The sequence below is a fragment of the Aquila chrysaetos genome, chromosome Z (assembly GCF_900496995.4).
Source record: "Aquila chrysaetos chrysaetos chromosome Z, bAquChr1.4, whole genome shotgun sequence".
In the NCBI taxonomy this organism is placed as follows: Eukaryota; Metazoa; Chordata; class Aves; order Accipitriformes; family Accipitridae; genus Aquila; species Aquila chrysaetos.
Window position 1 is genome coordinate 75,978,029 of NC_044030.1, and position 213,775 is coordinate 76,191,803.

General features: G+C 46.7%; 6 protein-coding genes and 1 long non-coding RNA gene across 12 annotated transcripts; 4 read left to right on the forward strand and 3 right to left on the reverse strand.

Annotated features, from left to right (window-relative positions):
* Positions 1–16,155: 16,155 nt before the first annotated feature.
* On the forward strand, positions 16,156–117,061 carry CCBE1 (collagen and calcium binding EGF domains 1). 2 transcript variants are annotated; one of them, XM_030005554.1, is made up of 11 exons: positions 16,156–16,275; positions 16,404–16,484; positions 91,879–91,931; positions 97,506–97,640; positions 98,384–98,521; positions 103,754–103,860; positions 109,034–109,154; positions 111,099–111,238; positions 111,331–111,366; positions 111,928–111,963; positions 113,065–117,061. In XM_030005554.1, the coding sequence occupies exons 1-11, from the start codon at positions 16,175–16,177 to the stop codon at positions 113,296–113,298; spliced, it is 1,182 nt and encodes a 393-aa protein (XP_029861414.1). In that variant the 5' UTR covers positions 16,156–16,174; the 3' UTR covers positions 113,299–117,061. The 2 variants fall into 2 exon arrangements, with proteins under 2 accessions (XP_029861414.1, XP_029861415.1); XM_030005555.2 differs by having other exon boundaries at positions 111,331–111,376; positions 113,065–113,195.
* On the reverse strand, positions 117,008–117,718 carry LOC115337332. The gene is made up of 2 exons (XR_003922091.1): positions 117,585–117,718; positions 117,008–117,417 (listed from the first exon to the last, which is right to left on the reverse strand). It is a non-coding gene; the product is annotated as an uncharacterized LOC115337332 (long non-coding RNA).
* Positions 117,719–118,072: 354 nt separating this feature from the next.
* On the forward strand, positions 118,073–119,141 carry MRPL17 (mitochondrial ribosomal protein L17). The gene is made up of 3 exons (XM_030005558.1): positions 118,073–118,296; positions 118,398–118,466; positions 118,577–119,141. The coding sequence occupies exons 1-3, from the start codon at positions 118,123–118,125 to the stop codon at positions 118,847–118,849; spliced, it is 516 nt and encodes a 171-aa protein (XP_029861418.1). The 5' UTR covers positions 118,073–118,122; the 3' UTR covers positions 118,850–119,141.
* Positions 119,142–120,952: 1,811 nt separating this feature from the next.
* On the reverse strand, positions 120,953–133,367 carry ARHGEF39 (Rho guanine nucleotide exchange factor 39). Its single transcript, XM_030005556.2, has 11 exons — positions 133,324–133,367; positions 132,559–132,642; positions 131,219–131,403; positions 130,523–130,617; positions 129,993–130,113; positions 128,805–128,923; positions 127,143–127,213; positions 126,240–126,368; positions 122,398–122,627; positions 121,372–121,460; positions 120,953–121,168 (listed from the first exon to the last, which is right to left on the reverse strand). The coding sequence occupies exons 3-11, from the start codon at positions 131,363–131,365 to the stop codon at positions 121,153–121,155; spliced, it is 1,017 nt and encodes a 338-aa protein (XP_029861416.1). The 5' UTR covers positions 131,366–131,403; positions 132,559–132,642; positions 133,324–133,367; the 3' UTR covers positions 120,953–121,152.
* LOC115337327 (myosin-IIIb-like) lies at positions 131,530–161,182 on the forward strand. 4 transcript variants are annotated; one of them, XM_030005550.2, is made up of 30 exons: positions 131,530–131,636; positions 133,700–133,765; positions 133,861–133,991; positions 136,665–136,767; positions 139,396–139,498; positions 139,967–140,123; positions 140,472–140,574; positions 140,841–140,969; positions 142,205–142,313; positions 144,102–144,218; positions 144,641–144,741; positions 145,175–145,261; positions 145,437–145,502; positions 145,830–145,943; positions 147,060–147,171; positions 148,605–148,651; positions 148,969–149,031; positions 149,300–149,419; positions 150,317–150,402; positions 150,651–150,698; positions 152,216–152,263; positions 152,451–152,542; positions 153,785–153,916; positions 154,276–154,391; positions 154,690–154,889; positions 156,931–157,020; positions 158,026–158,191; positions 158,526–158,822; positions 159,132–159,213; positions 160,352–161,182. In XM_030005550.2, exons 2-29 carry the CDS (start codon positions 133,727–133,729, stop codon positions 159,207–159,209), a joined length of 3,054 nt encoding a protein of 1,017 aa, XP_029861410.1. In that variant the 5' UTR covers positions 131,530–131,636; positions 133,700–133,726; the 3' UTR covers positions 159,210–159,213; positions 160,352–161,182. The 4 variants fall into 4 exon arrangements, with proteins under 4 accessions (XP_029861410.1, XP_029861409.1, XP_029861413.1 ...); XM_030005549.2 differs by lacking the exon at positions 131,530–131,636 and adding an exon at positions 133,470–133,625; XM_030005553.2 differs by lacking the exons at positions 131,530–131,636; positions 133,700–133,765; positions 133,861–133,991; ... (1 more) ...; positions 139,396–139,498; positions 140,472–140,574 and adding an exon at positions 140,243–140,410 and having other exon boundaries at positions 140,034–140,123.
* Positions 161,183–183,638: 22,456 nt separating this feature from the next.
* On the forward strand, positions 183,639–200,015 carry CA9 (carbonic anhydrase 9). 2 transcript variants are annotated; one of them, XM_030005039.1, is made up of 12 exons: positions 183,643–183,927; positions 191,202–191,231; positions 192,531–192,701; positions 194,842–194,984; positions 195,769–195,861; positions 196,156–196,222; positions 196,542–196,699; positions 196,842–196,983; positions 199,121–199,144; positions 199,317–199,346; positions 199,489–199,582; positions 199,737–200,015. In XM_030005039.1, exons 1-12 carry the CDS (start codon positions 183,807–183,809, stop codon positions 199,798–199,800), a joined length of 1,137 nt encoding a protein of 378 aa, XP_029860899.1. In that variant the 5' UTR covers positions 183,643–183,806; the 3' UTR covers positions 199,801–200,015. The 2 variants fall into 2 exon arrangements, with proteins under 2 accessions (XP_029860900.1, XP_029860899.1); XM_030005040.2 differs by lacking the exon at positions 199,121–199,144 and having other exon boundaries at positions 183,639–183,927.
* Positions 200,016–200,728: 713 nt separating this feature from the next.
* Positions 200,729–211,991, reverse strand: LOC115337056 (gamma-secretase subunit Aph-1b-like). Its single transcript, XM_030005041.2, has 7 exons — positions 211,779–211,991; positions 204,629–204,799; positions 203,065–203,138; positions 202,773–202,895; positions 202,294–202,421; positions 201,906–202,029; positions 200,729–201,666 (listed from the first exon to the last, which is right to left on the reverse strand). The coding sequence occupies exons 1-7, from the start codon at positions 211,889–211,891 to the stop codon at positions 201,629–201,631; spliced, it is 771 nt and encodes a 256-aa protein (XP_029860901.1). The 5' UTR covers positions 211,892–211,991; the 3' UTR covers positions 200,729–201,628.
* Positions 211,992–213,775: the final 1,784 nt, after the last annotated feature.

Here is a 213,775-nt window from a genome sequence, read left to right on the forward strand (position 1 = left end):
ATGTATATATTTCCCTCTATTTGCATGCCTTGTTGTCCTTGCAGATGCTGGAATACAATGTGCAGTTTTCCATGGCCATTGTGCCCAGTTGAGTCTGTTTGTTTCATCCTCATGCAGAAATTTTGTCATGCATGGGTTTGTTGCATCTCCCTTTCTCTCCTCTGCTCTGGCTGTGCTCTCTGCAGCTCAGTCAGGTATGCGCATCCTGGGCATTTGCATCAGTCCAAATATTTTGAATAAGAAAGTTTTGGGTTATGTGTTCTTGTAATTTGCTCACAAAGTAACACTGGAAAATTTTGCTGCAATGTCAGCCTGGATGTGCTCTTGTAAAACAGTGTTCCCACGAGGGTAGATTGTTACATATACTTTATATTATTATAGAGTTCAACCTATTGCTTGGAAGTTCTTTTTTGTCTTACCCCTCCCTTCAGCCTTCTCAGCTTGGCTCTGACTAGCTGGGAGTTTAGACTTTCACTGGTGTGATGTCCCCCCCTGGACCCACAGCCACAGGAGTAGGCAGCTTCCCAGAGCCTCCAGCAGGCACCTGGTACTACTGAAAGTGATCATCTTGCTCTTTTCCCTTCCCCTGCTCGCTTGTGGCTTAGTTCAAAGTCTTAATTTTTCAGGGCAACAAAATCCTGTAGTGTCTTTCTTGTATGAGTAAAATCGCTGCTGGACATTTCCTGCTTATGGCTCTTTTTTTGCCATATTTTGACCTTATTCAGCCTTAATGCTTTTCTTTTAACACAGAAATACTGAGGGAGAAAAGTGATATTGAACCAGGTCTAGTTTATTCATGAATTATTGCTATCTTGGTGCACTAATGAAGGCTTGTTTCATATGAGATACGGTTTATTTCTGAGGCATCGACACAACCAACTGCCTTTTGGTCCAAAGGTTAGCCCAAACCTGCCACTAAGTGCTGGCTTGCAATCTGTGTGTGTGGACATAAATTTGGGCTCTGATTGGCACATCCCCTGGGTAGTGTAGATCTGGCCTTCAAAACTGCATTGCTTCAACTATGTTAGAGGACAGTTTGTGTCTCCGCTCTGCAGTGCCAAGGCTTTCTGGTTTGGTCTGTGTTTTGCTGTTTGCTTTAGCGTGACATTGTTCACTCAGACTGAAAACCTGACTTTGCTGTCCATACATGAGAAATTCTACCAATCTCCAAGTTGTTGTTAATGGGACCTCATCAGTGTGGCTTTTGTTCACGGTATGCAGATTCAGTGTTCATTTTCCCCAGCGGCTGCAGATAATTTGGACAATTGGCCAGAAAAAGGAGAGGAATGTATGTGTACCAGCCAGAAACAGGGTAAGTACAACTGAAGGCATGAAGGCCTGTGAGCTCTTTTAACGTAGTCCTCTCCTGGGAATTACAAACCAGTGGAAAAAATCTTTCCAGTTGTGGGCTCTCGTTAGAGTTAACAGGCAGCCATAGCTGTTCCCAACACACTCTTTGAGCCATTTAAAATCATAGAATCGTTTAGGTTGGAAAGGACCTTTACGATCATCAAGTCCAACCATTAACCTAACACTGCCAAGTCCACCACTAAACCACGTCACTAAGTGCCACATCTACACTTCTTTTAAATACCTCCAGGGATGGTGACTTAACCACTTCCCTGGGCAGCCTGTTCCAATGCCTGACAACCCCTTCAGTAAAGAAATTGTTCCTAATATCCAATCTAAACCTCCCCTGCCAAAACTCGAGGCCATTTCCTCTTGTCCTATCACTAGTTACTTGATAGAAGAGACCAGCACCCACCTTGCTACAACCTCCCTTCAGGCAGTTGTAGAGAGCGATAAGGTCTCCCCTCAGCCTCCTCTTCTCCAGACTAAACAGCCCCAGCTCCCTCGGCCGCTCCTCACAAGACCTGTGCTCCAGGCCCCTCACCAGCTTGGTTGCCCTTCTCTGGACACGCTCCAGCACCTCCATGGCTTTCCTGTAGTGAGGGGCCCAAAACTGAACACAGGACTCGAGGTGCAGCCTCACCAGTGCTGAGTACAGGGGAACAACCACCTCCCTGCTCCTGCTGGCCACACTATTTCTGATACGGGCCAGGATGCCGTTGGCCTTCTTGGCCACCTGGGCACACTGCTGGCTCATATTCAGCCGGCTGTCGACCAGCACCCCCAGGTCTTTCTCTGCCGGGCAGCTTTCCAGCCACTCTTCCCCAAGCCCGTAGCGCTGCGTGGGGTTGTTGTGACCCAAGGGCAGGACCCGGCACTTGACCTTGTTGAACCTCATACAATTGGCCTCAGCCCATCGATCCAGCCTGTCCAGATCCCTCTGTAGAGCCTTCCTACCCTCGAGCAGATCGACCCTCCTGCTCAACTTGGTGTTGTCTGCAAACTTACTGAGGGTGCACTCAATCCCCTCGTCCAGATCATTGATAGATACTAAACAGAACTGGCCCCAAGGCTGAGCCCTGGGGAACACCACTGGTGACCAGCCGCCAACTGGATTTGACTCCGTTCACCACAACTCTTTGGGCCTGGCTATCCAGCCGGTTTTCTACCCAGTGAAGAGTACGCTTGTCTAAGCCAGGAGCTGGCAGCTTCTCAAGGAGTATGCCATGAAAGACAGTGTCAAAGGCCTTACTAAAATGCAGGTAGACAACACCCACAGCCTTTCCCTCATCCACTAGGTGGGTCACCTGGTCATAGAAGGAGATCAGGTTGGTCAAGCAGGACATGCCTTTCATAAACCCATGCTGGCTGGGCCTGATTGCCTGGTTGTCCTGTACGTGCCATGACATGGCACTCAAGACGAACTGACCCATGACCTTCCTCAGCACTGAGGTCAGGCTGACAGGCCTGTAGTTCCCCGGATCCTCCTTGTGGCCCTTCTTGTAGATGGGCATCACATTTGCTAAATTCCAGTCAACTGGGACCTCCCTGGTTAGCCAGGACTGCTGATATTTCATTGTAATGGCTTGGTGAGTGGCTTGGTGAGTGCTTCCGCCACCTTTCTCAGTACTCTTGAGTGGATCCCATGCAGCCCCAGAGACTTGGGTCTGTCTAAGTGGTGTAGCAGGTTGCTAACCATTTTCCCCTTGGATTATGGGGCCTTTATTCTGCTCCTCATCCCTGTCTTCCAGCTCAGGGGGCTGGGTACCTCAAGAACAACTGGTCTTACTGTTAAAGACAGGCAAAGAAGGCATGAAGTACCTCAGCCTTTTCCTCACCCTTTGTCACTGTGTTTCTTCCCGCATCCAATAAAGGATGGAGATTCTCCTTATCCCTCCTTTTGTTGCTAATGTATTTATGGAAACATTTTTTTACTGTCTTTTATGGCAGTTGCCAGCTTAAGTTCTTGTTGGGCTTTGGCCCTTCTAATTTTCTCCCCGCATAATCTCACAACATACTTGTAGTCCTCCTGAGTTGCCTGCCCCTTCTTCCAAAGTCATAAACTCTTTTTATTCCCCTGAGTTCCAGCCAAAGCTCTCTGTTCATCCAGGCTGGTCATCTTCCCCAGTGGCTCATCTTTCAGCACATTGGGATGGCCTGCTCCCGTGCCTTTAAGACTTCCTTCTTGAAGAATGTCCAGCCTTCCTAGGCTCCTTTACCCTTCAGGACTGCCTCCCAAGGGACTCTGTCAACCAGTCCCCTAAACAGGCCAAAGTCTGCCCTCTGGAAGTCTAAGGTAGCAGTTCTGCTGACCTCCCTCCTTACTTCTCTGAAAATCAAAAACTCTATAATTTCATGATCACTATGCCCAAGATGGCCTCTAACCATCACATCACCCACAAGTCCTTCTCTGTTCAAGAACAACAGGTCCAGCGGGGCACCTTCCGTGGTTGGCTCCCTCACCAACTGTGTCAGGAAGTTATCTTCCACGCATTCCAGGAACCTCCTGGACTGTTTCCTCTCCACTGTATTATATTTCCAGCAGACATCTGGTAAGTTGAAGTTCCCCATGAGAACAAGGGCTAGCAATTGTGAGACTTCTCCCAGCTGCTTATAGAATATTTTGTCTGCTTCTTCATCCTGGTTGGGTGGTCTATAACAGACTCCCACCATGCTATCTGTGTTGTTGGCCTTCCCCCTGATTCTTAGCCATAAACACTCAACCCTATTGTCACCATCGTCAAGCTCTAGACACTCAAAACACTCCCTAACATACAGGGCTACACCACAGCCTCTCCTTCCTTGCCTATACCTTCTGAAGAGTTTATAGCCATCCATTGCAGCACTCCAGTTGTGTGAGTCATCCCACCATGTTTCCGTGATTGCAACTATATCATAGTTTTCCTACTACACAGTGGCTTCCAGCTCCTCCTGTTTGTTGCCCATGCTTTGTGCATTGGTGCAGATGTACTTCAGTTAGGCTATTGATCCCGCCACCATTTTGGGGGGAGAAGCTCTAATTCCTATGTGACCATTCTTGGGCACTTCGGTGGTTTCTAACACATCAATAACCCTTGCATCTTTGCTGTCACATGGATCTCCATCCCCTACCTCCACTGAGATGGCAGACTGATGGACCTTGCTTGCACACCATCCTTCAAACATTGGCATGCCACCCCCAGGCTTATCTCTAGGGAGCCTGGTTTTACCCTTTTTCCCCTTCAAATCTAGTTTAAAGGTCTTTCAATGAGCCCTGCTAACTCCCAGGTTTGACAGTCTGTAGCATACATCCAGTTAAAAGTCAACTCCATTCTCCTTTGGTAGAAGTCTGAGTAGGAGCTTTGCCATTGATTTCCGTAACGGCAGAAACCAGCCCTGGTGTTTGTCACCTTGTTAGTAACATAACTCCCATGGTGCTTCTCGCAGGAAACTTTCAATAAATCTCTCCATTACGAACAAACGCGGCCCAAAGTGGGGCCACAAGATCTGAGCACTGGTGCCATGAAGTGGTCTTGCCAGCTTGCCAGCTATTCATGTAACTGTCCGTAGAGCAGAAAGAGACACACTTCTCATGAAAACTCTGGATTGGGACAACCTGGAACTTACAGACTAGTGATTATAGCTGGGCCAGGAGGATAAATAGCAATATATATATAATTCATCACCAGACTGCACGTTTTGGAAGTAAAAGGATTTCACATCAGGAAAGACATGCTTGCTACTCTGTATTTCAGTTGTGAAGGGCTAACTGGAGCTTTGGCAGCATCTGGATGTTAGATATACCATGGGCTTTGTCAAGCACAAGCTAGGGTTGCACGACACATGCTGAATGCCCAAATTATTTTACTGAGATTGGTAAAGATGACAGTAAATCAGGAGCGACTGAAGAATAAATATGTATCAACTACTTTACCAGTTTGTTGTGCTATTAATGATTAGCCACCCTTCATTACAGAGCAGCACAAGTAGCACAGCTGGCATATCTAACCATTAGCTAACGAATGCATTCGCTTCCGTTCAGACTGAATTGCTAATGGGATAAGGTGCTGTTATAGTTACACATTAATTGTGTCCACTGTGGAGTGGCTGATGCCATCAGTCCCTGGAGTGGGTGGTCTGCCCATGTCAGGGCTAGGATGCTGCACTGGGCAATTGCCGCCCCAGCTCCAAGCCAGTGCTACTGTGGGCAAGGAGGCACTGATGCCAACCCAGGCAGTGGGGTCGGAAGTCTGGAATGGATGGGTGGGTAGAAAGACAGGAAAAAGGCTGGGAGGAGAAGGCAGCAAGCCTGGGAACAAATGGCTTAGAGGCCAGGATCATCTCGTACAAACCACACATATAAGAGATGTTGGGAGACTTCAGTGGCTGACAAGGTGTTGGACGGACCCTCCACAAACATTTCTACTCCTCTGCGGGACGCAGTTGGCTGGCAATGGGACTGACTTCAGCCAATGCACATACTGTCTAAAATCAGGGCAGGTACTGAATGAACAGAGGAGCCCTTCTGAGCTGCCCCTCGGCTGCTCTTTAGTACTGGCCCAAGGCCTGGAAGAGGATCTGGAGGGATCCCTCACCAAAACAGGCAGAAGACACCAGGGAAGTGAGGCCACAGTTGTGCATCACTCAGCCAGTTTCTGTGCTATGCCTGCTCACACCACGTCTGACAGCCTGTTTGCTTCTATGGGCTGCTCAGCTTGGAAACGCCTTATCCCAAGCGTAGTATTTCATACACATTCTTGCAACTCATTGAAACCCCCTTTGCTCTCATGGCAACTAGCCACCTAGATGTATTTAATCCAGAAATAAGTGTTGTAGGTTATAAATAGCTCCTGCACACACTAGGAACATATTCCAAGGAAATATTTGGATGCAATGCCTGAAGGAAGAGTCAGGAAGGAAAGGCAGCTTGGTTCAGCTAAGTGCCAAGGTATGCAGTGCTAATTACCCTTGTTGTTTGGTAGAAATGAGTTACTGTCAGGATTGTTCCTTTGTTTGCTGTTTTTTTTCTGACCATTACATTTTAGGCAGGAAAATAGTTAACCTAACTTTGGTAAGTAATAGCTGCAGAGTCGTAATATAAAAAAGGTCTCATTTTCTGGAGTATTGAAATCACCCTCTCCTGTTGAAATCAAACTAAATATTGTTTGACAGATACTTGTACTTGTTTTCTCTGTGTGTCCATCTTTTTTTTTTTTTTTTTTTTTTTTTTTTTTCCAGCTGAAGCATGGACCTGGAAAAGCTATTACTTTTGCTGGTACACAGCAAAAAAGAAATACGTTTGCTGGCTGCAAATGACCATTTGGAATTACAAGGACAAAGTAACTTAATTCTTCAGCGTTTTTGTACTTCAGAGCTCTGCTGGAGATGCTGAACATTGTTAAGCACTTTAATAGAGCTGATTGACTTATTTTGTCTCTTGCAAGTACTTGGATCCCTGTTATCACAGTGTCCTGAAGTCTTTAAGACTGTATTGCCTTGAAGACACCTGGAAGGTGCACATCATTAATCACCAGGCACTGTCTGTCCCCTGTGGGGTCTGATAGAGGGGGGCATGAAGGGACTGAGGCCCAGATCCTAGAAGATCTTGGCAGTCTAACGCCTGCTGTCTTCCCTGGCAATGTGTAGCTTCTGTGGCTTTGGGTGTCTCCACCCCAGTGGCTCACCCACCGGCTGTGAGGAAGCAGATACCTGAACCCACATCTCTCTGTTCCTGGGGCCGTACAGAGACCAGCACCCCATGCATTCAATGCTGCTGGTGAGCCCCTTAATGGAACTATTTGCTTTTATTTTATAGTGGTCGCCCAAGCTGTGAACATCACCACTGGAAAGTTGTAGTGGTGAGTGAGGGCAGCACTGATAACATCAGGGCTGCTCAGCACGGCCTCTGCGTCTCAAGAGCCGCAGGGGGAAGAAGGATGTCTGTTTTCAGCTTGCATTTTCAGTCGTGTCCAGTGCAAATGTCTGCAAAGGGAAACACAGAAGGTATCTAAGCCATACACTGGGGTAGGTGCAAGCCCTTCACAGAGGCTGCTAAGCTGCTGCAGGCTCTTTCTGTGTTCCTTTTGCACACTGGGCAGTGGAGGTCAGACAGGAGACCATGAGTTTTCAGTTACCTGTGTTCTGAGCTAGCACGGACATTCTGTTGCTATCACATCATTGTGATATTGCTGTCACAACTTTGAATCACAATGTAGATACGTGGATGGAGAATGGGAACAGAACTGTGGGGTTTGTTTCCAGAAATGCCCTTCTCCTTCATTTAATCTAATGGTTGCTGTAAAGTTGTGCAATTGATACAGATGACAGGAGGAGCAGAAGCCAGCTGGCAAAAGGCAGTGTTGGTGCTTGGGTGAGCGTATAAGGAGTTAGAGTGATGAGTTTTGAAAGATCTCCTTGCAAGATGCAAGGCACGCAGGAGATCAAGCCCTGACTGCTTGTGATATTAAAGGACCTGCAGAGGGGTAAATGTGAAAAAGAATGTGTCCCAGATTCATTGGTGTAAAGCACCCACAATTTCTTGCTGAGGCCAATCAGCCTTCTATTGATAGACAAGGATTAGGACACTTAGCCTGAAGTCAAACCAGATCTAAATTGCTTGTTTTGGAGAGAAAGGTCCTTCTCAAGGCAAAATTCTCTATTTATCCTAACAATTAACACTTCAGTAAATGGACATCTGAATGTGGATTTTCCCCTTTTCTGGCAGGAAAATTATCTTTCCCAACATGCTCCGTTTGCTTTCTGCCTGTGTGTGACAAACTTTGAAGTCTTCCCCATCCATCACTGAAAGTCCGCACTTTACAAGCTCAAAAGAACAGATTTTTATTTATTTATTTATTTTCTATCATTTATTTTCTTCCCTACAAGCATCCCATGCCACTGCCTTAAAATTCTTTGTCTTTGGCCATCCACTGTAGAGATGAGGCCAGAAGCAGTACCGTTGCTCTTGAAACAGCACTAAAAGATTTAAGTAATTTCGTATACTTTTCACGCAGCCATCAGCAGAATTACACAGCATTCACTGCTGATCATGGAGGGTGTGCCTGGAGATTCATTTTCCCGCAATGAATATGCCAGAGCCTATTTCTGAGCAATTTATCGTTGATTTGTCAGAGTGGTCGGTCCTCATAGAAAACAGTCTTTTATCTCTGACACAACCAGCATGGCTTTAATGGGAAGGGACTCTTTAACTGAGACAGTTTAAAAACACTTGCCTTTTGACCCCTTTCTTTGAGATGTGATTGAATGTGTGGAGTGTTTTTGCAAGGAGTGCAGAATAAATAAGCAGTGAGTGAGCTGTCACAAGCTGTGGAGTGAAGGTCGTATTCTTCTTTTTTTCACTTGTGTTTTGCCAGATTAACTTCAATGAAATGGGTGACTGGTCTGAATTGAGCCCATTTCTGTGATGAGTTACATGTGTTGCACCAAAGGGCAGAGTCAAACTCCAGTAAAAGCTGCCTCATTTAGAAGGAAATCGGAGGGGGAAAAAAAGGTATCGGTACTAATAAGGTGACAAAAACAGCGTGCAGGAGATGAAAAGCATGAAACATACTCTTATTTCCATGGCAGGGAAGGGAAAACTGCAGTCAGTGCAAAGCTGTTGCTTCTGCTGTCATGCCAGGTTCATTTTCAGTTTAAATAACCTGCCTCAGTCTGTGAGCAGAGGGGTTTTATGTTTTGGAAAACTCCATTTGCCCACTTATAAATTACACACAAGTAAAGCATTCCTTTCTCAGTAGATTTAGAGGTAAGGGTCGGGGGGCGGGGGGGGGGGGGGGCTGTGCATGTGTGGCCTGGCTTTTCCAAGGAGTGCAGGTGCAGTTAGCACCCCAGGAGAGGCAAATTTCAAAGTCTGTGGCATACCCATACATCTCTCAAGCCTCCCTGCACCTGGCTTTGCCCATAACTATATGAACAAGGACTCTGCACTCTCCAAGATGGCTCAAAAACTTTGGGATTTCCATCCAGTCATGTCCGTGTCAATGCATCTGCCACTGGAGAGTGCCCACGGCTTCGCAGGAGCTCAAGCCAAAGAAAATACAGCTCAGGGGAGATGCCACAGCAGGGGCACGGGTACAGAGTCTCCAGGCTGCATTTGCTTTGGCACACGCTCCAAGGATTGCCGTGAGCACAGCAGTGTGAAGGCTGCTTTGCTTCCCCATGTGTCACTGACCTTCCTCAGCTTCCCGGCACAGCTTTCAATATGGGCAGTGCTTTTAAAGCAATGCTAAGGCGAGCTATGGAAAAGCAGGTTTTTCACAGGTGTAACCAAAGCTACCTCAGCTGCCTTGGGCTGTGTGAAGCTGTGGCTGCAAACCAGCTGCACAGCAAGTGAGACAATTTTGCCTGCGCTGCAGGTGGGATCGCAGGCTGCAGGAAACTCCATGTGCAGGGACCAGACCAGGGCAGATAGTTGAGCTTACTGTGACTTGCTGTGGGCAGGTCCATAATGGAGAAAATTTGGTTTAGCAGCTCTGGAAGAACAGAATGAAATTAGCACTGCAGTGTAGAGCACTCTGAAGAAATCCACATCAAGAACAAGTAGGAAACTAGTTATGTATTCTATATTGCAAAATATCTATTTCTATACACAACAGGTATATTTTGCACTTTTAAAGATGTATATTTTATATTTTGATACTGTCATCAGGGTTAAATTTTGCCCCTCAAATAAATACCTTAGACTTTACATAAGCAAACCTGACCAAAGGTGGGAAAGAAGAGATTAGGTCATGTTGTAGACAGCGTGCTGAGGTTCAGAGATTACGACCCACATGCTTAGAGATATTTAGACTGTAAAAGTTCTGGGCCTATGTCATTTACCCAAGGTCATACAGGCAGCCTGAGGCAGAGGAAGTAATTGAAAACATTTTCTCCAGTTTTGCTTACTTGTATGCATGGGAATTACATGTGTGTGTGAGCATGTTGAAAAGCACATTTTCGGATGGTTGCTTCATCTGTTCTCTTCTGATGTCTTCCACATATGTGACTTGATGCCTTACTCACTGGAACATCTTTCCTAGCACTTGCAAACCATTGACTAAAACTGATACATCTTTGTTCTTCTGTGAGCAGTATTCCATATTCCAAAATAAAGGCTTGTTGATTAACCATATCTAATTAAAAACAAACAAACAAACAAAACACCCTTTAGTTGTAAATTTTCAGTTAACACAGATGTTTCACTAAGGTCTCCTCTTGCTCAAGCCTTTATGTAGAGTCTCTGTACTTCTCAGCGTGCAGTTTTCAAAAACAACTCCCCCACCTTTCTGGAGATCCATCATGATCCAAAATGGCGGGGGGGTGGTGGGTGGCGGGTAGAGTCTGGCCATTTATGAGCTGTTTTGGCGGCATGCACATGCAAGAATCTTGAATTTTGCACTTCCTTTGCCAGCAACTTGCATGTTACAACAGGGCTCCCACAGCTTTTTCAATCAAAGGACCACCTAATTTGTTTGGGAAAAAAAGGAATACTTCCCAGGACCATCCTCCTCTGTGCTGCCACCATGATGTGAGCTTGCAAACAAAAGAACAAGTGCCCAAATTTTAGTTCATTATGTATCATCAGACCTAGTTTCCCACCTGTTCTGTTTCTCGTACACATATGTGGGAACTGTGCAGGTATTTGTGTATGTCTGTGGTTAAAAAGTGATTTCTTGGTCAGTGACCTTCCAAAGTCTTCCTCACCACCCAGGGCTTCTAGAGCACACCACTGCTATGGGATGATAATCACAGCAGCAATTGCTACTTTAGGTGGAAAACCTCGTAAACCTCAGAAGCACAGGGACTTCGTTCTAACTGTTACAAAGACTGGGTAGAAGGGATCTGTTTATCTTGCTGTTCGTGCACTTAGAGCGATGGCCCAAGCCTTGTCAAAGGAGCCCGGAATGACAAGAAGCACATACGCACCTCACAGGCCGATGCTGTTTGATAGCTGGGATGCCATGGAAGATTTTGCATTCTTCAGCTCTAATCTCTTATAACAAAATGGAATTCAAACCTAACCCTTGAGAAAATAAGTCAGCTCTGGTTAGTGTCATGCCATGTCCCATGTATCCATCAGGATTTGTTTTTGGTGGATTAGAGCTATCGTTTACCTATTTTCTGCTTGGTCAGCAGTGCTATTGTTTTAGCTGATATTTTAAAAAGGTGTTTATTTTTGCTGCTAATCTAAGATGAGCCCTGTAATTATCTGTGAAATGGAGGAAGCAGTCTGGGGCAATTCCTTTCTGTAGCCGTGATGCTTTCTGGAGGCAATGCCTGATGGTCACCATTGCATGTTTTCCAAGGTGCCTTTTTCCATGGCTATTTTAAAAACAGTTGCATCATATTTTAACTACCTTGGTCCTTCATTAACACGTGATGCTAAAAATGCCTCTGACAGAAAGCAGAGACTTTTGTCTCCTAGATGGATTAAGTGCCATGACAGTGTTTGTGATTAGAAGTATCTTCTCTCTGCCTCAGTGTTTTTATTTAATGAATGTTCTGTGGTGTATTTCACATGTTGGGCTCCAGAGGTAAGATGACACTTTGTACCTACTAGGCAAAATAAATAAAATATTTTAACTTTCACAGTTTCTCATCTTTTCAAGATATGATACAGGATGTCTGGAACAAAGAGATAAGAAGCGTAAGTGCTTTCCCCCAGCTTTTTAGCCTTTCTCCTTGTCCTCTGTTCTTTGCCACCCAAACATAACTGGGTGCTGCTGTGATCATACCACTGTCTTCTCAGCATCCCTTCCTACCTTTTTCCTGCTCTGACAGATGCTATGCTGGCTGCTCTACCATACTCTTTCAGGATGTAATACCTGTTTAGACCTGGGCAGACATCAGCCCCTGCTGCAAGGTTCCCTGACACTTCTTCAGCTCCTTTCTCTTCCCTGGTTTTCCTTTGCTTCTTCCTCTTTCTTTTTTTCTTTCCTTTCTCTCTCTTCCATACTGTCCCAGACCTGCTCCCTGTGTACTTGTGGATCATCTCTGACAGCTTTGGCTTTCAGTCTTTGCCTTTGCTCTGCCTATTTGTTTCTTGCTTCACACAGCCTTTTACAGACCGGGCAACTCTGTTAATCACAGAGAGGTTAAGAAGAAATTCTACCTCTAGGGAGCTAGATATAATTATTCAGGACATACATGTTTTTCTCTGTACTCTCTGGTTCAGGCTTTTTTCTGAGATGGGACACTGCTCTAGATGCCTCCTGCAGTTGAAATTGCGCAGGAAATCCCCACATTGCCCAAGCCTGGGTGAATGTTTAGCTTAGCTTGTATTGTGCAATATTCCTTGGAAGTACAAGTCTGGATCTAGACATGTTCAGCCTGGGCATTCACCTGGAAGGGAACCTAGTTCACAAATGACCAACACAAGACCTTTCAAATCCGTAAAGCATCATAGGCCCAAGATATTCCTTCAAACCTCTGTTTTCTGTTTGTTTACACCTTTAGTCCTGCTCTGATCTCCCTGAACATGTCAATGCCGACAGCTGGAGATCTGGCGGAGTTGCCACCAAGGCACTTGATGCAAACACAATGCTGTAGTGGGATTAAGACTATTTACAATAACTGGTTACTTGCTTTTTAATTGAAGCAGTTAGAAAATACAGTGATGAAAATGTCAGTTGTAAACGGATTAAGAAAAATCACAGTGCATACCTCTGAGGACTCCAGTGAAACATCTAAAAACACCAAACAAAAAACCACCCCTGACACCCCCCCTGCCCACAACATGATGGTCATTGTACTTTTAAAGGTGTGGATAGGAAGTAGGGAAAAATTATCTTCTATGTTCAGGATCACCATTAAACTTTCAAACCTCTCTGTGCATTTGTACTGAGCCTAATAAAACAGCTCTGATGGAGGTCTGTGAGTAATAGGATAATATAATAACTGCTCAAGATCTTGTGAGCTCTTCATGGACAAACATCACCTCAGTGTATTTCTAAAGAGTCATGGGTGCCCTGTACACCCTTCTCCTGTTCTGCAGTGTACAGAGGTTATGCCTTTCCACTATGGAAGTGCACTTCAGAAAGAGCCTCCTTTGGAGGCAGTGATCAAAGCTTGCTTTTGAGATATTCCAGTTACCAGCAAAATCCAGGAAAGAAACTTGAATTTGTATTATTAATTTAACATCATCATTATGAATGAACTGCAGGAAACAATGCATCTTCCTACATAAACAGTATAAATAAAACTTCTGATAAGCACTTTACTACATTGAATTCCTTATTCTTTTCTTTGAGAGCGTTCCAAAATTCAGTGTGCAGCTTAATCAACTTCATAAGTGCTTGAGTTGAGCAAGTCAAAACTAACATGACCCCGCACAAGGAAAAGCATCCCTTGCACGAGAAATCATTCTGCTTATTTACTATATATGCAAACAGTCCCAGATTGTTCCTTCCCTGAGGCAACAGGAACATTTCAGTGTTTCCTTAACCACTGCCACCCTTCAACACTTTCCAGGAAGCAAGGCTTGTTTTCAGGATGGCCCTGGCTGCATGGTCATTAAAGCTCAGATGAAGCTGATGAAGCAAAATGATGAAACCCTCAACTTCAATGTATTCAGCTGTAATAGAGTTACCAGCTGCAAAGTATGGTGCTGTTTAACCTCTCTTTTCTATCAACTATTGATCACACATAAATCCTTTTGTATATGTAAGTTTGGGCCCTGCTTTGGCAAAGAGTTGAGTACAGGATTAGCTTCACCTGCAGGTTACCTTGTTTAAATTAACAAAACTGTATGCATGAATTAAATAAATACATATATAAGCTGATATAATATTTTTAATTAAAAAGATAATACAGTGTGTTCATATAGTGCTATGTGGGTGGCAGGCATCAAAGAAAAGGCAGAGAGCTGAGTTAAGCAGTTCAGGTAGTGAATCAGATCTGCATTGGATGGCAAAAGTTCTGGAAAAAAAGAAAAACCTTCTTGGGAGCATACTTACGCAAGGCCTATATAGGGTTCCTTTTAGAATCAGAGCCCTTCGGAAGTCATGGCACTTGGGTATGGGCTGAAAATCATCCAAAGGATTTCAGCTCTGTGCTCAGGTATGATTCAATTTCTTAAAAAAAACCTGAGCTTTTTGGAGGGACTGTGACCACTTCTGGAATGTGGTAAATTAAATCCTTTGTTATCTATAGACATCACAGGGGTTACAGCAGTGCAAACCTCTCTTCATTTCAGAACTTGTCACTAGATACTTTCTACTTGGAGCAGGAGAGTAAAGAACATGATGTGGAGACAGGTGTCTCCTGAGCACTTGGGTCCAAGCACCCAGGTCCTGCTTTTGTTCCTGTTATCGCCAAATCAGGAGCGGCTGTCTGAGAGAGACAAGGGCTTAGCCCTGCAAGAAACACCCACAGTCTTGTCTGGCTTCAAGACAATAAGTCCTGTCTTTGCTTACTTGTTATTTGTATAAAGGAAAAGAAGTAATTGCAATGGAATAAACATCTAAAACATCCTCTCAACAGCAAAAGCAAAAACAAGTAGGGGAAAAAAAATCTGCCATGCAGAATTGCTTTGCTTAACTGAGCACAGGAATAGAGAGAATATGCAGTGGCACCTAGAGCAGAGAAATACCTTCAAGTTGGCAGTTCACAGAGAGACAGGAGACTGTGGTGACAGCAGATGCTGCGCAAGTCAGGGAAAACTTCTGACAAGTCCCAGAGTTTCCAAAGTAAGAGTCCACCTATCGTTAGCCTTCTTCTGGGTACCGGACAACATACTGAAGGGATTAACAGTTTAATCGTAGCTTATTCATATATGGGGATCTCCATTATTCATTTATTTAACTTGCTATTAGGGTCTTCCTGTTACAGACAGGGGAAACTGAGGCACACAATGGTGAAGTGACTTGTTCAAATGTTGCCTGTGGCAGAGCAAAAAATAGAAAGGAAGTTGCTCGAGTCTTCTTACACCCCTTTACTACTTCTGTGCTGGTTTAACAGAGGAGTTACAGTTTGTTACTTGCATGTCCCTGACTTTTCTGGTTGTAATAATACACGAGTACGTTCCGTTGCTCGCATTTCCCTGATCTTTCTGTCTGTAAAATGAGGTTATTTCTACTGCAGGTGAAAGTGCTAGTAAGGCTGATTTGCACACCTTCGTTTCCCTGGAGCCTTTCCTACTGGTAGGAAGTTAGGTGGTGATCCAAGCCAATGCATGGGCCAAACACTTTGCCAAGGCAGCACCGTTTTGCAGGTTTGCTCTCCCGGTCCCAGGCAGTTTAACCGTGAAAACAGGATATGGTACAGCGGGCCAGACCTGACGCACTGCTTTATCAAAGTCTGTTGTCGTTAATGTCCTTTTTATGAATGGCGGGGAAGTGGCAGCCCTACAGAAGGATAAACAGCCGTCGCAGCTGAGATGCTTTGAACTGCTCCGTTCCTTTGGGAACGAGATTTAAGATAACGCCGAATCTGGAAAGCATCAGCGATGGTGCGCCGAGAGCCGCTGGTCACCCCCGCGGTTTCGGACCTTTCCATCCCTTTCTGCCCCGCTCACCCTGGGGCGGGCACCCTCCCCTTTCCCCCCTGCTCCCTGCGGCCGGGAGGGGACCGGGGGCTGTTGGGCGGGGGCGGCCGTCGATGCCCCCTCACCCCCACCGCACATCTGCCGCGACCCCGCCACATCTGGCCGCCTTGCCCCTCCCCGCCCCGCCGCGGGGCCGCATCTGCCGGTACATCTGGGCGGGCGCGGCCCCTCCCCGCGGGCACATCTGGCGGCGGCGGGGGGCGGCCCTCCGCCGGGGCGGGAGGAGCGGCGGGTCGGCGCAGCCCCGCCGCCGGCCGGGGCGGGCAGAGCCGGCGCGGCGCGCAGGGGAGAGGCGGCCCGATGGGGCGGCCGGCCGGCAGCCTGGCCCCGCTCCGGCTGCTGCTGCTGCTGGCGCTGGGGCACGCCTGGACCTACCGGGAGGAGCCACAGGACGGCGACAGGTGGGTGTCCCCCGGCCGCGGACCCCCGTGCTCCTGTTTCTGTGCCTTGCCTTCCCGCGCCCCCCATCCACCACCTCCTTTTTCCCTTTTCACCCTCTTTTTTAATAATCCGACTCCCCGCCTTGCAGGGAGGTTTGCTCCGAGAACAAAATCGCCACCACCCGCTACCCCTGCCTGAAGCCCACGGGCGAGCTCACCACCTGCTTCAGGTGAGCGCCGCGGCGGGGGGGGGTCGCGGAGGGTGGCTGTGTGGGTGCGCGGAGCCGCGGGGCACACGCGTGGCCGCGGCTCGGGGCTCGCTGCCCGCGGGGAAAGTGTTGCGCCCCCCCCCGCCCCCCGCCGCCAACCCCGGGGGCGGGAGGGGGAGTGCGGGGGGCACACGCGTGTTGGTGTCAGGCGCGGGGACGGCAGCGGCGGCATCTGTTTGCCTCCCCCCTGCTCTGTGCTAACCCACCCCGACATTTCTACCGCCCCACGCACTAGGGAAACAGATAACTTGGTCACATCCCTCTCGCGTTCGGCATCTCCCTTGGCAAGTCCGGCTGTTGCGCCAGCGAAAGGCTTTAGTAACTCGCTGCAAATGTCACCTCAAAGGGCATCGCTGGAGAGGGTGCCTGTGGTTTTGATAGCCATGTCCTGGCCGTCAGTCATCGATACAGCGAGAGAGGCTTCCTCTGACCTGGATGTCTAGGAGTGTGTTGGAGCTGTAGCTGCATCGGTTGCAGGATAATCAGTGGGATCAACTGGATTCATGCAACCTGAAAGCCATTTGCATTTAGGTAGATGAATCATACCCCAGAATGAGTAACTTCTTCAGCAAGCAGCTCTGGGGGAGACTTCGGCAGAGGCCTCTCAAATTAAGTAAGATGAATCCAACCCCGAGTTTTCGTTTTTCGTCTGTGTAGTTGAGAAACACTGTCTGTTTTTCAGAATAATTTTAAAGCTAGTTTAATGATGACAAATGTCCAGAGCAGTTGACATTAGATGTGCTTTTGGAGAAATATACACAAAGTATGAGCACGCACATATCTCTTCACTGATGTCCTCGGATTAGTCCCATCCCCACAGATGAGATGTTTCATCTATGAGAACTGCTTCTTGTGAGAGGTTACTTTGTTGAGGCAGCTGTGCTCTGCCTGTGTGTGCGTATGCCTGCGTGTGGCATGGAGCCATTTATATATACCAAAAATACGATAAGGCACATTAATGCTTGTGAAAAGCGTTACAGAGATCATCCATTGCTTCTCAGAGTGTTTTCTGTTTGGCATAAATACCAGAGAACTGCAGACACATGGTGCAGTGGTGTTGTCCCTTGCGCACACACTCGGGGCTGGTTCATGCCCCCCGGCAGCCATAGCCACCTGAGAAGCTGTCACACCCCTGCCCAGTTCTCAGCAGCGTTAGCATCCTTACAACCCCTAGGAAGGGCTCTGCGGGGCTTGGAGACCACTCTTCCCTGCTTCCCTTACCTGCTCTCTCCTCTCCCTGTGAAGGTGAGGCAGAGCCCACTTATAAGCAGCTCTGTATCAGCACAGAGCACTTTTTGGAGAGAGACAGTGTGTAGGTTTTGCAGGGAAGGAGAGTACTTGGTTGAACCTGCAATGATTCTCTGGTGTGGGAGCAGAGCACTGGAGTGAGCAAGGTTGTGCTGAGTGGGGAGTTACTGAAGGAAGAAGCCAGAGTAGGAGCTGCATAAAGCAGCACACACATGACAGTCCTGCTAGTTACTGCATGTCCCCGAATCTGTCTGAGCAAAGTGGGTCTGCTTTGTGTGTAATGGATGACGACTTCACAGGCTCCACCAGCTGCTGCGGGCCACCGTACAAAGAAAGCAGGACTCTGTCCAGCTGCCAAGTCCCACTTTCTTTCATCCTTGCTGAGGTATTTCTGACCTTTGGGCTCTGGTTGTGCTGAGCCATCCTTCCCTCGCCGGCTCTCCCCCTGCACAATCCCAAGCAGTATTCACCATCCCAAACCAGCACAGACTGTGAATGAGCATTTCCAAATAGCTGCATTGCACTCTAGATTGTTTTGGTGCATGTTTTCAAATCTTTTCTGGATATATGACTGCTAGAGCTGCCTTGCTTTAAAAAAAGAAAAAATCAATTGCTATGTAATCATGTGTTTTCAAGGTCTAACCTTCAGGGTTGGATGAGGAGGGCTCCATCCCCCACCGTGTGAGGTCTCTTTCATGATGTCGTACGCACAAGAGCAGGGCAGCATCTCCGAAGCAGAGGTGTGCGGCTCAGCAGAGCATCTCTGCATGGAAGACATACCTGTGCTGCGGTGCGCTGCTGGTCCTGCCCCTGGGAGGTGTGCCACGCTCTGACATGGACCAGCAGCATCACCCACCTGTGATGGTGAACCCAAGGGGAAGAGCAGCATCCCCATTGCTCCTGGTAGCAAGGTGTGCTTCCAGCAGGCACGTGGGATTAACCTTGGCAGAACATGTTTTAATTTAAGATTCATTAATATTTTGAGGTTGAGGCTGTTAACAAGATGACAGGAAACTTGCAAGTGTTGACTAATCCTGTGGTGCCTCAAGGTGGGTTTTATTTCATAGGACATTCAGGTATTATTTTCTTCCTTTCTGACCTGTTAAACCGTTCTTATCTCAACCCACGAGTTTTACTTTTTTTCCTTCCAGTTCTCTCCCCCCATCCCACTGGGGGGGTGGGGGAAGTGAGTGAGCGGCTGCGTGGTGCTTCGTTGCTGACTGGGGTTAAACTGATATTTAGGATTCAGTTTTCACATCTGGAATGACAGTGAACATTTAAAAAATTTCAGCTGGATAGAAACTGAGCTGTGTCTTTAAGGAACTTTCCCTCCAGGTTTCTGAGGAACTTGATTTTAGTGTTCTCATATTTATTCTTAAAAAATTTAATTTTTTATCTTCCTAGACAGTTTTTTCACAGTATTTCACTATGAGAATAGTTATGAATAATATAGTAATTTATATACATTGTTAGAGGTAGTTTAAAATGATAGTTGATGTCAGCTGCTATTTACTATTAGCACACACACCTAATTTCTTTACTAGGTCAAAGTACCTTTTGTCTAGAAATTAAACAAACGGACACAAAATTTATCTCATGTCATAACATGTCAGGCATAAGGCAACATGCACCACTACTAATGATCTGCTGTGGAATTAGTTAAATAACAAAAGAAATACATTTGAAGTCAGATGTCAAAATTCCTGAGCAAAATTAGGTTTTCAGAGTGTAAATTCTTGACTGAAAACAATTTCATCCTTTTATTCCTCCTGCTGGAATTTTTCATGAAAATCAGCATGTTTGCAGAGCACTTCAATAAAAATAGCATCTTTTCATCACAAAAAATATTTCTTGAATTTTTTTTTAACAAGATTTACTCATGAATAAAGATGAGCCAAGTAGAGGGCCAAGCCAAAAGTGGGGCCAAGCACTGAGAATATATTGGCATTTTTCCCTGTGGTCATAGCAACCTTGTACATAATTAGATGTATTTTTCCTTTTTGCATGTGTGCAGTCTGGCCCTTGGCTTAGTTTGATCTGTATTTTTTTAGATGTTCTCTGTATTTATTTTCATAAGAGTACAGAGGAACAGATGCAAAAAGCAGTGGGAGCTTGTACAGTATCTTTTCAGTGCAAATCTCACTTAAACTCTTGTATGTAACTGCACAAAGCACCTGGTACTAATGGCCCCATCATGTAGGTACAGAGAGTAAGTTCTGCAGATATTTTGATAATGTCCTTGTCCAGTAAGACTTTGGATTCCTTCTGTATGCAAAATTCATCAAATCTGATGAAATTTGGACAGCATGAGAATATGAGGCCCCAATCATGTTACTGTCTTCTCCAGCTATTTGAATGTGATGTTAACCTGTTTCACTCTCAGACAGACTTTTAAACAATTTGTTAGCATGTTTAATTACATGAATGTTGCTGCAGTTTTTTTCAGTGCTTCCGTGTGTTATCACTTGCATGTTACAATTCAGTTTGTACATCTTAGCAGCAGTCCTTTTCATTACAGTCCTTCATTCATTTTAATTTTAAACAGTGCTACTGTGCATTGATTCTGTGTTCCAGAAGGAAAAGCAGCATCTGGTGCAGGCATCCCCTTGCTCTATCCTGATCATGTAGCTGTGTTCCCATAAGGGCACGGTAATTCCACTTCCAAGTTCAGGAGGCTCAACATCTAATCTGGTACAATTTATTAATTGGAGTTGCTTCCTTTTTAAAAGCCAGCAAAACTTGATGACCTAATTAACTGTTGTATATTAGGAGAGCTAAATATTATATTCAGTTGGAATTCAAAGAGTGTAGTGAAAATGATTCAGAAAGACAATATACACACTTAACAGAAACACTTGCTAGTGGAAAGCTGTTTGCCCGTCACCAGTGGTAGGAAGATTCAAGCATGAAACAGATGGGAAAATGAGACTATTTGTATCCCCTGACTGTGCAAATCTCTTTGTCTACTAGACACTTAAATATTGTAAATTGACTTGAAAGAAATAGTTTTGCTCCTTTCCAGGAGTTTTTTATAAAAATAAAGGGCTAAATTAAGGAAACCAGTATACATGAATCAGGCAGATGAAAATTTGAACCTGCATCTGCGTAGCCTGGAGGAACACTTTAGCCATTGCCTTCATGGGCAAAGGGAAGGTTTTTTTTCTTTTATTCAGCTGAAACTATTAGTCATTCCCTCTCAACTTGCAAATAAAATTGACTCAATTAGTTGACAAAACTGATTTTTTTAAACAAATAGACTGTTGACCTGGTGAGAGAAATTATCCATCTTTCTCTGAGGTCATGGTGATCATCTCTATTTCCTGCATTTTCTTCTGAAAATGAAGTGTTCAAGTTCCTCAAGAAACATATTAATAATTCTGTGTGTGTAGTTTTGGAGGCTGCTCCTGCTCCTTCCTTCTGCAGGACCAGCAAAGAGTAGGAGGTTTAGAATAAGAGTGCTTGGCAGAATAGGCCTAGCTAATGATGGTAAAATCTTTGTAAAGATGAGGCAAATTTTACATGTTATGTCTGCAAATAAGCCCCATGTTATGGGGCTTAAATCTTGGGTTAGAACTTAATCAGTAACTTTTTTTGTAGTATTTCGCAAGCAAAAGGTCTTTTAAATGGAATGAACACATTTCAGTGTAGGTCGTCAGCTTCTTCATCTGATAATTAGCAGCTACAAGTATTTTACAGAGGCCCTCCCTACATTTCAGGTTTTAACTTTTGCTGTGAAAGATTGCTCTACACTTCATAACAAAAAGACAGTTCAAATGTATTGCAGAAGAGAATGCATGGTTACTTACACCCTACTTAATTCTGATGCTAACCAGAGATCGCATGCCTCAAAAAGCATTTCTTTTTACTCTCTTGAATGCTGATATTGCTGGTGGAGCCTACTATTTTTATAGACTGTATCATTTTGCACATTCTTAAAAGATAAAAGTAATTGCAAGTAAGTTGGATTGTAGCTGTTTCACAAAGAGCAGCACTTTCACTAATATGCCCTTGGGGACCATATGCAATTCCTCGTTCCCAGATACTCGACGAGCGTGTTGCAGAGCTTTCCAACAGGCAAAAAAAATGCTGTATACAATTTTGAAGCTTTCAGCTGGAGTAAGCAAGGATGACGTTTTGTCATCTTATCTTCTGACTTTTCAGAGATTTCTTTTTTATTGTTGCTGTTGTGTTTCCTCTCTGAAGGTTTGCTAACCATTTCAGTTTTAATAGAACGGAAAGAGCCCCAATTGATATATTATAATATAACAGTAAACCCAAGAAATTTATCTGATTAGAGTGAAGTACTGCTTAATCTTCAGTTATCTTGCAGGGAAATGCACTCCATGGTGGAATTTTGCTGAAAATTTAAGAGAGGATATGACTTTGAATTTTGTTTTGGTTTTAGAAAACTAGAGACACACAACAGCTGTAATTCCACATCTGCCAAAAGAGTTTCTTTACGTTTCAAAAAACTAACAGTATTTCTTTTGTACATAGTTCGGTGGTGAACTGCTGTGAGCTGCTAACTGTGCATCACTTGGGGTAGCGTCAGCAACTGAAACATCCCCATGTAGACCGTGAGCGCTGGTGAAAACAGCTGCAGCAATGCTACTTGGTGATCAGATGCAAAATGAGGAGTGTCAGAACTTAATAATTTATTCATCCTATGAAGAAGCCTGTGAATATGCATATAGTATTGGACCTTTTGAACTCCATATCAAACCATCGTCATGAAAACGATGTATTCAGCAGCTTTGCGATGTGGCACATCTGTGGAAGGAGTGCTGCTCTCCGAGTCTCACTAGTATTAATTCTACTAATTCATGCACTAGCACAGTGTTTATGAAGAGATGCAACGAACATAAGTGTTCCCCTAGTTAAAAAGTTTTTGTTGTCTGTTTTATATATACATTGTAAAAAAATCTTCCTGGAAATTGTCATCACAGGTAGACTTTCCTACATATGGATAAATTAAACTTTTGCTTCCGTACACTACTTTTTTACAAAACAATGTATGCTACAATGATGCTAAAACGTTTTTCCCAGCTTTCCTAGAATTTTTTTCTCCCTATTGCTTTGAAAGTAGCACTTTGAAATGTCATGGTTCTGATTGCAGTCAGTCCTTAGTTTGATTCGATTTCCTTTGCTGTGATTGCCAAGGGAACAGATTGCTCACAGTTACTGAGACACATTGTGAATATCTGCCGGGTAAGAGTAACACCAGTGCCACACACGTGCACACATGTCTGTAGGTTCCATTCTGCTTTTGGTGGCCATGACTTTATGGGTCACTTTGCTGTCTCAGGTACTAAGGCTAAGGATCTTAATTCTTACTGAATTTTGGTGAGGTTAGGGATGCTTGGGATCTCAGCAGATGTGGATGCTGTTGGCTGGAGCAAAGCCTCCTGCAGCAAAACGCAGTGCTGCTGTGGGTTTACTGTGCAGTGTCTCCTTTGTACAGCCAGTTCACTCCAAAATGAACCAATATAATTAATGATCTTTCAGACCATTGAATAATTACTGTGAGTGGTGCGCTGAGGTAGGACATGCTACAGTTAAAGGATGAGGTCTGGCAAATGGTTGTTCGTGTAGTCCAGAAGTTTTTGATGTTCACATCAAAGCATCTTGGAGAATTTTAAAACTGGCAAGCCAAGAGCTTTATGATAAGTGCCCTTCTTGGTGGTTTGATCAATAATGAAATCCAGGTGCATTGCATTATGGTTTTCATCTACAGAATATAGGGTTAAATGTGAACTGACTTTCCCGGGCGTGTCGTCTAGCTTAGAGACTCCAGACAAACAAAATAGTAGCCCCAGGGCCTCCTGTGGCTGATACGAAATATGTAATAAAAATAGGCCGCCAAAGGGAATATGACTTTTGTAATTATCCTAAGTATTGTATATGCTCCCTAAGGTCAGGCTGCTTTGTCCTTAAAAAAGTGATTGCAGTCTCTCTTGCTAACAGCAGGATGTTATAAATACTTGTATTACTGCTCCCATTGTGATAGAGACCAGTTGAGCTGGGTTGTTCTGTACTGATTGCAGTCAAAATAGGCAAGACAGAAAAGGCAGGAATGGAAGGATAAAGATAGGGAGCAACAAGGAAGAGAAAGGAAAAAAAAACTAGGGGCATGGAGCAGGCAGAAAAAAAAAAAAAAAAGAATATAGACATAAAAAGAGAAAAATTCCATCTTGCTGGTGGTTGTGTGACAGATACGTGTGTGATAGAAGGAGGTCATCACAAGAATTATAATTTAAATGCTTCCAGGCTTCTATTTAAGTAGAGCTCAGGAAAACAAAACATCAGCCAAAACCAAACAAAAACACACACGCACGCACCCCGGGGAGGATGCCTACTCTCCCAGCTAGACTTGGAGCTAAGCTACAGGAGCTGATGCATCTTCCCTTGACAGCCTGTCCCCTTCCTTCCTTCCTTCTTTCCTCAGTTTGGAAAATCTCTCTCACCCCCTGTAAAGCATGGGTCTGTGTGAGGGCAAGAGGAACACCTTACAGGCAGGTATTTAAATTGCCCATTCAGTCTTGGGTCAGTTCAGATTGCCTTCGCTCATTGTAATAGCACAGAATTATTGGGAAGTAGTTGACCATGAAATATTTAAACTACGCTTGGAAAAATAGATCAGGCTTGCTAGACATCCCAGATAAGATGGGATTGCCCATATTCTGCTGTGAAAGCCATTGCCCAGTACAAAAAGCATGTGGGCGACAGATTCTCTGAGGCTTCTGTGCTTGCCTGGTTTTCTGTCATTGCATGTTTGGGAGAGCAGTTACTGTGTGTGTGCAACAAGGTCACACAAAGCAGGTGTGTGTGAGATATCTGGTGTGGCCCGTACCGCTGATTTGCAGATGTGCAGAGACACTGCACGTGGGTTAGATCTCATTTCAGACTGTGCTCACTCTTGTATAATGCTGGTTGTTCGGGGCACGTGTGATTTTGGGTTTCACTGAGATTGTGCTGAATTCTCACAGCCTTGAGTTTGATCTTTTGGTTTTTGTCTCCACCGCAGTGCCCTGAGTCCCAAGATTACTTTTCTCTCAATGTGTGTCATTGCTGAGTGTTCAATTCCAGTGTCACTTCAGCTGGAACTGTTGGTGATGGCAGAGGGCTTTGGTTTGTGCTAAGTCAGTGACAGGGAGAGGATCTGCTCTGGAGACCTTTGATTGTGCTGCTTATATCTCCTGCAGACCCATATGGGTCACTCCAGGTTCCTCTCTTTAAAATTCATGCTAGGAGGCTGAGACTTGTGCCTACCATCCAAATAAGCAGAGCTGACTTTGATTTACAGTAAAAAAAACTTTCCCCAAATTCTGCTCAGATTTTTTTTCTCTCTGCTGTCCATTTTCTGTTTGCTCGGTTTCAGTTTTCAAACTAATGGTGTCTTCTTCTGTAAAGTAACAGTAGCAAATGTCACTCTACTGCTCTGCTTTGCTGCTTCTTCTATGTTGTTCCAATTGTAAGCAGAAACAATGGAGAGCAGAATCCATACAGTGCTGACTGGGTTTCTTCTTGGCCTAGGAAAAGAAAGCAATTTGTCTGCATCTCCTTAAGCGTAGCTCTGTTTAACAGTAAAAGAGAAAAACAATTTCAGTTGCAGACAGTAATCTCAGAGCTTAGTTGTGTTTGGAAAATCCTTCTTGCTTAAAGAGTGTGTTCCATCATGTTGTGTTGATTTCATTGTTGATCCTAGTTCAAAACATGAAGTACAAGACCGTAAAGCATTTAGTGTACATCCAGCTATTAAAAACATATACTTCTGGGTTTTTTGTTAAACTGAAGTTCTAACCACATCCATTTTAACCGATGATCTGTGCTGGAATTTAAATAAGGTGAAATACACAGTGATTATATTAACTGTATTAATATTAGCAGACATTCAGTAGTAAATGCACATGAAAGAATTTTTCTCCTTCCTTTTCACTTAGCTGGGAGCTAGAGCAGTGCATACACAATGTTTTAAGTGGGAAAGAGAGGCAAAATCAAAGCTATAATCTGAGTTTTCAAATGGATTGTTCTTGGAGAATGAATAGGTTTATTATAAGTCAAAGGTAAGTTACACTAGAGAGTTTGGAAAAATATAGGACAATATTCATCTGGGCTAGCAAATGTATGACAAACAATAGTCTTTCTGTGGAGAAATTAGTAGTGCATAGCTTCCGATGTAAAACAGCAGTGTTCATGTTGGCTTCATAGTCTCTCATTACCCTCCCTCAATGACCACCTAATTCTCCGTAACAAGACGTGTAAGTCCAAGAAGTTAGATGGTACAGTCTGCAAAATGGATGAAGAAGTACATGAAGTATTATTGTAATATTTTATGAGTAATGGGGAAATGCTTACAATTTAGAAATCTGTGAAAACACACCAAAAAAAAGTATGCTCAGAATTCTTTGTATAAGAGAGAGCAAATAGCTTTATTGGATGCGTTCTTTCTTTGCAAATAACTTCCGGCCCAGAGCTCCAGTGTCTCAGTGGAATGTTAATATCTCTATGATCACATTCAACACATTTAATATATGTTGTAAATCTGACATCTTGCCTATTCAACAAGATTCTATTATCATACTCAATTTTCATCATAGAGTTTATTATCATAGCTGCACCAAAAAAGCAGTGTCGTTTCCTAAACATTGCTCTCTGGAATTCTGACAAAACCCCTTAGTTTAGAGATTATTGCCTTTGAGAGTTGAAATGAGTTATAATTCAAACAAAAATAGCCAGAGGGAAAATTATTTAATCTTTATAATAGCATCTGTGGAAAGAGAAAAAAACAGTGAAAATGGGGTTGAGGGTCTTTGGTAGATCTTAGTGGTTGAGAAGAAGAGAGTGAGAGAGAGACTTGAGGGACCAGGGGTCACTAGAGCTACTGTTTGGTAAATGCTTGATTCTCCTGGGGATATGTGGTTTTAACTGCAGCTTCCTAAGGCAGGAGCAAGGAGCAGTGGCAGAAAGACATGATGGCAGTCTGGGCTGATCTCTGTGCACTGCCTGGAAATCAGTAGCATGATGAACCCAACTGTGGTTGGGCTGTTGGTCTGCATGATGGCCCAGACAGTCTACGGGCAAGCATTGCCTCAGACTGTGACTCTTGTGGTGCCTCAGATGTTGGCTTCTCCATCTATTACATAATATTCTGCTCATATGGAAAATAGTATATTTGCTTAGGCAGATGTATAAAGGTTGGTTTGATGTATATCTGGATTTTAAAAGCTCATTAGGTTTTTTTGGTTTGTTTTGTTTTTCCTGAAGAAACTGTATGTCTAATCTACCGGACTCTACTACTCCCTGGAGGCTACAAATGCATATCCAGAGAGCAGTTGCTGAAATTGCTTTAAATTTCAAAATTGAGAGATGAGGAGCCTATAGAAAATGAGTCATTGTTTTCTTTTTTTTTAATTTTTATGGAAAAAATCTCATTTCAAGGTTTTCTGATTTTAAAATGAAGAAACACAAAATAGAATGTGATTAAAAATGGAGAACATGGGACACATTTTTATTCTACTTTGTCCTGCTTGCCTTCTAGCTTGTCTAATAGCAAAACAGAAGTTATTAAAAATGTTACTGCTGAGCTTGTTTCCCTGCCCACTCTCACCCTTCAGTTCCCCACATTTCTTTCTTCCATACAAAAACCAGTAAAATAGGGCTGAGGGAGGGAAATGGGACAACCTGACACTTCCCAGTTTTCAGATCTTTCTGTTAAGAGTCTCCTTTAGGAGTCCAGGCTCAGTCTGCTCTCTCCGTATAGGGTCAAGGGGGAGAAAGGGAAAGAGTTATCCTTCAGGCCAACTTAACAGGTTCTATTTCTTCTTAGTTTTAAAACTTCTTAAAGAGAAATGAAAATTCCGCTGTGATATAACTTCAGTGAAGAGCTTTACCCACAGAAGTCTTTTAAAGACAGACCTGCATTCCTGGCATCTCAGAGTGCATTCAAACCTTCTCCTTGTATTTGATCTTAAATTAGGTCCTTCTCCTGCAGAAATTTCTCTGTGTGGCACAGAAGCTCAAGAAAACTACTTGACATGCATGAATGTGTTTGTAGGACACTTTCCTTTGTGGTCCCTTCTTGATTCTTCTTAGAAGCTCACCTGTGTTAAATGATGGCTCTTTTGGTCCCCTGCATGGGTACTAAAGACGCTGTATGAAAAGATTTGCAGAGGGTTGCATTTCCATAGCTCTGCTGACTTCCCTGGACATATACCAAAGTGCATCCATTTGGGAATTCTTCATAATTCTTCACATTCCATGAAAAAAAGAAAGCAAAAAGTTGTTAAAGCAGATTGAATGCATCTTACCAATGAAGCAAGTTCTCTGCTTGACTTTCCAAGCTGAGTTTATTGGCCAGAGTCTTGTTTGTGCTGTTTGTTGTCCTCACACTGACCCATAATTTGAGTTGTGGTTTTATTGAGCATGCCTGGAAGGGTCCTTAACGGTGCCCCTCCAGATTTACATCAGTGGGAGTATTGCGACCCTGGGAGGCAATGTTGTTTAACCTTAGGATGGACTTGCCAGGAGTTGAGTTGTAGTTCTAGATCCTGGGCTAAATTTGTGTGCTCCTCAAGGAGCCGTATCATGCCAAATTCTGCCTTCAGTTACCCGCTAAGGTTTACTATGGGATGTCAGTATCAGCTACTTCTCCAGCTATAAAATGGAGGAAAAAGCCTAATTTATGCCTCACAGAAGAAAGAACTTGACAGATTACACTGAAGATGTAGTGTTCCTGTTACAGCAAAGAAGTTCGCCATAAATCGAATCTTCAAATAACTTGCTCGACTGACTTACTTATGGTGATTTGCTGTCATTCCAGTTCAACAAAATGCTACTGTTTGAGATAAGAAGAAAAAATGCTCCTTTCTTAAACTATATTTTTCATATCCACCAAGAGACAAATTAGATTTTTGTGATGTTTTCTTATGTTGCAAAAATATCCAGAGTATTTCCACAGTGGGAGTAAGCTAATGGTACATCACTGGAACATCTCCAGTGAAAATAACTGTGGTGGAGTGAAAAGACCAGCAGAAAACAAGTAGTCGGGAGCAAGAATGGCTAACATGTACACATATATTTATTTACACATCCTTGTTTGCAATATGGACTGCTGGATATTTTTAAGTACCAGGAAAAAGAGACTTCAAACATTTTCATTGACCTTACAGCCATTACAGTTAAAGTTGTTCCAATGAAAAGAAAATTGTTCCAAGAAATTTTCCTTAAGGACTTGGCAAAGATTTAATGCAGGACAATTATATCTTCAGGATGGAAATCGAGAGGAAACTTTCCTGTATTCAGATTCCTCTTAATTGTGTTTTAGGGCTGAAGACCTTGGCTGTATTCCATATTGTCCAATTTGTTGCTTTGCTCTGCAGGGCTTCTCTTTTGGAAGAAAGAACCAAACAAATATAGCAATCCTTTTATTAAATGCCATCTTGACCTTGCTTCTTGGAAGTATAATGGCCCAGAGGATGAAAAATTACAGCAAGTGTTTATTACTGAAATCCAGTCTCAGTTGTGAGAAGATTAACTGTTTCAAAAGATTCAAACATCATGCTTGCTATGGTGGGATGCACGTGGAAAAAAGCTGCAAAGCAGCATCAGAGAACTGGAAAAGTCTGTGTAATGTCTTGCTCTTGATGCACACAATTGGTATTTGTGGGAAATGCTTGAGAACATGAGTTTCAGAAGTGCGACCATCCCTCACTGCCCTGTTAGCTAAACAGACTGCTGAGGGGAAGACCTGGACCATGAATACTTACATCATCCCAAGCTGTCCAGTGATAATGGCAGAAAGAAGCAGAGGCTTCCAAAATTTGGGTTTGGAAGTGAAGTGTCAAATGGGTGTTCTGTAATGGATATTAGTATCTGAATAAAAAGCAACTTTATTCCTTTTTTTTAGTTCTTTTTTTTTTTTTTTTTTTTTGTAGGAAACCTGTAGTTCCTAAGCCCATTAATATAGCATGAAAAAAGTCTGTTTATGAGAAAGGCTTCTTTGGAGGAGCAGGTTCTTCATAAATACAGAAGTAGACACTAGCTTCTGTTAGAAATAGTTTTTATTTTAAAAATGGCTAAACTGCAGACTTTAAATGATTTCAAGTCTTTCCTTGTTACTGGAGACAAAATGAAGTTGTTTGTCTTTGAAGATACTTTTCCATCTTTTACCCCATAGCAGGAAGACATTCCCCATTCAGAAGACTCCCCGAAACCTTTCGTGGTATCTTTATGCAGTGTAACTGTTAGTTTCTTGGAGAGAATAATTTTTTTTTTTTTCACCCTTTCTTACTGAAGCATGAGTTTTACAAGTAAACACAGGATATTTTTTTTTATTATTTGGTAGCCGCTGTAAAAATGGCAGCTTATGTGCCTGCTTTACTCAGACTAAATACACCATCTTTAAGAGATTTTGAGAGGCACAGACACCTACTGCTTTTTGTTTGCATTGTTTATAGTAAGCCTTTATTACTTCTGTTTACAATATTTTTTTTTATTTCCTTCTTAAGAAGTAAATTTTCCATAATGTACTTTTCTGTTAAATGCTCCGAGGTAGTTCATAGGCTGCAGTTGGATGGTCCATGATTCCCTTCGTAAAGTCAATGTTTAGATGGAGCATTAGCCATAGAGCCCTTAAGTTTTCCTTTTACAGCATATAGCTGAAAATCATAACAAAAGCAAATTATTTATAAACTTAGCATCTCAGCTGTTGAAGTTAGGAAGGTTCTGGCAATGTCTTAGCTGTCTGTAATGGCAGAGCATGAATTCTCTTAGAAGAAATTTAGGTTGAGATATGACAGCATATACATGTAAAAATGCTACATAAATTGCTGTCTTATCCAAGACAGCAAGAATACCTCGTGTTTGTTTTCTAGTGCCTGTGAATAAAAAGTTAGCTAGAGTCAAAACCTGTTTTGCAGCACCAGTGCAAATTTGATGTAGCTCCACTGGCTTTGATTGACCTTCTCTAGATTTATGCTGCTTTAAGTGATGGTGAAAATGAGATTTAGCCCCTGGAATACATTTTGTGAAATGTCTCCCAGTTCCCTTCAGGATGAAGTAATTTGATTGTATTTTACAAGGAATCGTCTAACTCAGCAGTTGTTGCGTATGAGCAATTAAGTTCTGGTTTTTCAGCACTTTTCTGTCTCACCGTAGATTTTTAAAGTTATTTTTGATTGTGGGTAATACAGGATTTAAAAACAAAAACCAAAAACCAACAAAACCCAACAAAACCCAGCTTCTTTCTTGCATAATTTGTTTAGATAGTCAGCAGTTCTGGGCTGCTTGTAAATAAATAAATAAAAGATGTGCAATTTTAAAAACTGTTGGAAATCTTCAATAGACTGGTGTACCTTCACTAGAAACTATAAGCAGGCCTTTCTATTTATAGCCCTGTCTTGTCAAGATCAGCATAAGTTTATTCTCATCCCTGTGATGCCCTCTGGGACAGATCGTCAAACCATTTGGATGCTTCACTCCATCGATTTTGGTAGGTGTCAGATGCCTACATATCATCTGAGGACGTGTGCTCAAGTAGAGGGTATATGAAATAAAAGATTAGCGATGCTCAGTAAATTCCTGTATGTGTTAGCATTTTGTAACTTAATGACATGAAAAAAAACCCCAGATTACCAATCTCATTTTAGAATATGATCAAGTCTGTGTTTAGTATCTTTGACAAGCCAACTAGGATGATGCTCTGTATTCCCTCACCGTCAGATCACTCCCTCAGTTCTTCTCTGAATTCTCCCATGTTTATCAGCATCCCTGAACTGCAGAGAGCAGAAAAGACTCTTAATTTTAAGGTTATATGTGCTGCTTCCAAATGCCAAGGCAGAATATACTCTCTCTTTTCCCTTGTTAATTATCCAAGAGTCTCAGCAGTGGTTTTGATTACAGGGCTGCATTTTTTCCTTCCTAGATGTGTGACTTTAACTCATGCAGTTTTGTACAGATAGCTGCAAAGTTGCCTCAAAGTTTTCTTTTTTATTTGCTTGCAAATATTTTAGCTTTGTTAAAGAGTGCTGCAAGAAAGCAGAGAAGTGGAAAACACTTCAGCCTCACCAGGAGTATGGGGAGAATGTTTAAGTCTGCTGAAGCAGGAATTGGATATGCCCAGAAGGGAGAAGCCCCTGCCAGCACCAGGGCATGGCACGATTACACTGTCCTCCCCACAGTCCCTTGTACTGTGCTGTGTGACATGGTACCAGAGGGTAAGTCTGAGAGGAAATTAAAGACACGGATCTGATCACAAATGTAAAGAAGCACAGATTTTGAAGAGAAAATTAATCCTGGATCATTTTCATTTTGGGGCATGTGGAGTTGGAAATGCAGAGATGCAGGATGAGCACCAATCTGCCATGGTGGCAAAGAGGAAAAAGCCCATTAACTTGAATAAATAAGGGAAAAATGATGTCTTTGAAAACTCTAGGCTTCTTGCTAGAATTCAGAGAGAAACTGAGGCAGCGTTTCCCCTGGAGCATCCAGAACTGTGAGGAGGTGCTCTGAAATGCCCCTTGTTCAGTTGTCTGAGAAGAGGCAAGGGGTGTGCATCTCGGGAGAAAACTATGCATTTTCTGTCTGCTTTAGAGATGTCACTCTGGTCAGACTTTCTCCAGTGTTTTTTTAGAGGAATATATGCAATTGCTGGAGCGTTTATGCTTTTCTAACACTCCTGCTTGGTGGATCATTGCCTCTGGTACTTAGATGTTTGGGAATGAGAGAAGATAAATAGTGGTCAAAACTTGGCAGGATTTGATCCCCAACAGGGATTACCTAAACCCTTTGCTGTTTCATGTATCATTTAAAGAGGCAGCTTGTTGTAGGTAAAATAAATTTGTCTGGCCTAGTGAGAGTATTGGGACAATTGTCTCTATCTGGAGATGATGCTGGAAGTGAGAGGCATATGTGCTGGCCAAGGCACAGGAGGAAAGGTCTGGTTACAGGACAACCAGGAACTGGAAATGAGAAAGGCAAGTGTGGTGCCAGAGTGTATGCAGTGAAGTATTTTCAGTAGTGGTGAGAAAATTTTAATACTACTGTTCAAACTCTTGGTGAGACCTCAGCTGCAATAGCCTGTGGAGTTCTGGTTGTTAAATTGCTAGGATGAAGAGTCACACCTGGGACAAGTCTTTCAGAAACAGGGACAGCCCATGTGATGGGAAGAGGGAAGTGGTTTAGAGATGGAAAGAAGCAACATCCCTCTTGGAAAGGCACAAGCCAGTCCTAGTTTAAAAGTTATATAGCTATTGAGTGATGATGAGTACCAAGCTTTAAGACATTGGTCTTCTTAGGTGTAGTGCCATATTCATGTGAAAGTCAGCTTCTGGTTTTGGAACTGGTTTGCCCTGGGAAGTCTGGACATGGTGATGGGGCCTTGCAAGCACCTATCTTGGAGAAGTTGTCTTCCCTCTGTTGCATAGCTCAGCTTGCAAAGCTTTCACTAGCTTGCAAAACTGTGCAGGGTAATTTTCTTCCTTATGTATGTAATGTAACCAACTGTCTAGTTGGCTAAGCTGAGCCAGTGTATTCCCAGCTCATGCGGGAAGTGCTAGTGCCACCCTCACGTCTAACAAACCAGCAGCCCCGAGGCTGTGGTCACGCTTACTCTAGTCTGGAGGTGTTTGGGGTCAGCACAAGCGGGCTGTTAGGGACACCAGTTCTACCTCTTGCATTTGCACTAGTGCCTGTGGTTTTACCACTGACTTCTGCAGGCTGGAAATCCTCAGTCTCACAAATCATGGGCTGGTGCCTTAGAATCAGATGCTTCTTCCTCTCTGGTGTTTTGGCTGGCCTTTTCGCTTTGTTATTGAAAGTGGTGAACGTGGGAAATCTTATCTGTTGTCTGAATGACTTCCATAGCTGTGCTCAACATCCTGTGATGGTGCTGTCTCTTTATGAGCGTCTCCCTTGTCATTGTTAACATGGAACAAATATCCCTGGAAACAAACAAAACAAGGAAATATAGAAAATATTTGCTATAAAACAGAATTGTGTTTAAATTGAAGGTCTTCCCAAGGAGTTTACTAATACACGCTTAGAGCAGAGCATGCTTTGTCTAGACCTGAATGTTGACTTTTCCTTCTGAATCCTAGCAGGATAATGTGGGGTTCTTTAAATGTCAGAGTCTCTTTCATGGACCTAAATCATGGTAAGTCTTTTGTACAGAATGATTTAAAAGCTGAAATGGAGTTAAAGCCTTAATGTCATGAATGTGCATGAATTCTTGAAAAATTAGGTTTTTAATCAGTGAACAGTATTTTATCATAGTCCTTTTTGAGGGTGGAGAGTATGTTTGAGCATGCTTTTCTCAGTACCTGATCCACAGATCTGAGTGTCTAGTATCATACAGTATCTCCAGTGATACAGTTCTGGGTAATAGCCCATGGTGTTGTTCAAAGAACAGAACTTTTGCTCTTTATGAAGTTGTTCCAAGTGGCAGTTTTGGGATTAGATGTCTCAAGATATGTGTGAAAATAGAATGTTTTGTATGCATGCCGCCTGCTCAAATCCAATCCAGAGGCTGCTGGTATACAGGTTGGGATATTTTGGCTTTGCTTTCTTTCATTAGGAGAGTGAAGAGGTGGGTTGTTTTGTTTAGGTGACTTTCACAGATGCTTGTTACCAAATAGTAACAGAGCAAAGGCTTGACCTGGAGGTTGACTCTCCAGTGACCCTTAAAGTTAGAATAACTGAGAAAGCAGCAGTTGCACCAATAAAAGCTTCAAATGAGCTGAGGGCTAAGAAAGGGAGATTGTTGCTTATAAGAAGAACTGAACCGACGACGGCAGAAAGCTGATACAGGAGCGACATGAGCGATATTATCTCTCCAACAGACGTGACTGTGTTCCAGAGGCTGCAAGGTCAGACCCTGGGTTTGCTTAAGGCCACATGAAGACCAAATACATCCTTTCTATACTACTGTAAGCAGGGACCTGAAACAGGATAATTAGCATTATTAGAATGAGCTCTCTGCTTCATGGAACTTCTCTGTGTATTTCTCACCCAAGAAGAACAGAAGAGTCTTTGAAAAAATAATTTCTAGCAAGTTTGAAATGACTCAATGGCCAGAAGGAGAGAGGCTACGGCTGTACTTTCCACTGTGTGTAGAAATTGCTCAATCTAGATTATTTTTACCATGAGTAGGATCTTACTATGGAATGAGGATTTACAGGATGAAGTCAAGGCAAACACGTCCCAGCCATCTACTTAACTTCCAACCCAACATTTAGAGCTGTTTTCTCCTGACCTTCTGTATTTAAGGGTCACTACCACAAATACCAGAGGTTTTGGGGCAGATTCTGCCCTTTTTATTATTTTTGAAGTCCTTGGGCCCTGAGTGAAGGACAGCTCAATCGTGAGTCACAGCAGCAGACCATCTTCAAAGGCATTCTGATGGCTTAATGGAAAGAAGCCCAAGCTTGCCAAATATTTGAGAGTTACTGACACATTTAGTGCTGGATATGGTCATGAACAGCTCTTTAGAAATAGCCACGACGCAAGCTGGTGACTAACAGCGAGGAGGGCTCAAGGGCACTGGAAGATCATTTTAGAGTAATGCAGTTGCATGGGTACTTGGTTTAGGCACGTGCCACATGGTGACAGTTCTCTAACTTCGTATATAAAACAAACAGAATGGAAAAAAATACAATTAAACAATACCAATGACTTATTCCGGATCCTGATGAATTGTTATATACTCTGTGTCAATTTAACAACCTGACAAGTCTAAGGCCAGGAGGTAAAATGAGCTAGATGAAACATTTTACAGAAAAGTAAACCAGTGGACTTTAGCTCCTCTTTAGCTCCTGGGTTTATTTTCTTTGCATGTTTATTTTTCAAAAAAATTAGGATGCTGACATGATGAAGTTACTTGCTGTGGGTCAATGTCTTCCCAAATGCAATGTCAAATTAAACCAAATCCCATGCCTAGACTCTCTGAGTTTTGACAGGGACTGCCCCTGGAGCTTGTGGGGACACGAGCCATCAGCAGCTGATACCTCAGTGCCACTGAGGAGCCAGGCCACCTTTTCAGGTGGATCTGGTGGCTGGAAACACTTCCCACAGTTGTAGCCTATCTCATCCTCCAATTTTACTTTTTTTTTTTTTTTTTAATTCCATTTTCCAGTACAGAGAGGAATATGGAGGGGGGGGGTTGGGGGGGGGGGGGTGCCACCTACCAAAGGAAGCTAGGAATAAGCCAGATATTTTTGCTGTAATTACTTGTTACAGGCTAAGAGCAGTTGCTGTGTCTAGCTCGGGATTTGAAAATATAGTTCCAGTTCTAAAGCCAATAGAGTATCTCATGCTGTTATTTTGGCAGGGATCTCTAGAGGGGTACAATTTAGCAAAAATGGGTGGAGACCTCAAGAAACATTAACTTTCTTGGAAAAGTCTGAAATGACCAAATATTATGGGAGAGACTGGAAGAACACAAATTATCTCTAATCTCCTGAGAGGTATCAGAAGTAAGGTTTTCTCAGGCAATATATGATCTCTCATATCTATCAACTGAAATGAAAATCCCAATGTAAAATCAGGGTTGGGAAGCACTTTGTAGAATCTGACAATCCCTGATATCCGTAATTTATACCTGGGTTACGGGCAATGTGAAACAGTATTTTAAGCTGTGACAGCTGTAAGCTTGCTGTAATTTTTAAGAAAAGACATGAGGAAAGAGCCGTAATTTTAGTGGGTTTTAGGATCTCTGTTCCACTTGTCTTGAATGGGATCTCAATGCACGCTTGAGAATGAAATCAGCACAGGAAGCTTTGTGCTCTAAATAGAAACTAGGTATGTTTTTTTAAATCCCTACGCAATGCAGGATTTGGGGGGAAAGAGATCACTCTGTTGCTAACTGGTATAAGAACTGCTTTTTCCTCCAATATAGATTATTTTTTTACCATCTCACATTCTAGTACATGTAAAGGATTTTTAGACACTCATATGACGTTTGTTCATTTATTGGGTTGGGTTTTTTTTCCCCCAAACTAGGCCGGTATTTTTAATTTCTGTTACATAGCGTCAGTGAAATAAAGGAAGAACCACAGGGGCCCTAAGGACACAAGTGGTGTTTCATATTCAGGGGAAGCCGGAGGAGCTGTAAATCCTGTAAGAAGAACACTGTGAACACAGTAGCTTGTAGTCTGAGGAAAACTGTCCCAATCCTCCCTAAATACAACCTCTGGTCTGGGTGTGCAGAGCCAACCTGCCATCCCTGCATCCTTCTGCGTGTTCCCCATGGGAAGGTGCTGTGGGCTGGCAGCGAGGGTGCACAGCGGGGACTGGATGCATCGCATTGAGGACACTATTTTTTATTTCTCAAGCAACAAGTCTAAACTGTATCTGTGCCTGATAATGGAGCCAGCTCCTGCTAATATCAGTGTCTCCCATCAACTGGTGTTAAAACTGGGTGGGGAGGATATGGGTAGGAGGTTACACCAAGTGCCCGCGAAGCCTTAACAGTGATCTGTTTCGAGGAACAACATGATATTTACTGTGGGATAAAAACCTAAATTGCTTGCGTTTTCGCTGACATGTTGCCAGTGGTGCTTTAGAGCTCAGACCACACAAGGAAAATGGTGTTCCAGGATATATTGCCTTCTTAAAGAGAGACTCTGAGACTATGACCTAATGTTTATAATTGTGAGAGTTATTGAGAGTCAATTGAAAATGCAAAATTCCCAAGTGATTGCATTTATCACTTGTGTGATTAGCATGCGTGTGGAGTATAAACAGCTGAACAAATCCAAATGGTTGATGCAGTTCATCAAGAGAAAGAGAATTAAAAATATGTCAGATATGGTTGAAAATGTAGGTAAGGCATGATTTTAAACTCTGCTTAGAGAGGATGATCAAAGGATTTTTTTAATGGGCTTTTAATAATTTCTGGTCCCCATAAATGTCTGGGCAAATACAGTTTACCTGGAAACTGATAGGAATATTGATAGAATCACTGTACTCAGTGGGATTTTACACATTCAGATATGAAAGCTTGCATTGTGAATTACTCCAGAGAAGGTTTGGGTTTAGCAAAATGTTCCTAAGAGGAGCTTTACTTTTAGCATAAATATATTAAAATATGCTAAAATATATAGCATAATCTTTATAATGTATATAATAAAATTTGTATAATACATATATAATCTTATATATTTATATCTTTTTATATATACTTATAGAAAAATAAGATTTCTTTATCATTTCCTAAGGCACCATTTTATAGCACTGTATTTCTGTGAGTGTAGCAAAGGTTTCTTTAGGTGAGATTTCAGTTTGAAGTCTGCAGCATCTTGAAAATTACTTTTAAATTCAGATTTCAGTGTATGTAGTTGAAATTGTCTATATCTTGGATGACAGAAGGCCAGATATTTAGTGCTAGTCTGTAAAACCTGGAAGACCTGTTTTGTTGTAGATGAAACACAATGATTTCTGTATTCTAGTTATATCTTATTTTTACATCTTTGTGGGCTCAAGAAAGAACACGAAATGATTTTTTTTTTTTTTTTTTGAGCTTCCTTTCAGAAAGATTTATTATTTTTAGGTTTTGGCTAAAGTTGAAGTTAAGGATTTTTCCCAGCTTACTCCATTTCAATGTGCCTGCATCCTGAAGAAAGAATCTGGGAAAAGAGAGTGCAATTACAACTGAAAATTGCAGACAAGTTTCGTTGACTTTGTAATGAGTTTTGCTTTGTGCTGTTTTACCCCTTCTTGTTTATATATTATTTTTAAGGCATGTCAATGTTAATTAAAAAAAATTTTTTTCTCTTTTTTCTTAAAAATAAGGTGAATAGGGACATGTTCTTTTTTTAAAGTGCTCATCTGAAAAGGGTACTTAGAAAGTTGGCTTATTGGTGGTAACTACTGCCAAAATTATTATCCATACTGCTATGATATGGGAATGTTTCACAAGCAATGCCTTACTTCTATGTCTTTGTTCGTTTGTGAAGGTAAATTCTGCTGATCCAGAAACTGCAGAGATATCTACAAGGTCTTTGCTGGAAATGCAAGCTAGAAGGTGCTTGTCCAGGGGGCAGCTTCGAGACAGATTTATGCAGCTTTCTGTTTGCGTGCAGATGGAGTTTGCCGAGGGGTTGGGAACACTGTTTTTATTGGGTTTGTTCTGTTTTTTCTTTTGGCTGACTTTGCCCATCTTTGTTCACTCAGCCCCGGGAGTGTGCTGTGGTTGGGACCTTGCACTTAATTCACATCAGCAGTTTCAGTAAACACTTAGTAAATAACAGATCACGCGCTTAAAAAAAGATATGCTTTGGGATGCCTTTTTTTAACAGCTTTAACACCTGTATTATTGGCAGTTTTTAACAACACTGTATGTCGCATGACCGTAATCCAAGAACAGTCACGCATTGATTTTAGAGAGACAAATACTCGCGGACCAAGGGGACCTTTTCCATCTGCTCCCTTCTGCTGAGCATCAGATCTTCCTGTTGGCATTGCTTATGCTTTGGATGACTTTGTCATAAAGCCTGGGGTGATGAGGAGTTGAATGCCTCGTCTGCACACGGCATGTCAAATTTCTGTAGTCGTGGTGGCTTGCAGTGTGGGGGACTGCCTTAAAACCATCCTCTTCTTATACCAGCCAGGTGTCTCAACTGGGCTCTATGAAGGTGGTGGTTTTCTCAGTAAAACCCATGACTCACATTTTCTCTGCTTAGCTTATGATTTATTCCTCAAAATGGCCCTAACATGCATTTCTTGTAAATGGCCCATAGCCTCATGAGAGCAGCTTGGCTCATCTGCTCTGGCTTTTGAAATCCTAATGACCATTTAATCGAGTAAATGTGAGATAGCTGTGAGCTAGAGCTGGTTTCATGGCTCTGCTTGCATTTAATGGTGTCATGGTCTTCAAATGATACGTATCCTAAAGCGTTAAACCATCCCACTCACTGATGGCATTAAGCTATTTTCCATACCCATGGTCTAGCTGTGCATCTGCGGCTCAGTGTGAATTGCCCCGCAGTTGGGGAAGTCACAAATATCCATGTACACTGTCTTTCGTTACACAGCTTAATGAGATTTCTGCGTCCCCTGGAAAACCGGCATGACCCACAGATGGGTGGTAACCACATTATTTTTCTGCTGCTACCACATCCCCATACTTCTAACATCTTCTCCAAAGAAAAGGCATAGTTATGTGTAACGGACTGTAAAAAAAGAAGGTAAAACAATTGCCAATATTACAACTTCATATTGTTAAAATTTATTTTAAACAATAGAGGGAAGGACTATATTACAAATTTTTTTGAGTTTGTTTCCATATAAGCCTCCAGGTAATGTTGAGAGGCTGGTTTGTAATTTCTGTGCTAATGGCAGATGCCCAGCAGGAGATAATTACCTTTCAAGAGTGCCTGGCTTCTTTTTTAGGGACTTAAAATAACTGGCCAGCAGAGAAGAAACTGTTCCAAAGTTTCATGTTTGGGAAGAGGTTTCCCAAACTACAGACTTTTATCAAGAACAAGTGAGATACTGAATGAACATGCAGGCAACTGCTTAAAATCTGACTAAAGGAAAATTCTTCTCCAAACAACACAAAAATACAGGAATGTGTTTTGTCAAAGTCACAATTCATTGAATTAAAATTTCTCAGAGCTGACTGCTCACCCCTTCTCTTAGAGCACAAACACAGAACATATTTTTCCATTTTCAAACCCTCTAGGTCTGGAGTCTACACAGCCATGAGAGAGAGAGGAGCTTGGTCGTATAGCTATGATGGGGAATTTAAAAGTTCTGGTGAAAGTTTCTATTAATTTACATCTGCACTGTGAAAAACCTCGGGATATCAAATTAGATAGAAATAGAGCATCAACCAGGTCACTGAAATTACACACGACTTTTATCCTCATATTTGCAAGAAGGTGTGAATAGGTCCTTCTGCAGTCACCAGACTGCAGTCCGCATTTTACCAGTCTTAACAGAGTGCTCTCTACATGATTGCTTATAATGCTGATACAGTATCTAGTATTAAACCGTGTATTTTGTGTAATCTTTTTTCAGTAATGCTGCAAAAACATTAGTTACTAAAAAAAAGCATCAAACCATAGAAAGGTAAATGTCATTAAACATCAAAATCATAAACTCATTAAAGATGATGAAAAAATTGTGCTCAAGGCTAGCATCCTTGAACCTTTTTGTATTTGCCTCTTCTTAAAGACAGTTTTTCATCTTTAATCAATAAGAAACTATAGGCAACTTAACTCTAAAATCATGATTTGAAATTATGTAATTTCTAAGTATTTTAAAGTGAAGAAATGTTTAGAGTAATTTCATGTTTCCATAGGATGCCATGCCCAGAAATGGGGGACAAAATCTGTTTCTCTACTTGCACCACGCACATCTACAGGACATCCCCAGCCAGCCAAGCACTGTCCGGGGCTGTAAATAAAACGAGACTGAGAGCTAGTACAGGTCTAATACACTGTGTGTGCTTCAAGTGTTAATAATGCAACCACATTTTCTTCAGATTAGAAATATGCTTTGCTATACCTGAGATTTTCCATGGAATTGCATTTTTTTTAAGGTGGGGCCCCAGTATTTTTGCAGTGTGCATGGCATTTTGAATATAGGTGTTTAAAGGGTGTGTGATTTGATTATTTATTTCTGGCCGAAGCATAGCGGGTGTTTTGTAACACCTGTTTTTGGTTTCGTGGTTATAAATGACTGCCTGACAGACATGTGCGATAGGAAATACGGTTGTGTCCCAGACAAGCCAGGACATCCTCTCCTTGGGCATAACCATGAGGCTGATCTTTTCCTGGTAATGCTGAATTAGTACAAAGTTCTTGACTAGGAGATTTTTGTGTGAGCACAAACTTTGTGGCTTTAAATATAGCCACAGGAAATGAAGTAGTCATTAATGAATATAGAGTAGATGAATATACAAACTGAAAACCGAAGAGGACTCCCTGCGCTGAAGCTGTTAGCCAACACTGGGTAGAAAACTATTTTGTGATGTCTTCGGTCACACTGGCAGCTGCAGCATCAACTTTTGGCTGCTGTATTGTTACCCAAAGGGCTCACTAATACCACACAATTAATTGAGGCTACAAATAGATCCATAATCCTCCTGTGTCAGAAGTGCTGCTTTTTTAAATTCTGCCTTATGTGAATGATGCTAGTCTTTCCATTTTGGGATAAAATTATGGCCATTACACAGTCTACTAATACTTTTCCTACAGGAGGCCAGTCCTCACACACTAGTGATCTCTTGGGTATTATTTCTCATGCAAATTGAGATGATGTATTTAAAGATATCTTTAGCCTCTAGTGCTGATGATGATTGGTAAAATGACACTGCAGTGAGGAATACAGACCATTCAGTGCCCACCCTAAGCCAGCAGGAATGCCTACAAGCCATTTTCTTACATACTTTTCTCTCCTGTGGCCTATCTTTGGTCTATGAGTTAATTGATCCAGTATTTTCTGAGATAATTATCTTAAGCTTTGACTATTCAGTTAGGAAAGCGGTTGCACATATAAATCAAAAATAAAACCCATATGCTTTCAGCACTCTTGCAATTAGGCAGCAGTACTATGGTTGGCTTATCAGGAACAACAGTGGAACTTTTTCCTTCTATAATTGAGGATGAGATTGGCACTTGATTACTGACCTCTTGGGATTTCAAAGCTCCAAGAGACACCTCAACTATCACACATGCTATGATCATTTGGTGTTTCTCAGTGATGGTAAATTATACATTTGCAGCCCCGAATTTAACTAGTTCCTCAAGGCTTTATGTGATGCTGAGAGAAAGTCTCGGTATGAAGTTCAGACCAGAACTTTAACCTGCATGGTGGGACAGCGCTGTGTGTTTGACCTCAGCAGAGTTTTAGTCTCTTCTTACTGTTGATTTACCATAGGGCTGTGTATTTGCTGGTGTTGGTGTAGAGGTTGCAGTCTGCCTTCAGAAGAGAGCTGCAGGTGCAGCATCTTCGCTGCTCTGGGGTTTTTTGACATTTCATACTCAATGAAAAGAAAATGCATCAAAAAAACAGTGAATCAATAATTGCTGTAAACTAGAAGCTTTGCTTTGGTTATGGTTCAGTAGTAGTATTTACACCAAAGGCTTTTATCAGCATTTAGCGGGAGTGGGGACAGCCATCAGCGTATAATTAAACTCCATTTAGAGGGTTTAATTTGTGCTTTGGTGCTGAGGGAGTCATTCCGAATGTTAGAATTATAAAGGGGATTTAATCATAAAAGATTAAATAAATCCCAGCTACATTTGACAAGCATTTCACTCTTCAGTAAGTCATATGATCCTTAATTATTCTCCAAAAGCCTAATTAGCTCCATTCCTTATTTAAATCATATCTCTTCCACAAGACTCTTCTGGTGCGGCTCGATCTGCATTGCCTTTTTGACGCATGTTGTGCTAATCAGGCTTTTAATCCAGCCAGTTAATCAGCCCTTCCCTGCCGCTAAGCCCGGCTGCCATACTCCCCATTCAGCAAGATGCTTTAGACATCTCATAACCCAGGCTCAGAAAGCTTGTGTGGCCAAGTGCCCCAGGGCAGGCGATAGCAGAAGTCAAAGGCCAGTGTGATGGAAAGCAGCGTGATTTAAACCTGTCTGAAGAAACCTCTGAAGAAGTTTTTGCTGGAGGCTTTCATTCCACCTGTTGCCCTGTGACCTCCTCTGCTGGGACAGAGACATGCTTTATCCTCTTCATGGAAACTTCTATTTTCTTCCCTCAAAAAAATGCCATTTCTCTTCTATGTTCCTGTCCTTTTTTTCTGAGTGGGGTTTCTAGCAGGAAAAACTTGAGGTATATTGCCCCAAGGTTAATACAGTTTCAGTAACATAGTGGGTGGATGTCATTCTGCCAAATGTACATACTTGGCTCAGGAAAAAAATCAAATCTTTTACCTAATCAAAAATTCCTCAGCTGGAGTACATGAACTTTTCCAAATACTTGAAATTATTAATGGAGATGCCTTCTGAAGTGTAATAGCAAACCTGCATGTTCCTGTAAGCAGATACGTAATCTGTTCACATCTAATAGAGCTGGGGAACAGCATTTGTCAAGGTTCATTTGGCTACAGTTATCCCTTGTTTTTCCCCTTTAAAACTCAGTTGCAGAATTTCCAAAGTACTTTCTGTTGAACAATAATAAAGAAATGAAGGAGCTCTTATGCATACTAATTGCTTGCATGTTTTGCCTGAAATCTTTAATGGGTGGCTGCGCTGTGCAAACGCTGTTTACTCTGCATCAAAACCTGGCTTGGAGCTGGATGTCACATCTCGGTGGAAAGGCATAGCACTGCCACATTTTCTATAGGTAAATTCCTTTGAAGGAGGCTTAAACCTCCCCATCTGGCTGTGTTTCTCACCCTACTTTAAGCTCAGCTAAGTGACTGGACTGCCTGGGAGCGGAGGTGTGTAAACCCTGTCACAGGTATCAGAGCTTTGCAAATACATCTCAATTCCACTATGCTTGATTTCACTGATCAATCACGCCCCACTGATCTTTATTATTCTTTTATTTATTTTTTATTCTGTGATGCTCCAAGTAGATAGCAATTAATGTAGATGTCTAGAAAACCAACCCAAACCCTGCTGTGGGGAGGAGGAGCCCTAAATGGGGAAAGAATTGAGTTGTTGGGGCTGATACTGGACAACTTTTTTCCATTTTGTTTCATGAGATTGCTTGTGGAGGCCAAGCAAAAGCCCAAGCGAGGTGTGCAGTCCAGTCCGTCCTCACACAGTGGTGCAGTCTGCCTTTCTGTGCTGATGATGTGTGAACTACAAAGGGGAATTAACGAGCTGTGCTTAATAGAGGCTGCAGGTTTTTGGTTCATGTTGCATGGGCTCCGCACTAGAGATTAGTGAGATGTCTGTCGCCAGCAACCCCTTTGGGAGTTTGTTACACCACCAGAGCTGGTGTCGACGCAGACATGGGGTCTCTGACCTGACTGCAGCTCTGTGCCAAACCTCTGAGGGTAAGAGCAATCCCCATGAGATGGCAGTCGCCGTGGTTAGGGCCAAGGAAGGCAAAGCTTATTAGCAAAGCCTGGGGCAGAAGGACCCCCCATCAGCAGTGGTTTGGCAATTCAGAGCTGCTGTGTGCGTGGCCAGTGCTTTGCTTTGATCGTTTTTCAGGGTATCAACTCCTGATGTTTCTGTCCCAGTCTCCTGACTTTCAGATGACATAAACTCTGCCAGCAAAAATCTCATTCAATGTACACCAAATCATTCAACACTGGAAAGATTCCTTAAAATCAGTCTGTGCTCTCAGACTGTTGCATAGAGAGATTTCCCAAGCAGTCACAGCAGGTGTCAGATGTTCTGCTTCTAGCATCTTCACAGTTTCACCCTCCTTAAAACAGAGGGATCCATCCAGAAATTTTTAAAATTGCAGTCCATAGGAGAGGGGAACTGTTCTGCTATGTTTCTGCAGCTAAAATGTTTTTCTGTGAAGTTATGATATGAAATCAGTTATAAATTAAAAAAAAATATTTAGAAATAAGAACGTCTGAGTCTTGAACCCGAAGCAGTCAGTGGCACATGGACTTAAATTCTCCTTACTCAGGTTCTCTTTGTTATCCTGTGGCTATCCTGTGGAGTTGGGTCTGAAAACAACAAAATATATGGCCAGACCTGAAGATGAGATATATCACTGAGGAATAAAGAATGTTGGCTAATTTTTCTGAGGATAACTTGCTATAGGCTTTTCTAACAACAGATTTAAGCATGCCAAAATGTAGAATACAGTTTGATTTTTTGGAGGGGTTTAAAAAAAAAAGGAGAAAGAAAAAAATTGCCCGAGGACACATTCTGTGTTTATAAAAAGCCACATTACCGCAGAGTGCACCTCTCATTGTGCCAGGTCCACTTCCCTTGGCACAGATAAGGAGCAGTGCCAGTGGTGTGGACACTCCCTATCTGCCCTATGGACCGGGGCACCATGTGATGCTCCTGGTCCCTGTCACTCTGGCTCCATGGACCTTCTCCTTCATTCCCCTGCATGCTGGGCTGTCGTTAGTCCCCAGCAATGAGAAGTCTCCTATCCAGCCTGAATTAATGCACTCTGAGTCAAGTGTGTCCCCCTCACCCCCACCATGCTACAGATATTATATGTGTGCCAGGATTATACGATTCAGGTACATCCCTACAAAGGATGGAGAGGAATAGGGACATAGTCCTATTACACGACTAGGGACATGGTATAAAGGAGGAGGACAGTATGGAGTATAAGAGACAGGAGAATTGGTAGCAGAAAATACAAATTCCCACCTCAGGAGAGGCATCCCCATGAGAGGCTCTTTGCTCCCTGACACAGTGTACCTTTGCAGCTGCAGTTTAGTCCGAAATCCTGGACGAAACTGTTAAGAAACTTGAGGTTTTTCCAAGATTTCAGAGCGACTTTGTTAATGCACCAAAGCCTTTGTCTGACCTTTTCCTGTAATCTCCTGAGTACAGCATTGTTTAATCAAAAAACAATAATGTCATTATTTTGTGAATAATTATAATAATAATAGTAATTTCTATGTTATTTCTTTTTCACAATTTTTAAACCAGCAGTCATTTACCAAAAATAGTTGAGGTGTTTAAATAATTGAAAGCTTTTAAAAAAAGATATTGTCTACCTCATTGTCCTGGTCAGTTCAAATACTGAATAAACCCTGTGCCAGAGAAAGCTACGGGACATTTGAAGTTGGGGGGGGGGGGGGTGGGGGTGGGTGGTGTAAAAGGAGATGAGATGAGTCTCACTGGCTTTGGTGAAGCCAAAATTTTCAAAGGCAAATGAATTCTGTTTACTTGAATTTTTTGGCTCTGTGGTGACTGACAGGAGTCTGACTCTTCTGGGATGGAGCGGGGAACATTTTGAAACACAAACCACAGGAGCCAGGACACAAAGATGTCTCAGTTGCCCAGCCAAACTCTTTTCCCGAGCAGGTGAAGAGCTGGCCAGGTGCTAGACCCCCTGAGGGTCAGCTTTCCTGTGTGATTGGGCACAGGTGAGAGGTTTATTGGTGGCCATGTGGGTTGGCTTTCCATGGAACATAACAGCAGTTTAGGGTGCTTTAGGGTGCTTTAGACAGACAGTGACGCAGCTCACTGGGGAGCAATGCTGGCCCTGAGCCCAGTGTCCAGGGGCTGCACGTCAGGCTGGAGCAGAGCCCACTGGGATGCCCCAACTCTACATGTTTTGTCATCTTAAAACACCTATATGGCAAAAGACAGCTCCAGTAGTAGCTGTTAGACTCCACATTGTGGATGCCACCTCCTTGGGATGCCATCTTCTTATTGCTGGGAGAGGATAGGGATGCAGGAGGAAAACCATGTGGTGCTTGGCCATTTTTAATCCTCTTTCCCTAAGCTATTCCTGAAGGCAGAGCTGGGATAGATGGACTTTTGTTTTGACCTACCTATGGCAGTTTTCTTGTCTTATCGTCACGGGTTATTTATGCTGCTCTTCTGTCTATTAATTTCCAGAGTAGTCTTGTTTTACAGTAGTTCATCTTTCTGGGCATTTGGAGAACACATGCATGTATTTAATGAGGTGACACTCTGATTTAGTTTCCCAGTAACTTGAAAATAAAAATACACCTCCTAAAAAATCATGGAAGATTGGGAGAGCCAAAATGCTACACTTAAAAATGGCAAAACACTCTGAAATTTGCTTTAACAGTTTGGATTGACTAGTACATTCCTTTTATCCCTCCTAAACTTCTTGGCTTATTTAAAAGATTCCTATCCCAATTGTCTCTAACAAATTCATCCTACAGATGGGTTGCACAATTAAAATCAATCTTATTTTTCTTTCTTAGGCTTTCAGTGTTATCAAATTCTGGATTGATTGTTGTTTTCTAATCTTAATCATCATGTCATTTTAAGTGCACAGAGGGGTTTTAAAAATAATTTGAGCTGGGATCATGCCGAAAGCTGCATCTGGATTCCTGGAGTATGAGGGAAGCTTTGAATCAAACAGCTGGCAAGTTTGCTGGATACAGAAAGGCCAGCACAGTACTCTCAACCTGTGCAGATATCAATGGGAACTCTTGGCTGCTCTGGCGGAGTTGCTCAACCTTGCGGTTTCATTGGGAATCTTGTGTCCAAGGCTTTGCTTAATACCCGAGCTGCCGATTCTTGGCTCTCCTGTGAAAAAGCTCTGCTTGGGGGGAAGGGATGGATTTTTGTTGTTGTTGTTGTTGTTGTTAGTTATTTTTAAGCTGTTGTCTGCAGAGGGACTCAGGAAGATGAACCCAAAAGCCAAAAACATCACTTAAAGCAACCCCCCCCACTGTGCCTGCTGCAGGCTGCCTCCCTTGGCACTTTACACTGGTGGGATCCCGCTCTGGTGGGATCTCGCTTCCCTGGGGGCTGCAGCACCCCAGAGCTGATGTCTTTGTGGCAATTGAGGTGGTTTCATGATTCCTGCTGTGAGGATGTGAATGAGCCCCTCTCATCCCAGATTAACGAGGAAACTTAAAGCCACAAGAAAAGGCTGCGAGCTCTGCTCGGTGCTCGTAGATTTCTGGAGAAACGTCAAACCTGTGGGGCTTTGCTGGCTCAGGTGGTACCATGTCCCTTTGAGCCCAGGTCTACCCTTGCACCTTTAGGGTCCAAAGGGAAACCATGGTTGAAGATCACTTCCCTCTCTATAGCTCTTCTTGGAGCTGCTTGACGTGACATACAGAATGGCCTCACTTGTTGCTAGGAAAAAAGATGACTCCATCATGGATGGCGTCATCGTGAGTGTCCCATTGGAAATGCCGTGTTTGTTGTTCTGCTTGTACAAATTGGTGTTTTCAAGCAGAGTTTCTTCTGTGGTTTCATGATACAGAGTACTTGGTGGTGCTGCAAGTTTCTGGTGTCTCCCCATCCCATAGTACTCATCCCTGCACTGCACTGCTCTGCCTACATGGCAGCTTCGGGCTGACACCAAGAACTGGGTCAGAGAATGGATCTTGCGTTTTTGTTGTTGGGTTTGGGTTTTTTCCCTCTTTATTTTCCTTCATTTTGTTTTTAAATCAGAGAGGTCCCTAATGCGGCTGATGGAGTGGCCTGTGTCCGGGCTGGGGAAACACCATAACGGGTTGCAGGGAATTCCCTGTGAGTAGCAGGGCTGTCAGGGAGGCTGTGCCCACAGTGTCAGTGCTGCCATTTACCCATAGAGTGGTATGTTTGTGCCTTCAAAAAGGATTCCTAAATTATTATTTTTTTAGTATGTTCACAAGCAAACCTATACTTCCAACCAGACCTGCCAGCACAGCGCTGCTTGTTTGCAAGCAGCCAGGGTGTTGCAGGGAGCACACCAAAAATTCACTGGCTACAACAGACTCTTGGAGCTTTGTGAATTTTCCCCTAAATGATGCATGTCCAATTCTACCCTCCTTATTCCAGTCCTGGTGTGAACAGTGTCGGACAACTGTGTTAATTCCAACTATTAGTGTAAATGTGAATGTTACCTTTGGGGTGGCAAAGCAACAGATGAATCTCATTGCAGGTGCTACCGAGGTTACTAATATGCATTTAGGGAAGAACGTGTGTGTATGTGTATATATATTTAGCACATTGTATGCTAATGCCAGAAGGCATTCTGGAAGCTGGATGAACTTGCTGCTCTTTGTGTCACTAAACTTAATACCAAGAAGTGTTGTCCCTTAACCCCAAATAGCAGAAATGCATATTTAATTCATTCATTTTTATAGTCAGAAGTGTATTTAATTTCAGACTTCTGTCATGCAAAAGTTGAATCTGAAGTACTTCCCAAGTTTAAAAAATCATTGTAATATCTAAAAATAAGAAGGAAGATAGCTTGTGTCCAACAATGCTTATTTATAAAGACTTTAAAAGGGGAAAAAAGAAGAAACAATGTCGGGTTTGTGACCTGAGCCTTTGGCGCCCACCCAAACCCGTTTGCATGCTGAGTCCGTCCATTATACACTTAGTCAAATCTTTCATATAATCCCACTGTCTCTGGTCTTAATCTTAAAAAAATAGGCCTTTGTTTTGTATTTGACTCTAGAGGATAAAGAATACGAGACTGTCTGCAGTGTTGTCAAACCTGGGTGGGCATTTTAATGTGTCTTATACATTTTTCTATTGTGTAAGGGCATTTCCCTCCGTGTGCGCGAGTCTGCTGGGTGTCCATTGTTTATATCCTTCGCTGGTGTTATCTCCAAATTCCTCCTCTTCTCCAAGGGAGTAGATTTCTCCACAACAACTTCTCTTCCAGGCTCAGAAAAGACATCTTCGTGGGGCCACTGGCAAGGCACACAGCTCTGCTCATGGGCTGCCGGGGGGGGTGAGTGCTTCTGCAGGGAGGAAGCCTATATTGTGCTTTTTTTGAGAAATAATAGGAAAATTGCAATACCTCAGGAGGGAGGGGGATGCCGAGCTGCTCTGCCAAGGGCAGATCTTGCACACCAGGCTGTGCAATGGAGAACCAACTCTCTGAATAGACTGAAATCTGCAGCCTCCATTTCCACTGTGATTTTAGCCTGTGGTTATGAGTTTCAGGATTTTCTGTAAAGGAGCACTTTGGTTGCAATAGCCGCAGCAGACTTTGTCTGCAGCTGTTTATTGCTTTTTGTTGATGCAATTGGTGATGTCAAGTCCCAGTCTGTATCTTTGCATCTCTCGGGAAAGCAAGACACATTCAGCTGTGAAAATAACACATTCTGGTGGGGAGGGAAGAAAAGGCAACATTTAGTCTTGGATTTGTTGAAACTGTTGTTTGTCACCTATCCCCTCCATTTTAGCTCACAGTTCGAATAGCCTCCCTATGCTCCCTGTGGTGCTGAAAAAAATGCAAGACCTTAGATGCTCTGTTATTTTAAGATTAAAACAACATTGAGCTGGCCCACATTATGCAACTAAGAGTTGTACTTTGTAGTTTTGTGATTTTGTATACCATTAACCTTTTTTTAGCTGACTACATTCTTCTTGTTTTTGCCAAATGTCCGTAACTCAAGGGTTACGATCACTGATGCCCCATAACATATACTGGGGAAATTTTCAGAATTGTGGTCAGATTGGTATGGAAGTGATAAAGGGATGGTTTACTCTGTGGCAGGATCTGTCCGGAAAAGCAAAAGGTATCAGTTGGTTGCCTGCAAGCCTCTTGTCAACTCATTACAGATATTTCCTTTCTACTTAGTGTAATTTCTGTTCCTTTCTCCAGTAATGCTATTGTCATTGTGCCAGCTGAAAACCTTTTATACCTGCAGCTGCAGCTGGTCCCTGGGATCAGTTTAGGTCCTGTGTTTAACCACCTTCCTGTAACTTGGCCATGCAGGGCCAGCATTGTAGTCCTATGTCCATGCCTTTTCTAGGGACGCCTGTTAGGAGATGACTTGCTTTTCACAAGTCAGTTGACAAAACAGAACAGAACTGCAGTGCAAGCCATTGCCAGAAAGTATGTGAATATTGTGACTTAAACCACAAGAAAGCCAAGCCTTTGCAAGTTGCAACAGAGGAGGCTCGCTGCATTTCACCCCAATGAGGGCAGCAGAGGTGACACCAACAAGAGTAGAAGAAACTGCTTCGTGTGGACACGGGCTTCAGCTGTGGGATCTGCGGGAACTGTGATGTTTGGTAAAGATGTTTTTATTTGTTTAACTGGAGCAGGTTCTTTGGTTCCTCTACACAGAAATGGTCTGTGCCTGTTTGCTGGTGAATCCTCCCCTCTCCTAGGTAAATGGGCATGTGATGTCATTACTCAAGGTCTCAGGGCAAGCAGGCTGCAGCTGCTCCACACAGCCCTGTGCAATGATAATACTTACTAACTTGGCATTTCTGGCACCTTCTGTCCACCAAGCTGCAATGCCACAGCTAAAGCACCACCTAAAAACATCAGGATCATCAGCTGGGTGATGCTGATGATCCACCAGTCCCAATAAGTCATCTTCATGAGTAGCCAAAGTCACTCTCCTCAATACTCTCCTGTAGTGTTTCCCCAATTTTCAACCATTTTCAACTCAGGGACTCACAGAGCAGGAGGCAGTTTCTATATATTTAGTCAAAATAATGGATTTCTCTTCTGCAACTGTTCAGTTTCCCCTTTGACAGATGAAAACTTTATTATCCCTTGGCAAGTAGCTCCACGGTTCAAATAACCATTGTATGGGTAAAACTTACATTTATTTTATTTGCACCTGATTCTTACTCGCTTCATCTGATGCTCCCTGCTTCTTCTAATGTGCCAGTGATGTAATATTGGGTGGTACAGTGTAGTCATGCATTCTGAGGGTTTTCAGCTTGGCAGACTCCAATATGTTTTATGGACATTTATTTGGTAAAAGTTATTCCAGCACAAAAGTTCATCCTATAAAGTCTGTTTCTAATCCCTCATATTGCTTAAATCTGATTTCTGGGACAAACATCTCTTAAAGTATATTTTCCCTTAAATAAAAAGTTTTTCATTTGTAGGAAAGAAATTATTGAGGGACTCACTTCTATTCAGGAGATTGCATGTTTGTAGAAGCAGGGAGGAATTGTGGCCAGATTTAGCATAGGCAGATCTGTACCTGCAAAGCTTGGGGCCTGTTTCTGCTGGCACAGGAATGGCTGACCACTGCTGTGACTTCCCGAAACATCCTTAGCTGCCTGCTATGGCATTGTTATGGATTTGTGGCAGATTTCCAGGCTCACTCTGGCCGCCTTGGGCCACTGAGATGATGCACTTCTTTCCTACAGCTGGTTCTGCAGCCCCGCCGGTGGTTTCTGTGCAAGAGCTGTAACCTGTCCCTGGTCTCCAAAGAAGTGCCTCACCTGCTTTGCGTTGCCGTGTGAAAGGCTCTAGCAAGCCAACAGCCCAGCTCGATCGCCAGCCCTGGGGCAGTGCTGCCTGTGTGGTCATGGCTGGGGCCAGCTCCCCACATGAGTCTAGCCCTGAAGGCAAGCACCTCCTGGCCAGGCTCTTTCCACAGACCCCAGTGTTGCCGAAATCCGGAATAAAACTCCTTAACAGCAATGAGAAGTTAAGAAGCAGGCACTTCGTTTATTGCAGCGCTGGATGCACGGGCGATAGTTCCACCTAGCGTGCATACCACAGCTTTAGCACTAACAGGTTGTATAGAATAACTAATTGCATATTAATCAGATTAGTACACATATACATAAAAATGATTGCAACTAATTATCTTAGTACTGCCTACATCTGATCATGCGCAATGAAGGATCCATTTGGGTCGAAGGGCTGCTTTTGCGACCACAGACCCATTTGAAGTTCTTGTTGGGTGTCCTTGAAGTCTTTGTTCTTGTCCTTGTTCTTTGATCTTGAAGCTTAGCGCAATTTCAGTCACATGTGATCAATTTCAACATTGTTCTCATCTAGTGTACAGGAACATCTAGTCATAAGAGCAAAGAACTGCAAAACTTATGAGTAAATACTAGTTAATCACTTAATACACTCTTGTAATTACCTCTATTAGCTAGTCCCCTGGCTACACTCTTGTCTATTGTTTCAATCATGTTAGTTCTTAAACACAAAATTTGACAGAAAATATATGAGGTTTCTATGGTTATACCCATCATGATTCATTGTACCTCACACAATTCCCTGTAGTTACAATTTTAACTTGTAAGTACAAAACTGATTTTTGTATTGTAACACCAGGACACTGTTTCACCACTTGGCTCATGCAACAAACTCATCCTCGCCTCCCCTTTACCCGAAACGTGGCCGCAGGTAACCTGCACTGGTGGACCTGACGTTGCTGATGCCAAGGAGCAGCTCTTCAGTCATCCTTACTTAGGCTGGTGTATCGCCGTGCTGGGGCGAGCAGGGAACACGGGGGCTTCTGGCCTTTGTCAGCTTCCCAGAGAGGTGGGAGCCCAGCAAAGCAGTTTCTGTTCACTGGGCTGGGAGTGCAGTGAACCCCCACTGCGTCAGATGCGCGTGGAGGCTTGGGGAGAGGAGGAGAGCCTCTGAGTGCTGTGTCCTCTCTGGAGATGTAGGCTCTGCCACAGGCGTTTTCCTTAGGTGACTTATTTACACAGAACGGGGATCATGGGATTTGCTGATAAACTGTAGGAAAAGGGAGAGCTGGTGAAATGAAGGCTTCTTATCTCTGCGTGATGCGGCAAACGACCCACCATATAAATTACAGTTTTCACTAAGTGCTAATGGAGATGCTGTTCCTGAAAAGCAATGGCAAAGCCTGTGAAACATGCTAAGCAGCTGTGTGCTTTTTAACCAAACTGCTGGTAAATGACTCCTCAGATAACTACTTAGCTTGAGTATCTGTAAACTGTGGGTGTCATCTGGGTAGGAGGGGTGGGAGGCTGAGAAAAGGGCTTATTTCTGTGCTTTCCAGGATGTCCTCGGGTGGCTGTGAGAAGAGACACAGGCTGGATGCTAATGAGTTCTGCAGCTGCTGTGAGTGATGTTATTTTCCCACTGTCAGCACGGATGCCGTGTTGCCAGGCTGGGTGTTTTTAAGACAATGGATACCTATGATAGATGCCAAAGCTCCTTCAGTCTTTGTGGGCTTTTTTTCTTTGTCTCTTCTAGGATTTAAACCAGTTTTGCTCTTACAGAGCCTGGCACTTTCTTTTAAGTATTTGACATCGTAGGCATAAAATGTGTATTTTTTAAGCTGTTGGCCGCATCTTTTAAATTCTGCTAATGACTGATTTTCACCTTGCCAGTGGGTTGTTATCCTGATCCCTGTTATCCCAAGTGCCCCAGACATGGGCTGGTGTGCCTACAGGGACTTGCAGAGCAAGTCTCACCAGATGCCCAGATAGCAGTGGTCTATATCGCATGGGGCCATCCTCTCTTGCGATTGCAAAGGATAGGTATCCCTCTGCAAACCACGTTTTCTGAAAAGTTCAGGGACAGGTTTCAGTACACATGGTTGAATCATGTCTTCCCCTAAACAAGAGTTAACTTTTATTATTTCTGGAGTTTCAAGCCTGTTGCTAGAATATTAACGCTACTAGTTTATCTTTCTTGAGGCGGTATAATATTTTCTTGGCTATGTAACCCATCTTCCTGTGCAGCGAACAGATGTTTTCACTGGATTCCTTGCATCTCTGAGGTCTCTTTCCTGGATGTTTTACATTCAGTTAGAATTTATGAATGTGTAGAAGCTCCTTCTGGGATGTACTGCATTTCTTCCCAGCAAGTTTCCCAGGGTGCTGGGATGTCTGTTGGCTTTCTGGTGTCTCTTGGACTTGTGTGAATATAACTTTCCAGAATGCTTTGTCAGCCAAGGGTCTTGCCACCTTAGGCAGCTGATAATTAACAGGCATTAATTGTTACTAACAGCCAGGGCAGGTCTTTATCCTACTATTTCACTTCCTTCATGTTGGAAATTGCCAGCATTTTCATTCCGAATGTTTCTCTGTTTTTGAACTTCTCACCCCGTAACGTAACATCCGGTAATAACAGTGAATCATTAATTTGTACATCATAGTGCATGTGAAATAATGAGGGGGGTGGTTTGCTGGTCCTTAGTCCTTCAGCTTTGCTATACCAAGGCCTGTGGTTTTTTGCAGGCGTAAATACATTGCTGTCCCTCTGGATCAGTTTTGGGTTTCTACCCTTTACTTAAAGGTGCAGTTTTTTGAAGATGAGTATTTGTCATCTGTACTGTGATGGGCCTGACATGCCTGCACTGCCCCATGAGTAACAGCAAGTACAGCTAATCCGTGCTGTTCCTCATACGCTTTTCCAGTTGAACATACGCAAACAATTTGAGCTGAAACTTCAGCTTGGCAGTATTTGGGTAATAGCTCTGTGTATGGGACGAAGCAGTCTTCCGCTATGGGATTACCTCATGGGAGAAGTCCTTCGATTCATTCCAGTTTGGCCTCAGAAATATGTTTTGGTTTAGTTGGTGAATTTCTAAAAATGAAGTTAACACAACTAGGGCAATGGTTGAGATGAATGATTAATGAACACTGGTCCAGTTATAGCTGTTCTGTGCAGCTTTTTCATTATCTTAGCTATGGAATAAAAAAAAAAAAAATTCATATGTTGTTTTACAGCACATGCCCAGAACTAATTCTTAAACTTACTGATTTAAAAATAAATGTTAAGCTTATGTGTTTACAATCAAATTTATTATTTCAAAGTGGGGGTTTTTTGCATATCTTCTCTTTTTTTTTTCCCCTCCCCAATCTTTTTCTGGAGGAGAGTGTGGTATGTGTTATTGATGTCATTTATCCACTCTAACACATTAAGCAAACTTGGCAAAGGGAGGCATGAGTTGACTGCACTGACTGCACACAGAGGATGTGCCTTGGGCTGTCCTCTGGTCTCCATCTTTTATCTCACCCGGTCGTGCTGTGCCTGCCCCTAACTATCAGATTGTGAGCTTTAAAGCACTCAGCTTGGGAGCTTTTTCAGACTCAGACTTTGCATTTCAGTTTTCAGAACTTCTCAGCACTCCTAAGTCCCAGTTTGGAGTTAGAAAGAGATGTATGTGCTCAGTGCTGAGAAGACGGGATGTATCTGTGTCTTGTTCAGAAAAGTGCCGTATACGTCTTTAGAAGGGAGACTGTTTGGCTCAGGAGTGGGTCCTTCAATCACACTTGACACTCTTGGATCTTTTTGGCTTAGCTAATGCTGCTGGGTGTCATTAGGTGTGTTGTTCTGGGCTAAGCCCAAAGGGATTTTGGTATTGCAGTGGCTGACTTCTAGGCACCTGGCCACCTAATGAAGTCCAGATCCCAAAGTCAGACATCCAGACACATCCGGGAAAACAAAGGCCTGCAAGAGGGAGCACTGTGAAAGCCCATGAGATGGGGGCTGCTGCATGAGCAAACCAGTGGGGATTTATGTTAAGATGTTGCTCAGTGCAGCACCGGCTGCTAGGAGCCCTCTCCTGGAGCTGGGTGCTTAAGGCATTGCAGCCACCTTTTTTTAATGGAGAAAGCAGAAAGACCCTTGTGACAAGCCCTGCGTGACAGTGGGAGGTGTGCCTCTGGTGCTGGGTGCACGGGGGCTTGGTGATGGCAGGAGCAAGACGCTGGTGCATGTGCCCCAGCAGAAGGGTCAGGGGCCTGGGGGCAAGCGGCAGCGTTGCCAATGTCAGAACTGGTGCTGGACTTGCATGCTTAGTCCTTACATTTATCTCACCTTCAGGAGGTAATTGGTGCTTCTCTCCAACTGCTTTGCAAAGGACTGGGCTGGATGAAAAAAGCTACATGGAATCTAGATATTGGCAAATCAACATTTAGATACTTGGCCTGTAAAGCTGTTCTAACGAAACCGTCCGTAACGCGTAATACACTCCGTCATTTCACAAGGCTGAAATACCGCTTCAAATAAAAAGCAGCCATGCTGGCAAACGGTCTTCAAAGGCAGTGAAATAATCCCTAAGGGGAGATCTGCTTTTGTGAGGAATTCCCCAGCAGACGGCTGGGAGATCTTAACAAACAAGTCCTTTTAAACTGCCATGTACTTTGAAGCCTGAGTGAGCCTTCATTCATTTGGCACAAAAAGCAACAGTGAAGAGGGGGGGGCAAGGGGTGGAAAGGCTTAGTCAAGGTGAAAATGAAGTTGGGTCTTTACCCAAAGCCATTGTGGGTACAAATGAATTGCTTCACTGGAGGTAATAAAAGATATGTTATCCCACATTTAATAAAAAGCAACAGTGAAAATACAAAGACCTCATTTCAGGCTTCAGTTATCTGATGTTTATTGCACACAGCCCTTTCTACCAGGACGGAGACCCAAGAAGTGTATTGCCCTTTGAAGTGTGGGCTGTGTGGCCAGTTGCCCGTTTGCTGTTTTATGTGATCCACTTTCATCTTCCCAGTAGCAGAGAGCTCTGCAGAGGGGAGAGGGTAGACAGGCTTCTGGATGAGCCCCAAAATGTGCACTGAGGACAGGGCAAATGGGGGAGCGCTTCACCCTGGGGTGTAGGTAGAAAGGAGGATGCGGGGTGAGGCAGAGGCTGGGCTCAGTGAGATGCAGAGCACACACAGCTTTCAGCAGAAGTGGGATGCTTGGCAGGACTGTGAGGACCACAGGCTTTGCAGTGAAATGCACTGAGCAGAGCTATTGCGGAGTGAGTTTCTGTTCCCTTTGAGTAGGAATAATACAACCTGTTCGTAATTTGTGCTTATCCTGCTAGTATTTTCAACTCTCATTGGAAACCGTTGAGTTATCTCCAGTGGTTAGATCATGGTATTTGGAAAAACAAGTTTCTTGATCGTGCATTTTCTGCTAACTAACTAAGGTATTCAGGTCTGTGGAAGAATCCCCACTAACATCAACAAGCATTGGAGTGGGGCCATAGTCCAGTTCCAGGCAGTAATAAGCACTGCACACTTTTTCTATCAAAAGCAATTATTTTACAGATGAACTGTAATAAACTGGCTGAGAAGTTTACCTTTGTAATGCCATACAGGAAAAAAACATCAGTGGATTTGAATCACAGTCATGTTTAAATTTTCTTGTATAAAACAGTAACATACCTTTAAAGCTTATCTTACAAAATATTTTTCCTTATGATAAAGCATTTTGCCTCATGTTTGCAAGCAAGCCCAAAAATTTTCAAGCAAATGCAATGGATTAAGATAGACTTTTTTCAAGGAATTGTGTTGTGACCGTTCTTAAAATAACATCTTTCCTCAAAAAGTAGATTGGTGTACTGTGATATCATTGTGGAGTCATGACTTTGAGAAACAAACTTATTTATATTAATGAAAAATATTTCAGTTGAAAATGCTGTCAAAACAATCTCCAGGAAAGTCATTGTTGTGGACTGGAAAGAATGCTACTTCACATGTGTTTAATTATTGGGGGGGAAAAAATGAATCTTGCCTTGCATCACAAAAATCAATCCGCAATAACAGGAAATCCTGAGCCGTTTATGTAGAGGTTACTCTTTCATTCTAACTGGCAATTGGTTCCAGCTTCTAAAACCTGTCTAATTCTCGACAGCTACAATAATACCGCCTCAGCCGGACTGTACACAGCAATACTCTGATCGTGAGTCTGCTTTTATGTTGTAAATCAAAAAAACCCAACCAACAATAGAAATGACTTGTCAGTATGGTCTGTTAGTTTTTGGTTATGAACAAAGAGGTCAGTAAAAATAGGAAAATGTCCAAATCCATGAGCAAGGGGCTGATTATTATCCTTCCTTCCTCAACCTGTGCATGCCTGTGCTTACACTAGCTGAGGAAATAAAAAAAGAGGTCTGGATTGCTGTTATTTGTGCTGCCCCAGAGTCCTGCATTCCCAGCCCCGGCGGAGGACACTATTGCATTAGTTACTGCACAAACAGAGCAGGAGGAACAGCCCCTGTGCCAAAACATTTGTGTTTTGGGGTCCAGATTAAAAGGCGGCAAGATGCGGACGCAGGACATTGGGGTAGTGCAAGGGAGCCATGGGATGGTGTTGGTGGGACATCAGCAGCAAACCCCTTCAAAGCCTTTGGTGACACAACAGCAAAGGAAGTAATCAAGTGACTGTGCAGCAGCCGCTGTTTCCCAAGGGTCAAACGTGGAGATTTAAACCAAGACTGTGCAAGGTCTCCCTGCTAGTGAGTAGCATCAGCTCTCTCACCTGTGAGACACCTTGTTTGATACTTATATATGCAGTGTCTGTATGACACCTTTTTTGTCATCTGCATAGATCATTTAACTAGGAAGTAATTTCACCAGCTCTCTTGCAGTGTTCAGTGTTTCTCCCACATATAACAGAATTGGTATAACATTGCTGCATGTATCTTGACATGGATGCTTTCAGTCTTGTCAGTAGATATACTGTGTATTTTTTGGATTCTGCTTTCTCTTTATGTTCCTTGTTTTTCACTTTCCGATCAGTTCTCTATAGCATGTGGGTTTTTATCCTCCTCTAATCCATTTTTCCACCTGTCACACACGCGCTTACAGATAGAGTGCTTGCTTAAAAAAACTCCACAAAACTAAATTATTGGGATCTTGGCACGGGGTAAAGCTTGCACAGGAAATCAAACCTCTCAAACAAGACAGTTGGTCACTGCCCAAACGGTGACAGGAGGCACCGTTGCAGGGGTGCTTGCAGTGGCCTTTCAGTGGGATGAGGTGAGACTCCCCAAACTGGTGGGCTGCTCAGCTCATACAGTCCTGCTGGCCATGCTCCAGTGCATGCATGATCCAGTGCTACCGATTATCTTAAAACTACATACAAAACATCTCCTACCTGCCTTAAAAATATACAAAAGACTCTCCTTCATGACCATCTCTGCATCCGCAAGAACAATTTCTACTGGCCATTTGGAAGTATCTTTCCTACGTTCAGCATTGGCTGCATTGAGGAGCCTCTGGGATGACCAGATTTTCCACCCTGATGTTAATGAGCACATTGAAGTGTACAAGTAGGGTCTATAAGCTGGCATATGCACAGCAGGGACAGACTGGGGGAACGTCTGGGCTGTCCAAAATCCCCACCTGGAGCCCCTCTGCAGCAGAGTCAAATGCTGTGGTGTGAAGCCAGCTAGGAGGTGCGTCAGTCCCCAGGTCTCATTCCAGGCTCTTGCCCCACCATGCAGAGACATGCTGGGGAGATCCTGGACCACCCGGGAAATTAATGACTTAAGTGTGGTGGGTGTGTGCGCAGGCACAGCCCATGATGCTTGGCTGCATCACAGCTGCAACTATAAGACAAGCTTGAATTTTATCCTTCTATCACAATTATAATTTAAATTTCATAGATCTTACCATGTGCTTTGCAGCCTCTGGATTGAAAGGCAAGCACTCGCTGCCATCTTCCAGATCCAAGGCAGATGTCTACTTTTATCACTGCTTGTTTGCTAGTTGATAATTAGAAGAGAAAGTAAGGTAAGCAGCAGGCTCCACGTGTCGCACCCATTGGTACCCAGAGTGGCTCCCGAAGAGGATGATCTCAGACTACTTTATTTTCAGATTTGTTTTGGAAGACTTGCAAACAGCAAGGCATGTCCACACTGTTGCATGCTTTTCCACAGCCCGTAAAGTTCATGCTCTGCATCAGCTGCCACTTAGCTGATCTTGAAGGATCATTTTCCAGGCTGCGACACAACTCACATACAATTTCTTTTCCTTTGCCTGACCCAATTCCTCAAGCTCAGTGTTTGCTATTCATTTCCTCTTACAATGTTTGTACTGTGTATTTAGAGAAGAATATGATTCTCTCTTCTTTTCCTACATGTGGAGGCATTCTCCTTCTGCAGGGATTTTGTGAGGAGCAATCTTCCACTTACAGGGGACATCTTCTCTTCCTACGCTTTGCCAAGAAGTTCATAGACTGGTGTCCAAACACTGTCCTGCAGCTCCAGCATCACAAACCACCTGGTCTGCAGACAGGCAAGACTAAGATAATCCTCAGCCTGGATTTCTGCCATGGCTGGGCTGCTCACTGGGACAACAGCACTGATCAGAGGTATAGAGCAGTTTCCATACAGGGAGGGATCGAACAGCTAAGGATTTATTTTGGAAAAGAAGCAACAGAGAAGGAGTAGTAGAGGTCTCTGAAGTCAGGAGTGAATCATGCGCTGCTTTTCATAATGCAAAATCTAGATGCAATTTATTAGATGTCTAATAGAATTACCAAGTGGTAGGTTCACAGATGATAAAGTATACAAGGCTTCAGAAGAAAATTTAATTCAGGGAAGAAAAGTCCATCCTGAGCTCCTGGGCAACTTGAACATTGAGACACCCGCTCTGCCTTGCCTGCTCTATTACTTTTATAAATGATATCTGAGGAAGAGAGAGAGCTTTGTGGACACAAATGCTCCTTTTGCAAATAGTGGGTGAAACCTCTGCCATGCAGATTGGAGGCTGTGGTTTATTAATAGTAGAAGAAAACAATATAGCAAACCTGTCTGTAGGACACCAAGCCCTGTCCCTCCTAGGGGCAGGCTGGGGAGTCGTTACAGGATTTGGGGCACTTGGGACTCCTGTTTTTTCGGAGGGGGCAGGAAGACAACCCCCCTCCCAACATCGGCTGGGTATTTTGGTATTGTCTTAATCAGAAAAGAGGTTGTCCAACATCTGATCAAACCACTGACTGACATGGCTTGGAGAGTTAAACTGCAGCTATAACAAGATCACGGCAGGACTTGCCAGATGCCTTTAATCATTATTAAGTTACGGAGCCCCCTTTCTAATATTCGGATTCTGTACTTGTTTACCCAGGGATTAATTGGTTTATTTGTGCCATGAGTCACTGCCCTCTCTTTGGAGAGCGAATGCGTGCTGCCCTGCGGTGCGCTCGGGGCTGGACATGGTTAGCTGCACAGTGATGATGGGGCAGCTCGCTGCTGAACTGCAGCAGCAGCTGGTGGCACTGAGCTTCTTAATGCTTTTTTAATGCAAATATGTTCACAGAACTACTTAATTTCAGGTCTCACATTGAACACATGGTATCTGTCCATATTACATATTATGTCCAAAAGCATGGGGTGGCCTGAACTATTGCCATATGAGCTTACCAAAATTACATTGTTCTTTCATAAGCAAGATTGAACGCTGGAGACATGTTTTCAGTGTCATCAATTTACCTAGTTGCTGTCTGTAATGAGCAGCATTTTTTGGTGATTCACTGTTGCTGTTGTGTCACATTTGAAAATCAAACCAGAAGTAGTAGCATGGAGAAAAAAGGGTGACTGCAGTGTGTAAATGAAGCCTCGCTAGGTCAAAAATAACCCATGGAAACAGGACACTGTTATTTACAGTGTATGTAAAAGTAAATCACACCAGACAAACTGGCCAACTAGGTGTTGAAGAATGCACAGATCGTTTCTCTGCTGAAATCAGTAGGCAAGCTCACGGCTAAATTACAGGCACTGTGAGTAGCAGGAAAACAGAGTTAAATGGGTTGTTTGTCGAAAACAAATGCCCACTTTATTCAGGTTCTCCTTGTAAGTAGAGTGAAGGATACCCATTTTTAAATGGAAAGATTTGACATTCAAGCATAAATTCATCTCTTAACCATTGCCACCAAAGTTATCTGAGGTATTTGGGAGCACCACGAGCCTGGCTGCAGTGGGTAGCAGTTGCACGTTCTCAGTGCTTTGGAGAGCAAGCCTTGTCATTCATGCTGTTGGGAGCAAACCCAAGGGATTTGGGGTTGTTGTGCACCAAAAGTCAGGAGCAGAGACTAATTATACCAAAGAATTCACAAACAAATGTGTCAGAAAACAGGAAATAACAATACTTGGGCCATGCTTTCTCCTGATTTAAGGCATAAAATAAGAATTTAAAAATATTTTGTTGCCTGAAACATTTCTGTGTAAGAAAACTTGAAATGCTCTTCAAATTACCTGTGATTTTTTCTTTTGAAAATGTCATCAAAATTGACACAGTCATAGAAAACACTTGAATTATGATTGATCAGCATTTTCTAGTGCTGGATGGGTCTGCCTGGAGTTTTTGACCTGGCCTGTTCAAATCAGAGACAAGCCAGTTAGCAGGGAGCTCCTGAAAGGTAGTTAAAAAAGTGGGTTTTCATTTTCAAGTCCCATAGTTTACATGTGATGATGTGAAGGCAAAATTCATCTGATATAACTTGTTCACAGTTAATCATTTAACCATTTCAATGGATGCACACATACATAGATACATTTATATGACACTAGGATCAGATTACTTTGAAAATTAATAGAGCTGAGTTAATTTGTTTCACAATATAGTGCAGCATAAAGTCTCACTTCTTTGTGAAGCACAATTACAGCAAATACTTCAAGCAACCCCATCCTCTCAGTTAGTGCCTATGAGCCCTCCCATGACGTGAGTTAGTATGCACCAGTCATATTGTGGGGAATAACTGCGTTGGGGTCAAGGAAAAGATAAACATGAAGGTGAGGGGAGGCTCTGCAAGATGGTAGGAGAGGTTAGTTTGGAATAAAGTGAGTTGCACAGCATCACTGTAAAGCAGTTGGGGCAGGAGCCTGTGAACACACCCTGCCTGCCCCATGCAGCATATTCCACGATCTCAGCATCAACGAAGTGCTATTAATAATGTTCCTGGGAGCCTGGAACACACCATTGTTCTACATAATGAAAGGAAAAGTAAATAAAATAACTCCTATTGTAACTATTTTAAAATACTCAATCTGTGGAATGCTGCTTTTTAAAAATACTCTGGTTTGGGTTTTTCCCTCCATGTGGACTGATTCCAGCACTTTACTAGTCAGTGCTGTTCAGTCAGAAATCTGGTATTGATAATATAGAGGCATTGGGGTAACCCCTTCCCTGCTGTCATTCCACTGGTAATAAATTAATTACGATAAGGATAGCTGTGGAATTTAACTTTTTCTTTTAATTGTGGCATAGCAAATGAGGCTTTAGTCAGTCCTTGAATGTCCCACTGGGTTGTGAACTTCAGAATGTGTGTGTGGGGCGGGGGGGGGAGTCCCTTTTTTTAGTGATAATGCACGTTTGGAAGCATTTGTGGTTCTGAAACCCGTGTCAAGAGTTCTTCAGATAAGATAGGGAGAGATATTAAAAATGCACCCTACTGTCCTTGAAAACAAAGATTGTACATGTCATCATGGGCCTGTATCACACTTCTTAGTCTTTGAGGTGTATATGAAACTCTGGATGGCTGGCAGCTACAGCAGGATGAGAAAGCAGCAGTTTTGGCAACCTCCAATATGACTGAAATAGTCCGTGTGTTCACCAGAAGTCCAGTCCTTTTTCATTTACTGTTTTTCCTCTGTTATTTATAAAACATCACAGCAACATAAATATCCTACGTGAAAAGCTTATTGCATCCTGTTTAAAATAGTTGTTTTGTTGTGTACAAGCCCTATTTCCTGGATACTTAAAACCAAATTTGCCGGCCAACTTTCCCCAGTGCTTATAGGAAGATTTATACTCATGAATGCAGATTAATGTGCATGCACATCTCTTAAGTGCCTGTAGTGCTTAAGCCTGGAGAGTAAAGTACCTTTGCTGGGCATTTCCTCAGGGATGCTGCTGTATGGGACTTCAGACTGACTTTGCTGGATTTTACAAAATTGAAGTAGCTCCATCATGAACAGTGCAAGAAAGCTGCCATGGAGCACGTGACATTAAATGGATTACCAAAGAGCCTTCCTGCTGGCTGTGGTGCTGGCCTGCCTACCTCCTGGAAACAAGCGCAAGAACATTTTTTTGCAAGGGGAAAAGAACAGCATGTTTTCAGAGAAGTATCGTAATTTGTCCCCTAAGGGTTCATTGAAGAATATTCTTCAGAGTAATTATTTTTCATTGGGATGAGAAAGCCTGTAGGATTTTAGATGTTGTGCGGGTTCTGGAAAAATCCCAGCTAGTGAACAAACTTTCTTTTCTCTTTGTGGTAAAAGCTTATTATTCACAGCAAAGAATTCAGCCTGACAAGAAGCTCAGATCTGGCTTCCATTTTAATAGCCCTCCTCCTCCTCTCTGCTCTCCTCCAGCAGACTTTTGTGTTTCTTGCAAAGGTTTTCATTTTACCACAAGCGTAGTTCCAAGATGCAATAACATTGTTCCCTTTATTGGGTTGTTTTTAGTTGTTGCTTAGTTGGTAATGCAGGCTGGTGCTCCCAGTCCCTGCTGTGACTCATCTCGGAAGAATGCCCTGAGTGTAGCTTTACCCTGTACAGGCAGTGGTTTTCCAGCCTCCCTGGGGCATTACAAGGTGTATTTTTGTCCCTTGCAACCCCTCTGCTGCTGGCACTTTGCAGCTTCTTTGGGACTTGGGTTTCACCTGGAATATGGATATTTTGGCTTTTGATTGATAAAGGACAACAGGAGAAAAACACCCCCAGCACTAGAGGAACACCTAACCCTTTGGATCAGAAAGTAAGGTAGAAATTAAGATGAAAGGAGGTGGCTTTCATCTCTCATTTCCATGGTAGTGATCTAAACCAAGCTGAAGCAGGCAGCCCGGCAGCACCGGGAACGCCGAGCATCCGAAGGGCCGGCGATAGCCCCTGCCTTCCTGCCAGCCCAGGGCTCCGCTTTGCTCCTCTTCAGTGAAGAGGCTGTCGGCTGCCTCCTTCCCTACACGAACACATGGTCTTGCTGGCGTGTCGTCCTCAATTATGGCCGTGCCGCTGACGGTTTGCATTCATTAATCATCGCTTGGGAGGAATGCCGGGGAGGGAGTTGTGCAGTTCCCTCTCTTGTGTCCTTGCTGATACAAGGTCTTCTCACATTCTGGTATTAAAAACATGAGTCCCCCTTTATCACTGTCTGCAGACAGGGTACAGCTGTGGTCAGCAGCACCAGCTGTCCAAAGGTGCAAACAGCTTCAGCCTTTCGGTACCCCCATTTCTCATTTGTGGGTGCAGAGGACAACCCCGTGAGTGGTTCCACAGGTAGAGCCATGTGTCCTACACCAGAGCAGCCATGGGTAGGCTGGCCAGTGGGACAGGCGAGGGGAAGGCTGAGGTAAAAGCTTCAAAGAGAAAAGCAAAGGGTGTTAACACTCAGTGTGTCTCCGTTGTGTTGGAGCAGGGAGTTTGCAATGAAGACGCAGGCTTCTGTGACTTAATAAAAACAAGCAGAGGGTGAGCTCTGTGTGGGTCCCCAAAGATGGCTGAGCACCAGCATGTCCCCTCCACCCCACCAGAGGTTGAGACACTCAGCTCCCTGCAAGATCAGGCTCTGCAGTTAGTAAACACAGACAATAAGACTTGGGTTTTTCCCCCCTCTAGTGTTTTCACTGCCAAAACCAAACTTTATGTGTAACAGATGGAGCCAGTCTGCAAACTCAGAGTGCCTGCTCATCTTCCAGGCTTGACCTTCGCATGAAGAAAATGGCAGGGAATTCATACTAGCTATTTTAGCAATCTCTGGCAGTTTGATTTATTTTTAAGTGCTATAAAACATGTTTTGCATTTAAAACAGAGTTCATTAGAATTGCTGGATTTGCTTAGCATTGTGGCAACGTGTTTAAAAAGAAAACTAAAGAGAAACCTAATAGTATAGCTGGCTTTCGGGCTCTGCCAAAGATTCAAGAAGTATGAAATTAAATAATATTCTAGCACAGAGTCAACTGCTAGGCTTCAAAGCAGGACCTTATTTAAAATCACTTTGGGGTAGTGGCTATTTTATTGAGTGAGCTCTTAAAGCAAAAAGAAAAACATAGTCAGTTGTTGCCTTGTAAAACACTCCACCAGCATGAGAAGTTACTGTCCTGTGGCTTATGGTTCCCCTATGTCCAACAGCATGAAAAGAAAGGACATGGGGAGCAATGCCTGGCAGTCCTCTACATGCAAGTATATGAGGAAGAGAGGGAGGAAGAGGCACCCCCTTATCCTCTGTGGTGCGCCAGGAGGTACCCGGTGCTGCTGTCCCCACACATGATGGTTGCACAGGAAAGCCCTTTGTGGAGGTGGTGGGTGGATGAGGCCATGCCAGGACATCTCTACCCCCAGCTAGCGTCCCGAGGAAGGCTGTATGTCCTGGGGAGAAGATGGGGTGGAAGATGAAATCCTCTTTTATCTGCTCCCCCAGTATCCCCTTCCCTTCCCTTCCCTCCTCTCAAGGACAAGATCAAGAGGTTTTTATCTGTATGACCCTTTGCTTCTGGCAATGCTGGAGGAGGACATGTAAAAATGAAGCAAGGGCTGCAGAAAGGGAAGAGGTGGAGCTCACGTTCCACGTGCTCACGCTCCTTCTAGTGCAGCAAAGATGTTTCGAGCCCTTTTCTCAGGTGACACCTGCCTGGGGACCTTGGTTTGCATTTGCAGTAGTAGTGAGCACTCACAGCTGCACCCAGAGTCAGCGGGAACCAGGCTTTGAACAAACATAGAGTGGTGCAAAACCTCTGAACGCTCAGCCTCTTGTGATCACAAATTGCTCCACAGTTAAGTGGAGATTTTTTTAATCATAATCTCCCTGTGTTTCAGCTCCCTACCTGGCAAAGAAAGGAGGAAACTGTCCACTAACTTCACAGAAACTGCTTATTTTTGTGTGTGTCTAGAAGAGTGTGTACCTAGCTCACTACATAAAATTAGCTATATAAAAAGAAATACCTACCTAGCCATTAGAAAACAGCTCTTGGGAAACTCATTCATCTTTCTTTTTCCACTGGTAGAATCCTGATTCTGAGTAGTCATATTTTGTCTTTTGCACTCAGTGCAGTGTTTTTAATCCTGTAATCTTTCCTCTTGGCTTCAGTTGCTGATCTACAATCAGAATCCTATAAAATGCTTTTTGGAAATGTAGACATGTTGCTGGAAATGTATGCATGCTAGTAAATTTTCTTTATCTCTCATAGCAGTAATACTTTCAAAAAACTCTGTAGCACAGATAAGGGTGTGCTGCACATGAATCTGTCCTTAGCTGACACGTGGTTTTGAAGTGTTTTCTTAGCCCATCGGTAAGATCACTTCCAGTGTTTCTTTTGCATCAGTTTGTGCTTGCATTGGTCAAGAATTTATTGCAAAAGGTGAAATGTCTTTTCCAAAAATGCAGAAACACAGATCTCCAGTCAAATGCTACAGAGAAGTTTATAAATACCACACAGATCATGTAACTGAAAAAGTGAATGAAAAGTGAATTTGAGCTCAGTGAACATATTGTTTGGTCACTTCTGGGGTCCTTCTCACCCATTCACTGTCCTGGACAGGGTTATTTTTTGCGGGCTTTTCCCATCTCCTTTCTGAAGCTGTTTTTGTCACATAGGTCCAGCAGTGAAGCAGCTGCCTGTCCGAGAACCCGGCAATAACCAGCAGCGCTCCTACCTTCCTCTTCCCTCCTGCAAATCAATCCTGTCTTGTTTGTCCTGCCCCTGTCTGAGTTTTGCTTTCATATTGCAGGGCCAGTAGCACAACCTTGCAAAATATTTTCAATTTTGAGAAAAAAACAGCAATGCTCCTGTCCCTGTCCCGTGCAGCACTTCCAGCGTACATCACATTGCAGTGCAGATGTAACTGTGTCTCCTGCAAACTGCTAGAATTATCTAAAGATGCTCTAAGCCCTCGAAAGAAGGGAAATAACAAACACCACCTGAAATTAGAAATGTGCTAGTCATGGCATGGCTGCTACCTGCGGGGTTAACATTTTTTATCTCTGTTTTTTCATCTGCATGAAGGACAGCCCCAGAGCAGCCCTGTTTTCTTTGGCTGCTGTACTATTGCAGGGCTGTGCTTCTCGCCAGCGTTCTCCCACGATCCAGCCCTGTTCGCCTTTTGGGTCTAATGCTTTTGTTAAATGGTTCTCCACCGCCAATATTTATGTGGGGCAGAGCATGCTCAGGAGAGGCCCGCTGAGATTTATATCCTGTCATGTAAAGCATGTTTTTGGAAATAATGGCATAATTGACTAAGAAAACAACTCCCTTTTGCAAAAAGCCAGCCTGTTGTGATGGTTAGCACACTGACCAGCGGCCACTGGTGAAATTTCAGCTCTTGAAAAATGACTGCTGCATTTATGATGTAGGGAAAGCTTGCCACGTGCCTCTGTTAAATTAGCAGAAGTATATTGGGGATAACCAGCGCTCAGCTAGAAAAGGGTGTCCGTACAGCCATGAGTTCCTCTAATGTTCAAATGATTTGTTTTTGGGTGATGCTTTAAGGATCATTCCTTGATTTTGGTTTCTGAGCGTGATGCTGCTAAAAATATCAGCAGCTTTCTTGGAATTTGCAGAGTGTTGCATTCTCAAGCGAAAGCTGAAAGTTGCGAATTATTTAGGAAAAACAGCAGTAGCTTGGGGATCTGAGCTGGCTGGGATTTGGGGTTGGGCAAGCACTGATTGCAGTGGTTTTTCAGGCACTTTAATGTGAGCATTTGCCACACAAAATGCTGGTCAGAGAGAGTGCTGTGAATTGCAGGCACCGCTGCCTCTGTTTCCATTGCAGTGCTCAGCAGTGTGTGGTTACTGACTTGCTGTGCTGTTTTGTTTCCCCAAGTACTGAGACTGGTAACCATGGGTGTCAGGAGGGGATGGCTGTGTTTGAGGGCAAAGAATTCATGCAAGCGCCTGCTTTTTTTGCCTGCAGTAATCTGGAGTACAGGAGGTCCCTGCTGATGTGATTGCTTTGCAGTGAGCCTTTTCATCATGCCCACTTTGTGAAAACCTTTGAGAATCATGTTGCAGGGCTGTGCAATAGGATGCGTAACCATGTGCGTACAAGAGTCTCTGTCACCTGAGTTTTCTCCAGGACAACAAGGACTTGCCTGTTTTCTTACACACTTATATATGCCGCTGACTTAATGGCCTGTGTTAGTACACACTGCCACCTCGTTTTGAGAGCTGCTGGGAAAGACCTTCTAACTGGGACTTCGGTTTTGGTCTTGGTCTTTCAATGCTGTCTCTTATTCCCTGGTGACATTACGCTGTGCTAGCAAAGCCAATATCCCATAATTTTTTTCCAGTGGCACTGCCACCACTGGCTGGTCTTTAGACTTTCTGCCAGCCTTACATTTCCACAGGTGCCATGCCAGAGGTCGATGCCCTGGAGTTGGTTCACACTGCAGTGGCCAGAAAGGAAGTTCAGAATCCCCTGGGTGAAATCTCCTTGCTGCAGCTCTAAGGCATTAAAAGCCCTGGTATAAAGGCTTGTTGCTTGTAGAAGTACCATGTTCATGTATCTATCTGTCCATATACAGATATGTAGGCATATAATGAGCCCCATCTTGCACAGTCATTCAGAGCAAATCCAAATGTAGCCCATCGTTCAGCTGGGATGAAGTACAAGCCAAAGCCCAGTCTTTGCGTGGAACATCTGTTGGGAAAATAAATAGTGCAACAGCCTCTAAAATCCACATTTACTTTGCACCTATGGATTGAATTATGAAATGCAGTGAATCCTATCGCACACTTCATGTGCTTCCTGTTGACAATGAGGCAGTAGAAGCAGGCTGGTATCCATCCCCACTGGAAACGTTCACGTCAAGTTTTCATTTCAGGAAGATCATTTGGGTTGTTCTGTAAACTCACTGAGCTGATCCATAACCTTTTGTCTGACTGTGCCAGAGACATGTAACGCGGTAAGGGGGGAGGCCTTTTCCACTCCCCGCACTTCAGAGCGCTCTCGAGGTCAGGTATGATCCAGGAATGCAGTTGTAATCCTCGTTTGGTTAGAGGAGACCATTTAGCTTGCAGGGTGACATTGGAATTACTACTCCCTTCACGGGAGAGAGATTATGGCCATGTGGTTTCCCTTTCAGATTCAGGTTTTGGTTTCCATTTACAAGTGATTCTTGTAAACAGAGTCTCTCTGCTTCATTTTTGCTAAAAGGCTTCTTGTCATAACACTCAGGGGGCTGCTTTATCTTGCCTTCAAATGAGCCCCGGTAGCTGGGCAGGCTGAGAGCAAGCTGCTCTTGCTTGATGCTCCCATTTACAGCAAGAGCTTCGAAGCAAATCAAAGCAGGCAGTGCAGCCCTGGGCCACCAGCGTTCGGATGAGAGCAGTTTCTAAGGGGCTAAGATTGCGTGGCAGTGGGTAACTTAGTACGAGCTTAGATAAAATGCTGGCAAATGGCAGCACAAAAGCAGTGCTGGGGAGGACTTACGCTGTGCCTACCTCCCATCTGCAGCCAACAGCGTCTGTGTACCTGCCTGTGCCATGAATTTGACTGAGTCCTGTGTGAACCTCCTTAATCCTCCATCCGCCACCTCACCCCAAATATTGCAGTTTAGTGTTGCAAGAAAAAGTACTTGCTATCTGCTTTAAGTCTGCTGCCTCATCATTTACTTGGGTCCTCCCTGGATTTGACAAAATGAGACACGGCACAGCACTACTCCTTATCCACCTGGTCCCCACTGTTCTTGAGTTTCAACCCTCTGTTCCACCTGCCTTTCACTGTTCCTTTTTTGATTTTCACAGAAAAGACCTTGCCTTATTTACAAGTTTCCCTTCCAGTACTGTTCCATGCTTTTGAACACCCCTGTCCCTTTTCTCCTGACCTTTTACATCTGAAGATTCCCCCCCAGACTGTGCCTGTACAGGTGCCCTCTCGCAAGCTCCTTGGGATCTGGGGCTGCAATTTGTTTGAGATCTGGAGCTGCCTTCAGGGATTTTTGTCCCAGAGCTGTAGATCCTGGGAGCCCCTTTCACCTGCTTGCAAGTGGGTGGGTTACAGACCAGTCGACCCCATAATGTGTTTGGGGGCTGCAGCAGAGGGAGGGCTGCTGGAGCCTGAGGTTTCTGGGTGATGATGGGTGCTGGGCATGCAGCGTTCAGCTGAGGAGTGAGGAAGGGGTACCCAGGCTCTGCTTAGCTCTTTGGACGTCCCCGTACAACAGCCCTCTGTGCTGGCTGGGAGTGGGGCTGCTGGCTCCCAGCCCCTCGGTGGCAGGGGAAGCGGGTCACTGCGACAAGGGAGCAGCACTGCGGTGTCACCCCAGCTGCAGGGCTGTCTCATTGCTGTCCCACTTTTGCAAGACAGTGCCATGCATTTCTAGGTCCTTTGGGGATGCTGGAGCAAAGAAAGTAGGTTAGTGCTCTCCAGGACCTTTGTGTGGTCATGCAGCACGGAGATGCTGGATTTCCGTGCAGATCAGGACCTGCCTTTTCAGCTCATCCTGCATGCACTCCCCTGCTTTCAATTCAACAGGAAACTTAATTGTTGCTTTTATTATTATTATTATTATTATTTCCCGCCTTCTGTGGGGATGCCATGCCAAAGCTTATTTCCTTGCTTTCCTTTCTGCCTGCTGGCCCGCAGGGAGAAGTCCAGGCAGGCTGAGGTGGGGAAGGCAGACAGGACTGTCCAGCACATACTCTGCTTGGTCCAGTTGCCAAGCCCTCCCTCCACGTCCAACGCATGTTGGCCAACCCAGGCTCTGTGAACGCGGGGGAAATCTGGATGCAATTCCTCATCTATTTAAAAAACCCAACTATTTGAACCCAGGACAGGCAGGTCTCTAGGGCACCGTGTATACAGTGCAGTCCAGCATCATGGTGATGGTTTTGTTTTTAACTGCGTTGATGACCCCATTGTGTTATATAAGGGTTTTGGCCATCTCTGTGTGTTTTCATGTGAAATGGTGCCATTCTTTCAGCTTCCTTCTCTGAACTAGACGTGCCTACATCAAAATCTGTTTGCTGAGTGAGAAGCCATTAGTGTTTCCAGAGATGATCCTTAGTGCATTGCTGGCTGATGCATTTGTTCTCTCCTCCTGCGTTTCTAAGTAGCAAAGAATGTATAAGTAAATAATGATTTGGGGGGAGAAATTGGTAATGGAAAAAATAACTTGAACAAGATTTGATAAAAATGGAGTGTTTTGATTCAAACTCATGGGTTACAAGCATTTCCTGCAGGCCAGTGGGAATTGGAAGACTGTCTTTGTGGGACTTTGAAACAATCTCTGTGCCTGTTACAAAACATCAGACAGCAATCGAGTTGTATCTTAGCAAACAGCTATTTTAGGTAGTACAACCAGCAGAACAAAATCCTAGCTTACAGATGGGCCACAGGATGAATATAATTTCTTTTAACCTGTCATCGCATTGAATATGTTAATACATTTTTAACTTGTAGATTTTGAATCCATAGAGGGATTACTGTGATCTTTTAACAAGCCATGTCGACCAGAGGAGCTTAACCCCTATTATTAGGAGTTGAGCTAAATCTAGGGTGAAGGCATTAAGCTGAACCAAAAATCTGTGCCACTGGCAAAGTCTCTGAGTAACTCCCTAACTGGCAGAATGCTTTGTCTTGCTTGGATTTAAAACAGACCTGGTCTGAGGAGGGTTGCTTATCAGACCCGTTTTCCCCTCACCGGTTGAATGATGGACCGCAGCTGCTGGGTCCAGGACCCCCCGGTGTGCTGGGAGGAGAGGGACGAGCCAGGCGATGGTGGGTGCAAGTCCCTGGCACCGAGCTCTCTGTCTGTGCAGCTGGGGAGGCTGTGAGCATCGCTGCGTGCTCCTGGCCGAGTGGTGCCGGTGACCAGCTCCGAGCTCACAGAGCCCAGCTGGCTGTGCCATCCTCACGGGGGTGAGGGGGAAGTGAGGACGAACTGAGGTTCAAAGACTGAACTGGAAAAAAATCAAGGAATGCCAGGCCTCCCCCAAAACAGCCACGCTTGGGCGTTTGGAATCTCCTTTTTACATTCGAGAAGCAATCGGTTACTTCTGATCTCCAAACACCGCTTCGCAGTGAGGAACTGAAACACTTTGGTGTTCGCTTTGGGTTCTTCTTATTTTTTCCTTAAAATCAGTCATTTCCTGAAATGGCACTGTTGTTAGGTTTTTCGCCCCCTCCAGTGAACTGTTTGTCACCCCCAAAAAAGAAGAAATTCCCCAGCTCAAAGCCTGGGTGACCTCGAGGCCGGAGGAAGAGTCACAAGGTTTGCTGTGGCTCTTCAGCCTGGGAGATGCACTCGCAGATCAGCTGTGTCCAGCCTGGTGCTTCCAGGCTGCCTGATCGGTCATGCTTAATTGCTAATTAGCTACCTCCATCCTTTTCTCTGGGAATTATGATAATGAACATAAAGAACTGTTTATTCTAAATGAGACTTCCCAAGGGTAACAGCCTCCTCGGTGGCTGTAGAAATGGAAGGCAAGCCTGAGGAAACACCAGGGCACTGTGGTTTTTGGCAACAGATGATAAACATTTCTTTGTGGATGGAGCAGAGCATGTAATTTACTGCCCAGTTCTAACAAGAGGAGTCTTGAGCATTTTCCTATTCTTTGCCATCACTGTCAAAATGCAACAGCTAACTCCCAGTCAGAAACTGTGTGGCTGACATTTTTGTAGGTAGCAGCATAAAACTTACTGGACTTTTATCTGTGGAAAATGAATTCATCATTTTTATAAGATCTCAGATGTTCTTTTAACTGCTTCATCGCTCGTGGAGGGGCAGACGTGTCCTGCCCATCCTTCTGTAGAGGACAATGGTGGTGGGATCAGGTAGCACCTAGACAGTTGCGCAGATGTGTTCAAGGGCAGGAGGCTTCTGTTGGACTCCCTGCTAGTTTTGCATTGCACAGGTAAAGGGTGATGACCTAAAGCCACTGAGCTTGCTCCTTGAGCACAATCATCAGTCATTTTTTATCAATCTCCAGCAGCATTTACCTCAAAGATCATCCCCTGACAAGAAATGATCACAGTGGCTACTTTACTGCAATTTTCGTGACATCCCAGTGGCCAATAAAAGTCCAGTTGTCCCTTTTTTATCCCCAAAGCCATAGGACAGGGAAATATAACAACACAGAGCGATGGATACAGGCAGCCGTCCCATTGCCAGGCTCATGCTAGCACATTCAAAACTGGCTTGGGCATCTTTGAACACTACTGCATGATACTGCATGTGAACAGTGAATTAAATTCATTAAAATTCAGAGATTCGAGTTGTGTGCCATCAAGGGCAGTACCCGTGCCATCTGGTAATGAATGTGGGCAGTGCTCATGGCTTCCTGGCACAAGCTGTCAGAGAAGCATCGGGCAAGTTGGGGTCTGTGCTCAGTGGTGGGGCACTCTCATCTGGTTCCTCAAGGGGCTTAAGTCGTGGACCCTGATACAGGTGTATGAACTGCACACTGGGCTAGAAAAGATCTGGACCAAGAGACTGGAGTGCCCATTCCCATGACTTTTCACCCCAGCCTGTGTTTTACAGTTGTCCCACCTCAGACATCCACCAGCATTCCTGGATGGTGCACGGTCCCTGAGCTGTCACTGAGCTGCTGCGGCAGCTCATGGTGTCATGCTGTGGTGCTTGGACTGCATCTTCTACAGGACTGCATCGTTAAAACATTCTGGCAGATAAAGTAGAAGTCGGAAGTTAACTGGAGAAGTACAGGGGGATGAATATCATCTTTGATGGCTTCAAGGAGCGCTAAAAGGGAATTCAGTGTATTGGAAACCGTGATCAAATAAAGTCACTGTGGCACACAGCAGTGACCTTGTGAACATGCAAAGGGTTTAGCACTCAGAAATTAAGAAAAGCCAGTGTTAACCACATGCCAACATAATTTTCACTGGATTTCTGTGGTTCTCTGTAATGATTCAGCATTTAATTACATGATTGTAGTCTGTGTTTTTTTTCTAGTTCTGTTTCTGGAAGGGCTTTCTGAGCGGTCCAAACGCAATGAAGTTTTAGTATTGCAACATCTTGCTGGTTGACAAAACAGCTTAATCCACAGGGAGGGTTAGTAGAGCTGCGCAGCTGAGGGGACGGCTGCCCTTGTCTGCAGCTCTGCAAACAGAGTTCCCCTAAGAGCTCCCTCAAGGCTGACCCCTCTCTCTAGGAGCTCTCGGTTCACAACGCTTGGCTGTCAAACCACAGGCGCATGCCCAGCCTCCCACGTGGGGTGATGCATTTGTGCGTGGGGGTTGTCTCCTTCGAGGAGGTACCTCCGCAGGGTCTCCCCACCCCATCACAGGAGGAGAGCTGCGGGCTGCGGCTGGAGACCGTTGGCAGAGTGAGAAAGGAGGCAATCTCCTCCTCTTGATTTTGATGCAAATTTCCCCATTTCATGTCCTTTGAGCACCTCCCACAGCAGTGAAGCTCTGAAAGAGTTTAAAAAAAATTGGATAACCCTGCTGAAAACTGGGACATTAAAGTCCAGGTTTTCTCTACTTAAATTTCTCCCTTAACCAAGGCACTGGAGTTAGGAGATTTATGTCTGAAGCCATTGCCAGGCTTGGCTGCTCTCCAGAAGTGCCTGTCCCTCTCTGTTGAATACAGAGGGACCTGTGCTTAGCCAGGGCCTTTGCTCTGCACACTGACAGGGTGAATTTGAGATGAAATTCAGCTACTTCACAGAAAATCATGTATAGTTATGACAAGGGATGTGATGGCATTGATTATCCTGCACTCACAATGCACTGATGTGGAGAACACTGATGGCCTTCCAAGCCCTGACATAGTTGTGGCTTGAAAATATATTGGATCAGGGATTATTGTGTTGGTCAGGGTTTGCTTCAGGACTTGGGATTCTGGTCCACGCCAGAGATGCTTTGGTGTCAGTCTAGTGTAAATACAAATACCTTTCCTCTGTGAAAGCTAAAGAGTGGTGTTCATTTGGTAGTAAATCTAAGGAATTATCTAGGTGAGAAGTCCAAGAAATCTAAGTAAGGAACTATCGGTTTCCTTGGAGATCTCTTTCTGTTGAACTTAGTTTCTATTTGCAGCACTCATACTCTAGTGGTTAACATCATGGAAGTAAAAACATATTATTACTACTACCAGTACTAATTAAGAGTGTGGAAAGGTCCAAAATCCAAGTCAAAGGAAAACATGTAATACGACACATTTCTAAATGAAGGTGTACTTTTTATTTCAAGGAAAAGTGGGGGGGGTTGTGCCAGCAAACACCACACAAGCTCTTAGTAGAAGCTGCAAGCTCTATGTGCAAGCAGGAGAGCATGGTGGTGTATTCAGGTTATGGACACCCCTGCACATGCTTATGTTTGTTACTGCTGAGCACCAGTGCTGTGGATTTTGCTGGATCCTTCAAAGAATTAACACAAATATGGACTTGGGGCAGCCTGCTGCCCTGGCACTGAATTGTTTCTCAGTGTCACTGTAATATGGATTGCTTCAGTATCTCCATGTTACTAAGGGCTGCACATTTTTCTTCCACTTGTAATCCAATCTGCAAACTTCCTCTGTAATAAAGTACTTTGCTTAACATCCTACCTTACCTTTCATTTGATTTTTATTGTTGCACTTTAGGAGATTCATGCACAGAAGTATCTATGTGGGCAACAATAAAAAGCCTATGATAAATTTATTCTGAGTTATTACCTGCAGTTGTGACAGATAATAGATACTGGATTTCTGTTAGTATTGTGATTCATTTAAATAAAAACCATGTGCCCGAAGTCAGTGCCTTGGAGATAAGTCAGACATCTGGCTGAGGTTCCATGTTTGGGAATGCAAATGATGCAGATGGTGAGATTATAATACATCGGGTTGTAACAGTGATGAACAAGCACTTCATTAGGTAGAGAAGGGAGAAAAAAAATCTAAACTAAGGGGTGAAATTTCTCGAGGAATGCACATGATATTAATTTCAGTTTGGAGCTTGCATGCATGGGTTTGGGGGAGTCTGCTTTACACCACATGCCAAACCTTTATTCCAAATATATTAGAGTGCGCCAGATACAATATAGCACTTTCAAACAACTTTGCAGAATCAGATTGATATCTCAGGCTGTAAAAATGTTGGGTTTTCTTCCTTGGAGTCTTTTGGGGAAAAAAACCACCTTGTGAACAGAGTAGGAAAGAAAACAACTACTTTCTTTTATTCTGCATAAAATACTACCTCCACAAAAGTGTACTGGTGTGAACTGTGGAGTGGGCTCAAAGATAACGCACAAGTATTACATGTAGAAAAATTGGTGGGAATGTAGAAGCAGTCCAAATTGACAAAAAGTGTATGTTCTGAGAGCAAAACAGGAATGAATCTTGCAATTCTAATCTTGTCTGTGCTGATACTGATTTAGCCTCAGATCTACACTTAGCATTGTCTCTGCAGGCTAGCGCAGACCGATACCTTGGGTGTACAATGTGTTTACCTGTGATACCACTTTTTGGAAACAACATGCACTTTCCAGGGTGACCTAAAATTGGCCTGGGGTGAGCCAAAGTGACTGTCACCCGTGGTCACAGCAGTCATGATAAACCAGTCAGAAAAAATGCGCTACTCCCTTATCTTCTAGCAGTCACTCTATATTATACTTATTTAAGTACAACATCAACTTGAAAATTTCTGGTCATAGCATGAAACATATTAGAGGACCATAAGTAATAGGAAGAAATCACTGAAACTTTCCCCAGTTGTTTGCTTTAGATGCAGGTGACGGCTGTTGCCTATGCCTATGACCAGGACCGTGGTTCGTCCTGGGCAGTTGGTCAGTGTGGCATCTGCCATTGCTTGTCAGTGCTTCCCACAGGTGATGGGGCCCTGTCCTGCTGCTGGCCAATGCCACAGCCGTAACTTCCCTGCTGCAAAAAGCTTTCAGTGCTGTCACTTGTTTTAGTTGGAAAATAGATTTTAAGAGCCCAACTGACACTTCTCCCATAATAAATCTCAGAGAAAGAGGTTTTTAAAACAGTAGGTGACCAGAGGATGTTGCTGATGCAGCTGCTATGGCCGAGGCAGATGAGACCGTTGGGCAGCCCCTTCCAGGGCACCTTCAATATTCATCTCCTGTGTACCTGCATCAGCCTGTGTTCTCTTCACCTTGCCCTGAATGCAAGAGGTCTTTCCTTTTCAAAGCATCCAGCCTGCTCCCCCCTGGCATGAGAAGATGCTCCTTGTACCTGTGAGGATGTCCTGGAGGAAAATGGTCTCCTCTCAGCCATGAGTGCTGTGACATGAAAATGCTACTTAAATACTGTATAGAGAATAAAGCACTAGCAGAGATGAATATGCATGTTGTAGCAGTCGTTTAACCTTCGTGTTAACAACACCAAGTTTGTCAGGTTCATGGTATGGTTCCAGTGAGGGCTGTGCAGGCAGGTTCAGGTCCCTCCACAAGGATCCAGCCTTCCCCATGCTTCCTAGGTATTGGCAGGCATTACAGTAGCGAGACATTTATACTGCAATACCTTAAATGTGCTAATGGTAAAGGAAGAGCAAGAAACCTGGCACTGAGTGTTGTCAAGAAACAGTAGGGAAGAAAGAAAAAAAAATCTTTGGTTCTGCACCAATAATATCAAAATGGCAGCTAGAAGCATCACTTGCTATTTTGCAAAGGCCTCGGTAGAACAGTAGAATCAGACAGATTGAAGGAGAAACATGAGCACCACAGAAGAATGGAACTTCTCTTTTTAGATGAATTGAAATAGCCCAGAAAAAAGCAATTACCTGAGACAAGGCACACTATAATGCAAAAGGTTTAAATGTGCTTTTGTATGGGCCACCTGACTGCCCATGAACCCACTAGTTACATGTTGGTAAGAACTTCTAGATGTAAAAAACCTTCATTCCAAAGTGCTTTACAAATGGACATGATGGGTATTTTCTCAGTTATTTACTTGCTGAGGACATACACCCACTTCTGAAGGACAGCACAGTGGTGGGTTCGGAGCACAGCCCAGCACACCACACAGTTCACACCACAACAAGAATACTGGGTCCATTTTGAACTTTGTGGATAATTTCTTTGCAACTATAAATATTTCCCTCTTATAAGAAAAAAAAAGTAAAATAACGTTATGCAATGGGCCAAAAGTCTAAAATCTATATGCTCCATTTCTTTACATTGAAATATTTATTTCTTAATAGGTAAAGTGAGAATAAAGCTTATCAAGCAATAAAAAAATACATTTTTCCTGGTGAAGCACATACTTTCACTATCAGCTGTGCACCAGGCCAAAGTCGTATGGTTTAGTTTCTCTGATTAAGGGGCTAAACCAGCTGAAGCTGCTTTTTTCTTCCCAGGCAGCGTAATCTTGGCAAGGTCACAGATCCTGATGGTGCAATTTTCCTTTCTCAAGGAAGAGCTGTTTTAGAAGAGCAAATTTTTTTAAAGATGGGTAGGATTGGGGGGTTGATGTTTGTTTTCCAGCATCAAGCAGCAGTGTGAGAAGTTGTGCCAGTTTCCTCCCATAGTTCATCACACTTGAGGGTCCCCATATGTTCATCACAAGTAATCCCCACCAGCTCAGAACCACATCTTCGCCGGCCATCTGAGGACAGGAGGGTCCAGGTTTGGGTTTGTGACCTTCTTCCTCAGCTTCCTTGTGCATCCCAAGGGTTTTTGCCTGCAGGTCTCTGTCCCAGCAGCAAGGGCTGCCCCGCAGCGGGTCCACTCTTCCTTTGGCTCATTTCCACACCTTCCCTCTCAGTGTTTCATAGGTGGCCAAATCAAAGTGCCTCTTGGTCCTATCTCAGGCTGTCCAGACATCATGCCTGGTAGCAGAGCCTATCCCTAGTTTCAGGGCAGTGGGTTAGAGGGGGGCTGGAGGAGAGGCTTTCTTTCAGCAGGAACATGGTTGCAAATAGCAAGCACTCAGAGTGAAATGGGCGGTGAGTTGGCTTGGTAGCATTTCAGCATCTCATAAAAGTCTTGCGTTCAAACTCAGTAGGTTATTCACAGCTACAGCCATCTTCCAGCAGCAGGGTGGGGAGAGAGGAGCAGCAGCCAGTGCCAGCTCCATTAAATTAGGCAATAGGAAATGGTCTCTCCATGGGGCTGGGGCTGCGGTTTGTTCAGTTAGGGCACAGCGCGGTTGCTGCTGCAATTAGTACTTGGCTGACGGGCGATTGACACCAAGTTCAGCCTCTGTCTTGAAAGCTGAGCCCTATGTGGGACATGGTGCTGTGGGGAAATGGAAGGAAGTTTCTGAAAACAGCTTTGCTTCTTATTTTTAAAACTGGCCTCGTGCCACCCATTCGCTCACAAATTAAAGAGCGGGATGCACTGACATTGAGGGCACCGCCAGTCTGGCGCACTCTGTGCTAAAATCACCACGGCCCATTCGTTGGCCGGATGGTGTTCCTGCTCCTGCCATTTTCAACAGAGGGGCTAATGCCACATCAAAAAGCTGCTCCATGAACTTTCCATCATCTACGGACTGCAGTCTAAGCAGAGTAGCATCAGCTACACAGGCAGCACAGATACGACTGCCGCGTCCCAGATACCAAGCCTTCTAGTGACACCATATAAATAACAGCTCGTTCCAGTAATGCTTGTCTGCTTAGCGAATTGTTTCAGGATTTGCTCCATCCACTCTACCCTGCAACAAATAACCTGCAGATGTGTGGCTCTAAAAATAATCCTTGGCATTGGGGCCATGGTACAGCATCACTACATAATTCCACAAACTTTTGTACTGCGTTGTTTTAAAAATGAATCTTTTCTGTATGCTGGAAGCAGTTCACGGAGACAGATTCTGTCCTAACAGAGACTGCTCTGTATATAGAGAGTATTTTGCTATCATCTCTGTGAACAATAAACATGGATCTGACTTCTGAACATATTATGTTAAGAATTACTTCTTTCCTTGTCCAATTCATTAAGTCTGTATACTTAATAAGCAGTTTCAGCTTTTACAAGGTCTTCTCTGGGAGCAATAAAACAGAGGGGGAAAGGAGAGAAACATCTGGATCAGTGAAATGCTCTTGAAATAATATCTTTTTTAGTCTCTATATAGAGATTTCCAAGGGCTTACATTAAGAAGTTAATTCCATTGCTGCTATTGATGTTGAACATATATTAGAAGTGCAATTTTAAGTTGGTCTTGTTGCTTAGATAGTGATCAGAGCTGGCCAACTCTTTTGTTTGAAAATACTGTCATGACAAATAGCATTGTTTGTATTTCATTCAAGATTTACTACATTTTTTTAGTTTTTCTCCTTTTAAAATTTTATTGCGAAAATAGAGAGAAGAGGGGAGAGAAAATAGTGGGAGGGGACCAAAGCTGCAATTCCATTGCAATTGAACAAATAACTATTTTTTTCCCTTTTTTGTTGTTGTTTGGTTTTTTGGGGGGTTTGTTTGTTTGTTTCCCATTTCTTTAATATTTTTAAAGAATATCTGCTAGTGATACTTTTTGATTTGGTTAGCTACAGTTTTGTACACTTAATCAACAAACTGGAGCTAAGATGCGCAGGGGCTGGAAAACATTATATTCAAGAAGAGCCCAAGGGAGCTGTGTTTGCTTAGTCTGGAGAAGAGGGAGCTAAGGGGCAAATTTAAATGGTGTCTCCAACTACCTAATGAGGAGTTATAGAGAAGACAAAGCCAGACCTTCATCAAAGGTGCACTGCGAAAGGACATGAGACAAGAGCCATGAGTTGCAGCAGGGACATCTTAAGTAGATATAAAGGGGAAAAACGCACAGTGAAGTGCTTAAGCGCTGAAAGAGGGTCCCAGAGAAGTGAGGCAATCTCCATCCCTGAAGACATTCAAAACTCATTGGGGTGAGTCTCTGAGCAGTAACCCAGCTGTCAGGTGCGCTTGGATCTGATGATTTCCAAAGGTCCGTTACAACCAAAATTATGCTGTGAATGTATTTTTCTAAAATTATGGGGGGAAGGGAGGGGCGGTTCCTAGAATTTATTTCTGCTGCTTATAGAATGGCTGAAACCTTGACTTGAAAAGTTCCCTTGGCTGTGCTGAACCAGGGTCATGCCCCGGTGACTCTAAGCCAGTACCAGAAGGACAAAAATCCTTAGGCATAAGTGGCTGTTGAGCACCCTTATGTGACTCATAATGTAAAGAATTAGTTCGCTATGCTTTTTGCACTCTTATAAAGTGTGTGCTGTGAAGATAGGAGCCATTTCATACCCCTTATCTGTAGATGGTATATAGAGAGTGCCCAGTTTCCCTTTAATCTGGGACAATTCACATAAACCTCCATACCTTGCGTGGTGTCTTGTCCTTTCAATATGAGTTTTCCACACCAGAGAGGCAGAGTATCCAAATGCAGACATCTTCCTTGCACCGTCTGTTATCTTCCAGCTCAGTGCTGGAAACCAAGGTGTCATCTGGATGTTGTGGGTAGCCAGTGTAGAGAACGAGGTGCTCAGAGCAGCATCTTTCTTAAATTATTTTTCTATGCTATTTCACTTTCCTAAAAGCTGATGGCTTTGTGTCTGGCTCTCCCCGCTTCTAGACTATTTAAATGGGAAGCATTAGCCTGGCTGGACTTACTTGCTTGCTTTCTTCCCAGAGCTGAATTTCAAGAACCATCACAAATTAAAATACCTGTTAAATACCTGGATTAAATATCTGTGTCTGTGTCTAGGGTCTGGATGGATGGTGTAGGGTATATATGGATGGCGTGCCTATGGGGCACATACAGGAGCAGGGCTACATGTCAAATCCTGAATCCATCAAAAACGGAAAGAGGTTTGCAACAGTTTCCAATGGCAAATGTCAGCCAGACTTGATTAAGTTCACGCCACGAGTGATTGTCTGAAACTGTACTTCCAAGAAGTCCAATTGTAGCACATCCTCAGAGCTGAGCATGTGCTCACCCATCATCCTGAGTCTTGGTCCAAGCCTGTTCCCAGTCTGACACGTGTTCATAGCAAAGCTGCCAGAGATTTCTGCAGAATCAGGATCAGGCCCTTACATGCAACTCACCCCTAAGTGAATGCAGACTGAGTTACTAGCTTGTCTCTGAAGGTTAATTGGGATTTATGTCCTGTTTGGAGAGCTAGCTTTAGAAATCTGACTTCCTTGCATAGTTTCTATGATGTGTTTTTCTGTGCATGCGTGTGTAAAAGGCACTTGCCTTTTATTGTTTATCGAAAGGAGTTTATTAGACATTGCTTATGCAGCATTTTTGTGATCTTGTTGATGAAAGATGCTGTATAAACAGGGTTGGATTGGACTGGATTCAGTAAGTCTCAGAGCTTGCCAGCAATTTATTGCTGTTTGACTCCAGTGACCGAGCACCAGCACAGCAGCCAGCAAGTGAGCGCAGCTCCTTGCAGCACTGCTCTGGCTCTGCCTTCCGTACTAAAATGGAATTTATTACTCTCTATCTCACATGGATATTTGGTAGGAAATTAGAGCTACAAAACGAAGAGTCATGGAAGTTTAAAAAAATCCAAGAGACAGGACAGATGTGCTGTGATTAGTCCTGTACTCTGGCTCACCTTGGGTTAGATAAATAATTGAATGTGTGCCGTCAGCAAGACATACTATTTACAGACTTGGAAGGAAATTTGGCTTGCAGTCCTCTAATTGGAAGTCAGAGGTGGTGGAAAAAAAGATTTTTGCTTGCTTTTCGTACTTTAAATCTCAAAGCTGTGAGTTATTTTAAAACACAGGCTCAATCTTGGATCATTTCAATTGAGATTTAGAAGGCTACTTGCTCTTAGAAATGCCAATATATTTATGAGGATGCATTGTACTTTGCCAGTTCATTAGACTATGTAGTAAATGCAAACAGTGCTATCTTTGTATAAAATTCATTTTTTTTCTTCCCCTCAAATTTCACACCTGTCAAACATTAATTTGATTCTGAAAAAAACATACCAACTTCACCTGTGAAGCTAAACAAAATAATTTTCTTGGTACAGTGCCAGAAAATAAAAGAAATTTGTAAAAAAAGAGAGCAAGACAAAGCTGACAGCATGTATATGAAGCTGAGTCTAAGCAGATGAGAACAGTCAAAAGTCTTTTATTTAATCATTCTGCTATTTTTGACATGCTGTCTAGTGATAAACCACATGAGCATTCCCTTGCATTAAGGAAATAAAACCCAAAAAACAATGAAATAAAAATCCAAGAAAGAGGAAAAGAAAGTACAGTCCAGCGCTGAAGAAATCACATCTGTGATTTTGAGGATGATGTTCACATGCATGTAAAATATCCAACAAATGGCTTTTCCAGTGGCAGCAGGGGTAATTGCTTTTTTGAAGTTGTGTAATATTTTCCTTCTGAGAGTTTCCTTCTTTGCTTAGAGAATATTCACAGGGAGATTTTTACTTAGTCATTTTTGGACATTGGTATGCTAAATGAGGTACAAACACTGATGGTTACCAGTGCCGCCAGTTGGTCTGTGCTGCAGAAAAAAATGCCGATTAGTCTGTGGTTAGTTGACGTGTTTGCAGCACCGAGGCTCTGCTTGGGCTAGGGACTGACATGGTGTTACGGCTTCCCCAAAAATGTGGAGCCCTAGTCTGTGTGGTTCACGTGGAAATACGACCTTTTTTCTTTCATTACGCATTGGAAGGAAGGATGTCAGGAAACTTTTCTACAAGTCTGTATTCTGCCCAGAAGAGACTGGACTGAGTCTTAGTTGCCATTTAGTGAGCTGGGTTTTAGTTGCCACTCTCCTCCTGTAGCAAGTAGAAACTCATGAGCTCTTTTTTTCTTGTGGGCCTGTCTGCAGGATTTTCATACCAACCCCTTTCTCTGCATCCCAGAAGTCCTAAAATAGTCCAAAAGCCATAGTCTCCTGGGACTTCTGGTCTGCTGACACAGGGAGATGTGTTGGGGAAGTGGTCTGCCTGCCCAGATTTTGTTTGAACACCTCTGCTGAACACCTCATTGCATCTCATTTACTTAAATGAAACCACAAACCCCATCATGACGAGATGTCCTGCAGTGTGTCCATGGAGAACAGAGGCCCAGGGACTGCTACAAAAAGGACAGACTTTTTTGGTGGCTAAATTCCCCAGAACTGTGAAGTTTTGCTTTTTGTGCGTTCTCCAGTTTCATGCAGGTCAGCACCTATCATAACACCAAGCCCCACAGATACACATGCAGGGTGGAGGGTTTCTTGCACCCCTTGAAGTCTTTTTCTGCTCTTTTATAGAGAGAAATGAGCTTCACACATTCACAAATAGCATGCTCTGCAGTGGCTGCGAACCATCATATCAGTTTGGAAGGTCCCTTCTGAGAAGAAGGAACTATAGTTTATACTCCACTGCCATAAAACTCCCTTTGACCATAAAAAGGTGACATGAAACAGCACTTTGAGGAGAGAAGGAGTCAGTTAACAATGCATTACAGTAAGGAGCAGCCAAGGAGCGTGTCTGAGAGCTTTCAAGAGCATCAGCCAGAGCCTGCCTGAGTAAGAGCTGGCACAGTTCCCCAGAGTCAACAGAGGCATGTGACTTTTGTCAGGGGAGGATCTAGTCCCTGGCTTGTGTTCACAAAAGAGGAGCCCAGGAACTGAGTCTTATCAAAACCTTCCCATTAGCAATAACTGGAATGGGATTTCATTTCTGGTATCAGTCTTAATAGCCAGAGCTGAGCAAAAGAGCAGATAGCAGGGCTGGTTTTTCCTAAGAAAAACTGTTATATGTGGGTAAATTTATTTGACTTAAGTAGCTGACGAGAAACATGGCTTATGCTCAGACAACACATTAATCACTGAAAATCTGACTTTCAGAAAAATCAAGTAATAGGTTGCAGTGATTTGCTGGCTGAGGTCTGAATTCCAGCTTTGCTGGTGAAGCATTGTCTCTGTGGTTGTTCAGGCGAATCCTGCTTTATTCTGTCAATTAAGAGAAATAAAGAAGCGCACATATACATACAGTGATCGTAGGTGCTGCAGCATTTCCTAGGCAATGGAAGACATCACTGTACTTGTGTTATTCACTCTCAGCTGGGATGGTGACTGGAAGGGCTTTGGGCTGGCCTTGGACCTTGTGTTACACCCAATGTGAACATAAATTATCTTTTTACAAAACACTGAAAAAGGACTAAGTCTGGAAATCATGGCAAAGTGTATGCTGAGCAAGTGTCTGCGGGGAAGCCATCCTCTCTTACTCAAGATTTCGGTATGTATCCCATGGAAAGCCAAACAAAAATAAAGTGTATTGCTTCAGTTTTACACCATGTTGCCATAAATCTTCTCTCCATGTGAATTATGGCGAAACTGTGCACAGCTACTGAGCTGCTTCCTTAATACACTTGTGCTGCAGATGGGCTTTGTCTGTACATGCTTTGGCAGACAGACCTGTCCCTCATTTGGATTTTATATAGAATATGAGAAAAACAAGGCGTTTTTTTAATGTACCTTGTTGGCTTGCTTTTATAGCTGTCTAACTATTTTTTGTAAGTTAATTGCTGTATTTTATATTTGCATTTTTGCTGCACTGTGTATTTCTCAAAGTCAGGGTGATCAAAAAGAAACACTGGGCAGGCACAATAAGGAGCCAGTCTAACAAAGACCCCTTTGTGCAATTAAACACAGCCATGCCATAGCCTTTGCTGACTCAGGTCTTCAAGATATGGCACAAATTCTTCAGAGTTCATGTTATGACGTTGGCTGAAGAAATCTGATTAAATTTTTTTTTTCTATCTTTTCCCAACAGGAAATTGTTTTTTTTAATTAAATACATTTGCTTGACTGTATTACCATTAGTTTCTACCAGCACCGACCTGCGAGAACAGTGTTGATATATCTAATCCTACACAAAATGTTAAGCAGCTTTTACACCCCCTAAACTGCAACTCTTCTGACATTCATGGGTCAGAAATAGCGTGTCAGAGAAGAGGGATTTGACCTGCCTGACCACCTATGGAGCTGCTGCATCTTCCTGTGAAGCGACCTCAGGCATCAGCTAAGCTATAGAAACTGTCTATGTGTGTGCTCCTAGCCTCAGTGAATGGGAGGTAAAGTGCCTCTGCTTGAATTACCTCTGTCTGGGTGGAGCTGTCCTGGAGGCTGTCTGTCTGTCTGAATCCCAGCATTGTAGCGATAAAGAAAGGGTAATATTTTATCCTAAGAACTCACTTTCTAACTCAGCATAGGGATTTCTATGTCTGCTTTGCTCCTAGGAGGCAAATATTTCCTAGGGTGTACTCTTCTGTTTCTACTTTTGACATCTTTAGCAAAAGTTTCCTTAACATATTATGTTCATCTGAAACCAGTATAAAACTTCTTTTTTCCTTCCCTTCGCATTTCCCCTTTGCTTCCCTTTTTTCAGTCACTAAATGGCCATTATGTATCTTTTTCAACATAATAGTCATGATGGAGTTTTAGAGTTGCCTCTTTGCTGAAGCTAACCAAAACCTCAATAACTCACCAAGCAGCTCCGAGCCAGCCGTTGTCACAGCCCAAGTCGCTGCTGCGTTACTGCAGACAGATACAGGTTAATTATCACTTTAAATGTTTCTCCTGTTACTGTTTGCATTTCCAAAGCATTTCAGCTGCAGTAGGACCCTGAATCACTCCTTTCCCTCTCACACAGAAGTATTTTCTCAGTTCAGCAAACCCGGGTCTCTCCAGCACTGCCACCCGCCACGGTGTCCCGGTGCAAAGCAGGAGGTGGGCTGGGGGCGATGGCAGCTCTGCACCAGGTGGAAACAATTAAGGGGAAAAACCGTGGTCCGCACTGGATGAGTTACTGCTGATAGCTGCCAGATAAGCTAACTTAATAAAGTGCTGGCTTAATTAAGCCACATTCTTTGCATCTTGCCTTTCCTCCTGCCTGTCTGGGGCGATGCTATCAAGCAGCTACTGCTTTGCAAGATGGGGCAGGGGTGCTGTGCTGGTGCACTGCCGTGTGTCAGGCACCCCGGGGGACACCCCTGGGCAATGGGACATGGGGGTGCTCCTGGAAAGGTCAGCTCCCCTCTCAGTCTGCAAAGTGATGGGTCACAGAAGCCTGCAACGAAGGCAGATCTGCTGGTTGCCTAGTCATGGATGTGTTTATTGGTATCAGAGGTTTGACCCTAGATCCCATCTTCTGACATTCAGTGGTCCAGGAGCACCTCGACCTCCAGAGCGGAGGGGAGTAGCTCAATATCTTCCTGCTTCTCCTGCAGCTATCATTCAGAAAAAAATGGTGACTTTGCTTTGAGAGAGTCCCTATCACTATGGATTTTCTTACAGGTAATACAAAATCTAGACATTACAGTTATCGAAATCATGGTGCCCAAAGCCCTCTGCACATTTGGGCTTGTGCATGTTCCTGAGTGAAGACTGCATGAGAATCAGAAGTTGCTATATTTTTAATAGCTGAAACACCCCATTAAAAGCTGTAACAGAGAAGTCTGCCAGAAGTTTCTCCCTTTGGAAACCAGATTTAAAGTTAACGGATCAACTTAATTTCCCCTTAGATCCAAGTTTTAGTGGTTGAGCTTCTTACACAGCTGTGTATTAGTTTGTGTTTGATGCATGCTCACACGTACAGCTGCGTAGCAACTGCCTTGCTGAAAGTTATTCAGTAGCTGCAACTATCAGTGGGGACCCCCCTCTTACCTCTCATTATGTATAATGAGATTGCTGCTGTGCAACGTTGATTAGACATGTCAACCTGGAGCTGGATGTCTGAAAATGAGTATTGCTATTAAAATGCCTTTGCTAATGATCAACTCATGTGTCAATCATTTTGACAGATTTCTCTTTAAGAATGTAAAAAGCTAAAGCACACAGGAATCCCAGGGTTAAAATGTAATGTTCAGAGAAATGGGTATTGCTGTATTGTATTTCCTGTGCCTTAACCCTAAAGTAGCAGTTTCCCTGGCCAAATCATGCTGATGTCTGAAGCTTGCTGTTGAGTACAGGCTGTGCCAGTACAGAGATCTGTAATCTTGAATTGGGAACCAATTATCATGGGGAATTGGTTTCTGGAGTGTGATCCTGAAAGCAGGGTATCCCTTCTCTAAACCACTTCTTTAGGTGTGAGTTAAAGCTTTCGTGATGTGGAAAAATCTGCAGGTATTTGGAGAAAATCTTTCCAAATCTCCTTACCAGTAAACCCTGGGAAAATTGGAGAGGGAAAACAAGGAAATGGTTTCTCAAACACATCTCATCTCCCTGTGGAACTCATTGCTGCAAGAAGCTGTTGAAGAGACAGATTTCAGCAGGGGCTTGGATATCTGCCAGGGCAGCACAATTTTGCAGTTGCTTTAACTGGAGCAACCCCCAGCGAGGCTATGCAAGGCTATGCTTGCTTCAGGGTTCCAGGACAGTATCTAATGGCTGTACCTCAGCGTATGATGGGTTCTCAGTTTGTGGCTGTAGGAGAGAGGTTTGATCAGGGCAAGTAGTTTGGCTATCAGGAGAATCCAGAAAGGCAGATAAAACCACAATTTAGCCACAAGAAAGCCACAAGTCCAGCCAAAGGCCATTGCCAGCCAAGTTGAGAGGAGAGGGGCAGCTCCTGCAAGGTTCCCAGCAGGTGAGCCCTTACCCAGGAGCAGGCTGTGCCAGCTGAGGTTTGCATCTGCTGCCACGAGCCACTCCAAGGATGGGAGTCCTAAGGGTCCTAAGCCTGAAAATGAAGTGGGAATTCCCAGGAAGAAGGGTAGAAATGATGAAAGCTGCTGCTCCCTCTTTCTCTTTAGTTCTGGCTGGTACAACCCCACAGGTCGGCATCTCATGGCAGGGGTGCCTTCCTCTCCTTTCCCATCTCCCATCCCTCTCTCAAGCCAGGCTGCATGTCCCTCTGAAGAGCAGCTACAAGCAAGCCTTTATCAGCCTCTCTTCCTCCGCAGACAGGAGGAGATGAATATGCTCTTGGAAAGCCATTGGCATGGCTTGCAGCAAATGAACAGCCTCCCCGATGCACCTTTGAACTCATTCCTCCTGCATTTGTTTGTCTTGCAGATAAAACTTCACAGCAGTGTTTGGAGAAAAGTCTAATGAGGGACCACTGTTTGCATAACAAAGCAAGGCTTCCTCTTCAGATGTTCAACCTTCATTAAGCATAATTTATATTTCAGCTAATCTTTGGAAGAGGGTAAAATATGGAGCCAAAGTTTGTTTTTACATAGTTTGGAGTAGTGCGTTGTTTGTTTTAAGTGGTCAGTTGCAACTGATAGTTGATTTAAATTCAATGTAATGGTGATTTGTGATGGCTGCGTGTTGTCCAGGGGAGTGTTGTGTCATTGACTGCCATGGCTGTAGCACTCTTCCGCGTCAGTTATTGAATTAAAGGATAAGACCAAATGGATGGTTTCCCATTTTGCTGATATTTCAGCATGTCCACAAGGCATGAAAAACTGTGAATTTGTAAAATACAGGGTTTTTCCCCCCTCAGACTCACGTCGACTTGATAAAATAGCACACTGAACAGCAGTTTGCTTCTTTTGCAGCAGTCCTGGCAGCCACCAACATGGGACCCTTTGCAGGTCACCGGGCCCCTGCAGCAAGTAGTTCTCAAGGTGATAAGGGACACAGCCATTTGTAAAGGCTCCTCAGCACTGCTGGGAGTCCTGGTGACTTGATGTGGTTTTCTGCCTAGAAAGCAAACAAGCAGGTATAGCTGAATGCTTAAGTGTCATTACAGGCCAGTGTTTCAGAAACATTAATTTCTCAGCACTGGGACTTTGTTCGTATCATAGGCACATAAAAAGTGTCTGATCCTGTTGACTCTTTACTGCAGTTTTGTCCCCGTCTATATAAGATACTCTCCCTTGCTCTAGTTGAAATACCCAGTATATTTCACTTATCACATTCCAGGTTTATTAAAAGATGAGAAATGACTGATAACATTTATCTTGTGTGTACTCATCACTGAGACTTACCCCTTTCTGCAAGTTTACATTGTAATGACAGATGTTTGAAAACGCCCTTCACCGTATCATGAAAATTATGACCTGAGTTGTGTATATGGACAGCACCGAGGTGCGCTGCATCCTTTCAACACAAGGGAGCAGCGTTGGGGTCAGTGTTGGGGTAGCCAGTCCAGGTTCCTGAGGGGGCTGGCCATGCTATCATTTAAAATGCCTCATGGACTGAGTGGTGGGTTTCCATGTTGCGTTCTTTAATGCTGAGATACCTTCAACTGCAAAGCTCAGGATCCTCATCTTGTTTGGTTCATTGCATCTATGACCTACCTATGACTGTTTTTAAAGGCAGCACCAACCTTTAGAGAATATATTTATTTATTCATTTATTTATTTTATTGTTTTTCAGGAAAAAATGCTGTAAGGGTTATAAGTTTGTTCTTGGACAGTGCATCCCTGAAGGTATGTAATTTCACTGTTCTTACCCCTTGTGTCCCCATGCATTTGTCTTGCCCCGTTTGCCCTGTTGTCCATACTGCCGGTTTGGAAGAGCATCCTGATATAACCAGAGGCTCAGCCATATCTCATGTGTCAGTGGAGGAACTGTTTCCAAGAAATTGTTGGGAAAATAAAAAGATCAGTGTCTTCCAAAAGTTTTGCTTAGCATGCCAAGCCTTGATCCTCTCCTAAGTACATGTGGCTGCACAGATCTTTTACCATGACCTGCTGCAAACAGAGGGACACATTCTGCTCTTGGCTAGGTATGTGGGAGCGCTGTGTGCAACCAGGAGGACACCTTTCCTGGCTGATGGCTTTCCCCATGTACCCCTTGGATCTAGCACAGCTGATTTGGCTTGTAAGTCAGCGACGGGAGACATCGCCAAATGGCATCTGTCTTCCACCACCTCTCCTGGTCATGGTCATGGCTTCGTTGTCACCAGGGGCAGAGGGAGAAGGAGAATTACTCAGGATAGTTCATGCAGTAGTGAAAAGGGAACGATCCCCTCCTGGCAGAGGAGAGCTGCCTGTACACTTTGCAAAGGCAGTACTGGGGTCCCAATGCTCAGACTTTGCTGCAACAAGATCTCACTTAGGAAAAGCCTGAGCTCTGCTTGTCTTAACCCTGGGGGAGGCCTCTGTTGGGTCTACCCAGCCAATGGCTTCACGTGAGCAGTAACAATGTGACTTCTTCAATCACTCCCACCACTTTGTCCAATTTGGATGAAATTGGCTCTGAAATTATAGGAGCAGAGGAACTGTCAGGCAGAAGCAAATGGCCAGAGATGACAAGCCAATAAACGTTGTTTGCTCCAAAAAGCAGGTTAAAAAGTTGGTTTATGGTAACATAACCTTCTATTTGATGACATATGGAAAGCATCAAGTTGACCTGACAGTTTTCCCAGTTTGGGTTGGTTATGTTTTGAAAAGAAAAGTGACAAATTAACATACTGGAGAAAGTCAGCTGTGTTTTGAGTTACAGTCTCCAGCCGACAGGGATTGTAACCCAAATTCTGATCCTGCTGCTTTTTTTTTTTTATTTGTATCTTCTTTGCTGCTGGCTGGAAACACTAGAACACTGGTTGCAAAAAAAAAAGGTAAAAAAGAAAAAAAAAAAAAAAAGAAAAAACCCCACATCTTCTCAAAACCAGAATTGTGCATTTGCTCCTTCCTTGCGAAGAAACGGCTCATGGTGCCTGCCCAAGCACCAGGGATCTGGGTAGGGTTTGGGTGAAGTCGATACTCACAAGGAGTTCCCTGTCCCATGGTTTTGCAGTGAGTTTTGTCTCTGTGTATGTGGCATGAGATGACAGCTCCAGTGCAAGACGGACACTTGGAGGAGTTGATTGTGCTGTCTTGTACAAGTCAGTTTTGTGCATAGGAGGCAGAAGCCCTGACTCCTTTCACAGTGGAAAGAAGCCAGGACTCTACAGTCTAGCCTCCAGCTTTCCTATGGATTGTAACAGTTTTATATGCTGGTTATTCACTAAATATAATGGATACAGCAGGAAAAGTAATAGGAGGAAAAATAAAATGAGAGCCATGGCAATATATTATTTATGACTTCTAATTTTCATCTCTTGAGGTTTTAGGTGATTATGAAAGCAGCTTTTATTATGTACCCACGGACTTCACTTAGTCCTGTCTATTAACTGCATCTCAGTAACCTGAAAGTTTCTGCCACTAACTGAATTTCTCTGCTGGCTGTGGCTTCTCTCCCTGTGTATCTCCATTCCCCCTTTTTCAGCTCGATCTCTATTTTGCCTTGAACTTCAGAGGCCACAGCAATTGCTATAACATCTGAGACAATATTGGGCCATCAGTATAGGGATGAGAAACATGATTCGGTGAAGCACTTGTTTCACTTATTCCACTTATTCTGTTACAAGACATCACTTGGCTCTTCACACGTTGTTTTGGCATAATCTTGACAGAGTAGCTGTATGAAATGCATATCTTGACACAGGCACATAAATACATTACAGATGTGAGTTTATTAGAGCACATCTGCACCTTTTAATCCAGTACTGGCAAGTCAAAGCCATGAGAAGTAGTGCCAGCCCTGTCTTCTCTGTGATTTAGCAGTGGCTGCAGAGAGGAGGGTTGGGAGAGGGATAGACCCTCCCTTGTCCACCCTCTTATGGCTGCCTCCAGAAGACACCAATCTCCTTCTTGCATAGCTGTTATTAAACCAGACTTTCCCAAAGGGTTGTGTCTTTGTCCATGTCCATGTTTGGTTTCTGTCCTGTTATTTCTCATCTGCCCTTGAAAAGCAACAGAAATCAGTGCAGCCCAGACGAGCCCATGCCCCCAGGTTCTGCATTTCATTTGCTTTGGACTCACCTTCTTGCTCTGAGTTTCAGCTGCAGGAGCAGGGAGCAATGATCCTTAGGAGACATCGAGAGGAGTTTGCTTTGTGCATCTGATTCGCCCTGTAGCATCTCTTCCTGCTCCACGTGACCAGTGAAGCAGGTCAAAAAAGAGCTCCTCACCCTTTTCTCCTGAATGATCTCCTTATTCTTTGCTTTGGAGACTCACAGCTCCAACCACGTCCTGTCTTACGGCATCACCAAGACTAAAGCAGGGACAGACGTAGTCTGAAACAGCTTCTTTTGGAGAGTACCCTCCCTACCACTGGTTTGTTACTTGAGTTTCTTGGCTGTGAATTAATTCAGAGCAAAATATGACAGGCAAACACTAGTCAGATCTGCTCTTCCCTGACTAATGCTATTTCAGAAATTTCCTTGGTACAACTTTCCATGCTACATTGTCATTTGTGAGTTCATTGAAATATATGTAGAGACATTTGTTATTCTGCTTCGTTTTTTTGTATTTTCCTAAAGTCTGGATCAGCCTGAGCCTCACCATGTGGCTTTGATTCACCCTCAAACCACATTTCCTACATTTCCAGGCTGAGCTGGCAGACAAGGGGCTTGAACATGGGAGGGCACGTGCATCCTTGGTCTGCAGAGCACACGGAGGTGGTGCAGCAGCTTTTCCCCAGTTTCATCCCAGTTGTGAGGACTGTTCCTGAGGGACTCATGCTACCTGGGACCAAACCCCTGGGGGACGCACAGCTCTGTGATGTGGGACCTGCCTACAGCCATGGTGTGATTTGGGTTGACTGTGTGGGAAACACCAGCAGGGAGATATCCACCTTCTGGACCCTTACCTAGCTTTGTATGAAAGTAAATGGAACAATGGTCTTGATAGAGTTCTGTTAAGGTGGATGTGAAAACCGTATTTAAAGACTAGTTACATGAAATATGGCAAAAGAGAGATGATCAAAAGATTAAAAAGAACTGATGTTGTTTATTCTAGGGAAAAGGAGGCTGAGGAGAGACATGATAACAGTGAACAAGTGAACAGTTAAAAGTGAAAACTTGCTGCAAGGGGGAAAGTAAACTATTCTTTATGGCCAAGAAGAAGAGGACAAAAATAATGGCCTTAAATGGCTGTAAGGGGAGTTTGGATTAGATATGAGTAAAAAAGCTTTCTATATGCAAGGATATTTAATCTTGGGAATAGACTGCATGGTGAGGCATCTCCATCCCTCAGGGATTTCTAGGTGCAGCTTAGATGAATGTCTATTAGGAAAGGTTTACACATAGCTAATCCTGCTTGTGGTGGGAGATGGTCCCTGCCAGTGCTGGTTTTTATGATTTTATTAGGGCACATCTATTCATGGGAGTGCAGGGATGACAGAGCTCATTTTGCCTCCACTCTGAATAGGCTGAACATGGCACAGGCCAAATGCAGCATCTGCGTGGCCATGCTGGCTAAGGAGCAGGCATATTCACCCCAGTGCTGGGCATACTAGCCTGTTCTCCATCTGATCTTATTTCAGTGGAAAATGAAAATTGCAACCAAGCCCAGGAAAAACACCACTAATGCTTTATATGTGGGAGTATTTAGTAGTGCCAAATGTAATGTGAGTTTACAGCCCCAGCACCACCTAAAAAGCCCAAACTAGCCCCCAGGCTGACTGTGTTTGAAGGCAAGGGGCATGTTTTTCTTCCGTGCTTGTGCAAGGCTTTGCACTGTTTGACCCTGGGGGTATTGGAAGGGATCTTGGCACTGCCATTCACCGCCACAGCACTGACTTCAAGAGTTAAAATCAACACAGTTGTGAAGTAAGAAGGAAAGGATGCCTGCTATTCAAAAGGTGGCAGGCGGAACGGAGGAAATGCTTGGCACCATTACAATAGTATTTTTTGGTCTAAGGGGCTCTGGTGTGACATACAGCAGCTTGTAAGTCTCATTTGCTGCTTTTCTGTAGCTTGGCACGCTGTCACTTTTACCCCAGTGCTACACATGTGCTCTGTATACTTTGTACAGCAAATGTGTTTTCATTTGCTTTACCATCTATTAGTTCATTTTAATTGTTTGGAAAAATCATTGTACCCAGAGATGTCTGCTAGTCATTAGTGTGAGTCAATAATGAGTTTGGGGTTTAATTATTTTATACTGTATATGTGGAAACACAGTGCATGGCTGGGAACTCGATCGAAACACTTAGGTTTGGTTTAGATGTATTTGGTCTGGAGCAGGGACAGCTGTAGGCCCCCAGTAGCCAGTGACTGAAGGGTCATAGTGACAACCATGTGGATGCTGCGTGCAGGATGATGTTCCTCTGAAATGATCACAGAAACTGCCACTTGCTTTGGCATAAAACCCAACCTTCAGCAGCATTTGCCTGAGCTGGTTTTGAGACTAGATGCTGCTTCAGCTCCTGTCTTCTCCTGACAAATGTTCCCCATGGCACTGAAAAGCCCTTGCACCCATTGCCAGGGTATGCCCATCTACCCCCAGCCCTGCCACCAGCCTGATGCCGAGGCAGGGATGCAAATTGGACCCTGTTTTGCTCTGGTATCCCCTCCCTGGACTTCAGCTCTGCTGCTATATAGCAGTGAAATCAGAAACAGATTCACTGTCCTTTGGGTTTCAAACTGGGACTTCAGTCTTTTGGGATTTCACTGACAAGCCCAGCCAGCAACTTACCATACCCTAATCTGCACATTGCTGTTATTAAGAGTGATGATGGTTTTGTAACAATGTGTTCTTTGCTAGAAGGGTTATATCTGGCTTTGAACAATTACTGTGTGATTTTAATTAAGTTTTCCTCATGATATACTTTCTGTCTGGATTTGGCAGTTAGCCTCACAGTGTTTCACAGTATTCTGCATAGGAAATGTTGCTATCAGCATTTAAAAATTTGTGGAAGAAAACAGAAAAAAACTTTTAGGTAACTTAATATTTCTGTAAGAAGAATTCTTAAATTCTGCAAACTGGGAAAGTGACCCTTGTTTAAAATCCAACTTTAAGAAATAGTCTAACTACTGTAAGGCTGTGATTAGCAATTACAATTTTACTATAATTCTTTGCTTATGTCTTATGAATGTTTTATTTCTAGGTTCCTTCAGTCTTTAAGAACAATGTAACTTGACTTCATTAATTAGCAGAGAGGTGAAATATTTGCTGTCAAAGTATCATCCAGCTACTGCCATTGGTATTTTTCCTATGTTTTTCTCTCTCTAGACTATGATGTTTGTGCTGAAGCTCCCTGCGAACAGCAGTGCACAGATAACTTTGGGCGAGTCTTATGCACTTGCTATCCTGGGTACCGCTATGATCGGGAGAGGCACAGGAACAGAGAGAAGCCGTACTGCCTAGGTGGGTGGAAGTGCGTGTTGAGCTCATGTCTGGTTAATGATGTATCCTGCTCCCTCAGGTCTTTTAGGAGTCCATTTAGATCTGAAACCTTTCTTATTCTCATTACTATTACAGAAGAAATGTGGTTTTTAGCTATGTTAAGGATTGCTTCCCAGAACTAGGAGATCTAAATCCCCTTGAAATTATTAGGAGGTAGTACCTAAAAGAGACATACGCACCCAAACACTTTGAAGTGTTGGGCTGATGTAATTTTCACTTTATTAATTCCTCCTGCAGGTTTTGAGCCATATTTGGGGTTTTGGCCTGAGACGAGGGACATGATTCTAACAGTAACCCTCAAAGCACTGTAGCCAGGCTTAATTATGAAAATAAATCCTTGGGCTTTGATTCAGATGGTCAGCGTCTAATTCAGGACTGATCATTTACATGTGGTCCTTGTGTGGCTAGTCCTGCCCTGCCCTGGGTGGTTTGCTGTGCCAGGGAGCCAGGGTTTGCAGGATTGAGCTTTGTGAGCTTTTCAATGCAAAAAAAAATGGTCAAGCGATGTTCACCGATAAAATGCCAGGTGTGTTAATAATAATAGTGCAGTTTGCACAGAGCTCCATCCCAAAGCACCAGCAGTGCTGCAATTGCTGATTTATTTAACCACAAAATCTCCTGATACCTTTAAAGGAAGTCTTTTACTGTATTTGAGGTCTGAAGCTTCCGGGTTTAAGACATTTTGAACTTTTGCTCCTCTCCAGATATCGACGAGTGTGCCGCAAGCAACGGGACGCTGTGCTCTCAGATCTGTGTCAACACCATGGGCAGCTACAGGTGTGAGTGTCACGAAGGCTACACCCGGGAGGAGGATGGCAAGACGTGCACCAAAGGAGATAAAGGTATATGCTAGTGGGGGTTAAAGGTCCTGGGCCAAAGGGCCGTCTAAAAGGCTGATCTGTCGTAAAGAGGAACTGCTCCCTAAGCTACACTTGGAGTGGGGGATCCAAAGCTGGGATGTAGCTGATGCTCCTTGGAGAGCCTGGGTTGTTCACTGTGGAGAAGTCCTGTTGCACACACTCCTCCTCCCCAGTTTATGAGCTGCACACACACAGCAGTAAATCAGCAGTCACATCTATAAAGAGAGAGCACAAGCACATTGAAGGCTATGGAAAGCATCTTTCCCTGGAGAGGTAGAGTGGCTGAACAGTGAAACCTGCCGTTACAGCTTCGGTTAGACCATTTCTGCTGGATCCATCTGCTAAAAGCCATATTTTGCCCCCATACCAACCTGGATTATACCTAGTTTGCAGTCCAGAGCTCAGGAGACATAGGAAAAAACATTTGCCAGATGCTGACCCGTATAAGCCATCATTAATTTCATCTGTTAATTAAATTATTTTCAGTAACTTTAATTTGTATTTACATGCCTACATCTGAGATTAGCAAATGGCCCTGGGTTAGGTGGGTAGTGCCTCTGGGCACTCAGAGGCTCAGAAAAGGTGTGCCTGGGAATTCCACACACTTTTCAAGCATTGCTTAAATCAATTGCTAAATTATGTTGAGTAACACTGAATTCTGCTGACCTGCAATTAGTTTGTATGTCTCCTGACTGCGGTCAGATTTTTTTCTTTTTTTAAATGAAAATTATATATGATGGGAAAGGGGTAAAAGTGAGGGCTTGTTCTTGCTTTTCACTCTTGGTTTCTAAGTATATATGTGTGCTGTGTATAAATGATTTTAATGGTTTTTACCTCATCCCAGTTATTAAATTACAGCATTTAGAATACTGCAGATTAAATACTGATATGACAATTTAAAAAGAAAGAGAGAGGAGAACAACCTGTGCTCTGGAAAAAAAACAAACCTCTTTTGATGAATGGTGACTTAGCATAAGTTCATCAGTTAATGCCTGAACACATGTATCAGTGGGTGCTCCAAATCCCACTGGATGGCCAGAGCAATTTATAATTTTGATTTTCCTCTGAAAATATGTAACTGGAGCCACTCCATTAACTGTAATTGTTCCTTGTAGTTTTCAAATGCTTTTTTTCCTTATAAGTGTGGGGAGGGTCATAAAGGAGATATAACCTATATAAACCCCTTGCAAATAGTTTTTTTAGTTAACTTTTCCTGTGGCTCATTCAAATTTCCTGACAGAGTGATGTCCAAAGCTTTCAGAATAACCGACCATTCAAAATATTCAAGGCTGTGGAAATAATTCTAATATTTGAAAAACACCGATTTTACACTGAGTGTTCATGGCACATAAAAATGTCAGTTCCAGTAGTTAATCTGGAATGAAATACCCACCATCTCTCGAGACATTTCCCAAATCAGCTATGCGAAGCAGAGAAGGACACTTTCTGCTCAGTTACCCCGCTGAACTCCAAGTTAATGTTACTAATTGCCAGACCTCTGGTGCAAATGAAAGAGGAGTTGGCCATCGCTATTTCGCCGGGCTTGTGTCCGTAACTCATGCCAAAGAAAACCAAGGTTTTCGGCAGCCGTGAGGAACAGGCTGTAGCAGCACACCACCCCGTGGTCAGCCCCAGCCCTGCACCGCCCCGGAGAGCACCGCATCCACGCTGGAGTGACTTTCTAATAAACAGATGATTTGCTTTTCACGGTAGCTGGAACACTTAAATTTTATTCTAAAATTTAGTGTGAGAGGCATGAAAACACACGTATCCCTCTCCAGCTCTAACCATGTTGCATGTTTCCCAAGAGTTACTATTCACATTTTCATCATGCCATGCCTGAAGGCTGTAATCCAGGCACTTTTTTTAGCTCTGTAAGTGGGCTTGACCAAGAGCTTTGTGTTTGTTAGTGGGCACAAGAATAGGGAGCATTTGTCCCGCATCTGCCGTCGTGTTGCATTTGACAGAGACAATACAGCTACATGCGCAGAAGGAGGCGAATGAAACCATCTCAGCAGGCTGAGCCCAGATAATACAACACAGATGATCAACTCAACAGTCTCCATGCGAAGACCGCCTGCGGCACAGCTCCCTGCAGAGCTCTCCCCCGCCAGCATCTCCTTCTCTTCCAGCATCAGTAAGATAGAGTCTTCGAACACATGCAAAGAAAACACGTTGCTCCCCTGTGCAGATCTCTTATCGATAGGCGCCATGGGGCTCACCGGTGTCTCACCGAGATGAAAGGACCCCCGTCAGGACAGCAACGTCACATGTGAGCTAGACTTCGTGCTTTGGAAAGCCTTCATAAAATGGGTCTGGTTTAAGTCTTCTCCAAAATAATTTTAGTTTCCTGGTGTAGGTCTGTGCAGTGGAAAGAGGCTATATAAGTGCCTTGCTCAGTGCTGGCCAAACTGACCCTGGTAGGTGACCTCTGTTTCTGCACCGTGCGTGGGTGGCTCCATCTAATTGCTTCCTGTCCCCTCTGGCCTGTCCTAGGTGGCTTCTGGCTTTATCCATGTTTTATTCTGGCTTTATTTGTAGTTTGGTCCTAATACAGGATCGGATGGATGGGGGCAGAGCAAATGTTTGATGGATGACTCCCTCCCTGGGCAAATCATCACCTCTGTCTGGTATGAGTTAGGGGGATTCCACCTCTCTCCTGGGACACAGCTCATGCTTGCTTATATGACGCTGTTGGACTTCTTCCTCTGACAAGTCAATCCAACTGGATTTGCAGAAATCCCACTGGTATGATATTTCCCAAATATTAGCTGACACCCCCACACACACTCATCTCCATGGATTGTTACAGCTCTGTTTTATCTATACTTGTCAGCCCCGTGTGCCACATCCTTCTGGAAGATAAACTGGATTTTATAATGAAACACGAGGCCAAATTCACCGCTTCTTAATCTGCACATAATTCCACTGATTCTAGTGGGATTGCATTAGGTTTCAAATAGCAGAGGGTCTGGCAGTTTCTCCCTATGACTGTATGTTTCTTTCAGCAACATTTCTTAACACAATGTGTGCATGTTATGAGGGAACTCATTTGGTAAGGTAGCTTTTAAAAAAAATTTTGGTTAAGACTAGTACCAAACCCAAACTTTATTGGAGTTTGAAAAAGAAAGGCATTTTTTTCTAATGGCTCTATACGTGTGCATCTGTAAATCCTACATAGGTGCAAAATTGGACATGTCAAAACACTGATTTTTTTAAAGGAAGCTGAAAAATTGGAGAGGGAGGAAGAACTCCATGAGGGAGACACAATACTGACTTGTGGTCAAGAGAAAACTTACCTTACAGCAATATCAAGAGGTGTCTTGATTACAGCATAGCAATTCCTTGTTAAGGGGAAAAAAACCTGCATGGTGCAGTCTTTAATCTATCAGAGAAAGGTTTATGGGCAAAGAGGCTTTGGAAAGAGTCAAAGGCAAAATGATTAACATTAGAAATACAGCAGTGAGGAAGGAAACCAGCGGATGCTGTGTATTCAGGTATCTTCACACAAAGGCCAGAGTCCCTGTGGGAGGTGTTGTGGCCAAATAGTCTTGGAGCTAGCATAGCTGCGATTTGGTGAAATTCTGTTATATGTTATATAGAGTTCATCGGAAAACCCCAAGTAGTACCTTTTGGCCTTAAATCTTTGGGCCATCTGAATACTGTACAGAAAGCTGTTCAGGTATTACCAAGCCATGTGCTATCAGGAAGGGCTGGAAAGCTCAAACAGCAGTGTTCTTACTGCCATAAAAATGTTAAATAAATTGTGTCTTATTGTAATGCCATTGGACTGCAGCTGTGGGACCAGGCAGTTGATGAGTGGGGAAAACCCCCAAGCCTTTGCCTCCTAATCTTCTGATCAGTTCAGTGCTAATACCAGTCATAATGCTGCTGGTCATTCCAGCATCTTGCCCTTACAGCCCTCTCCTACCTGACTAGGAGATAAGAGAAATTAATCTTTGTCTTCTAAAAGCAAGCATACGTGACATGGCATTATGTCCAATGGACTAACGTACCAAAAATAAGTTTTTCCTAAATTTGTGCATCAGTGTTCCATAGATGATGATCTGATGGATGCAGTATGCTTTACTGGACCCTGCAAACATTTAAAGTTAAGTACCACATAATATCTTTAGTATTAGAAACTTCTGTTTTTATTTAAAATGATCCAGATGTTTTCAAAATCAATACACATTTCTGAAAAGATGAAGGACATTAAAATGTGTGTCCAAGTGAGAAGTATAACACAATAGCTAAACACATTGTAATTGATCCTTTTTTGAAGATTTTGAAGATTTGCTGGCTTTAACCAAGAACACCTGCAGAGTTTTTCCACAGCAGGACGTGCTCTCAAAGGTCCATGTTCAAACGTGTCCAGTAACCCTTCCAGGTAACAGTACAAGGCCACACATCATATGCAGAGCCTCAATACACGTGATGTTTCTCAACAACTATAGGTGGAAGGAAAAAAGCTCATCTAGAGTTTGCCAGTATGTGTCACCCTGTGTTTTGGAAACCACATTTCTCTTTACGCGGACATCTGTTAAAACAATGCTTGTTTGACTGCAATGCAGAAGCACTTCACTGTGTTTGGGACTGGGAAAAGGACAAAAATAACATTTGCAATATCTCTTACAGTTTGAATTATTTAATGGAATCTTGAAAAGATCCCATTCATGCATAGTATCAACAGGTGTGACCCTTTCTCTTGTGTGGATTTAAATCCTTGTCATTAATCTCAATCCCCATCTCTGCTCAGGCTGATTCCATCACATGGAGGAATAACCAGCGATGACAAAAAGCAATTTGTGCAAAGTGAATGAAATGACCATATTGTGAGGGATTTTACTGTAATTTATAGCATATGAAAATTTGCCCTTTGGGGGACTGTAAATCAGTTCAGATCTATAGGGTTAGTCTACCCTAAACACAAAGATAAAAGAAGGGGTGTAAACTTTTCCAGGTATTAAAAAAAGAAATTCTTTGGAGCCTGTTAACTGGAAACAGCTGCTTTAAAAATGAGCTCAGAGCTGTCCCTGCGACGTTTCTCAGCCTTACATAGCAATTCGCAGTCAAAGCATTAATAATGGCAAGATTCTCTCCTCTTTTCACAGTCTGGGGAAATGTAACAACTTTCAAGTTGCTTTTGCCATCACTTTATTAATTTCTTTCCTTTGGATCTTTATATTTGTGTTGGAAACTGCTTTCTTTCAGCTGGGCTTCCTGAGAAGTCTGAAAATGTGGCAAAACAGGGGACATGCTGTGCCTCTTGCAAGGAATTTCATCAAATAAAGCAGACGGTTTTACAACTGAAGCAAAAGGTATGAACGCTGATCAGCCATGTCTTTACCAGACCTGCACGTTTTATGACAACTGAGGTTAAATTTAAGTGTTTGGAGCTGTTGCTGCCATGTGGCTCTTGTGGCCATAAAGATGATGGCAATATATTTTAAAATCATGTAGGAATGGCATCTCTTCCTTATGCTTCTGTATTGCTTGTAAGCAGACCGCTAACCAAGTTCATGGAGCTGTGTTACCAAGCTCATGGTAACAGTCTGGCAAACACCCATCTCAGTCTCAGCCCAGGTTTCTTGGCAATCTGCGCTGGCCTCAGCTTTTCATTCATTCTGAATGCACAGGATTTTGGACTCGATCCACCTTTAGTATAAGCAAGTGCAAGACATTCTGCAGATGCAGGAACATGGGAGAACATGATTTTGCATTAATAGGGTGCTGATACAGATTCTTGCCAAACAGGAGTTGTGTGGCTAAACAAAAACATCGCTAGCTTTGATTCTTTTAAAAAGGAAAAACCCTCAGCCCAACCTTTTTTGTTTTCACCTGTGTCCTTACAATTAGAGAATAATGCACTTAAAAACTTCCCCTGGTCTTTAACTTTAATTGCTCCTATATGTGGCCTCCTTTTGCACTTGAGTAGCATTGAAATAACCCAGAGGCCCAGCCTAGAATTTGGAGAGGCAAGTGCAGGGATGCAGGTGTAACGCCCTTTCTGGTGACACCTCCTTCGAACATTCATGTTCTTTCAAACTGAAATGTTCTGCAGGAATATTCTCAACAATTCATGTTGACAGGCTGCAATTATTTCACCCAGGGTGCTCGTTTAATTTCATTGTGGCAAAACACAGTTTGGTGTATTCACTTGCTGCATTTAAAGTTATACATTCAATGTAATTTACATTAGGAAGAAAGAAATCTGCTTCACTAAAATGAAAAACACTGAGGTTATCTCAGTTATCTCTTTATCTCAAAAATCTCAAATGTCATGTTTTCCTTCTGAATCAGCATGAAGACAAATGTGGAAGTAACAGAATTTAATGTGTGATGGAAATTCTGTTTTTCAAACACATGGTAGTAGGCAGGTTAAAAAAGGATCTGTGCTTTTGGGTGGCTGATTGTCCAGCCGCACTCCGTGATGCTGAGCAGGCTCACACTGACCTCCAGGGAGGGATCTGGAGTCACACAGTTGGCCAAGTCGTTTGCTGCACGAAATGATGGAAACCAATGGTCTGAATTAACAGGAAGTTATCTATGTGTAACTTCCACTGTTAGGTGCCTGTGTTCAAAACTCACTCCTGGAAAAATAAGACCAATTCATAACTGTCACTGTGGGCAGTTGTACAGTAGCTGTGGCCAAACTAGGCAGCTCACTCTTGCCTCATAGCTAAGTCCTGTCATGGTCCATAGCCTAAATTTTCCCCAAGTATCTTCCTAGTGGGACTTGATCTATTTGGCATCCTCAGGGGGAGCCCACTGGGTTGTGCATCACACAGACAGAGCTGGAATAGATGCCCCCTGATACCCTCAGCATTTTTTACCCCACAGACAGGAGAGCTTTTGCCCATGCTGAGAGAAGATCTGGCCTCGTGCTCCTTCTCTGCCTAGGGAGACATGAACCCCCATGTTTCACCAGCCACTCCCCATGGCCAAGTTCTTCTGGGGAGGACATCGCTCAATATCTGTGGTTGAAGCTGTTCTGTTTTGCACAGAAAAATTCATTTCTGTCTGCCAGAGAGACAGTTTATGGGAATGAGTCTTCAGTCTTGTGGTTAAGGCTTTCAGATTTTATGAAGTTCATGCAAAATTATGTTTAGCAGAAGAGCCTGTGAAGGATCCAATCCAGCAAACGCTACAACTGGGAATTGGGGTATGCTTCTGAAAGTGGGAGGTGTGGTTTTGTGTCTCCTCAGGAAAGAACAGGGGTGAACTCATGTCCTGCTACCTCTGGTACCTTTTTGGAGGTTTGCAACATCCATTCCAGATCCAGGACAGAGTAGTTCCAGTATCAGGAACAGAAAGTCACCTTGCATGGTCGTCCAGTGGGATGCACTGTCCCAATATACTAGGGGCCTGTGGGGAGTCCTAGGCTGATCTCAGACTTTGCTGGAAGGAAGAAGAGTGGAAAGCTGAAAAACTGGGGGAAAGATATCTGACATGCTGACACACAGCCAACAATTTAAAAAAAACAAGTAAGCTGGATCCTATTGCACAGATGTGTTTAAACATCTTAATTAGAAAGCCATGTTCCACATCACTCCTGTCAAGCACTGTCAGTCATCTAAACCACAGATCTCCTAGAAACTACCCAAAACTCCAGATGCAGCATGCAACACAGCATATGGGAGTCTTGTTTCTAGTACTGTCTTTCTTTAAAATTTACCCTCGCTAGTATTTGCATGCACATGGAAAAAAAATTATTTTGCAAGGGCCATTAAGATTTGGAGCTGTGGATGGAGAAAGCCAAGGTCACCCTCGACTAGGATCCTGGTTCATTTAAAAGGTGAAACAGAAATTGGGCCAGCGAGTATAGCCAGTCCCTAAGAGGATGTGACTCAACATCAAAAACACATGGTTTGGCCCCAGTGTATGTAACAACCATTTTCTTGCCAGAAGATATCAAAGAGCAGTGAGCTAGACCAGAGCCCGGGTATTTGGCACTCCTAGTGTCTGCCTCAAGCCCAGCTGACTCAGTGGGGAAGCATGTGAAGATGCTTTCACAGCAGCTATGTAATTTATTTTTTAACTTACTAAGTTGTTACAACAGCCTTGCTGGCAGGAACAAGTCAGTATTTAAGCAACAGAAAAGAATACACTGCCAAATCTTCTTCAAGATGAGTCTTCACCACTAAATGCACCTTTTAACTCCAGCCTGGCCATTTGCAATATAACCTGAAGAGTATTCATGGCGGGGACTACATACTAAGTGACCTCTATTTATCAGCTGGGATAGCAATAGAGCCCCAAAATAGGATCTGGTCAGAAATTTAAGTACAAGCTCTAAAGAGGACATCAATTAATCTGTCACTCAACTGTCACCAACCCTAAGGAGAAACACTCACTGATGACACTGAAAATATTCTCACAAAAACTGCCCGAAAAATATAATGCTCTCAGGTAGTCACAGGATTTAACTCCATGTCTCGGTTTTAGCATGGCAGCGTTGGCACTGCAGAGCCCTTGGTTGATTTGTGTCATGTAGTGGAATTTTTGCAACCTTCCGTTCATATCCAGCCAGGACCCTGCTCTAGACAGGGTGGATGTACCTCCAGGAAACAAAATTTTGCAGTGTGCTGACCGGAGCTGGCCAGTGGACCTCCCAGTGCTGGACCCTGGCCAATGTGGCTGTGAGAGCCCTCACCTACTGAATTTTCCTCTTCAGCCCTAGGTGTAAGGTGCTGTGACCCATGGAGTAGCCCTTTATCTTCAGCAGTCCCACGCTTTGGTCTGTGCTGCAATGGCTGGGATGTTGGCTGAGAAAGCTGCAGTGTCATTGGTAAATAAAGCAGATGTTTTTCTTTGGAAAACCAAAGATGACAGCCCACCCCACAGCAGTAGGTGTGCTGGATCCCCATCTTCTATGTGAGCAGATTCAATAGGAGTAAGCACATAAGAAACACCCTGTGTGGTTTCTGTGAAGTGCTGACCTCATCCAGTCACTGATTTCTGTGGGGGTGGAGTAAATCTACCAAATTCTTGTAAGACTTACATCACATCACTTAATTTGCCTTTAGTGCAGTCATCTTGTCTTTGGAACAGCAATGCTTTCCAAAACCTGAGTCACAAATGGCTGATAAATCCTTGTATTCCTGTCATCGCATTTTGAATTCCAGTCTGAAAAATCAAACTGGTGTTTCAGAAATGCCACCAGGAACTGTCTCAGCATTTCTGACTTTTCTTTCTCCCTTTTGCTTCCTTCAGAACTCTTCTGTGCATCCAGCCCCAAACTGCAAGCACCGCTGGCCGCCCTTAAAGTGCATTCCTTAAGTAATAACTTGTTTGCCAAAAGAAATTTGCCCAGTTATAGTATGTACTGCAAGTGCATAGCATTATTTTTTTTCCTGTGCGTTACAAACATTAGGTTTGCACTAAGGGCAGGAGGGTGTATGTCAAATAATTACTGAAACAAGTAGGAGTGTTGAGAACAGTACAGTGCAGGGAATTCCAAATAGCTGATTAAAAGCATTGTCAGATAGCAGGAGTCATCATGTATTTATTTATTTAATCATTTAATAATTTAGTAAATTATTAATTATTAATAATTTATTAAACATCATTTATTTAATACAGCTCTCCCATGCAAATGTTGCAGAATCAAGCATCAAATTATCCAGTGAGCCAAATTCATTCAGGGAGCAACAAAGGTGACCCGGGCATAGACCTGCCCTGGTATTGCTGAAATAGCTCTTCAGTTCCGTTTGGCAGAGCAAAATTCCAAACACTACACGCAGCCACTCACCACTAATAAACTTCTTTCCTCACTTCACACCAGCCTCCTGGCTTGCCATCTCCCTTCAGCTGCCTCCAGAGAGACTAAACATTTGCAGAATATTTCTATTGTTTAATTATTAAATATATTCAATCTGGGCAGATTAATGTTTCATGGATAATTAAACATCCGATGTAATGGATAATGACATTTTAAACTATAGTGTGCAATTCTCCTTACATCCTCACTTCTTTTAGCTTTGCGTCTCTATGCAGAGCAGATCCAGACATCTGTCAAGCTAAATAGTATGGTTACAGGGCCGGATCCACAAAGGATTTGGGGCTGTCATTGGAACCCATGAAAAGTTAGTGGCTTGTGCAGCAATTGAGAACTTAAATATCTAAGCAAATGTTGCCCTGAGAAAGGGCAGTAAATGAATAGCAAAAACTTCAGATAAGGAAAAAGAGGTTTCCTGAGAAGATCCAAGCAGTTATGAGACTTAGGTTTTTGACAACTTGTTGCTGTATCTCTCCTGAATTTCTCCCACCTTCAATTTGGATTGACTTGCAGTATTTCCACAGTGACTTGAAAAGTGAACAGCCTCACACAGTAACATTTTCTTCTGATGATTTCAGTGAAGGATATAATTAAACATTTTATATTTTCCTGAAGTTTTCAAATATGCTGTTTGTCCACATGAAAGCTTAAACAACAATGTCATTTACCCAGCTGAAAGATGAAGGGCTTACAGTGATTTTTGGTTTTGGCAGGTTGCTTTGCTACCAAATAATGCTGCTGATCTTAGCAAGCAAATCACTGGTGAAAAAGTGCTTGCATCTAATGCATATATCCCTGGCCCCCCAGGCCAGCCTGGCCAACAAGGCCCTCCAGGTAAGATACAGACCAGAGGGATGTGAAAGTGCAATAGTGCTATGAATAAAAATAATAAGCTTCAATCTTTCAGTGTGATAGGATTTCATGTGTTTCATATTTTGATTGTTATTATTATATTTGCATTTGTGCTAATTTTAAAAAGAAAAAACTTTCTGGTCATTATGGTCAGCTTCTGCCAACTGTCTAACATCATCCATTGTGTCTTAGTCTCCATGTGTTTCTTGGTGTGCAAGGTGTGTTTGTCCTTTTTGTGTTGAATTTCTCCCCCTCCCTGGGATATCTCACCTGCTTCAGTTGTCATTTCCTGTATTTTAACTCTGTCTTAAAACACTCTCCATTTAATTTCAGGAATACCTATTGCTTTAGCTCACTGTCATTAGTAGAGCAGAAAACGTGCTTTTAGTTTGCGAGGGTTTGTGCCAGCTGTTTTATTTTTCCTTGTCTGGTTTTGCAAGGATTCATTTGTTGGTTTTATGTTGCGTTCCAGATTCAAAGGAATCTGAAAAGTAAAACTCCACTCACACCTTCTTTGCTAAGGTATAGCTTGAAATAATGAGAAAAACAGAGAGTTCCTAAAGCTCTAACTTAAGCCAAACACCTTGCAACCAGTAGTCAGTGATGCTAAAAATTTTGCAAACTCTGTTGAATGCATATCTAATTTTGGGTTAGCAATAGATCCAAGGAGTTCTGGCATTGTGGTGGGTTTCAGGAATATTCTTACAGAGGACTGGCAGATATTCCTTAGGAGGTTTGATTTACTCCCTACTGAACTGCCCCCCCACCCCCAATTTATCCTCACTTTTGCAGTCTTGCTTTGATTTTTGAGTTTTTATCTCATTTTCTTGGAGGATGAGTATCTTCAATCTTCAGTATATCATAAGTGCAAGGACAATATGGTTAGAGACTCTGTGTCAAACTCTGAACTGTACTGTGTGTCGCCTTGCAATCTCTCTAACGTAGGCCTGACTCTGAAGGTCTTCCATCTGGTTTCCCCATCACTGAGCTGTCCAAGGTACTGTAGAATTATCTGTTCTGCTTGAAAACCATCCCTGCTCGCCTCCTCCTCTGCCCTGTGCGGCTGGGTCTTCAGGAGGAGTCCGAGAGGTTCGTCACTGAACTTGATTTCACTTCTTTTGAAAACCCTAACTGTACATATTCTGTCCTGCTGAACTTTTTTACTCTCTGCCTTTCATTTTCTATGTCTTTCACATGCCCTCAGTGTGAAGAAAAGTGCTTTCCCCTCTAATTATAAAGCAATTCAGCTAGTGACACTTTAACAGTCTTTATTTTATGCAAATTTTGTTTCAGGTGCCTGATTTTCTGTTTTGCTTTTCATAGTGTTTCTCTTGAGCTAAACATATGCTTTGTTGCCTGTGTGCTTCCTAAAAACTAACATTCTCTGCTGAACCAGCAGAAGCCGAAAAGGATATAAAGCAAAATGGAAGAACAGAGCCTTTTTTGCCCCTAACACGTTGGCTACTGTATTGGGCAAAAGAGAGGTGCAACCCACCACTGAAAAGTGCTTGCTTCTGTGCCAGTCATGTAGATGCCTTTGACCCAACATTCCCATGAGTTTTCTGAGGCTTTCTTTTTATGGGATGTTCCTCAAATGTGACTTGTTCTTTTCTTCTTTGCGTGAAAATGAGGCGTTTCTGCTTTTCTTATCATTCCCAGTCTGTGTCCCTAACCACCTGGCAGTGGCAGTCTTGGCTTCTTTGTATACACAGGGTTTAATTGTTTTGTGAACATCTCTTGTAGCTACTGTGACAAGAAGTAATGTTGTCTCAGATGACTGCTGTGTTGGTTGTGTTGTTGTGGATTTGGATGTGTTAAGGCAACCAGTCTGTTGGGTGATTCAAAAAATGGTCAGTCCCCACTGCTTGCACTGATGAAGTGTCCTGAAGGCTTTCCCTGGCAGGTAACCTTTGCTGTCAATTGCAGGGGCTCCAGGACCAAAAGGGAGTCAAGGAGTTCCTGGGTCACCTGGACCTCCTGGACAGCCAGGCCCTCGTGGATCAATGGGACCGATGGGCCCATCTCCAGACATATCACATATTAAGCAGGGCAGACGGGGCCCCGTGGTCAGTATTCTCAACTCCCATCATGCATTGCACAATTAGCCTTAGCTCCACAACTTCTCAAATCCTTGTGAACACTTTCTTTTCTCTTGCAGGGCCCACCAGGAGCCCCAGGGAGAGATGGTAGCAAGGTGAGGAGAGGTACTGTTTTCCATAACATGGGCACATGCACATGTGAAGTGCAGGCTTGCTAGAGAGACCCTCTACACACTTGTAGTCACACCCTTATACCATCTCATTTCCTTTTCTAAGCTGAGAATGTCGTGTTGTCCCATCCCTTCATGACTTCCTTCTGTTATTTTGTACTTGCCATTCCTTAAGTCTTGCAAATTGCCCTGTCAGGCTATCTGTCAAGCAGCCTTCTTTCCTTTCTCTGCAGCTCTTTGGCTTTTCCATGATGAAACGTTGTTGCTTTAGCCCATTTCATTAGACTGCTCTTTTGTGAATTTCTCCTGTTAACTGGTTTGCTTGTTACTGTGTAGGAGAAATATCAGAAATGCCCAACTCTGCTCCCACTAGAATCAGTGGCAGTTGGTTTGTGTTCCTCCTTCACTTTCTCTTCTTTTCTGAGCAAGTGTAAGCTGATTATTCTTGATCTGGGGACAATAAGTAAGGGAGTCTGCAGAGGCAAACCGTGATTTTTTTCATTTCCTTTAGTCACAGCGAACTAACTGAGCTGGTATTGATTACAGGGGGAGCGAGGAGCACCAGGACCAAAGGGGATACCTGTAAGTATTGCTCACAGGAGGAATTTCCGTAACAGAGTAATGTTGACTAACAACAGGTCAACCAAACGGAAAAAAACCCCTCTCCTGTGTCAACAGCACAGTCAAAGATACTTTACATGCACAGAAAATGTTATTGGAAGGAAAGTAATTACCTGGTTTTGTCCAAGTGTTTTTGCCTACATGCCTCTTCCCTTGCTGGATGTGACACTGAAGGCAGTAAGTGCACCTCTGCCCTACAACAGCGGTGGGAGATTCTCAGAAAGCAGTAGCATGAGATCCCATGCAGTATGCTAGTTAGTACAGTTCAGCTGCTGCTACTAATGGGATTTTGATCCCTGGAACCTTTTAAAATCCTGCCCCTTGTCTCTGGGATTTGGGAAGCTATAGGCTTTGAGCAAGTCATCAGCAGAAGGATTAGTATTTACAATCTGTTTTCAGGTGAAATTGTTTAAGAATTTGCTTCTTATGGTGTTTTCTCATTGGTGAAATGGATTTTTAAGAGTGTGTCCAGTGGAGTGTCCTCAGTATTAAACAGTGTACTTCACTGTGTGATGTCAGCTAAAAAGAAATTATAATTTTCTAAAATCAGATAAAACCAGATGGATACTCTCTGCCTTGTAATTACCAATATATTTAGTAAGTGACGGACAGCAGCGAGGTTACCATCTTGAAAAGATACCTTCCAAATACCAGCATTCTTGAGAAAATTTCTTAAATAAATAATTATTATTGATTGATTAGTCATTCCAAGAATCTAATTTCTATCAGTTTAATAAGAAGGAACACAGGGAACCAAGCTTTATCTCCTCTATTCCTATGAGATGTCAAGATGTTCTTAGGAGGCAGATATAGCAAAGGAATTGTTAAGCAACAAAAGGGCTGAGCATCTTGTAAATGTAAGCTCTATCTGCAAAAACATTTGGCTTCTTTTGAAAATTGTTTCCTGAGCAAGTTGATTCAAAAAGAGACCATTAAACTTTTGGCAATTGATATGAAGCAGTACTTTACCGAGTTACCCCTGCAAAAGTAATTATATCAACCTGTTTGAAAACTGTAAGAGCGAAGTGGATTATTATTAATGACCATGCCTTGTGACTGCAGGGCCCACCAGGTTCATTTGATTTCCTATTGCTGATGATGGCAGACATCAGAAACGACATTGCTGAGCTGCAAGAGAGAGTGTTTGGACACAGGACTCATTCATCAACAGAGGAGTTTCCATTACCTCAGGAATTTACAAACTATCATGACACAGTAGATTTTGGATCTGGAGAAGACTACAAACCACGGGCAGCACCCAGAGACTCCAGGATACAGAAGGCAGCCCGTCCTTAGCTATGCCTACTGAAAAATAGAGCCCCTTTAGAGTTCTTCAATATAAAAATGCACTGACAATGTAAAATATATATATATATTTCCCAGTTTTCTCTCTGCTTTTCCCCAACCATGCTGCCTGTACTGTAGCTTTCCTGGTTCATGGTGGCCTCCTTGCAGTAACTGCATACCGTCAAGCCTGCACTGTGTGTTGTACCTAGACTATCAAGAAAACCTTAGTATATAATATGATTAAGGCATGCTCTGGCTAATGGCACAGACCACAGTGTTTCATCTGCCTGCCTTGCTTTCTATGTCCAAATAACCCAGTACCTGAATTTTGCCAGGGGTAGAGGGGTAGCTGAACATCATCCCTGAATGATGTCATTAATGAAAACCTTGGTCCACAGTTACTTTATACATGTAAATATATTATACCACTGAACTCAAGTCTCCAGGTACTGTCCCCAGGCTTAGGAGAGAGTGAAAAGGGGATCCCTGTTTCACAGCAGAGGCCAGCTGTAAGTGAAATGTCTTCTTCTATTATGCCACATCATGGCAGGAAAAGGCAAAAAAAAATACAGTGAAGCTGTGATACAAGAGTGCTGCTTCTTGATCTGGAAATTATTTGGCTTTGTGTTGCTACAGTATCATTCAAAGAGAGTTCGAAAAGATGTTTGTCCTAAACTAACACTACTTTTCCCTTACCATTCTCACACTGCCCAGTTTGAAGGCCAGTTCCCTTCCTCAACAGATTCACGCTGGATACATTACACAAAGATGAGCAAGAGAACAGGGGATATATAAAGCAGCAAAACCAAGCAAAAATTAATCAAGTAGGCTTATTGGCAAGCATAAAATCAATCCCAGCCTTGCAGAAAGAGTCGGATTCTGATCTCTTGTAGGTGCATGTCTTCCTTGGTGAAATGCTGAAGTCCAAGAGAAATCAAGACCAGAGAGAGGCCTCATGTTTGCAAAGAGCTTCCATCTGTTTTGCTCCTCTGCTGCATGAGGGCAACCTAAATGGCAGTCACAGAACTGGAACACAGAGTTGCAGTGTATTTGGCTGGGTATATGAGGAGTATGAGTAGGTGCAAAAGTGCACATGACAAAACATTTCAACTGGTATGAGGATGGCTTAAGGTGAGGTACTGCACACGGGATCCTATATGATGAAAGGGAGTGCCCTTTTTTTACACTGGAAAATTGGATGCACAAGTTAGACCATACCTCATGGATGATGTATGTTACCATTTCTTTTGGATTACCACAGCTGCTGAGGACTTTGCCATGCTTAGAAGATAAAGGAATATATTAAGCACAAAACTTTAATTTTATATCTGTGTAGCTGCTACTTCTACAGTATGTTTAGTGCTGGGTCATGTCCATGTTACAAATGCAGAGAAAAACTTCTTATTTTGCCATGTCTTTCAGGGTTTGCATATTCCAATAGAATAAATACAGGTAAAAATATAAGCAGGCCCTTTTCAGATAACCCATAAAGGTTTGGATTTCCTTCCATATTCTCTGGGCCAAAAGATAGTTGGTGTAATCCCTACACCACCAGTACAGGTCACATTGTATAAACAGCTGGTTGTCTAGACCTTTCATATTGTTTGTATATTATCTTAAGAGGATGCATTCATTCCTGTGATTGTTTCCCAACTCCTTGCTATCACTATGCCACAAGCAAGGGCATTAGCTTTAAGAACGTTAATGTTCTGTACTCCTCTTCACGTTATATGTGCATCAATATTTACAAAGCAATGACTAAGTCACTGGGGTAGCTCAGAAAAAATGATAGTGCTCTCACCCTGTGGTCTTTGGGCTTCTCCTCAGGGAGGAGCTCTGGCAGCAGCTGCAGATCCAAGTAGTCTTGTGAACCAGGTAATAAGGAAATCAGTGAGACTTGGGGAAGGAATTTGTGGCCAAAAGAGGTATGGTCTTATACGCAGCAGACTGAAAGAAACCTCTAAGACAGCACAAACTGAGGCACTTATGTCTTATTTTCTTAATTTCAAGCAGGCAACTAGGTATAACTTCGTTCATGAATATGCAATTTGTTAAATGCCAAATGTTGTATTTGTAACTCTTGCAAATTATATAACTCTTGCATATATTTACCACCACACCCCATCACCTGCTGGATCAGGTTGATTCCCACGATAGAATTAATAGCTGCAGGTTTTTTGACCATCAGATACTGAATAATGAGTTAAGACGAGTTACTTCCTACATACCAACTAAATTCTATTGCCCCCTACCCACAAGAAGATGTCTTCTAAAACAGGCACTTACTTTAGTTCTAAGCTCTGCTTTTCCAAATACAGACAAATAACCAAATGAGAAGTTCCTACAGTTTGACCATCAAATTCAGGGGTAGGTGACAATCACCCTGCTGTGCATAAGTATCCAGGGAAGGGAAATTCTGAGACTGGACCAGAAAAGTAGGTAAAATACATGGTTCACTGTAAGTATAGAAAGCTGTCCTACAGTCTCATGAACATAAAATATGGCACATGTTTAAATGCCCTTCTGAATGGAAACCTCAGTAACTTCCCTTTCTGGAGTCTGCGTCACTGGTTTTCACAGCCTAGAGCTGGGTTTCCAACAGACGTGCTTACTCCATAAAAAAACAGAAAAGGAAAGTGGGTTTGTCCTTGTGCTTCACCCTCCTTTTTCCAGGCTCCCTGCCCTAAAGCTGTTGGCTAAGTCCCAGCAGCAAGGAGGGGACACTATGGTAAAGATAAGTCCACCAGACATGACACAGGAATTCCTCCACCAGGGAGAGCCCCTCTGAGCACAGCCTTCTGTCTGCGCCTGGCTAAGATCTTTGCATAGACCTTTCTCATTTTATTTCTGATTATTTGTATGATAGCTTTCATAACACATTGTATCAGAAACATTTCATTCAGATTTCTGGATAAACACATAAAGACATTCAGATAGAAAAGTGACCTTTTTTTCCAGTATACCCAAAGTTTTATAAAGCTAGAGCAGAGGAATCATTTCGAATCTTAAGCTTCATTACCGAGTAGGCAGGGAAGTCATTACCTTGTAAATTATTTCTCTGTGGCTCCAAAAATAACTCCCCCAAGAATCAAAAATAATAATGTAGAAACATCTACACTTATGCTTAGTTTCATTACTAGGCTCATGCACATGACAACTTTGTTTCATATAAATACTATGTATAATTTTATTAGAAAGAAATATAATTTTGATGTTAAGACATCAAGTTATAAGCAGAAGGATAATAAAGAGTTTGTTATTTTATTAATATTAGAAATATATTTAATGGAAACATTTGCAAGAGTGTGCAGTGATGGGAAAATGCTGATTGTTAATGGAAATTGGTAATTGGAAAAGGTTTTCTTTCCACACCGTGCCAAGTACATACAGGATTAGTCTTTCTTGCAAAGCTGGAACACTGACAGAGAAGAATTTTTATATAGTCACGCTAAAAAAAGGAGAGGAAAATTGATTGTAAATGGAATTTAAGATAATGCCTGGAGTTATTGTTGGCGTCACAGCTTGAGTAACCTTTTTCCTGGAAGTATTTCAGAGTTAATACGCTAAGCCCCAGAGAAGCAAAAAAAGATGGGGCATGGGGGTTGGGGGTGTCCCAGAATATGTTAATTTCACATTAAAATCCGTATGTTTGTTCCTATTACACATTCCAATAACTATGCTGTTCACTTTATTTATATATGAAATACTAAAAACTGTGTAAAATGATGGGGATTTTATGATGTATTCATAATAACAAAGATATTTTTTCTTACACTGTTGGTAGCTCCTTTTGTTACACATTCCTTCTCTGAAATACAGAAACGTTGGCTGGAAGAAACAAGTAGCAGGAAACCTCCTTACCCTGCCTTTTAGCATTTTTCTTGGAGCTCCACTATACACGCTGCCAGGAGCACCACGGGGGCACAAGCTCTTGCAGAATACGGCGGGTTTCTGTCCGTGTGGAAACAAGGCCCGCACCCACCTCCACTATTAGGATGGCGGCTCCTGCGCCCGGTGAGGGCTACGTGAGGCTGGATCCAGCAGCCTTACCCCACGGTGCCGGCGTACGCAGCTTCTGCACAGCCTGGGGATGCGACACTGAGGGTCCAAGACTCCTCTGGCATCCCGCTACCGGTACAGAGGGAAAACGGGGGAGAAGACAAAGGCTCTGGCCCTTCGCGCCTGGCGGAGCCCCTCCCCGCTGCCCCCAGGAGCATCCCGTCCCGGCGCTGTCCCCCACCCCGCCACAGCCGCCGTGAGGGGCAGCAGGGAGGCCGGCTGCTCTCCTCCCTCACCTCAGAGCCCGCCCTGCCCGCCCGCCGCCAGGGCCTCGTCCCGGGGGCGCCCCGATGCCGCAGAGACAAGCAGCGGGGCTGTTACACCGCCGGCCTGGCCGCGGCGGGACGGGGCCGCACAGCCGCGGCAGATGGCGGCCGGCCCAGCCGGGGCACGGAACTACAGCTCCCGGCATGCCCCGCGGCTCGCCCTCGCCCAGGATGCCCCTCGAGGCGCCCCGCCGCTCCCTTGCGCCTGCGCGCTGTGACGCCACCGAGGTGCGTCGAACACCTCAACCCGGGAGGCCGGGGGCCCGCTCCCGGGCCGGCCCCGGGCTTCCCTGCCCCGTTCAGACCTCTCGGTACGCGGCTCCGGGCTCCGCTTCCCGCCGAGCTCGGCGGCGGCCCTCTGACACTGCTGCTCTATGCAGCAGCAGCAGCAGCCGGTCGTGCCCGCGGGTAGGGGCGAACTACAACTCCCGGCGTGCTGCGCGGCGCAGGGCGCGGGGGCTGCCGGGACGTGCCTCCCGCGGTGCCCGGCGGCGGCTGAGGCGGCGGGATGCGGCTGTCGGTGGCGGCCGCTATCTCGCACGGGCGAGTGCACCGGCGGTTTGGGCTGGGCCCGCGCTCGCGCCTCGACCTGCTGCGCAACCTCGTGACGGCGCTGGTGCGGCATGAGCGCATCGAGGCGCCCTGGGCGCGGGCCGATGAGATGAGGGGCTACGCCGAACGGGTGAGCGGCCGGGCCTCACCGGGCCGGGGCCGGGGCCGGGGCCGGGGGAAGCGGCGGGCGGCCGAGGGACCCTAACGGCTCAGCCTCCTTCCTCCCCGCAGCTCATCGAGTACGCCAAGCTGGGGGACACCAACGAGCGCGCCATGCGCATGGCGAATTTCTGGCTGACGGTAAGTACAGCACTCCCCCCCGCCCCAAATCCCTCCTTGTGTCCCTCCGTCGTCCCCCCCCCCCCCCCCCCCCCAGCCGCGGTGCTGGAGCTGAGCGTGCCGCCCCACAGGAGAAGGACCTCATCCACAAGCTGTTCAAGGTGCTGGCACCCCGGTTCCAGCCCCACCCCGGCAGCTACACCCGCCTGCTGCAGATCCCCAACCGGGATGGCCTTGATCGCGCAAAGATGGCGGTCATCGAGCTCAAGGGCAACCCTTTCCCACCGCTCATCCGCCCGCGCCCCGACACTGAGAAGACATTGATCAACCAGCTTCTGAAGGGCTACCGGCAGGACATGCAGCAGGCGGCGGCCCCCCAGACCCCCAAGGGCACCCCTGTCTAGGCATCCCCCCCTCTGCCCTGAGGGGGGCCCCGTGCCTGCACAGGGACGGGGCTTGGCCTGAGCTGCCCACGCACCAGCCAGCTTGTCGCCATCCTGGAGCACAGGAATGGAAGATGTCCTGGGAGGTCTGAAGGTTGATTACTAACCATGAGTTGCCATGACAGGGGCGCAAGCTCAAGGTTTACTTGTTTCATCCTGTAGTTTGAATAAAGACTCAGCAAGAGAAGGAAATCAAGCTGGGAACCCTAATAGTTGATACTCTCTGTGTAAATAAACTCTGTTCAGAAAGTGAGTTTGATTCTATTTGCATTATATTCCTGTGCACATGAGTTAGTAGCTTATTACAGCAAAGACTGGGTTTGTTATAGCTTCTGGTCCAACAGCCCTGCTCTCTAGGGCAGCGTCTCCACTTCGCTGTGACAGAGCTACAGTGTTTCTAGAAGCCAGCGTGCAGCCTTTCACGGCGGGAAATTCAGTGAAAAATCAAGCTGGTTTTGCTGTTTAAGAAGCACTGAACGCAAATGGGATGGTAGCACAGAGATAAGTCTTAAAAGAGGCAGTACCAAAGGGACTTGTGTTACAATAAGGAGGCAATGGGGGCAGGATTAACAGTCATCTCTACTGAGAGCTTGGTAGACATCTCAGCCTCAGGCGTAAGGTTGCAAGAAATAGATGTATTATCCTATTAGAACAAAAAGGGGTAGTAGCAGAACTTTTTCAGAGTGATACAACTGCTGGGAGATGAGAAACTTAAGTTGCTAGCTTTGTCTTCTATTTCAAGTACTGCTAGTACTTGGAAGTCCTAACTGTAGCTGGCGGGGGGGGGGGGGGGGGCGGGCGGGCGGGGCAGGAAACAACCAAACCACCAGACATGTTGGGTTCCTTCCTCCCTCCTAAGTTTCACAAACTTAAGGCAAATGAATGGTCTTACATAGCAAGTTAGCTGTATGGAAGGACCAAACAAAAAAAACCCCAAACCCACCAAGTGATGTTAAAGAACTTAAAATTTGGTAATTCTCTTTTCAGGCCGTGTACCTCACACACTACCACTTCTGTTTTAATAAATTCCAGTGCAAAATTAAAGATGCATGGTACTGTTTAAGGAAGAAGAAACAACAGTCAAACTACCAAGAAGTCAGTGTTCAGATGGCCCTTAATTTTTATGTTTCTAATAACCTTGAAACTGCCCTCTTTGCAGTTGACCTAGCATCTTGTTCAAACAGATGTTTTCCCCCTCAATAGAAGAGATGAACCAAACTGCCATTGCTGCAGAGCTTCCACATTATTAAAAGTCCATGTTGAGGCTTTAATGAAATACTGAAGAATAATACCTTATCTATATTTGTTCCTTAAATTGGTCTTTCATCCTAGTAAACTGAACCCTAGCACATTACCAGTAATTAATGGCCCAGAATGCTGACCACAGCCCTCTGGAGATCTTCCCTGTGCTTCAGGAGCAGAAGTGCTGTCCAGGCTTTTCACTGCAGCATTTCAAAGCATACCTTGAAGGCAAAGGTGAGTGCTGTTTCATATACATAATCTCGGGATTCAGATTGGAAATGTGAATGCTGTTTGATAAGCGTAAATCTATGTTACCTACCAGTTTGTTTCAGATAGATAGTTCAGCAGATTAACTTTTCAGTGGGATTGATGAGAAACTGAGAGGCAGGACTTTAACCACTGAATCATTTTCCCTTGATCTGCCCACCCGTCACTTTCTTGGAGGAGGAAGGACAATAACTGTCAAACTATTTCGTAGAAAACTCGAGGATATGAATGATAAAAATATGTCAAGGGAGGAAGATGGCTGTGGCCCTGTAGCACTAGCTGAAAATATGGTGTTATGCTCATGTTACCATTATCCAGAACACCTGTTTTGATCAAAGGACCCAGAAGCAAGAGCAGGTAGATAAACATGTAGACAAATAAATGCGAAAACACTGACTTAGAAAGACAGTTGGATAAAAACATTTAATGAGGGAAGCAAGTCAGGCTTTCTTCTGCTTGTCCTTTAATAACCTGAGGGAAGAAAGTGTAGAAAGCTAGAAGCTTCTAAGCTAAGTTGGGGAAAATTCTTGATACAGATTTTTTATATACAAATCCTTAGTGTGCATACCTATTTATTGCAATATCTGTATAAGATTAGGACAGCTGGCAAAGCATTCATAACCTCACAAGCACATGGTGTAATCTCTCTAAATGCAATTCTCCTACTATAAGTCCTTGAACATTTCTTAAGGTTGTGTAGACTTCTACACCAAGAGGGGCGGTTGTCCTGCAGGTCTGTCTTGTACTCAGATGGGTCAGGCTTTCAGCTGCCTGTAGAGGAAAACAAAGGGGAAGTTTACTGTTAATACACTAAATCCGTTCTTACTATTCCCTTGTATCCTGGCTGCCAGTCAGGTCTTCTCTATCAGCCTTATAACCATGTAATACATGCAAATACACAGGTCCATATGATCAATTTTTGTGTTCTGCCCCCTTGCCTCAGCCCCTTCCACCTCTGGAAATTAGATGCCTACCTGACTGCAGCTGTGAGACTCTGATACCAGTCATTAATATCTTGTTGTTCGCTGGACATCAACAACAGTGTCTTGTGTGGAAAGGAAAGCTGAAAGGCAAACAGAATCTGGTGCCACTCTATGGCATTCCTTGCCAAGGCAGCAACTCTGCTAAAAGGAGAGCCATCACCACTGAACTCAACTTATGCCTGCATGCTGATTTCCACCATTTTCTTTCCCAGATAGAAAAATTTAGCATTGGTACTGGGAGAAACTGGAGGCTTGACAGTACAGAGCAAGTGCCAGTCTTGTCCATTCCTTCCAGCCACAGATGACAGCTCACTTTGACTTCATAGGGTATTTGCAAGTGGGCAAGACAGTTCTCGGCAGCTCTTCATCCAGTTTTCTCCCATATTGCAAGCTGCCCGTAGGGGTCCTTCCACTACCACTATCTACAGATCACAGCTCTCCCAAAGCATCTTCCCTGTCATAGCTGACAAGGAATAGGCTAACACAGCTCCCAGGTGCTGCAGCCTAGGAAGACCCAACTTGAAACCCTTACCTAAGGCATCAGTGCCAGCCAAAGACCCTGCAGCCCTCAGGGAGTTAGATGCACAAGCAATGTCTGTTGTGATAATACCCACATCTTTTCACATTGTCTGTTTTTCAAGGTTTTCTATAAGCTCAGTCCACAATCCATGTAATACTATGTATTCATTGTCACATGACGGTGGGGTGTCCCGTCCCCCCCAAACAAGTGGGTCTGATGAGGGCATGTCACACGCTTATCGGACCCTCCTTACCTGAGCTAAGTGAGGCAACCAGCAGCCTGTACCCCAGAGTGCTCAGGAGGGCCTACACCATGAAGGGAAAAGGACCTGCATCCCTCAAGAAGAGAAGGGTTGCCCTAACTCAGACCAGTTCATTGCCTTTACCGTTGTCACCACTCTCATCATCTCAGTCCTGCTGCTGCTGAGACAGCTAAAGACCTGCTTCACAGGTCTTACCCCAGGGATGTTTCTCACAGGCAGAACCTGGAAGACTTACACTGAGGAGCCCTCCCTGGCTCTGCGTGTGGCCGAACACTTTATCCACTACGCACTGGTGAAGCGGGTAGACAGCCTGACATGCCAATTTGTTCGAGTTCAGCGGGTGCAGTGGGTGGCAGGGCTTTGTTGCAATAAAGATATCAGAAAAAAGGAAGAACATCCTGCGCTTCAGTTCTTCTCCCTTTGAAGGCACCACCAAAAGCCAGCCTTCCCGGATATACCAGCGCCCTAGGCATGCAAGGGAAATAGAAACAGTTGTCAGATCATCACTGGCAAAAAAGAAAAAAGGAGAAGGAAAAAAAAAAGGGGGGGGGGGGATGTAATGAGACAAACAGGAATACAGTGAGCTGACCTTGTAGGTTACCATGTTCTACATCAATTCCAGCCACTACAAGGCACTGAGTATCAACTGGGGCCAGCTCACCAGCACTGATAGTGCCCACGCAGAAGCAGTAATCAGCCCAAAACCTTTAGTATATGAGGAGCAGACTGAAGTTGTTATAAATCTACTATGTTAATTAAGAGGATATAATGATATGCAAGTCCGTTTAAAGAAACCAGAACAAAAACATGGTTTGAAAACGGTATGTGTACCTTTAAATTAACATAAGCCTTCAGAAAACACACCATGAACTATCCTAAATTGCATTGCCCGGTTGTTTGTCATTAGTGATGAAACAGAAGTTAGTTTAAGCTTTGAACACTGATTATTTTTCGCTTGTTTTTTTTGCTTGTGCATGCCAATTAAAGAAAAAGTTTCACAGGTCATCTAAGTATATACGGACCTCCAGTAGTTAACAGATTACAGAATGCAGATTTCTGTTCTAACAAGAAGACAGCAAAGGGGATACAAAACAACATATTAAAAGGCAGGTCTGAATAGGCAGCCTTGCCAACCTTCTCCTACAGAATAGGGTCCAGTGTCCTCTACCCATGAAATGAATTGCAATTAAAAAAAAAGGCAGAGAAATCAGCAGGAAAAAAAAAAAAAACCAGAACAATTTGATAAACCTACCTGTAAGCAGCAATAAAAAAAACAACATCTACACAAAATGGAATAATTAAAGCAGTGCCTCCAACTAGAAGGATTATTGTACAAGATAGTCATCAACTCATGGGAATTATGAAGACACTTGCCAGTAAGATTACTTACAAAAATTGAAAGCCATAATAAGATATTGCCATCTGGCCTGGTCTGGGAAACACCTGCCAGAGAATTTCAGCCACTGTTTTTTGTGCCTTAGCTTCTGGCTGAGCTAGTAAGTACCTTTTAGAAAACAAGACAATTTTGTTTTAATTATGGGTTGTGTCTTTCTTAGTATGCTACAGTCACAAAACAGAGGCAAGTGAATTCCTGCTTAGCTTACTCCACAGGAACCACTCTTATCTGAATAAGAAACTGAGAAAGAAAAGGGCAAGGTGCAGGAATCAGTCATAGTTTAAAAAACAAATGGAAGGAAGGTGTCAGCAGCATGGGGCTGGACTGGGAACTGTTTCCCTCAGGCTAAGCTGTGATCAGACTCCCTGGCACACAGTCTGAGCTGGGCTGTGCTGGAAGTCTTGGGATATAGATCCATGTTCAGGATTTCTAAAGGCACGTGATTTAGGAAATTCTTGTGAAAGAAGGGCAAGGAAATATCCCTAGGGAAGCTAGGGATGACAGAACAGTGTGCTATGTTAAGGAGGCAGTTCTGGCTAGGGTAGTATTTGCCCTATATATGGAAGGCAGCAAGGAAAGCAGGGTCTCCTTTCATTGGGAGCAGTACATCTCGGATACACTGCCAAATGTGAGATACCCACTACAAAGCTATCCCTTTTCTCTGAATCTATAGCATTCTGTTTTCTCACCTCTTTCCTCCTAGTAACAGGATGCAATCTTAACAGTTCTGCAAAAGCTAGCTTGTCTCTGGAAAGCTGACCCAAAACTAGCAAGCCCCAGCTGACTTTTATCTTCTGCTTCTCACATCCAATAGTACCTATTTGACTTCAGCTAATGGAAAACACAGACACCACAATTCTCTGTCCCAGATAATTGAAAGGTGTCTATAGACCCTCAACACTTGTCCTACTAGGTGTTTCAGAATATTTGGAGACCAAAAAAAAAAGTGGACCCTATGCTCTTTCAAATGACAGTCACCTCTGATCTAGCTATACTGTTTGGGGGTGGGGGTTTTTTGCCATGGGGTTATCTTATTAGTTCTGTCATTCAGAGTAACTGCTTTACCTTTTTACTTGTGCACTACCTCAACGTGTCCAGACACTCCCACACATGCTCATGCTCAGTATAAACAGAGCTCACCTGTGTTAGCTCCCTTTGAGCTAGCATCACCAAAAGGATTCTAAGAATGGGAAAGAGAATTGTAAATTAATCTGCCCATTGACTAAGCATCTTTGAGAATAACTTCTGATAAATAATCTCTTTTTCTACCTGTGCTGGTTTTGGCTGGGATAGAGTTAATTTTCTTCATAGTAGCTTGGATGGAGTTATGTTCTGGAACTGTGCTGAAAACAGCATTGACAACACAGGGACATTTTAGTAATCGCTGAGCAGTGCTTACACAGCATCAAAGTCTTTTCTGCTCCTCACCCCACCCCACCAGCGAGCAGGCTGGGGGGGCACAAGAAGTTGGGAGGGTACACAGCTGGGACAGCTGACCCCAACTGACCAGAGGGGTATTCCAGACCATATGGTGTCATGCTCAGCAATAAAAGCTGGGAGAAGAAGGGGAGGACATTCAGACTGATGGCGTTTGTCTTCCCAAGTCACCGTTAGGCGTGATGGAGCCCTGCTTTCCTGGAGATGGCTGAACACCTGCCTGCCCATGGGAAGTGGTGAATTATTTCCTTGTTTCGCTTTGCTTGCGCATGCGGCTTTTGTTTTATCTGTTAAACTGGTTTTATCTCCACCCTTGAGCTTTCTCACTTTTAGTCTTCAGATTCTCTCCCCCATCCCACTGGGGGATGTTTTTTTCACCCCAAAATCCACATGTATGAATTACAGCCACATTCACAAGTACCTGGAGGTGTGTCTTAGAGACCTTTACACACAGTGACTTTAACATTCCTCTCCAGCTGCAGCACTGTTTCTAGATGACCTCTGCAATAGCAGTGTTTAGTGAGGGCACAGTTGAAGCCCCAAGTGGCCAATTCAAAATTGCCCAAACTGGAGACATTTCTCACAATATTCCATACGTAGCTTGTAGTGTAGTCTGGGCATGGAGAGCACCCAGTCACACAAGAAGTCATAAGGATCCAATTAGATAATCTTACATGCCAGTGGCTGTGACTTTATATATCTCAGCTATTGACACAAATACTGTGATTTCTGGCACAGCTTAACCCTGCAGATAAAAGAAGATTCCTCATCTATAGGGTGTAAGCAGAAGTCCATGAAGCTTGTAGCTTAAGGTAAAAAATAGTACAATCCTTCGGTCCTTGACACTCAGAAATCTAAGGTTCCTGCAATGGAGTAGGGACAACTCCGTTACTTAAGCTCTTCCAAAATTACTTAATGTCTGTCTGTCACCCAGGACTTACACTCCTGACCTCCTTGGGTTCCTGTGACTAACTTTCTAACTACATGTCATCACCTCCTCCTATGTGAGCATAAAGCAATTAAGCTGCTCTTTATCCTTCCTAAAACATTCTTAATTAAAAAAAAAAAAAAAAAAAAAAAGGTGCCTGAAATACTTACTAGTTACATTCCTTCAACACCTATCGAAGGAATCTAGGCCAGCAGGGGAAAAATGGTTAATAGGAGTACAGTCAGAGATAAAGGCAAGCATACCTCCAGTTATCTTAGCTTGGCAGAAGAAAACCAGAATTGTCACTAAGACCCACCTGGAGTCAACACCTGGGTCTTCTGGCCTTTAAGCAGTTTCTGAACCCGAAGTAGCTGCAGTGAGTTCTCTCTCTTACGAACTGTGTCTTGGACCCACCGAGATACCTCAGAAATGGATTTCACAGCCTCTGAAATTATAGCAGCATATTCTGAGGTTATCACAATTGAGTATATATTACATCTTACCTATTTTGCTGTGAAAAGATGCAATTAAGAAGCAAATGTTTTAAACCAAGTATCAACAACAGATTTATTCACTAATTTCAGCAGGAGATTGGACTAGATGACCTCCAGAGGCCTCTCTCCAACCAACACTTTTGTGGTTCTGGAAAATATTTATTTTTCAATGACACATTAGACAGAGGAATAATTTCCTGGATTTGGAAGCAAACACAGGAAAAATGCCCCACAAGTGGTGTTAACTGCAGTAAATATGACATGCAGGACATGAATTATCCTAGCAAATGGTTTGGGTTGGAAAGAACCTTTAAAGATCATGCAGTCCAACCACCCCTGCCATGGGCAGAAACATTTTTCACTAGATCAGGTTGCTCAAAGTCCTGTCCAACCTGACTTTGAACACTTCCAGTGATGGGCATCAACAACTTCCCTGAGCAACCTTTTCCAGTGTCTCACCACCCTCACTGTAAAAAATAGAGCTGCCATTTCTCCAACCTAACCCCTAGGCCACTTTCCTCATCAGTTACTCTACAATTCTATTCCCAATGTGTTCTTGGGGACATCTTGATCAAGATGGAGAAGGGAAATAGTAATCCACTAGAACCCCAGAGAGAAGAATATTTTTTCTTCTCGTTGAAGTAGACAGAAGATGAGAATCCAAATATTATTAGCAAGGAGGCTAACACTGATTAAATTGCCAGCATCTACAGATGGAATCATACTTTCAAGTTTCTTGTACTCAGCACTGTCCAGGCTGGTGTTCTCCAGCAGGTCTCTGAGGAAATGCTTGTACCTAAGATAGAGAGAGCAGGTTTATTCCACAAAAAGATACTGGGAACAGCGGCATCTCCTATTAGTGACAGAATGATGAACAACACTCCACCAGGTGATGGAGTACACACCTCCAAGTCTAACCAAGCAGCTTTTGGTCACAATTCTTTGATCACATTCATTTTATCTTCAAATTTGTCAACTAAATTAACCCAAGTATTTTATACATTTGCAAGCCTTTGGCATTTTCTGGGGATCTGATAATAGCAACATCACAAATTAAGTTCAGGAGACTCTCTTAGCATTCACATAAAAATGCCTTCAGTAACAGAAAAATTTCTCTTTGAACTATTTTTCTTTTTTTATGTCTGAATGGTAGCATTCATACCATGTTTCCTGCCCACACAAGAAAATAAAGGCATTTCTATAAGAACTAGGAGGCGCCTTTTTCTTTTTTCCTCTCCAGTCTTTACCGGAAAGGATCAGACGTCTGCAAATGCTTTCTCCCAGTAAAGTCAAACTATTTTCAGTCTGAAACGACAGAAGAAATATCACATTGAATAGATTCATGGACTGGCAGAAGTCACATGACCTGCAGTATATGTAACAGAGTTTTGAAGAAACTTGAACATGAAAGAGCTGATTAATGAAAAAATTAGACCTTCTGTTAAAAAGCCGCCATTTTTCCAAACAGTTGGACAGCAACATACATACTGCTATTCTACAAATTTAAAGGAACGATCCAAAGAATTACAGTAAAAAGAAAGCTTACGTTTATATCTGCCAAGCTATAAAAAGTTTACATAAAGCTACCTCAAAGACTGTGGTATGCTCACTCTGAGTTATTTTCAAAGAAACGAGGCTCTCAATCTCTCAAATTTGGTTTAGTGAGGATAAGGCCATGGTTGAAGAGCAGCTACTTGATCTATAGCAGCAGCAGCTGGGTTCCCAGCAAACTACCTGTGCTCTGTATTACCCATATGCCTTCCCCAAGAAAGGGCAGTCCTCGCCTCGTGCAGTCAGTCTGCCGCTTCAGAGGGGAGATGATGCCTCAAGGGGGGAATGCAGCAATCCAGACTGGATTTGTCCAGGCTCAGACAACTGCAATAGGCACCAAATCTGAGTAAAGCTTATGGCCCTGCTAATCAGAGAGGGGAAAAAATCTCCCCCACAGTCATTAATCTCATCTCTCTCCAAAAGCAACCATCTACAAGAGAGGAGAGTCACGGTGCTCCAGGTCAGCAACCTGCACAAAAGCGGAGCGAGACCATGTCTGGCAGAGAGCACCACTTTTGCAGCACTTCCGACAGCTTGGTTTTGTTCAGGGCCTAACTTCAGTAGCTGACTGAGATGATAGAAAGCCTCCACTTCAATTCTACCCGAGATCTAGAGGAAGGGCTTAGGAGCCAGGGCTAAACATAGCTACCTCTCTGCATCATCTCTCATCCATGTACACTGATTCCACTTTAGAGGCACATCTTCAGGTCTGTTTCATTGCTGTCTATATGCTTCGACACATTAAGCAACTTTACCTTCCATAGCAACCAAGAGACTGTTGTGTTCCTTTTTCCCTTTTGTACTAACACCTTGAAGACTCAGAACTGCATACTTACTGGTGCAGCCTCTGCAGGGGCAAAGGAAGCAGATCCTCTAGCTTTCTCCCTTGAAACTGAGGTCGAGTTTCCTGGAGTTTCTTAAACCTTCGGAATGACTTTTTTTTTCTCAGTTGCTCCTGTGTGCAGCAGAAAAGGCATATACTTTTGAGGCTATAGAAAGAAATATGTGGTCTAGTATGTACCAGAGCTTGGAAGTCTTAAAACTCTTAAACTTAGAGTTTAGGACTGCAGTCCTAAACACAACCATCAACAACTTCTTTTGTGGCCATAGGCGAGTAATTCCCTTTCTCCTGACCACCATTTCTCAGCAGGTAATGCAAGCAGCATCTTCTCTTCATACAGTCACATCAGTATAAAGCTAGTATACTCAGCAAATGGAAATAAAGTAAAAAAGGAAGACTGACTCAGACAGGAAAACAGGGAGTCCACCTGTGGCTTTTTGCCATTCATTTCAAGGCAAAGCAATGCAGCCCTGCATTCCCATCACCTCAAGGTAAGTATCCAAAATGGCTTTTCCTCTTGCAAAATCAATTGCATGAATACATGCATGCAAACAGAACAGAAGGGAAACATCCCAGTACATCCTGCAGCTGGGAACAAGCACAGAAAAAAGAAAAAAAAAAAAAGTCGGGTAGTTTAAATTCCAGATACAGCTCTCAGGACTTTGAAACAAAAATATATCCTTCTGAAATTTCTTGGAAGACAGGTTGTATTTGGAGAAGTTAAGTGGAAAGGAATAATTTTTCTTCTACCATAGAAAAAAATTGGTAAGGAAAAGGAAATCCCACTGTTAGGATACAGTTAGTGGTAGTGGGAAAGACTAGGAAACCTGATAATTCTCCAGCAGGAGATCACTGTCCCCTAGTGTTCCCACTGAAAACTCTCCAGGCTTGCCAGCCAAGGAGGAGTGGGAGTAAATACAGAACTCTGTTTGGGAAAGCAGTGCTTAGCCTATGCACATACATACACAAACACCTGAAACAAGCTTCAAAGATTTGAAGCTCTAAAGTAGAGAAGTTTTCACCATTCTATTATGGAAGTAAGACTGAGAAAATAGCAGCAACCCAGAAAAAGGAAGAAAACTGATCACTCCAGAAACAGGAGAAAAAGGGAAGGATGTAGCTGTTTCACAGAATGGAGAAAGAGAGGAAAGAAAGAACATGAAGAATAATGGACATTATTTACCTTCAAGGTTTTATTTGCCTGCTCCAAATTCTCAGCATAGTGGCCATAAAGCTCTAGATTCTGACAGAAATTTTCCAATCCTGGTCCCAGATTTCCTCTCTCCAGGTGAAGAGACAGAACACTGTGCACAAGGAGCAGAGAAAGCTCGTGAGGGGTACGTTACTGATGGCATTTTCACAGCTCCCTCTGGTTCACTCCTATGCTGACCTTCCTTTGTCAGCCTCCACCTCACATCTAGTTTCTCTGCCAAATACGTGCTTAGTGGTCACAGAGTAAGCTACAGAAAACACCCCTTAAAAATACCACAGAGCAAACTTACTGGGTTTAAACCACTATCCAGAGAGCAATGGGGCGTCTGGATATGTGGATACAGATCAGCAGTTTCCTGGGTACACCTGCAAGTCCCACTAAGGCTAGCAGCGCATGCTTGTTTTAAAAGGTGTTAGCTTTATTTTCTGAAATCTTACTTTCTCACCAATACAAGGTCCTCCCCATATAATTAGAGGAATCACATCTGTGTGTTCACTTACAGGCTGGCTGAATATATGGATTCCAGGGGTCCAAATATGGTGTCCAACACAGCAGGTTTCAGCGTCCCTTTGGCCTTTAAAATTGTTACAAAGAACTAAGTAGGAAAAAAAGAGACAATTTCAAACAGGTAAAATTCACAGGTCACTTAAAGGTTGTTTGTGGCACACAGAAACACGAATTTGCAGCCTGCACACTCTTTAGCTCGAAAGGATATCAAATAGTGTGAATGCCTACCTAAGATATTAATCATCAGATGTAAGCCTTCTTGGTAACTTTGACCATAACTGTAAACATGTGGAACAGCACTACAGCACTGATAGAGTCTATTTCAGTATTCCTAGATGCATCTGTTTTTCACCACCTTGTTCATAATCTGTCTTTGTCTTGTCTGTGCCCCTACATTTCGCACATCTCAGGCACCTTAAGGCAAGTCCGCTATATAATCAAAACTTAAAGATTTATGTCTGTGTACAGACCAAAGCCAAGGGACCAAAACCATGAGCTATCTGATATTACAGAGGAGGTAAACGAAAAAAAAAAAAACAAAACAAAAAAACCAAACCTTTCAGCCCCAGCAGTTGTCCCATGCAGTAGGGATGTATTAAAGTCTTGCTCTCGACCCTTCCCCATGACAGCACAAATAAGTATGTGCTGCCTGAAGGTACCCACATATCAGAAGGGGCCAAAATACTCACTGTGACCACCAAATCCAGCTGCTCAAGGTATTTGTGTTCAGTTTCCAGCAGCTCCTTGGCTGTCCGGCTCCGCTTTCTCTCCCAGCGAGCCCTCTGCTCTTCCACAGTGTTTGCTCCAGCCATAAACAGCAGGGACAAGTCACTCATGGCAGCCTCAGGGCTGATATACAGAAAGGTAACCGATCCTGAAGAGCCAAGAATTGGACACACAACAAAAGAATAACCTATGCCGCAGGGAAGGATTCTGAGCTACAAACTCTATGCTTTACTATGAAAGAAGGGAAGTCAGTTGCCAGCAACCGTTATTAAGTTTCCTTCTGCATTCCTACCCACGGGTACAGGAGCCCTGTATCAACCGGAGGAACACCATTAGGAAGACCAGAACGTGAAAGCAAAAGCAGTACCTTACAATACGTCTGTAAGCAAATCTCAAGTGTACAATCCCACTCACAAACCACGGCTTCCTGTGCTTTGCCCCGTTCTTGGTGCACAAGTCTCAATAAACCCAAGGAAGTTAGTGGGTGGAAGAGGTACTGTGGGTAGGAGTAGAAAACAGCCATAAGATATGTCTTGCAGGGGAAAGAGAGATATAGAAAGAGAGCACTCTTGCTTGTTTTCCCATGGAGGTTCCCAAGAAGAAAGCGGTTGGCATTGTCATTTTCTAACAGTAGTTCATGGTTTCAGAAATGAGAGAGACTGAGCAACTGCTGTGAATCACACTATGCCCTTATTAACCAGCTTAGCTGCTGTTCTCTTCTGCAAGAGCATCACAGTTTCATTACGGAGAAAAACACTCCCTGTTTTATCACCTTCTCTCAGAGAAAGAGGCATATGTTAGCAGAGCACCAGTTAAATATTGCTCTGCCTTTTGATCAAAAGGCAGTGCATGCTGTTGCACACTTGCCACAGCATGAAGTCTGCAATTTCTCTGGAAGCTGAGCTACCTCCACAAAAGTTCTGGCTCCCACATGGACGAGCTATACTAATACAGAAAGACATGTCATCATAGAGAGGGGAATTTGTCAAATACAGTCTTCCAGAGACATTTCAGCTATCTAAATCAACGTCTGAAACAAAAGTTTCACATCAAATGAGTACCAAGGCTCATTTAATGAGTTAGCAAAAACCCAGATAGCTGAGGGACACGTGCGAAATGTTATAGCAGCAGGAGCTTCTCCAGAGGTTTATTCTCATATTTGCTCACGACACAACCACAAGCCTCGCTGAGGCCATGTCTTGGTCAAACAGGGCAGACCTGGCACCCCTGAGGATGGAGAGGCAGCACTGCAGGGAATACTATGCAAGAGCTTGGCATTAGCGTGCAGTTGCAAAGTACTCACCAATAAGACTTAAATGCTACCATTTGCAGAGCACCTTTAGCCAGGGTAGGTTGCAGTCATGATTTTCATTTTGCAGCCCAATTTCTTTTAACAAATAATAATTAAAAAAAAAAGACAAAAAAAGTTACACCTGGTTTGACCATCTCCCACTCATATAAAGCAGTGCAAACACTCCCAATATACTAAAATATGTTGCATTCTGTCTCAGGTCCATAGGGTGAAGGCTGCCTGGAGCCCATGGGTAGATTAGAAAATATTTCACCTACAGGCAACAGAAGCACTCCAGCTTGCTTCTCTCTTCTCGGACTCAGACTAGGAGCCACAGAATGCTTTCCGTACAGTCAGCTACCTTATGATGCCCCGTTAGCAATGTTCCCTGCTCCGTTTCTACGTTTCCAATTTCAAATATCCTCCCTTTGTTATCCCAGCATAGCCGCTCTTGGCGCCTCAGGAGCGCTAACCACGCGGTGGGTCAGCTCCAAGGGTCACGCAGCTCCACATTCCCGCCTCCGACGGCCGTGACTGCTGCGGGAGAGGCCGCGGGAAGGCTCGGCCTCGGAGGTGGGGGAGCTTTTACCTCCTTCCCCCCTCCTGCTGCCTGCTTTAAACCGGCTCACCGCCGCAGACAAGGAGACCTTGACTCAAGGGGAGACTCGGCATGCACGCCTGCACCCACCCGACCGACCGGCCCCCCAGCGCCTCCCCCGGGGCTGCCTCCTCGCCCCCAGCCCCGCGTAGGGCCACACCACTCCCGCCGCCCGTTACCTGCCGGTCCCCGCCACCGCCCCGCGTTCAAACGGCGGCTCCGCCCCGGCGGGCGGTCCCGGGGCGGAGCAGGAGCCGGAGCGGGAGCGGGAGAGGGGCCGGGCCGGGCAGGGCAGGGCTGGGCTGGGCTGGGGCGGCCGGCCGGCCGGCGGTGCTTTCGGTGGGAGCCGTCCGGCATGGGGTCGCGGGGGGAGCGTCGCCCGTCCTGCGGGGCGGCCGGGAACCTGGCGGAGCTGGCGGAGCTGGACGAGGAGGCGCTGCTGGGCGGGCTGCGGGAGCGGTTCCTGAGGCAGCAGGTCTACGTGAGTGCCGGCGGGACCCGGGGCGGGGGGCGGCGGCGGGGGCTCGGCTTGACGGGCTCTCCCCTCTCCGCCAGACCGACGTCGGGGACATCCTCATCGCCATGAACCCCTTCCAGCCCCTGCCGCTGTGCGGGAGAGAGGTGAGTCCCCGCGGCCGGCCGGGCCCCGCAGCAACACCCCCCCCCCCCCCCCCCGCAGCCCCTTCACCGTCTCTCCGCCACCGCTTCCCCCCCAGGTCTCCGAGCGGTACCGGCGCCAGGAGACAGGCATGCTGCCGCCCCACATCTTTGCCGTGGCCAGCCGGGCCTACTACGGCATGCTGGGCCGTCGGGGCAACAGGCCCCAGAACCAGTGCATTGTCATCAGGTGAGGGTCTGGGTGGGCGGCCGGGCCGGGCCGGGGGCTCGCCGGAGCCGGGCAGAGGTGGGGGGCCGGGTGGTGGCCAGCGGAGCCTCACCGGGCTCTCCCCGCTGAAGTTTCAGGTGAAGCTCGTCTCCAGCGCTGTGCGTGAGTCAAAACCCAGCTGCGCTTGTGTCCTGGTTATGTCCCCTCCCGAGATCTTGCCCAGCCCCAGCCTGCCGTTGAGGGGGGGCAAAAATGTTGGAGAGACAGCCTTGATGCTGTGCCGGCACTGCTCAGCAGTAGCCAAAACACTGGAGTGTTATCAGCACCTTTCTAGCTACCAGCACTACGAGGGCTGCTATGGGGAGAATTAACTCTAACTCAGCCAGACGCAATACAGCTTGCAGCGCATCGCTCTTCCCGAGCTGCCCGCGTTCTGGACAGGAGAGCGGGCAGGTCGCGAACGGAGGTGCCCGGCAAACAAAGCTGGCTTTTGTGGGGTGGATCGGCTGCCGATGCTGGTAACACAGCTAAATGTTTTGGGTTTGCTTCTGGGGGGATGTGGCCTTGGAAAGATTCAACGAGTTCTCGGGAAAGCCACAGGGTGCTGCTCTTTGCCGGAACAACTCCCACCATAAGTGCTGTGATAAAGGTTATACGTAATGAAGGGAACCTGTTTTCGCAAAGCGGAGCTGTCCATGTGTAACCAGAGAGCAGGAGAAAAAAAAGTAGAAGCTTTTTTTTTCCCCTAAGACCTTTGGGAACCCAGTCAGGGAAAATCTTATTGTCATGGGCAGTTCCGTGCACTAGAAGCGAAAAAAATGGGCTCTTGTAACCAAGGTGCGTACCAGTGTCACGAGCGCTTCACTTGTTGTCACTACTGTTCTGCTGAAACTGCAGGGCAGCAGATAGCATCAGCTAATAGGGCAAGCCTCAGATGACATCAACTAGCAGAGAAAGCCTCAAATCACTGACTGCCTGTTCTGGGTATTGTAAAGAACTGTTTAAATGTCACTGCAGTTAAAATGTTAATTGCCAGCTTGTTTGATTTAATATTCCCTCCTTTATATTGGCCTTCTGATCATTTTGTCAGTATTTTCAGTCTACAGGCTTGCTGAATCAGTGCTCAGTGTTGTGGTGGGACTGGGAGCTGACCTTGAGGGTCACTTGAGCCCCACTCGTTTCCCTAGTCTGCAAGCCATCAGTGCCTGCGCTTTACTTGAAGTGCTCTCAAGAAGTGGTGACTGTGGAGTCAGCAGGTGGAAGACATGCTGCTGGTAGGGCTCTTAGGGGTGGAGAACAGTCATAGTATGTGCCTTGGGAGATGGAAGACAAGAAAGAGTAACCTGTGGGTGTTTGCCAAGAAGTCAGTGGCCTGATTGTTTTCTGCCAGCAGTTTGTGGTCTCAGAGATGAGAGTCTGAGCTGCTCTTGTGCATCTTGCAACCCTATTAACTGGTGTGTATGTTGCTAGTGGTACAGCACTTTGGTCTCCTAGAGATGACTTTGCTCTTCTTCACAGCCTGGGGCAGTTACACATCTGCAGCTGGATAGTATTTGCAGGACCTGCTGAAGCTTTTGTGCTTGTTGGAGGGTACAAGGACAAGCTCGAACCATGGGAGTGCTGACTGATAGTGCTTTTGTGGACGAAGCAAGTCACTGAAAACAAAAAAAACCATCTTGCATACTAAGCAGGGATGCTGTCTGCATGGCATGTTCTCAACTGGCAAAATGGTCTGTCTTTGTGCATATTCAGATGGCGATGGCCTGATCTGTGCTTGAGATCAGGTATCTGTTGTAGTATTTGAGGTATTTAGCCACCTATGACACATACTTGATCCCAAGCACAGAGCCACTGGGAGCTAAAAGCAGTAAAGCCACACCAGATGTTCAAAGGTCGGGTGTGGAAAGGGAGACCTGCCCTCAGGTATACCTTCAGCATTTCCTGCATTATTTTTTTTCTATGCATACGCTGAAGTTCTCTGCTGGTATGATGTTGTCAACCAAGGACACGTCTCAGTGACTGTACATTCCCCCTCCCAGGACAGGGGAAACTGCCCTTGCCAAGTGCTGCTTGTTTGACTTGGGGGCAGAGGTGCTTGGGCACGTATGATGGCAGAGTGACGGCAGAGTGACGTGCACCGCTGCCACTGTGGGTGTGTGGATGGCTCTGCGGTGACGTGCCCGCGTTCTCAACTGGCTGATGCATGTAAATGTGTGAAGTGCCTGAGATTTGAGATTGCAACAGTATCTCAAGATCAGTACTCAGTTGTGGATATGAGATAGACGGGGCAAATCTCTCTGAAGGAGGAGGAAGCTGTCAACTCCAGCATATGTGGGGGAGTCGATGTATCAGATCGCTTTTGAAGGAGGTTGTTTTCCAGAAGTTAGATATATTTTTTTCTTAAGAAGCAGAGCAAATGGTCTGTCCAGTGCATCCCATCCAGAAGTGATGGCATGGGGTATACCTTACTCCTTTGCAGATGGGGAAAAAAATCCACTGGGGAGGGATCAGTACCTTGTGGGACTCGCGGTGTAAAGCTGTGGTGTGAGTTTGTACTCATACATGCAGTTTAGCTGAAAAAGTTATGAAGCTCTTGGACAGGAGAGCACTCTCAAATGATGGGGCACTAAGGTGTAAGGGGCAGAACAGCTATACTTTACAGCTGCTGGAATTTCCTTTGATTTTTCTTGGCAGTGGAGAGAGCGGTGCAGGGAAAACAGAGAGTACGAAGCTATTGTTGCAGCACATAATGAACCTATGCAAAGGCAACTCACAGCTGGAGCGGCAGATCCTTCAGGTGGGTCATTACAGGATGGTACTTGTCTTGCAGCAGTGTTGCTTCTGCATCTTCAACTTGCATTAGCCTCGGGAAGCCTGCTGATGAATCACCACTGGAAGTCAGGAAGCAAAACATAAGACACATAAGAAAATAGTGCGTGAGGATGGTGAAGTAGCTGACCACAAACTAGAACAGTTGGTAGGTCAGTAATTCTGTTTGCTGGGAATATACTGGTATCTTAAATGATAGAAAACTATTGCTATCGTTCATCAGGTTCTCTGTGACAAGGGGTTAGGTGCATTTTCAGAATTTCCTGCTTGAGGTAGAACAAGGACTTTTATTAGAAAAATGAAGTCTTGTTTTAATGGTACACAAGGATGGAGAATCCACACAGCCTTCAGTCACCTTTCCTTGGGTATTTATTCTTACACTTACTGTCAGGCACATAGCTGCTAACTGGCTAACTTCATCTTTGCTGTTTTCATATACTTTTGCTAGCTGATTTTGAAACGTATTTGTCTCTTTGGTCTGAAGTATTTCCACTTGAATTGCTCCCCAAGGTGTTGTGAGGTTTTTTGAGCAAAGCATACTTTAGCCTTCCATGTGGTAGATTAAGCAGAGTGAGTTCTTGGACTACTTCATTTTAAAGTCTGTGTTTTTGGGTTTACTGTAGAGCCAGAGAGATCTTTCTGTGTGTGGTGGGTTAACTCTGGCTGTACACCAGGTGCCCACCAAGCCACTCCCCCTCCTTAACTGGGCAGCCAGAGAAAAATATGACAAAAGGGTCATGGATTGAGATAAGGACAGGGACATCTCACCCGGCTATTACTGTCACAGGCAAAACAGACTTGACTTGGGGAAAATTAATTTAATTTATTGACAATTAACATCAGAGTAGGATAATGAGAAATAAGACCAAATCTTAAAACACCTACTCCCAACCCCTCCCTTCTTCCCAGGCTCAACTTCACTCCCAATTTCTCTGCCTCCTCCCCGCAAGCAGCACAGGGGGATGGGGAATGGAGGTTGCAGTCAGTTCATCACACACTCTCTCTGCCTTTCCTTCCTCTTCACGCTCTTCCCTGTTTCCAGTGTGGGGTCCCTCCCACGGGCAACAACAGTCCTCCATGAACTTCTCCAACGTGAGTCCTTCCCACAGGCTGCAGTTCTTCACAAACTGCTCCAGCGTGGGTCCCCCACAGGGTCACAAGTCCTGCCAGAAAACCTGCTCCAGTGTGGGGTCCTCCATGGGCTGCAGGTGGAGATCTGCTCCACTGTGGACCTCCCTGGGCTGCAGGAGGACAGCCTGCCTCACCATGGTCTTCCCCACGGGCTGCAGGGGAATCTCTGCTCCGGCGCCTGGATCCCCTCCTCCCCTCCTTCTGCACTGACCTGGGGGTCTGCAGGGTTGTTGCTCTTACATGTTCTCACTCCTTTCTTCTGGCTGCTGTTGCGCAGCAGTTTTTCCCCCTTCTTAAATATGTTAACACAGAGGCAGTACCACCATTGCTGATGGGCTCAACTTTGGCCAGTGGCAGGTCCATCTTGGAGCCAGATGGAACTGGCTCTGTTGGATGTGGGGGAAGCATCTCGCATCTTCTTACAGAAGCCACCCCTGTAGCCCCCCAGCTCCCAAAACCTTGCCACACAAACCCAATACACTGTGCCATGCTTTCGGGTCTGTAATGGCATATTATTTCAGTGTGGTATCATCCACGGTGGATCCGAGGTGAATGTCTGTGCTCTGTTGTGGGAAGGTGGCATTGATACACCTGCTGGCTCTGGTTAGAGCTGGCTTGGGCCACACTGCCAAGCTGCTTCTGACCTGAGCAGGTTCAGGAAGCAGGATAGCTGTGTTTGCTCAGCATAGTGCCTGGAGCCAGCCTGCAATTCCTCGAGTAGAAGTAAAGTTCACTTCAATCCAGGTGAGCTGCCCTTGGAAAGCCTAGAGGTGATGGTGAAGAAATAATAGGAATCTTATTTGGTTCCTGTAGATATGTTCAAGGACTAAGTTAGCCCTTTTGGGATTACAGTGTCATGCTGTAAAGCTGTGTTCAGAGGCTGCCCAGCATGTACCCTAAGGCATTGTTCTTCCAGTTGGCAGGCATTATTTGCTCAAATATAGAAAAATTGTCATTTCACCTTGTTTGTGTCAGTTGACCAAGCTGGTCTGATTGTTCTGTTAGTTTCTTTATAACTTGCTGTCCTAAGCCTTACACTGTCTACAAATTTCAGTAGCTAAGTTACCATGCTTACATTTACTGAGTGCCATGTTTACCTTGTTTATTGCTGTAGTATAGCAGTCAAAATTATCTAGTGATACCATGTCAGATACTTTGTGGAAATCTGTTATACCAACCTTATCTTTTAACAAATAAGTCAGTGATCTTACTGAGATCAAATCAATTTAATCAGTTTGACTGTGCTTATTTTCAGTAATCTTATGCTACTTAGTCTTTGTTATATTTACCTCTTTCAGTTCCTTTATCCAGGGTATGATAAAATAGGTGCTCTTGAGTACTCATGGAGTGCTTCCTATTCCAGCTGAATGCTGAATAGTAAATGCTGACGTTAAACTTTTCCAAGTAAGTTAGATTGGATCACTTAATTTGAAGAATGCTGCTTCTGCTTGCTCACTTCTTTTAGGTAAATCCGTTGCTTGAAGCTTTTGGCAATGCCCAGACTGCGATAAATGACAACAGCAGCCGCTTTGGAAAATACATACAGCTGCGTTTCCAGAATAATACAGGTAAAGTCAAGGGCAATTACTAGTTTGGGGCATGGTTAGGCACTGGAGGGAGTGGACTGAGTAGCCAGAACTTGTGGAGGGTGAAGTTTTGACACCCGACTCCCTGTGGGAAGGGTGTGCAATTCCGTAAAATCTTAGAGCAACCACAACTGTTGGATAAGACCTGGGTTTGGACAGTGTGGGAGAACAGGAAGGAGATGGGGGTGACAGTGCAGGGGAGGTATCACTAATACTCTGTAGAGCCAGAAGCCTTGGTTGCTGCTAAAGGAGCTGAGCAGACATCTCTAAGATGATGGGAAGCATGGAGAAGCCCATTTTCAGGGTGCTGGGCAGCCTAGAAGGTGTTGCACACAAGAAAGTTATTTTGGACAATTCCATGCTCCTATCGCCAAATAAGAGACGTGGGACAGCTCAATCAGCTTCATGTCCTCAAGTGCAACGTTTACCTTGTCACCTTCTTGTGTGCAGTGCAAGGTGCAAAGCTGAGTGAGTACCTGTTAGAGAAGTCACGGGTAGTGCAACAAGATATCGGGGAGAGGAATTTCCATATCTTCTACTACATGTTTGCTGGGCTTTCTTCAGAGGAAAAGGAGATGTATGGGCTATTGGATCCTTCACTCTACAGGTACTTCAAAGGCAGACCATCCATGCCTAGTTTAGTCTTCATGATGGGGGGTGGAGGTGAAAGCAGCATAATGGAGCCTATGCCTCTTGCCCTATGGCTCTCTGTGGAGCCTGGTACAGGTAAACAAATGAATGAAAGCTGGAGTTGGATCTGAATGGAGCTATGTGAAGAGATCTTATGGGTCATCATGGAAGCTGGGAGGTCTGGAGTCTCTTCTTTGCTACGTTACCTTGGAAAAGTTTCCCTTTCGTGTCTCCACTGGTGTCAATCTGCTTTGTTCCTCTGGGGTAGGACTGACTTGCTGTGCTGGTTGTGTGACGGTTTTGTATGGGCTGTACACTTTCTCAGGTACATAAGTGGACGATTTGGTACATCGGATGCAGCTCAGTGCTGGAAGCACAAATACCAAGAGGTGTGCAATGCCCTTGACATGGTGGGCTTTCAAGAACAGGTCAGTTCTGAGGTTGTTTAATTTCCATCTGTGCTTACTGCAGGCATAGGGTTTCTTTCTGGCTGCTCTTTTGAGGCTCAGTCCTATTCCTCTCCTCTCTGGATTTTCCATGTTGCTTCCAAACCACCTGAGTCTGTCAGGCTTTGTGTAGAGCCTTTTCCCACAGGCTGCCTGTGCCTTTCCCTCACCTCTCCAACTTCTGGGGCCTCTGTGTTGTACATGTTACATGCTGATAAGTTTTCAGTCACCTTTCTTTTGTGTTTTAGGAGCAAGTGGACATGCAGACTATCTTGGCTGGTGTGTTGTCTCTGGGCAATGTGACCTTTGAGCCTGAGGAGACCGATGGGTCTGTAAAAGTGAGTGAAGTCTCCCAGGGATGGCTGAAGGCTGCAGCGGTGAGTCACAAGAAGACCTGACAGAAACCTTATGGATATGATGCTGGTTCCCATGGGCAGTGTGTCTGCAGGAGCTGCTCCTGCCAGAGGTGGCAGAGGACGATTCTGCCTCACAGTGTGAGTTCCTGAAGAACACAGAGGTTTTTCCAGAAATGCACAGTATGACCCCATGACTGCATCTGTGTTCGCTGCTATTCATTCCCAAAGACACACTTCCCAGCTTCTATTTCTTGTGTGTCTAGAACCAGTGTCTTGCATATGGTGATATCACACGTGCCTTGTTGACTTCATACAATACAAGCTTTTTAAAATTAAATGTTATGTGTTACTAGGTGTGATGATACCTTGGAGAAATTGAGGTGTGCAGTATCTGAACACTAGTTCTGTGTTTTTGACAGGTCTTGTCCAAGCATACCACCTTAACTGCTATTAATTTTTGTTGGTTATCCAGAATTAAACTTTCTACTATTTCACATGAAATTATCACAGATTAAGAAATATATATTCCCAAGGACTATCCCTTTTTTATTATATGGGATGGAGGCATTATCCTGCTTTGTTAACAACACAGAACAGAAAAATGTAACCTATTTCTGCCCTTTCTATGTCTTTTTATTTGAAATGCCAGCAGCCTTGGTTTTTGGTTTCCCTCCCATCTCTTTGCCTGTTTCCCTCCTACACCACACCTGAAACAACCACCTGCATCTGTTCAGCAGCCAATTTCTTTTCGTCTTGCTTCTTACAGTCTGCTCCTTGTTTTTTGCCCATGGGAGGGGAATTCCTGTTAAAGCAGGCACTTGGGGGTTCAGTTGTGTCTGAGTTCCCTTTGTTTCCTGTCTCTTGTGGGTTCGTGTGACTGATGTCTGCTGAAGTTCAGACATCTCAGCACCTGCACAGTCACCTCCATGTGGTGCTGTTCAATAAGTCATTAAACAACTCAGCAGGGACTGGCATGGTTCCCAAAGAAAGTGAAAGGTGGCAGCACAAAGTATTTCAGAGAAAGTGCAAGAGTGAGTTTGGTCACTGCAGGGATAATGCAGATCTCAGAGCCCAGATCCAACTCCAGTGCTACGAAATGTTAACAGCAGTACTTATCTTACAGCGGAGCTCAAAGGCCCTTAATCTGAATCATGACCCCGTTACACTGGTTGTCGCACAGACGCAAGGAGATACAATCCCCACAAGTAGAATAAGGGTTTACTATTGACTGTCCTCATCTATTTTCTCTCTCCCAGAGTCAGTTTGGAGTCCAAGAAGATGAACTGTTAAATTGCCTTATTTGTACCATGTCGGTGACCCGAGGTGAGCAGATTCAGCGTTTTCACACCCAGCAGCAGGCAGAAGGTAAGAAACATAATGAATTGCAGATGTGCAGGCTAGAAAAACTGACCATATTTGATGGAAGGGTATCCCCACACATGTGCAACTTGTTGGGAACAAAGATGTCTGTCTGTGCCCCTTCATTCCTCTTGCACAGAGGCAAGTATATCAATGTTTATCTGTTTAGTCTTCTACTGACATGTAGGACCATGAATGCTGCTTTTGTTTGATCTCCAGGAGACTGCAGAGATTAAATGAGAAACCAAGGAATTAGCTTTGCTTTCTCCCTTAGTCCAGCCTAGGAGGAAACTGTAGGTATTTGTACAGAAGAGTGGAAGGCTCCTGTTGCAGAGTGCTGGCAGCGTGCAGAGCTCTAGGTAGTAGATGGAGAAGTAACAGAGAATCAATGAGATAGCAAGGTATCAAGGAAGAAGTGAGATGAAAGGGGAGTATGTTAAAGTAGCAAGAACAAGGTGTTATTTTCACTTTCGATAAGAAAATTATCCAAGGTAATCTGCACAAAAAGCTTCAGTTAAAAGATTTAAAAAATAAATTAAGAAAGTATGAAATCCCAGGATTTCTAAATTATTGCTTAAAATAAATGGAATAAAAACTGAAAATGGGGAATTAGCTAGTTCTCTTTCCCAATGTCTTCTCTTGCATCTCTCTGGACAATAAAATATATGTCTCCCATCATGCAGTAGGTCATGTTGATTTGGTCTCCTTCTTAGATGTCAACAAGTTTTCCATCAATTGCATCCTCCTCTTGCCCCACAGTGTTTAAACACTTTGCAGCTGTAGGTTAGGAGGAACAGAACCATTCAATTTTCCAGGTACAACTCGGAGCCTCTTGCTTGGTTTAGCAGTGAGGGCATCCATACTCCATAGACCTGCAAGGGGAAAGCATGTCTCTGGATATTCAAAAAAGTGGCTGAACTTTCTTGGAAATTAAATTTTCCATTTTAGATGGTCTCACAAGTGCCCTAGTATGCCATATCTGATCTTGTAGAAAGATCGTGAAGATTTTGGAATGAAAGAGCTCTGTGTGAGCGTGCAGAGGACAGGGATGATCAGACAGATATCTAATGTTTATCTGATTTTTAAAATAGCTTCATAAACCCCTAGACATTGTTGCTAGAGGTGAATGTGTTGAGCCAGCTGGTGTGCTGTGTTCCTGTCCTCGTTTCAGCTGGGATAGAGTTAATTGTCTTCCTAGTAGCTGGTATAGTGCTATGTTTTTGAGTTCAGTGTGAGAAGAATGTTGATAAAACACTGATATTTTCAGTTGTTGCTAAGTAGTGTTTGTGCTAAGTGAAGGATTTTTCAGTTTCCCATGCCCAGCCAGCAAGAAATCTGGAGGGGCACAAGAAATTGGGAGGGGACACAGCCAGGACAGCTGTCCCAAACTGGCCAAAGGGGTATTCCATACCATGTGATGTCATGTCTAGTATGTAAACCAGGGGGAGCAAGGGTGGGGGGATAGCCGCTCAGGGACTAACTGGGCGTCGATTGGCAGGTGGTGAGCAATTGCATTGTGCATCACTTGTATATTCCAATCCTTTTATTATTACTATTGTCATTTTGTTAGTGTTATCATTATCATTATTAGTTTCTCTTTTCTGTTCTATTAAACCGTTCTTGTCTCAACCTGCAAGTTTTAATTCTTTTTCTGATTCCCTCCCCATACCACTGGGTGGGGGAGAAGTGAGAGAACAGCTGTGTGGTCCTTAGTTGCTGCCTGGGGTTAAACAACGACAGTTCCCTACTCTCCTTGGAGCCCTTCAGTGAGCTGCTGTTGCTCTCTCTGTATAGATGCTCGGGACTCCATTGCAAAGGTGGCATATGGCCGAGTATTTGGCTGGATCGTTTGGAAGATCAATGAGCTTCTGGCTGAGAACGTGGATCCTGAGGTGGAACTGAAGGAGATAGGTGAGTTCTCCCTGCCTTGTTCCTGTCCTGTCCTCAAATGTGCATCCCTCAGCCACAATGAAGGAAAGGCACAATATGAGGTTTTTCAGAGATTGCGTGCAGGGATCCATTATCAAACATGTGATCACGTTGGAGATACTAGCTAGCAGCATGAAGTCTGTAGGGCCTTGGCCAACTGTCAGCAGCTGGTTGGTCTGAAGCAGTTCTGGGGCACTCTGGGTTTGCAGAGGAACCAGGGGTCAGAGTGGGGCTTCTCCTAACCAGTTCTCCAAGGGCACTTACGGGCGAGGTGCCACTGGTGACTGGTGTTTCCCTGTGCCACAAGAGCTGGATGATGGGAGATACAGTTGTGTGTTGGGGTACACAGCTATCTGCAGGGATGGTCTGCAGGCTCCATGTTGTGCTCATCTTCCCTCTTTTAGGTATCTTGGATATTTTTGGGTTTGAAAACTTTGCAGTGAATCATTTCGAGCAGCTTTGCATAAACTTGGCCAATGAGCAGCTGCAGCACTTCTTCAACCATGTAAGTCTGCTGTGGGTGATCTCACCTTATGTGGCAGAGAAAGCCGAGCACTGATCTACCTGGCATATGAAGGAGAGCTTGGGGAAAAACAGGTCTATTGCCTGGAAGGACAAAAATGGTGATTAATGAAGCAGGGTAGAGAGCAACAACCTTCTCTGCTGTGGCAGGGGAGCCACTGGTGCAGGGAAGAAAGAAGTAGAAGGGTGAAGCAGTGTCCCAAGTTGGCAGAGCAGGGACACTTACACTCTGAGAAGTGTTCCTGCTTTATGCACCAGCATCAGGGAGTGACAGGCTTATGGGTGAGGATGCAGAACAGCAGTTGCATCTTGGACTTCTCATGCCATGGGTGTCTTCTGTTCAGGGTGGGAAGGAAGATGTTCAGGGTTGTCTAGCCAAGTCTGCTGGGTGTATCAACCTCTTTTTTCTGTTTCAGCACATTTTCCAGCTGGAGCAGGCTGCCTATCAGGAAGAAGAGCTGCCTTGGGAGACTATTACATTCAACAATAATGAACCTATTCTGGTGAGTGAGAGGACTGACAGAAGAGAATTGCTCCATCAAGCCAAAAGAGGAGTCTTGCTCTTTCTATCATGGGGAGGAGATGCACCTGGGAAGAACCTCTTCAAAGGGTGGTGTAGGTGCAAGTGGATGCCCTGTATTGCTTTACATTTGTGTAATGTGTCTCCTTTTCCTGCAGAATCTGCTTCTGGCCAAGCCAGTTGGGCTTCTGTCTCTTCTGGATGAGCAGAGTGCATTCCCTCAGGTATGCATGAGATAGGGGGCAGAGAAAATAGTGGGGGGGAATGTAGCAATAAATATCTGGGCTGTAGAGAGAGTTCTTACATTGGAGCGTGACTTTAAAGAGCAGGATGAACAGAGGTGACCCCGTGTGTGACTGATGAGACAGGACAGCCAGATCAGGGACAGTCTACTGATATTGGCATGCCTGTGGAGAATCAGAGAGAGAGAGTACAATACAAAACTGTCACACAGCCAAGGACACTTCTAACGCTTTGTTTTGCTTCCATGTGCCCTAATAAGGTCTCTGTTGCAGCCTTATCATTTGGCTATGAAATCTGATTTCTTGCAGGCAACTGATAAGACGTTTGTGGATAAACTAAACAGCAGCTTCAAGGCGAGTTTACACTTCCAGCCAGGCCGAGGCCGTGTTTTGTGCTTCAGCATCATTCACTATGCTGGAAAGGTATATATTGTTTGCAGGAAGAATGCTGTTGTAGTGTATGTAGGAGAGGGGAAATATGTTGCTTGACAAATAAGGCTTTGATGTAAAGGAATGTATGGTCCGATGATGATAACAGAAGTGATGTGTTCCCAGGGAGTTGCCTCCTAGGATTCCCTGGCATTTCTGTGGAAGGTATAGGAAGAGAGGACCCCTGAAGAAAGTGGGGCTACCTCTGGGAAGCATAGGGTATTAGAAGAATCTGCTGTACTTGGCATCATTCTATTGGGCCTCTTGTCTTAAAATAGTCCTTTATAAAATAAAAGCCTTGCATCCACTGTGCAGCACCAAAGGACAGTGTAATGGCTTTACCTTTACCTATTGGGTTCCAGACCATAGCAGTCACTATTTTATTGCAAGTACTGAGAAACACAGTGAGAGCAGCCAGTTGTTTTGAAAGTGAAGGCAATACATTCAAATGGTATCTAAGCAGCTTGGGATTTAGGACTATGCATGTAACCTTACTGCCACCAATTTTGAGAGCATTAGCGCCAATATGTTGAATTGATTGGAGATAATTTCTGGAACAGGAGCAGACATGACAATTCAGGTCATTGTAATATGCAATTTAGTAATCTAATCTCACTGTTGTTGACTAAGTTATTACTTATGACATTCTTTATTACAAAAACTTAACACCTAACATAGAAAGGAGAGTGGCAGGCTGGAGATGAGAAAGGAGGGGAGCAAGAGAAACAAGGGGATGCATGACAACAGGATGAAAACCTATTTAAAGGGAAGAGGGGGAGAACAAGGAAAAGAGTGAAGCATAAACCAAAAGGAAATGAAACTTCATAATCAGGAAAAGGAGAACAAGAAAAGGTGGATGTCTCAGTGTTATGCTGCACTCCTGTGGTTCTAATGCCTCAGTGCTATCTGCAGGGTTTTGTTCTTCAGGATTTGTATCTGAATGGGGTGTATATGCATTTACAAAATTCACGTGCGAGCCAGTGTACAGAATTCCCATGCAAGCCACTGTACATTCAGTTTAACTGTTGCTCCTGGCAAGCTGTGGAGGTGGCTTTCACAGCAAGCCTGTGAGCACTGCTGGCCTTAGTGACTTGCTGCCCTTTCCCCTAGGTACAATATACTGCTAGGGGCTTTCTAGAGAAGAACAGAGACACCTTGCCAGCCAACGTCCATGGGCTCTTCATCAACAGTGTCACCCCCTTGCTCAGTGTGCTGTTCAAAGGCAAGTCCCTCTGGTATGATAGGGCATCCCATGTGAATCAAGGCCCACCTTGGCAAGAGTTAAGTGTGGGGATGAGGCTTGTGTGCTGTGAATGTGTTTCACAGCTGGCAGCCCCAGGGAGACTCTGGGAAGACTGCAGCCTGGAGTGGGTCTGCTGGCATATACCGAGCTGTTGGAGCTGTTCGTTCCCTCCTGGAAAGCAAGGCAGGTTGTATCCTCTTCCAGAGAACTGGCCGCTGCTCAGATGTCTTCCCTCAGATCAGATAGACCATCTTCTCCAGGGCCAGTGCGGGACTGTCTCCACTCACCCTTTCCATATGCTCTGTTCTTGTCTAGAAATGAAGCTGGACAAGGCCATAGCTTCTAGCTGTTCACACTGAAAATAGGGCTGTAAAGCCACAAGCAATGAGTGTAGAGATTATCCTTTTCAAAGACATTTAGTTTTTCGGGTACAACTTGTTAAAAAACTCCGAGGTCATGCATTATTTGTCTCCCACCACTGCACTCCCTTTTTCCAGTTATTGATAAGGCCTCAGTCTCCAAGGCTTCTATGAAAGTAAGCTTTTAAAGAAAGGTCAAGTGGATGCTTCCTTGGAATTTGTCTGGCTGAACACAGTGGTTCTGGTGCAGGAATTTTTTTTTTTTTTTTGGTCCTGTTCAGTCCATGCCACTTTCTGGGATTTCCATGTAATTGATGAATTTAATTTCTCTTCTCTGCTGTGTTTTTCAGCTCTTCTGATCAGGAGTATCTTCATCACCACTTCCACACTGTTAGTGAAGATACTTAATCTAGTCCCAACTCTTTGAAAGTTCATAAACAGCAGAGATAACCTGTTCTTAGATTGGTTCTCCAGTCCTGGGCAGCCAGCTCTAGGTGGCCCTGCTGAGCAAAGGGTTTGGCCCAGATGACCTGCAGAGGTCTCTTCCAACCTCAACCATTCTGTAATTCTGTGATTCACATGAGAGCATTGCATCAAGGGTGTGCAAGACTGTCATTAGATCCTTCAGTAAATTCAACTTCCCTGAATTTTTCATCTTGTCACTGAATTAATTTTAAGCTGTCTGACTTTATATAGCCTCCCATATTGACTGCTATAGGTGAGCTTCCCATTTGCTATCTGTACTTTTTTTTGCGTTGTTAGATGCCATTGATGATATTTCTTTTGAAGGTCATTTAGGGTTGTTCAATAACCTGATTGCCTTGCCTTCTCAGTGACAGAAAATAATGTTGCTTGCATTGTATGCTTCATATATTTGTATTTTCTTCTCCCTTTCCTTAGCTCTTTCCTTGTATTTCCACATGGTGAAACCTAATGCCCTGCCTGTGATTCAGTATTTGTAGGGAGACTTGTTTGTGAAGTGAGGTTTGAATGTTTAGACGTGGTTGATTGCGAGCAAAGGTACAAAATTAACTATTGTCTCTGTTATTCCAGCCACTATCTCAAGGACGGGGACACTGATGCCTCATGTGAAAGCCAAGGTATTGCACTTCAGGTCCACAAGGCAATTGATAAATGGTGGCATAGTTACCTGATATCTTTTATTTGAGAAACTGGCTGAAAATGAGAGCAGACAGAAATTGGTTGAAAACAAGAGCAGACAGCAATCTGCTTGCAACAATTTCTCCTTTGTTTTTTTACCAGGTTTTCTGCTTGCTTCTGCTGATATGTTTAATTTGTCTTCCCTCCCCTGAAATCCATTCTCTGTCCTTTTTGCCATCTGCCTTCCAGCAGAGCTCTTTGGATGGCAATCAAGCATTTCTTCCAGGGATGATCTTTTGTTTGGGTCTGGTTTCAGGTCATACCAGGAGCAGACAAGTTCAATAGCACACGAAAACAGTCTGCTGGAGCTCAGTTCCGGGTAAAGTATTGCTACCCTGCAATGCCCCTTGAGATGAGTGCAGTGATATTTTAGTGAGAGCTTCCAGGCTGCTAAGCATAGTTAAAGCACCCAGCGTGCAGACAAGCGTTTTTCTGGGTGCCAAGCACAGCTGATTGTGGTGGGAGTGACCCAGTTGTTACCAGAACTTTGGAAGTTGCTGTGGGGTTGGAAAACAGTTCTCACTGCACGCCAGGCTCTGGCAGTGCTTTGGCTTGCTGGACTGTTGATCTTTCTCTGCCCTCACCAGCATTCCCTGATGATGCTCATGGAGAGGTTGTATTCTGCCAACCCCCACTTTGTGCGCTGTATAAAGCCCAACAGCCAGAAGGAGCCAGGTGTAGTGGACAGCCAGGTGGTGCTGCAGCAGGTGAGGAAAAGCAATGTCCTTTACAGGTACTTCTGCCATGTCTCGGTGGGGAGGGCAGACCCTACCAAAAGGCTGTGGAGATAGGTGGAAGCTGACTGGTCTGAGTCTCCCCTTGCAGGAGAAAGAGTAGTCACACTTTTTGTGTATGTAATTGTTATGGGTACTTGGCTGTTTTTTTGACACAGACTGCTAGGTCCAGGTTTTGCAGTCTTGGTTCTCTCCTGTTTCTTTTTCATGAATGCAATGAGATCTGCTTGTCAGGCACTAGGATTCATCTTTGCATTTCCTGCATGGGGACTGGTACAGACGGTGCTTCTTCATGAAAAATGATGCTTCCTGAAGGAGACTGTTCTTACCCATCAGCCAGGGCAACTCTGAATAGGAGCCAAGATGGGATCGCTTTGATAGGAGCTGATATGTGCTGATATGACTGTCTTTGGATATTTTGTCAGGTCTGAAATCCGGACACTTTAAAGAATACTGAAAATTATTAGAAGAGCTCAGAAGGCTCTGTGGCCTGTTCGATGTATATAAGAAAGGATAGGATTAAGAGGGAAGTTCATCTGTGCCTCAGAGTACGTACTTTTGTGTCCAGATTTGGAAGTAAAAACCTAATCTCTAAGGGGCAGAGGCAAAGCCATACACATGGCTGGAAGGTGAAGTTATATCAGTCATTGGTTTTTATGGTTTCCAACTTTTAATTGAGAGTGGTTAATCATCAGAGTTACAGGATGTGGTAAATTCAGTCTTTAACCAAATAAAGATTTTCAGAAAGAAACTTTTTCATTTTGAACTAGAGATATTTAGGGCTGAATGAAGGAATTTCTGGCTGCAAAGGAACAAACTGGTGTCCTAATAACCTGTTTCTATTTGTTTCTCTTTGTGGTGCTGCTTCAGCTCCAGTACAATGGACTGCTGGAGACAATACGTATCCGAAGAGATGGTTTCTCCTGGAGACCTTCATTTGAGGAATTTGCTGAAAGGTTTGTTAAAACTTCTGAATGTTCCTTTTTAGATATTGTTAGAGAAGCAGCCCTCGTAACCAGATATGGGCAGGGAGTGAAACTGCCTCTTCAAAGTTCACATGCCTGAGATCATGGGGTTGTTTGCTGTGAGATGCCGAGTGGGAAAAACAGTGATTTATTGTTGTTTTGCTGTGAGGGTGACATGGATCACTTCAGCACATCAAGGATGGGGCTCTTACCTTGCTGAATTGGTTTGTTTTTCACAGATATGGAATTCTTCTAGTTAAACCAGATGTTTCCCTCACAAAAGAAAGGTAGGAACCCTTCCTTTGTTATGTGCAATCCAGTTTGTTCTTCAGACTTTTGCTCTCAGGGTAGCATAGCAAACTGAGTAAAAGGAACAAAGTGAGGATGGGATTTTGTGGTAATGGGGAACACAAATTCCTAGGCAAAGACAGTGTTTAAAAAGCATTTGGTACAGTGATGAATGAAATATTTCAATTCAATTGCTATAAAGCTGTGCTATCCCGTGGAATGAGAACTGGCTAATGTACTCAATTTAGGGAGTCACAATAATGGTCAAGGGTATCCGCTGAACTCAGTATGGCAGGGACTCAGCACAGTTGCCCGGTGCCTCTCCAAGCTTTTTCCTGATGGTCTTACGGGAGAAGAAGATAAAGACAATGCTGAATAAGCAGCCAGCACTGAATGTCTCCCAGGCTAGAAATGATGTTTCTGGTCCAAGAATTTTTTTATGTGTACAGGCATAATATACCCTCAGCACTTTGAGAAGCTGACTGTTCCTTACACACATAAATGTCCCTCCAGCTCTGCAGTCTTACCCTGTCAGCTTTTTCCTTCCTACATCTAGGGCAGCAACTCCCCACCTCCTCTTCTCCACTTCCCCAGTCCCTCCTTCCTGCCATGGTCAGTTGTGACTGATAGTGAGAATGAAGCATGTAAAGCAGCCAGCTGAGGGTGTTTTTTAGTCTTTTAAGAAAAGGATTTGAATGTTCTCCTGGAACAGTTCTTTCCTGGCAGTAGCTCCTCCAGCCTTCACAGTGCTTCCTTGAAGTTACTGACAATTCTGAATTAAGAGTTGCAAACCCAAGTGAGGTCAAGACAGAATCTCATAGATGAGAGACATGATGGTAAACAGGCAGCACGGTGTGTTTTCAGACACAAAAATCATAGGATGCATTTGAGAAAAGAATTACCATGGATATAGATTGTGGCACAGTGGAAGTTGGCTGAGATAGAAGGAGAACCATTCTGCTTTGCTATGCGAGATATTAGCAGAAAGTGCCACTATGATTTCACAGCCTAGATTTGCAGGCAGAGGGAGGAAGCTGTCTGTGTGGTGCAGCTAGAGTACTGCTTTCAGTTCCAAGTGCTGGGGAATCTTTCCGAGTGACCCACATTTTATCACTAAAGTCTGCAAAACGAAACTGGAATTGGAAAACAGGCTTTCTCCCAGAAGTCTTGCTGTGCTGACCTTGCAACTTGAGTGCTCCAAAGAGCTTGGAAATGAAATGAGGAAAAACAGTTCTGAGAATAAAATAGGCTCTGCAGAATTGCCTCCCAAGGAGTTGAAGAAAATCTGCCTCTGGGAACCCCTTTGCTGGTGTTCCCAAATGTGATCCTAGCTGTACCTCAAAGAGCACCACAGATTGGCAGCCAGTTACTGAATGTGATCAGGTGACAGGGGGCAGAGAATGTAATGCAGAATCATTGAGGCACTTTCTCCCCCTTTATGTACCTAAAACCACTAGCTGCGTGGTGTTTGCTTTGGGAGGAAAATTATTTATTTCACTTTCTTCCTCTCTTTCAGCTGCTTGGAGATACTGCAAAGTACAGAGCTGACAGGCTGGAGATGTGGGTACGTGTGGATCACTGCTGCTGGGAATGGAGGGCCTGAACTGCAGAGACTTTATACATGTAGACTGTTACTTGGTTCCCTTCAGGGAGAATTTTATGACTGTAGGAAAGGCCTGTCCAAAGGACGATGGATGCAAGTTTAGATAAACAGTGTTTCTCACTGCTTCTTTCTCTCCCCACCTTCACAGGAAGTCACGACTCTTCTTTAAATATTGGCACCAGGAACAGCTGGGAAAGTATGTGGAACGCCTGGAAAGAGCAGCAGTTGTCATACAGAAAGGTGAGCACTGGGGCAGGAGAGTCCCTCAACTCTGATCTCAGACCGGGGCAAGGAAAAACTTTTCTCCAGTCCCTGCTCCACCATTGCACCTTTGCAGGTGACAAAGGCAGGCCAGGTACCATCTCCATGCCAAGGCCCTGTGGAGTCAGAGTGGTTATTGGAGATGCCAACCTCCTCAGGGCTCATCTTCAGTCGGGGAGATCCATCAGACAGTGTGAGCCCTGGAAAGAGAAAGCACGTGTGCAGGAGAACTGAGCTGAGCAGGGCAAGCATATGATTTGGCTGCATCCTGAGATCTGGGTAGCCATCCTCTGGAGTGAGGGCTTGTTTGTGAGCAGTGTTGAACTGAGGAGAGGGAAAAGATGAGTGAAGCAGATCTCATTCCTACTTTGAGACAGGCAGAAGGGGATGAAGTTTTCTTTTGGTGTGGTTTTTTTCTTTCCTCTCCAGGTAGCATCTGCTCTGGCAGCCTGTTTCTCCAGAGCGGGCACTGTGGGCAGTTTGGTACTTCCCTCTGCACAGGCTCCATGAGGACTGTGCAACCAGGAGAAGGCTGTCATCCTGCCTGGTCCCGCTGTTATGCTTCTCTTCTGTATGGGTTGTTGCACTGCTGAAGCATCTGAGCAGCTTCCAGCTATGCACCATACAGTATGACAAACATCAGACTGTCACATGCTGTGCCTTGTTCTCATCCATGGGGAAGATGTGTGGGTAGTGGGCAATGAGGGAGTGCGGCTTTCAGTTCATATGCTGTAGTACCTGGTAGAGTAGGCGGGATAATGCAATGTCTGTGATGCTGCTGCTGAACCCTGTGATGGCTGCTTATGGGAAAGGTTATCCTGTGGGCTGACACCAAGGAAACCCCCTCTCCTGAATGGAATAGCTTTGCTTTTACTGAGTAGTGTCTGAAGGGTACCGAGGAGATAGATGGTTAACAGAGGCCCTTCTGTGAGTCTTTGTTTTTTAGCTATCCTGTGCATTGGCATTAGAGATGAGAGCTTAGATCTGTAATTTGATTTTTTTTTTAAATTTGTTATCTGGCACCTTAGAGAGTAGAAGACAGTTCTCATGTGGTTTTGACGGCCTGCTCAAGTAGAGTCTGCATTGCTGTTCATTAACTTGATTGAAGTATTGAGGGCTTTGCACTGGGTGAAGAAGTATCACCCGGTGTGCTTCCCTCCCCCAGGGAGTGACAAAAGCATGATGAGCATTTTTTTCTAACCACCACTTTTCTCTGAACAGTTTTCAGGGGATTCAGATACAGGAAGAGTTACCTAAAACTGGTGGCTGAGCAGAGAGCTCAGGCACAGAGGCTACAGGAGGAGGCAGAGAGAGAAAGAAGACAGCAGCTGGCGGTGGAAGCAGAGGCTCAGAGTAAGTTGCTCCCACTCCCACTGCCCCTGTGTGTGGCCACTTGTGCGATGAACACCTTGAAGTGCTGTAAGCTCCAGGTGATGATGACCTGTCCTCAGCTCTCCTGGGGCTGGGGGTTCCACCGATATGGTGGGCAGGGAGGTGCTGACATTTCTGCCATTTGAAAGAGTGGGTTTCTCTGTGGGGAGCCAAAACAGCATGGTGACGGTCATTTGCCTGGCTCTGTTGGGAGGGGTGCCAAGCTGTGTCTTTCCCACAAACTCCGTGCAGCAGAGCCTGTCCTTATCTTGGGCATGTGGAGGATGGATCCCATGGACCTTGGATGCTAGTTTTCATCTACTTCTTTCCTCTTCTTGCAGAAAGAATCTCCTTTCCAGTCCCCATGCCACGAAAGAGGCACCCTCGACCTTCTCCCAATCCTCCTGATAATCCACCACAGCCACCAGTGCCACGGCCACGGAGCAAACTAACAGAGGTAGCGATATTGGCTCTGCTTGGGGCCCCTTAGCCACCTTGTGTATGCACACATTCTGCTGCATGTGGTCCCAGGAGAATGTTGTCATTCTTGTTATGAAGAAGTGAGAGAGTCCTTTCCTATTGTGGTTAGTTAAAAAAGTGTGGTCAGGACCTCTGAGGAACTGGAAGCAGTGTTTGATAGTTGGTGACTGATCTTAAGGAACTCAGGATGGGATCACTACCGAAGTGATCCCTTCAGAGGTCCCCTGCCTTTGACCTTGCTTTCATGCCCACTTTCCCCCTCTCCCCACTTTCAGTCCACTCCTTTTGATAACTTCTTGGACCGTTCTGCACCTCGCCCTGTTCTGGGGACAAAGAAACAGGCTGGAGAAGAGGCAAAAATGAGGAAATGCAAGAGAGGAGCAAGTCTCCGCTGGTTCAAAGAGACGCAGGCTGAGAAGGTCTTGCAGGATGATGGGGCCTTTCCAAGCTGGCTGCATGGGATGATCAGCCGGAGGTGAGTACGCTGGACACAGTGGCTGCAGGTTGGACTGTGGCAGGTAGGCAGAAGCTGCTGTGTCCTTAGGAGGTTGGATTTGCCAGGATTTGCCTCCTTAAGGAATGGGAGTGACCTGTGTAACCTTTCACTTTTAGGCTGTGAGCTTCAAACCCTTAGGGGGAAGCTTGGAGCTCCCTGTCACAGGATGCAAATGCTGAAACTTTACATGGGTCCAGGAAAGACTGTGGAAACTTGGAGGAAATACGTCCACTGTGGGTTCCTAAATACAGATCCTGTGCAGGGAAGGGAGGCTTGGAAAGGACTTGGAGAGGAAATACATACGTGCACGTACCCTGTTGTGGACTGTTTGCAGAGACATGATATGGAATGAAGATGGATTTTTGGTCAGACTGATTATGACTGTTCTTATATCTCTCAGTTTAGGTCAGGAGGAGACCTCAGTTTACAGCAGGAAAATATAGAATTCAGTGTACATTTATTATTTTAAAATGTATTAAGAGGGCCTTTAGCGAGTACCCAATAGCAAGATTCCCCCAAAGCTCCCAGATACAGGGAAAGGAAGAGTTTTTGTTAATACCTCTGCCTATCTAAGGAGGGTGCAGTGTAGGTGGAATTTACATCCCTTTAGGCTGGGAGAGACAGCCACAAAGCCCTACTTTATTATGGAGTTGTTTATGAGACTGTGAACTCCCAAGATTTTTTGGGAAAACCTTTATTTAAATGCTTGAAATTTTGCTACTGGGTATGCCTCACGCTTCATTCTCTTGGCTGAGCCAAGCACTACTTTCCAAGCAGTGTGATAACTGGAGAAATGCTGATTATGCCAGTGATCAGACAGGAGCAAGACGGTGGGGTTAGCAGGTAGACATCAGAATTTCTGGTTATAGTCTCCCCTGTGTGCAAATTAATCTATGGTGCTGTATGCTTGCTAACTGCCAACGTTCCTTATTTGGTGGGACTTTTGCGTGGGCATTGCTGTCAAGCGTGCCTGTCATTTGAACAGCCTTATCATCTTGCTCCAGTTTGTAACATTTTTCTGTTAAAGCTGCAAGTCTCCTTCAGTCTTATTAGATCTCAAGTTCCTGGATTTTGTCAGCTTATCAGTGTGAACATTACTCAGAGACATTATACAGCATGTTAGCTTAGTAAAGGGCACTACACTAGCTGACAGCTCCCTGGTAGCTGCATTTTTTTTCTTAAGATAATTATCAAGGCCCCCACCTGCATTATTGCTTTTGTCCACAGATCCAAGAATGCAGGAGAGGAGCTAGCACCTGGAAGACAAAACTGTCTGAATTCAAATATAGGCTAGCCATGAGCACTTCACAATGAAGGGCATAACAGATCCTTCCCAAAGACACTGAAGATTAGACACTTTGTAAGTGGTGCTTCCTGTTGTTGGATTTAAGTCTCCATACAGCAGTGTAAACTCAGCCTCATGTAACAGCAGCCAGAGCAATCCCAAACTGCACTGGTGATTTGCAGTCACCTTTAGCCTGGAGCAAGGCACATGACAAGCACAAAGCAGTGCTTTGTCTGTTGGGCAGAGAGGGGGAAGACCTCCTTCCAGCAGGAAGTTTAGAGAGCCAGAGTGGTGTAATCCAAGTTGGTGTTTTTCCAAGCCATTGGACTTACCTTGTGCTGAGCACCACTACCCCACAGCAGCATCCTGACTTCTTCTGTCAGCCCTGGAGTGTAGGAAATGCACATGTGCACAGCCTTCTCATCCCGGTCATGCTTTGTAATGTGTTCTGTGGTGGAAGGTAGCTGTTGCTATTGCACTAGTCAGACTGCTAGAGCAGCTTTGGAGCAGCCATGCTTGGAGAGGCTTTGGCTGAGAGTGTTGTGCCTCCTCAGCCTGCTAATGCCTCCTTGCACCAGCAAGCCTGAGTGAGGAAACCTGTAGGTAGGAACACGTGGGGCAGATGCTGGCCTTCCTGTGGACTGGGAGCACTACCATTGTAGCACATGAGACAGGACAGAATCCCTGCACAGAGGCAGCTGCTCACTGTCTGCTGAAAAACTTTCCTGTTTCCAGGGAAGCTGAAAACTTGCTGATGGACGAGCCTTTGGGTTGCTTCCTTGTTCGGATCAGCCAGAGCCAACCGGGCTATACCTTAACATACAGGTAAGTAATGAGCCTTGCAGAGAAGGGTCAGGGGAGACCTTATCGCTCTCTACAACTACCTGAAAGGAGGTTGTAGTGAGACGGTGTCAGTCTTTTCTCCCATGTAACAAGCAACAGGACAAGAGGAAATAGTCTCAAGTTGTGCCAGGGGAGGTCTAGATTGGATATGAGGAAAAATTTCTTCACTGAAAGGGTTGTCAAGTATTAGAACAGGCTGCCCAAAGAAGTGGTGGAGTCACTGTCCCTGAAGGTATTTAAAAGATGTGTAGATGTGGCACTTAGGGACAAGGTTTAGTGGTGGACTTGGCAGTGCTAGGTTAGCAGTTGGACTCGATGATCTTAAAGGTCTCTTCCAACCTAAACACTTCTATGATTCTATGAAACTGAGCCATGCATGGCTGGAGGAGTTAACCTCCTCCACAGAGGAGTCCAGTGAGGACGATGCTTAGCCTTTCCTATTGTGGGTGCGTCAGACAGTTTGGAGTAGCAGTTGGGACACAGTGGAGTCTGTCTCCTTGCCCAAAACTAGATCTGTTTGTGGGTGGGGTGCTGTGGCTCTAAGGATGCAGGTCCTGCTTAGGCTGTACTATATGGCTGAGTGGGCAAACCAGTGGAAGAAGCAGTGACTGAAGCAGAGGAGTCTAGAGGACGGCCTGAGGAGAGGCAATCAGAGTGCTGCAAGGGCATGGTCTTTGCACAGCCTCCGGCAAGGGGTAGGACAGAGTTTTAATGTGGACAACAGGCATGGGAGGCAATAGAGTCTGCGGGGTTTTGGATCTGGCTGCTGGGGTTCTCAGGTCACTGACTTTGGGGAAACTGATGCTCCTCCAGCACCTACTAGCACAGCGTGTGACACTCCAGCATGGTGCATCTCCTGCATCTTTGTAATATTTGTTACTGTGGCTCCTGATCACATCTGGCCTCTTGAGGCAACAAGTGCAGAAAGCAATGACTGGGTCCTGGAGAGACATTGCCATGACTATTTCTCTCTGTCCATCTCCCCAGGGGCGAAGGCCGCTGCAGACACTACATGATCCAGGTGCAGCCCAATGCACGCTATGTCATCCTGGGGGAAGACCAGGCTCACGCCTCGCTCACTGAACTGGTTCGGTATCACCAGGCTGTGGGCATCCAGCCCTTCATGGAAAAACTGACTGTTCCCTGTGGGCAGGTGAATGTTGAGGATCTGCAGCCAGAAGAGGGGATGGGGCATGGACTGTGCCCTGAGCAGATAAAGTCACTGCGGCAGCTTCTCTCTTTTTTGTTCCCATTGGGGGTGTCCCATTCTGGCCAAGCAGCTTGGCCTCTTCTGCGTGCACTGGGAAGCACTACTAGCTGGGCACTGGGGAGTCCTGGGATGGCGGAGAGGCCCTGGTGGGTGGATGACACCTCCCTGCCCCCTGAATGTCAGCAGTGGGCACAGCTGGGTATTCCTCTTTGTTGTGCTGTTTGGGATGTGTGGAGGGTCTGCAAGCCACTGCTGAATCCACTCTTCCCTCCCTCAGAAAAGCAGCGAGATTTTGGATTGCAAAGATCTGGAGTGCCTCACACTGGATCTGCCAGCAGCCATGAGGGAGGCCCCTCCGGAGGAGCAGCCCTGCCCCTCCGGGCCTTCCACCAGCAGATCTGCTCTGCAGTCAAGAGCAGCCGCAGCTCTCAGACACATGTGGTCCAGGAGGACCAAGAATTTCCCAGACCAAGAGAGCCTGGACGAGAGTAGGACAAAACCAAGCTCAGACAAGAAGAGAGTCTTCCCTCGCCTCCACTCCTCCATACGCCTAGCGATGCAGGAAATCCAGCAGGTGAGCTGGGGCATATCCTCTGCCAAGCCTTGCCACCCACAGCCACTCTAGGACATGTGGAGCTGCCCTACCCAGGGACAGGAGAGAGGAGGCTTCCACAAGTAGTGTTCAGTTTCCTAGCTCCTGGGTCACAGGTTTTATCTGGTGGTCTTAGGATCAAGACTGTGTTCATTGGAAATGCTGGGCTGGGGGCAAACCTGGGAGAGGCTCACTGAGATGCCCAAAGAAAAGCCCACAATAGAAGGGGCTGTGATGTGGCCAGCATCCCAATCACTGCTCCCCTAATGCTGTCTCTGCTTCTCGCTGCAGTTATCTTCCGCTCCCTTGAACGCTTCTGTACACAGCTGCTGTCAATCTCTCAGCACTGATGATGTAAATCCTGAGTGACACGGTAAGAAGAGACAGCACACAGGAGGGCACACAGCAATTGCAGCTTCCCCAGGGAATGGAGGAGCAAAGGGGCTCTTCCCTTCCTGCTCCACCTGGAGCATCTCTTGGCTGCCAACTACCTAGAAATAGAGCAGGAAAAACAGAGGGTAGTGGCTGGCTTCTGTTTCAGGACTGCGAAGAGACCAGGAAAAATGGGAAAAATCAACATAAGGTTGGGTTCCCAGCACCTGTGGCACACAGTGTGCTTGCAGTACAGTAACAAGGCTGCTGGAGGGAGCTCACAGTTTGTTAGAGGCTTGGGTCTGGAAGGATGAGTACTATCAGAAAGCACATCTGCATGCTACAATAGTCAGCTGCAGTGGCTTAATGCTGTGGAGAGAGGTATGTATCAGAAGTGGGTGCTGGGCAGAGCACCCTCGTGGGTAGCAGAGGCAATAAGCCCAAGGCAAGGCTGAGAACATAAGAAAAGGCAGGAGTCTCTGAGGACTTTAAACAAGGTCTCAGCAGCTGGCAACACAACTGATTACTGAGGCTGTAATATACAGGGTTATAAGAGTGTATGGAGTGGGCCAGGAAAGGCCTTCTGACACAGCTGGCTATGCCCATTGCATTAATTGTCTGAAGCATCTAGTGGATGAGCAGCTCCCCTGTGCAGCCAGTGGTTAAATCCCTGTCTCATTCAGTTGCTGAAGGCAGGAGGAAGCAGTAGTTGTGCTGTTGTACACCTCTGGAAAAATCTGGATTTGTGTCAGCTGGGAGTGGAGAGGGATCGGAAGACCAAGGTGTTGGCTGCAGACCCACTGCAGGGCTTGCAGCCTTGCACCAGGATTGCTGAGTTCCCTGTGTGGTTCCGCTCCCAGGAATTTGTGTTGGAGCAACGCTTTTTAGCTGGGGCCTGTTTTGTCTTCCTCTTTATGGTTGAGAAAATCCTCTCCCTGAAGTGTTTGACTCGATTGCTTCATTCCTGTATGTGGGTATTGATGTACCCAGGGGATGCTCCTTATGTCTGAGGTTAGGCAGAAGACAGACAAAACATGTGGGATCTGCATAGATAACTGCAGGCGTGTTGTACTGGGATTGCTGAATGGAGCCCTCCTTTTACGTTCTCCACTGAGTTGTGTTTCTTGTCTTCCCTGCAGGTCAAAGTGGCTCAGCCCTATCTTCCAGTGCTGCTGGGCCTTGCCTAACTTGGTGAACATATCCAGACATACAACAGCCTTTTTTCTTTTTTCTTTTTTTTTTTTTTTTTTCCCTTTTTGTTTTTGCTGCACCCACTGGCCATAAGCCTTTCGACAGGACTGCTGCAGAAATTAACTTACATCAGCACTCAGCTGGTCTCAGTGGCTGAGACTGCAGTATCTGGACCAGTCCCATCCTGGCAGAGGGGAGAGGATGGGAACAGACACACTCTGCACAGACCCCTCAGTGCCTGACAGTCTGTGTGTCAATATGTCAATGTGCCTGGGGACCCCTCATTTTGCACTGTTAATAGTCACAAACTGGATATCTCCCAGCAACCTGTTCTGTCACAGATACCTGTACTGATTTCCTACCTCTTTTTCAAGTCCTCTGTCTCTGTTTTAGTCCTGTGATTCCACTACTCTGGGTGCCAAGGGAAGCTGGGCTTGGGAACTAAGGAATGAACGTGGTGTGTCCTTTTTGTTGAGTGCAGGAGTGCTTGAACAGGAGCTGAGACAAGGGGTAGGAAAATCTTTATGCAGAGGGAATTTCCTGCCCTTGCATCAGTGTCCTGGCACGCTGCTCCACACTCTTTAGCCAGAACTGGAGTCAGGGAATCATTGGTGAAACCCTCTTGTTCATCCTGGTTGAAATCACTACAAGTCTGGGTGCGACAACATCCTACTTTAGACTGAGGGTAGAGGGCTTGCAACATACAGGACTGTGCTACTTGTTACGTCTTTTCCACCCTTTAAGATAAATCTCTTCTAAATTAAAAACTTTTACAAGGAGAAACTCAGCATTTTCTTTGTTTCTGTTACCTGCAGTCAGTTCAGCCGTGGACTGCAAATGGAGGAGAACGTCTAACACCTCTGAGGGTAGACACAGGATAATGCGAAGTGGCTCAGTGCAGAAGCTGAAGGCTTATGGGTCAGTAATCCTGGTCTACCACTGCCACCTGTAACAGTGCTCTCCTCCCATGCCAACATCATTTCCCCTGCGTATGCCGTGGGCGAGACCTCCCTTTTGCAGCCTGTGCTGAGCTCCCTCTGGCTCAGTGCTTCCCTGGCAGATGCCTCTGCCGGAGGACAGCCACACTGCCCACCCCCCTTCACCCCTCCCTGGGAGGCACGAGTGTGGCTGAGTCCAGGCTGCATAGGCTAGCGCTGTGGCCAGAGAAGCTCAATGTGATCCAGCATGCTTGTGGCAGTGTCTCAGTGCTGCCTTTAACCATGGGACTGTTTCTCTTTCCTCCCCTGTGCTCTCTGCAGCAGTAGTGCTGAGCTGTGCTGGATTAGAAGGCAGCACTGCTGGGGACCAGACAGGGAAGCGGTGGTTGTTTCAGCCTGATGTCCTGGCTCTCCCCAGCACTGCCTTGCAGCATTAACCCACCTTTTCTCTTCCTCGTGCTGGGTTTTGGCAGCTGCTTTGAGGCTGTTCAGGACAGAAGCATTCCAGGCAGTCAAAGGCTGCTGTTTGCAGAGTCTTCCTGGCTAAGCCCAGGAGCGTTTTGCTGGGCAACCTTGGCCTCTGTGCCAATGTTCTCCTTGGCTTCCTCCACTGCTGGCCAGCTGGAAAGCCTGCCTTCTGGGTAGCATGTAGAACCATTTCATGGCCAAAACATTTCTAAGAACTTACCAATGCGCGGAACTGAGACATGTATGAGAAATGCATTTCAGTAACAGAGCTGCTCTGTAACTCTTTCCTATACCACAGAGCGTGGTGGAAGCCTAGGGCTAAGGTGCAGCTGCAAACCACTGTTCACTCCTGTAGCCTGGCACGGATAATGCTGAATCAAGGAGTGTGGTGAAGAGCTTTCCCCCAGCAGCTGTCTCCACTACCTTCTGGGTGCTGCTGCAGGCACAGCCTGCAAGTGACGCTGTGGGGGAACAACAACAGAGGTGGGTCAGGACACTTCTCTGGTGGGTGTGCATGGCACATCTCCTGGTGAGCTTCCCAAAACCAGAGCAGATCAATCACAGATATCTTTTGCCCCTGATTCAATGGGTGGGAGGTAGAATAGCAATGTGAGCAGCCAGGAACCTGGCACAAATGTGGGTAGCACACCTGAGCTGGCAGGTCAGGTTTCTTCCACATCTGCTACTTCTGCTTTTTCTGTGATATGGCAAGACGAAACCAAGGGAAGAGAAGGGTGAGAAGCTGCTTGGCTGAGGAGGTTATGCAGCACTGGAGGCACTGGCATGACTTCTGCAAGGCTGCAGTTTGCAGCAGCTTCAGCAAACACTTAGTGCTCTGCCTATACACAAGGTCTAGCCAAGCTTCTGGAGAGCAGTCTGGCTAGTGCTGGGCTGTCGTGGGGAGAAATGTGTGCCAGCAATGGGGAAAAGCTGAGAGAATAGCTGAGAATGCAATGGGCTGCTGAAGAATAAAATGCAGATTTGACATCTCTAGTGTGGTCTTTGCCTGCATGCTTCCAGCTCATGGCCAAAGTCAGGCACTTGAGCTTCAGCTCTGTGGGAGAGCATGAGTTATGCTAAGGATTTCCGTCATCTTCTCCCTGAAGATGATCTTCTCCGCTGAAGAGGAACAGCTACACAAGCAGCCCTAGATCATTTCCTATGGCAGCAGCTTGCCTTGTGGCACTCAGAAAGTTATGTCTTAGAAAAAGCAAAGATCAAATTGTGTAAGCCAAAGTGGGAAGGCTGTTCGTGTTATATCATGTTACAGTTCAGCTGGCGTGTGATGAACTGAATGGGATGTACTCACATAAAAGGCAAATACCAGGCTGTATCAGGCTGCGTGAGCAGGGGCAGCACCCAGAAGAAGGTCTGGCAGCCCACAGATCCCCTGAGCACTGCATTTCATGCCCCATGGCACTTCAGCTGAGCTCAGAGAGGAAGGCTAGGAAGAGAAGCCAGGGTGTGGGGGGCTGGGCAGACCCAGCACCCAGGAAGGTACGAAGAGCAGCAAGAAGGATCTGCAATCCACAGCAGCGAGAAATGGAAGTGCTAAAGGGAACTCTGGGTTTGAGGCTTGGGAGGAATTTTATATCATAATCTGTGCCGCCTTAATCATCGTGTCCCCCCACTACTCCATCCCTACAATTGGTGCTTCAGTGCATCTTTTAGAGAAGTTCCCTAACCTGCCTCCCTGTTTTTGCAGAAGGGTTTTGTTTCCCTTTCTTACCTCCCTCTGTGCTTTACATCTGAACAATCTTGGCTGCAAACGTTTTAGCTAAACACCTCTAGGCTAACACCTACTCCAGATCAGTCTCATTCTGTCCAAACTAAAGCTCTGGCTTGCCTTTGGCCCTGGAGGTATCTGGCCAGCAACTCCCCATCAGGCTGGCTAAAACAGAAATTTTTGTTCTTCTCTCCTTCCATTCTCAACCCTTCTTGTTCGCCCTTTTCCCAGCTCTGCTTTTTCCTCTCCTCTCCTCAGTCTGGCCATCATCTTTGATGTAGACCTGAGGTTTAGGAACGTGAACCTGTGACCCAAGGCTCTTAATCTCTTTCCACAAATCTGGCAGCCCTCATGTTGTTTGCTTTCTTCCTGGGCAATGCTATGGTGTATGTTGACATGTTTCCTTCCCCAAATGTGTTTTAAAGACCTATTTGGCCCTCAGCCTGCACAAGGCTCTCCACATGGCTCTTAGCCTCACTCCAGCCTATGTCAGGAGACTGTGGAGTGTTGTAACAGCATCTCTCAGATACAGTCTTTCCTATCATCTGGCTAGCTTCATTGTCGTCACCAAATACTTGTATGGTGTGCCATTGCTTTGCAGCAACATTTAGGACAGGCTACTTGACCAGGGCTTTGCTTACCAACTTGCTCCTCCTGGTGCATCACAAGAGCATAGAAACTGCTGTCTGAGATGAAGCACAGGATCCTGGTCATGAAGATGGCCAGTGCGGTATGCTTAGAGCAGATTGAAGAGCAATGTAGGCATAAAGCCATGCTTCTTCTGCTACGTGTTTTGAGCAATACTCAGTTTAATCTTACCTGACCAAAGTATCCTTCTGTCTAGCTGTCCTTCCTGGGTTGCTATTACAGAAAAGCGTCTGATTGCTTTTGATCCATTCTAGATTATTTTGCCTCTGTAGCAACCCTAGGCAATTAATTCCTCAGACTTATGATACATAGCAAAGTACTTAAATTTGTTTGGTTTTTAACCTGCTATGTTGTTATTTAATCAATATGCCCTTGTTTCTATACTATAAAACATCACAAGTAATTGTTTCCAAAACACCTCCCTCACTGCAAATGATTTTATATACATCAGCTTCTCTCCTTTGACTGTCTTTTCTGTCCTATGCATTTGACTTCCCTTTTCCCCTTTTTTGCCTCTTCTTAATTCCTCTGTATCTTCTCTGAAAGAGAAGGGAAAAAACACAGAGCTGACCTCCAGGCCACTTCCCTGAATCAGAATAAGTGGTCTGAACTCTCTCTTTGTGCAGGTGGAGCTTTTCCTTGTAAATTACATCTACCAACACTGACTTCAGTTTGTCATTTTATCATCCAGCTGTTCATTGTGAGATCTTTCTTGAACTCTGCAGTGAGTGCTCATTTTCACTACACTGCATACCTCAGCCTCACCAGCAAACTCTGCCCCATCACTGCTCACACCCTTTCCCAGACCATTTATGAATACAGCAAAAATCACAAGCCCTAGCACAGATCCTGGTGGGACAGCACTGGTATGTTCCTCCATCTTAAACACTGACCGTTTTCCATTCACTATCTTCTGCCTTGTTATTAACCATGGAAATAAACATGTTATGGAGAAGAGCAACTAAGGACACTTGGTATGGGACCTTGCTGAAAGTGTTTTGGGCATCCAAGTACATCCATCTATCCAGCCACATCCATGAAACAGAATTCCTCACTCCTTTAAGGAGTGAGACATGACTTCCTTCTGCTAGAGTGGGGTTGTTTCTTCCCCTTTAATCCCATTTCTCTACATGCCCAGGGATGCTATTCCTAACTCCCAGTGTGGAACTCAGGTTCACAAGTCATAGGTCCCCAGATTTACCCAAAGCTCTTAAAAAAACAAAAGCCCAACCCTGGCATCTCATTTGCCTCGTGTCATTCCTCTGGTTTCAGGCTGAATTAAGCAACAGGTCACACGTCCCATAGCAGCTGAGAAATCTGTGTTGGGGTTCCTCCAGAGCTCTTGGATAAATGCCATCTATGTCATTTACTGTTTGTGTTATAAATTTGTTTTGAAACATACCCTGTTGATTCTTTCACTTGACGCAGGTTGCCTCATTCATCCCTGCAGAAGGAGGTTGCAGTATGGGAATTTCCCTTTGTTCCTTGCTGGTGTGAGTAACTCATTGTGCTCTTCTGCTGGGCCTCTGTCTTCTCTGAATGGTCTTTCACACCTCTGTTATTTGTTCACTCTATGGCAAGCTTTCAGTGTAAAAATGTTTTTTTTTGTTTTGGGGTGGTTTAGTGGGTTGGGGTTTTTTTAGTTTTTCAGCTTATCGCTCTAACAGACTCTGTTATGGTTTTCTATTTAATTCATTGTGGTTACTCTCCTTCAGAGAATTGCAGGAGGTTTTGAGATATGACAAAGGGTGCATCGTCTCTTCCAATATGTCTCATTTATCCTTTTGCATGTTAATTTTGTTCTTCAGAATTTGGAGTTCCCTGGAAACTGACTAGAAAATCACATCCTATCAGCCACCTTTCTACCTGTCGCAGCCAGCTTCACATGGGAGGTTACACACCACTTAAGATTTCAGCAGTTTCACTTTGAGCTCCTTTAGAGCCGCTTTGGAGGAGGTTGGGACATGAAGCATGCAAAGAAGGTGCAGGATTAAAGCCCAAAGTAGCACCATGGATCTGAGTCCAGCAGCACAGTTATGGCAGCCTTCAGCCCCTTCTGCAGTACATTCACACTTGAATGAGGGTCTGGGCAGTTACTGACCCTGCTCTCATCGTGTTCTGGGATGCTGCTGACTACAGGGGCACATTTTCAGCAAGGTCCCTGGAGGAAGCACAGTGTTTCTGAGGCTTACAGCTGCTCTGGACAGGGCAGGCCAGGCTGGAGGGTTTTCAGCTCATTTTTTGGTCTGTGCATCAAGCTTGCCATGTCTAGGGTCAGCTCTCAGCATCACAGATTCTGGCAGTTAACAGCTGGGGGAACCCCTGGTGCACCACAGATTTTGTTCCCAAAGCTGTGCTTGGCTTCCAGTCAAGCAAAAATATTTGGCAAATTAGGATGTTGGAAAATTAGGAAGAAAAACCACTTCACAGTGTCAGGAGACCTAGGAGAGTATTTTAAAGGGTTTCTCCTGCTGCTTTTGTGTCTTGGACATATCCGCCAGCAATTGAGCTGTGCTGCACCTGGTGTAGCGGGCATCAGCACAGCTGCTGAGTCTTTGCCAAAGGCATCATATCACCCAAATATTGTCTGGGCTGGAATGACACCACCACACAGCAAGGGCCTGCTGAGCTGAGGCTGCACCAGCCTCACCCCGCCGCATGCACTGTGCTGGGAAGAGAGTGGGGGGAAGTGGCAAGTACTGCAGGAGCTCTGCACAGCCCAAGGACAGCGTGGTGGCTCCCCTGGAGGAACTGAGACCATGACACCATGCAGATCCCAGTTAGGAGTAGGCAGTTATCACTCTATTTTAAGGCCGCATGGGGAGTGACGGGGAACAGATTGCAATCCCAATGCCTTAGGTAACGGCAAGTATTTGCCAACACGAGGACACAGAAATGCTTCTGTGGAAGCCAGCCTGGATCAGGCATGGTCACCCCTGATCCAGAGCTACTGTGCCTAACAAGAGCTGTCACAGGGACAGGTGACATTATAGTGGGGGTCTGCTACAGGCCACCCGACCAGGAAGACTGAGCAGATGAGGCTCTCTACAGACAGGCAGGAGCACCCTCATGTTCACAAGCCCTGGTCCTCATGGGGGTCTTGAACCACCCCAATATCTGTTGGAGGGACAACACAGCAGGGCATAAGCAATCCAGGAGGTTCCTGGAATGCGTTGATGATAACCTCCTTCTCCAAGTGACGGAGGAGCCAACGAGGAGAGGTGCTATGCTAGACCTTGTTCTCACCAACAAGGAGGGGCTGGTGGTGAATGTGAAGCTCAAGGGCAGCCTTGGCTGCAGTGACCATGAAATGGTGGACTTCAAGATCCTCAGGTCAGTGAGGAGGGTGCACAGCAAGCTCACTACGCTGGACTTCAAGAGAGCAGACTTTGGCCTCTTCAGGGATCTGCTTGGTAGATAGCATGGGATACAGCCCTGGAGGAAAGAGGGACCCAAGAAACCTGGTTAATACTCAAGGGTCACCTCCTCCAAGCTCAGGAGCAATGCATCCCAACAAAGAGGAAGGCAGGCAAAAACTCCAGGAGGCCTGCATGGGTGAACAAGGAGCTCCTGGACAAACTCAAACACAAAAAGGAAGCCTATACAGGGTGGAAGCAAGGACAGGTAGCCTGGGAAGAATACAGAGAAATTGTCTGAGCAGCCAGGGATGGGGTTAGGAAAGCCAAAGCCCTGATAGAATTAAATCTGGCCAGGGACGTCAAGGGCAACAAGAAAAGCTTCTATAAAAGGAAAAGTAGGGAAAATGTGGGCCCTCTCTAGAAGGAAAAAGGAGACCTGGTTACCCAGGTTATGGAGAAGGCTGAGGTACTCAACGACTTTTTTGCCTCAGTCTTCACCAGCAAGTGCTCTGGCCACACTGCCCAAGTCACAGAAGGCAAAGGCAGGGACTGGGAGAATGAAGAACCACCCACTGTAGGAGAAGATCAGGTTTGAGACCATCTAAGGAACCTGAAGGTGCACAACTCCATGAGACCTGATGAGATGCATCTGTGGGTCCTGAGGGAACTGGTGGGTGAAGTGGCTAAGCCGCTATTCATCATATTTGAGAAGTCATGGCAGTCCAGGGAAGTTGCCACTGATTGGAAAAGGGAAAACATAACCCCCACTTTTAAAAAGGGAAAAAAGGAAGACCTGGGGAACTACAGGCCAGTCAGTCTCACCCCTGTGCCTGGTGAGATCATGGAGCAGATCCTCCTGGAAACTATGCTAAGGCACTTGGAAAATAAGGAGGTCATTGGTGACAGCCAACACGGCTTCACTAAGGGCAAATCATGCCTGACATATTTGGTGGCCTTCTATGATGGGGTAACAGCATTGGTGGATAAGGGAAGAGCAACTGACATTATCTACTTGGACTTGTGCAAAGCGTTTGACACTGTCCCACATGACATCCATGTCTCTAAATTAGAGAGAGACATGGATTTGATGGATGCACCACTTGGTGGATAAGGAATTGGCTGGATGGTCACACTCAAAGAGTTGCGGTCAATGGCTCAATGTCCAAGTAGAGATCAGCGACAAGTGGCGTCCCACAGGGGTCAGTATTGGGACCAGGACTGTTTAACATCTTTGTCGGCGACACGGACAGTGGGATTGAGTGCACCCTCAGCAAGTTTGCCGACGACACCAAGCTGTGTGGTGTGGTTGACACGCTGGAGGGAAGGGATGCCATCCAGAGGGACCTTGACAGGCTTGAGAGGTGGGCCTGTGCGAACCTCATGAAGTTCAGCAAGGCCAAGTGCAAGGTCCTGCACATGGGTCGAGGCAATCCCAAGCACAAATACAGGCTGGGCAGAGAATGGATTGAGAGCAGCCCTGAGGAGAAGGACTTGGGGGTATTAGTGGATGAAAAACTTATTACAAGCCAGCAGTGTGTGCCCGCAGGCCAGAAAGCAACCGTATCCTGGGCTGCATCAAAAGAAGCATGGCCAGCAGATCGAGGGAGGTGATTCTGCCCCTTTACTCCGCTCTCGTGAGACCCCACCTGGAGTACTGCGTTCAGCTCTGGGGCCCCCAACATAAGAAACACATGGACTTGCTTGAGCGGGTGCAGAGGAGGGCCATGAAGACGACTGGGGGGGGCTGGGGCACCTCCCCTATGAAGACAGGCTGAGAGAGTTGAGGTTGTTTAGCCTGGAGAAGAGAAGGGTCCAGGGAGACCTTATAGCGGCCTTCCAGTACTTAAAGGGGGCCTACAGGAAAGATGGGGAGGGACTCTTTAACAGGGAGTGTAGGGATAACACAAGGGGTAATTATTTCAAACTGAAAGAAGGAAGATCTAGATTACATACTGGGAAAAAAATTCTTCACTGTGAGGGTGGTGAGGCACAGGAACAGGTTGCCCAGAGAAGTTGTGGAAGTTGTGCCCCATCCCTGGAAGTGCTCAAGACCAGGTTGGATGGGGCTTTGAGCAACCTGGTCTAGTGGAAGGTGTCCCTGCCCATGGCACGGGGGTTGGAACTAGATGATCTTTAAGCTCCCTTCCAACCCAAACCATTCTATAAGCTGTTTCCTGCAGAGCTGCTTTTATGTGTCCACTGTGCTTCCTAATGCTGAAGCTGGTGGGGGGGTGTTATTATGGGTGCTGCTCTGGCTCCAGGCCAGCTCTGCACCATGCTGCTTACATCAGCCAGTAGTGTGGGGCACCACGTGGCCTCTGCACAGAGCTGCACAGATGTCTTGGTGCACAATCCCCAGTGTTTTGAGATGGAACTACTCAGCTCTTGTGAAAAGAGCTTTTTCTAGCCTGGAAAGCAAACTATAAAGATGTTTACTATGTCTTGGCTATGGATGGAGCCACCTCTGTGTCTTCACATCCGCAGCAGGGTTAATCTACAAACTGTCCTCAAACAAGGGAGAGTTGGAGTTTCGGAGGGGACTTTGTATTTGAGATAGTGCTGCAAAACATGACCCTGTGCCATAGCCAACAACATTTAGTAACGTTTGCCTTTAGCTTTCAGTTGCGGTTCTGTTCTGGTTTCATTCGTGCTTCTGTTCTGGTTCTTAGTAACTAAATGCAGGACATCTAGCTCTAGTTCCACTTCTCCATAACTAAGTTTTTCATTCCTCTGTAACCTGTCTCAGAGAAAGAAGAAAGGAAGGTTCTCTGGAAGCATCTGATGTCTCTGAAGAAGCCTTGTAGGACACAGGGAGTGACATGTTTGTGCCAAGGGCTCCAAGAAGAGGTGCCATTTTTTCTCAAGACCGGTGCAATCAGCCTGTTAAGTGCACGCATGCTTTAGCTCTGTAGCTCCTGCGACCTGCTGCAAACACAGGCCATTCCTCCAGTTCTGGGGTGAAGGAAACTTGGCCGCTTTTCAGCCAGATGGCTAACGGCTGGGACAGGGGACGGCAGTGCTAACACTGCATCAAAGGCTTAATGAATTCCAAAATCATGTGCTCCACGTGACAGCACTAATGCTCCCCTTCAGCGGCTCATTTGGGATTCAGTTAAAAACACATTTGTCTGACAAGTTCCCAGACCTTGTTACTGCTCGTTTGATCCTGTTATCCCCTCGTGGTTCTGCTGCAGCAAGAGCGGGAGGCCAGGGTCGGGTCTCCACTGGGCTGAGCGCTCAATGGGCCCCACAGCTGTCCCCAGGCATTAGCCTGGCAGCGCGCAGCAGAGCAAGGAGAGCAATGCCACCGAGGCTGCCCTGCCGACAGACGGCTCACAGGAGACGTGGGAGTCCTGGGTTTGGGGTGGGGTTTCCTCATTTTTTTGCTGGGGTTTGCTAACTTCAGTTTTTCTGGGACAGATTTTTATCCTCCATAGAGGATACAGTTTGAGAAAGAGGCTGGTCTGCAGTTTAATAATAAATGCCCTAGGTTTCTCTGCAGCATGTGCAGATGGCTTTGCAGTTGTCCAGGTTTTGTACTTAACTCCTGGTGCATTCTGCCCGCACTGGCCAAACTCAGTGTGATGTGTTTTACAGAACTTTTCTACTTCCTCTTCTCATATATATACACATATATGTATATATGTAAAATAGTCATGTAGTTCTGTGTTCTAAGTTTCAGTGATTAACATGTTTGTTCAATTGTTCAATTTTGTCTTCCCACTGTTTTCACGCTGGTTTGTTACACTGTCTGCAAGAGCAATTAGCACTTGAATGAGTGCCTCCCTGCCTCTCCCCAGTCCAAAGCAGCCCGGTTGCTCTTCCTACGCCTCCTCTGTGTAAACTGTATCCCTTTCTGTAGGGACTGCTGCCAAAGGAGATGGTTGATCTAGTTGGACTTGAGTAGGAGAGGAGAATCTACTGTTTGCAGAGGGTTTTTCTGTAGCAGCTGGGAACTGTGTTTAGGTTTGAATTTGTAGCATGAGCTTTGGCTTAGCCGAGTCCTATTTCTGCTGTCCTGGTAGAAGCTGAAAGGTCTGGAGCTTCTTGGGAGGGACAATGTCAGCCCAGATCAAATGTAAAGGGTCTTCTTTGCTCTGGAGTCTTGGATGCTTGTAATGTCGCTCAACAACAGCTGGATATAGCACTGAGAAACTCTTCTGCAGGAAGAGCTAGGTAAATTAGGGCATTAAGTCTCAGCTCTGTGACTGCCTGACTTAATGACACTTAATTTGTTATTGCTCAGTGTTTTGCTAGCTCTTTTCCCCTCTAAGAAAATGGGATCCGATGTGTCAGACAAATAAAATGCTGGAAGACTGATTGTGGGAGGAGGGAATTGCCAGCATCTGATGGAACTAAAACTGTACTCTCTGCATTCCTTCTGTAATTATACCTGCTAGAGAAGAGTCTCTGCATAACAAGAAGGCCTATTTAAATTGCCACCAGGAAAGGACTTGACAATTCATGGTGTATTAAGCCCGTAAGAGACCACAGGATCACCTGGCCAGACCTCTCAGACGGCCCCAGGGGAAGGCTTTCATGCAGTTCTCACCACATCGTGCAAGGCCTCCTCCCAGGGCTCAGGAGGACCCAGGGTGCATGTCAGGTTTACTGCTAATAGGTGGCTTATGCCAGCTCATTCTTCTGTCATCTCCGACTGCCCACTTGAGGCTTCGGTGGTGCAGCAGCCTATGCCAAGTGCCCTGGGCCACCTCCCCACTAAGGGACAGTCTCCTGCCCTGGTGGCTCTGGGCTGTCCTGGCATCACTTGAGCAGCAGTGGGAACTGATTGCTCCTTTCCACGCTGTGAAAAGCATCTGCCCTGCTTCTGCTCTCCTGGGCAGCTGTGTTCCTACCAGCTGTGGCTGCCTGCTGATACCACCCAGGCACCTCTCTCTCCCAAGAGCACGTTGCTAGAGTGCCTGCACAGACTTGCAGTCTTGCTGCTTTGGGCTTTTCCACTTTCCTGGCAAGTCAGGGCAGATGGACACTGGTGTCGTTCAGGACTGTGGGTTTTCTCATGCTGCCCCTGATTCCCACCATCTTGCATTCCTGCCTGGGGCAGCAGCACTGGTTACACTTACCACAGTATGTTGCAGCATGCTCTGAGTCCCAACCCACACCAGGTCCACCAGAGTTCCTGTTCCCCTTGCACGCATGGAGATGCAGTCCTTCTAGCGGTGACAAAGGATCCCAGGGGAGCCCGGTGCCTTCTGTTAGCATTTGAAGCAAGGGATGCCTGGTCTGGAGCACGTCGGCAGCAAAACTAAAGCTAAAAAAAGCCATGAGAGGTTATGAAGGGTTTCAGGTAAGAAAGTGCTGGGAGAACACTGCGCAGAGAGCTGCATAGACTCAGATCCCCAGCTGCTATATATGCATCCTGGGAACACTCCTGCTGCATTTGGCTGGCAGTATCAGCTTCCTCAGGCATCGTGTGTGCCAGGAGTCAACGTGACTGAAGAGGAGAACCAGGCACAACTGGGTCAGAGACCTGCAAGGGCCAGCTTGGTTAGTTAATGCTGGTTTGGTGAGCCAACAAGGCTGTAGGAGGATTTGTTAGGGAGTCCTCTGATTCTGCAGGAGGCAGAAATAACGGCTGGTCTCTAACACCACAGTGGGGTATAGGTAGGTCTCCCCAAACTGACCTGTGTGGCCCTGGGACACCCTAAAGCCCTTACGCTCTGGGAGTGCTTCCTGCAGCTCAGGGTCAGCGCTGCTGAGTAACATCCCTTCTGCCTTGTGCTGCTACCAGCCAAAAGGCACAGATTAGGGTAGTGAAGGAACCTGGTGCATGTGATACAAAGGTCCTGCCAAGAAACCTGGGAAACAAAATTATTTTGCCAGAGCACCTTGTTCAGGCAATGCTTCCCTTGAATGCCAGCACTAAATGCAGAGCTTAAGCCCAGGAAAATCAGGAGGAGGGCAGGCAGGGAGGGACAGAACTAGTTTGGGAAAAACAGCAATTTACTAATAGGCGCTGTGGTGAATTGAGACATCCGCACCTCCTCTTCCCAGTGCCATCACCGCCGCATGGCTGTGAGTAGGAGTGACACAAGGCATAGCTGCCTCACAAGCATCTCTGCTGCCTTGCACCCTGTATCCTGCTCCAGCTGTCATCCAAATTCTGGGCGGTGGGCCTCTCCGCACTCTTTCAGGAAGGAGATATTCAGAGGTTGTGCAAGGGCCTCCCCAGGAGCTGCTGTCTTTTCTAGCAGCAGCACATTTCTATAGGCTTTCCTCCCTGCTCTTCGCCATCTCAGCTCATACTGTGCTGCTGATCACGTCCACCCCAACACCCTGCTGGCATAGTTATCTGTGGGTTTTATCGCCCAACAATGCGTGCAATGTTATTGTGCTGAAAAGAAAACAAAGCCTAATCCATTTTAAATTAAAACAGTGCCCCAGTGTCATGCAACTGATGCAGACATGGTCGGGCTGCGCAGTCCTGCTGGCTCCCCGAGGACTTCACTCTAGAGGTGCTGGGCTGTCTGTTCTGCTCCCAGCACATATCAGCCACAGCCTTCAGGCTGGGGGAGCTGGTTTACGCAGGCCCCTCTGGTCCAAAGCCTCTGCTCTGGGCAATCCTGTCTGCCAAAAAGCTGCATCACTTTGGGTGAGGGGCAAAGCATTGCCATGTACCAGAAGTTAGCAGCAGGCAGAAACCAAAGAAGACAGGAACACCTAGGATCTTTCCGTGGTGGTATAAGGCTGCCACAGAGCCTGGCCTGGGGTTTATAAAGTCTTGAATGGTCTGAAGAGGAGGTGAGCAAGGGTATGGTGTTTGCAAAGCAGGGCACTGGTCCTTTCAGCCCCAGAGACCATTTTTTGGCTCTACTGCTTGTGTTCTAAGAAATTAGTTTCTATGATGGCCCTCGCAGCTGCATTTGTCACCCAGCAATGTTACAGAGCCTGCTCAGGAGGCAAGGCCAGCCCTGGGGGTGCTGCCTAGCGGGGGTGCTTTCCCAGCCCTTCTCCAGGGTGATTGTGTTTCCAGCTGTTGTGTGTATGGACACTGGCCACAGATGTGCAGGGCAGACCTGTGGTGCCCACACTGGGTTGCACGGTAGAAAGCAATGTTTTGTGTTTCTGATGAGCAGGCTCACCTCCTCCTTCTTCACCCCTGAATCTGGCAAGATGGATGAAGTTTCATCCCATTGTGATGGGGGACATGCTATGCCCTGGCAGCTCCTCTGTGCTGGGCAGACATGTTTGGCTTGTTTGATCTATAGCTCTTTTATATTTGCACTATTATGCAGCAGTCATGGGTGTGGGCTTCACCCAGTAACCACTGCGTTGCAGCGAGCCTTGCCAGTGGGAGCTCTGGCTGCAAATCTCTTCTGAGATCCCTGCCTGTCTTCTCTTCTACTGCTTGCTGCTGCATGCAGAAGGGCCTGGCCCCCGGGCACAGGCTGCAGAAGATCAAGGCTAGCATGTGCTGACAGGGCTTGAGACCGTTAGCTTTCTATAAGCCTGATTCAGGCAATTAAGCCAGGTGGCCATGAGTAAAATCTCTTTTGTTTGTGTGCTGCATCTCCTTGCATCTGACCAGTGCCCTTCTGAGAGAGACGCAGCCTCCGTCCTGTGGCTGTGTGTCTGCAGCTGGCACTAAGGCAGGAGGAGGATGGAGCCGAGCACGCCGGGGTGCGAGCGCTGGGCTGTGCTGGGATGTGCTAGCGTGCTGCCGCGGGGAAGCCTGTCTGGCATATGGCAGAGCCTCATGATTCCTGTGTGGCTTTCTGACTGTGCTCTTGGCTCTCCTCTCCTGTGTCACAACCCAGCAAGCGTCATTTGTGAATCCAACTTCCTTTTCTTCAGCCTATTTTGCCAGCTCATCTCTGAAGAGGATGATGATTAAAGACAGAGATGAAAGAGTGTGCTGGGTCTCCCTTGATCCTGCAGTACCCTGGCCTGCTACATGTTAAAGAGACCTCCTATTTTCTGTCTGCTGGCTTCCCCACAATCAGCACCAGAGGTGCTCAGGGCATCTGAGCTCCAGAGCTCAGCTTCTGGAGATGTTTGACAGCTAAACAGTTCCCTTCCCTTGTGAAACGCCCTGCTAGGCTGTCAGGAGTTCTGCAGGGACTGGCTCTAGGTGGGGGTAATCTCTGTTTTGGAGGCTAATATAAGGGCCCTCTGGTAAAATCCCAGCTGTGCTCAAAGGCTGGGAAAAGAAGGATTTATTGAGGCCTGAGTAGCCTAGATGTCTTTGAAAGCATGGCCCATGAAAGCCAAGCATGTGAGCAAGGAGCAGGGCAGGCTTAGGAAAGGAAGGAGTTTTTCCTGGAAATCCATGTGCTAGAATATGGTCTTGAGTCCTATAAGCAGAATGGTATGAATTCCTACCAGGATGCTGTGCCAGGAGGAGCTAATGCTTTTCCAGCCAAGGATCTTGGACCAGTAAGTGGGAACAGGGAAGGGATTCTTCCTCCATGAGCAGTTTTGGTGAGGCTGTGACTGACGTAAAGGGTCCTGTTCTGGCATCCACAACTTTGAAATAACTTTGACGAAAATTGGAGAGGGCACAGGAAAAAATTACAGACTGCTCTAAGGCTGGGAAAATGCCCTCCAGAAAGAAGTTGAAAGGGCTTCATTTGATTAGTTTATGAAGGTGGCTATTGAGAGGTTCTTCAAGTAAGATATGGGAAAATAACACAGGGACTGTTCAGAATCCTGGACTAGCAGGACACAGCAGGACATCCTGGACACAGCAGAACGAGAACCAGCAGCACGATGTTATGGTCAGACTCATGAAAAACGGATGTGAGGTGTGTCACTTCAACATCCATTGGAGGAGATTCCTAAGGCAAATCCTAGGTCCCCCTAAGTTTTTGGAGCTCCATCATTTGAAGGTTTCTGATCAAACCATGTGTTTCCCAGAAGCGAAGATTAAATCATGCACAAGCTGCTGGGCTCAGTTCCAGGGATGTCTGGTTAAGGTGATGCATAGCCAGGCAGAATGGTCTAGTCAGTCTTTTTGCAGCTGTAAGTCTACAACCACAAACTCCTCTGCTTGTTCTGCCACAGTGATATCCTACCCCTCCATCCCAGGTACTTTCTATTTTGTTTTAACTGCTTTAGGTCCGTAAGACACTGTCACAGGAATTCAGAGTGGTTATTTTTAACTTGCTGTCCCATGAATTCCCCTTCCTTTTGATATCTGGCTTGTGGTCTTATGGCCCCAACAGAGGCTTCGTTAGTCCATTTCCCTTTTTGGAAAAGCTCTTAAGTAAGAAAAAGTCACCATGCAGGACACCACGCAGTCACTCCTGATGGCAGTGATCTGTGTGAGTAGCTCCAACGAGCACTGAGTATCTTCTAAGCAGTGAAACATGTTTGGTTTCTCGGGGTGTGGAGTTTGCAGTTCTGGGGAAATGTTTACCAGGAAGCATTTCACAACTTTCTGTAAATTACAGACAAGATCCTCAACTCTGCTCATTTCTTATTCATTGAGATGTCATTTCTCTTTCCCTAATGTCAGTTCACACTGCAGCAACAGAGGGCGGAGTAGCTTGGTAGTTTCCTGTGGCTATAACACAATACAGAGTTTGGTAGTGGCTTCTAACAGAAGCCACTTGCACCAGCCATTGCTTGCTCAATTTAAACATCCAGGGAACTAGCCTGAGCTGATGGTCATTACCATTGTTTCTTAGATGTGGGGAAATTATTGTATACAAGCTGGTTACAGAAAATAACCTTATATTGAGTGATAAAATTTTAATTACACAAAGTAGAAGGTTAAAAATGTTCACAATCATGATTTTTAATTTCAGGGACAGCAGTTAGAGAAATAAATTACAGAAACTAGTTAATGAAGTCATCTGGATTGAGAACCACAAGGACTTGGCATGGAATAAAGAGTGGCATAGAATTTTTTTGTTCACCCAGTACAAAAGCTGTCTGAAACTTGTGTCCTGAATAATGTGTAAATATTTTAGGAGGCAACTCCAGCCCTCAGTAGTTGTATAACTACAGTGAATGATACTGAAAATGAACAAAGAATCTGCTAGCAGTAATAAAAGCAGTTGATCAGCAAAGGATGCTGTGGCTTGGATGTGAAGATTCGCAAGGAAAACCTGAAGATTGTTCCCAGCTGAGACCCTGCAGAGGAAACTGACACTGCACAAAAGGGTCTTTAGTAGTATTTGAAGGAGATTGGGGGAACAACAGAAGGGAGATGGCCCCAATGTAAAGATTAAAAATGAAACATTAGGTGTGACTCCACAACTGAATAAGTATCTGCCTCCATGTTGCTAGACATAGGAGCAGAAGCAGAGGTCCCAAGAAAAAACAAGTATAAGAACAGGCTACCCCATCCAGAATAAAGCTCAGACATTAATGTATTCAAATGGCTTGGAGTTCACAACCTGAGAGCTGAAAGAAGCAACAATCAGCTTGCAGGTCTGGTGTCCAGCTGGAGGTGGTGCCACAGGAGAGAATAATAAATGTACCTCACTTTCAGTGGAGAAAAGGAATCTGGATATCTTTAGAAGGGAAGTTATAGAATAAGCAGGAAGAAGGATAAAATGGAATACATATTTGCTAAGATTTTTTTTGTACCAAACTAATTTAGTATCTCTCTGGACAAAGGAAGTGTTCTGGGTTACTCTACTAGGATTTCAAGAAGTTATTTAATGTAATTTCAGGTGTGAGTATTAAGTGAAGACGATAAGGACTGTAAAGATTCAATACAATAGGGAAAAATAATAGGTTATCTCAAGAAAAGAGGCACTGTGCAGTAAAGAAGATATTACTGAAACCCACTGAAGCAGGTTTTAGGACCTACTTTCATAAACATTGTCATTAGGGACCTTCACAAAATGCAAGACTATGCCAATGACATGAAGCTGGGAAACCCTGCTGTTGCAGTTGAAAATCAAGCTATTGCAGCAGGGTTGCAAAGACTCCAGTAGCAGGAAACCTCATATTCCTCAGTGTGGATGAGCTGCTAATGAGAACTCCTGGTATAAACTACCATAGGAAAATGAAAAAGAAGAGCAGGCAAACCACCTGATTGTGTGCTTACTATGAGCAGTTTCACATGTAGCAAGAGAACTGTTTTCCATATAGGTTAAATATATAATCTAGCATGTGTATATTCAGAAAAGATTAATTAAAACTTGAAGAGGTGCAGAGGGTTAATGTGATCGGGAGAAGAAGGGGCATTTATTTTCTGAAAAGCTAAGCTCTTCCTGACTTCTGTCTAGCCTTTCAAAACACAGTTTGAGAAGGGATAGAGTTGCTGCCTATAAATACATCAGGGAATAAGTGCTACCAAAAGGGAAGCCTTCACATAGGAACAAATAAATACATTTTAATGGAAAAAATCAAAGAATATTCATAAACACTGAGATTTTATAATAAGCTCAAGGAAGTACAGGGCAGGAGGAGGACCACGGCTTTCCACATATAGCTTGATCAAGTTGTGAGGGAGGCCATGTAGTTGCTTTTTAACAAAGAGTGATCAGATTCAGTGCCCAGGCAAGTGCTCTCAGTCCTAATTTGCACATAGGTATAGGTAAAATCTTGTTATGTTTGCTGTAATTAAAAAGATTGACTTATTCACTGCTTGAGAGAGATTGTGGCGCAGCTCAGTGCTCTTGGAAGTGTTTGCCAGCTGCCAGTCTCCACATTTTATTCCTGCTGGAACAACACTATAGCTGATGTTTGTCAGCAGCTGCTGGGAGGTTGTTCGCCTACCTGTAACAGACTGACACAGGGTTCCAGAGGATCCTCTGTAGACCTTGCCTGAAGTCAGCCTTTCTAGTTTTCCAGAAGTTTTGTTATTTTGAAACTCAGATTTGGAAGCAAATCTCTTAAAATTAAAATAAATTTCAGTTTCTCCTTACTCAAGATTTTGGGTTGGGGTTTTTTGGTGTTTTGGGTTTTTTGTTTTTTGGTTTTTTTTTTAGTTTTTACCAACAGGTAACAATGGATGTGTAAATATTATACATTATAATTGCATCTAGAAACACAAAAATGTGTATTTTAAAACCATCCCTACTAGAGCTGCTAGAATTCATAGCTCCAAAGCAGCTGCCATACCACAGGGATGGCTGTGGTCCAGGAGCTCCTGGGCCAATGGGCTCCTCCGGCTACCTACTTCTACAGTTTGGTTACAAAGAAGAGTAGACCAGCATCTGGCCAGACTGGGTTTAGAGCAATTCTAACCAAATCTCAGTAATGAAATACAAACTGCAGGTGCCGTTGTCTGGGATTCACCTCGGTGAATGGCATAGATCAGCCTTGTTTCATTTGGAAGTCGTCCAGGGAACTTCTAAATCGTGAATAGGCGCTACAACAGCACTGACGAACTAGTGCCTGCTGCTGTTACATTAAAAGTAACAGACAATAGCCCGCAAAAGAGCTCAGGAATTCATGAGTATATCCCGTGGGAAAGGATTACTGGTACAAATTTGAATCAGGCCCAGAGTCCCAAAGTTCTAGACGTCCAAGCCTTTCCTTAGCATGAGTTAATTTTCCTGGGAATGACGTCTTTTTCCTGAGAATAAACCTTTTTACAAGGATTTAGAGGTCATCCCTCCCCACAGCACTGGAGCTAAAACAAGACCAGCCAGTGTTTCCAGAAGTACATCCATTCTAGCTCAGCCCAGTGCATCTTGTGCTGCTGAGGATCGGAGAAGCTCCCTGGTGCGTCGGTGCTTTGTGCCTCAGGCTGGATCTGTGCTGAGCTGAGCAGAGGTTTGATGCTGTGCATTTCAAGATACCTCATAGCAAAGGACACAGAGCTGGGCTGCTTACAGGGGCCTGAATCCAGCTGACCGGATCTCCTCTGATGTAAGTCTACTGTAGAAGCCTGGGGGACAACTTCTGGTGAGGGATATTACATCGGTGTGAACCTTGTACAGGAGGACAAATGCTGCGCTCTTCCACTTGGCCCCCAAGGCTGGTGGGATGGGGCTGTGATCCACAACCCCCAGCGTTCCCAGAGGGCACACCCAGACAAAGTGCCCTGGTGACGGAGTCACCTTTCATTCTAACAGTGTCCCCAGTGGCCAAGTATCATCTCTACAAAAAAGCTGACAAAGTATAAGAGACCATAGGTGGAAAGAAGACACGTGCGATTACAGCTTCTGTGATACGATACACTCTGCCTCGAAGAGCATTGAAGAGGGAGGACAATGAAACCTAAGAAAGACAGGGCAGCAAAGGTGATGGCTCCACAATTACTCCATTTGCGCAGAGTTGAAGCAGGGAATGCAGGGTAACCTCTCTGGGGAAGAAAACAGAAGGGATATACTCAGGTGGGAGGTGGGAACCACGTGCGGCTTGTCCTGAAAAAGGGGTAGACTGAGCCTGTCCTTCCTCTGCCATATCCAGCTGCCTTCTTCTTTTCATTCAGGATAAAAACCATTAATAAGATAAACCACAGGAACGTGAGAAGGAAGGAAGGAGCATTGGAATTGTGTCTACTGTCTGTTTTTCCCTCACAGTCCTGTTTCCTTGAGCCTTGATAAATTAATGTCTTCTTGTCTGATGGTTCATTTTATCTGGGTTTGGAAGGAACGAGGTGAATCAGGATAAAGTCTGCAGTTTGAGAGTACATTGATCCTACCTGCAGGTCACCACTGGAGACAGGGCTCTTCAGAGAGGCCAGGTGTGAGGGAACGTCTCTGACATAGCAGCGGGCAGGAGCCCATGGTGCGAGATTGCCAAGGGTCAGCGGCTTGTGTTCCCAGCTGCCAGCTTTTCGGGGCACATTTCTTCTGCTCAGCACAAAATCCAAGCCCAGCCCCAGCAGGATCTTCTGTACCGCTTGACAGGTCTTGAGCCCTCTTGCAGTGATGGCAATTCTGTGGATGCAGACATATCCACATGGGCTATGCTGAACACGTTCATAAAGGAAGGTGCTGGGATGACCAGTGATTTGGGCTGGGAAACAGCTGGGCAAACTCGTTTAGCAGAGACGTGGGACCCATGGGGCATGGCACAGAGCTGTGATTCTGGCAGCGCCACAGAGCAAGGTGTCCATTAACCTGTCCGATACCTTCTTGTGTGTGCACCAATTGCACATTTGGGAAAAGGAGTTCCCCCATTCCCTTCTGCATCACATGAAAAATTATTTCGCTGGTTGGGATCAAATTTGCTGCTTGATGATTTCGATTGATGGTGCTGTAAAATCTGCTATTCTGAAAGAGTAAGTCCTCGTTCCCTGCTCCCTGATCCTGTACAAGCCAGGATGCTACAGGCACAGACTTCACTTCACAAGGCTGGGCAGCCATGCCTGCTTTGCTCTTTCCTTGCATGGAAACCACCCCTGCCCTCAAACAGCCCTGGGGCCCCATGCGTGCTGTTTCTGATTCTGACCCTTTTGTGATGGGAGAAACAAAACCATGGGCAATAACTGAGAGGAGGTTTCACCCAACATTTATACAACAGCAGAACTAGGGGGGTTTGTTTTGGGTTTTGTTTCTTTCTTGATAATTCCTGATGCTTACTTCACTGCTTTCTTGGCAAGCAGTGAGCTGACATCACCACAACTCTCTGATCTCTTCTGGGAGTTGCATTAGCTAATATAAGTCCACCCTTGTGCCGTGCATCCTTGATTAGACCACCTGTGCATCAGTTTGCATCTACCAACATGGACTGCAATCTGCTGTTGATGTGCCCGGTCACTCAGCACCTTTATTGTCCCCTTGAACTCTTCAAGGCATTTTCAGTCCTTTACTGCCCTCATTTAGTGTCACAGCTGATTCTGTCCCATCACTGCTCATGTGCTTTTTCAGGCAATTTATGAAGATGCTGAAAAGCACAAGCACTGGAAAGCACAAGCCCTAGTGCAGCTCCTCAGGAAGGCACCTCTGGTACCTCCGTCCCCCTTAAAAAATGACCTGCCATCCTACCTTTCATTGCCTGTCTGCTTAACCATGGAGACTGGCATCTTATAGCATGAGACGGACTAAGGATATTTGGTGCAGGACCTTGTTCAAAGCTTTTGATCCAGGTACACTATGTACATATGCTGCGCTGCAGCCACAAGCTTCCTGCCACCTCTGAGGAGCAAACGAAAGGCAAGGCTTCTGCCCAGAGCAGAGCTGTGTCATCCTCTAGACTCAATAGAAAGAAATGCTTAACATCACTATGTTAAGATGTCCACACATGGACATCACTATGAAGAGGAGACACCCGCTGCTGAGGGGTCCCTCACCCAACACTGAGGAGAGGGGACACCCACCACTGAGGGGTCCACTGCCCACCACTGGGAAGAAGGGACACCCACCACTGAGAGGTCCATTGCCCACCACTGGAAAGAGGGGACACCTGCCACTGAGGGATCCTTTACCCAACACTGGGGAGAGGGGACACCCACCACTGAGGGATCTTTCAGGCACCATTGAGGAGGGGAGACACCCACCGCTGAGGGGTCCATTGCCCACCACTGGGGAGAGGGGACACCCACCACTGAGGAATCTTTCATGCACCATTGAGGAGGGGAGACACCCACCGCTGAGGGGTCCTTCACCCAACACTGAGGAGAGGGGACATCCACCACTGAGGGGTCCATTGCCCACCACTGGGAAGAGGGGACACCTGCTGTTGAGGGGTCCCTCACCCACCGTTGAGGAGAGGAGACATCGACTGCTGAGGGGTCCCTCACCCACCATTAAGGAGAGGGGAGACTCACGGCTGAGGGGTCCTTCACCCAACACTGAGGAGAGGGGACACCCACCGCTGAGGGGTCCCTCACCCACTACTGGGAAGAGGGGACACCCACCGCTGAGGGGTCCCTCACCCACTACTGGGAAGAGGGGACACCCACCGCTGAGGGGTCTTTCAGGCACCATTGAGGAGAGGGGACACCCACCACTGGGAAGAAGGGACACCCACCGCTGAGGGATCCTTCACGCACCATTGAGGAGGGGAGACACCCGCCGCTGAGGGGTCCCTCACCCACGACTGAGGAGAGGGGACGCCACCGCTGAGGGGTCCGAGGAGCCGACGGGGCTCCCCCGCCCCCCGCGCAGGGGCCCCAGCCGTGTGCCGGCGCGGGGCTGACGCGGGGCGGGGCGGGGGCGACCCGCGGTGTCGTGGGGTTGTCGCGGGTTCGAGTCCGTCGTCGGGCGGCTCACCTGGCCGGGCCGGGCCGGGCGGCAGACTTTGCCTCCAGCCTCTATAAAAGGTAACGGCGGCGTGAGTCAGAGCCGCCGCCTCCTCCCCGCCCGCTCTCACGTACGCGCCGCCGGGCGGGCGGGCGGGCAGGCACGGAGCCGCCGCCGGCCGTCCCGCACCCGCGCACTTGCTGGAGATGAGCCGCGCCGCGTTGCGGGTCACCCTCCTGCTCCTGGCCGCCCTGGGCCGCCCCGGCGCCGGCAGCGAGCACGACGAGGAGCACGGCGGCCAGGACAACCCGAGCTCCCGGGAGAAAGGTGAGCGGGGGGTCCCCCGTGCCCGCGGGGGCGCCCCGATGCGGCGGGGCACCCCGCTGCTGGGTTCGGGGGTCCCCGATGCACGGGGCACCCTGAGGCACGGTGCACCCCGGTGCTGGGTTTGGGGTCCCTGGCGCCTGGGCACCCTGATGCACGGGGCACCCCAATACTGAGTTTGAGGTCCCTGATGCACGGCGTGCCCTGATGCACGGGGTTCCCCCCCCCCCCCCCCTTGCTGGGTTTGGGATCCTTGATGTATGGGGGACCCCGATGCATGGGGAGCTGGATTTGGGATGCCTAATGCTTTGGGGGCTTCCCCGATGCTGGGGAACTCTCCCCTTTCTTGGTTTGGGGCGGGTGGGGGGGGGGAGCTGCTGTACCTCCAGCTGCACCCTTGTTAGGGGCCCAGGTGTGTCCCAGTGGGGTGTCCCTGTGGGGCTGTGCCCCCCCCCCAGCATCGCCCAGCTGCGTGAGCTGCTCCCCGCCAGCACGTCCCTGCCTTTGTCCCTGCTCCCGCCAACTCCTGTGCTGCCCGACCCCTGCCCAGGGGCTGGGGGCCCCCGCCTTGTGCGCAGCCCTTTCCCTCCACTAACTCCCTTTTGCATCAGATTAGGGGGCTCACAGCTGCTGGTAAGGGGTTAGCCGGGGCTGTGCAGCAAGCAGTGCCTTGCCGGGACCGCCTGGAGTGTCCAGCCCCGGACCCCGGCGTGGCAGGATGGCAGCCGGTCCCCTTTGTCCCGCAACATGGCCTCTCTGCAGCGGGGTCCGCTGTGCCTGGCCCTGCACCCACGTCGTCCCCCCACAGCCCAGCGAGGACAGGGTCTGGCCCCGCTGCAGAGTTGGTGGGGGTCTGCCCCATGGCGGACGATGGGAAACGGGGGACATGCCTGAACTCAGAGCTGGGTGGTATGGTGTGCCCCCCTCCCCCGAGCTGTCTTGCTGGCGATGTGGGGGCTTTCGGATTTCAGGGTCACTGTTTCGGAGGAGAAGCCCTGGGTCTTTGGTCTTGGTCCCTTTTCTGACTGGGGACTGTGGCACTGCCAGTGCTTAGCAGGGATTTTGGGGCAGCGCTGTGCATTTGCTCGCGTGGGGCTGAGCGCTGCTCTGGGATGTTCCTGTCCCTGGCTATGCTCCTCGTCCCAGCTTTGCCCGTGGGTTTGTTTCCCGGGCTCAGCCTTATAGCATGTCCTTGGTTTTGCCTCTGGTAAGAAGTTGCCCTGACCTGTGCCAGGACAGCTGCCCTGTGGTATGGACCGGCAAGTGTTTGGTGCCAGGAGCTGCTTTTGTTATTGCAATGAATCACATTTCTTACCAGAGCTACTCTTGCCGGGCTGAGCACTGGACAGAGATGGGGACGCAGATGGTCCTTGCCACAGACATGAAGTAACCCAGGCCACAGGGTGGGAGGGTGTCAGGCGTTCAGCATACCCGTGTGGTGTGCTGGCAGCAAGCGGCTGGCTACCGTGTGGGGTTTGCGATGGGTGGGTGGGGAGATTGGGATGGAGATGGGAAAAGGAGGTTAGGGGTTGGAAGGTGGCAGGGAGATAGGTAGGAAACAGGCAGCCTGGCCCACGCTGTACCGCTGTTAGACGCTGAAGATCTGGCTGGAGTCCTGTGAGGGAGCAGGTCTCAGCAGGGACCCACCAAGGCTCTCGCCAGGCACTAGAAGCTGCGTGTCTCGGCACCACTGCCGGGCGATGTGCTAGGTCCCTCCTCCTTGAGGCTTCTTCATGAGGTCGGGCTGGTGGCCCCCCCCCACCCTGGGCACTCAGCACAAGCCGAGGGATTGTCACTGAGGCTTGCCGAGAGACCTGAATCCTGTGTTATGGGTGTCTTTGGGCAACAGTAACTCCCTTTTCCACTGCAGCCTGTTTCCTCTCTTCTTCCTATTCAGACATGTCGTGCTCTCCGTGTCCTCTTCTTGCTCATTCCCCAATGTCCTTTTCTTCCAGCTGAGCCCCTTTCTCTTGCTCAATACCCCTTATTCATCTCATTCCCCAGCTCTAAGCACTGATCTGTACCCGGGTTTTCCCCATTTTTATCCCTTCTGCTGGGACGGCCCTTTCTCTGCAGCACTCTGATTTTTTCCACTTTCCCCTGGCACTTGGTCATGCAGTTGGGTTCACAGGGAGCAGGAATGTGCCCTGGAGTAAAGCCTGCCCTATGCCTTCCTCCACCCAAACCCTTGTCCCCCTCAGGGGGAGCTGGCCCAGTCTTGGGCCCCGCAGCCTGAGCACTCCTCCCCCAGGAGCACAAAGAACAATCCCTGCAGCAACCTGTGCTACCAGTGGCAGATTAAAGGCTGATCCCAAAGACTTACAGTGGGTCAGAGTTTATAAACACAAAGGGGCTTTAGTGCAGCCAGGCTTGGGAGGGATCAGTGCCCCCATGGGCAGCGCACAGGGTGGTGTCCTGGGCTGAAAGAACACGGGTGCTGCATGGGGTGTATGTCTGGATGGAGAATCCAGGGCTGTGCTGGCAGAGGTAGGGCTGGGATGGCACAGCCCCCCATAGAAAGGCTCCTCATGAGGCTTGGCAGAAGTATGCTTGGGTTGTGTGCCCCACTGCCCAGACCCCATGCCTGGGCCATGCTTGCCACAGACTGGCCTGGCGAGCTGTCTGCGGGCAGCATGAACACGGTGGCACAGTCTGGGTACCGTGATCAGGTTATTGCTTGCAAGCGACAAGGTGCTTGGATGTTTTGTAGACTGGGACCTGGCTGCTGTGGCTGGTCCCTGCTTTGAGACCTGCACTCTGTCCATCTCTGAATGTCCTGGTACCTCCTGGCTCACTGAGCATCAGGAATAACACCCTGTTTTCCCTCTTCTCTCGGCCATGAGCTCTACTTGTCCCCCCACAGCCTGGGACTGATCTGCAGGCAGGGGTTTCTTCCTTGGGGTCACAGCAAGTGGTCCTGCCCTGCAAACTGGTATCATCCCACAGGGCTTTGACCTGGGTCTGGCCCACAGCTGGGTCCCAGCGGGGAGAGGAGGCTCTGGCAGGATCCCAGTGCTCCCTGTGGCTGAGCACAGGGCATCATGTGCCCAGTTGATAAGAGCACGATGTCTGAGCTAGAAGTGAGTCTGCTGCCCTGCCTGCCACACACAAGCCATTGAACTTCTGCTGGAGTTCAAGGTGAGCAGGCAGCACTGATGGCCGCGTTGCTGCCAGGCAGCATCCGTGCTGCTAATGGCACACAAATTTCAGTGTCGTTAGGTGCCCTGCAGCAGCTTCAGGCTGCGTACCCCCTAAAATGTGGAAAGCTGAAGTTGGAGGGGGCAGACATATAGGGCAGACCCTCTGGTCTCCCTCCTTATTGCCTGGCTCTGCTGAGGGGTGTCTCTTGCTCTGTGCAAAGGATCCCGAGTCCCTCAGCTGCGTGGTACATCCCTATGTCCCGGTGGTGAGGTCTCCTGGGAGCAGCCTGCTGCATTGGTGCCTTTCCTACGTGGGAATACGGTTATGCTGGCTCCTTACCCCGCCGAAAGCTGCTCCTACCCTCCCGCCTGGGCTGCAGAACATGCCGAGCAGCACGCTGGTAATGGCAGCGTCTGCCTGAACTCGGCAGGAAAGTGTTGTTGGATGGTGTTGGATGTCAAGGAGGGAAGGGAGCTGGCGCTTGCAGCAGCGCCAGTATCCCAAAATGGGAGGGCCGAGAGGGAGTGAGCAACAGGGGGAGAAAGCACGAAGGAAGTAGGGAGGGAGGGAGTGAAAGGGGGAAACTCGGCTGGATCGCAGGCTGCTGGGGGAAGAGGGGTGGCATTTAGTGCTCAGCTGGACTAGAGGGGCTCTGCGTGGCTGAGCACAGAGGCTTTCTTGCCTGCAAGGGCAGGCAGCTCCTATTGGTACCCCGCTAGGTTTTCCTGCTGGGACCCCTGCAAGGAGTCCTCTTCTTGCATGTTATCTCCCAGCGTGCTCATCACAGCAGCAAGGTTGTTTCCTCCCATGTTTTTGGGAGTGCTTTGCAGTCCCTGCTGGGGCTGTGGGTGCTCAGGGGAAGGGCAGGGCGTGCAAAGAGCTGCAGCACCCACTGCTGAGGTGCAGCCACATCTGTTGTGGTGAGTGGCAGCAGTTCAGCAGAATGAAGACCTGGCACCACGCAGCTTTCGGAGGGAGAAGACGTGCTCCGACGGGAGCGTGGGAGGCAGGCTGAAATTATGCAAATCGACATTTGGGCAGGGCAGTGGGTTAATGTTCATGGCAAAGGGCTGCAAGATTGCGAATGCCCCCACGTGGAAGGGACTGGAGTATTGCAGGGCTTCTCCGAGCCACGCTGAGGCTGGGGCAGATGCTGAGAGCCCAGCCCAGCGCCCGGACTAGGCTCGCCTCGACGCTCTCTTGCAGCCTGCCCTTGCAGCACCCCTTGCGGGATGCCTGCCCGACTGGGTGGCCTGTCTATGCCGTAGCTGCACCCAGATCCACAGGATGGGGAAACACACTCAGGTGGCTTCAGTGCGTGGATAAGTGCTCGTGGATCCTCTCGGCTCTGATGCCAAGAGACCCCCAGGGAAGTCTGTTGGATGGATCGGAGTGACTCCTGGGTGCAGCTGCAGCCTCCCGGCTGTTCCAAGCTGCTGAGCAGTGTTGGCGGGAGGCTGCGAGGAGGGTCCAGAGCCCCCTTGGCTGAGGGAACAGGCAGGCACGGAGCGACGTGGGAGCCTGGGGTGGGTAGCACGGCGCTGACGCAGCAGGGCAGGTGCCAGCACGGTGCTGTTGCTCAATCTACAATATGATGTTTGAGTTGTTTTCTGTCAAGGCAGAGTCCTGGAGGTGAGCAGAAAGTGGGGTGCCGGGGCGGGCCGTGCCAGTTGAGGCATGTGCAGTGAGCCAAGGCACCATGTGCCGACCCCAGGCTGCTGAGCCTCACCTGCCAGGACTGCCCCAATGGTGAGTGCCCCTCAGCAGGGCTCCCCGTGCTGATAAGCACCTTCGTGCTGCAGGAGGGGAATCCTGCCTAGGAAGCAGCAAATGTGGCTCTGGCGTGCAAGCCATGACCACCTCGTGCAGATAGTACCAGGTGGGGCAGGAGAGCGGGGACGGGGTGGGGGAAGATATGGGGTGTTTCCAGAGGAGGGTCGGTGTACTCTGGATTTTGGTGCATAATCGGTGTCCGTGGAGTGGGTAAGCTTTGCGTGAGCAAGGTGGGCAGGATGAATCTCAACTTGCTGCAGCACAGCTGGGTGCATCCCAGGGCAGTGCCGTGCAAGCAGGCACGGAGAGGGCACTGCAGCCTGTCCTAGGGCATATGTGTTCCTGCCTGATGCAGGCAGACGTGGCTTGCCCAGCCCTCTGCTTGCTGCTCCTTTCTTCATATGCCTTTGGGAGTACCCCGTGCCTGGGCAAGTGACTCCCAAGCATCAGTCCTGAGCATCAGAAGTGCTGCAGAGATGAGTCACCGGCAATGCTGGAGGAAGCCCCGAGGACTGTTCCCATGTCTGCAACTCCTGGTGCCCCTAAGCACCCTCAGCCCTTCCCAGCCCCGTTTTGCTGTGGCCATCTGCTCTCCAGGGCAGCAGCTACACCAAAGGCCCCCAGCAGCGCCCATGCCTGGATCCTCACTGAGAGGAGGACAGGATCCTGCTGGGCTTGGGGCCTCCCATAGGACATCTGGGCCTGGGAAAGTGTTCCTCTTTCTTTCTCACCCCTGAACTGGAATTCACTCCTATTAATAGCAAATGGCTGTCGATAGCCATCGTCAGTGGCAGGGATGGGGACCAGAGCAGCACCTGCTGAGGCCCTCCTGCATCCTGGCCAGGCTGGCAGGCATTTGGCCCTGCCAAGGGACAGAGGTGGTATCGGGGCTGGACTGTGCCTGCTAAATGCTCCTCCATGTCCTTGCACCCTGGGGAGCTGATGGAAGCAGGTGTAGATGCTGCCCCTAGCAGCTGGGTGCATGCACTCCTTCGCCCCAAGCCTGTCCCAACCTGGCACCCTCCCCTCCTGCCCTCGTGGGCCGGGATATGCCAACAGCCTGTCTGCAGTGACAAGCATGCTGGTAAGGAAAAGTCAGAGGAGGACCCTATGAATTGCCTGTTGTGTCAGTCAGGGCAGGGGCACAAAACTTATGGGCCACATTTCTCTTGACTGGGGCAAATCCAAGCTCCGCATCCCTTTGCCTGGAGCTGGTTGCATGCAGAAAGGCTGGGGATAGCCAAGGTGTTTGGTCGGGGGCATCTGAGAAGAGGTTCTGGGGCACCTCTAAGGGCAGTTCCAGTGATGTGCCAGGAGCCCGTGCTTTACTGGCATCTCTGGAGGAGAGTGATGGTGTGAAGGCCAGTGTGTGGAGCGGTGTCATGCCCTCAGGACCTGCGCCAGGAAGGCTTTGCTCCCTCTAGATCTACACACTGGGGACATCCCCAGCCGTGGGAGGCTCAGGGCACACCAGGGCACATCCTGCCCCGCCATGGCCACTGTGTGCCCCTTGGGTGACAGGGGATGTGCAGAGGTCCTGGCACAGGCTCCCCTCATCCTCCCTCCTGCTTTTCCTAGGGAAAGGGTTTGTGCATGGTAGGACCCTTATGGAGCTCTGCGGGGAATTTGCAGGTTGGGTGAGTTGGGACAGGGGGCTGCCAGGATGGGAGCTGGGTATTTGGTCTGGCACATTTTCCTTTGGCAGTCTGCCCCCATGGTAGGGGCACTCACTGATGAGGAAGACAGGTTTTTGGTCGTCGTTTGCTTCCTCTGCTGTGAGTCCCAGGGCTGCTTTCCCTGGTGGGAGGAGGGTGTCTGCGTGGTGCAATGCAGCTCACTGCCCAAATTCCTCATGGTGTGGGAGCTGCGCTTCGCCGCACCACCTCCAGCACTTCAGCGTCGCAGGAGTGCCACCAGGACAGCCGCTTCCCTGGCTGCTCTTGCTGACAGAGCCTGAGCAGGGAAGCTGCAGACCTGCCTCTTTAAGTGCTTTGTCTTGGGACAGTGGGAGGTTTTGGCTGCTCCCGAGTAGCTGCAAGAGCGCTGGTACAGCTGCTCAGTGACGGAAGCCAGTATTTCTGATTTTTCCATTACAAGGATGGCAACAAAGCATCAAGCCCTGGGGTTTTCCCTCTGGCCGACAACTGCAGGACACCTGGCCCTGCTCAGAGGCAGTGCCTTCTAGGAGCATCCCCCTGGCTGGGGCAGTGGGAGGAGTGGGAAAGTGAAGGCAGGGAGGGCGATTGAAGGCAGTGGGAGCCCGGAGACCTGCTGCCGGGGCTGGGAGCGCTGCCTGGCAGAGGTGTGTTTGCTGCCAACCTTTCCCTTCCATTCATGTGGGGTTTTTTCTCTTTTTTTTCAAGGTCCTGGCCACAGTCACTGGAGCTATGAAGGTAAATGCCCTGCAGTTACTCCTGCTTTTTTCCTACCACCTGGCAGACCCTGGGCCTGAGCCAGCCGTGGTTAATGATTACAGGGCTCCTGTGCGCACTCCACATCCTGTGGCTCACCCTTACCTCCTGCCTGACCCTGCCACTTCAGCGGTGCCCGAACCTGGGCACAGATTGGCTGAAGAGCCGGGGGGTTGCTCTGATTTGAGCAGGAAGCAGCAGCTCCGCCAAGGGTTTCCCCAGCCCCCGGGTGTGGGGGGATGACCCTCGGGGCAGGGCTGCTCCGTGAACAGGAGCTCCCCTGATCCTGTGCCAAACTGGGAAGCAGGCTAGGCTCTCCAGGATGGACTTGCAGCCTGTGCTGGGACTTTGACCGGCTCAGGGATTAGCTTGTGTCCTCACCTCTGTCCTGTGTCACCCTCCTTCCCGGCCCTGCCCTCCCATCATGGCCTGGGGGGCTTCTCCACAGCACCCACGATGGGCATCACTGCAGTGCTAGCACAAACACACCCCTTCGCGCTGCGGTGGTGGGCCAGGCGCCAGCACCACCGCTCTGCTCAGGACGAGGGGCTGGCTTGGACCTGCTAATGCCGAGCTCCATCGTTACGGGGTTCCTGTGAGGGGCTGGGCAGGGGATGAGCCTGGGTTCGCACTGGCCCAAGACGTGTTGGAATCAGCCCGCTGCAGTGCAAAGGGAGGTTTTGGGGGCATCATCCATGCTTATCCCAGCTATGGTGCTGTGGAGAAGCAGCAATTTAAGCAGTCACCCCAGCTATGTGAGCTGGCCCTTTGCAAAGCTGTACCAGTGCAGTTAACTGGTAGGAACCTGTCAGACCTGTGGCTGTGGGCTCGTGTGATCCCATCAGCACTCCTGTGTGATCCCATCAGCACTGCGGTACCTCGCTCGAGTAGCAGCACGGGCGAAGTGGTGGGTCGATACCTGCCAGAGGCCAGACTGTGCAAGGCAGCAAGCATGTGATGAGCTGCAGAGCAGCAGCTCCTCAGTCTGCCAAGTCCATTTGTAAATGATCTTTTTGTGCTCTTCCCAAACACCCCTAAAATAGACTTTCCTGGCAGCTCACCACGCTCAGAGACCTTTCCTGATACAGCTGCATGCAGTCACATGGTGGCACAGAGCTGCTCCGAAGCTAAGTTAATGGAAATTAGCCTTACATGCTTGGCTTCTTCCCTGGCCAGTGCCTATCCTCTTCCCCACCACCACCCACCATACCAAAATTCATTCTGGTGGGCTCCTTGCCTGGGCGGTCTCACTGGCTCTCCCTCCCTTCCTCCTCATACCAGACCGGGAGCACTGGGGTGTGGACTACCCAGACTGCGCGGGCACCGTGCAGTCACCCATCAACATTGACACAGCCAAGACCATCTTCAGCCCCCAGCTGCGGCCGATCCAGCTCTCTGGCTACAGCCTACCTGCCAATGAGAAGCTCAAGCTGAGGAACAATGGGCACACAGGTGGGTGCAAAGGCACGGACAGAGGCTGGAGCATAAGCAGAGACCGCCCAGCATCTCCTGGCAGGACCGGGCTTCTCTGATAACTCTTCTTCTGTGCTCTGGGAAGGGGATTCTCTTGCAGCTGCAGTCATGTTGCCATCAAGGCCAAACGGGAAGCATCGAGCTGTTGAGCCTTTACAGGTCCATGCACTTTGCTGGCTGGAGGGGAGAAACCAGGAGATGGAGAACTTGCCACCCACTGCCTTTAGGAGTTGGCTCCAGGAATTTAAAATCCACATTTCCTTTAAAAATGTGCCCCTGGTATTTCTGATGCAGGTTTGCAGCCACTGGTTCATCCCCTGCATTTCACTTCCAAAGTACTAGTCAGTCTCTGATATGACTTAGCTTTTAAGGTACCTACTCTCAGTCTTTTAGGACACAACATTGGCCAGCTTCTTTAAGTCTGTGCTTCAGGATGCCATCTCAAGACCTTAAGAAATTTTTATAGGTCTTTTGTTTCCCTTCTCCAATTTTAGAATGTTTTTTGGAAAGTCTGGACACAACTTATTCACATTATTTTAGTATTGGTCTCACCATGCCAGATATGGAGCAAAAACACATCTCCTTCCCGCTCACCACCCCACAGCTGGGGATGGTGGGTCCTGGTTACTACCAGCTTTTTCTGGGAGCAAGCCAAGAGTTTTGTGCGCACTGGTGTCTGCTAGTCCCTGAGCTAAGAAAAGGTGGTGGAGAAAGGGACTTAAAAATTCGCTGACAGTGTGATAAGGCACCCCCTTGCCCTGATAGCTAGCGAGATGGAGCTGACCTGTGTATACATCAAACTCAACAGGTCGGACTTGCTGTGCATGGTCAGATCAGCTGTGTGGTGCATGCACAGAGCTTTGCATTATGGCCTCCTGCCCTAGCATGCCTGCAGAGTTAAACTAGTTGAGCTCAGTAGTTGCTATTTTAGACACCCTGGCATCTGGTGTTGCTTGGTGTTTAGAAAAGCAGTCAGAGCATTTTCATTGGGGTGGGTGGGGGAAGTAGTTTCTCACATGCTTATAAGATGCCTTTTTTTATTCTGGCAACTACCGGTCTGCTTTATGAAAAGCCATAAATAAATAAAGTTGCAAGTCCAGTAAGATATTTGTACAGTTACTCTTTTTTGTAATATAAAGTGTATACGCTGTATAAGTTTTTTCAAGGGCCTGAAAATGACTCAGGTAGCTAGTAGGAGGAATGCAATGATTTAGATATACAAAAGAAATGTAAAAGCACACAAATTCCCATGGAGGGAGCAGTCTGCCACTGCCTCTATTTGAGTTTTGTATCTCTGAACCCAGTGGCAGGGAACACAGGAGAGGACAAATGACTCATCACAGCCCTGTTACGCGGTTAATCCCGAATCTGTGCCCTAGCTCTGTGGTGTGACTAAGGGACACTTCACTTATAAAGAAGGAGGAAGGAAAAGAGTTGATACTAAAAATGAGGAAAAGGTGCTTAGAAGGATAGGACAGCCTTTCTCAGAGTCCAGGAATGCTCCTGATATTTTTGCCACGTGTCCAGGTAACTCAGCTTTTAGATTTGCCACACTGCTGCATGAGTCCAAGATAGCTGGCTAAACCACGTTAAAGTAAAAGGCAAAACCAAGTACGTATTTACTGTACCCAAAGAGGCTGCTTCTTTGAAAGGTTCCAGCTCGCCAAGCGCTGCAGTGCTCTCTGTCCAACTGCCCTGCTCTTGTAGGTATTCACCACTCTGCCAGTATCCTTCTCCATGAATTTTGTCCACGGTCTCTTTATATTATTCTCACTTAATGAATAAATTGTTGGATAAGATTCAGCTTGGAGCTGGCCCCTGGGAATCTCTGCAGAGGGGCTCTTCACTTTCCAGCATTTTCACAGCAGATGTTTTTGAAGCTGAGGTATTTACTGGGGTGCCCTACAACCTGAAGTTGAAAGTTGAACCCTGCCGCATTAGCACAGCTCTGGGTATTGACTTGGCCATAGCCTTATGAAAGATGGAAAGCAAAGTCTGTTTGTTGTGACCTACTTCCACAAGCCCAGGTTGACTCTTTGCCTTGGGACACCTCTGCGTACCTGTGGGACGGACTGGGCTTTGTGTTTCACTGACCGACCTCTTCCGTGTGCCTCTGCAGTTCTCCTCGAGCTGCCCGAGTCACTGGCCATCACTGGCGGCTATGCCCAGCAGTATCGAGCCGTGCAGCTGCACCTGCACTGGGGCTCCCCGTCAGGACCTGGCTCGGAGCACACCGTCAACGGGCACCGCTTTGCTGCGGAGGTAAGGAGCCCTTGTGGCGGTGGATGCATCCTCTCCTCTACTGCTGCTGGGCAGGGAAATTGCTGGAGTGCTGTCTTACTCCTAGCCCATGGACCTGGTTGTCACTGGATGAATGCTGTAACCCCTGGCCAGGATCCCTGCTCCCTGGGCAGCTCTGCAGCAGCAGAGCTCAAAGCAGGGGGCCAAGCTTTGGTGCTGAGCCAGACTCACACTGCAGCCTGCAGCGCAGAGGTGAAGGGAGACCGACCACCCTCCAGGACGCTCTGCCCACAGGTGGACTGGGGCTGGCCGCGCGCGAGCGGTGCAGCCTGTCCCCACGCTGCAGCCTGGTCCTGGGCTGATGGAGCAGGAGCTGAAGCGGTTCCTGGACTGGGGGAGCCAGGTCCCTGGGCAGCTGTGAGCAGCCTGCTTTAGAAGCTGCAGGGACTGTTTACTCTGTACACACTGTCCTCCTGCTCTGCCAGCTCCCATCTGGTTTTATCCCTCCTTCTCTAGTGGCTGTCCTCAAACTGAGCCCGGCTCTGCAGTACGACCCCCTGGTATCTAGGGCAGAGTGCTGCTTTGCTGTCCCTGACCAGGGAAGTTCCTGTGGGCAGACCTTCACACTTGCTGCTTTACAGCAGCACATTTTCTTGGTCCCACCAGCATACGCCCCTCCTAGGAGGGGTGCTCGTCATGGGTGCATGTCTCTCCTGGCCATTGCTCCGGCACGCTGGAGCCCTGTAGGGGTGAGCACCTCCCGGAGGAGCCCATTCTGCATCAGGATTGCATGTTTCCCTTCCAGATCCACGTAGTCCACTACAACACCAAGTATGACAGCTTTAAGGAGGCAATGGTCCATCCAGATGGCCTGGCCGTATTGGGAGCCTTCCTGGAGGTAAGTCCCGTAGATCGGCCCTGGCCGAGAAGGGGTAGGAGCAGGGGGAGGGTGGGACTGGGGTGGGCAAGAGTCAGGCAGTTTTGGGGACTGGAAAAGGTGGAAATGCTCCTGGGGAGAAGTGGAGAGAGAGGGCAGTCCAGGGGGCAGAGCAGCCCTGATAGGAGAAAGGGGTCACCAGGATAGGGTGCCTCTCAGAGGGAGCAATACCTCCCTGCTGGCATTGCCATCACAGGCTGCTCTCCATTTGGCCCCTGTCTTCTTTGCCATTACTGTGGGGTCTCTGTGTTGCAGGTCGGGCCAAGGGAGAACCCTTACTATCAGGAAATACTTGAGCATCTGTACAAAATCCAAAGAGAAGGTAAGGTCCTGTCCCACCTAGTACTTGTCTCAGGTGCTGCAGCCCAGCAGAGAAACCTGCTGCACAGCAGAGAGAGGTTGCAGCAGGCATGTGCTGTATGTATGCGAGAAGGGAAGCATTGCACAGCTTGCACAGAACAGCTCTCCAAGGTGCCCTCTGCTCGCACGTGCTTTCCCTTGCCTCCAGGGCAAACCCACTGCTCTTTCTCCAGTGCACCAGTAGCAGCAGTGCCAGGCTGCCCATGATCTCTGTGCTGGTCCTGCCTGTTGTCCTCCTAGGGGTTGCCCCAGTCTCACTCCCATGGTGCTTCTTCTCCCAGGTGAGGAAGTCTTGGTGCCTGGATTCAACATTGCAGGTCTGCTGCCTGCCAACCTGAAACTGTACTTCCACTACAATGGCTCTCTGACCACCCCTCCCTGCTACCAGACGGTGAAGTGGACAGTCTTCAACCAGACCATGCTGCTCTCTCATGACCAGGTCCGTCAGGGCAATGAGCTCCACGCTGGGTCTTGCCCAGCATCTCCCTGCAAGCGGGCACCATCCGTGCTGGTCCCCTGGGGCTCACCTGGCTCCCAAAGGCGGGATGCACCCCACTCTGCTCATGTTGTTCTCCTTCCAGATGTCAATGCTGGTGATGAGCCTGAGAAATGACGACAGCAAACCTCTGCAGAACAATTACCGGATGATACAGGACCTGCACAGGCGACGGGTGCTGTCAAGTTTCCAGACCACCCTCTTTTCGGTGAAGCAGCTGCCTCCTGGTAAGAAGTGTGTGAGCGTGCTCAGGCTGCACCCAGCTGCAGGGATGCAGAGACGGGGCAAGGAGCAGGAGTCAAGGCTTTGTATCGCTTACAGAAATGCAGTATTTGCATGGGTTAGCCCTGCCTGGCAGGTGACTGACAGCAGCACTAGTCTCAGGGTCCTGCTCTCCCCCATTTCTGCACTTCGCTCACCCTGCCTGGGGAAGATCAGTTTCTAGGAAATATTCTATCCTTGGTCTTGCAGAAATAACAGTAGCAGGACTAGGGGATGTATGGTCAAGGGCAAACAGCCAGGTCCTAGCATCCCAGCTAGCTTCTTCATCCCTAGATGCAATAGCTAAATTCAGTAGGAGCTGCAGAGGTACAGCCTTGCAGCGAGCACCCCACCACCAAACCCTGCGGGAAGGGCAGTGCAGGGGACCCCTCCAGAAGCCTGTGCTCTGCCAGTGGGGCCACGCAGCCATCCTGGCCTGGCACATGGTCCCCTGCCTGAGGCATCCCTGTCTGCCCGTCCTCAGTTTGTCCTCAAAGGCCTTTCTTGCACGGGTGGTTTCCAGCGATGAGTAGAAATTCCTGTTAATCCTCAGGTGTGACTATCGCTCTGCATCACTGAGTTCTTGCCCGTTGCTGCTCTCAGAAGTCGCTGGGGTTTTTCTGTTCAACATCCTGTTCCTTTTCTGTTTTGATGGCATTTCCTACACCTTGTGTCAAGGTGACTAATAGAAACAGCACACAGGCTTGGTCCCAGGCCCTTAGGCAATGCCTCGGTAACCACACACTGCGGTGCAAGGCACTTCCCTTCACGGTCGCACCTGCAGCCAGCTTGCTAACTGCAGGCTTTTAATCACCGTGGTCTTCAGCCTGGCTAGCAGTTTCCCATGTGGCACTGCATCAAATGCTTCACTGAATTTAGGAGAGATAAAATCTACCACGTTTTCTTTGTCTAGAATATCACTTATCAAAGAACGATATCGGGTTAGGCTGGCATGCTCTATCTTTGGTAAACCTGTTAGATACTTTATCATATTTTCCATTTACCTCCAAGCCTTTCTTTTCCCACTTTCTTGCAGAAGCTGTTCCAAAGCCTCCAGCCTATGAGGCTGGGGCGAGGGGGGAGTAGCCCAGCTCACCTTTTTTTTTCTTTCCTTATTTGCTATTTCTATCCAACCCCCACTTTAACAAAGCCACGAAGCCCTGGTTCCTGGAGTGCCAGGACACTGTCCCAGTACTCCTGGATGAGGTTACCGGTCCCCCACCTTGTGTGCACAGAGTTGTGGGTGTTTTCTCCCCACCTTGGTGCTGATAACTGCCTCCTTTAGCCCTGGGGCCGCTGAGCGCCGAGATGGAGCGCTGTGGGGTCATGTCTCGCTTCGCTTGCAGCTGCACCTCCTGCGCCCACGCTTGTTGATCTTTCCCCAGTCACCCCCAGTTCAGGAGAGCTGCTCTTGTCCCCGGCTGCTGGGCGAAGGCGGCGGCTTCCCTGCAGTGGCTGCGCAGCTGGATACGGCCCACAGATAGTGCCACTCTGCGTGCGATACCCGAGCTGTGTACAGATGATAATGCAGCTGTTTAAAAGCCATGCTGTCATGCCGGGTAAATATTTGCCCAGCACAGCTCCCGCCCAGCATGTAGGGCCACCGAGCCATCCCCGTGCAGGGTGCCCTGCCAGCAACAGCCAGCTGCCTCCTCCTGGGGAGCTGCTCACCATCTCACCGCAGTCCCCATGGTTGCTGCCTGCTGGGCTCACCCTGTGCCCCTCTCCGGGGTCTCCTGCGGGATTTGGTGCAGTCATGGGGTGCTGCAGTGCTCGGCACCCTGCTTGCCTGCTTCCCAGGGGGTGGCAACAGCGGTTTCAGGCTGGCCTCAGTGAGGCTTTTGTGCAGGCTGTGGTTCAGGGATCCTTTTTTTTTCCCCCTTCTCTCAATGCTTCTGGCAGGGTGTCAGGATTAGGCTTCCTGCAGCAAGATGCTGTAAGCTGCTGGGGATCTGGCAGGCAGCTCTCCCCTGCCTGCTCACGGGTGATGGGGCGTCTTGCAGGCAGCCCTGCTTTGGCCGTGCAGCCTGAAGCCCTGCAGGCTTGACACTTCCCTCCCCAAACACCTCAGGCAGCCTCCTGACTGCGTTGTCTCTCTTCCAGGTAGCGACAGCTCAGCAACAACAGGTAGGTGAGGGGCTGGCCTGAAGGAGGGGAAGGTGGCCGGGGGGTGTACCCGTCTGGGAAGGGGGGACCTGGCAGCCTTGTGCTGAGCTGGGGGGCAGGTACCCATGGTGGGTTCGCAGGGCTGCCCTAGCATCTGTGCAGCTGGCTCCCATCATCTTTGTCTTCTTTGCAGAAGGACAATCCAGCTCTTCATTTCACGCAGGTAAGCGTGCTCAGCAGAGGCTGCTGCCTTCGTGTCCCCTCTACCTTCAGGCTACTGGCCTGCTCCAGCCTTGCCCCGTCTCCCTCATCCAGTAGCCGCAGGGGACCATCCCCAGTGTAACGTGCTTGTGCTTGGCTTGCAGGGGATGTGCTGGCCGTGCTCTTTGGGGTGCTCTTTGCCATCACAGCACTGGCCTTCCTGCTGTACATCTACAAGCACCGCAGCCAGAATGCACGGTGAGTGGCGGGGAGCTGCAGGAGGAGGGGGCCCAGGGGTAGCACAGGCCTGGGACATGAGAAGGGGGGGTTGAGGGTGGTCTCTCGGGCAGCCAGATGGGTAAGCAGGGCCCCCCTGCCTGCTCTAACAGTCCTCCACTTCCTCCCCTACCAGGCTGGACTCACCAACCAAATCCAAGGTCATCTACACAGCAGCCACCACGGAGAACACTGCGTGAGCCCTGCGCCTCTGCAGCAGTCCCAGCCCTGCCAGTTCAGCCTGCCACCCCACTTCCCCTCACTCTCACCTGCAGAGAGGGCCAGTGCTCCAGCATCCCTCAGCTGCACAGGCTGCCCACACAGACTGTTTGCCTGGGGCAGCACCTGGCCCCAGCAGATACTTTTTTGTTATAAAAAAAGGTAAAAACGTATTAAAAAAAAAAAAGTAAAAGCCTCCCATGGTGCTAGCCCTTTCTGCTGTCCTTGTGCAAAGCTGTGGGGCAGGAAAGGGCACCGGTGGAGCTGGACCCGCAGCAGAGAGAGGTGCGCAGGGACCCTTTCCTGACCGGCAGAAGACAGCATCGGCCTCCATGCCCCGGGCACAGCTCCAGAGCAAGCAGCGCAGGGCTCCTTGCACACCCCAGCCCTGCCCTCCATCACTCTGGGACTTCTTCCTCCTCTTATTTGTGCAAAGCATTGGAACAACATAGCTGCAGCTTGTTAGGGCTGGGGAAAGGCAGAGCTGAAGGTGGCAGAGCCACCGCTTCCTTGCTGGCCAGTCCCCACCCAGCTCCCCTCCACCTCTACCGTAGCTGGAGTGATCCTAGATCCATGGCTGCCTCCCACCTTTCCTGGTGGCTCCAGTGCAGCTGGAGGCAAGCCCCAGGGTGCTCTATGGCCATGCCAAAACCAAGAGAAACGGGCCAGGTCCGGGAGAGGGGAGGAACCTGCAGGTCTCCAGCTCAGCAGCCTCCACCCCAAAGCAATAAAACTAGAGCCCAGTCTGTTAGGATCGACAGAGAAAGAGCAAGACCTCCAGGCAACTGGGGTCTGCAACAGCTAGATCCTCCCCACCTAGTCACACCAGCACAAGCCACTGCCACCACTGCTGCAGAGTGCTTGCACCCTCCTCATGAGAGCAGTGCTGCTGACCGCACACAGCCCTGCTTGTCTGTGATACTTTTTATTGGTATAAAAGCCCACTGTGGATAAAACGGCCTTCTCAGCCCTGAGCCCGATGGCAGTTTCTCCGTCACAGCCCTGTGGCACAGCATCAGGGCTGGTGCCCCCCTGAAAATCCATCTCCAAGTGCAGGAGAGGGCAATGATCCATGAGAATGGCCCCTTGAACCCCCTTCCCAAGCTGTGCCGGCACCAGCTGCGGGGCTGCATCTCCTCCAGAGCTCTCCACCTCCCTCCATGTCCGCTGGGCCCTTTGGGTACCATCTTTTCCCTGTCCTGGGTCCTGTCGGTCCCCTCGGGTCCCCCAGCACCATCCTCCCTGCACCAGGATGCTGGCTCACTGCAGCGACTGCAGTCCAGCGCTGGGGCCACGGCTCCCAGGGCAGCAAGGCTGGGCAACGAGGCGGAGAAAGTAGCACCACAGCAGTCAGCCCCGACCCCGAGCACAGCAGCACTTTGCAAAGCCGCTTCCTCCACCCTGTGGTGAGGAGGCAATGCGGGCCCCCGCCTGGCACAGGGGATGGCATATCTTCTGCAGCGGGGGGAGAAGCGATGGGTTTCTTTGGGCTCAGGCCTCCGGCAGTCCAAGGTAGCATCCTTCCCAGGCAGGCTAACTGGAGCTCAGCTCATGACAGGGCCAGCAAAGCCAGGTCCCCCAAAACTGAGCTGTTCTCCAGGGGCTCCCAAAGGGCCGTTGGAGCAAGCCAGCCCCAGCCATACGGGTTGGCTGGCTGCCACAGCTGGACCCCAGCGCCTGCCCCACCAGGACTGGCCAGGGTCCCCCAGTCCAGGAGAAAAGATATTGCAGAGAAGTTGACAGCCACTCTTGCTGCCAGTATGGAGGGGAGGGCTGGGGTGGCTGCGGACAGGAACATCCCACAGGGTCTCAGGATCGCGGCTGGGGACTGGCTCCACTCCGTAGACCTGCGGGCACCAAGAGGAGAGGAGGTAGTTTTCACCAGACTCCTTACCCCATCCACTTCTACCAGGAGAGGCAACAACCAGACCACAACCCCAAAACCCAGCTTCTCCTCCAGTCTGGCAGCCAAGGGGATGATGACCTTGTTCCAGCCCTGGGGACACCCTCTCCCCATCCCAGCACCGGTCCTGGTACCCAGAGGGACCCACAGGGTCCCCCATCCCCTTTATGGAACAGGACTTACAGAGCAGGAAGCGCCACAGGTTCTGGGCAGATCCCCCTGAGAGCAGGTAAGCCCAGGCAGCGGCAGCAGCCATCAGCAGGTAGGAGGGCACTAGGCTGCCCACGTACAGGGGGTTGCAAAACGTCTGGAGAGAGAGTGGGGAGAGGAGAGGGGTGAGCAGGCAGAAGACAGGGACAGGATGGGTGGCAGCACCACCACCTCGATGAGCAGAACAGGACAGGGGACACCAGCTCCAGAATTTGGTTTGTGAAGGACCAGCTGCAAGTCCCCCAAACGCAAGCACTTTGCTAGTGCCAAAGGCTGTTCCCCCCCGACACGGGGACCAGTATGCACCACAGCCATCCCCAAATATAGGTCCCAGCACGGAGCTCTGCTCCCAGCTACTCACCGAGCCGGAAACAGCGAGGTGCATGACGACAACCGCCATGATCTCCCACCAGCGCCGATGCTCACATCCATGGAAGAATAGGATCCCCCAGAAGGTGTGAAGGAAAATCAGCACCATGGTCATAAAAGCTGCAGGGAGCGGCAGAAGGGTGTCACCAAGGAACCACCTGCCCTGACCTGGCCTGCAGGCTCACGGAGGGATGGAGAGGAGCTGGGAAAGGGGAGTAGGGTCACTGCTGGGCCAGACTGGGAGGTGCTAGCACAGACCCCAAGTGTGGGAGGGATGGAGAAGAGGAACAGGGAGGGTCACGGGGGACAGAAAGAAGGTTGGCACAGAGAGGTGACAGGCGACTGTAAGGGGCCTAGATGCGTAGAGGGTGCAGCATGGAGGGGATAGCATGGAGGGGAGACTCCAGCCGCCCTGTGTCTGCCACCTCTGTGGTGGGGCAGAGACATGAGCGAAGGGTGCTGGTCACTCACCTGAGGTCAGGAAGTAGAGCTGCGAGTCCCCATGGATGCCCACAATGCCAGGCCCTAACGCGTCTGCCAGGAGGTTGATCATGGAGAAGGCGCCACTCATGAGGCCAAAGCCCACGCCAGCCACTGCCAGGACAGGGACACCATCAGGTCCTGAGCCTCCCAGGGCCACCCCAGGCATCTCCCAGCCAGCTTCGGCATGAGAAACCTCCCTTTCCCCCAGCACCATGCCCACCCCTGCCTGGGCTTTCCCTTCGCCCCTTGGTTGGGGTGCCCCACTCTGTGCGGCACTCACCATATGCCATTTGCTGGATGGAAATGGGGGAGCAGCCGTCCTCGCTGAGGGCCACCAGCCCCTCGATGGCCTTCCTGTGGGGTGAGAGCATGCTGGAGCCCGGCACAGCCCGACCACCTCCTGAGGCACGGTGCAGCACCGGGATGGAGCAGACGGGACTGGGGTCTCACTCTGCACCATCCCACCCTCCTGGTAACCTCCGCATCACCGAGCTGCAACACCCACCATGGAGAGCATCCGCGTGACCACCCTGAACCACCAGACAAACGACGCATGTGAAAACCATGCGAAACCACATCAGAAAGATTTTCCTCAGAGGGATGTGAGTGCCAGCCAGCCCCACAGAGCAGGGCTGAGGTGAGCAGAACATCGGGTGCGAAGCAAGCAGCACCCCCGCGTGGAAAACATCCCCAGTGCAGGCGTGGGAGGTGCATGCCGGGAGGGTGTACCTGATCTCCGCATTTATACTCTTAGAAGATGCTGAAAAAAAACGGAGGGTGTGCAGAAAGAACTCAAAGAGCTAGAAAAATTCTGTGGGGCAGAAACTGGGAGAGGGGGGCTCCATAATTTTTAGCAGCTAGAGGTATGGCAGGTGAGGAGGACACCAGACGGCTCCTCAACCCGGGGAGGACAGCAACGCTTGCAACCGGAGATCCACAGAGCAAAAGAAATGCAGTGGTTTGTGTTAGAGGCTGCTCCGCGGAGCTCTGCTACCCTCTGCCTGCCCACCTCCGGCAGTGCCCTGCGGCAGGGAGCGGTGCGAGCCTCCACACCCAGCCCCGGCCAGCCTTCCCCCAGACCCTCGCCAAAGACCAAGCCACCTGACGCCAGCATTGCCGCCCCTTGTCTGCCTGCCCAGCCCCAGCACAGCGTCCATCTGTCCGAACGCAGGACAAGGTGCAGCGTGTGCTTGCCCGGCAGGCAGCATAAGCCCCCACGCTCCGGGCCGGCGGCACCAGGGAGGCCGAGAGCTGCTGAGGCTGCGCCAAGACTTTGCCCTGGGCTGGCCAGGGCACCGAGGACAGGGCTAGTGGCGATGTGCCACCCCACAGAGCCCCAAAACTACCTTCAGGCTGTGCCCGCTCACATAAAACCGTCCCTAAGAAAGGAACAAGACTTGCTAGGAGGCGAGGGCAGATCCCAAACCCTCGTCTGCCCACCCCATGGCAAAGTGGGCATTTCCCAGTGCCTGGTGTCCCCCCCTGGCATCCCCCCAAGCTGCGGGAGCACTGCTGGTGCTAGTCATGAGGGCAGAGAGGATGTAACATGTCCTACAGCAGCCCAAACCCACAGCCTACCTGTCCCGAATTCAGGGAGATGCTACCAGCGACCTCAGCCCTGGGACCTCCAGCCCTTAGGGCTGCTCTGCTCCACCACCCTGAGACCCACTTGAGGTCAACATATCGACACAGGTACCATCCACACACTCCGAGCAAGGATTGAGGTGGCTTGGTGCCACACATGGCATCCCACCCACCCTAGGAGCTCCCAGCCAGAATCTGGCACCTGCCACAGCCAGGAGGACCATCCAGCGGTGCTCGAGCAGGGTGGGAGATGCCCTTACCTGAGGAGCTTGTAGTAGAGGAAGCGGAAGGCCTCCTGCAGCAGCACAGAGAACATCACCCCAAATATCAAGAGCCCCTTCTGCAATGGCTCATCCTGGGGGTTGCTGGCTTTAACCGCAATAAACCAGATGAGGGAGGAGAGCAGCAGCGACACCAGCCAGAAGAAAGCCCTGCAAGAGAGAAAGTGCCTGCTGGCACCAGTGCTGTGCCGGGACCAGTGCTGGTGCCATGCCTGTGCCCGTTGGCACTACACCTGCAACCCTCTATGTTGGTACTGCCACTGGCAGCTGTACCCCAGCCTTCCCCACTCTCCTACCAGTACCAGCACCGTTCTGGTAACAGTGCTGGGCAGGTAGTGCCCGTACTGGTACCGCTGCTGCACCTGCACTCCTCCTCCACTGGTAACCAGAACTGGCACCAGTGCCCCAGCTGTGCCCACACCAGCACCAGTACCAGGCACATATCCATGCCAGTACCAGTTCCAGTACCATATCCTACTGATCCCACAGTGGTACTGGTACCAGTGCTCCACTGATCCCATGCTGTTACCAATACCAGTGTCCATCCCATCATGCCCAAGACATGGGGTGCCCACAATGGTACCAGTACAATACCAGTACTGGTGCCCCTGTTGTGCAAAGAATGGCACCAGTACAAGTACCAGTACCAGTACTGGTGCCCCTGTCATGCCCACAATGGTACCACTACAAGTTCTCATACTCCTGCTGTACCTGCAATTGTACCAGCACAAGTAGGCATACTGGTGCCCATGTCACTGTCACAGGGGTATGAGGACCAGGACTAGTGCTCCTGCCATGACCGTGAGCACCAGTATGGGTACTGGTGTCCCTAACGTATCCATGGCTGCACCAGTAAGAGAAACAATATTGGTGCCCCTGTCATCCAAGCAACAGCACCACTCTGAGTACTGGTATGGGTGCCCCTGTGGTACCCACAATGGTACTGGTACTGGTCCCCACATTGTGCCTCTGCCAGTACCAGTCACATCTCTGTGACACCCATGCTGGTAACAGCGCCCCTGTCATGCTCACACCAGTACCAGTGCCTCATCAAACCTATACTGGTGCCAGCACCCTTGTCACGCCCATACCGGTGCCAGCACCGGCACTGGTGCCAGCGCTCCTGTCACACCCATACTGGTTAGAGAGCCTCATCATGCCCACACTGGTACCAGCACCCGTCATGTCCATACTGGTACCAGGGCTTCATCACACCCATACTGGTACTAACACTGGCACGGGTAGCAGCACCCCTATCATGCTCATGCCAGTACCAGTAGTGGAACTGGTAGCAGTGCCCCTGTAATGCCCATACCGGTACAAGCACAGGCACTGGAAGCAGTGCTCCTGTCCCACCCATACTGACAGGACCGCTCCTTTCAACCCCTGACTGGTAAAAGCGTCCCTATCATGACCATACTGGTGCCAGCTCCACATCATGCCCATACTGGTACCAGGACCAGCAATGTTACCAGCACCCTGACAGACCCATACTGGTATCAGCACTGGCACTGGTACCAGTGATCCTGTCACGCCCATACTGCTACCAGTAGCAACACTGCCACAGTCCCAGTACTCCTGTCACACCCATACTGGTACCTGCACCAGCACTGGTGCCAGTGCTCCTATCATGCCCATATCAGTACCAGCACCAGCAGTGGTACCAGCAATCCTTTCACACCCATACTGATACCAGCAATTGCACTAGTACCAGCGCTTCTGTCATGCCGTTACCAGCACCGGCACTGGTGCCAGCACCCCTGTCACGCCCATGCTGGTACCAGCACTGGCACTGCTACCAGTGCTCCTGTCACACCCATGCTGGTACCAGCACCGGCACTGCTACCAATGCTCCTGTCACACCCATACTGGTACCACCTCTGGTACTGAAAGCAGCACCCCTGTCACACCCATACCAGTACCAGCACAGGCACTGGTACCAGTGCCCCTGTCACACCCATACTGCTACCAGCACTGGCACTGGTACCAACGCCCCTGTCATGCCTACACCAGTACCAGTACTGGCACTGGTATCAGCATCCCTGTCACTCCCATATGGGTACCAGCATCTCATCACACCCATACTGGCTACAGTGCCCCTATCACACCCATACCAATACCAGCACCCACACTGATACCAGCACCCCTGTCACTTCCATACTGGTACCAGCACTGGCACTGGCACCAGCGCCCCTGTCACACCAATAATTGTAGCGGTGCCCCTGTCATGCTGTCGTGGCTTAACTCCAGCCAGCCATGAAGCACCACACAGACACTCACTCACTCCCCGCCCATCCAGTGGGATGGGGGGGAGAATCAGAAAAAAAAAGGTAAAACTCATGGGTTGACATAAGACCAGCTTAATAGAACAGAAAAGAATAATAATAATAATAATAATAATAATAATAATAATAATAATAATAGCAATAATAAATTACAATAGTAATAATAATAAAAGGATTGGTATATACAAGTGATGCACAATGCAATTGCTCAGCACCTGCTGATCGACACTCCGTTAGTCCCTCAGTGGCGATTCCCCGAAGCCCCAGTTCCCCCAGTTGATGTACTAGGCATGGTGTCACATGGTATGGAATACCACATTGGCCAGTTTGGGTCAGCTGCCTTGGCTGTGCCCCCTCTCAACTCCTTGTGCCTCTCCAGCCTTCTTGCTGGCTGGGCATGAGAAGCTGAAAAATCCTTGACTTAGTGAAACACCACTTCGCAACAACTTAAAACATCAGTGTGTTATCAACATTCTTCGCAGACAGAACCCAGAACATAGCACTATACCAGCTAAAAGGAAGAAAATTAACTCTATCTCAGCCAAATCCAGGACACAGCTCCATACTGGTGCCAGCGTGTCATCACACCCATACCAGTACCAGCACTTGTGCTAGTAACCATGCCCTGTCACGCCCATACCAGTACCAGCACCGGCACTGGTACCAGTGCCCCTATCACAGCCATACCGGTACCAGCACTGGCACTGCTACCAGTACCCATTTCAGGCCCACACCAGTGTCAGCACAGCCACTGGCACCAGTGTCCTTGTCACACCCATACTGGTACCAGCGTCCCTGTCACACCCATACTGCTACCAATGCCTCATCACGCCCATACTGGTACCAGCATGGGCACTGGCTACAGTGCCCCTGTCATCCTGATACCAGTACCAGCAATGGCACTTGTGTGCCTGTCACACCCATACTGGTACCAGCATCTTAGAATCATAGAATCATAGAATCATTTAGGTTGGAAAAGACCTTCAAGATCATCGAGTCCAACCATCAGCCATGTCCACTAAACCATGTCCTGAAGTACCCCGTCTACTTGCTTTTTGAATACCTCCAGGGATGGTGACTCAACCACTTCCCTGGGCGGCCTATTCCAATGTCTGACAACTCTCTCAGTAAAAAAAATTTTCCTAATATCTAACCTAAATCTCCCTTGCCTCAACTTGAGGCCATTTCCTCTTGTCCTATTTCCAGCCACCTGACAGAAGAGACCAACACCCACCTCACTACAACCTCCTTTCAGGTAGTTGTAGAGCGTGATAAGGTCTCCCCTCAGCCTCCTTTTCTCCAGACTAAACAGCCCCAGCTCCCTCAGCCGCTCCTCACAAGACTTGTGCTCCAGGCCCCTCACCAGCTTGGTTGCCCTTCTCTGGACACGCTCCAGCACCTCCACGGCTTTCCTGCAGTGAGGGTCCCAAAACTGAACACAGTACTCGAGGTGCGGCCTCACCAGTGCCGAGTACAGGGGAACAACCACCTCCCTGCTCCTGCTGGCCACACTATTTCTGATACGGGCCAGGATGCCGTTGGCCTTCTTGGCCACCTGGGCACACTGCTGGCTCATATTGAGCTGGCTGTCAACCAGCACCCCCAGGTCTTTCTCTGCCCGGCAGCTTTCCAGCCACTCTTCCCCAAGCCTGTAGCGCTGCGTGGGGTTGTTGTGACCCAAGTGCAGGACCCGGCACTTGACCTTGTTGAACCTCATACAGTTGGCCTCGGCCCATCGATCCAGCCTGTCCAGATCCCTCTGTAGAGCCTTCCTATCCTCGAGCAGATCAACCCTCCTGCTCAACTTGGTGTCGTCTGTGAACTTACTGAGGGTGCACTCGATTCCCTCGTCCAAATCATTGATAAAGATATTAAAGAGAACTGGCCCCAAAACTGAGCCCTGGGGAACACCACTTGTGACTGGCCGCCAACTGGATTTAACTCCATTCACCACAACCCTCTGAGCTCATCCATCCAGCCAGTTTTTCATGCAGCGAAGAGTATGCTTGTCCAAGCCATGAGACGCCAGCTTCTCAAGGAGTATGCCACGAGAGACAGTGTCAAAGCCCTTGCTGAAGTCAAGGAAGATAACACCCACAGCCTTTCCCTCATCCACTAGGTGGGTCACCTGGTCATGGAAGGAGATCAGGTTGGTCAAGCAGGACCTGCCTTTCGTAAACCCATGCTGACTGGGCCTGATCCCCTTCTTATCCTGGACTTGCCACGTGAGTGCTCTCAAGACAAACCGTTCCATAATCTTCCCTGGTACCGAGGTCAGGCTGACAGGCCTGTAGTTCCCCGGATCCTCCCTCCGACCCTTCTTGTAAATGGGAGTCACATTGGCAAGCCTCCAGTCCTCTGGGACCTCCCCTGTTGACCAGGATAGCTGATAGATGATGGAAAGTGGCTTGGCAAGGACCTCTGCCAGTTCCCTCAGTACTCTTGGATGGATCCCATCGGGACCCAGAGATCTGTGAGTGTCCAGATGGTGTAGTAGGTCACTAACTGTTTCCTCCTGGATTAAGGGGGATATGTTCCGCTCTTCATCCGTACCTTCCAGCTCAGGGGGTGGAGTACCCTGAGGATAACTGGTGTCCCTATTAAAGACTGAGGCAAAGAAGGCATTAAGTACCTCGGCCTTTTCCTCATCTCTGGTTGCTACTGTTCCCTTGTCACACCCCTACTGGTAACAATGCCTGTGTCACACCCATACACCTAACAGTTCTCCTGTCACACCCATACTGGTTCAAGCGCCGTCACTGCTACCAGAGCCCCTCTCACACCTGTACCAATACCAGCACCAGCACTGGGACCAGCACCCTTGTCACGCCCGTAGTGGTACCAGCACTGGAACTTGTACAAGCACCCGTCACACCCATACCGGTAGCAGCATCTCATCACACCAAGCCTGTACAGTGCCCCTGTCATGCCCATACTGCTACCAGCGCTGGCTCTGGTACCAGCGATCCTGTCACACCCTTAGTGGCACCAGCACCTCATGAGACCCATACTGGTACCAGCACCCCTGTCACACCCATAACATTACCAGCATTGGCACCAGTAACAGTGCCTGTCATGCCCATACCAGTACCAGCACAGGAACTGGTACCAGCACCCGTCATACCCCTACTGATACCAGTGTTCCTACCATGCTGAAACTGCTACCAGCGCCTCATCACACCCATGCCAGTACAAGAACTTGCACTTGTAGCAGCGCCCATGTCATGCCCATACCAGTAGCAGCACTGGCACTGGTGCCAGCACTCGTCACACCCATGCCAGTACCAGTACTGGCACTGCTACCAGTGGTCCTGTCACACCCATACTGGTACCAGCTTCAGTACCGCAAGCAGCGTCCCTATCACAACCATACCAGTACCAGCACAGGCACTGATACCAGCGCTCCTGTCACGTCCACACCAGTACCGGCACCGGCACAGGTACCAGAGCCCTGTCACACCCACACTGCTACTAGCACCAACACTGGAACCAGTGCGCCATCACACCCACACCGGTAGTAGCACCAGCACTGGTACCAGCACCCTTTCACACCCATACTGCTACCAGCACCTCACCATACCCATACTGGTAACAGCATCCCTGTCACACCCACACCGGTACCAGCACCAGCACTGCTACCAGCACCCCTGTCACACCCACACCGGTACCAGCACCGGCACTGGTACCAGTGCTCCTCTCACACCCACACCGGTACCAGCACCGGCACTGGTGCCAGCACCCCTGTCACACCCACACCGGTACCAGCACCGGCACTGGTGCCAGCACCCCTGTCACACCCACACTGGTACCAGCACCGGCACTGCTACCAGCACCCCTGTCACACCCACACCGGTACCAGCACCCGCACTGGTACCAGTGCTCCTGTCACACCCATACCAGTACTAGCACCTGCACTGGTACCAGCACCCCTGTCACTCCCATAGTGGTACCAGCACTGGCACTGGTACTACCACCTCGTCACACCCATACTGGTACCAGCACCGACACCAGCACCAGTGTCCCTGTCACACCCATACCAGTACCAGTACCCTTGTCACACCCACACTGGTACCAGCACCAGCACTGGTACTACCACCTCTGTCACACCCATTCCAGTACCAGCACCGACACCAGCACCAGCATCCCTGTCACGCCCATACTGGTACCAGCACCGGCACTGCTACCAGCACCCCTGTCACACCCATAATGGTACCAGCACTGGCACTGGTACCAGCACCCCTGTCGCACCCATACCAGTACCAGCACCAGCACTGGTACTACCACCCCTGTCACGCCCATACTGGTACCAGCACCGGCACTGCTACCAGCACCCCTGTCACACCCACACCGGTACCAGCACCGGCACTGGTACCAGCACCCTTTCACACCCATACCCGGTACCAGCACCGGCACTGGTACTACCACCCCTGTCACGCCCATACTGGTACCAGCACCGGCACTGATACCAGCACCCCTGTCACACCCACACCGGTACCAGCACCCGCACTGGTACCAGTGCTCCTGTCACACCCATACCAGTACCAGCACCCGCACTGGTACCAGCACCCCTGCCGCTCCCATAGTGGTACCAGCACCGGCTGTGGTACTACCACCCCTGTCATGCCCATACTGGTACCCAGCACCGGCACCAGCACCAGTGTCCCTGTCACGCCCATACTGGTACCACCACCGGCACTCGTACCAGCGCCCCGTCACGCCCATACCGGTACCAGCACCGACAGTGCTGTCACACCAGTACCGGTACCTGCACCAGTGCCCCTATCACGCCCACAGCAGTAGCCGCGATGGCACTCGTGCCCCTCCGGCGCTGGAGCGGGACTGACCCGGCGATGAGGATGATGATGCGTAGCGGGTCGTGGGCGATAGTGAAGAGGAAGAGGCCGAGCGCCGGCCCGAAGGCGATGAAGGTGCACCCGAAGAAGACGGCGAGCGTCATAGCGGCGGGACCCGGGACCCGGGACCGGGGACAGGACCCGCAGGCACCCACCGCACCGGACCGCACCGGACCGCACCGGACCGGACCGCCTCCTCGGTCCCCCCCCTTCCCCCCCACTCTCCCGCCCTTCCGGGTCCGCCTGACGTCACGCGCCACCTGCGCGCGCCGCCGCCGCCGCCGCCGGAATTGGCGCACTGGGGCGGGGCCGTCGAGTCGTTGCGGGGCGGGGCCGGGGCCTGTCACGTGGGGGGCACGGCCTGCGGTGGGGGTTGGGCGGCGCCGGCGGGGGGGGGGGGGGGGGGGGAATGGGGCCTGTCCCGGGGGGCACCAGGTCCTGCGGGAGGGGTGGCAGCCGGCACTGGGGGCGGCACGGCCCGCGCCGGGGGGGGGCTTGGTCCTGTCACCGGGGGGACTCGGCCCGCCACGGGCTGGCGCCCGGCCCTGTGACGGAAGGACGAGGCCTGTAGCCAGGGGAGCGTGGGTCTGTCACCGCTGCCCTCACAGGGTCCAGGCAGCTGGGGGGGTCCCCCGCTGCCCCTCGGGACCTGGGCCCAGCCCAGGGTGCCGGCGGTTGGGTGGGGGGTGCTGATGCTTTGCATAGAGCCTGGAGTTGAAAGACTCCATTGTATTTTGTAGCGCTTAATTTGTGCTGGCTTGAGCGTCTTTGAATCTTCTGGGATGTGAGAAGACCTCGAGGTTTCACAGAATCATAGAATCATTTAGGTTGGAAAGACCTTTAAGATCATCAGGTCCAACCGTCAACCATGCCCGCTAAACCATGTCCTGAAGTGCCTTGTCTACACGTGTTTTGAACACCTCCAGGGATGGTGACTCAACCACTTCCCTGGGCAGCCTATTCCAATGTCTGACAACTCTCTCAGGAAAGAAATTTTTCCTAATATCCAATCTAAACCTCCTCTGGCGCAACTCGAGGCCATTTCCTCTCATCCTATCACTAGTTACTTGGTAGAAGAGACTGACCCCCACCTCAGTACAACCTCCTTTCAGGCAGTTGTAGAGAGCGGTAAGGTCTCCCCTCAGCCTCCTCTTCTCCAGACTAAACAGCCCCAGCTCCCTCAGCCGCTCCTCACAAGACCTGTGCTCCAGGCCCCTCACCAGCTTGGTTGCCCTTCTCTGGACACGCTCCAGCACCTCCATGGCTTTCCCGTAGCGAGGGGCCCAAAACTGAACACGGGACTCGAGGTGCGGCCTCACCAGTGCCGAATACAGGGGAACAACCACCTCCCTGCTCCTGCTGGCCACACTATTTCTGATACGGGCCAGGATGCCGTTGGCCTTCTTGGCCACCTGGGCACACTGCTGGCTCATATTCAGCCGGCTGTTGACCAGCACCCCCAGGTCTTTCTCTGCCGGGCAGCTTTCCAGCCACTCTTCCCCAAGCCTGTAGCGCTGCGTGGGGTTGTTGTGACCCAAGGGCAGGACCCGGCACTTGACCTTGTTGAACCTCATACAGTTGGCCTCGGCCCATCGATCCAGCCTGTCCAGATCCCTCTGTAGAGCAAACAGTATGCACAAATAGATAACAAGCCTTAAGTTCTGTTGAGCTTTGTGATTAAAACTTGCCAGGACCAGCTAACTACGAAGAAGAGATGAACCACCTGAGATGACCCACATTGCACATGCCTTAAGAGAGAGTTCAATTAGCGGACACCAAGAAAATTACCACCAGAGGGTTTCAAAGACCCCAAAAGACCACCAACCCATTTAATAGTAAGTGCCCCAAACATCGGACACTATGTAAATGATTTCTGGGAAATACCATGAATATGTAAGACAATTCCAGGAAATATAATTAATATGTATATATTAGAACAATATAAGCTTTGCTTGCTGTAGGTAACTGTGTGCATGTTGGGAGGAACG

What these genes read in the sequence shown, in the direction of transcription:
- CCBE1 (XM_030005554.1), top strand. Translation starts at nt 16,175, where the DNA reads ATGGGGCGGCCGGCCGGCAGCCTGGCCCCGCTCCGGCTGCTGCTGCTG. An exon ending in TGGACAGTGCATCCCTGAAG is followed by an intron (nt 91,932 to 97,505) that starts GTATGTAATTTC and finishes TTCTCTCTCTAG; the next exon opens with ACTATGATGTTTGTGCTGAA. An exon ending in AGGGCAGACGGGGCCCCGTG is followed by an intron (nt 111,239 to 111,330) that starts GTCAGTATTCTC and finishes TTTCTCTTGCAG; the next exon opens with GGCCCACCAGGAGCCCCAGG.
- MRPL17 (XM_030005558.1), top strand. Translation starts at nt 118,123, where the DNA reads ATGCGGCTGTCGGTGGCGGCCGCTATCTCGCACGGGCGAGTGCACCGG. An exon ending in TGAGGGGCTACGCCGAACGG is followed by an intron (nt 118,297 to 118,397) that starts GTGAGCGGCCGG and finishes TCCTCCCCGCAG; the next exon opens with CTCATCGAGTACGCCAAGCT. An exon ending in TGGCGAATTTCTGGCTGACG is followed by an intron (nt 118,467 to 118,576) that starts GTAAGTACAGCA and finishes GCCGCCCCACAG; the next exon opens with GAGAAGGACCTCATCCACAA.
- ARHGEF39 (XM_030005556.2), bottom strand. Translation starts at nt 131,365, where the DNA reads ATGAGTGACTTGTCCCTGCTGTTTATGGCTGGAGCAAACACTGTGGAA. An exon ending in CCCCTGCAGAGGCTGCACCA is followed by an intron (nt 127,214 to 128,804) that starts GTAAGTATGCAG and finishes TCTCTATCTTAG; the next exon opens with GTACAAGCATTTCCTCAGAG. An exon ending in GACCCAGGTGTTGACTCCAG is followed by an intron (nt 122,628 to 126,239) that starts GTGGGTCTTAGT and finishes TTGCATGCCTAG; the next exon opens with GGCGCTGGTATATCCGGGAA.
- LOC115337327 (XM_030005549.2), top strand. Translation starts at nt 133,500, where the DNA reads ATGGGGTCGCGGGGGGAGCGTCGCCCGTCCTGCGGGGCGGCCGGGAAC. An exon ending in TGCCGCTGTGCGGGAGAGAG is followed by an intron (nt 133,766 to 133,860) that starts GTGAGTCCCCGC and finishes CTTCCCCCCCAG; the next exon opens with GTCTCCGAGCGGTACCGGCG. An exon ending in ACAATAATGAACCTATTCTG is followed by an intron (nt 145,262 to 145,436) that starts GTGAGTGAGAGG and finishes CTTTTCCTGCAG; the next exon opens with AATCTGCTTCTGGCCAAGCC.
- CA9 (XM_030005039.1), top strand. Translation starts at nt 183,807, where the DNA reads ATGAGCCGCGCCGCGTTGCGGGTCACCCTCCTGCTCCTGGCCGCCCTG. An exon ending in GAGGAACAATGGGCACACAG is followed by an intron (nt 192,702 to 194,841) that starts GTGGGTGCAAAG and finishes GTGCCTCTGCAG; the next exon opens with TTCTCCTCGAGCTGCCCGAG. An exon ending in TGCTGCTCTCTCATGACCAG is followed by an intron (nt 196,700 to 196,841) that starts GTCCGTCAGGGC and finishes TTCTCCTTCCAG; the next exon opens with ATGTCAATGCTGGTGATGAG.
- LOC115337056 (XM_030005041.2), bottom strand. Translation starts at nt 211,891, where the DNA reads ATGACGCTCGCCGTCTTCTTCGGGTGCACCTTCATCGCCTTCGGGCCG. An exon ending in CTCTACTACAAGCTCCTCAG is followed by an intron (nt 203,139 to 204,628) that starts GTAAGGGCATCT and finishes CTCACCCCACAG; the next exon opens with GAAGGCCATCGAGGGGCTGG. An exon ending in CATCCAGCAAATGGCATATG is followed by an intron (nt 202,896 to 203,064) that starts GTGAGTGCCGCA and finishes CTGTCCTGGCAG; the next exon opens with TGGCTGGCGTGGGCTTTGGC.